This window comes from Manis pentadactyla, chromosome 5 (genome assembly GCF_030020395.1).
Source record: "Manis pentadactyla isolate mManPen7 chromosome 5, mManPen7.hap1, whole genome shotgun sequence".
NCBI lineage: Eukaryota > Metazoa > Chordata > Mammalia > Pholidota > Manidae > Manis > Manis pentadactyla.
This window is the reverse complement of record NC_080023.1, coordinates 45,856,584-46,144,941: the sequence shown is the minus strand read 5'-3', so window position 1 is coordinate 46,144,941 and position 288,358 is coordinate 45,856,584. Positions and strand designations below refer to the sequence as shown.

General features: G+C 41.1%; 4 protein-coding genes and 1 pseudogene across 12 annotated transcripts in view; 3 read left to right on the top strand and 2 right to left on the bottom strand.

Moving 5' to 3' along the window:
- The first annotated feature begins 47,393 nt into the window (after nucleotides 1-47,393).
- LOC118917413 (AP-3 complex subunit sigma-1-like) lies at nucleotides 47,394-47,965 on the top strand (annotated as a pseudogene).
- A 78,594-nt stretch (nucleotides 47,966-126,559) lies between these two features.
- IGFBP7 (insulin like growth factor binding protein 7) lies at nucleotides 126,560-199,740 on the top strand. Its single transcript, XM_036895206.2, has 5 exons — nucleotides 126,560-127,081; nucleotides 191,027-191,136; nucleotides 197,655-197,771; nucleotides 198,416-198,542; nucleotides 199,562-199,740. Exons 1-5 carry the CDS (start codon nucleotides 126,607-126,609, stop codon nucleotides 199,579-199,581), a joined length of 849 nt encoding a protein of 282 aa, XP_036751101.2. The 5' UTR covers nucleotides 126,560-126,606; the 3' UTR covers nucleotides 199,582-199,740.
- On the bottom strand, nucleotides 199,735-242,372 carry POLR2B (RNA polymerase II subunit B). Of its 2 annotated transcripts, XM_036895203.2 has the most exons (26): nucleotides 242,216-242,340; nucleotides 240,064-240,190; nucleotides 239,147-239,219; nucleotides 234,797-234,947; nucleotides 232,509-232,621; nucleotides 232,199-232,418; nucleotides 231,668-231,826; nucleotides 229,050-229,214; nucleotides 226,292-226,488; nucleotides 226,026-226,145; nucleotides 224,728-224,914; nucleotides 221,838-221,981; nucleotides 221,457-221,596; nucleotides 221,251-221,362; nucleotides 217,937-218,091; nucleotides 216,975-217,173; nucleotides 216,475-216,643; nucleotides 208,404-208,500; nucleotides 207,308-207,402; nucleotides 206,050-206,300; nucleotides 205,880-205,969; nucleotides 205,544-205,651; nucleotides 204,701-204,814; nucleotides 204,136-204,296; nucleotides 200,451-200,646; nucleotides 199,735-200,002 (listed from the first exon to the last, which is right to left on the bottom strand). In XM_036895203.2, the coding sequence occupies exons 3-26, from the start codon at nucleotides 239,215-239,217 to the stop codon at nucleotides 199,913-199,915; spliced, it is 3,504 nt and encodes a 1,167-aa protein (XP_036751098.1). In that variant the 5' UTR covers nucleotides 239,218-239,219; nucleotides 240,064-240,190; nucleotides 242,216-242,340; the 3' UTR covers nucleotides 199,735-199,912. The 2 variants fall into 2 exon arrangements, with proteins under 2 accessions (XP_036751098.1, XP_036751097.1); XM_036895202.2 differs by lacking the exon at nucleotides 240,064-240,190 and having other exon boundaries at nucleotides 242,216-242,372.
- Nucleotides 242,373-242,508: 136 nt separating this feature from the next.
- NOA1 (nitric oxide associated 1) lies at nucleotides 242,509-253,020 on the top strand. Its single transcript, XM_036895205.2, has 7 exons — nucleotides 242,509-244,092; nucleotides 244,996-245,160; nucleotides 245,637-245,842; nucleotides 248,208-248,339; nucleotides 249,307-249,423; nucleotides 252,396-252,516; nucleotides 252,667-253,020. Exons 1-7 carry the CDS (start codon nucleotides 242,952-242,954, stop codon nucleotides 252,876-252,878), a joined length of 2,094 nt encoding a protein of 697 aa, XP_036751100.2. The 5' UTR covers nucleotides 242,509-242,951; the 3' UTR covers nucleotides 252,879-253,020.
- A 26,624-nt stretch (nucleotides 253,021-279,644) lies between these two features.
- Nucleotides 279,645-288,358, bottom strand: part of REST (RE1 silencing transcription factor) — a 20,823-nt gene continuing 12,109 nt past the window's right edge. For 6 of the 8 annotated variants that reach the window (XM_036895241.2, XM_036895235.2, XM_036895240.2 and 3 more), the window contains exon 4: nucleotides 280,729-286,291. In XM_036895241.2, the coding sequence (XP_036751136.2) occupies nucleotides 284,412-286,291 (1,880 nt within the window). In that variant the 3' untranslated portion in view covers nucleotides 280,729-284,411. Of the gene's footprint in view, nucleotides 280,134-280,728; nucleotides 286,292-288,358 lie in introns of those variants that run through there. The other 2 variants (XR_008997743.1, XR_005026795.2) reach the window with 2 other exon arrangements.

The following is a 288,358-nucleotide window of genomic DNA, read 5'->3' as shown; positions in this document are numbered from 1 at the left end:
TATTCAAAAAAGCATCCATGTGTCTATAACTCTACTTCTAGGAATGTTACTACAATTAATTATTACAATAAAACTTACATGGTGGCTTCTGTCATTCCAATTGTTATCAATGAGAGAACAGGAAAGTTAAGGAATTTGTCCACATTCACCTACCTAATAAGTAGAGTACCTTGAATTTTAACTCTTTTCTGTTTGCCTCTTTGTTCTTGCCATTGCACCACACTAATGCCCAACAAACTGGGTTCAGTGTCTCCGAGAGTACGCTTTTGCCAAGATGCTGAAGCACATTAACAAAAAGACTCACGTGAGCCTGATCCTTAGACAAAGCCAAACTTATCTCCTCTATCCTTGCTGCCCACCTCCAGGAACAGGGTCCTCGTGTTGCCCCACAAGCCCAGAGATCTTCTCACAATGCCTCAAGCCCTGCCCAGACTGTGACCCATCTTCTAGTGCTACTCAAAGTACCTGCTCCAAGAGCTCTTTGTTAGCAGAAATTATGACATTAGGGATCTGCCCTAGAATGTAAACTAACATGCTGCTTCCTTCAGTGAAAAAGTCTTAATATAAAAAAAATCAGTTTAACTTTAAGAAGAATGCTTAGTGATCCTACAAGCTTACTTATGCTGGACCAGCAGCTGTCCCCAGACCACATTGAATAGCAGTGTTCCAGAACACTCTCAGCTACTTCTCTCTTTCCCCAACAGAACACAGTTGTTTTATGCTCATTTCCCATATGCACTGCTCTTTTCTATGACTAACCCAGCAAGCAAATTCCCGCCAAGATATTGGTGTTGCTAATGGTTAATATTTGGTGTCTCCAGTTAAAATATTTATCATTTCAAATGGGTCAATTATAAATGCTCCTTAACTCAGAGAATCATTCTGATAGTAAGGATTTTAGGTACCAATGCAAAGCCATAAGGAATATGTACTCAGGAGACGGATGAGAATTTAGGTGCTACTTAACCCATGGCAAACTGACCCACAAGTGCGTGTGAGTGTGTGCATGCATACACCCACATGTGTGCTATTATGACATGAGGACTAGGGAGAGAAGCTGCTGCTCTTTAGTCAAAAGATTTCCTCTAAGTTTTCCAGGGAGAAGTAGGCTGAATTTAAACCTTGCTTCTCTAGCAGAGATGATGATATTTCTCTATTATCTTCCCTACTCTGAGTACAAAGGACAACTATGTACCCAGAGGGCCAAGAAGAGTAACTGGCACATAATAGGTACTCAATAACTTCACCAATCCCTCAGCAAACATCCACTTAGCACTTAATTTGTGCCAGGCCCTTTTATACAACCGAAAAAGAAACATATGAAGACCCTGTCCTCATGATGCTCCACTGCAGAGGGACCGACATAAATAACGGAGGGAGGAAGGGAAGTGGAGCCTTTAAGAAGTGTGAGCTGGGTGCAGGAGGCAAAAACAGAGTAAATGTGCATGCCCTACACTGTGTTTTCTTTCTCTTGACCCTACCCAGAATGTTATACAACAATGCTCTGTGACAGGCCTGACTTGGGCTATTTAAATTGTTCTTTGGGGCGGCTGGACTATGTATGAGGAAGAAGTTTCTGACTGGGATAGATTACCCTGGGAAGGGACAAATTCCATTCCCTCAGTTGTTAAAACAAAATAAATACTCCAAAAATGGATGATTAAAATCCAACTCTTACTAAGAACCATGAGTGAACACTGACCAGGAGACCTGAGCCCCTGCTGTGCCATTATTAAACACCTGTAAGTCTCAGTGTCCTCATGTGCAGAAGGAAAAGAGAGTATCTGGTGACTCAGTTTCCACTACAGTCCTGTGATTTCAGTGACACTAAACTCTTCTGGTCTCTTCAAGTCTTCTACATGTTACTATAAGTTTTCACCAGAAAAATCAGATACAGCACTTCTGAAAGTATAGTGTCATCCTCAAGATTTTATTAAAAGTACAGACCACTGCTAGGACTACATTTACACAGTCTGAGAGTCAGAGAAAGAGACAGAGAGAACCCACAAAATCACCTCATGTCTGCATGTGGCATGAGGCTCTCTTACTGTCATACGGTGCATCACCCTCCCTGTCATCACACAGATGAAACAACTACTATACAGTCTATAGTGCTGAAAAGCACTCTATAAACCCAATTTGGGTTATTTAAAGCATATCATAAGTATGCTAAAGAGAATACTTTAACATCTTTTGCAATGCAAATAAACACCCATATTTGGTTTTTCATGATAATATGCATTTGTATGAATCTATATTTAAAAATTACAGCCAATATTTACAAAGGGCCTATTCTGTGCCAGACCATATAACAAAAGATTTACATACAGTATTGCATCTAATATTAATAACAACCTTATGAAATTAGTACTGTGATTATCACCATTTTATAGATGGGGGAAATGCAGCTCAGAAAGGCTTAATCCAAAAACACACAACTGAAGTACCAAAAAGCAAACCTACATTTATCTGATCAGAGAGCCCAAGTTCTTAACCACTACTCTACAGTTCCCACGAAAACTGAAGCAAAGGTCTATCTTGGGCACATTTGGAATGTGTTCTCACTTTGTCCTGTGATTTCTATTTTCTTAGCGCCAGAATCCGTACACCCATTTCTCAGCTTGTTTCCAGGTCTGACAAATGACACGGAGTTTCCAGGCACAGATGCTGCTCTCTCAAGTCCAGATGTGTGTGCACAGATAGATCACAGAAGGCTCAGAAGAAAGCGGCTAGGTCAGGAGAAGGCTCAAGGCCATGTTACCTGGGGACAGCTGGCGGAAGTGGACTGGAGAGGAGAAAACTCAAGGGAAACTGGTACTAGCACAGTGTTTTCACAGTTCAATGGTCTCATTTGAAGAAGTCGCTTTGGCCAGAAGCAGCAGACTCTTGGTACATTCAGCAACACAGATAAATCTTTAAAATACAGAAAGTAAATGCGTGATCAAAACCGAAAGTTTCTGTGATGACTGCCCTTGCACTGTTCACCATGTAAGAACTTATTCACTATGTAAGAATTTGTTCACCATGTAAGAACTTGTTCGTTATACTTTAGAAGATTGGAGACTGTTGAGAATTGGGCTTGGGGTTGATTAATGATTGTGCATTGAGTCCCCTATACAGAATTTTATTGTTGTTAACAACCATTTGATCAATAAATACAAGATATGCCCTCTCAAGAAAAAAAAAATACAGAAAGTAACAAAATGTGAGCACAATGCCATCTATTTCAATTAAAAATCTATGACAAAAGAACAATGCTGATCTTATAAGAACTCACACAAATAGAAGGATACATGTAACACATATTAAGATGCTTTCCTATGAGAAGTTAAGGAAGGGATGTCAAAGGGAAGATTTGTCTTATTTCTATTTTAGCCCAAATGAAGGAGAAATACATGTGTTTCTCCATATTTTCATATTTCGCCATATGAAGGAGAAATACATGTGTTAAATAAGCCCCAGCAGATGATGACAGGATCAGCAGGTGAAACTTGAAGGGCACCATTCAAAATATATCCAGAACCCAATGACTTTTCACACCTCTGCTCATCTAAGACAAATCATCTCTAGTCTGAACTATGGCAAAGCCTCCTACCTGCTTTCCTTAAGTCCACCCTTTGCTCTGTACAGTCTATATGCAGAGCATACAAACTTCTAAAAACATAAGGCAGATCATACCCCTCAATTCCCTCCAACAACTCCCCACCTTCGAGTAAACCTAGTATCCTTATAATGGTCCACAGGGCCCCATATTTCCTGGCTCCCATCCCTTTATAATCTCATCTCTCTCCCCCTTGCATCCCCCACTCCAACCACAGTGGCCTCCTTGCTGTTCCATGAACACATTAAGCACACTCCTGCCTCAGGGACTTTTCATTTACTGTTTCCACTGCCTGGAATGCTCTTCCCCCAGATACTCATATGGCTTGTTTAGGACTCCATGAAAGTCACTTGTCAGTGAGGCCTTTCCTGACCACCCTAGTTAAAACAGCAAGTGCCCACCCTGGCACTCTATCTTCCTTTCTTACTTATCTCCTATCATGCTTTCATTTACTTGCCTTATTTGCTGTCTCTCTCCTGTAGAAAGCAAACTTCAAGAGCCCAGGAATTTCTGTCTATTTTGTTCACTGTTATATCCTCAGAACTTAAACAGGATCTAAGTCATAGTGTCTCACCTGAGAGTTTCAGCTATTGGACAAGTTTATTAGGAATTCAGTGAGACCAAAAAGTGACAACAGAATTTTGGGGGTGAAAGGGTTTATACCGAGCTTTATTTTAGTGGTGGCAGGTCAAGCACTAGAGTACCATCTGCCTCTGGAAGAGCCTGCATGCAGCAAGCCCACGTCTATCTCTGCCCCTGCTCCAGCTTCTGCCCCAAGCACTGGGCAGAGCTCTTTATATAGCAACACAGACAGTTATGGATCACTGACAACAGGTGTGCAAGCATGTGCCCACGAGCACTGCACGTGCACAATGGGCAAGTTAATTAGGGTCAGGCAAGGATCTTGGCCGTGGGGACCTTTCTTTTCCCTATACATGCTATGAGGTCAATAAATATATTTGATTTTTATTCAACATAAAAATCTTCCTACAGAATCGTCCATTGATGAAATTAGACACATCAGGAAATAACAAGCTCCCCACCCCTGGAGCTATTCAAGCAGAGACTAAGTGACCTTTTGGTAGAGATACTAAAGAAAGGATTCAAGCGCTGGATATTTGATTGGACTAGATACTAATCTCCTGCCAACCTTTAAATAGCATAGTTTCATGAACCACCACAAAGTTGCTAAGATGCTCAGACTCCTAAAATTGGATCTCAGAACGTCAAGGAATGCTTAAGAAACCAGGGTCATATTTCCAGCCTTCCATGACTAGTGAATTGAACACCAGTAGCTTAGGATTTTTGTTTTGTTTCATTTTTAATGTAAATCTTTTAAACCCATGAGTCTGTTTGGTAACATTTCCTTCTGAATACAAAATAGCAGCATACATCTAATTGCAAATGAGAAATTTCAGGACAAGCTGGTGTTATCAAATAACTGTATTATTATCTGAAAAAAATTTCATCATCTCACATAATTTAAATTCTTGCCCTTTGCTCCCTTGCATATATTTTTTGCATTAAAAAGTCTACTTAAAATTAGTTCAGTTCTGCGGAGCCAAGATGGCGGCGTGAGTAGAGCAGCAGAAATCTCCTCCCAAAACCACACATATCTATGAAAATATAACAAAAACACCTCTTCCTAGAATAAAGACCAGAGGACACAGGAAAACATCCAGACCACATCCACACCTGCAAGAACCCAGCGCCTCGCGAAGGGGGTAAGATACAAGCTCCGGCCCAGCGGGACCCGAGAGCCACTCCCCCCAGCTCCCCGCGGGAGAAGAGGAGGCAGAGCGGGAGAGAGAGGGAGCCCAGGACTGCTGAACACCCAGCCCCAGCCACCCCCACCAGAGCGCAGACACAGTGCATGCGTGGAGCCCTGGATACTAGGGAAACAGGGTAGCAAGAACAGTGAGCGGATACAGGAGGCCTGGCACCGGAGGACATAAGAAAAGCGAGAGGTCATTTTTGTTGTTGTTGTTGTTGTTTTGTTGAGGTGAGTGCTTTTTGGAAGTCTTAAAGGGACAGGGAGCCCAATACTAGGGAAACACGGTAGCAAAAACGGCGAGCGGGTATTGGAGGCCAGCGCCAGAGAACAAAAGAAAAGCGAGCGGCCATTTTTGTTGTTGTTGTTGTTGTTTTGGAGAGTGCTTTTTGGAAGTCTTAAAGGGATAGGTAACCTAATACTAGGGAAAGAGGGCAGCAAGACTGGTGAGCAGGTGCCTGAGGCTAGCAATGGAGAATAATGAAAAACAAGCAGGAATTTTTTGTTTTTGTTTTTTTTATTTTATTTTATTTTTTTTGTGTGGTCATTGTTTTGTTTTGGCGGGTGCTTTTTGGAAGTCTTAAAGGGGCAGGGCGGGACACTTAATCCAGAGGTAGGGAATCCAGGGATCTCTGGGCACTCTAATTCTCTGGGCTGCAGGGAGCACGGAGGCCCCTTACAGAGATAAATAGCCTCCCAGCCACTCCCCCTCCAACGCGACTCCACCACTTTGGAGCAGGAGCCGAAGCCAGGCCATGCCCACAGCAACAGCGGACATAAACTCCATAGCAGCCAGGCAGAAAGCAGAAGCCCTTTCTGCTCGCAGCTACCCAGCACAAGCCACTAGAGGTCGCTGTTCTCCCAGGAGAGGAGGGCCACAAACCAACAAGAAGGGAAGTTCTTCCAGCCGTCACTCGTCCCAGCTCTGCAAACTATTCCTAACACCATGAAAAGACAAAATTACAGGCAAACCAGGATCACAGAGACACCAGAGAAGGAGACAGACCTAACCAGTCTTCCTGAAAAAGAATTCAAAATAAAAATCATAAACATGCTGACAGAGATGCAGAGAAATACGCAAGGGAAATGGGATGAAGTACGGAGGGAGTTCACAGATGCCAGAAAGGAGATTACAGAAATGAAACAAACTCTGGAAGGATTTATAAGCAGAATGGATAAGATGCAAGAGTCCATTGATGGAATTGAAACCAGAGAACAGGAACGCATAGAAGACGACATACAGAGAGATAAAAGAATCTCCAGGAATAAAACAATATTAAGAAAACTGTGTGACCAATCCAAAAGGAACAATAGCCATATTATAGGGGTACCAGAAGAAGAATAGAGAGGAAAAGGGATGGAAAATATCTTGGAAGAAATAATTGCTGAAAACTTCCCCAAACTGGGGGAGGAAATAATCAAAGAGACCACGGAAATACACAGAACCCCCAACAGAAAGGATCCAAGGAGGACAACACCAAGACACATAATAATTAAAACGGCAAAGATCAAGGACAGGGAAAGAGTTTTAAAGGCATCTAGAGAGAAAAAGGTCAACTATAAAGGAAAACCCATCAGGCTAACATCAGACTTCTCGACAGAAACCCTACAGACCAGAAGAGAATGGCATGATATATTTAATGCAATGAAAGAGAAGGGCCTTGAAGCAAGGATACTGTATCCTGCACGACTATCATTTAAATATGATGGCGGGATTAAACAATTCCCAGACAAGCAAAAGCTGAGGGAATTTGCTTCCCACAAACCACCTCTACAGGACATCTTACAGGGACTGCTCTAGATGGGAGCACTCCTAGAAAGAGCTCAGAACAAAACTCCCAACATATGAAGAACGGAGGAGGAGGAATAAGAAGGGAGAGAAGAAAAGAATCTCCAGGCAGTGTATATAACAGCTCAATAAGTGAGCTAAGTTAGGAAGTAAGATACTAAAGAGGCTAACCTTGAACCTTTGGTAACCATGAATTTAAAGCCTGCAATGGCAATAAGTACATATCTTTCAATAGTCACCCTAAATGTAAATGGACTGAATGCACCAATCAAAAGACACAGAGTAATAGAATGGATAAAAAAGCAAGACCCATCTATATGCTGCTTACAAGAAACTCACCTCAAACCCAAAGACATGTACAGACTAAAAGTCAAGAGATGGAAAAACATATTTCAGGCAAACAACAGCGAGAAGAAAGCAGGGGTTGCAGTACTAATATAAGACAAAATACACTTCAAAACAAAGAAAGTAACAAGAGATAAAGAAGGACACTACATAATGATAAAGGGCTCAGTCAAATAAGACGATATAACCATTCTAAATATATATGCACCCAACACAGGAGCACCAGCATATGTGAAACAAATACTAACAGAACTAAAGGGGGAAATAGACTGCAATGCATTCATTCTAGGAGACTTCAACACACCACTCACCCCAAAGGATAGATCCACCAGGCAGAAAATAAGTAAGGACATGGAAGCAATGAACAACACAGTAGAGCAGATGGACCTAATAGACATCTATAGAACTCTACATCCAAAAGCAAAAGGATATGCATTCTTCTCAACTGCACATGGAACATTCTCCAGAATAGACCACATACTAGCCCACAAAAAGAACCTCAGCAAAATCCAAAATATTGAAATTCTACCAACCAATTTTTCAGACCACAAAGTTATAAAACTACAAATAAATTCTACAAAGAAAACAAAAAGGCTCAAAAACACATGGAGGCTTAACAACATGCTCCTAAATAATCAATGGATCAACAAACAAATTAAAATAGAGATTAAGGAATATATAGAAACAAATGACAACAATAACACAAAGCCCCAACTTCTGTGGGATGCAGCAAAAGCAGTCTTAAGAGGAAAGTATATAGCGATCCAGGCACACTTGAAGAAGTAAGAACAATCCCAAATGAATAGTCTAACATCACAATTATCGAAATTGGAAAAAGAAGAACAAATGAGGCCTAAGGTCAGCAGAAGGAGGGACATAATAAAGATCAGAGAAGAAATAAACAAAACTGAGAAGAATAAAACAATAGCAAAAATCAAAGAAACCAAGAGCTGGTTCTTCGAGAAAATAAACAAACTAGATAAGCCACTAGCCAGACTTATTAAGAAAAAAGAGAATCAACACAAATCAACAGAATCAGAAATGAGAATGGAAAAATCACGACAGACTGCACAGAAATACAAAGAATTATTAAAGACTACTATGAAAATCTATATGCCAAGAAGCTGGAAAACCTAGAAGAAATGGACAACTTCCTAGAAAAATACAACCTTCCAAGATTGACCCAGGAAGAACCACAGAAGTTAAACAAACCAATTACAAGCAAAGAAATTAAAACGGTAATCAAAAAAATACCCAAGAACAAAACACCCGGGCCTGACGGATTTACCTCGGAATTTTATCAGGCACACAGAGAAGACATAATACCCATTCTCCTTAGAGTTTTCCAAAAAATAGAAGAGGAGGGAATACTCCCAAACTCACTCTATGAAGCCAACATCACCCTAATACCAAAACCAGTCAAAGAACCCGCCAAAAAAAGAAAATTACAGACCAATATCCCTGATGAATGTAGATGCAAAAATAATTAATAAAATATTAGCAAACCAAATACCAAAGTATATCAAAAGGATCATACACCATGACCAAGTGGGATTCATCCCAGGGATGCAAGGATGGTACAACATTCGAAAATCCATCAATATCATCCACCACATCAACAAAAAGAAAGACAAAAACCACATGGTCATCTCCATAGATGCTGAAAAAGCATTTGACAAATTCAACATCCATTCATGATAAAAACTCTCAGCAAAATGGGAATAGAGGGCAAGTACCTCAACATAATGAAGGCCATATATCATAAACCCACAGCCAACATTATACTGAACAGCGAGAAACTGAAAGCTTTTCCTCTGAGATCAGGAACTAGAAAGGGATGCCCACTCTCCCCACTGCTATTTAACATAGTACTGGAGGTCCTAGCCATGGCAATCAGACAAAACAAAGAAATACAAGGAATCCAGACTGGTAAAGAAGAAGAAGTTAAACTGTCACTATTTGCAGATGACATGATAGTGTACATAAAAAACCCTGAAGACTCCACCCAAAAATACTAGAACTGATATCGGAATACAGTAAAGTTGCAGGATACAAAATTAACACACAGAAATCTGTAGCTATCCTGTACACTACCAATGAACCAATAGAAAGAGAAATCAGGAAAACAATTCCATTCACAATTGCATCAAAAAGAATAAAATACCTAGGAATAAATCTAACCAAAGAAGTGAATGACCTATACTCTGAAAACTACAAGTCGCTGTTAAGAGAAATTGAAAGGGACACTAACAAATGGAAGCTCATCCCAAGCTCATGGCTAGGAAGAATTAATATTGTCAAAATGGCCATTCTGCCCAAAGCAATATACAGATTTGATGCAATCCTTATCAAATTACCAGCAACATTCTTCAATGAACTGGAACAAATAATTCAAAAATTCATATGGAAACACCAAAGACCCTGAATAGCCAAAGCAATCCTGAGAAAGAAGAATAAAGTAGGGGGAATCTCACTCCCCAATTTCAAGCTCTACTATAAAGCCATAGTAATCAAGACAACTTGGTACTGGCACAAGAACAGAGCCACAGACCAGTGGAACAGACTAGAGACTCCAGACATTAACCCAAACATATACGGTCACTTAATATTTGATAAAGGAGCCATGGACATACAATGGCGAAATGACAGTCTCTTCAACAGATGGTGCTGGCAAAACTGGACAGCTACATGTAGGAGAATGAAACTGGACTATTGTCTAACCCCATATACAAATGTAAATTCAAAATGGATCAAAGACCTGAATGTAAGCCATGAAACCATTAAACTCGTGGAAAAAAACATAGGCAAAAACCTCTTAGACATAAACATGAGTGACCTCTTCTTGAACATATCTCCCCGGGCAAGGAAAACAACAGCAAAAATGAACAAGTGGGACTATATTAAGCTGAAAAGCTTCTGTACAGCAAAAGACACCATCAATAGAACAAAAAGGAACCCTACAGTATGGGAGAATGTATTTGTAAATGACACATCCGATAAAGGCTTGACGTCCAAAATATATAAAGAGCTCACACGCCTCAACAAACAAAAATCAAATAATCCAATTAAAAAATGGGCAGAGGAACTGAACAGATGGATCTCCAAAAAAGAAACACAGATGGCCAACAGACACATGAAAAGATGCTCCACATCGCTAATTATCAGAGAAATGCAAATTAAAACTACAATGAGGTATCACCTCACACCAGTAAGGATGGCTGCCATCCAAAAGACAAACAACAACAAATGCTGGTGAGGCTGTGGAGAAAGGGGAACCCTCCTTCACTGCTGGTGGGAATGAAAATTAGTTCAACCATTGTGGAAAGCAGTATGGAGGTACATCAAAATGCTCAAAACAGACATACCATTTGACCCAGGAATTGCACTCCTAGGAATTTACCCTAAGAATGCAGCAATCAAGTTTGAGGAAGACAGATGCACCCCTATGTTTATCGCAGCACTATTTACAATAGCCAAGAATTGGAAACAACCTAAATGTCCATCAGTAGATGAATGGATAAAGATGTGGTACATATACACAATGGAATACTACTCAGCCATAAGAAGAGGGCAAATCCTACCATTTGCAGCAACATGGATGGAGGGTATTATGCTCAGTAAAATAAGCCAAGCAGAGAAAGAGAAATACCAAAGGATTTCACTCATCTGTGGAGTATAAGAACAAAGGAAAAACTGAAGGAACAAAACAGCAGCGGAATCACAGAACCCAAGAATGTAATAACAGGTACCAAAGGGAAAGGCACTGGGGAGGATGGGTGGGTAGGGAGGGATAAAGGGGGCGAGGTAGAAGGGGGGTATCAAGATCAGCATGCATGGGGGGTGGGAGAAAGGGGAGGGCTGTACAACACAGAGAAGACAAGTTGTGATTCTACAACATTTAGCTATGCTGATGGACAGTGACTGTAAACGGGTTTATAGCGGGGACCTGGTATAGGGGAGAGCCTAGTAAACATAATATTCTTCATGTAAGTGTAGATTAAAGATAACAAAAAACAAGAAAGAAAAGGGGGATTACTCCATGATAGGATAAAACTAACTGTAAATCAACGATTAATGCATGCTTTAAATATCCTTAATTTTGATCACTTAAATGGTGTCAGATGATCGGCTATGGAGGTACACTTTTCTGATAATATTCCTTTCTCTTAAAAAAAAAAAAAAGCAGTTCCTGTGTGGTGACCTCTAATGAGTTCTACACAATGGTATAAAGGGCAGATCAAAGTGTGGGCAAAGGGTCTGTTTGTGTTTATACAGAGGATCAAAGCCTAATTTGGCTACACAGAAAATGAACTAAGATACGATATGAAGAAGAACTTCCAACATCAGCACTCTCTGGAAGAGTCATACCAGAAGATGATCATCAAAAAACCCCAACAAAGATCCAGGCGATGCTGCAGTTGTAGCTGCATTCATCCCACCGGTTCCTGGACTTGCCATTGGAATGAAGAAGGAGATATCTAAGCTGGCCTGTGCATACAGTAAAACAACAAATTTGACTGGATCTACACTTTTGGAACTCAACCAAGAATTAGGAGCAGTGCAAGTTGTAGCACTCCAAAATCTTACAACTACAGACTATCTACTGTTAGAAGAACATATGGGATGTGAACAGTTCCCAGGAATGGGCCATTTTAATTTGTCTGATTTCTCTCAGACTGTTCAAGTACAGTTGGACAATATCCATCATATCATAGACAAATTTTCACAAATGCCTAGGGTGCCTAACTTGTTTTCTTGGCTTCACTGGAGATGGCTGGTAATTATAGATCTGCTTTGGTTATGTAACTGTATTCCTATTATGTTAATGTGTGTGTGCAATTTAATTAGTAGTTTAAAACCTACACATGCTTAAGTTACTCCACAAGAAGATATGTCAAAGAAATAATCAATCTTCCCATGTTTTCTTCCGTCTGCTACCTCTATAGCTTTTCTTCTTCCTTCCTAATTACAACCCTTAAATAGAATTCGTGCCTCATATCGAATTTACCGAGTATCATAATTCCTCCAAGTGGTAGAGATACCTCAAGACAAATGCTGGGCATAGAAGCCACAGGGCATAAATCTGCAAAGAAGTTAAAAGCTAACCTTTTCAAACAATATGGCTTCTCTCTCACTTACCAACTTTACATTTCCCTGTATGGCCCCGGAAGATGACTGGTTAGCCAGAGACGGGTAAGATTCCTCAAGGGAGGAACAACCTAAGACAGGCATAGTCGCAGGGGGGCCATCAGGTGAGAAATTGGGGATCAACAGAGGTGAGGCTTAGAACCTCTCCCCCCGTTTTGAGAGAAATCTTCTGCATCCGTGGATGTTTTATTGCCCTTGTCTAGCTTGGATTAACACATAGGAACAAGCACACACCTGATCATCTACATTTGCTCTCTTACAACACTAAACTAAGTTTTCTTCCTTTATCTTACATCTACCTACCACTTCAGCATTTTATTAAAAATAATAATAATAATAATAAAGGGAGAAATGTGGGATCCACATATAAATCAAGTATAAAAATCAAACGAATATTCATATTTGACCTGATTGTCTATACTTGATAATGCATGATCAAAACCGAAAGTTTCTGTGATGACTGCCCTTGTACTCTTCACCATGTAAGAACTTATTCACTATGTAAGAATTTGTTCACCATGTAACAACTTGTTCGTTATGCTTCAGAAGATTGGAGACTGATGAGAATTAGGCCTGGGGTGGATTATTGATTTGCATTGAGCATTGACTCCCCTATACAGAATTCTATTGTTGTTAACAACCGTTTGATCAATAAATATGAGAGATGCCCTCTCAAAATAAATAAATAAATAAATAAATAAATAAAAATTAGTTCAGTTCTTTGCTTTCGGGTAGACTTTAAATCAAAAACATAGGAGGATTAAAAAGAGTAAGAAAACGACTGATAGCTGGCAGTTCTTCTATAGATCTCTTGATTTATGTATGATAAGAAGGTTGAAAGCACACGTGGAAAAATCAGAAAAAGAGAATGACTGTCCACATGAATTAATGATGTTGCTGCCCTCAAAGGAAGAAATATTTTGATTGTATCTTTTACAGTGATAAGAAAATTGCAGAACGAAGAGATAGAGACTCATGCTTTAGACTCTATTAAATGTGTGCTAAACTAACGTCCAGGTAGTTCCTGCACTGCCTCTGACCTCTGCTTGCCAGAAGGCCCTTCAGTTGTGTGAAGAGTCCGGGGGTCCTACACGTACCTGTATAACAGCAGCAAGAGTTGTCTTCTGCTCCTAGAAGGGGAAATCCTGAAGTCAGTAGGGAAATTCTTCAGAGCAGAGGAGGTGGTCCATCCCTGCCACAACTTTCCTCAGCACAGGGATTGCGGACCCAGGGGGATATCCAGTTGCAACACTTTATTTCACCTAAGACATGGAGAGGCAGGCTTATCCCATTACTTTTACAGAAATCCATCCTTTCGAAACAAAGAAGGAGTTTGAGTTTGGGGTTTTTCAAGTAATACACATTCTCATTGTTGCCAATTTGTAGTCTATTTCTACAACAAAGCCCACCAAGCGTACTGCAGTAAGAACAGATGCCAATACTTATCACTTGTTCATCACATTCCCTACGAGTACAGGGATACCTCAGGGGACTTTTAAAGGGGGTTCTCCAACACTGGGCTGAATAGTGACCTATAGGGTCACTGCTACTCTCCTAGTATTTTCTCTTTCATGCTCCCCATATCCAATCCTTCCCCGATAATGGAGCAGTTCTTTATTCTACAGAACATATGCTTTATTATAAACATTTACACTCTAAAAGAAAAGTGTTTAGTAGACATTCAGTAGGAGATTCAGTGCTTCTTCTACTTGCCTAGCATTGTGATCAGTGCAGAGGTAAAGATTAACAGGGTCTGGGGTGAAAGGAAAGGAGTGACACACAGCAGCAATTCACCGGAGAATTCCACTTTATTAGGGAAAGGTGCTGGGTTATATAGGAAGGGGCATGAGCTGATTGGGGTGTCACTTCTACGGGGCTGGTGGCTATTGGCTAGGTGCTGGGATTAGGGGGGCGAGGGGTGATTGGGCTTCAGGTGGCGCCGGCGGGAACCGAGGACCCGGAAGAGAAGCAGGAAGTTCGCCATCTTATGGGTGGGGGCCCTTCATTCCCCCCTTTCTCCTCTATGGGGTTGTGGACGTTGCTTTCTCTCTGACTGCTTCCTGCTGAACAGGGGTGGAGAAGGGAGTGAGGGCTTGAGGAAAGGGAGGAAAGGGTTGATAGGACTCCCCACAGTAAGGACGAGTAGATGTGGACTTCTTCAGGTTGGAAATCAATGAAGGTTCCCTGTAACCATAGGTCGAGGACTTGTTGATTCTAATGGTGCCAAGAGGATACGGGTGCCAGAAGCCAGGCGTCTGTGGCCATTGTTTCCAGGAACAGTTTCCAGCGGAGAGAGGGGTCCATCTCAGCATGTGGTGAGGAGGTTACGTGAGGGTGAGGGATCTTCTGTGGCTAAAAGCTGGTAGTTCCTGAGTAAAAGCTGGTTGAAAGTTTGATTAGAGATTTTACCAACTTGGGATTTGATAAACTTTATTATACAAGGCAAGAAGAGACAGGTGAGGAGAATGATTATTATAGGGCCTGCAATGGGCCACAGCCAGGTGAGGAAGGGTTTTGTTAGTATTGAAGAGAATGGGTTGGAATTGGAAGCAGAGTGGAGGCTGGAGGCAAGGTCAGTGAGTTTGGTAATGTCAGTTTCTACAATGCCAGATTCATTGATGTAATAGCAGCACTCTTCCTGAAGGAAGACGCAGGTGCCGCCCTTTTCAGCTGTAAGCATATCTAAGGCCCACCGGTTTTCAAGGGTGACCTTAGCTAGCAAAGTGACCTGTCTTTGGAGAGAGGCCAGGGAATCGGCAGTGGATGTCAGGGCTCCCTCGTTTGGCATTGAGATCTCTAATTGCCTATAGAAAGTGACCCAAGGCTCCCCCTGAAAATCCTGCCCCAGTGGCTGAGGTGGCTAGGGAAATACCGACCATAATGGGAAAGAAAGCAACCATTCTTGTGTGCAAGGGCAAGGGAGGTTGGAGCTCAAGGAATTCTGCCATGCTGTAAAGTGTAAGCTGTGGGATTAGGGTGACAAGAATGCAGGGTGTGCGGGAGTGGGGAGGCAGTGAGTTGAAAAGACTGCCATTACACCAAAAGAAGTGTCCCGGTTGCATAAAATTCTTAGAGCCGGAGGTAGGGGTGTAGATAGAAAGGCAGTGAAGTGTGCTGGAGGGGGGTGGAGTTGGGCCTACACAGTGGTGGATGGTGAGATTGTTTGCGTATTCTGGTTCCCATAGGGGTATGTCTGCCAGGGGACGGAAGGGTTGTCCTTCTGCGTGAAAGAAGTTATTGGAAATGTTAAGGGGCACGGTGGCTAGCGGTGGGCGCTGTAGTGATGCGCACAAGAAACAATTGGCGGTGTTAAAGGTGTGGTTGAGAAAGATGGTGGTGTCCTGAATAAGCTGAACCAAGAGTAGGAGAAACTGGAAGAGGGGCGGGGATAAGGCCATCAAGAGTTTGGATAATGACTTTTTCGGAATGTCCGATATCTGATGCAACTTGAGAGATCTGGGAATGAGAGGGAACATACTCTCGAGAGATATGAAGGGTACCGTGGGGGGTCGAGGACCCCCCCGTAGTAAACTGAGGCTGTGACTCCAGTGGCCCATCGAGAGTCCCAGGGATCTGGGATTGATAAGGAGAATGAGCTGTTGGGATATTTTATGAAACGGTTGGAGGAGTAATACTGTGGGTACCAGGAGTTATCCATGTAGTGAATAGTGCAAGACCAGTAGGGACATCCCCTGTAGGTGTCTGGCCATCACCTGCAACAGGCTTGTTTTTGGTCATAGAGGAACCAGAGGTAGGGAGAATAAAGGTAGCTGCTAGTGAACACTTGGTGGAGGGAGGAAAGTGGAGGTATAAAGGCTCAGAGCAGCCTTTCAGAGGGCAGTCTGATGTGGCAATGAGGGCAGTAATTTTTGTTTGATGCTGTGTGCAAGTCTGTCTGACTTTTGAATCGCCATACAAAGGAGGCTTGAGATCTAGGCGGGGAAGACAATAGGAATGAGGAAAAAAAGCGAGAGAGAGCGAGGGAGCAGTAAAGGAGGAAAAAGTCATGATTCGGGTATGGATGGCAAAGGGGGTGAACGGGATTTTGGAGGAAAGAGGACAGTAAAGTCAGGAGTCTGGAGGGAGGAAGAGTCTGTAAACTTTTGTAGGTTAAGAGATCCTTTAGGTGATGTGGGGACAGAATGGTAAGGGGTGCCCCGAATGTCAGTTTATGAGCTTCCTTCTGCAAGAGCTGTCCAGCGGCTAATGCCCCTAGGCAGGGGACCCATCCCCGAACTGTGGGGTCTAATTGCTTGGAAAGATAAGCTACTGGGGCAAAGGATGGGCCATAATGTTGGCCTAGGACTCCTAGAGCTTGACTGGACCTCTCATGAATGTATAATGAGAAGGGCTTCAACAAATCAGGAAGAAGGAGAGCTGGGGCTTCCACAAGGGCTTGACGGAGCTTAATGAAGGAGTGTTGGGGTGAGGAGGATAATGGTTCTTCAGGGGGGGGGCCTTGCTGAGGTTGTATACGGGTCTTGCCAACAGGGAGAAGTTAGGGATCCACGCTCTAAAATACCCAGCCAGGGCTAGAAAGGAAAGGATTTCTGTCTTGGTTTTGGGAACAGGTAGGTCAGAGAGGAGCCGTTTTCTGTAAAAAATCTTGGGTGGAGGGGTCCAGAGGGATAGAAAAAAAAATGCGTTCTTGAGATCTAGGACTGAGAAGTGGGAGGCCGAGGCAGGGGTCCACGATAAAAGGGTGTATGGATTAGGAACTAAGTGATGGATAGGGACGACGACCATGTTGACGAGGAGAAGGTCTTGGACAAGGCAGAAAGATCCATTGGTATTTTTTTAACAGCTAATATGGGGGTATTAAATGGGGAGTGAGTGGGTCTGAGGTAATTTTTGTTTAAAAGATCTTGAATGATGGGTTGGAGGCCTATGAGGGCTGAAGTGGTTAGGGGGTATTGGGCCTGACAGATATACTGAGAGGGATCACATAATTTGATAGAGGCAGGAGGACATAGAGCCACAGAGGGGCTTGTAATGTCCCAAACTTTGGGATTTACAGGGTGTATGAGGGTGGAACTGGAGCTTTCATTGGGTAGAGGGGGGTCGTCAGCTATGAGGGCCATCAGAAAGGGAGTACTGGGGGCTGTGGGAGTGGATATAGTTATGGAAACATGGAGGAGAGAAAGGATGTCCCGTCCTAGTAAAGGGATGGGACACTGGGGCATAACCAGGAAGGAGTGGGAGAAAGGTATGGGATTGTCTTGGATTGTGCATAAAAGGGGGTGGTTTTTAATGGGAAAATCTGTCTACCTCCTACCCCGACTATAGGAGTAATGGCAGGCGTGGTACGGCCCCAGTATTCTCGCAAGACTGGGAAGGTGGCTCCTGTATCTAGGAGGAAGGAGATGGGGCGACCATCTACTATTAAAGTAACCCTGGGCTCCTGTTTGGTGATAGAAATGGTCGGGCGAGAAGCCCCCGGGCCCCGTCAATCTTCTTCTGCCAGCCCCACTACGGCGGACTTAGGATGGGGGTTGTTCATCCAGCCTCCCCTTTGGGTGGTTGGGCAATCAGACCCCCAGTGGCCCTTTTTGTGGCATCTGGGGCGTGGGGTGGTAGGAGATCTGGGGGAGGGGCATGCCCTTGACCAATGTCCCTCTTTTCTGCACTTGAAACAAGCTCCTGGGGGGGGCTTGTTTGTAGAGGGGCACCCAGGTTGTGGTTTTATCAGCTGGGCCAACATTTGGAAATTGGCCTGATCAGCCTTTTGTTTACAGCGTTCTTTCTCCTCCTCCTAGTTATGGAAGACTTTAAAGGCCACTGTTAGGATCTCAGTCTGTGGGGTAGTGGGGCTGTTCTAACTTTTTGAGTTTAGCTTTAATGTTGGGGTAGCTTTGAGCTAGGAAGTATGTCGTAAGGACATGTCTTCCGTCAGGCGTTTCTGGGTCCAGGCTGGTGTACTGTAATAGGGCTTGAGTGAGTCTGTCTAAGAACTCGCAGATAGTTTCCTCCCTCCTTTGAATTATGTCTTGGAGCTTTTGAAAATTGACTACTTTACGAGCTGCCTTTTTCAGACCTGCTATTAAGCAGCAGGCAAAGATATCTTGAGAGCGGAGACCCACGGCGGTGTTATAATCCCAGTGTGGGTCTTGTTCGGTGACAGCAGTGGGGCCAGGGGGGATAGGTGGGGTCAGTCCTGTGGGTTTTGGTATCGTGCATTTGGGCAAAGTCCCAAACTCGTCTACGCTCTTCAGGAAGGAGGGTATTGGCCAGGAGCATGAAAATGTCATGTTGTGTGAGGCTGTATGACTGGAGGGTCCATTGAAACTCCCTGATATATGTCACGGGATCAGTGGAAAAGGAACCTAGGCATTTTTCAAGTTGGGCTAAATCTCCTAAGGAGAAAGGGACATGAACGCACACCATTCCTTCAGATCCTGCTACCTCCCGGAGGGGGGCGATAATTTTGGGAGGCCCTCGGGACCGAGTCTGAGGGGGAATGAAGGGTTCTGGCTCAGTCTGTGGGGGAGAAACAGGTGGTGGGGGCAAAGATGGAGGAGGCTCCTGGGACTTAGTTAGAGGGGGGCTGAAAGGCTCAGGCTTGATCTGCAGGTGGGGGGAATGTGAGGGGGACGAAGGCGGAGGGGGTGAGGTGGGGGAGGAGATGGTGGTTGAGGAAGGGGGAGGGGCTGTTGTAGGAGAGGAGGGGGAAGGGAGTGAATGGGAGGCTTCTGCGGGGGAGGAGGTGGAGGCGACGGCGGTGGTGGTGGAGGAAGGGGGAGGGGCTGTTGTAGGAGAGGAGGGGGGAGTGAACAGGAGGCTTCTGCGGGGGAGGAGGTGGAGGCAGCAGCGACGGCGGAAGAGGGAGGAGGGGGAGGGGCTGAAGGGGGAAGCCTGTATGGCGGAGGTTCATCGGCTGGGTCAAAGGTAATCGAAGAGGGACTGGGAGTGTGTGGAGGGAGGGAGACGGCTTGCAGGCTAGCAGAACTTGGGGTGGGGAACAGGTGGTGCAGAGGCTGGGATTTTGAGCTAGGAGGCGAAAAGATTTGATATAGGGATTCTCCTTCCATTTTTTCAGGCGCTGGCAGTAGTTAAAAAGATCGCGAGTGATGTTAGGATCAAGAGTTCCCCTTGCAGGCCATTGGTTGTTATTGTCTAGGGGGTATGTTGGCCAATCTTGGGAGCAGTATTTACGGAGAAGTTTTGGTTTTATATCAGGCGTCAGGGAGAGGGTGGCTAGATGCTTGAGCAGGCATTCAAGAGGTGAGCTTCCAGGGAGGGATGAGGAGGCTCCCATGGCTAAAGGACAGAGAAGGAGACAAACAGGGGAAGACGAATGGAGACCCTCGGACTGGGAGCAGACCGCAAGGAGACAAAGGGCATCCCCGATGATCCTTGGTGGTCTGCGGAAACTCGTATACGAGTCGGAATTTCTTAGGAAGTGTGGGTCGTCACCCAGACTTCTCTAAGAAGGCAGAGTGCCAGAGTCACAAGGAGCCTAGTACTAGGAATTTTCGGCGGAAGGAACGGAAGGAGGAGGGGGGAAAAGGGAGCGTTCTCACCCACAAAGGAGTCACCTCGTTTATGGCTGTTGGAGGAGGGGCCTGAGGGTCCGCCGCAGCCGTGAAGGCCTGAGGCGGGGAGAGTTCCCTCCTCGTCCCCCATCCCCAAGCGTCAGGGCCTTGACGGACAATCACAGTCAATGGCGCTGCAATAGCTCGGGGAAGAGCGGCCCGCTCTGGGGGAAAACTTACCCAAAGGCCAAAGAGGAGTGGTGAGTGTGAGGAGCCAGCGCCGGAAAAAGAGGATGAGGGCAAGCTGCTGCTGGTGTCGGGGGGAAGGCGGGGCCCAGTTGGGGTGTCCTGTCTCCCGGGTTTCGGCACCAATGAAAGGAAAGGAGCAACACACAGCAGCAATTCACCGGAGAATTCCGCTTTATTAGGGAAAGGTGCTGGGTTATATAGGAAGGGGCACTTCACATAGTGGTGGCTATTGGCTAGGTGCTGGGATTGGGAGGGGGGCGAGGGGTGATTGGGCTTCAGGTGGCTCCGGCGGGAACCGAGGACCCAGAAGAGAAGCAGGAAGTTCGCCATCTTATGGGTGGGGGCCCTTCATGGGGGAATGAAGGAAGGTGGGCACAGTAAAGGAGCATCTGTTGATAGCCAAATGGAGCTCACAATCCATTGGGTAGACAAGACTATTACCATAAAATAAAATAATTAAAGGGTAACATAAAATGGTGTTCATGCCATCAAAACAAGCATATTTAGCACTGGAGGTGATGAGATTCATGTGATTTAACCTGCACTGGGCCTTGAACGGTAGAAGAAAGAAATAGAGAACAAATGGGGTCGGTCTCTAGATAAGGCTGCCCAAGGTCAGTCAGACAACCCATCCTCTCCTTCCTGCTGGTCTCCCTTTCATGATGAAGCCTGGTGGTGCAGCAGTGGGGGCTGCAAATAAGCTCAGGGGAAATCAAACAGGTTTTAGTCCCATTTTGATGTGCCAGCTTTGGATTGTTCAACATGTGGAACCCAATTCTCAGAAACCACAAAATTAAAACACTGCAACTAAGTCAAATTCTTCCTTTCCTACAAAGAACCAAATGATTCTAAGCACATGTTTGTGGTCAGTTTTTCTCCAAAAGGAGAATTTTAAACAGGAAACAACAAGCAAGAAATTTTTTAAAACAGGTAAAAGATCAGGGCAAAAAGCCTGGGTCCCAGAAGAGTAGGGAAGGAGTTAGTGCTTAAATCCCAAGCAGGAGGAATCAAGTGTCCAAGTATGGCAGAACACCATTCTGGGAGGGACAGTCCCTTCCCATTAAAGGCCCTCTACTCCCACCCTAAGGATGACCTTTAGGCCTCAGGAGACAGAAGGCCTGACTGTCTGACCACAAGCATGTTACTTAAACTCATACAGAGAATGGGGGCAATCCTACTCACCAAGGGTATAGATATTAGAGATATTATGGACAAGGGTTTAGTATGGGGCCTAGGACAGAAATTACTCATTTTGTATTTATTAGCATTGTTAATAATAATAATTTCACTATCACCCATCCTTTTTAACAAAGGTTCTTCTTTCTTTCTGACTTTTTTTTAATACTTAAATAACTGTAAATCTCCAGCTCAGATCCCGACAGGGTTTTCTTCTCTTAGTGCTGTTTGGTCATCCTGGTTTAAAGAATCACCAGCCATTCTTCTGGCTGACATTTTAATCAGGTTTTCCCAACAATCCCAGTGGAGGGGGGAAATGGAATTGCAGTGAAAAAAATCCACTTTTCTCTACATGCCAGTAAATTATAACTTTGTAGCAGCCTCAGAAAAAGAACAAAAGGCACATGGCAGAACATTTTTCTGGCTGAAAAAATTGACAAAGCAGTAGAACCAAATTCCTTGCAGTATTGACAGTGGGGGGACAGGCAGGGGCAGGGAAAGAGTGCAGTTCTGCAGAAGCTCAACAAATGCTTCAAATAGTGAATGAATAAATGAATGATGCAGGGAAGATTTATGCTATTAGTATTCACTTTTTATTCTGCTGCTTCCAGAAGGATTTGGGGAAGTTGAGGAATTACTGACATGAGTCAGAGTTTATATGTTCTAACAACCATCATGGAAGGTAAAATATACAAAGATTCCAAATTGTCCAAGATTGGAAGCATTAATTAATGCTAACTCTTCCTGCCTGGGCAAAGGCCTCAGGCTAATAACATTCTGAAATTGCTTTAAAGCAGTTATAGTCACAAAACCAAGATACACCAGGAGTCCACTGGGAGCTTTAATAACATTACACCTGAGCTCTTTATGTCAGGAGGGAGCTCAAGAGACTGTTCACAGACTGAAGCAAGATGGGAAAATCCTCACTCAGCAAATGACATGCCATTAACTTGGTCTGTGTGAATAGTACTCAGGGAAGCAGTAATTGAGTCAATAAAAAATCAGAGTGGATAAACAGGCCAAAATGGGAGGGAGAGACGGGGAGAGAGCAGTGAAAACTGCCAGTTCCCAAGGAAACACAGAGTGAGACAACTTGGAATACATGTGTAACGAATCAGAATCTTAAATACAGGACACATTAAATAAGTGGTAGCAATAATAGTATAATGATGTTAATAGGGTGACAGTCATTTAATTTTAAAAATGGCTAAAGTATATCATGTGCTTACTACATTCGGAGCCCTGTCCCAAGCACTTTATCCAAGTCTAATCCTCATTTAATCTTCACAACAGCCCCAAAAGGCAGGTTCCATGACAATCCCTATTTTGCATTTGAGGGAACTAAAGTATAGAAAGACTGACTTATTTTTTCATATATTATCTCATTTAATCCTCACCATAATGCTTTGAGGAGTTGTAATTATTTGTCCCCATATTATAGATAAGAACAGTGAAGCACAGAGAGGTTAATAATTTTGCCAAGGTCACACATTTAATAACTACTAAACCAGGGTCCAGAACCATCCAACTGACCTCAGAGCTAGTAGCCACATGAAATATATTTCAATTCACCACAGGGAATATCAGGTGTAATGGCCAAGGGAAAGCCACTTCAAGATGTGCTATTGTGACATGCAGATTATTTCAGAGCTGAAAACAATAAAGGCCCAAAACAGAAAGGAACTTTGACCTCCACCCCCTCAGTTGCATAAACAGGATTTAGAAGGAGAGCCTGTTTCAGAAGGAGACCTCTCAGCATAGGTAACTACATCATAATATGAACTAGGTAGACATGTGGCTGTGGCTGTTAAAATTCTTCTCTGTGTCCATGGTGTCTCTGTGGCTCAGCAAACATTTGTTTGCCAAACGTTTACTCCATGTTTCTGTGAATTACTTGCCTTTCCCTTTGAAGTCTCAGACCCTTACCCCCTTCTCCTTGGTTCTGGATGACATATATTCCTCATTGTCCCTGACTGTCTTTGGAATCTATGTCTGTGGCTTCTACATATGTATGCAATTAAGTTTGGGGTTTTTTTCCTGTTAATCTGTCTTAGGTCAACTTGATTCTTACAGCAGCTAGAAGGACCTTGAAGGATAGAGGTAAACTCTTTCTCTGCAATACTAGCATGACAAGTTTGGCTGTGTATTCGTAGTAATAATAATAGCAAACCCTTACATAGAACTCACTGTGGGCCAGGAACCATTTTTAATAATTAACTTATCCTTACAACAGTCCTCTGGGACAGGGAATATAATACTATGCCTATTTTGCAAGTAAGAAAACTGAAACAGAGAGGGATAGGGTCACACAGTTAAGTAGTGGAGTCAGAGCATTTGGAGTATGTGTTTTTAACCACTCTCCTCTCCTGCCTAAGTAAGAATGGTGTTTTGAGGCTGTATTGAGCAATGTAGCAATCACTGATGGTTAAAAAAAATCAACAGCAGTGAATTTCCTCCCCAAGTCTCATTTTCTCACTGGGGTGTATTCACATCATCATTATATTTCCATGCCAATTATTCCTCTTAAAACTGTTGCTCTAATCCAGGAGAAAATTTTCTTGTTTCCAAAAAAAAGAAAACACACGAATGGAAGCACAGTGCTGTATCGCAGACCATGGCAAGATACAGAGACAAGGACATGCAGCATCCCAAACACCTAACATTTCTGTCCCCAACGGCAGAGGCCTCTGCTGCCCCCCAGGGGGTGGCAGCCCTCATGACTGCCCTCGCAGCCCACGGGGAGCTGGAACTGCAATTTCAGGCCGCAGTCCTCTCCTCCCTTGGAGAGCAGGCCAGGACTTTATTTCATTTTTTCTATGCCCTGCCATTTCTTTTCTATAAATGCTATTACGAGAAGAGACCCATAAGGAGATAAAGCCAGGAGATGCTGGCCTGTTGAAAATACCTTTTGTAGCTGCCCACAAAACGTGAATACGCCTGCCACCACTCACTGTGCTGATGCGAGACCCTTCTGGGCTGCAAGGGCTGCTTGCTCTCCCCACTGCTTAAACATCTCCATCCACAGTGCATGTTGTGAAGAGGCAGTCACAAAAGATCAAACAAAATTGGCTGGAAAGGGTTAGGCTCCGTTTTTATTAAGGTTTTAAATTCCAGGAGGGCCCACGTGCTCTGGGGCAGTGTGTCTCCACAGGCAAAGCTTCTGACCCACAAAAGTAGAGGTGACCCATATGGTTGTAACCTTCCATTCGTCAGTGATACCTGTCTGCTAAGGTCTGAAAATCAAAGGAATAGCCCCAGGGTCCGGATTTGGGAGCTCTAATTAGCTGCCTCGTTCTGGATTCCCATACCACCTTGTGTTTACCTCATCTCAACACATGTCAATCACGTTGTAGTGAAATTGCCCAGGAACATGATGGCATGTCTCACCCAACAGGCAGTAATATCTCTGAGATCAGAAAACAGGTTTAGTTTACTTTGGTTTCTACAGAGCTTGGCACCATACCTAGCTAATATAAACACCCAATTAATATAGTGACGCGGGAGGCAGCCCGTAGGGTGGCACCAGTCCCAGCTAATGATAAAAGCAAGAAAAAACAAAACACTGGGACACGTTTTCAATCATCTTTCACTGAGTGCTTACTTCACTGTACTACCCATTTTGGTGTGAGCTCTCACTTTATACTCACAAGCAACCCTATAATGTAAGTAACATGATAAACCTTATTTTACAGATGAGGAAATGGAGGCTCAGATGAGTTAAGTAATTTGCCCAAGATCACACAGTTAGTGGTCTGAGCTGGGATTTGAAATGAGGAAATTTGATTCCAGCTTGCATTAAATTAAACACACCCTTCCACACATCCCCTCAGGACACAAGTTCCATTTTTCCATGTTGCAATTTCTACTGCTTCCCTCTCTGCCAGCCCTCTTTCCTCCTCCGTGTTCTTTACTGTTAACTCTTTTTCTATATAAAATGGCTGAAAGGTAGAGTACACAGCACCCTTAGTACTGACCCTAAACCCAAATCTTATATTCCAGGTCAGATCAGACAGCCCTAGGCTGGAATATCTTGTTCCTAATCAGAATGCAGCTCTGTGGAGGAGAGGCCCCTCTCTCACGAACACCCCAGCCTTGACTCTGCCACCAGCCTCCTGCCCAGCTGACTTTGGGCAAGTTTCCAACCTCTCTGAGACTTCCCTACTTCAAACATGAGGATAATAATTTCTGTCTTGCATTTTCCTGGGCCAGTTTCCATAAAGATTTAAGGCTGGGGTAGACAAGAGTGCTTTGAACACTATGAAGTAACTCTCAGCCAATGTGAGAAGGAGGTGGGGTCAGGGTGCAATGACTCCTATTTAGGCGATGGAGATAGATTGCTTTTACTCACTTATGTTTTTGTATCTAATTAAAAGGAGTGAGAAAGAGAAGGATCATGGGAAGATGGTGGTGTGAGTAGTTCAGAGGAAATCTCCTCCCAAAAACATATATATTCATGAAAATACAATAAATAGAACTATTCCTAAAAGGGACACCAGTGAATGCAGTACAACAGCCAGGATGCATCTACATCTGTGAGAACCCAACATCACATGAAGGGGGTAAGATACAAGCTGCAGCCAGGCGGGACCCGAACGCTCCACCACCCCAAAACCAGGTGGGAAGAAAGGAGTCAGAACAGGGAGGGAGTGAAAGCCCAAGACTGCTGAACAACCAGCTCTAGAAATCTGCACTGGGAACGCAGACACAAGGTGCACGGGGTGCTGGATATTAGAGAAATGGAAAAGCAAAACCTGTGGGCAGTTCCCTGCAACTGGCGCCCCTGAGACAAAAGAAAAGCGAGTGCTTTCTGCAAGTCTTAAAGAGACAGGGACCCCATAACTGGACAAAGTTATCCTGGCACAATTAGCCAGCAGCTGGGAATCCTGGGGAAACTTAGGTGCCCTAAACCCCAGGGAGGCAGCACAGCTCTGAAGTCCCTCATGGCACTAAGCAGCCTGCCAGTTGTTCCTCCAACTGGCATGGACCCCGACACACTGGCCCAGTAGCAGGAGAGAGGCAGCACGTGCCGGGGACAGCGGCGCCGGAAGGGACCAGGAGCAGATCCATGCACCAACAGCACCAGAGGGGACCAGGAGAGGCTTGTGCAAGCCCACAGCGGCACAACCAAACAGCCCGGGCACGGCTTGCATGCACCAGTGGCAGTGGAGCCAGAGGAGCCCGGGAGAGGCCTACAAGCACCTGCAGCGGAGCCAGAGGGAGCAGGCGTGCTCCCAGCAGCCAACCGGAATCCCAGCCCAAGGCACAGCCACCCAGGCCAGACCCAAAGGCCACTGCTGGCACGGAACTGCCTGGCAGGGGCGCCACTAGCATGGAGGAGTGCACCTGGCGTACCTGCCACTCCCCGCAGGGCTCCGGGCTGCTCTGATGGAGACCCCGCCCACAGCAGCTTAGGGGACTAACCCAGTGGCTGCTCCAGGAATGCAGGTAACCGTCACAGGCAGCGGAGAAGGGCAAGGCATCCAACAAGCAGGAAAGGACTTTCTTCTCCCAGCTGACACACCCGCAACCTGCCTACAGCCACCGCTATCACCACGAAAAGGCAAAAAAATTTAGTCCAGTCCAAGATAGTTCAAACAACACCTGAGAAAGGATCGGCAGAGGCAGACCTAACCAGTCTCCCTGAAAAAGAATGCAAAATAAAAAATCATAAACATGCTGACAGAGCTGCAGAGAAATATGTAAGAGCTAAGGGATGAAGTCCGGAAGGGGATTACAGACGTCCGGAGGGAGATTACAGAAGTGAAATAAACTCTGGAAGGATTTATAAGCAGAATGGATAAGATGCAAGAGGCCATTGATGGAATAGAAACCAGAGAACAGGAACACATAGAAGCTGATGCAGAGAGAGATAAAAGGATCTCCAGGAATGAAACAATATTAAGAGAACTGTGTGACCAATCCAAAAGGAACAGTATCTGCATTATAGGGGTACCAGAGGAAGAAGAGAGAGAAAAAGGGATAGAACATGTCTTTGAAGAAATAATTGCTGAGAACTTCCCCAAACTGGGGGAGGAAATAGTTGCTCAGACTACAGAGGCACACAGAACTCCCGAGAGACGGGACCCAAAGAGGACAACACCAAGACACATAATAAGTAAAATGACAAAGATCAAGGACAAGGACAGAGTATTAAAGGCAGCCAGAGAGAGAAAAAAGGTTACCTACAAAGGAAAACCCATCATGCTATCATCAGACTTCTCAACAGAAACCTTACAGGCCAGAAGAGAATGGCATGATATATTTAATGCAATGAAACAGAAGGGCCTTGAACCAAGGATACTGTATTCAGCACGATTATCATTAAATATGAAGGAGGGATTAAACAATTCCCAGACAAGCAAAAGTTGAGGGAATTTGCCTCCCACAAACCACCTCTACAGGATATCTTAGAGGGACTGCTCTAGATGGGAGCACTCCTTAAAAGAGCACAGAACAAAACACCCAACATATGAAGAATGGAGGAGAAGGAAAAAGAAGGGAAAGAAATAATCATCAGACTGTGTTTATAACAGCTCAATAAGCGAGTTAAGTCAGACAGTAAGGTAGTAAACAAGCTAACCTTGAACCTTTGGTAACCACAAATCTAAAGCCTGCAATGGCCATAAGTACATATCTTTCAATAATCACCCTAAATGTAAATGGACTGAATGCACCAATCAAAAGACACAGAGTAATAGAATGGATAAAAAAAAGCAAGACCCATCTATATGCTGCTTACAAGAGACTCACCTCAAACCCAAAGACATGCACAGATTAAAAGTCAAGCATTCGCAACAACATGGATGGAGCTAGAGGGTATTATGCTCAGTGAAATAAGCCAGGCAGAGAAGACAAGTACCAAATGATTTCACTCATATGTGGAGTATATGAACAAAGGAAAACTGAAGGACCAAAACAGCAGCAGAATCACAGAACCCAAGAATGGACTAATAGTTACCAAAGGGAAAGGGACTGGGGAGGATGGGTGGGAAGGGAGGGATAAGGGCAGGGAAAAAGAAAGAGGGCATTACGATTAGCATGTATAGTGTGTGGGGGGCACGGGGAGGGCTGTGCAACACAGAGATGACAAGTAGTGATTTTACAGCATCTTACTACGCAGATGGGCAGTGACTGTGAAGGGGTATGTGGGGGGGACTTGGTGAAGGGGGGAGCCTAGTAAACATAATGTTCTTCATGTAATTGTAGATTAATGATACCAAAATTAAAAAATTAAATAAATAGATAGATAGATAGATAAATAAATAAAAATTTTAAAGAAAGGAGTGAGAAAGAAAACCTTTCTGATAGAGACACACAGAAAGAAAGACAGAGACAGATGGAATAAAGAGGAAGGCAGCAGAGAGATGAGACATAGGCAATGAGGAAGGAAGGGAGAAACCGACTGAGAAAGAATCAGACAAATAAAGGGCTAAAGACAGGAACAAAGTTAGAGAGAGAAGCCAGAAAGAAGTCCCAAAGCTAAGACACAGTCTCACATCTCCTCCTTTAGATGCAGCAAGTACGGTGCCTCCAAGATTGGACACAAATCTACTTTTAATAACTTAAACCCTTTCTTCCCAGCTGACAGACCTTTCACTCTTCCTCCTTAGCTGCCCCTCTGCTGCTCCACCGTACTCCACCCAAATCAACACCTCACTCAGTAAGGACGTGCTGAGTGGGAGGGAGGTCCATCCAGCGGAACCATGCTGTCACGTGAGGCCTGTGCATTTTCCCGCTGGGTCTCCCAGGCGCTCAGCCTCTCCCCTCACTGCTGCTCCAGCCCCTGGGTAAAGAAGCTGTGTTGGCCATCTTGGGCTCACTGAACGGGCTTCAGGAAGGACCACCCCAGGTATATCAGAGACAAAAGCTCAAACGCCCTGGCCAGTGTACAGATGAGATGAGGACTACCAACCTGCCACAGGTCCGAGAATGATAAGCCCACTTCTCAAGAATGATGTGATGTTCCCCTCTGCTTTGAAGGATAAAGGCTAGAATCCACATTAGTCCTTGAGCTCAGGGCCAAAGAGCCTGATAACTGACTCTTCCAGCGACCTAGCCCCTGACTGTTGTACAGATTGCCTCAGAGACTGCTTGTTCAGGGCACCCTCTTATACCCTTTACTGACACACTTCTTACTTCCTAGATGGAAGTAAACAGCTATACACCTTATATTTGTCCCTTACATCACAGTTCCCCTGTCACACACATGTGATCCTCACAGCCTCCCGATGTGATGACAAAGGTAAGAAGGTAAGGCTCAGAAGTGTGTGCAGATTGCTAATTAATACTCATGGAGCATCTACTCTATGCCAAGTGCTGTCTGAGGCCACTGCACAAGCCACCTCATAAAAGCCTTTGATCCTAGCTGAAAGGAAGTTACTACTTACCCCAGTTTAGAGATGTGGAAACTAAGGCCCACTGGGTTTAGTGGCTCAAGTATGGTCATGCAGCGATCAGAGAGGCGTTGCTGGGACTGAAACCTTTGACTCTACATTCGGACATATCAGCAGTTCTCCCTATATTCACCCCTGCAAGATTTCAGAGGTAGAATTATTGTTAAAAGAAAAAATATCTCATAGTGGGTAGATCAGGTTTGTGCTGGCCAATAAGGGCATGAAAAAAACGGTTCTGGAGCCTTCCATGTATGTACAGTGAACAAGTCCTCTGACTTGCCACTTCCCCTTCTGTGCACTCAATAATATAGAAGTGCTGGCTACTTAAAGATGTTCCTAAGAAATCCAAAACCTTACTTGTAGTGGTATCCTTATAACAAGTGTCTTAAACAATGAAAATTGCTTTCCTAAGTGAAACCAGACTCCAGTACTTTGTTCTGCCCCCTTATAGCCATCCAGTCAGTAGAAGTGTTGGTGTGATTTTTTTTCAAAGTTCCAAAAACAACCCGAGGAGATAATAAAACACCATCCTCTTTATTGAAGTCTGAGACTCCCTAAAGCTGGAGACTACAAATTGTGGTGTTTGATTTCCCTAAATGAAAATGTTGGAAGATAAAGAATCCCCTTGGTTCTAACCTTCAAGGAGCAAACCATGCCCAGAGGCAAGGAAACACAGCGAGTCTAACATGTTCTCCCTCTGCTAAGTTCCACATTCTGCAGAAAAAATTCTCTCTTCTCCCTAACTACATTAGTGCAGAAGGCAACGCAGACAAAAAGGCCAGCCAGGTTCATCCTAAGGGACCCCAACTGCAACACAAAACTCTAAGCAGCACAGTACCAGAACTTAAATGATTAACCCCTTATTCTCTGTGTGGCAACCTCTCTGAGATACTCACACATCTTGGTTTTCAAAGTGAAAGTTTGTTCTACTGAACCGTGAATTCTGCTGTTACAGTCTAATGTAAAGCAAAGCCTTTATAACCATCTGGAGGGCCTTCCAACTAGAGAGCCTTTGTCTCAGGAGATCAGTTAAGTTTATAGCCCCTTCATAAGGCCATCACCTCCCTACAACACCTAAGTACAACAAGGACCCTGCAGGTACTCTTCTTCCTCTTCACTGATGCATTTATGCCTAGGGTTGATTATAAGAAGGCATTTCATACTTTCTCCAGCGCTCACCAGTGGAAAGCCACTGTATAACTACCACAATAAATCGAACTCATCAGTCCCACTCCCCTTCCTGTCACTGCTACAGGACGTCCCGAGAAAACAGGTAAATCAGAAAAGGACACAATGTGGAGAATAAATTTGAGGAGTAAATCAATGACGGCAGGGAGGGCTTAAAACTTTATTTATAGAAAGGAAAGTATATTAAGAATATATGTATTATATTTAACAGAATGTAAGTTCTAAACATTTTTAAAAATTAAGTTTTGATGTGGGGGGGGGTTCCATTTATTTTCCCTAAAAAGAATTGAATGACAACTCAGTTTAAGATCCATCACTTCCCATTTGACTTTTACAGAATGATCATAAAGAGGGTTGTTTCTGCAAAACTATTCAAAGGTTTCTTCAGTTTTATCATGGGTCTCTATTCAATTGATATTCATGTAGTTTTCTTTTGAGACATTGTTCTAGTTAATGTAGCTGCAAAACAGATTACCCCCAAAATTCAGCAGTTTAAAATAACAACTATCTTGCTCACAAGTGGGTGATCTGAGAAGAGCACAGTGGGGACAGTTTATCACTGTTCCTGTCATGAGCTAGAGCAGCCAAAGTCTGGAGGCTGGCTTCATCTGCCAGCCTGCACTCATGTCTGGCACCTGGACGGGGAAGACTCATCTGGAGGCTAAAACAGCAAGGGCTCTTCAGGCTACTTTCTTTCTCTCTCTTTGGTCTCACCACATGGTCTTTCCAACACAGTGGCTTCAGGTGGCTAGATTTTATACATGGCACCTTCTGGGGCCCTGACAGAAGGCAGAAGCTATACCACTTTGTATGGCCTAGCCTCAGAAATCACACAGCACTTGTACAACATTCTATTCCTTAGAAGCAAATCTCTAAAGCCAGCCCATTTTTAAGGGGAGAAAAATTAGGCTCTATCTTTTGTGCAAAGAGCGTCAGAGGTTTGGTGGACATGTTTTAAAACTACCAAAAGCATCTTTGTGATCCTCTTTGTGAATTTTCTCTTCTGATTGTTGATTGGTTCAGCTCTGCCAGATCCATCTGTCACTGGTTCTGTTAAACTTGGCATGTTAGGTCCATGAGGACTGGAATGTTTATTTGTCTTATTCAGGGCTGGTTTCCAATACCTAGCATAAAAGATAGCTGATACTAGCTGAGTTAGTCAAGAGTTCTCTAGTATTACTTTAATCACTTTCATGAAATCCTGTATCCTTTACAAGATCTGCAATTTAGTTTTTATTTTATTGTATTGTCTGAAGTTAACTTAAGGCAATCAATGAGAGACTAGTTTAAAAAGATGTTGGTAAGATGAGCAGAGATAGAAACTAACATTACCCAATGATATTGAAATAGGGATTAATATTACAAGCAGTCACTTCATTTTGGGGGGAGCATAAGGAGCTCTATTCCCACATGAAGTTTAGAACTGCAAGGGCCCAGATAATGAAGACTTAAATAACAAGGACCCCCAGATACCTCTGAGCTAATCAAAATCTCACCTACCTTCAGGTTTTTCAGTTGTGGAAGGGTATTACCTCTCATGTTCTAACTTCTTGATGATTTTAAAACTTAGAATTTTAGATCAAGGTCATGGATATAGATGGGCAGATATTTAGCATCCATGAGAACAAACTTATAATAATGCTTATTAGCATCATATTCCCTGATTTCAAACTATATTGTAAAACTACAGCAATCAAAACAGTATGATGTTTTATGGCATTAAAAAGACACTTATATCAGTGGAACAGAATAGAGAGCCCAGAAACAAACCCATACAGATATGGTTGCTTAATTTATGATGAAGGAGCCAAGAGTATACAGTGGGAACAGCACAGACATTTCAATAGGTGGCACTGGGAAACTGGACAGCCACATGCAAAATAATGAAAGTGGACCACTATCTTACACCATATACAAAATTAACTCAAAAATGGATTAAAGGCTTAAATTCAAGACCTGAAACAATGAAACTCCTGGAAGAAAACATAGGTTGAAACATCAGTCTTGGCAATGATTTTATAGATCGACACCAAAGCAATGGCAACAAAAGCAAAAATAAACAAGTGGGATGACATCAAGCTAAAAATCTTGTGCACAAAAGAAACCATAAAAAAAAGAAAAGACATCTACTGAATAGGAGAAATAATTGCAAATCATATATCTGATAAAGGTATTTGCAAATCATATATCTGATAAGGGGTTAGTATCCAAAATATATAAGGAACTCATACAACTCAATAGCAAAAAATAAATAAATATGGTTAAAAAATAGGCAGAGAATCTGCACATTTTTCTAAAGACAAACAGATTGCCAACATGTACATGAAAAGATGCTAAACATCATTAATCATCAGGGAAATGTATATCAAAACCACAATGAGATATCACCTCACACCTTTTACAATGGCAACTGTCAAAAAGAAATAAGTATTAGTGAGGACTGGAAAAAAAAGGAGACCTTGTTCTACTATTGGTGAGAACATAAACTGGTGCAGTCTCTATGGAAAAAAGTACAGATGTTCCTCAAAATATTAAAAATAAAACTACGATATGATCCAGCAATTCCTCTTTTGGGTATTTATCCAAAGAAAACAAATACACTAATTGAAAAAGATATATGCACCCCCATGTTTACTGCAGCATTATTCAGAATAGCCAAAACATGGAAAAAACCTAAATCCACTGAGGGATAAATGAATAAAGATGTGTTTTATATATATATACAGAATGGAATATTATTCAGCCATGACAAAGAAGGAAATCTTGCTATTTGTAATAACAAGGACAGACCTTGAGGACATTCTGCTAAGTAAAATAAGTCAAAGAGAAAAAGTTACATGTATGAATCTTAAAAAAAAAAAAAGAGCTCAAGAATATAAAGAACAGATTATGGTTGCCTAAGGATTGTGAGGGAGTGGGTAAAATGGGTGAAGGGTATTAAAAAATACAAATTGCCAGTAATAAAATAAGTAAGTCATAGAGATATAATATACAGCATTGTGACCATAGTTAATAATACAGTATTGATTATTTGAAACTAGCTAGGATAGTGGATCTTAAAAGTTCTCATCACAAGAAAAAAAATTATAACTATGCATGGCAAGACCTAAAGTGGACTTACTGTGGTGATCACTTGGCAATATATATAAATATTGAATCATGACATTGTACACCTGAAACTAACATAATGTCAATTGTTTCTCAATAAAAATATTTTAAAAATAATAATAATAAATACTTATTTAATATAGTTATTTTATTTTATATAGATATTTTATATAGATATTTAATATAGTTATCTATACCACTGATTATGTACCAGGCATTGTGTTTTCCATGTACAATCTCATGTAATCTTTGCAGCAAACCTTTGAGATAGATGATATTATTTCCATTCTTCCAATGCTCAAATAAATTACAGACTTACCTCCGGTAATGTAATGGAAACAGGACCAAACTTAAGACTAACAGCAGAGCCCATGCTGTTAAGAGCCATGCTTTCTCACCTCCCATTATTGCAGTGCAGAATGATCACATTAGGCCTGGCTGTGAAACTAGTCATACTGGAACAGGGAACTCATAATGAGGCTCTATCTCAGGCCTCAGCAAAGGACTTTAAATTGCAAGAAGGCCCAGAACGACCAGGTTATAACCCTGCTTCATGGACAGCTTTCTGTAGATGCTGCCACATACCTTCTCTCTCCTGGTCTCTCCCAAACGACTTTCTAAATACTCTTAATTCAATAATCTCTCCTCAATTAATCAGAGCCTGCTTTTTCCTTTATGGTTAAGTTACTGCTTCCATCCTATCCTAAGATCACAAAGAATAAGGATTTGATCCATTTTTAAGCAGTATGTTTTGAATATCATATTTAAAATGCAAGCTAGAAATTAGAGATAGCATGTGCCTTTGTCCTTTAAAGTGGATCTCTAAAGGTTCAAAATAGTTCACAGACATTATCTAATTCACTGTCACAACAAAGCTGGCATTATCTTCTCCATTTACTCATGGAGAAACTGAAATAAGGAAATTAAAGTCTGACTTTAACACTGTATAAAGGCACTTTTGTTAACTCTGTTGCAGGAGCTGGCTGGGGGAGTTTGGGGAGAGCCAGACAGGGAGTGGTCTAGACCAGTTTTCAGAAGGACTTCATCAAACATGACAATATCCTGGAGATAAATGGGTGCATAGACCAGCCAGACCTCTTTAACCAGAGGCATACTGGCTCTGCATAGATTTTATCCACTTTAAGATTAGGATTTTTGTCAAAGATTTCCTTTTAACAAAGGTATCTTCTAAAAACCTGATAAAACCAAGGACCTGGACGTACTCAGGGTATTCCACCTTTAAAACAGCAATATTCAGTAGCCATTCAAAAGTCACAAAAGCAATCATTATTGACAAACCCTGAGCTTCTTTGTGCCCAACACTGTGGTAAGCACAGTGCGTTAATAACAGGCATTAACTTATTTCATCACGGTAAACTACCATTTTTCTAATGAGTAAACTGAAGCTTAGAAAAATTAAGTAACTTGCCCAAGATCATCAAGATGGAGAGTGATGACGCCAAGCAACTCAGGCTTCCATCTTTAAGGTGTTATGGGTGCGGGCTTCTGGGGCACCAATCCTAAGTCTGCCAAGGTCCAAGGCTGCAGGAAGCCACCCAAAACGCGCCGCTCCACTCGGGCAGCCCAGAAGTCCTCCCAGGAAACAATTACAACCCAGCCTTGGGACCTTTCCACCAAAGAACAGCCTCAGGGCATTGTTGTGCTTCTGACCAGCCCAAGTGCCAACTCTGCAACAGGCGGCTAACCTCTCCTCAAGAAAATGTTCCTCCTTGCAAACAAAGTAAGGGACGCGTCCCAGGCCTGGCCTGGGTGAGTGAAACGTGAAGTTTCCCAGGAAGGGAAGCAGGGCACGGCTGGAGACCTCAGAGCGCACTTTGTGGCTCTGATGGGTGAGTAGAGAAGCAAAGCTGAGTCCAGATTTTGGGTCAGGAAGAGGATGAACTTGGATACGGCAGTCGTCACAGTGTCCAGCAGAACAGAAGCAGTGGAATAACCTGCCGGCTCTTCCCGAAGAGATCTCGCGGAATCTCCGGGGTCCAGCGGGACTGGGAGCCTGGTGGGCGAAAGTCCTGGGATGAAAACTTCCGGTCGCCAGAGCCCCCGTGTCCCAGATTCAGTGTCGGTGCTGGCTCACGCCACCTTCCAAGCAAACCCAGATCCTCATGGACACCGCCTAACTCCGGACGCCTCCTTCCCACCCACCCACCCCCGTCAGTCACAGCGCTGCAGTGGCCTGCCGCAAGGGCTGGGCGCACTGCTGGGGCCCATGGGGACGGGACCCCCTGAGGCGCGGTGGGCGCAATGGAATGTGCGTGTTCGGCCAAAAATTTAAAGTCCTGAAGGGAGGGACTACAGGCACAGCTCCCACGCGCGAATCTGACTTTTCTGCAAAGGAAGGTCCAAGGGCACCGCAACGCAAAACAGCCCGAACTTAGCCATTCTGCCGCTGGGTCTCTAACCCAATTGATGACCTCAACCCACTCCTTAGGTGCCCGTGAGAGAACGGTAGGAAGTACTAGGAACTTGTCCTCTTACAAAGACTTAGAGAACAGACAGAAGCAAAAGCAAAATGCCTTTGTTCTAGGTTCCTGGAAGGGAGCCTCTAAATCCCTAGAATATCAAGAGTAATGAGATGTCTTTGTTTTTCTTAGAGGTCTCAGTTTATACTAACAAAATTTCTTTAGGTGGACCCTAAATAGTTGAAGCTAGTGACATGACTCAGGATAGGGGCTGGCCGTACCAGAAAGACTAAATGATTGGAGCTTTCAGCCAGCCGCCTGATACCAGCCCCTCATCTGGGAGGGGGCTAGAGACTGAATTCAACCTTTTTGGCCAATAATTCCATCAAGCATACCTGAGTAATGAAGCTGCAGTAAGAGCTCCAGACAGAATCCGAGATGACCTCTCTGGTAGGCAGTGCTCTGTGTGTGTTGTTAAAACACTGATGAACTGGGACTGTTGATGCATCCTGACTCCTTGGGGACAGGACTCCTATCATGAGTCTCTTCTGTTTCTGATTTTTATCTTCTTCACTACGATAAAACAGTAATCATTAGGTACAGCCCTTTCCTGAGTTCTGTAAGTCATTCTAGCAAATGATCCCAAATCAGTGAGAACCCCCAGTTGGTTATAAGTGAGCATGGCCTGGGAACCCTTAAGACCACGGCTGTTGTCTGAAGTAGGGCAGTTTTGTAAAAGACTTTGCCCTTAACCTGTGAAGTTTGTCCTAAGTCTAGGTAGTTAGTGTCAGAAGTCATTGTGCAAGGCTATGTGGAAAATTCTATATTCACCTCTACTTGGCTAAAAGGTATTTTCTGGATTCAGAACTAACCATCTTATGGCTTTCACAAGCAACAAAATTCTCTAAGGACCATTGCTTCCATGTCCATGTTTCATTGTTTCACTTAACCAGATGATCTTACTTTAACCACTAGACCCAGGGTTTATTTATGACAATCATGAACCACCACAGTTGCTTCAAAACCCTCACCAGTGGGAAATCTTTGCTCATTGGCTCTATGACTTTTATACTTTTATTGTTTTTTGCAACCCCACTGTGTAACAACTAAGATTTCATTCCTCTATTATTCAGCCATAAAAAGAAAAGAAAGCTTGCCATTTGCAACAACATGGGTGGATTTAGAGAGTATTATGCTCAGTGAAATAAGCCAGGCAGAGAAAGACAAATACCACATGATTTCACTTATTTGTGGAGTATACAAACAAAGCAAAACAGGAGCAACAAAATAGCAGTGGACTCATAAACACCAGGAAGGGACTAGTGGTTACCAAGGGAGAGGGGGTGAGGAAGTTCCAAGGGGAAGGGAGAAGGGGATTAAGAGGCACCATAATTCACAATCACAATATAGGTTGGTCACAGGGACAGTTGTACAGCATGGAGAATACAGTTAATGGTTCTGTAACATCTTACTCTGTTGATAGTGACTGCACTAGAGGGGGTAAGGATTTAATAATATGGATAACTGTTGAACCACTGTGTTGTATATTTGAAACCAACATAAGATTGTATATCAATGATACTTAAATTTTAAAAATTTCACTCCTCAGGAAAATAAGGAACAATATCTAGATATACCTAACATTCTCTTGCACTATTCTTCAGTCCTCCAACTAGCCAGAAGTCTGGACACAGAATTTGAAAACACTACATAAGAATATAATAAGATGAAAAGATAAAGCATAGAATAGACCAATCAGTGATTTAAGGTAGGATTTGAATTAAGCAAAGGAAAGGGGATAAATCTCAGGATCACAGGATTTATGTTACTTTTATGATGAACTAAGTAGAAAATTTAGGAACTATAAAAGGCCTCAGAGATTATCTAGTTCTAAACCTTCATTTTGGGTGTTAACTGGACTTCCTGTGATGATTATTTCCCAATATATACAAATATCAAATCATGATGTTTCACACCTGAAACTAATACAATGTAAGGTCATTAAATGTCAATTATATCTCAATTTTTTTAAAAAGAACCTTAATTTTGTGGGGGAGGAAATAAAGCCCAGAAAGGCTACAATGAAATGTTTTCCCCTAAATTATAAACTAGGGAATCTAAAGACAGTATTTTCTTGGAATGCATTTCATATTTAGAAGTCAAACTTACTAAAATTCTTTTTTCCAAAGCAGAAAATTCAAACCATCAGTATGATATCTTATTCACAACATAGCTTGAAAATGTCACCATTAACAGTAGAATGACCTTATGATTATGTCATGATTGAATGCTAGAATCTTCCAGGTTTTGGGAAAGAAAGGGCCTAGTTTTATTTCCATGAAAGCTATTCTTTTTCTAAGAGAGTGAGGGAGTGAAAATCAGGTATCCTAGGTCATCTTTCAAAAGCTACACAGAGTTTCTATGGCTTTTTTCTTACTTTCCCAGTTCTTCAGTTATAAAATTAGATGACATAAAGCCTAGCTTGTTTTCACAGTAGATGTATTTCTGAAAGAGAGTTTTAGTCAGTTTCTTAATCCAGTAAGGGACTTCTCTTTTTGAAGAAATCCTAATGTGAATTATTTTGTAAAACCAAAAACAAAATGATTTTCTAATTTAAATAAGCCCCCTCACAATTTTTCTGTTTTGTAAATTTATATTTCTGTATGTAGTAGTTTATTTTAAGTGAGATTCCTCTTTATTGCATATTCTGTATTACTTATTCTGGGATGATGTGAGAAAAAAGCAGATGAATATGGCAAAGTGCTCATATATCCTCAGAAAAATAATCACCTGATTCAAGTAGAGCAGGCAAACACACAAAGGCTATATTTCCTTTATCCTGAACTAGCAAGGCTGTTTTTTCAAGACCCAGTCAGAAAGTGCAGAAGCAAATAGCTCACGAATGTTTAACACATGATCGAGTGCACCTCATGATTTCACCCAAACACCTAATGTATTATTCCACAAGGCTATGAGGGACAAGCATCAATCAACATTCAGGCTACGGCATCCTTTCTCAAGGTGAAATAACTAAAACAACTGTGTTATCTGTGTGACAATCACTCCTGTTTTATTTGGAGCTGCGTTCCACTCTGACCATCAGAGAAGCAATGACATAGTTTTACTGCTGCTCTTATTAAATATTATTACTGTGGTGCAAGCTTGACGGTCGAGAGAGGAGAAAAAGGAGGCAGCTTCATTGCCCAGAGGAGATGCAGTAATCAGATGGTCTGCAGCCTGAAGAGGACATCAATCTTCTAAATCCAATTCTGACTACACACTTTAGCAGTGACTGTATGGTCTCAGTTTAAAGCATTGACAGTATTAAGGCAATTGCTAACCTAAAAAGTGTGTGTTTAAGAAAGAGAACAAAAGGGAGGACTCAGAGATTCAGAACAATGTTAAGAATGCTGATTGAGATTTTTTTAAAACATACTGAGAAAACACATCAGCCCGGCCATTGGATTTCTTTCTCCCATCATAGCTCTTTGTCTTTTTTTTTTTTTTTTTTTTTTTGAGGGCAGTCTAGCATCAGACCTGCTCCCTTCCTGGATCTGAGGAATACCTACTTCCTTGAGCATACTTTCTAAGGGTTCCCAGAAGCCCCCACAGAGGAAGCTACAGAGGCTCAACCCTTCCTCTCCCCATGCCCTGGCAGGCAATGCTGGTACACAGTCAAGGCTCAGCCTGTCAGATGCTCTCACTCACCTCATTTTGAGCAACTGAAGCAAAGATAAAGGGTTGGTTAAATATATTCATGGCATCAGATGACACACAGTGGCCTGGCCAGATTCTTCTGCTCCTGGCTCTCTGGATCATGTTCATTTTCCAAACATAATCTCTCAACCTCCACTGTGCTTCCCATATGTCCCTTCTTCGCTTTAGAGTCAGAGTGGATCTTGGAATCCAAAGCATCATGACTGATATCCATCATTAGAAGATCATCCATGATTTTGAGACTGAGGCCCAGAATAGAGGACAAACAAAAGGGAAAAAAAATGTGCTTTCCAAAAAGCTCATTATTATTCAATGCTATTTGACATAATATGAGAAAGGCACACAGAAAATGAATACTCTTTCTCTCATTTGTTTATTATTGCCACTCTATATATGAGGTATTTTTCTACTATTACCTGTTTCTCTGGGTGGGTGAATCCCCAAGAGTAAGTAGGGAAATGGAATGAATGGTAACATGTAGAGTTCCTTCAGTAATCCCAGCCCTGCAAATGAACACAAGAGATATCCCTTAGGACTAAAGTAGGAACACAGTAAGACATCCAACAGGGTACACAAAGTTTTGAAACTAGAAGAAAAGTAGGCCTTGTATTCCCTGGCAGGAAACTGAACTAGATGGCAGGAAAGCTTCACAGGATGGATCCTTCAGCCGCACAGGCTCCAGAACCCTAAGAGAAAGCAAGCCCAGCCACTGCCCTTGCCCAGCAAGTAAAGAAGCTAAATGTCACTGAAAGCTGCAAATGGATATGGTACATAAACTAAGGTGAGATCAGAGCACCAGACTGCTTATATTCCACGAAGGGATTGTACAACCCCAGAGAAAAGCCTTCTGCATTCCAGGAAGACTTGCCTAGGAAGCAGAGTGACTATACAGATGAAGGAGAGCCTAACCAGGGCCAGGGAATGACCTTGAGGTTGATACGCAAAATTAAAGGCTCAGAAGTAAGTTCCAGCAATGCCAACAAGAAACTATTAATCTACCTTGGATCAGATAATCAATCTATGCTCTGAAAATGCATCTTCATCTATGTTGCATATATTCTTTACATACATGTGTATAGGTGTTTGGGGATTGGTGTTGATTGTTTTACCATTTGTTTTCCACTGAAATATTCCACTTGTCATTACTGAATTAAAAGGAAAAGATCTCTTGGAGAACCATCACCTTGACCTTAGAATAAAGGAACACTAAGAAGTCTTCCTGAAAATGAGGGGACTCTGATCTTCAGTAATTGCTGACTCTCCAAGCCAAAGAACACACATGCACACACACATACATAAATGCATACCTGCACACACACAAACCAGGAGGCTTAGGGTCAAAGCAACACTCACTGAAGCCAAATTAGGCACATGAAAACTGAGCTCACAAAAAGCCTGAGTCATTACCAACAGTCCCTAGGAGGGGTCCAAAAACTACACATGCCAATGGCCCTTTAAGAACCCTTCTTAAAGGTGGAGCATCTGTAAGGACCAATGAAGAGGTTCAGCTCTGCGAGACTATAGACAATTAAATAATAGAGTCCCCAGCTGGAGCCATGGAACATCTTGATTAGGAACATAGGCCAGGAGTCAACCAGACCTGAGTTTGCCATCCAGCTGGGTGACCTCAGCAAGTCACTTAAACCTGGTATTATCTATGGGTAATGACACCCACTTTGTAGGGCTATTTTGAAATTAAGTAAACTTTTAGATGTGTTATAGACTGCAGATTTGTGTCAAAAAATTTCATATGTTGAAACTCTCATCTCCATTGTGATGGTATTAGGAGTTAGGGCCTTTGGGAGATGATACATTTAGATGAAGTCTAAAGAGTGAAGGCCCCATAATGAGATTTGTATCCTTATAAGAAGAGAAAGAAACTGGGACTCATTCTCTCTATCACGTGAGGATACATTGAGAATACTGCTGTCTGCAAACCAAGAAGAGGGCCCTCACCAGACACTGAAACTGCTGTTACCCTGATCCTGTCCCTCCCAGCTTCCAGAGCAGTGGGAAATAAACTTCTGTTGTTTAAGTCACCCAGGCTATGGTATCTTGTTATAGCAGCCTGAATTGACTAAGAGTATATTAAGTTTTTTGCACAGTGTTTGGTATATAGCAAATGTTCATAAAAATAAGAAAAATATATAAATAAGAATACAGGTAAATACAAATAAATGAAGCCATGTGTTAGGCAAGTCTGGATTTCAGTGAAGCTCAGAAAAGATTTCACTTACACTGCTAATCTAACTCCACCAAGAATACAGCTAGGAATATGATGGACCCACTTTCTAAATATACTTATTTGCAGTTTTTGTTTTGAAGAAGCAGAAGCAGCAGCCAGCACCATCTCCACAACAAACGAGGCAGCGGACCCACGTCGTCAGAGCTTGCAGGAGACTCTGTCAGGGGAACACTGACTCTCTAGCCAGTTTCATATGGGAAATCAGGAGAGCAGATTTTTCTTAGGCAATTTTCTCATTCATTCTGGTTTCTGCTTGGCTAGAAAGGGTACATAAGCTGTTTGTCTCAGATGAATGCTCCAGTAGATAAAACACCAAAAGGGGTTTTGGGAAACATAACAAAATAAGAATTGCCCTACTGGCTTAGACCAGCTGTCTAATAATAGCATCAAGAGACATTCTGTAGGAAAGAGTTGCAACTTCCTCCATCATCATGGCCTCACAAACTTAGAAGCAACTCCTAAATACACTTAAATTCTCATTAAGGTTCTAATGTCCATAACTTTACTTAACCCTCCTTGAGTTTCATACTAGCATTTTCAGCTAATACTACGTATGGGGCAAAAAGTTTATTTACTTAACCAACTATTATTCCTGTGTTTTATTCCTCTTGACTACCACCTTGATTCACTATATAACCTGAAGCTAATTCTGTCATATCTCCATCTATAAAATGGAAAGAATAGCAGCTCATTAGTGAGATCACAAATAAGAAAGATATTCCTGGAGCTGCATTTTTCTCTGCTGTGAGCCCTACAAAGGAAGAAAGGGGCTTTAATCCAGACACCCAAGTTCCGTTTCCTATGCTAATTCATATCAATCCCACAATAATCAAATAATGGAATAATGGAAGAGAGAAATAAAAGAGGGAAGGGAAATAGGGAAAATCTTGGGACTGAGTTGAATTGTAAGCAATTGAACCAACAAAAATGTGAGTGCCCATCCACAACTGAAAGGCATTAGAACTTCATTACTCACCTGGATTATAGTACTGCAGAATCCAGGTGACTTCTACTAAATGGTCACTTGTAAATATAAATGTTTGGTGAGAATAAGAATAAAAATGGTATCATTTTCCCTTTTGAGCTGTGAAAACCCAAAGAAAAGTAGTCCTGGATTATCAAAGTAGGGAAAAGCATAACGAACGAACTATGTATATACCTAAATTACCCAGATCACACTAGAATTTGACAAGACATTTTTATTGTCATATATCTCACCGGTTTTAGACATGAGTTACTTTAATCACTGTTTTATGTCAGATAAGAGTAATAATTAGAGTGAAGATTTGGAGAGGAGATTGATATTTTCTATTTAGGAGGAGGAACTATGGGAAAATACAATTATGGAGAAGCTAACATGCCAGGCAAGACAGAGTGATTAAATGACACTGTGGTCTCTCTCTCACTCTCCCTTATTAAAGGCAAAAGAAAATTTTAATGAAGTAATATAGTCACTTTCAGAAAGCCAAAATGAGTCCAGTGTGAAACATTTGTATGTAACTAAGTCATCTGAGTTTCTTTGAAATTGAATTTTAGAATTTATTGAGAAAATAATAATTAAAAGTAAGTACCCTCTAAATAATTTATTACAACCTTATGATGCTCACATTTATTAACTATATAAAAAGGGAAAATTTTGCTGCTAGAAGAACATATATTACAGCAAAGGTAGTTCTATTTGTTATAATGCTGAAAAATGTTTTTAATTATGTAATATTAATATGAGTACAAATAGAATTCTTTGGAGCCACTTCCTCTTTTAAAGAGGTTTTAAATATTAAATGAAGGAAAATGCAAACTACCTTAGTGTGTCCATCTTAAAAATTAAGTTGTATGACCTCGCATCAAGGGAATGCAGTGTAGATTAATCAGCTAATTAGATCTTTGTTGTATCCAGTGTTATGAAAGGCAAAGTGTGCCAGTGGCTCTGGCTCAAGCCAACTCTGATCTGAAACACCAAGGCACTTAAATCAGAACAAGGGGCCATCACCAGATCAAAGAGACCAGATACACCATAACTACGGTGTGGTCTGGCACTTGGAGAATCAGGAGCACGCTAGTTTCGTGGCCTGGTCAAGTCACTTGACCCCCTTGGGACTCAGTTTCCTAATCAATAAAATGAGAAAGGTTGACCTTTAAGGAGTTTTTCAGCACTAAAATTCCATGGCACACAGTTTTTACTGCCTGAGAGAAGCAAACAGATATTTTGCTTCTCTAATTCTAATGCATATTAGAGAAAGGTGCTGACTTGCTGCAGAGGGTGGAGCTGTACCATGTGCGATGCCACGCAGGTCCAAGGAAAGGGCACATGTTCAGAAGTCCCCCCTGCCTCATACCACTTAATTGCCTGCCTTTTTCCCAGCCAACAGTAGACCCAGGTTGCCCAGGAAAATCCTCAGAGTCTGAAAACCTAGTGACACATCTCCCAGTTCTCCAGCAAAGGTTTACATGTGCAGCTCTTCCCCAATTTCTTTGCAAAACCTCTGTGACTCCCTTTCCAATCTCTTGGACCAACAACTGACTTGCCCCTTCCATTTAGAAAATTCATAATGTCTCCTCTTTTTTTCACTCACATGAATGACATGTTAAGGTTACTCTCATTCTTCCACTCATTGTTTAGTCTTTCATTCACCAGTCTCGCATTTATTGAGCAACTATGAGCAGCTGTCTTCTGTAGGGCACTTGAACTCCTTTGACTAGAAGGCTGTGTGCATCTCTGATGAGTTATACTGCCTGAGTTCAAATCCCAGCTCTCTACTTACTGTGTTATCTTGAACAAGTGTCTTAACTTCTCTGTGCCTCAGTGTTCTTATTTGTAAAATGTGAATGATAGTAGAAACCACCTCAGAATGCTTAACAGAGGGTTAAATAAGTCATCTGTGTTTTGTGCTTCAAAAAGCACTTGATAAGGCCTGATAAGCACTCAGTAAAGGTTAGTTCTTATTATCCCCAAATGATCTGAATCAGTCTGAGATCAACAGCCCCTCAGCTGAGCTGCTGATGACATGACACAGCACCTTCTATTTAAAACATGATATTTCACAGCTGTGAAGGTGTTTGTCCACTTCAAAGGCCCATTGGGAATGGATTTGAGGAGCGTTTGTCACTGACAAGGATTAGCGAAGCAAGCATAGTTGCTACCTCAGAAAGCTCAGGGCAAGGACAGCCACTTTGTCCAAGCCTGAGCCGTAACAAGAGAATGGCAAAAGCCCAAAGGGAAGAACCAGATGAGTAAGTATTGCCAGGCAAACCCAGGATGACCAGAGGACTTGCCCCAGCCACCTCTCTTGGAAGGTACAGAATTCTGCGTTGCATATTTATTATAATGGAAGTATCTCCCATGCCTGGACACACAACAATGGAGATGGTAATGATAGTAGTAACTGTCCTAATAACAGTAGTAGTAATAGTAGCAGTAATGGTAGTACTTGAAATGATAGTGGTGGTAGCAGAGGTAGTCAGTGGTAACAGTGAGAGTGCCTCAATAGCGGTGATCATCGAAGGGCTAGAGTGGCGACCGGAGCCGCGTAGTGGTGTAGTGGTGACCATGGCACTGGTGTGCTAGTGACAAGCAGTGACCGTTGTGCTGGCATGCAGGAAGCGTAGCAAGGGCACGGTGGCACCAGAGCCTGAGCAGGAGCAATGGCAGAGCCATAATGGCAGCAGTGGCAATAGTCCCAGCAGTGCTGCTGGCAGCAGAAGTGGTCGCAGTGACGTGCAGCTACACATTTTTGGCTACTCAAAGCACTTTACACTTATTAACTCAACTCACACAACTACCCTCTGAAGTAGGGATGATTATAAATGTACATTTTACAATAGTGCCTATAACATTTGGAATTATTTCAGTTCCAACTGATGCCAATCTTGTTTATGCTGGTTCCAGCAGCATCTCGTTAAGACTGAGGTCCTCTCATCTCAATTCCCCAGACCCCACTCAGGTCAGCCAAAGCCCCAGAGCCTCTGATGGGAAAGATACATGTTATGTAATGTGAAATTACTTTATTTCAATAGAGGTGTCATTCTTGACAAAAAGTAAAAGTGGGGGAATGGTGTTGCCTTCTGACGATGGTATTTTATTAAGTGGTTGGCTAGAGTGATGGAAGGAAAAGAAGCAAATGAGAAGTTGTCCCTCACCTCCTCCCTGGCTGTGGCAGTCATCACATCTCCTCAGTGCCAGAAAGAGTTCTGTCCTTGACTTTCTGCCACAACCTACCTTCGCACATGACATATTCTTTACCTTCGATGAATTAAGAAGTCTCTAGAACAGCCATTTTTAGTAGTGGTAATGAGTCAGATATATTGGTATGCAAATGCCAGCTCCCTCACTAACTGCTTGGTTCTCTCAGACTCAGTTTCCACCTCTGTAAAATGAGGATAACCATTACCTTACAGATTTCTTATAAGAAATGAGAGAGAAGGTACATCAAGAGCCTGACCCACATTTGGTACATATTAAGCCTCAGTAACTATTACTCATTACCATTAACTGTGGTTATTGCCTTTATTCTTTTCCTCCAGCTATTAAATACATTATTGTCATGAATAAATACCCAAGTAATTCTTGCCTTTCAAAAAGCTTCATTAATTGTGTTACTCAAATAATTCAAAGAAATGAAATTTTTGGTCAGTAGTGTCAAGAAATCCTCCACACCTCCATTCTTCAAAGATGCTATATTGTTCACCTATTGCTGCTATAACAAATGACCAAACAAAGCACCCCTCCACCCATCCCCCACCACCCTGCCCACCAGGTGGGCCAGGCTCAGCCATGATCAAGGCAATTCTCATCTTCAGCCATGGGAAGCCGTGGCTCTCCAAGTTCTACCAGCCCTACAGTGAAGATACCCAACAGCAAATCAGCAAATTTGGTAACCAGGAGAGATGAAAATATTTGCAGTTTTCTAGAAGGAGGAAAATTAAGTGGAGGATGTGACAACACACTGATATATAAACATTAAGCAACATTGTATTTTGTCTTCCCTGTGGATTCTTCAAAAAGTGAACTTGGCATTTTAGATCTAACGCAAGTATTTGTGGAAACATTAGACAAGTGTTTTGAAAATGTTTGTGAACTGGATTTAATTTTCCATGTAGACAAGGTTCATAATATTCTTGCAGAAATGGTGATGGGGCAGATGGTATTAGAAACCAACATGAATGAAATTATGACACAAACTGATACACAAAATAACCTGAGAAATCTGAGGCTGGCTTAGCAGGAGCTCCAGCCCATGATGTATCAGCTGTAAAGAATATGAATCTTTCTGAGATCCCAGAAAATAATATGGTGAATATGGTGACATCAGTATAGGAGTGCCAAACCTGCCTTCTTTTAAATAATAAATTTAAAAGGCCACTCCCTGGTAAAATCCAGGGGAATTGTCACCTGAGTTTACCAAGCAGTTGTTTACCAAAAATAGAGGAAGAGTTTTATCTTTTGCTCTTGAATTTAAGTCAACGTACATACAGAGGTTGTATGTACATACAGTGGTACATACAACGTACATAAAATCAGTATGGAAGTTCAGTTTTGTTTTTCTTACTCAGTGATTTTGATGAAATTGTGGTTTTTTCTTTCTTTTTTAAACTGCATTCCTATGCCCACCTAAGGCATGCCTCTATGTATTGGCTACTAAAGTATTTCAAAAAGTGTTTGAGACATTTCTTTAAATTATGTACAAACCACAATGTTGGTGTTTTGTATGGATCCACAAGGGCAGCATTCCTTAATTCTATTATTTGTCAGAACCGAGTATGTATTGTATGAAAACATTATGACCTTTTTCTGTCTAAATAAACTCCAAGGTAACTGAACTTCTAAAAAAACAAAAAGACTGCAGATTTAATGGCTTAACACAAAGTTCTTATCTTATCATTCTGGAAGTCAGAAGTCTACAATGGGTTGTCAGGAAGCTCTCATCTTCTTTGAATCTCCTACCTCCCTCTGACCCTTACAGAGACCTTTGCAAGTATATTGGGCCCATCCAGATAAATCAGGATAATCTCCCCATCTCAAGATCCTTAATCACACCTACAAAGTCCCTTTCGCTCTGTAAGGTAACTTACTCACAGGTTCTGGGGATTAGGTCACAAACATCTTTGTGGAACTATTATTCTGCCTACCGTTAACACCCTGAAGAACTAGCCATAGAAAAAACTGAGTTGTTTCACAGAGTTCCCCATCCTTAGCCAGTGTTTGCACATTCATTTGAGATCTTCTATCCTCTCATTATCCTCGATATGGAGCCCAATTCCTCTGAGGGTCAGTTTCCCCATGTGTCAAACAAGAATAGCCATCACATATCAGTTTATTTGGAGAATAACTGATGTACTTGTGTTGTAAAACACTTGGTATATTTTAGAATAAAATGCCACATCAAATGACTGATTAATAATTAAACTGCCACAAAGTCAATTGATAGACTCAAACTGCTTTGAGATCTCTGGATAAAAGGCATTCTTCCAATGCCAAGTATACATTATGTTTTCCCTTTGTCCTCACTTTCAGCCATTTATCAAGAGCATACTTTGGCTCATTTTTCCTGTTCCAGATAAGCTATCTCATTTCTGCCCCTGTGGTTTTCCTGAATGTCTCCTACCCCCAAGCCTTCCAGTGGGAGAAGTGTAGCTCATTTTCTTCACTGGGTATTCTGTGGGTGGGTAGATCTGGCCTCTTTAGTCTTTTTCTATCCCTTTATTCTTAAGCTACAGCTTTTGCTGCCTCTGACTTGGTTTCTGCTGTGTAGTTATGAGTTTGCCATCTCTCTTTTAAACTTCATCAAGAGCTGCTCTGGCCTGATATGCGGGTTTCTCTCTAGTTTCACCATCTCCAGGGGAAATGGAGTCGATATGGTTGTCCCTCTGCTGAGTTAAGTGTGCCCTCATACACATGCCATATTATTCTAGCTATAGGGAGCATGCAGAGATTGTACTTCCGTGGACTCCCACATGAAAACAGAGAAGCTACTCTGTGTCCTGTAGAATTCCTCTGGCTTTGCCTTGCTGCTTGAAGGACAGGAATATATACCAACTACACCCATGAAAGAACATACAGATGACTCCACCTTTTGAAGTTGACCTTCCCCAGAAACCAAGCCCTGCAGAGAAGCAAACCTTCATGCACTTTAAAAAAAGAAACCAAAAGTTGCATCACAATTTTTTATCATCTATAAAGATATGAGTGCATTTAGAATAATGGGATACTCCCCTTTATCTCCTTCCCAGGAAAAATAGTTTTGTGGATCTGACAGTCGCCATTCACATATTTCAGACAGAGAGGACTTAATAGAGAAAAAGTGATAAAACAGTGGCTGAAAGGTGCTGAAAACACTGGCTACAGGGAAGGTGGTGTTACCTAAAGAGCAGCAGCTGCAGGAAGTTGCCCCTGTCCCCTTGTTGGGGGAGAAAAGGGGTGTGTGGGGTGCTACCCAGCACACAGTTGCTGCTACTGTTGGGACTGATGGATCAGCCCTTGTATTAGTTACCTATTGCTATTGTGTAACGAATTATCTCAAAACACAATGGAACAACCGTGAGATACTTTACTACCTCATAGTTTCTGTGGGATAGGAATCCAAGTGTGGCTAAGCTGAGTCCTTTCACTGTTCCAGGGTCTCTCATAGTTTGTAATCAAGGTGTCAGGCTATACTCATCTGAAGGCTCAAATGGGGAAGGATACACTTTCAGGCTCTTGTAGTTATTGGCAGGATTCTGTTCCTTGCTGGCTTTTGGCTAGGGTCCTCCCTCAGTTCCTTGCCATGTGGATCTCATGAACCTGGCATCTTGCCTCTTCAGAGCATGCAAGCGGAGAAGGCAGTAGAAAAAGTCTTCTAGCTAAGCAGTAATCACAGTCTTCTATAACCTAACCACAGAAGTGGCATGCCTCAAAATTGCCATATTCTGTTGGTTAGCAACATGTACTCAAAGGGACAGGATTATGCAAGGCATGAATACCAAGAGGTGAGGGTCCTTGAAGGCCATTGTGGACGCTATTGCCCATAGCTACTTGGCAGGAACCCAGGAGCCTAGGTTCCCACTGGTGATGCAGGAACCACCACCAAAGCTGTTAGTCAATGCCCTAATCACCCTTGGGACCACCCACTGCTGCCACTGTCATAGCCAGAGGGACAGCCTTCTCTTCCACCACTTTCCAGTCTCCCCTGAGCACTCCCATTGGCAAACCCTGCCTGAAGTCCACCTCCCAAGAGAGTCTAGAAGTGCATTTCCCAAGATTCTAACAACATGCAATTTAGAGGAGAAGGAATAGGGTGAGAATAGGACTAACAACAGACAATAGCTGGCATAATAAGAAGGGTTGTTTCTAGTCATTTGCATAACTCCTACACCACTCACTCTTTCAGAACCCTTCCTAGTCCACCTCACTTTAATCAGATGATGCCCCAACACTGTGTGCTCCACCTGTAAGGCCCACTCACTACTGTTCACTGGAAGCTTCCACCTACACTTGCTCTCTCAAACTGTGCTCCAAGTTCCCATCCTTTCCTGCCTCCTTGCCTTTTCCCTTCCTGCAGAGCTTGGCTATCCTACATTCCTTGCCTTTTTCCTCCTCAAAGCTCTTATTTTTGCCAAGTAGCACTGGATGATAACGGGAAGCTTTGAAATTGCTTCACTTCAACAGAATCCATTCGGAGATGCTTTGTTTCAGGCATTACAATAGGGGCTAAGGATACAAAAACAAAAAAGAAGTAGTTCCTGCCCTTGAAGAGTATGCAGTTATGCTAGGGACAAGGATGTCCATAAAGCAAAGTGATAAGTGCTACGATACAGGTACATTCTGACAGACTGATTGACAGACCATACAGATCTGTCCTCCGTTGGCAGGTTATCTACACTCTTGGATCTTGCTGGGAAAAAAATGCAACCTTGAACTCTCAGTCATATAATCCTTATCAAATATACTTACAATAAATAATTTTGGAGGTTTACCTAAAAGACAAACAGCCCATCTATTACTTTAGATATCCTAAAATTTTCTATTCATGTACACAGAAGTAAAATTTGGTTTTAAAAAATCTATAAAGACCTAAAACAACATGATCCATGGCTTGTTTTCACACCTCAGGGAAACTGCTTTTACTCAGCTGTACTTTGATGTCTCATCATCTGCCTAGTTTGAGCAACATTTTAAAAACTGCTGAATGAAATTTAATATGTAGCCAATGTAGGAATGTTGAAAGTGTCCTCCCTTCTATCACACTGTGCTCATTTTCTAAGAACCCCATGGAGAAATTACTCTCAGATCTCAGATGTAGGAAGAGCTTTCTCAGAACAGCTCATTTGTTTTTGTCTTCTGGATACAGCAAAATCTTAAAATTCAATGTGTTTCCATTTTTCTTTAGCTGCCAGAGGCTTAGGACCAAATTTTTAGTCCTCTTCTAACAACTGTACAAGAGGGAGGGGTAGGCATTTATTTTGCTGCCCATGTTTGCCCTTGACCACAAATCTCCTTTATCCTTTTGTAGTTCTATTGGTAAGATAGCTCAAACTTTTTGTGCAATCGGGAAGTTTATATTAATTACAGATGAAGTGTACAGGTGTATAAATGGTGCTATTTCTACTTGGGGGAAAGAATCAAAATCATAGACAGAAATGGTATTTGATCTGAGCCTTGGAAAGTTATGACATTTATCCAGCCTGAGAAGATCTTTCCAGGTCAAGCGACTAATATGGCAAATTCTTAGGGGCATAAAAATGCATGTGGGTTTATGAGACCAGATATAAAGGAAGGGGGGATGTAACACCTTATGTTTATTTTCCTATTAACACATTATCCCTCCTAGTTAAAAGAGCAGTTAGCCTATTAAAATGCATCTTTACACTGATGAGCACTTAAGGAGTGGCTCTAATGATAACAGTTTCTATTAGGAGAGAGAATATTTTCTATCAAGTAAGCATTTTCTATTTATGCAAATTACAAGGGCTTCCCACTCTGCCTGCGGGTTGGTTAACCTAGACACTAAGCTACCAAGAATGACAATACCTGTCACAGGCTTCTCCCAGAGCAGGTGTAGCCAGGGTAAAATGAGAGAGCCCATCCCCCAAATCCCAGTTCATAGTCCTCTGCTCCTGTGAAGCCATCTCCTGGGCTGGCTAAGCCTGCAGGAAGGGCTGAAGGAGCAGGGAGTGGGGACGAGAGGATGATCTTAGGCACAGTGGGGCTGCTGCTAGACTGTTTGGTACCCACAAGACGTTGAGCAAATTACCTCCCCCTTGCTAGTCCTCATTTTCTTCTTATAACTTGAATGACTGAGATCCAATGTTTTTACCTGATCTCATTATTCTAAAATCACACTGCCTATCTTGAAAATCCATGATGTTCATTGATTTTCCCAGTCTATAAACCATCTATATACATTAACATAGCTAGAGATGACTTTAAAAATGAGTCATTCACTATGCTTCAGGCAGGAAATTAAGGCTTGTAATATTGAGATGTTAATAGTTTTAGGTGCCTTTCATTACTCTGGTTTCTTTTTTCTGATAAATATCACAATTATTTAGGCAGTTGAAAATGTCATGTTAAAATGTCCATAAATACAGTACCAAGTCTAACTTTTAAGTGAGTCCCCACCAAGGCATCATGCAAACAGCAATTTTCTGGAATCACATATGAAAAACATGGGGTTATTTGAGGATTTGAGGTGATTTCCAGTCTGAAAAGTGGCCTATTTGAGAAGAAAGAACCATCTCCAGGAAGGAATTAACAGAGCAATGGCTTTTGTTGTTAGTTAAGTACATTTCAAGGTTTTTAAATGTTGCTTTTCATAAATACCAAAGGAGGAAAATTGGGTTAACTCTTATTGTGGTTTTACCGTTAGCTTTAACTGAGAGCTTTATGCCATCCTGGGGCCCCCAATGAGGGAAGTATCATGTGGGGACCACACAGGGTATTCAAAAGAAAATCTGACTCTTTTGCCCAAGGAAGGTGGGTGCCGACCTGAACAAGCAGCCCCCTGAATGCAAGCAAAGCATTACCCTGAAAAGGCATTGGCAGCAAAGGCATCCACAGAAAGCACAAGCAGGAAGCAGCGAGGCAAAATGGTTATGCTTGAATATGAGTGAAAAGAAACCCTGCCATGAGAATTCTAGTCCTGAGGTGCCCATTTACTGATCCCACCTCAGACCTAGCCCTTAATTCCCCACCACCCCATGCATCCACCCACCACCTCCATCACCTGTGCCCATGATGTTACACAAAGCACTCAGGAAGTTGTCTAGGACTTTGACTTCCTTTTCAGATTAATATGTGCAGGTTAGGGCTTTCCAGGTTGTGCAATTTTCACTGGGCAACTAGCTGTATGTAGCCACTGTCTAGACTGCCCCAGGTGCCTTAGGCTGAGACTATAAATATTTAGAACCCAATTTTTTAAAGCCAATCCTCATATGACAAAAGGCTATATTGCTTAATATATAAAGAGGTCTTACAGTCAATAAAAATGCCAGCAATTTTTAGAAAAGTATAAAGAGACATTGCACTAAAAAAGAAGAACAAGTATCTTTAAACATGATTCTTCAAGCTCTCATAATCAGAGAAAAAACAAATTAGAACAATGAAACACTGGTTTTTTTCTATATCAGATCAGAAAAGACTAGCAATTTTATAATATATAATAAGGCAGAGAGGAAATCAGCAGTTTCATGAACTATTAGAAAAGTATAAATTGTTATTATCCCATGTAGGGTGATTAGGTAATGACTAGTGAAATTTAAATACATACATATTTTGACATGAAATTTATCCTTCAGATTTTTTCAGAAAATTTACCTTTCAAATTTTTTCAGAAAATTTATCATTTCACATAAAATTTATCCTTCAAATATACTGTATTACATGTAAGCAAAAATGGGTTGCTGGAATATTTATGGCAATATTATCAATAATAACAAAAATGGAATACACCAGAGATGACAACCAATAATCAGGGAACTCCAAATGTCCAAGACTACACACAGTTACTGAAAAGGTGAGTTAGATCTCCACCAAAAGACGTCCAAAATAGGTTGTTAAGGGGAAAAAGGGCTTGAGTGTTTCATACAACACCCTGTTATTTGCCCCATTACAAAGTAAGCAAGGTCACCTCTAGAGCCCAGAGCTCTTTATACAATCAAAGAAGCCCACCTTTGGGCAGCATTCCAAGGCAGTACAGGTAATATCTGCATAGTTGATAAGGGTTAAAGGGAGAGTAAAACTCCTCAGGAAAGTTTCTGCCACATCTTTGTGCTGAAAACATACCCAAGCCTGGTCTTGCCCAGGGAGAGAAGACTGCCTTAAGTTTGGCAGGCCCTAGAACAATGTCTTATTTTCATAATAAAAAAATTAAGTTAAGCTTCAATTACATGAAATAAAATATAAAAGCCTTTTTTATTAATTTGTTAATATAGACATATAACAAAACAGTAATTACCAATGGTTTTCCAATACATTTAAGTAAAGATACAATTTGAAACGATTTTCACAAAACTTCAACTCTCTTCTCTCAGTGCTTAATACAATCTCTTTTCCTCCTGCTTTAAGAAAAAGCTTTAACTTTCCTCACCAAAGCAGGCCTCACCTAGCTTGCCCACGTTCCTGGATGCTAGCTTAGGCAACGGCTCTTGGAGTTCATTGATTTGCTGCTTGCATATGGGAAGGTTTAATGGTGTGACTTCCATTATGTCGCTAGCTGGTGATCAGGTCTCACTGGGGTCTCTAAAAATAGGAAAAGAATTGCTTCCTGCAAATCTCAGGCAGCCACACTGTGTCCACACCCATTTGCTTACTGATCTTAAACAGAAAGAATACAGAGAAAGATTATGTTTCATTCTCACTCTGCATCTACATAAAACCCAATTGTCGTCCCTTTCTGATCAGCAAGATGTTACCTTGGCAACTACTTTGTACAGCTCTTACTCTTCCTTTCCTTGAAACTCATCATTTATTTAAGTTATTTTGCCTCCTAATAACTAAGACGAGACATTTGTCAGGCTGACTGGTTCCCTGGTCCTTCCAAACAAATGTTATAAAACTGGCAGCTGACGGATCAAATCCAACACTTGGGGACATTTGGCCATACAGTTTTCAGTTTTGCTTTTCTTTATTTCCATTTTTTTAATGTAAGAACATGGAGAAACCAGAAGATCTGACATGAAAATCCAAATTTCTTGTTCTCTTTAACAATCTTTAGGCCTGAATGCCCGGGGCCCACATTCTCAACAATCAGCCTCACTTAGTGCTGGCTCCCTCCTCCCCTCAGCCACTTCCCTCCATTAGATTCCCTGGTAGGCATTTGGGTTGTGACCCCTGCTCCAGTGCCCTTCAAAACATGAAAATATTTAGAACTGAAGTTGTTTCTAAGTAAAGATGTTTCTCTTCCTCAAAATTCAGTGGAACTTCAAACTCACCAAAGGTCTTCCCAACTGCACCAGGTTTTCTAACATTATTCTTATCTTTCAGCCACCATGCCTAACAAAAGCCAGCAATTTAAGATACTTTGAGGGTTTAACCAATAAAAGGCCAAGCTCATGTCTACTCATCAGCTAGGGTGGTAGTGAAGTTGGTAAAGGCGGCAGTGGTCCTCAAACTTGATGCATCAGAATCGCCTGTAGAGCCTGTTAAAACACAGATTTCTGGATCTGAGTTTCTAATGCAATAAGTCTAGGGAATTTTCATTTCTATCAAGTCAGAGTGACACTGATAATCTTGATCTGGTGACCATGCTTTGAACATCACTGAGTTCTCATTGCATCAAATACATCTGTGAATGCATAACGCCCAAGGACAATAGTTTATTTCTCTTTCATGTAAGAATCCAAAACAAGTTTTGTTAAATAATTCAGAATCACAAGCTCCTTTGTGTTTACATGTTTACATAACCACTAGGACCATCTACAGATGAAAGTGGGTAAAGGTATCCAGAAATTAGACTACTTTTGAAAAGTCTTGGCATTGAAGTGTCACATATCAGTTCCACTCACATGTTATTGGTGAAGACTAAATATATGACCATATCTACATGCAAAGGGTGCTGGTAGTAGTAGCCTCTGGTGGGATGGCCATTTCCCAGTAACAGTTCTGCAAATGGAAGGGACAACACACATTTCTGCTGATATCCCCTCCTCAACAGCCACGAATATGGCTTGCTCTTCCACCTGCCTAGTACCAGAAGGCTCTTCTCCTTTCTTGCTGCCCATCCAAACCTTAAGACCTTTCTGGTTATTTATTGTCTCCACCAGAATTCCCAACAAAAACATTTACAGTTTTTTATCTTGGTAAGTAACTAAAGTAACTTTCTCCCAAGAGTTGTTGTTTCTTTGTGGGTATTTATTTTGATTATAACTCTTTAGAACAAAACTCATTTTTCTCCAGTTAATCAGGAGGAAAATATAAGCTGTTTGCACTTTGAAAGTTTTTGATTAAAGACTTACTAGAGTCAAGTATCACATCAAATTATCTGCTGCCAAAAACAACAAATAAATAGACAAAGAAACTAAGTAATGAAAAGTGCCTAAAATAATTAATATTGTGACATTATAATCCAACTACTCTCCCTGTGGTAAATTAATACTTTCTAAAGTCATCTCTAGCTCCTTAAATTTAAAGTGAGTTATAGAGGTGATCTGTGGGCCTCTAAAATCAATTTAAACTAACAATGTGAAAATAAAATGAAGACTGGCTCATTTACCATTGCAAGTAGCATAAAACTAAATCCAAACTAGCTTAAGCAAAAAGAGAATTTATTGTTTCATTCAGGATGAAAAGTCCAGAGGCTTACTTAGCTTCAGTCATGAGCTCAATCAATATCATCAAGACTGTGTCTCTCCATCTTTCAGCTTCTTGTTGGAACCAGAATAGCAACAGTGGTTCAACCCCTACAACCTTTTCAGGTCCAGCATATAATGTCAGGAGTTCCTCCATGAGGAAAACATCACTGCCGTTTATTGGGTCTGATTGGATCATATGTTCATCTTGAAACTAATCTTTGTAGCCAGGGGAAACTAACTGGGTCTCCTGTGTGAAATCAGTTTCACTTAATCTAAAATATAAGTTGGAAAAGTTGGTTCTGTAGAGGGGAATTGGGGTATGTTTGCTATTGGGATTTGAGGAGGTACAGTGGCCTAATCTTGGAACCAGCTGAAGGACCATGAGCCAGGGTCACCTTCGTTGCATGACTTTAGATCGTTAACCAAGTGGGTTGGTAATTCCTGAATTAGATGGACTTGCCCTGTCAGACATGCAGTCTTCCATGAGAACCTGCCAATGGTTATATCTTTTTTATAACTAAATAGATTACCTTTTAAGTTATAAAAGGATATTAATCCCACCTGCTATGGAGGTACTTTAGATTTTATACTTCATAGTGGTTAACTCTTATCTGATTTAGTTTTTCTATAAAAAATAACCAAGTATAAAAGTGGACTTTACGTTGATGCCCTGAGATGAAGCAGGAATGAGTAGCCAGAGAATATGGTTGAAAGCTTAAGAAAGAGATTCAAACAAGATAAAGAGGAGACCATACTGATCTGGACCTGCTTCTAGAATATAAATCCCATGAGAACATCTTCATTGTCTGCTCTGCTCACATTGTAACCTTCCCCGTTGAATAGAATGGGGCCTCTGGCATACAGCAGGTGCTCAGTAAACATTTGCAGATGAATGAATTAGGGGAGGTGTTTTTGGAATCAGAGGAAAAGCGAATCTTGTTTGGATAATAGTGGCCACAAAACAGCAGTGATGATTTGGTTCTAAGATTGTATCCTGACCCTAACTAAAAAGATCCTACTTTATGCTAGCTAGGAAGTAATCAGCTGACCTAGAAAAATTAGAGAATTAGGGAGCCAAAAAGCTGAAATCATAGGGGTCTTAGAAGTTATTTGATATAATAATTTCCAAAAATGGCTACATGTCTGAATTGCTTGGAAAGCTCTGGAAAAATTCTGATACCCAGACCCCACTTCCAAAGATCTGACCCAGGCATCCATAATTTGTAATAGTTCCCAAATGATTCCAATATGCATCCTGGGCTGAGAAACACTATTCTATTATAACCCTCATCTTATGGAAGAGGTTGAGCTTAAAAAGGTAAAGAATTCAGAATGTAACTTCATTATCAATGTCAGTGTTTAGATATATTTTTAAATCATAAATCATGGTGAGGAAACATCCAGTCCCTAATGTCCACCTTACTCAATCCCTGAAATGAATAGGTCTGAATTTCTCAAAATATTACTAGAACTAACTCTTTTTACAGGTAGAAAAGGATGTTCATGCCAACCCACTACTCTGCCCTGGGTACCATAAGGGAGCCACTGACAGGTTCTGCAAAAGTGAGTGTCATGATAAAACGGTGCTTTCCAGAGATGCACCTGGTTATGCTAGAAGGATACATGGTAAGGAACAAGTAATAGACGGGGAGGTCACACAATGACAACAAGGAATGAACCCTTGATCATCTAATGTGAGGTGAAGATGGTGAACATGAGCAATATTACAATAAGTTATCAACAGGGCTACAGTACTGATGGCCTGGGAATCAAGGGTGAGCTGCAGCCAAAGCAGCTAGTTCAAGCTGTTTACTTAATCCAGCTTTGCCTTCTTAACAGCTGCCTGTCCAAGAGCTGCCAGAAGCCCCTTTAACGGAGGGGAAGGAAGGGTGTAAGGGGAGAAAGTGCAAAGCCCTTGTCTGGCCCAGTCTAATTCATTTAGTCTCTCTAGCAGTTACAAAACACACTGCTGTTTTGTAAATAGAACCAAGTAAAGAAAGAATAGTGATGTTTATATCCAAAGAAGCCACTTCCTGGTCACCTCCAAAGTCCTCCAGAACACTGGGCCTTCCTGGAAAAGGGGTGAAGGAGCAACACCTTCTACTTGGTGAACCCAAACCTGTTTCATCATCACATTTTAAAAATTAAGTGTGCAGCTTGAGTAAATCTATCCACCTCAAACAAAATTCCCTTGAAAATACTTTGCAAACCATCACCCACCCCATGAAAATTTTGTTTTCAAAATTTCTCTTATTGGACCCTACAGTCACTCCCACACCTGGGGGCTGTGGAGTGTGCTCCCTGTACACATAGACGTGCATACACAGCACTTGCCCTTTGCAGAGGCAGAACGCACTCCACGGTGAAATCTCACTAAAGGAACTTGTGTAAGTGGCCCTTCCAACAGCCCCGCCGAGGCGAGGGCAGGTCCAAGCAGTTAGCCTCCAGTCTGCTCTGGCAGGGCCCCCAGCCCTGAGAAGGAGCCATGCAATCCCCAGCAGCCCACCCCCACCGGGTGTTACCAGGGCCCCCTTCCTTGATTGCCTCCAGTAATGGGTCTTCCGCAGCTTCCCTTAGGAGAGGATGCCGTCGGCTAATAGACATCACTGTCAGGAAGGCTTTTACGCTGTACCGCTCACATTTTCCTTTGCGCAGTTTCAGCTCTTTGCTCCTAATTACCTCCCCCTGGACCCCCCAGCGTACAGGAACACAGCCTGGCCTGCCTCAGCACCTCTCTGCCAGGGGTTCTTCATTCGGAATGGCCCACTTAAAATGCAGCTCCGCGCAACCTGGCTGCAACTCAGTGACAGGTCCTGGGAGGTGGCACACTTTCCTGCTACCCTCTGCCTCGCTTGAGGCCTCCTACTGGCTTAGCCCGGCAAGTGAGCACACACCACTATCTCTGTCCGCCTCCTCCACCTGCCTGGGCTTTCCCGTAGGCTGTGTGTTCCTACAGCATTTGGGGCACAGCTGATGGAAGCAGAGCTCTGGGTACTAAGCCAAGGAAACACAGCATTAAATATTCTCTCCCTACAAGCAAAGGTGTGAGTGAGGGCTGTGCCCTGCAATGAGCATGGACTTCCAAGTAATACAGCCAGCATTACTTCTCCAGGCTGGAAATCAGGGGGAGTCCCATTCAATTCCCTCACTCCTCCTGTGCCTTTTAACTAACTTTGAAATTCTTCTTGCTGCAGCAGGCGCCTCTGTGCTTTTTCCAAGGGCTAGAGCCCCACATAGATTTATTTGGTAACCACTGCAGGAATTTCAGAAAATGAGAACCAGAGGAAGAAGCCAGGCCTGAAGTAATTAAGGTGATTTGTTTCACGTGGTTCAGACGGGAACAAAGGGGTATCTGAACACAGAGAATAGAAGATCAAAGGGACAGCAATCCAAAAGTGGTAGCTCGACTCTGCCAAATGAAAACCCTTCTCTGTATTTTTAGCTTTATTTTCCCGGAGAGAAAACAGAGGGAGATCATTTCATTTTTTTTAAGCTTTTGCTTTTAGCAGTTAGCTTCCAGAATAAAAAAAAATTCAAATTATGAGCCATATTTACAAGGTCACAAGACCTGTCCACCTGAAATCATCTGTCAATGGAAAGCAGTGCTCTGTTTAAGCCCCAGGAATCAAGCTGCAAGAGTGAATATTCCTTAGAAAGTACATGTTCTCTGCAAGCTTATTGATGGCTCTGGAAAATCCTCTCTGTGATGGGACCGCTCTTGCCCAGTGCACGCTACCAGATGTGGGATGTGAAGGGAGGGTCAGGAAGGACAGGGGCAGAGGTCAGTGCACGGCAGCAAGGGAGCACGTCTGAGTGAACCACCTTTCAAAACCATGACATGGTACTTTCAGCACACAACATGGTATTTGGCTGTGTTATTTTCCTTCCCAACAGCACTGATCATTGAGAATCAACTATCATTATTTTCCAACACTATCGATACTTCAAATCTTCTGATATTTTGTCACGATTAAATATCCACCTATCTTCCCAGTTAACTAACTCTGTGGCTCCAGGCGACCTGCAGCAGTCTCATCCCTGTTCCTCGCTCATAATCATCCAGAGTTCCTTACAGGCCCTGGGAAGTCACACGTGTGCAGGACTTGGGTGACGGGCCTAGCGTGGGAAGCCGTGGCTCTGACAAAGCGAAAACAGAACCTTTTTCATCTTAATGGTTTTCCCTTCCCTGTCCCCTTTCCATAAGGTGACTTCAAGACTCCTTCCACTCCTGAAAGATAATTCTCACCTCCTATAGAGATGACTTTAAGTCTGATACGGAGTGAGAATTACAGAATGAACACTAAGCTTAGTATTCACAACACACCCATAAGTTCAGTACCATTCCTATAATCAATGTTAAAATGGAGAATCTAAGGGTTGAAGAGGTTAAATAACCTGCCTGCAATCGCAGAGCAGGCAAGTGGAGGATAGAGGCATCTCTGCTGCTTCCATAAATAAACACCCAAATTCCTTCAAGACCTAAGACTGCATTTCCCAGTGGCTTCTGACTTGCGGTGGAGACCAACCTAGCTATGCAGGCAAACCCACACGGGACTGTTCTCACCGAATGGGCTGCCTCCAGAACAGACAGACCTGCATTCACGCTGCACTGTTAGGAGACTTCCCTGAAGGGAAGTCTCCAAGGAGGGCTTTCTCCTAGGAGGCAGCTTCCATGGTGCCGGCCTTGCACCAAGCCCCCCGGGGGCCTGCACACCCCCTGCATGTGATGTTAGAGGTACTGACCATGATTATGGGAAGAAGTAAATTACCTCGCACAGTGGTGTCTAGCCCATGACATAGTCTCCTTATCTCCGTGCTCTGAGCAGAAGGTCGTTAACATTCCTTGTCCCTACAAACAGTCTTAGAAATGTAAGAGTCTCCAGTCATTCTGCCATAAGCCAGAAAAAAATCCCAGAGGCTACAGTGATGGGACAGGGATGTCCCAGGACTTTCTTCCCCGAGCGGGCTAACAGGGAGTTGCTCCCTGTGGTGGAGAGAGATGGTGTGGACAGAATGGTCCTCACTGGTGCTTCTCAGGCTTCAGTGTGCACACAGATCACCAGGGGAGCATGTTACAGTGCAGATCCTGTTTCAGCAGGCCTGGGTGCCTGAGAGGCTGGATTCCCAGCCAGCTCCCAGGGAGGACCATGCTGTGGGCCCTGATGCTGCAAGTGGCCAGGTGTTACTTACACATTTGTTTTTTTCAGGGTGAAGGCCTTGATGTTGCATTTTGACAAAGTTCTGTGGAAAGTAGAAGCCATGACCTTACCTGATTACTATGAATAGAAAAAGGGCTTTCATCTGAAGTAGAGAGCATTCCCCAGGTCTATCACCGAAGAAAACCCTTCAGAGCATCCAGAGAGGAAAGCCCTCAGCCTCTGCTGGACCAGCTCCTCCATAGCCAAGGCCTGTCTGGTCTCTCAAGGATCCAGGATTCTGCCCCCTGGCAGGCTGACAGTGGGGCCATACCTAGAAGTAAACTAGGCCCTGTAACCTGACCTGTGTGTAGGTCCTGCCGTGGCCAGCCTGACTCACTCCAAGAATTAAAGAAGAGACAAGTGTCCCTTTAGAACTGGGACATTAACCATGCATGAGCACCCCTGAAGCCAGCGCGGTGGTGCCTGCAGAAATCAGCTAGAGACCCCCAACAAGAAGATAAATCTTGAGGAATCTTTAAATTCCAGCTGCAATTCTTATGTGATTTCCCCCTGTTGCCAAATAGGGAGCATCTAAGTTTGATTATTAAGGGAGAGAGAAGTTTCCAGTGCATGGTGATAGCATGAAGCTTAAAACAACAACAGAAAACAAAAAGTAAGCCTCAAGAACTTGGTTCCTCAACGCTGCTGGTGGACATGAGGTTGCCAGGTTGTGTCTAAAAACTGGGAGGACACAACTCAAGGGAGGGTGACCATGGGCGAAGCCAAGCCACCTGTTAGCACACGCATACGTGCACACGCACATACACACACACACTCCCCAGTGGAGGAGATGGTAGCCTTCATGGTCCCTGCTTCTGATTAGCTGAGGGAATTGACCATTGGGATCCCCTTAAAGGCCATTTCACTAAGCAGGAATCAACACAAGCTCTGATCGTCCTAATAGTGTGACTACTTGGTGCACATTTAGCCAACTGTTAGATAATGCTAATTCCAATATTGGGCCAGAGCAGCCTTTAATGAGCACCCCAAGGCCTGACCAGACTCTAAAGGAATGAGCATATTGAGATATTAGTTGAACCTCAAAAACAATAGGTGCCGGCGCCCTCTAAGTAGCTTGTGTGTTACAGATCTGACAAGTCTCATTGATTTAAATGGCTGCGGCACTGCTTGGATTTTAATCTCCTTCACCCTTATACCAAGGAGGTCGCTGTTTAAACACTTTTACTTAATAATGTAAACACCTGTCACACACCAGAGGCAAAGCTATTAAGGAGAAGGATTATTTAAAGCAATGCTCCTGGATTCACCATTGCTGTTATTGCCTTATCCTCAGCTGCCAGGGCATGAGCAGGACTTCTTTCTTAGGACTGGAGCCACTGGCCAAGCCATCTAGTGCTCTGTCCCCAAGAGCGATCAGCAGAGGGTCCTCTAACACCCACACAGAATGGGCATCTGCTCCCATGCTGTCATCTGAAGGCCCCCAAATATCTGACCTGCCAACACTCCTGTAGTCAAAGCATGCTTCTACCAAAGTCCCTTGTTAAAATGCAAAGCTGTTTCCATAAAGGTGTATTAAGCTGTCATCCTGTTAGCTACAAGGTACAGGTACAGACACCTGTGACAACCCTGTGATTTAGTGCTGTTGTTATCACCATAATCTGAAGTACAGAATGGTTAAGTAACTTACTCAAGAACACACAGTATTTAGCAGGAATAAGATTCAAATCTAGGGCTGAATTCAAAGCATGCACTTTGAATTATGCCCTTTTGTCTCTCTCATTCGTTAACTACTTAAGCTGGTGAGATGAAAGCCAAGGAGAAGGGCCCTAAAGAGTGTAGGAGAGAAAGACCAAGAACCTTGGGGGCTGCAGGGGAGGGAGGGCTGCTGACGTGCTCTGAAGCCTGGACTGGGGCTGTAGAGCAGAATATTGGCATCAAGAGCCCGGGAGTTAGGACCAGAAGGGCAAACACCCCTGAGATATTAAAGAAGATTCCAAGACTGAAGATGTGAGGCCCCTACCCATAGCCAAACTCAGAGGAAGGGTGCCCCCTGCTGCCTGCCCTCCCTGTCCTTCACCCAGGCTGCCTCACCAGGAGGCGCACCTGAGGCCCAGGCATAGGCCCCTCCCTGACCCCTACCTGACATGTCTTCTTAATACTCATCACAGCTGCCTGTTCTAGCAAAACCCAGGTCAACTCAGGCCCTACCAACAATATCCGAAGTCCTGACGTCCTCAGCCAGCTGTGGGTCAGTGACGTTGGCTTAGGGAGGAGGGCAGGCTACGGGACAGCACAGGCTCTCAGGGCCACTGGTCCCTGTCCAAGTTACTGATGAGATATGGCGAGGTTTATCAAGAGGACTCCTCCACAAAATCATGTCAGGGATGAAAGCCAGCCCTTGGCTTAGTCTTGGCATCTGAACCAGCAATGCTGACTATGAAGGGGGAATGTTGACTGTAAACAAATATTTGTCATAAACAAACCTGCTTTAGGAGTACAGAAAAAGAAGAGAGAAAATGGCTCATGCACTCATTCAACAAATATTTATTGAACATCTTTTATAAACCAGGCACTGCCTTGGTACTGTGGATAAAACAGAGAGCAGGAGCATCAGTGTCCCACCCCACATGGAAACTCCGTTGTATGAGGACAGAAAGCACATCAAGAAAGGTAATATTATGCACTGAGAGAAAATAATCAGAGCACTGTTTTCCAAGAGCAATGTCCAAACCAGCAACAGATCCTCACACCCCTCCCCTGACCCAAAGAATCAAAAACTCTGGGCGTAGACCCCAGAAATCTGTTTTAATAAGCCTGCCAGGGGATTCTGATCTGTGCTAAGGAACCACTGAGATAGAAAGTAAGGGTGGGGAGGAGAACATCTTTGATCACGAGATCAAACAACAAGATGATCAGGAGAGGCCTTTCTGACATTCCAACTGATGATTGAGAAATGAAAAAAAAAGGCCATGCAAAAGCCAAGAGAGAAAAACCTCAGGTACAGGCAACAGCAGGTGCAAAGCCACTGAGGCAAGGGAGAACTTGTTATGGCCAAGGAACAGAAAGGAGAAAAGTATGACCAGAGCATGATTATTGAGTAAGAGAAGCCTCTCAGGAGCTAGATGGTAGAGGGAATTACAGACCTCAGTGAGGAGCATGAATTATTAGCTGACATAAACAACCTAATGAAAGAAACATGCTTCTATGAGAGCATAAACATGTGCCTCTGACCTAGATTGAGGGTCAGGGAGGGATTTACAGAAGTAATGTTTGAGACATCAATTGTAAATACAAGATAACTTAGGAGATGGGGGAACCATCAAGTGCAGAGGCCCTGGGACAGGAGTGAGCATTAAACTGTCAAAAGAAACTGTGAGGGACTTTAAAATAGAAAAAAATGATTTCCAGATGTTCTAACACACCCTTCCTGGTTATATGTGCCTTTCATTATCTTTGACCTATTTTATAACTATTGCAAGTTGTAGAAAACTAAGAGTAATGCCCACGACTCTCATCCATAGAAATTAATTTGCCCAATGGAATGCAACTGATTATTGCTCTATGAATATGGCTAGTTTTACATCTATTAACAAATTCATTTCAGCATTTCCTGAATGCTTGCATAAACATGTGTGTTCCAAATTCTCCTTTGAACCAGTTGTGACTTCTTAATGGTTATCTCATCAGTCAATGAGTTAGAAAAGATTTGACACATGTTCATTTTATGTTTGTATAGAGTTATGATTCATGCCACATATTCTGAGGATTAGGGACAAAAGAAAAAAAGGCAGTGAGAATAAGGGCTAGTTCTGTGGCATATACACAGTAGGGGCTGATAGTGTCTCGGGTCTCACACAGCCTCACCCTCCAAATGGCCTCTTTCCCAGTGAGGCTTTGCTGCTTCAGGCTCAAGCTTTTCCGTATTCAAGCCCCCTAGTAAAATGCAAATATCCCCCAGGAGAACATCCTAACAATGGCTAGCATTTTAGCCCAAATTGCCTGACTGGACATGATATACAAACCAAGCATTTGATGGGAGGCCGAACAGCAGCTTGGAAAGGTGTGTGGGGACAGGTAGGAAGAGCCTGAGGGAGCAGGAGGACCAGAGTGTGAGGGAGACCTGAAGTCAGGCTTGCTTTCAGCCACAGGCCAGTATTGCAGGCAAAGTCTTTAATGTGAAATCAAGGGGCAGATCATTTTAAATTTAGGGTCAAATGCTCTTGTTACTTCATCTCCCTTTCCCTAGAATGCGATAAAAGATTCTTCCCAAAAGAATATCTTCATGGCAATATATTTTTAATTCAGTGGGCATCCCCCCAGGCTGAGGCTACAAAGATGCCTGCAAAATGAATAACCGCCCCCACCACCACCACCAAAGGCCACTTTGAGTCCCAGCAGGGCTTGATCATATCCTCCCAAGTTCCTACCCCACTGGGGTTTCAGGGGAATTACTATCACGTTCCAAATGCAGAGGACAATGAATGGGCCTGGTTCTTCCTGGAATGTAGGAGGGGAACCCCGGCAGACAGATTCTCTGCAGATTGAATATGCTGGGCAGTTCAGGGAGAGGATCACTGCCCCCAAGAAGCATTTATCCCTTTTTAAGGAATGGCTTACGCACCAATTTAGGCCCCAACTTCTGTTATATCTCTGTTATAAACTGGACAGTGCAGCGTGTGGTCAAAGAGCCATTATAAGCCCTCTCATGCAAGTTTTCCCAGGGATTTGATTTCTTAAAATGTTGGAGCAATCGTTATCTTGGAAAGTAGGACAGTCTCTTTTGAGCCTGCCTGACAAAAACAAAACTGAAAAACAAACAAGCAAAGTCTCGGAAAGGATAACCCAGGAGCAGGCTTCCTCCTGAGCACCTGGAGGCTCCTCCCCGCCAAACTGAAGCTGTCGGCTCACTAACGAGAACAGATGGCACCTGTCGGGACAGGGGCTCGAGATGCCAGGCCTCCCATGTCCTCCTTCTGAAACCAGATTTTCACAGATTTGGAACCAGTTGTTGAAGTGGTAGCCTAGATGTGTGCCAGAAAAGTAGGATGTTAATATGCAATAATACATTTACTGCTCACTTTTGGAGAGCTCAGCACTTCATAACGGAGGGGGGTGAAGTCTTCAGAAGGCCCTGCTTCAAGGGTGGAGGAAAAGGTTGCCATGAGCCACCCACAGTTGGTGAGTCATCTCACTGTTGGCAGAGAGGAAGTCACACCCCCTTCCCACAGGCCGCCACTCCATGAGCCCAGCTGCCTAGTGCCATCACGTGGCTGGAGCACCACCAGCTGCCGGGCAGAGCAGAGTATGGGGAACAAAGACTCCACGTGGGCGCCAGGGAGGTCATTCCAGGTGGAAGGAGCCAGCCTGAATCCGAACCTGGGAACTTGGGCTGGCCCATTCCTCCAAGTGGTGGAAGTCACCTGCCTGCCTGGGAGCCTTTTGTCATCCTGCTGCGCTCAGCTACCAGGCCTGGCGGCACCCCTGAAGGGATATCCACAGAATGACTGCAACGAGAGAGTCAGGTTTCAACAGCAGGAAACTTGTGAATTTTAAACACTGCTTCTCACAAAATGTGTTTCATTGTCGTTGTAATTGCCAAATTTAAACTCTCTCTATTTTCGGGCCTTAGGAAATCATAAAGAGAGAAATAAGAGATTTGCACAGTGAGAAATGAGAAATGATGAGGGGAAGAGGGTGACCTGTGGAGCAGAGGCTTATGGAGGATAAACATTTCTGGAGTCTGCTGTGGCTGAGCAAGCTGAAAAAGGAGGAGAAAGGGGCCTAGGTGAGTGGTCGGGGAAAACAGGAAAGATGAGGTGGCTGAACGATGAGCATTGAATCAGGTCAGCGGTAAGGCCCGAATGAAATTCCAGGAAGGAAATTTTCAAAGGTGGTCATTTAAAATAAATACTACAATGAATGTAGAAACTGAAATCATGTTTTGTGCACCTGAGAGCAGTGTTCGCAAAGGATGGGGATTAAACACTCAGATTTCTTCTGTGTCTTTAAGAAAATACAAAAGCAAAAACCAGAAGTTGTGGGAGAAATAACAATGATAATCAACCACGTGGACCCTTGCCATCTCCCAGGCTTTATGCGTGCTTTATGATTTGTAATAAGAAATATATATCTAGTCTGCATCCATTTTCTGGCACAGAGGTCCTGAAACTCTTGGAATTTCTCAAGTGATCCTAATGATAAAGGTGTCTTTTGTTGTGTTAATAAGGTGACTTTTGGAATACTCTAGATCACCTAGGATGGGGGCTGGTCACCAGAGGAGCTGAACATGCATTTAAGGAGTTGGAGTGTTCAGTCCCATGTCCCTGGCCTCTGAGGAGGGAAGAGGACCTGGAGGTTGGAGCAATCAATCATGCCGGTAAAATGAAGCTTTCATAAAAACCCAAAAGGATAGGGTTCAAAGAGTTTCCTGGTTGGTGAGCACGTGGAGGTGCTGGGAGGGAGGGGCATCTGGAGAGGACATGGCAGCCCCTTTCCTGTGTCCTGCTTCATGCATCTCTTCCATCTGGCCGTTCCTGAGTTATATTCTTTTATAATAATGATCTGGTAAGGAAAATGTTTCTCTGAGTTCTTTGAGCAACTCTAGCAAATTAATCTAACCCAAGGAGGAGGTTGTGGGACCATCTGCATATAGCCAGAGGGTCAGAAGTATGGCCTGTACTGACAATCTGGTATCTGAAGTTGTGGGGGCAGGTCTTGCAGATTGAACCCTTAACCTATGGAATCTACTGCTGTGGCTGGGTAGATAGTGTCAGAATTAAGCTAAATTCTCAGACACTCTACTGGTCCAAGAATTGCTTGCTGTTGTGTGGGAAGTCCCCCACTACACACACAAATTGGAAATGGGTCCAGGAACCCAAAAGAGTACACCTGTGAAGGAAGGCTAAAACACCTGTCCCTTTATAGTTATACCAAGTGTGTGTGTGTGTGTGTGTGTGTGTGTGTGTGTGTGTGTGCGCGTGCACATGCATGTGCACATTTCTCAACAATTTTTAAAGGCTTTATTTGTGCAGGAGTGGACTCCACTTTGGTTTCTAAATATATGATCCTTCTAAGTAATATCCAGAAACATAAAAAATGATTACCTTTGGGTAATTTTGGAACTGCCATTTCTATAGCTAATAATGGTCTTTGATCAAGTATCTATTATGTACACACACATGATATGATGTAATGTTCACAACAACCCTCGGAGTAGGCATTATTCTCCCAGTTTACAAATGAAGAAATTGAGCCTCTAGGATGTTTAGTAAATTGGCTGAGGTTGTTGCTATGGATCCAACGCCTGTGCTGCACCCCCCTCCCCACGGCCACCCGGCCCACACCATTCATATGTTAAAGCCCTTAATCCTCAAAAGTAGTGATAGTAGTAGGTGAGGCTTTTGGAAGGGAATTAGGTCCGCAGAGTGGTGTCCTCATGAGTGGAATTAGTGCCCTTCTAAGAAGAGACAGGAGAGACATGATCTCTGTCAGCTGTATGAGGACACAGCAAGAAGGTAGCCCTCTGCAGACCAAGAGGAAAGCCCTCACCAGAAGCTAAGTCAGGCGGCACCTTCATCTTAGACTTCTCATCCTCCAGAACTGTGAGACACAAATGTCCATTTTCTAAGCCACCCAGTCTATGGCATTTTTTCACAGCAGCTCAAGCTGACTAAGATAGTTACACACCTAGTAAATAATGGAGCAAGGACTTGATGCAAAGTCAGTCATCTTTCTATTACACCTGACCATCTCAGCAGCAACCTAGCTTGACCAATCTCAGTCTCGGCATGACAATCACAATAATATCCTTTTTCTGTGTGGCTCAAAGCGTTAACAAAGCACTTCCATACCTATCACTTAATTTTGAGTGTCTTTTAAAAAGGGGTGTCTGCAAGCTTTACATCTCAAATCCTAGATCTTAATACCCAGTGCACAGCCCCATTGTTGCATATTCTTTCTAATAGAAACAAACCGATGGAACAAACTTTAAATTAATAACACACAGGATTGCTGAGGATGTGGGACACTGACATTCTCCTACAACCCTATGAACATGCCATGTGGCATAAACTTTCTGGAAAATAATTTAGTAATAAAAGTTTTAAAAGACCCCATTCTCTGACCCAGTAACTCTGCTTCTAGTACTATATTTTAAGAACAGGGTGAGAAATGCAAGGAAGGTTAATAAAAAGGATATTCATTGCAAGATAATAAATAACAGTCAAAACTTAGGAATAACATAAAAGTCCATAAAATCATTAATTAATTAAATTGATTATAAAATATTCTTGTAACAGAATACCATATGTCTCTTACATACCATGTCATCAAAGGATATGCAAAGATATGGAAGCTTCTAATACAGTTTAAATGAAAAGATGAGTCAAAACACAGTATATAAAGTATGATTCCCAATTTTGTTTTCAAACTGTACCTATATATAAATGTGGCCAAACATAAATACATTCACTATTAAAAATGGTTGCCTCTGGATGAAAGAGTTACAAGGGATCTTTAATTTCCTTTACATTTCTCATTACATTTTTCTGAATCCTCTATACCGAACATGCATCTGTTTCTAATGAGGAAAAGAAAATAGAATGTAATTTTTAATTTCTAACACATGTATAGAAAAGCCACCCCATTAATCATTTATTTGCAATAGGGTCCCCAAAACTCCCATTCGCACCCATTCCCAGCCTCAAATCCAGATTGAAGTTCAGGCCCCATCTGCATAATTATCACTATTGCTCCCATTGTTCTTGAAAATTTAAGTCTTTTAAAGAACTCTTGAAACTTTGTCTTCAAAGTGGTGCCTTCAAAGGCAGGAATTATTTCTTAGTTGTTTTGTACCCCAGCAACTAGCATAGTGCCCAACCCAATAACTGCTCAATAAGTGTTCATTAATTGAATAAATAAATGACTGACCTTTTTAGTCCCCACAGCAGATTATCACATTTATTCCTCAGCCCCTCTTGTGTTAATAGATCAAGAGAAATATGGTGGCGATACAAGGCAGTGCCTTATTTCTCTTTCTGTTTCCCAGGCGTGCACTTGTTCCCTGCAGCCTGAGTCATCATGTCCTCACCTACCCCATTCATTCCACCATGGCCCTCAGCAAAGGCATGACGGCCAAGCACAGAAGGCCCGTGATCAAGCCCTTAGTGAGCCTGGACAGATTCAGGAGTGTAACCACACGTGCATTTTCTTGACCACATGCACCATCTCATCCGTAGTCTTAACAGTGAGCACGTGGGATCTGTGCAAGGTTCCTGGCTGGGGCCATCTGTCCCCCGTGCACCACATTTCAGAGGCACTGGCAATTCAGTTTCCATTAGGACCACCAGGAAGCCATCCAGTCTAATGAATGTCCACAGAGGGCCGGGCCCTGAGAAGACAAAGGGAATGCTTTCTGCTACATAGCTCTGCTGACTGTGAGGGGAGCACAGGGTAATGGCAGGATGCCCAGTAGCTGCTACTGGGTGATTGGAAGTCAGAACCAGAAAACCATCGTCAGGCAAAGCCTACCAGCATATATCACTATAGGAAATGGCCATTCCTTCAGCTCACTTACTCTGCTTCAAGAAATTCATTCAAAGAAACACTTGCACATGTGCACAAAAGTAAATGTAAAAGTGTATTGATCACAACAGTATTTGTTTTAGCAAAAAAAAAAGTCACAATTTAAATGTCAAGTAATAGAAAACTGGACATAGTAGGAAATACTGCACTAGTATAAAAACACCAGCTAATCCTTATGTAGCATGTAACACCTACATAACATGTGCCAGCATCCAAGTATATTATACGTGTTAACTCATGCGGTCCAGGCACCCTATCAGGAAGGTTACTATCACAAACCCCACTTTACAGATGAAGAAACTGAAGTACAGAACAGCTAAGTTAGTTTCCCAGAATCACTCAGCTAAATTTGATGGATCCAGGATTCAGGAAAGAGATGGTATGATCATATAAAATAACACATCGTGTAACGCCGAATTGTGGCAGGATCTGAAATCAGCTATGTGACCAGTCCAACATGTGACCACCAGGAAGAATGAGGTCAATTTTAATGTCCCAAGATAGAAAGATAAATGCAATGTATTGTTAAGTGAAAACAGGAGTTTCAGAATAACCTATGCATTTCCATTTTTACTTTTAAAAAATCTAGACAAAACTAAATGCATAGACATAAACATGTGAAGGTGCTCACCAAATTGCTAACAGTGGATACCAGAGGGAAAAGGGACTGGATGAGGAGATGGGAGGCTGGGGAAACTGTCAGTTTGTCTTAGATCCTTCTAAATTACTTGAATTTAATGAGCAGGTATTCCTTTGGCGATTTTAAAAAGGGTAGACTATGAATAAAGAAAAAAGATGTGCCTGTGGAGGGCCCCTCAGGAAGCAGACTGGCTGTGTGAGAAAGGCCAGTTTAAGGAGTCTGCCTCATATAGGGGTTTCTTTCCCAACAGAGCAGAGTCACAAGGGGCAAAACCAAGGAACTGAGCCCAATAGAAGTGCTACCAGTCGTGCATGCAACTGGTCATCTGTGGACCTCGGGTCCCGCTCACCCAGCGGTGGCTTGGCTTATGGGACAGTGTGCGTTAGCAGGAAGAACTCCAGGCGTGAGGCCCAGCCCTTCCTCTCACAAGCTATATAGCCTTGGGCCACTCAGCTCTTTGGGCTTCAGTTTCCTCTTCTGTAAAATGTAGATAATAACTCTACCTCACAATGTCATTCTGAGATGAAACAAGAGGCCGCACCCATGCCAAGCTCAGTGCCCAACCCCAGCTAGAACCCATTTCCTGACCCCTAATCCAGTGTTCTTTCCATTAAGCCTTTGTTGTCCTATTCGCCCAGATTTATGCTTGCATTAGAAAAGGTAAAGTAAGACAAGGTCGGCCCACATCCACATGGGACAATGTTCAAAATGCCCTTGGACTTGTGCTCCTTGGGCCTCTAACCCTAGTTGCCTTGAAGGTTTCTCTTGAAAGGAGCTATAGTCACGGGAACTTCTGTTCTCAGGCTGAAAAGTAAGTTTTCTTCAGTGAAGAAAGCTTAGTGATTAATAGCGTGCCCTATAGGAGCACCTCGTGGCCATGCTTTTTACAGTTGTCCTACTGTGCCATGTGGCCTCAATGCATGATATTGACCAAGTCCCTTAACCTCTCCATCTTGATTTCCTCATCTACAAAAAGGAGGATAAGTAATCTCTGCCTCCTTTCTAACCAGATTGTTGAGAAAATCAAATTGCATGATGGAGACAAAGCTCTATGGCAGAGACGGCTAATTATCCACCACTATCCATCCATTCTCATCTCTTTCCCTTGGCAATAACACCCCACTCCAGCTAAACACACAGCACCCAGCCAGAGACAACAGTCCCCAGCCTTCACTGCAGCTAGATGTGGCCAAGCAACCAATTGCTGTCCAACGTAGTACAAAGAGAAATGACATCTGTGATTCTCAGGCCATGCCTCTGAAAGGAGCTGTTTGCCCTACTTGCCCCTTTCCTTCTTCCTGCAAGTCAGAAGCTGGACACGGTGGTGGTGAGTGGTCTTCGACCTTGAAGGATGGTGGATGAACAACACTGAAGATGTCTGGGTCCTGCACAACCTCATGAAGCAGAGCGCCTAACCTGCTGAGCCACCTACCAGCTCAGATTTCTATGGGAGAAAAAAATAACCCTTTTGCTTTATTAAATCCGCTGCTGTTTTGTTCTTTGATATAGCAGCTGAGCCAATATCTCAACTACCACAAATCCTTTGAATGTATAAAAAACTGTTATGCCAAGATTTGATACTGTTCTTAGTGTTAATTACATCTGCAATCTTGATCTGACAACCTGCATTGTCACATAGCAGTTACCCTCTTGTTCACAGGACCACAATTTCTGCTTCTGCTGGTCTCAAAAGCTGCACAACTGCACATTCAGGCATCCTGCACATGTGAGAGCTACTCCTGGCACCCCTCCAGCACAGTTCCTTCTGTTTCTATACGCCCCAGAGTCCCTGGTAACTTTCTTTCTTAAAAATTGAACTTTCTGTTGAGCGTGTGGAAGCTTGGCAAATAAAGGCCACAGCCCCTGTGATAACTAGCCTTGCATGTGATGTTTTCCACAACCTGACTTGGAGCAAGCAAAGAAACCATCACTTTACTTCTAAATAGCCTTCAACCAAGCAAACTAAACATTTCAATTGAAAAGGTTACTTGAGTTCCTTTTTTTTAATGCACACACAAACATGTACCTGCCATGTCTGCTTTGGGGAAGGTGTGCAGGAAAAATAACTAGGAGGCAACAATAACCACTTTCCCATCTCATTTCTTACCATGCCATCTTGTACTTTATGCCCAGCCACCCTGATATACATTCAGTTTCCAAATAGACATGCTGTCCTACCCCTTAGGACCTGTACACTTTACCCTCCCAGTAAATTGATCTGTTAACTCTTATCCATCCTCCAGGGCTCCCTTTCAACATTCACCCTCCCACAAGCCTTTTCTGACCATCCAAGACCAGGCCGAGTAGCTTCCACCGCTCTGTATGTCCTGTATTAAAACTGCCTCTCCCCCTTTCAGTGTCTTCACCTGACCTATAAGCATCTATAGGGTAGGGACTGTGCCTTATTCACTCTGTATCTCTGGCATCTAATGTTGTGTTTGGCACACAGTAGACAGTCAATAAATATTGGCTGAATGAATGAAGGCATCATACTCCCACCCCACCCCGCCCTGCCACAGAGTCCCTAGTAGTTCTTGCTCCACACACACACACACACACACGTGCACAGAGCAGGCCCTAGTAAATAAGGCAGCCCACTGCTAGAACCGCACTCTGCCCCCTACAGTACCCACACATGATGCATTTGGGGCACCTGTGGAGGACTGGCTCAGGAATGGGGGCTTTGGAAACAAAAGCTTGCCCTGCTGGTTGTGATACGCAGGATCAGAAAAACTTGTCTGGCTGGATTGAATGACTTTGTACCTCCATCTGTTAGACTATTTAAAAAGGAATTTATTCCTTTAGAGCAAAGCACATCCCACCTCTAACTCCAGTAGTAGTAGAATGGTAGGATAGTGGTCCTGTTAGAGACTTACTCTGGCATGTTTAAATGGCACGCTATAGTTCTTACTGACTGCATTGCAACTGGACACTGGATGGTTAGGCATTTTTAAGAAAAACAGCTTCAGTGGATGGTGGGTTTGCAAATGTGCTATTTTAACAGCTATTCATATTTGCTCTATGTTAAAAGGTCACAGGTTATGTCTCCACCTAGTCTCATGTTTATTTAGTGCTCAGTGTTAGAAAGAGTAATAAGCCCCTTAGTTTTGTAATAGATTGTTCCTCAAACACCAGACTCATCAGCACACTGCCCTTGAGTTCCTGCTAAGCAAAGAAGATTCCCAGGGAGTAACTCCTTGATCCCTTAGGAGTTTGTCAAATGTGAAATTGGAGGTCAATGGCAGCATAAACAAATCCAAAAATAGCTCCAGTGAGAAATCTGCTGCTGTGCGGTGCAGAGCCCATTCTGCTAGAGCAGGTTGAGACCTTCCATGGGTCCAGGATCCATCCTACTGAGACTAGCAGAAGGTAGGAAGAAATGTGGATTTAGCACTTGCAACTGACTTGGACACATCAAATTTGGGTCAAGTAATTCTTTATAGTTTTTTTTTAGTCTCCAGCAATGTTTTTCTACACCTCTGAGGGGACAGAAATAAATAAGACACTCTCACCTTTGTTTTACTGGTGGAGGAGGCAAAGCATAGAAATATCGATAGCCTGACCCATACAGAAGGTGCTACCTGCTAAATCAGAACAGCACTTAAGATTCTGGAGCCTAGAACATGTCCTGACCTCTTGATCATATGCCTGACACAGTACCCAGCATAAAACATATAGACATACAATAAATGTTTATTGAGTGAATGAATGAAATCAACTAAACCAGTGTCTCTCATACTTGAGTAATACAAGGACCTCTTCTGGAAAAATAACAGCCTCTCAGCCCCAGAGATGATCTACAAACCCCAATTTAAATAAGACAGTCTTTTTTTTTTCCATATATACATGGCAATTTAATATGCAATGGAGATAATAGCCTTCTGGGGGGGGAATATACTTAAACTCTGTAACCTAATTTTTTTTTGAGAGGGCATCTCTCATATTTATTGATCAAATGGTTGTTAACAACAATAAAATTCTGTATAGGGGACTCAATGCACAATCATTAATCAACCCCAAGCCTAATTCTCAACAGTCTCCAATCTTCTGAAGCATAACAAACAAGTTCTTACATGGTGAACAGATTCTTACATAGTGAATAAGTTCTTACATGGTGAACAGTGCAAGGGCAGTCATCACAGAAACTTCTGGTTTTGATCACGCATTATGAACTATAAACAATCAGGTCAAATATGAATATTCGTTTGATTTTTATACTTGATTTATATGTGAATCCCACATTTCTCCCTTATTATTATTATTATTATTATGTTTAATAAAATGCTGAAGTGGTAGGTAGATGCAAGATAAAGGTAGAAAACATAGTTTAGTGCTGTAAGAGGGCAAATGTAGATGATCAGGTGTGTGCCTATAGATTAAGTATTAATCCAAGCTAGACAAGGGCAACAAAACATCCACGGATGCAGAAGATTTCTCTCAAAACAGGGGAGGTGAGGTTCTAAGTCTCGCCTCTGTTGATCCCCAATTTCTCACCTGATGGCCTCCCTGTGACCGTGCCTGTCTTAGGTTGTTCCTCCCTCGAGGAATCTTACCCATCTCTGGCTAACCAGTCATCTTCCAGGGCCATACAGGGAAATGTTAAGTTGGTAAGTGAGAGAGAAGCAATATTGTTTGAAAAGGTTAGCTTTTTACTTCTTTGCAGATTTATGCCCTGTGGCTTTTATGCCCAGCATTTGTCTTGAGGTATCTTTACCACTTGGAAGAATTATGATACTTGGTAATTTCGATATGAGGCACGAATTCTACTTAAGGGTTATAATTAGGAAGGAAGAAGAAAAACTATAGAAGTAGCAGACGGAAGAAAACATGGGATGATTGATTATTTCTTTGACATAACTTCTTGTAGAGTAACATAAGCGTGTATAGGTTTTAAACTACTAATTAAATTGCACACACACATTAACATAATAGGAATACAGCTACATAACCAAAGCAGACCTACAATTACCAGCCATCTCCAGTGAAACCAAGAAAACCAATTAGGCACCCTAGGCATTTGTGAAAACTTAACAATGATATGATGGGTATTGTCTAACTGAATTTGAATAGTTTGAGAAAAATCAGACAAATTACAACAACACATTCCTGGGAACTGTTCATATCCCATATGTTCTTTTAACAGTAGATAGTCTGTAGTCGCAAGATTTTGGAGCGCTGCAACTTGCACTTCTCCTAATTCTTGGTTGAGTTCCGACAGTATAGATCTAGTCAAATTTGTTGTTTTACTGTATGCATAAATAAGACAGTCTTAAGAAAGTTTACTCTTATTCTTTGAACATGTCTCTTGGTATCAAATTATCATTGCAAAATGTATCAGTCCTTATAACTGAGAAAAATATTTTGTTATTACTGAAAGAAAACAACAATTTTTTTAAAGTTTTCCCAGAATTCATAGACCTCAGGTAGCACCAGAAAACTTCATTTGGACTATGTCATGAACCCTTGACAGAGGGAGGCCTCAGTGATGTCTTTATGATACTGTCAGCACTGTGATCTGACAGCCTCCCTCACACTATTTGAGAGTGCTGATGAAATATGATCGTGGCCAACCTCCCACCCGAACTGGAAAAGGACAGCTCACAATGCCAGCCAGTGAGGGGCAAGCACCATGGAGAGCTCTGCAGAATGATGGTTAAACTCAGGTGTTCCCAGAAGGTGCCACAGGGAAGGTGGAATGCCAGCTGGGCCTGGGGACACAAAGAGGACTTGGTGGCATAGAGAAGAAGAAGGGCTTTAATCATGAAGAAAGGGGAGTCTTTTCCTTTCCTGCTGATGCTGCCTCCTCTAAAATTGGGTTTTCCAACAAAGACAGGCCGTGAGGACAAACACCAGAAGTCCACCAAACTTCAAAGGACTGGATGGGCTTTGAGTGATGCCCAACCAATCATGACATACTAGGAAGATAACTAAAAATCCAAAGAAACTCTAACTCCTCAGTGAAGAAAGTATCCCAGACTGCTAGAAGAATCTACTTTCTGTCTGCTTTCTCCCTACTTCTGAGTACGAAAACTTCTTTAGACCATCCAGATCCTATTCTCAAAATCAGAAGTTTGTCTTCTAGGCCCTGAAACTCCCGTCTATGTTTCTTATGTGTCTTAACCCACAGCTCTTTACTCATGCACTGTGGGCCTTGAGGTCAACTATCACGTCTTTTTCATGTTTATTCCCATATCCTATTGCCAAATTTGTACCCCAGCATTCAATAAATGGTTGCTAAAGGAATGTTGTTTTGGCAAATAAATGCCCCGAGTTGCCCTACTGCCCTATCTTTTCTCCCATACCACTAGCAAAGGAGCTGAGCAATGTGGCCACATTATGACCTAACACCATTTAGTACACTGCCCTGCCCAGTGGCATTTTATATCCACTGTAAATAGGATTTTTTATATACTCACAAACAGATTTGGGGGACAATTCAAGGCTAAAGAGGAGGTGTTCTTTGTTTCTAAGCAAATAGGTATAACTTCTAAGGCTGACTTTGAAGCCAGATCTTTCTTATCAAAAGGTGAAGTGAGATAGAGGACAGTAAAGTTGTACCTATGATAACAGATACGAGCTACAAAGAGCAACCTTTTTAAAAAAATATATTCTACAGCCTTAGCAACACATATGAAGATGAAATTGAACCAAAGACTATAAACTCTTAAATGGTAGATAATAAGGTCAATCTGAGTTACTATTTTCGGCTCAGAACAGATGACAAGATAGGAGGACATAAATGGAAATTAAAAGTAAAGGGATTCAGAGCAGATCAGAAGGTTACCAAAAATAATCAATGGCTAAAATGACTTTCTGGACTCATTCACTTACACTGAAAATATTGGGTCATTGAAAAAGTAATGAGATGATATTCTTGGGAAATGGAATAGTTAAAATGAATGAGTCCAGATGTACCCAAAGACTTTAATCATGCTGAAGAGAAACACTCGCTGGGACATTCTCTCCTACACCAAGCTGAAATTTCATTCCAGGGAGATAAAGAGGGAGAAGACTCCACTTTTCTCATTCCGTGGGTGTTTGCAGCTCCTTCAAAATTGTAATGGTATTTAACATCAAGGGACCTTTATGAGTGGTGCCCCCTACAGGTTCTTAACAAGAAAAATGTGCGAGCCAGTTTGCAGGCCAGCCGCTGAAGACATGTGGAGCCTTGGAGCTTATTTTCAGCCAGTGCCCATCCAAAGCTGAAATATTTTCTGTGTTCCCACAAGTCACACATTTCCAGTGCATAATTCCAGTACCAAAACAATTCAGAGGCAGCCTAACCTATTGAACAGCCTTAATGGTTAGACAGCTAAAATTGTTTCTTGCAGGGTCCACCTAGAGTCTCTAATTCTGCCCTTGGATATACACCATATGTGTCTACGGTTGACCTGGTTGACCTTTGAGCAACATGGGGTTTAGGGTTGCCAGCACCCCCACGCAATTGAAAATCCACATTCAACTTTTGACTCACCAAAAACTTAATTACTAATAGCCTACTGTTGACCAGAGGCCTTACCGATAACATAAGCAGTTAATGAACACATATTTTGTATGTGCTACGGATTATATACTATATCCTTATAATAAGGTAAGCTAGAGAAAAGACATCTTTTTAAATTGTCACAAATCTCCAAAAAATGTTCCTATGTATTAACTGAAACAAATCCACATATAAGCGGACCCCCACAGTTCAAACCTGTGTTTTGTTTCAAGAGTCAACTGTACTTCTACATGGGAAACCAGCAAATATTTAAAGAAAGTACAAGCCAGGCTTTCTCTTTTCCAACTAAATATCCCTATTTTGTTCAGATGACGTGTTCCCAGACTCTTTGCCTTCCTGATGACCATCCTAGGAAAGAAGCGAACAGTTCAGACATGTACACTCACATGGACAGACACACACACACACACACTAAAGTGGAGTGGCCCAAACTGAAACATGTGTCCCCAGATGAAGTTTAGCATGTATCAACTACATTTTTTGACCTAGAAACACCTACTCTGTTAATACTACCAAATATTAGTAGTAGCTACGATTCATCACGACCCACCACTTGCCAGATGCTGGGCTAGCCACCTTGCATACCTTATTTCTAATCATACCCATGGCCAATTCAAATATTCCCATTTTATAGATGAAAAAATTGACACTCAGAAAGCAAGTAACTTGCTCAAGCTCCCAGCACTAGAAAATAGTTAAGCAAGGATTCAAATTCAGCTGTGCTTTACTCCAAAGCTGCCACTCTTCCCAGTCTGCCCTACTGCCTAGTACTTTCTTACCTACCTCCCTATTCTTTCATTAAACCTGTGATCAACTACAATCCCCAGACTCCTTCCTTCATATATGTTAAAGATATGCACCCATCAGGGAGTAAATTACTTTGCATGGGAGTGGTATTCATTGCAAGGTCTGCTGGGAGAAAGGGGCTAGACCCAGGCTGACAGGAGTATGGGGTTTTGTGAGCAGAGCTGTGACCCTGAATGAGCCACCAATTGTCCAAACCTTAACCCAAACTGACACAGAGCCAATGCAGCCCATTTCCAAGGGTCTCAGAAAGTCCTGTGGGGAGACCAGAGTAGGTATGTAGCTCCAGAGGTATAAATATTTACTATGAGAATGTCAAGCTAACCCAAGGTCCTACCTTGAATTCTTCCTCCAACAGGACCTCAGAGGACAGTGCACAAAGTCATGAGGAGAATAAAGCAGGGCTTTGTTGCCTGGCTCAGGCCCCATGATCTAGAAAGGGGTGAAAAGCAAGAAAACTTTAAATCCCCAAGATCCAGACAGAAGGGAGCACAGCCCAAGTTTGCAGAGCCTGACCGCCTGTGCAGTGAAGGGTTAACTCAGCGGGTGGCGGGTGCTCAGACTGCACATTGCAAAGGAGGGACAGCTGCTTGACTAGCTACTGGGAGATAACCTGTATTCATCCAAGTGACTGTGTTGTTATAAATGTATTGGCAGGATCTATGTCTCTAATTGTGAAAGGAATACATATTCATTGTCAAAAATCTGGAAAACATAACAAAATACATAAAAAAAAACAATTTGTGAAAATATTCCATTGGAATCCCTCCACCCAGCAGTAAGCATGACTAATATTATGGTATAGCTCTTTCCAGTCAATTTCATTTTCATGAATATGCAGCAGTGTCCCTGATGAGACAGAATCTAAAAAAAATTTTTTTAGCAAGAAAATCTGCAAGTTAAAAGTTGCCAGCCACTTCCATGTCTAACAAGTCATCCTGGGACACATTTTTGTTCCAGAAATCACACGGGCATCTTTTAGTTTTGCAGATGTAAGGCAGAAGCACCCATCCTCCAGAAGCAAGAGTGTCAGTCACAGGACAATGTTTTCCTGGACAAAGGCTGCCCATCTTGTCTGCCTGGCACTAAAGTCAAATGTCACCGGGAAGTAGGTGAGCAAATCTGAGAGGGAGCCTAGAAGCTTCAGCATCTCTGATAAGTTTAGCTAGTCTTATGCAAGAGCCTGGATTATGGAATTGCTGGTGTTAGGGGGAGGTGGTTTAGGTATGGCCAAGAGAGGAAGCTTCTAGAGCAGTAGCCGCAGCCATGTTGGCATAGGACAAGGAGAAGAACTGTGCTCTTCCAGCACCACGGGAGCCCTATCCCCTGAACAGGTGTGACAGCACAAGTTGGGATGGCCCAAGGCAGCAGTGCACAATTGCAGCGCAGCCTGAACAAGACACCCGGGTAGGAGCAGCAGGAGCAGCCACACTGGGCTGACCGGATTCTCCAGGGCTCTCTCCACAAAGCACTTGGGAGTATCACTGCCCCTTGAGTCTGAATACGCTGGGACAGAGGAGCCTTAGGTACATCACAAGATGGGGGTCACAGGAATGAGAAGGGACTTTTCATGCTGCATGAGACAGGGTCTCTACTCAATTCACTGGAGACATGTAACCATATCTTACACTTCAGCTAACAAAGCAAAAGATATAAACAACACAAAAACACAAACACAAGTGATATGTAACAGAAGGAGATTAAATTGTGTGATGTAGATTTTTCCCACCTAATATATATTGAGCATTTTCTAATAACATTAAACATACTTGGAAACTTAATATAAGTAGGTATTATTATAATAAACATAATAATAATAATAACTAATACTTACATAATGCTTATGTAGCACTATGTGTGGTAACATTAATAACCTTATGTTATGAATGAGGAGCCTGTGGCGCAAAGAGGTTATATAATTTGTTAATGACACAGCCAGTAATGGAGAAGCTAGCATTTGGACCCAATTTCGAATACACAGGATATTTAATCGTTTTCCTAGAGTAGGACATTTCATTTTTCCCATTTCTAAATATGCAGTGGTAAACATCCTTGTACATAAATCTTTGAAAGTCAATTGAAAATTTTAACCTAACATCACTTTTAAATTAAACTTGTGAGATTTGCTTGGATCTTGACTCTGCAATTCAAATTTTCCACTTTCCCCTATCTCTCTGTCATTCAGATTTAACTGACCTGTTCTCACATATTTTATCTAAAAAGCTCGACCTGGTCAAGACAAGGTTCCCCGGCTTAGTTCCTGTATCTCTCACAAGCTCATCTCATCCTCGGCCGTCCAGTTTGTCAACCATGCCACGTTCTCTCAGGCCACCAGGCCCTGCCACATTCTGTTCCTCAAGTTATTGGCTTGATAGCCTGAAACCACTCCCTCCACCTGCTGAACCCCCAGCAGTCCTTCATGTCTCAGGTCAAGCTGAGGCAGGATGATTTCTTTGTTATATACTCAAAGAACCACAACCTATTCCTTCTAGAGGGAAATTCATGAACTCACCATGAAATTATCTGATTAATCTCTGTCTCCACCACTCAACAAGATTCCATAACAGCAGGGGCCGCACCTGCTTTTTTATCATGGTACCCAGGGCTGGCCTTGGCTGGAAGCAATATTCAATGACTATGTGCTGAATGAATGAATAAATGAACACAGCACCCCACGGCAGAGCAATAGGACCACTGCCCCTCTGCGTCCCGGGGTTTCTCAGCCTTCCTTTAGTACAGCTACAGTTTATTACCTGCCCTCAGTCTTATCTTAGCCCCAGAACATTGCTGGACAGTGTGTCCCATACAGCTGAGATCAAGCCTTGTGAATAGCCTCCTGCTCCCTCCTCCCCCCAGGCATTTTCTATACGGCCTGCAGTTGTCCTTCCAAAGCAGCTCTGATTACAAGACACGCCAGTTAAAAACCCCCGCAGCTCCACAGTGCCCTCAGGATGAAGTCCAAGCTCCTAATCATGACATTCAAGGTCCTTCATGTTCTGGCCCTTGCCTGCCTTTACCCTTGTCTGCTCCCACCTGCCCCCCACGCAGTACACACTGCAGAACCACAAGTCTTCCCATACACCAGGTGCATGTACGTATTTGAGCCTTTGCTCTCTCTTCCTACAATGTAAACCCCTCTACTCTGTCTGGCAAATTTCTACTTATCCTTCAAGGTGCAGGTCAAAAGTCACCACCCCTGTCTCCTTCCCACCCCCATCAAAGGCAGAACTGATGATTATTTCTCTTTTATTCCTGTAGCATTTTTTTTCTTTTTTTTTTTTTGAGAGGGCATCTCTCATACTCACTGATCAAATGGTTGTTAACAACAATAAAACTCTGTATAGGGGACTCAGTGCACAGTCATTAACCAACCCCAAGCCCATCTCCCAACAGTCTCCAATCTTCTGAAGCATAATGAACAAGTTCTTACATGGCTAACAAGTTCCTACATAGTGAATAAGTTCTTACATGGTGAACAGTGCAAGGGCAGTCATATCACAGAAACTTTCGGTTTTGATCACACATCATGAACTATAAACAGTCAAGTCAGATATGATTATTCGTTTGATTTTTATACTTGATTTATATGTGAATCCCACATTTCTCCCTTATTATTATTATTATTATTTTTTAATAAAATGCTGAAGTGGTAGGTAGATGCAAGATAAAGGTAGAAAACATAGTTTAGCACTGTAAGAGGGCAAATGTAGATGATCAGGTGTGTGCCTATAGACTAAGCATTAATCCAAGCTAGACAAGGGCAACAAAACATCCATGGATGCAGAAGATTTCTCTCAAAACAGGGGGGGTGAGGTTCCAAGCCTCCCCTCTGTTGATCCCCAATTTCTGTCCCTGTGGCCCCCCTGTGACTGTGCCTGTCCTAGGTTGTTCCTCCCTTGAGGATTCTTACCCATCTTCGGCTAATCAGTCATCCTCAGGGGCCATACAGGGAAATGTAAATTTGGTAAGTGAGAGAGAAGCAATATTGTTTGAAAAGGCTAGCTTTTTACTTCTTTGCAGATTTATGCCCTGTGGCTTCTATGCCCAGCATTTGTCTTGAGGTATCTTTACCACTTGGAAGAATTATGATACTCGGTCCTGTAGCATTTTGTACTTAATTCTACTTCAGTATTTTCACCCTGTGTTATATTTAGGTGTTACTGTTCCTTGAAGAATTTTGAGCCCCTTGAGGGCAGGGACCATACCTTATTCACCACTATTTCCCCAGAAACCACCTTAGTTCCTGACATAAAATAGATGTCCAGTAAAAGCTTCCTGTTGTTATGCCTTTTGGTATTATCTCATTCCACAAGTTTCGTTACACTTTCAAAAAAAAAAGAATGGACTTTCAGAGTGGTGGCTGACCAACCCACTTAGATCCAGTGGTAGGTGGGACGTGGACATTCCTGGTCATGGAAGTGGTCCATTCCCCACAGTCTCTCTGCTTCCTCCACCACCATGACCAGCCACTGACCCTCCAGCCTCTGCCTGCCCAGTGGGGCACCTGCTCAGTCCTGCTCGTCCTCCTGGCTGCCTGTCTTTCCTTTCTGTGCTTTTACCACCCTCTACTCTTTCATGAATCTGCTGCCATTCTGGACTGGCTCAAGGTGAAGGGGCTACTGAAAGAATATAGAAACACCTTCAGAAACCAAGTGCAGAGAGTTCTGTTGGGTTCTTGAGAAACTGGAAATGGAGACGTTCTGGGGCTATGGAACCCTCACCTCTTCTTTCCTCCTTCTACTCAGCTACCTCAGTTTGCCCATTTCACAGCCCCCACCTCAATTTACATGACTTTTCAGTTCTGCGATCCATACTTTAATGAGACCATTCCTTTCAGTGTTCCAGCCTCAAACTCTCACAAGAAGACTCCGATGGTTCCACTGCACCTCATTTTTGTAGCTTTGGGTCAGGTGTCCTGCCCCCACCCAATCATCCAAGGCTGGGTTGGAGGCTCAGACCTTGTGGCCAGGTGTGGTTCCCTCGACAGGGCTGAAGGGAGAGGGATGGCTGGATTCAGTGACCACATCGCTAGTTAAGCACTAGGCAAGACAGTTTTCAGTTTGGACAAGCTTTGAAAGAGAAACAACCAGCTGTTTGGAGGTGATGCATTGTTATTCAAAGCTTTGCTATAAAGGAGACAAACATTTCCTGTCATTCTCAGTATAACTGCCCAGAGACTGCTTTCTAAGTGTTATCCCCTGCTATAGCCTGGCAAAATGAAGAAATGGATCTGTAGCACAAAAGAGAAATTTGGACTGGAGATAAAATCATGTTGTTATCGGGATTGACAATAAAAGCTAGTGGAAGCGGAGAGGGTGGTGGTGGGTGCTGTGCACATGAACAGGTTCTCAGGGAGGATGAGGAGAGTGAGACAGAGACAAAGACCAAAGCTGGGACCGCAGGCATGCAAAGGGTCGGCAAGGGAAGAACATTCCTGAAGAATAGAAAGGAACAGTTGAGAACTGGAGGTCTCAAAACCAAAATCTAGCCAAGGTGGGACAGAGTTTGGAAGAAGGGAGAAGGTGCCAATTTTAGGGAGATCTAATTAGGAGGAGCTTCTGAGAAGGGGAAAGGGATGGAGGAGCTGTGACGGGGACCGAGGAGGCTGGTCCAGCGAGAGCCTTGGTGGGGCGGGGTGGGGGTGCCCTGAGAGAGAGGAATGGACAGCAGCGAAAAGCTTCGTGTCACGGAAATTTTTTTTTCCAAAGATGTGGTTTACTTGGAAATGTTTAAAAGCTGATGGGAAAGAGCAAATCTATTCCGACAGGTTGAGAAAGAGGCGAGAAGGGAGAGGCTGGGTGGAATGAGAGCTCTGAGGGCATGGCACTATGGTGAAGGACCCCCCGTAGTCTGGCAGCGGAAATGCCCCCGCCACGGGCAGCTGCGGGTCCCAAGGTCAAGCCTAGGACGTGGACCGCTCCGGACCAGCCCGCCGCCTTCCCCGCACGGCTCCTGCGCAGCACGTGGCGATGCTGCCCTCTAGTGGCAGTAGTCGGCATCGCATGGGCACACAGAGTCCCTGCTGGCAGAACCCCAGCGAGACAGCGAACTGGGACCTGAGTAGCTGGCGGACACCGGGTCTCTGAGGATAGAGTTCACCACACAAAAGGGGGGGGGGGCGGAGGAAAGCATTTGGAGTTCCCTGCATTACTCTTTGATGAGAGTAAAAATTAAAATCAAACATCTGGGCCAATTAGCCAAAGCAACGTTTGTGCCCGGAGCGGCAAAAACAGCCCAGTGTGAGTACGCCCCAAGCTGCGGATTCTACACCTGTAGACGGTGCAGCCCAGCGGGCACCGAGGGAGTCTGGAAGTTCCGCTCCCTGCGCCTGGGAGACAGGCACAGACAAGAGGGGTCGGGAGACGTCGGCGGCACAATGCTGCCATCTCCCGGCATATCCGGGAACGGCGGCCTGCCGGGCGCTCGCCCCGGGCACACACGCAATGCAGAGGGAGCTCGGTGGGCTCAGAAGCCCCAGGATCTGATACTAGCGGGAGGTTTTCACGCTTAGCAACAGTGGAACTCGCTGGCCCACGTAGCAACTCGGGAAAATATGCAGGTGTTTTGAAGTCATTGGTTTTGGATTTTCTGTCTTAAAACAAAAGAGCTTCTAGAAACAAAAACACTCCCGTGGCCAAATGAGCTAAAATCTCCAATAAGGAAGAGTATGCAGAAGAGCAGATGGGGTCTGGAATGGTGTGGGTGGCAGTCTTAGGGGCCAAGGTCATTCTCACCCTTACCTAACTGTGGAGTGCAAGCAAGAGTTCGGTTTTTAAACAGATAGCTTATCTGGGTTCGGTTTCTTCATCTGTGACAGGCAATTAAGTTGGCCCCATGGGAGTGACTTGAGGATCAGATATGCTGACCTTGGAATGAGCATGGATGACATGAGCTGCATGTCCTCACAGGTCTGACCAAGTGCAAACTCCTGTTCCAAATCTGAAATGACTGAGCAAGACGTGGCACATGCAGGTGTTGCTGGGGCCGAGAGGAGAATTTAAGTATCCCCATTTCACTTTCCCAGATGCAGTTTTCAGTAAAACTTGGCTTCCCTGAATGGGCCTCCCATGCCATCACTAGGGATGATGTAAGGAACAAATTACATCAGTTTAACGAAGAGCTCATGTCTGTTGCTGGACAGAGAGAGTGATAAGGGCATTTGGTTTTTGGCGTTGTATTTGCCAAGTCAAAGAGAATGTTGATCTTGTGTTTAGCAGGTAGACAGAACAAATGCTAGATGTTCTTGCAGTGAGCATGCTTTTCCCATATTACATAAGAGAAAACTGAGCTTCACAGAGGTCAGTTTGCCCAAGGTCACAGAGTAACTAAGTGATGGGTATAAAACTCAAAGATGAGGGAGACAGAATCAATAAACTCTGAAAGAAGCCAGCCTTGGGCATTGGCAGTATAAGGACCAATCCACAACGTCAGTGCAGGTGCAAATGAGCACTTACCTGCCCGAAAAAAGTTCTTTCTCTGCCTGTTCATAAAGAAAATGTTACCATTTGAGAATAATTCCTCAGGACTAAGACATCTTTGTTCCCTTTTTTGAAAAGCAAACTCTCCTGAAAGTGGTAATAATTTTAAGCTTTTTTAGCCATTTATATCGAAGCAAGAAAAAGTTTTTTATCTTCCTCCCCAGAGAGAAGCGTTTGTTGGAGAGATGGATAAAAAGCATGTGGAGACTCTGAATGCTCACAGGAATAAAAAGAAAAGATATAGAAAGAGAGGCAGGTTGCCCAAAATTGCCCATTTGGCTATTTTACCTAGAGTTTTGGCTTTGATAATAGGATGTGTTTTTGTTGCCAACACAGCACCTACTGAAAACAACAAAGTCAGACGGCTCACATTAACCCATTTCAAAACTCAGTGCAAAGTTACAGGCATCATGGCATAAGTGTGTACTGGCACAAGGACTGACGTGTAGGTAAATGGAAATCAGCTGAGAGTCAGAAGTAAACCTTAACGTTTATGGTCAGCTGACTTCTGGGTTTTGACGTTGTATTTGCCAAGCCAAAATGCCAAGACAATTCAATGGGGGTAAACTAGTCTTTCCAACAAATGGTGCTGGGAAAACTGGATATTCACATGTAAAAGAATGAAGTTAGACCCATTACTCTCACTATCTACAAAAATTAACCCAACATGGCTTACGGCACCCGCCTGCCCATGCCAGGCTGGCCACCAGGAAGGGAAGACTGCAAGCACAATTCTGAAGTAGATAAAAAATGATGACATTTTTACTCTCACTGTCAAAAGGACATGAAACATGCAGAACGCCAAGTGGCAGAGGTGTTCAAGGTGTTCGTTTTTATTGATTCATCTTATGAAAAGAGAGTTAAATAATAAAAAGAGAATGAAGGGCTCTAAAAAACAGAGCAGATTTCATTTTTATGACCTCCCCTACCCGGAGTCAGGCACAGGGAAAATATTTCCACTCTAAACCAGACTTAGGGTATAGACCTAGCTGGATTATTTCTTGTCCTGTGGACACAAGGAGGTAGCCAAATTGTGGGAGATGATCCCGTGAGCCAGGACACTCTGGAGCCAGAGTCTGGTGTGACCTGAGGATGCTAGACTCACCCCCTAGATATTCCCAGATCAGCTCACCACATGCCACACCCCCAAGTAGTTATATAATTACTCAGTCTGTAAATTGTTTGTTTAATGCCTGCATTAGAGGTCTTCAGAGAAATAGAACATACATATATGTGAGAGAGGGGGGAGATGTATTATAAGGAATTGGCTCATGACTACGGACACTTGAAAAGCCCAGGCTCTGCGGTTGGCAAGCTCGAGACCCAGGACAGCCGATGGCTGGGTTCCAACATGAGTCCAAAGCCAGGAAGAGACTGCTGCCACCTCAGACGTTCCCTTTTACTTAGCTCTTTGTTCTGTTCAGACCGTCAGTTGATCGGGTGAGGCCCACCTGCACCAGGGAGGGTGATCTGCTGTGCTCAGTCTGCTGGTTCAAGTATTAATCTCATCCGGAAACATCTTCACAGACACACCCACAATAACATTAGACTAAATATCTGGACACCCAGTAACCCAGTCAAGTTGACAAAATTAGCCATCACAATGTCCACTGTTCCTATATGGACCAGACTATAAGCTCCCCAAGGCAAGTGACTATTTCTTTCTTGTTCTCAGACACAGTCCCAGAATCTGGCACAATAGTCTGCCATCAAGAAGATGTTACATAAATATTTGTTGATTGAATGAGGCATGACCCCTAGGAGGTTTCTTCATTGACATTAAACTGCTGAGTGCCCTATGCACACCTGCTTATGGCCATGCTTACCTAAGTGTGAAATAACACCCCTGTTGTGAACTACCTCGTAAAATTTCAAGGTCCAGAGCAGATGACCTACCCAGTCCCCACCAGTAACAATGATGTCGACTGAAGAAGCAGAAACCAGAAATAGAGTAAAGGCATTTTAGGGATGCCGGTGAACAGAAAGTAATCCAAGAGAAATGTTATGTGACCACATGGGTATTTTAAAATTTCTAGTAGCCACAATTTTAAAATGTAAGAAGCAGGTGAAATTAATTTTAATAATATATTCTATATTATTATAAATATAAATTATAGTTTTTAAATATAATTTTTTCACCCAGGATATCCAAAATATCATTTCAGCCTGTAATCCATATGAAATTATTAATGAGGTAGTTTTTCTTCTTTCATGCTAAAATTTTGAAATTCACACTTCCAGCACATCTCAAGCTGGACTAGCCACACTTTGCACACTCAGTAGCCTCAGGTGGCTAGCTCAGCACAGGCCAGAGGCCATCAGCATGCTGTCCAACCACTTGTAACTAAGTGCAACACTGCAGCAAGTGACATCATCTGAAGCCCTGGTTCTTTAGTGAGCCTGACTTGAGTCTCCATAGGCTTAAATGTCCATGTCCACATGTCTTCTCTGATTTGAGAAAAATCAGAACCAGGGTCACCATGTACCATGGAGCCAGGTGGGGCCAGACTTCAGGACCTGCCCAGGCTGTTCACAGTTGGTGAGACCTGGGGCAAGTCACTCACAGAGGAATCGGAGCATTGCTGGGAGGATCTAGCACAGGCACTGTACAAGCCTGTATTACTCTTTTCTGTGCCAAGCACTTCAGGATTCCAGGCTGAACTCCCCAAACATGGAACTAATTTGGGGTCCTACCATTGGCTTTGTCTGCAGGATGGCTGAAGTTTGACTTAAAAAGAAGAAAATTCTGCAATATCTGACAATATGGATAAACCTTAAGGACACTCTGCTAAGTGACAAACTCCAGACACAGGAAGACAAATACTATATGTTTCCACTTACACGAGGTGTGTGAAATAATCAGATTCATAAAATCTGAGGCTGTGATGGTGGTTGCCAGGGCTGGGGGGAGAGGGAAATAGATCATTATTAATCAACAGACAAGAAGTTTCAACTAAGTAAGATGAATAAGCTCTAGAGAGCTGCTGAACAACATGGTACCTGTAGTCAAAAATAATATATTGTGTATTTAAAATGTGGTAAGTGGATTGATCTCATGTTAAGTGTCTTTAACAAGTAAGATTTTTTTTTTTGAAGTATGACAGGGACTTGAAATGGGATCTGAAAGGTAGTTTCCACTTCCCTAAGACTTTGTGGGACCCCTGAGGGAAGCTAGTCTGCTGGAGGCCACTGTAGGGTGGATTTCATGGTTGCAGTGCATACAAGGAGCTGTTGTTCTTTTCCAACCCCTGACATGAGCTTCTAGCCCAGACACAGGATATTTCACGTACAACAAACTGAATACCAGCACACAGAATCAGTGGCACTCTGTATAATGTGGTCAAATGAAGCACATGCTCTTACTCTCTGCCATTTTGGATTTATCCCAAAATCTCAGAGATGTGGACTGGGACACAGATAGAAGCTGGCATCTCCAGGGAATAATGCCAGAATCAGTCGTATTAGGAAGACAGTCCCAAACCCATTCGGGGCCCTCATAGCTGCTACCGTCCTTTGCCTATGTGGCTTTCCACTGCCTGCACACCTTCAAGTTTCTGTAAGAGCAGCTTCTGGATTTAGAAATCTACCATCTTCTCCTAGGCTCTAATTTGTATGTTGGTTTCCTAGCACCCTTGACACAAACCTCCTCTCAAATGTTATCAAATCCATATCCCTGTGCATGATCTGTCAGCCTTTTTATCTCTTTGAAAGGTAGCAGAGGGAAAAGAAACAAGCCCAAATGGCTTTTTTGGCTGCCCATAGTGTTCTTGGAAATCTGTTAGCGAGGCCTCCAGTGCCTTCTCCCCTATTGTTAGTACCAGCTGGCAGGCCACAGACTGGCTGTGCATCCGCCAGCATCTGTTGTTCTATTATGCTGAATAAAGCCTGGCTGTTTTCTTCTCTATACCAAAGTAAAAGAGGATTCATGAGCCATTGGTAAATTATCTGAATGAAACAAAAAATGTTTAAGGTACTTGCTGTTTAAATGGAACTGTCCAGGAGAGTGGCTGAAGCACACATCATTTCCAGGGCCCCTGCTGGGGAGCCACAAGCTCTCAGGACTGCTGGGGCAGACGGGACCTGAGGAAGCAGGTGCAAGGGGAGCAGACAGATGGGAACTGGAACAAAGGATGAGAAGAGGTAAAAAAGAGGATAGCTCTGGGAAGGGGAAGTGGCAGGGAAGAGACATGTTTGTTCAATGGCTGTTCGGTGGACATGAAGATTAAGCACCCAGCCTTCAGGAAAGGCCTTGCTGCTTCACTGCAGGTGTGTGGCCAGCAGACAGCTTCTAGATGTCAGCTCAGCATCTGCCTGTGCTATGGACGCTGGCTTGCCCAAGAGCATGCCCTTCCCAGGGCAGCCACATCCGGTGGCTGAATAAGGCTGGGATGTGAAGGACCTGCCACCGCTGCCCCTCGTGGGACAACGCATATGCGCAGGTCTCATTCCGGGGCTCCTGGGATGGCAGAGGCTTGGGGCCTGCGTTGTAGCTCAGCTGCTCCCTCTGCCCAGCCCTGCGTCTTCCCTTTGTCACACAGAGGAGCTGATCCCTAAGAAATGTATTGCACACAAACTGAATCTCAGCATCTGCTTCTGAAAACCCAGCCTGCAGTGGCCTAGGTTTGGTTATCTGGGATGTTCCACACATGCTGCACTATTAATCTGCACTATTATGTGATATGTGTTCATATATGTGCCCTTTTACAACTGAGTACAGTAAGGCTCTAAGAGGTTTAGTAACTTGCCCTTGGCCCCCACGGTGGCAGTAATGGGGTTGAACTCAGCCAATCTAGCACCTAGTGTATGCTAACACCCCTGGCTTCCTGATCTGAAGACCTTCCAGTGAATTGCTAACGACCTCAAGGGTACCACAATGTCAGGGAAGGCATGAGCCACTTGAAGGGAAGAGCAAAGATGAGAGAAAAGCTGCAGTTCAATGAGATTTCAGGGTTTCTTGGGCAGTCCCCTGCACCGACAAATACTCCTCCTCCCACCGGCCAACTGCTAACTACAATCCCTTTCCTTCCAAAATCAGAGAGAATTAATACACACATCCTGAGAAGAGCATCACACCCACTAGTGTGTCCATGTGGTCACATCCACAAGCCCCCACAACCCTCTCTGTGCTCCTTTCTATCATCCTCTGCTTTGCCTCCCGGTTCCCATGCTGCCCTGGATCATAGGGGAAATTTTCTGATAAACTAACCCCTCCAGAGTGATATGCCATAAGGAAAATGGAAATTTTATGGCCAGGATTCTCACCTGATCTGAATATTGCCCACTATGTACATGCAGTGAGGTAATACTTAGCCTGCTTGCACAGTCCTTGGCAGCAAACTGTTTATGGTCTATAGCAAACTGTTTATTGCCCGGTGCTAGGAGTGGAGCTGGAAGAAAAGCAGAGGAGCCTAGAAAGCAGGAGAGAGATAAGCAGCAGAGCCCCGCGCTAGGGAGAGAGAAGGGAGTCTAACTGAGAGAGAAGCAGAGAGCCTGGAGTCTAGAACTGGAGAGCCTGGAGCCAAGACAGAGCCACAAATGGAGGCAGCACCTGGGGAGCAAAGGCTGGAGCCAAGCCAGAGACTGAGACAGGTAGGCGGGAGTCTAACGCTCGGCCTGCTCCCGTGAGAATAAAGCTTGGTATGAGCCCCTTTCTACCCTCAGAGCTCCATTGTCATATTTGGTCTCACCGAATTGATAATGAACTTGCCCGGAATGGGAACCCCCCTCCTCCCAGAGCAACACATGCAAAAGACAATGTGTGCACACTGTGCAAGATAACTTAGGAAGTAGCTAAAGTTGAACTGAGCCCCGGGGTTCCAGATTGGGAAGGTATTTTGAGGTAGGAGGTCGCGACATTTGCTGTCACATTATAGCTTTGTACCTGCAAGTCCAACACTCCCAAAGCTGTTTACCTCTTCCTGGTTACATTGCCATAACTGAGATAAGGTGGACAATAGTCCTTTAGTAATTGTCTACTGGCAAAAATAACTGTTCTTTACACAGGCTTGGTTAACATAGGTATTTTCTAAAAGCCAAAATAGAATTTTTCATTAAGCAGTATCATTACATACTAGTCTCTAAAATATAACACAATTAAAGTTTTATAATAAACATAAATAAGACCATTTGAAATACAATTTCACTAGTCCTTTCAATAATGCTTGTCTAGCTGTTGTTTCCCCTGGGCTGGATGGCCGCCACCCTGACCCGCCCACCCTGTGACACAGCGACCCTGCTGCAGCGCACACCCGGGTTTCAACAGCCCTGATGTCAGCGAGCCCCTGAATCCTCTGTCCCCAGTATGCTACCCCAAAATATGCTACTTTGGCATAAGGATTACTTTGAGCTAAAGGCAGTTAAGAGTCAATAGATGCAGGAAGGGTTCTCTTCCTTCCCTTTACCTGCCTAAAAGTGGGGCATAAATTTCCCTCAATGAGTGTATTTCTCCCTCACCACTAGGAAGAGAAGAGCATTCTTATCACAATGAGACAAATTCACATAAACATATCTTACTAAAATACCTTTTATCTGCCATTAGTTCTGATATATATTTCCTAGTCACTTACCCATGATGTATCATCTCTTCAAGCCCAAACCCACTTCCCTTTGTTAAAATGACATTAAGCTCCCTAGTCTAACCACTTCTTTTTTGTGAAATTCGTGCAGGTAGAATATTGATAAAATTATACACTTTTTTCTCTTCAATCTGTCTTTTGTTAGTTTAATTCACAAACCCACAGATTCTGAGCTTAGGAGGAGAGAGGAAAGTTTTCCTCCCTGACACCTGCTACAAGCCAGAGAGATTTTTTTAGTACTATTGATTTCCCTCTGTCATGGGGCTCAGGTTTTGTCTAACAATGCAGGCTCTCCTTATTCTCTACTTTGAAGGAAAATACTTTCTGAAAAGTCTGACTACTGACAACAAAAGCCCACAATCTCTTGGTTCATTGTTTCTCTGGGAGTGGAAACTCTTGAGACATGGAGTAAGGACCTCAAGAGGTTTGGATCCTTCCCTGACTATGACCTTTTCAATAACCAGCCTGGGGCTCAGTTTCCTTACAGAGGGGCTCAGTTTCCTTACAGAGGGAAAAGAAGGGAAGCAAGGAAGAGCTGATTCTAACTCTAGCAACTCTGCTCACTCTCAGCCACCTTGAGCCAGTCCCTTACCTCCCCAAGTTTCAACTTTCCCACCTATAAGCTGAGGGGAAGGGAAGCTGCCCAAACCAGTGCTTCTCAAGGTGTGGTCCTCTCCCACCCCAGCAGCAACAGCGTCACTGGGAAACTTGTCAGAAATGCGAATGTGTGGGCCTTACCCAGACTTACTGGGATACAGCCCAGATATCTGTGTTTTAACAAACTTTCCAGGTGATTCTAACTCAAATTTGAGAACCATTGGTCTAAATGATCTCACAGGTCTCTTCCAGATTGGAGACCCTCAAATTCTTTTTACTCCAACCTTAAGATCTCCTGTTCTCTTTCCTCCCTCCCTCCCTCTTTCTCTCAAAAACAAAACGAAACACCAGAACATCTGCTCCAAAATCCTCTCGCTATAGTTTACTAACTTCAAGGGACTTAAAATAAAATTTGCTTTCAGTCATTTCCATAGCAACCTCAACAAAAGGTTTTAAGATGTTTTTGTTCTTTAATATACCTACTCCTTCTTTTAAAGGGACTATGTTCCTTTTCAGTTGTAAATCCAATCTTACCTACAGATATCTCTTAAAAACATCACAGAAGAATATAATTATAGCCCCAACCAGCAGTGCAAAAAATGTCATTTAACTCAAACCACCAAAGTGATCCTTTGTGCCAACTCTTCTAAAGGCCAGCTCTCAAGATGGGACACAATCTAAACTAAATCCACACAAAAGAATCTGTGTCCATAGTAGTACTCTATATATCTTTGTTGCTTTCACACTCTATCCATTGATCCTACTTCCAGAAATAATTGCCAACTCTATTGGTGAGCCATCCTGATCCCATCTCAGACAATGAATTTCTGGTGCACACCCAAATCCAGGCTTGGCCAATAAAAGTCTTAATGGCCCAAGGCAGATGACCCATGTCACTTTTCTATCACCAGATGCCAAACACATTTTACTGAACACAGAGCATAAATTAACATAGCTTTTAGTAGGTAACTTGTCAGTGTCTATAAAAAAAATTTCCACACGCATAACTCTTGTCCTAGCAATTCTACTTCCAGAAATACACTCTTCAGCTCTTCAGAAATGCTTTCACAATTTTGGACATATTACATATCTACATTTTATATATATATATATATACACACACACACACAGACGCACATATATACACACATACATGTATGTATTTATGTATGTATGTGCATATGTGTAGACTCCCACACTCACACACACACACACAATCATGAAGGTCATTGTCACAGCCAAGAGTTGGAAGCAACCTAGTGTCATTCAATAGAGGAATGGATCAATAAATCATATTGCATCTATATATGGGATACTGTGATGTCATTAAAATGAATGAGATAGATCAATATTCTGACATGAAAAAAGTCACATTTCTATAGATAACCAGTTTCAAACAGAATTTTTTACATATTTTTCAAACTATATTAGAAGTAGGAGGGATGAATGTTATGCATTAATAAGATCTGGAACGATCATATGTTCATTTCTATGGGGTTCTGGAACGGGATGAAAAAACATTTGTTTTTAAAGCATCATTCAATTTTTACTTCAAATGTACATCAGTTTGATAAATTACAAAACAAATAAAGAACAAAAGAAAAAAATACTAAAATACAATCCATTGAGTTGTGCTTTGGTTCAGCAAATAACCAGTGCCTACGATATGCTAGGCCCTGGGTATCCAGAGATGAGCCTCAAGGTGAAGATAACACTGGGCAGTATATCTGTGCCATGGGGTAACTGTGCCCCACCTCCTGTTTTGAAGATTTGGCCATAAGGAATCATAGTCTAAATCTGTCTCTTGAAAATGAAGCCTGGGGTTTTAACACAATGTGGGGTAAATCAGTGCTATCAAATTACTTGTCAGTGCTGTCAGGAAAAGTTCTTGGTTGCACTTAACACAACTATCTAGTCTTTCAAGGGCTCCTGAAAAATCCAGAGCTCATGGTTATGAGACCGCTGGGAAAGCTGATGTCGGCATACACGTGCACCTGAACAGCACCATAAACAACACTTGCTTTCACTCCATGAAACAGCAAATGAGGTTTTGACTAGAGAAACATCTCAAAAAACAAAAACAGCAGGACTTCAAATGTGCTGGGCTCATGCTCCTCCAACACCTGACCCGAGACCTCCACTCCTGTCTCAGGGGCCACCAAACACCTTCTGGGGAGGGAAAGTGTGCAGTGGCTTCCAGGGAGCGCTGCATTCATTCCAACAATGGAAAGGTTACAGGATTCCTGTCCTTTCACTGCTCCTAGGCAACCCAGTTTCCATTCAGGAATGAAATAGTCACCATCCTTTAATTATTTATCCAGTAATTGCTTGCACTGCACTGCAAACTCCACAAGAGTAGGACCATGTCTATCCTTATAGCCCCATATCTAGCACAGGGCCTGACACGTAACAGGAGTTCAATGGGCATGGTTGAATTAATCATCTAATTTTTTAGACAAAAAAAAAAAAAAACAGTTTAATGTGAGGGACAGTATTTTTGCCACCCTTTCCTGAGCTATACTACAAGACTAACAATTACAGATTAAGGAAGAAGCAGCAAGATGGTGCACATGGAAACTTCTGCAAATTTTAGGGCACTAATCCAAATCTTGGTGATTATCACTACCATTATCTGACAAGTACTCAAGAAAATGGTTAACTTCTAAGTAATGGCTCTGTCATATTCCCAACTGAAAAGCTGATTTTGAAAATAAAAACTAGGCAGCAATTAACTACTCAAGAAGTGGGTTAAAGTACGTTTGTTATGGTTTTTAGAAATCTGCCTCATTTTATAGCCAAGATATGGAAGCAATAAAGTGTCCATCAATAATGGATAAAGAAGATGTGGTACATACACACAATGCAATATTATTCAGCCATAGAAAAAGAAAGAAATCCTGCCATTTGCAACAACATGGATGGACATGGGGGGTATTATGCCAAGCGAAAAAAGCCAGGCAGAGAAGACAAGTACCATATGATTTCACTAATATGTGGAATCTAAAAACAAAAAAAAATAAATAAAACAGCAATAAACCCACAGACACTGAGAAGTGACTGGTGGTTACCATGAAGGAGGGGTTGGGGTAGGTGGGTGAAATAAGAAAAGGGGATAAAGAGGTACAATGTCTCAATTACAATATAAATTAGTCATAGGGATGAAAGTACAGCATAGAGAATATAGTCAATATTCTGTAACATCTTTCTATGTTGACAGATAGTAACTAAACTACTTGGGGGTGAGCATGTAATAATGTAGATAACTGTTGAATCACTGTTTTATACTTGACACCAGTGTAATATTAGAAATCAACTATATATCAATAAAAACAAACAGAAAAGCATGCAGCAATTAACACATCTATAAGTGAGTTAAAGTATGTTTGTATTTATGTTTTTTAGAACTCTGCCTCAGTTTATGCATCTACAATGTTAATAAAGAGTAAAACACAACTTAATCCTAGGGTCAAAGATTTTTGGAGCTAGAAGAGACCAAGGTCAAGTATTCCACATCTATCTCCTGATAGATGCAAAGTCTGAAGCCCACAGACATAAAGTGACTTGGCTAGTGTCACCCAGTTAATTCTTCGAAGAGCAGGACAAGATCCTTTATCTTCTGGTAGCTATTCCTCCTCTACATCATACTGGGTCTGAAAATCTGATTGCACAGGCCATTGTTAGACAATGGTTGGTGTCTGACTTTTCACTGTAAAATCAATACCCCCAATGCAAAAGTTAAATCAACATTACACTCAGAGTCAATGATAACAAATTAAGCTGCTTCAAGCTAACAAAAATAGTTTTGTCCCTGCAGACAACTTTTTCTTTCCCTCTCCCTCCCTTTCTTCCCCACAAAACTTACACTAATCCTGGATACCCCATTGCAAATGGCAATTCAAAAAATTTCAGCAGCTGCATGCCAAGCAGAGGCAAGCCCTAGTCTCGGCCACAGTCATGAAGCAGTTGAAAATGCTGGGCATTCAAGTCACAGAAGCTCTGATTTCTGCCCGATAACAGAAATGAACGATGGTTCTTTGCCTGAAAATACATACTGATTGTTGGCTGCAAATTTCACCATGGATAGTACGAAAGTCACCATCCTTCAAATGTGTGTGAACTGAAGTCGCTGTTGCCTATTCCCTGCAGGATGATTTGCAGCAAGAGACTAGTCAAGGCAGAAGAAATGTCAACATCCATGTCAGGCAGACATTCTCCAGCCAATTTTCCATTCTGGATTATTTGATCTTTACTTCTAAGGTCCCATTTATTGCAGGCAAAGGGCAGATTAACTGCCTGTAAGATGAAGGAGTCTTGGTATTCTTTAATCTTTTGCAGAACTGAATTCTTCAGCAGTCACCCCATCCTCCCAGGCCCAGCCACTGTTTAACAATTTAAATCTCTGGTGGTCGGACCTACCCTAGGCTGGTACACACTTCCAGCTTGCCTGTGAATGGAGCCAAATTGAAACCAGTACATTCACCAGATGTCATCATCTCCTCCCAAGCCAGGCCAGACTTCATCCTTGCTGCCCAAATGCAACAAGAACTGTTTTTTTTATCACTTTCTGATGCTTAAAAGCATTAAACACTACTGGCTAATTTCAGGTCCTGCAGAAGGCGTTGGTTGGTCTTTGCAAGTTGACAGAGGAAGAAAACAGTAATGACCCCAGGACGTCAAAGCCTGGTGAGCTCAGAGATCAAAGTATGAAGTTTCTCACAGGATAGAACTCACAGGCTCCGAAAAGCTTCCCCTAACCCAAGGCCATTTCCCTAGCAGCCCATTATGATACCCAAAATTTCACCATTACAAATTTGTCCAATCATGTTGGGGTTTCTAAATGGCTCTTGTAGAAATTCTAGCACCACTTAATGGGCTACATATGATCTCTGCTTTAGCAGAGATGTCTTCTAAGTAGACAGAAACTGAGCAAAAGGCTTTGTGAGAATATGAAACATCTAGATTGGGGAGAATGAGGAACAGGAAGAAAGTCACAGAAAGGAAATGCAGAAAGACCCTCAGATGCCCACATTCCAATCTAGCCCAAGGTCAATTTGAGTAAAACACCAATCCAGTTTATGAGAGAAATCAGTGCCAGTAAAATGGCTTGAGGACAGAAGTGGTAAAATTCCACAGGACATTCTGGGAACCTCAATAAGTTCCAAAGGAAGTTTTTCGTGCCTTTCCAGGTCTATAACTCACTTAATTAGGCATTCTGGGTGCCTGATGAGGGAAATAGGATCAGTGGGCAGGACACTTGAGGCATGGAGATTTCAGGAGGAGAAACATTCCATTCAATATAATTGAGTGTCATTTAAGGTTTTTAATGCTTTGTATAGTAAGCAAGACAGATTGGTTGACTTCACCTTTTTTTTTTAAAGTATGAAATATTGCAGTTAGAGCAGCACATAAATATTTCCCTTAGATATACCAATGCTTTATCACTGTTGTCAGCTCTTATTTTGTCTAACTAATGACTTAATCAACTTTATCCTTTCCCCAAGTTATAGCGGAGTCATTTCCCCCCTCCACTCAATTGATACGTAGGCTGTGCACATCATAGTCACAGCCTCTTTAACATCTCTTTTCAGGAAGGACTCTACTGACCAGAAGAATTCTTCTACTCTTTACCCATCCTATAATTGCCCATAGCTGCCATGTTCATTAACTTTCTTTTCTGTCTTGTTTTATGTGACTATTACAGATAGAGGTGGTATGGAACAGATGCATGCTCCCATCCCAACCACTTCATGTGTATCTAAAATACTCTGATTTCTACTACTAATTAAAACAGTTTACCTCTTGTATTTTAGGGCAGCCAAATTCCTCTGAGATTATCCACTGTAACCTTCACCACACATCCACTGACCACTCAGAAACCAGCCTAGCAATGTAGCCTCCAAACCCTTTTCCTCTCAGTCTTCTGCCTCCCTCATCACCCATCATCCCTCCTTCAAATTCATCTCAGAATAAATGCTATACCACCTCTCTCCCAAGAAGAACACCTCAGCTTTCTCCTGGTCTTGTCCTTTGCCTCCTGCTCTACCTGACATATTAACTTTCTATTCCCAGCCTCATCGTAATGCTCCTGTTCTTCTACCTTCTTACTCCCAGACTCTAAACATGCACCTGATGCTCCCAATTAAAAGAACAGCTCAATCCTCTCTCCATGTAGAAGGTGCAAAGACTAGTTCAATGACTAAACTTCCTGTCCATTAAACCAATCACATTTGTAGGCACTCAGATGTGGCTCTCTGTCCCCAGCTATGATAGATTTGCTCCTCAGCCTTCCAGCCAAGCCTGGGGTGGTGCAGCAGAGCAGAAAGAGCACAGACAGATCTACAGAGTGAGGCAGATCCAGGTGTCCTTCCCGGCTCCTCCACCTACCATTATATCTATATAATAGTGAGGGCTGTTGATAGTTTCGTGAGATTCTGTATGGGAAATCAATGTGGGACTTTTCCATCTCCCAGCATGGAGGGCAGGGACCATGATCTCAGTGATCTTTGTCTCTATCTCCAGTCTCAAGAGACACATTTGGCAAATAGAAGCCATTTCCTACATGTTCGTTGAACTAACATGCAGCAGAGATAACTGAAGATGACAGTAAAGATAATATCAGACACCATGGAGGTATGGGAGGGAAAAAATATAAGGTTTTCAGAAGAGCCAAGAAATCCCTGGAAGTCAAGAGCAACTGTCCAGAGGTGGACAAGAGGCAAGAGGGTAAACGGCAGGAGGTGCCGTGATCAGCGCAGAAAAAAAGGTGAGAAGCTAAAGGTTGCCAGAACAAGGGACTCTGATGTTTGGTTCTCTAATTCTTCTTTAAAAAGGAAATTTCTATTAAAAATTTTTGAATGACTCTACATTATTTATATATGCATTTTTAGTTAGAAAATTTTTTTATTATGTAATTCCTCCCTTTTATCAAAAACCAGCAAGAATTTTTAATTTATTTGGGTTGGAGGCAGAGAGAAGAGGAGGAAGGAACAGGAGGGAGAATTAATCATCCGAAAGAACATCAAGGAAACATGCTCAGGCATGGAATTCCAGAAACTAAAAGGCATCTGATCCTAGGTCCAGATAGAAGAAAGATGTAAATTTCCCAGGGAAAGTTTATTCCAATCCTTTTGAAAGGCCTCCTTAACTGAGTCTCTCCCCTATTTTAGCCTTGAATGTTTAGACTCATGTAGTATTTTATATTCCAAAATTTTTGCCATTTATTTGTTTTGGTAAGAGTGTATAGGAGGTTACAGAAAAGCATCTATATATTATTTGAAACTAGAATTTCCACATAAACATTGAAGCTAAAGATGGTTGATCAACTCTCCATGTGAAAGAATTCTCTGTCATAGGATGACAGTAAGGTTTTAGTGTCTCAGGGCTCTGAGACTGTACATAAGCATCCATCGCAAGTTCCAACAGCCAGAGGACTTTATCAGAAAGAAGTATCATAGAACCATATTAAGGATGACACTAGAGTCCCACTATCGAGAAGCCAGTAGCTAGTAAGTTTCTACTGCTTGAAAAGAACAGTTCTCTGAGGGGCTTGCTCTCTTTAGAAGAATAAAAGATAATAAACGTAAAATACTATGTATATCATGTTTTAAAACCTAATGGATTCTGAAGGTGGTGTGAATTTTTGTTTTGTCTTTGTAACCCAAAACTGGGTATTTCATAGTCAGTCCCATCACAGTTTCACATGCAAAAGAATCCAAAAGAAAACATTGAAAAGCAATTTAAATCTTCACAGCTCTTCTGAAGAGAGTGGGAAAGGGTTTTAGATGACATGACACTTTGGAAAACATAAGTCTTTTTATTTTTTAACTTTTTTCCTCAGCAGTTCCATACAAAACTCCATCCTTCCTCCTCTCCCTCCCACCACAGCCATGCTCTCTGAGATGTGTTCTGTTCTTCCATAGCTCCAGGCTCTTTCCACTAAAAACCAGTTTAGCCTCTCTCTCCCTTCCAGCTTTTCAGCCTTATATTTCCTAGCACAGCAAAACACTAGATCCTAGCCTTCTTGGATAAGGAGCGGGGTGGGGAAAGCTGTGATTACTTACACATTAATACTTTTCAGTGTCACCAATTCTATCATTTCTGTATTTTCGATAAATCAGAACCTGTATAACTTTAAAATCAGAAAAATAAGCTGTGTTTCTTTTTTTCAATAAAACAAAGCATCTTTAAAATGCACCTTAAAACAGCGGTGCCCAGATTTTAAAATTTTATAAACAAGTACAATTTTAAGAAAAATCCTGGGTATATTAACACAGGGCTAGTAATTTTACATTTTGCCCAAGATAAAGGTTTCTTAAATCAGCAATCCTCACTATTTTGTAAAACAAAGAGTATAACAACCTTAGAAGTAGGGTAGGCAGTATCTCATAATAAAAAAACATATTTTCAGTCGAATAATTTGACTTTGCCAAAATCACTAAACTGTGCTTATGTTCTCTCTCACTATTGCCATGTTGTGTGAACTTTGTCAGGGGCCAGAGCCCCTCTGAGCACTGGCACTTGGGAACCACCAGTTTAGAGGTGGAAGAAAAGACAAGAGTGGATTGAGGCTAGACTTGCACATGTAGAGGAAGAAATGAAGCTTAGGAACCATTAGACAGGGATCTAGCAGAGCAACTGCATGAAAGGTGGAAGAGATGGAGGCTCTAGGCATTCAGGCTCCCACTTCAACCAGAAAGGCCTTATTCTCCTCAACATTTATGGGGATTCCACCCCATCAGGCTAGTGGGGCACCAGGGTTTTCTCAACTGGCTCATGCTTTGGACTAATTCTTTAAATAGTGGGTGAGAATATATATAATGAAAGCAGAAAGAAATTGACTTCTGTTGATAAAAATCATATACCATTTTATGCTCAGAACCAAAGACAATTATACTTATCATTCACATAATAGTTTCACTTATTTGCAATTGTCTTTCAATTCACTGATTTTCCATTATTTCCTACCACAACGCACGATGCACTCATCCCCAGCCCCTCAGACTCACTGGGGATAACAGCAACTCATGCGGCTTTTTCAATGTGCTTTTATCCTGTTTTGTCACTTTTGTAAACAAAACATTCTCTTTTCTGAAATGTGTTTTCTCATTTAGGATGTAAATCTGGATGTATCCAAACCAGACCCATTTTACATGAAAGGGCTTAAAGTTTATATGGTAAACTTCTCAGTAAGTGGAAGCGAGTGACACATTGTCGGGTTTCAGAATTTCAGCTGATGCAGCTGTCAACTTCAGGCCACTGTCAGCCAGTGGCTGGGGTTGGGTGGGGCAGACTGAACTCCACACATCCTGGGGTCATAAAGCCACTCAGGCAATGCTCGCCACTGCTACCAATGAGTGCTTTTCATTTGCTTTTGTTTTTGTTTTTGTTTCCACATGAGGACCTCTACTTCATTAGGATTAGGAACAATATACATTTTTGATGCTTTTGAAAATAATGGCGGGTGGAAACCTGAGTTAAAAAGTACACTTCTGTTTTATTCCAGCATCCCGTATAGTTGCCTCCCTAAAGAAGTAGCTCAGCTGCTTCTTAATCTAGCTCTACAAAATTCACTTGAATAAACGGCCTGACTTTTAAGTAAAGTTTAAAAATCAGAAAAAATAGGCGTGCATATCAGGGTATACCAGAGGGCTACAATATGTAGTTGTAAAACAAAGAATATTACTAAAGTCTCACGTGATTTGACGATCATCCTGTTTCCTGATGAGCACCTTAGCCAGCACAAACAGTAACAACTGCTTTACTTGTGAAGGTCAGCTTTGATTTCTGCCAGATTAGGAAGGAAAGGGGAAATGAAGAGAAGACAGCAGGTGAGAGTTGACAGCATATCCTCTCTCTTTCCCAGGCAAGTGAAGAGAGATGAATCTCTCATGCCTACCGCCACATTTTCCCCAGTAATTGGCCAAAGCTCCCTGTGGATAATATGTTCCACAGCAGCAGTCTCTTCTCCTTCCCCTCACAAATCTGTACCCACTTTTTGTGCAGAGAGGACCCCACCGAAGAGGAGAGAATCAAGCCCAAATTCCTCCCCAGCATCCCGAGGAGCAGCCTGGCTCCACTGGCCCACTTGCAGCGGATGTACGTGGCTGGGAGATCTGAGCCGGCAGGACTTGGCACTCGCTGGGGCTGCCCTCTGAAGCTTATCCAATAACCCACCCCTTTGGATGCAGGAGGTGTGGAGATAATGACTATTTCCTCAATATCATGCTGTTTAAACAGCCCTGCTGTGGTGTTAGGAGAAATGCAGGATGTTTTTGCCTCCCAGGTGCTGTTGGAGCAGCCTAGCTGAGCTAAACACAACACGCAGGCATGGAGAACAGGTGGTGGCTGGCCAGATTGCTGGCAGTCAGGGCGGTGGGGGTTGTTTTTCCTGTTCCAGCAGTTGGCAGAGGAATGCATGCTTCAGTACGATCAGTAGCTTTCCATCCTCAAAAAAAGAATGTTTTTCCTGACACTAGAGCATGAAGACACACTCTAAATATTCAAAGCCCTTTCTGAGACAGAACAATGTCCCAAACTGCAGACTGCCATTCAGAATCACCCTCATTTTATCCCTGTTTTTAGATGAAGCACTTTGGCTTGCAAAACAAAAGACCCACTTGAGCTAGCTCAAAAGAGGATGTGTGTGTGTGTGTGTGTGTGTGTGTGTGTGTGTGTGTGTGTGTGCATGCACGTATGTGTAGATATGGTTTTGAAGGAATGCAGGGGAGAAAATAGCTCTAGGGCTCAAGGGAACCAGAAACCCACCAGGAATCACCTGTGGCTCCCTGAATCTCTCAGGGACCACAGAATCCTCCCATTCCTAGTTCCCTCATGGGCCCTTATCCCTGTCAATAATTTTCCTATTTGTTTGCCATACCCCATGCTCACTAGCCTCTGTCACCTTCTTGGAAAGACCTTCCTTGACCCCCTATTTGATGGTGCCTGTCTCTCCCAGCTATCTACCAGATGACCCTGTTTTACTATCCCATTGCCTTTATTACTGCGACGGACTGAATTCTGTTGTCCCCCAGATACATGTGTTGAAATCTAATCACCAATGTGATATTAGGTGGGGCCTTTGGGAGGTAATGAGGTCCTGAGGGTAGAATGTGCATGAACGGAAATAGTCACTTTCTAAGAGGCCAGAGGGCTACCTAGCCCTCTTTCTGCCATGTGAAGATACAACAAAGAGACAGCCATTTGCAACCCAGGAAATGGGTCCTCATCAGAACCTGACCGTGCTGGCACTCTGACCTTGGACTTCCAGCCTCTAGAACTGTGGGAAATAAATTTATGTTGTTTATAAGCCACCCAGTCTATGATAGTTCATTACAGCAGCCTGAACAAGACAGTTACCACCTGAAGTTTACTGATTTGTTTGTATGTCTCCCACTTTAACATACGCTCCATGAGAGTGGGACTTTTTCTTGTACATCACCACACCCTGAGGCCCTACACTGGCATGGGGCAGGTAGTGCTGAGTGAGTGCATGAACTTTCACACCCAGTGTTCTCTGCCATGGAATTGCTACGATTATTGGTTCAAATTCCCAAGAGATCATCTGATTGGCTCTCTAGCCAGCAAGGACTTGTGCCTTTAGTTCTGGCCTCCATCCTTGGTCCAGTCAGCCAGGGCAAGGAGGAGGGGCTGGTCATAGACTGCCTTTTCCAAGGGCATAGGAAGTGTCGGGTCTCTGAAGGGCTCGACGGGTGAAGAAGATACCGAAACTTGTCTCAGAGGGGCCTCACCTCTTTGCAGGGTTACTTCCCACTACACGCATGTGTACACAAGTATGTGTGCAACCCATTCTCTACCCCATTCACATGGGTCACTCACCAGGAAGACACCTGGCTCAGATTAGGCATTCAAAAGTTTTATTAGGTCACCCTGTATTGCCTGCTTCCAGATCTTATCTAAAGCTATTCCATCTCTTTCAGAAAGGCTCACCCCAACTAGCCAAGGCTCCATGGTCAGTCTGTAGATATTACAGCCTAATTTCAGAATTCAACTTAGATTTCATCCCTTTCCCAGATTCTACCATTCTGAATTAGTCATTCCTTTCCCCAAACTCAGGAAACACTTTGTTGCAACTTCTATGAGGGACTTACTTCAGGCTTCTTTCCAAGAGAAAAGTAAGATTCAAATAATAAAATGCTACACAAAGACCTCCTAACAGTGATAACCCAAAGACTCATTCGCAGTAAGACAGAGTTCAAGTGGGACGTCCATGCCAGATGCAAGAGGCTGCTCCGAGCATGTGCACATAGAGGATGCAGGTTCCTGAGGGAGGCCCCTGCAGAGCCCCGCAGCAGCACAGAATGATGGGGCAAGAGGCAGCAAGGGGGATAGGGATAAATGCCTGCCCAAGTAACAACCAGGAGAAGCCCAGTCTTTACCCAAATGCAGGCTGTCTCTAGATTTTATCCCTGAGACCAATGATTATCAATCTCAGCTGCAATGTTAAGGTCACCTGGGGTGCTTTAGAAAAATACCCAAGTCCACACCCTGCTCTGGAGACTGTGACTTAATATCTCTGAGCTCTGGTGTGGTCTCTGAGAAGCACTGGCCTGGAGCTAGGCCAAAACACATCATAAGAGAGCAACAAGGGCATTTGTTCCAATTCCAATTCCCAATTCTACTGTGTACCAGCTTCACGGCCTTGTACGAGTCACTTAAAATCTCTGAGCTTCCCTTTCACTATGTACAAGTAAAATGATGCCATTGATCCTATCTCATATATTATTGTAAGGATTAGAGAAAACATGTTCAAGTTTCCTAGAACATAATAGACCCTCAGTGAAATGAGGGGTATGGTATTATTAATGCTTCCAACAACCTGTTGCAGAGTGATATTTAACACTGTATGGTTTAAACATGTAGGCCACCTCAGCCCAGTCATATGGAAAAATTGCTTGGCAGGCCAGATGTATACTTCTCTGAAAATTAACATCCTCAAGACTCTGACTTTTCACTGAGGCAATGTGCCTTTAATAAGTAACATTCGCTCAGCAACTACAGACCAGGAAGCAGCTCTTCTGCCACAAAGCAACTGACACAGAAGTCAGTAACTGCTCTTGAATAGGAATGCCGTGCCTACAGAAAGCGATGGGCAGCACAGACACTGCAGGGTCCTCACATGAATGTGGGCTAGAAATCTTTACATTTTCCAGGCACATCTGTATACAAGGGAAACACCATCATCATGCAGGAAAAACGGGGGAAAATATTGTGGATAAAATGAGAGTTCCTGTGGCCAGGATTCTCACCGGGCTGTGGTTGACTAGCTCACTGCACACCTGTGGGCAATACATGGCTGTTGACTCTATATAAAGAGCTCTACCCAGTGCTCTGGGCGTGACATGGTGGCAGGGCTACAAGGTTGCAGGAGAGCAGAGCAGAGGCTGGAGTGGTGGCAGCGCCGAGGACAGAGGCCCAGAGGACGGCTGTGCAGGACGGCTGTGCAGGATGACTGTGCAGAGAGGCCAGGAGGACGGCTCTGCAGACAGAGGGGCCCAGAGGCAGAAACCAGTTTGCTGCATGCAGACTCATTCTGAGTGAATGGAATTTTAGTGATTGACCTGCCACCTGGAAATAAAGTTGGGTGTAACCCTTTCACCCCAAGACCATTTTGCTGTCAATTTCTTTGGTCACATTGAATCCATAGCGAACTTGTCTGGGGCGGAAACCCATTGGCAAGACAAATATCTTTCCTGTTTGTTATTAGCAAAATAATAATATCCAGTTCCCAAACTCCTGGCTTTTCACTGTACTTGACCCTCTTCCCACCCAAAACTGCAACTATTTCTAAAATGCAGTGATATGAATCTGCAGGCTTACAAATTCTGGCCTGCCCTAAGCCAGGTTTGTGAGTGACAAAAACATGTCATAGTTAAAGTCTGAACTTCTAGACAAGAGAAAATGGCATGTTTTAATCAGGGTAATTATGTGCTGACTTAGTTTAAACTTGTGGAAATGTTGACAAGCCTAGGTCCCTACTTTAAAATATCAGATGTGGGAGGAAATTCCAACATGGGAATTAACAGATTTAAGTTAAGACAAACTATTCCAAGATGAATCAAAATACCTATGATAACAGAAGTATCCTAATAAGGACCCTAACTCATGAATTGACCTATTGATTTTTCTCAGCCATGAACCTTAGCTGGTGCTTGGTCAGTTTCCCCAATAATAGGAAAAAATCTGAGTTTTTCTACAGATTAAATGTAAAAGGCAATGGAGCTGGTGTGTTTAATTCAACTCAGCACTTTCAAACTATGGCCCATAGGTCAAGCCTGAGCCACCACTTGTTTTTGTAAATAAAGTTTTATTGGAACACAATCACATTCATTTGTTTACATGTTGTCTATGGCTGCTCTCATACTACAACAGCAGAGTTGTATAGTTTTGAGATCATATAGCCCACAAAGTTGAAAATATTTATGTGGTCCATTACCAAAAAGTTTGCCAATCTCTAGAAACATGGCAAAATATCATTTCCCCACCAAAAATACTTAGGTTAAACATGAACTAGCTTAAGTAAAAATAAGTTAAAATACATGCTTGAAGATTTATACTTTATATGGAGTACATGGAATAGCAATGATGTGTTTATTATTTGTTACACACCATTTGGGAAAAATTACCAAGTAAAATCACCCTATACCACTATATGTCTATTTTTATATAGATGAGTTATGCTAACAGTAAAGATTTCATCTCAGTCTTTATTAGTAATTACTAGATGGTTAGTTATTTTCACCTATCAGAGAGGGGCAACTTGGAAAAGAAAAACAGTTCATATCATTTCTGTCTGAGTTTTTCTACAGATTAAATGTAAAAGGCAATGGAGCTGGTGTGTTTAATTCAACTCAGCACTTTTTAACAAGGATGAAATAGTGTCAATTATATGCACTGTAGTTGCTTTAGAGCAAACTGAAACATAAAATACACCCAATTTAATTAAAGCATAAAAATAAAATGAGGTATCAATAGCCAAAGAGTGAGAACAGCAGTATTGGTATGGTAATCTCATTTAGGCATCTAGATTTACTGCATCCAAAATTGTGTGGGTTTTAAACAGTCATTAATGGGAATCTGGTTAAAACAGAGCAACAAAAGAGGGGAGAAAAACAATTTAAGTAAATGACATTTTTCTTTTTTGCACTTAGTCATCCTCTAAAGAAGGGGCTATTAAAATTTGAAATCAGTTTTTAATCAAAGTTTAGTGGTATAGTATTTAATTGAAAACACCATCAGATGTTCTTTCTCAAAACATCATTCAAAATGGCTAAATCAAGGTCTATGGTCTGTGAATACAGCAGCAATTGCTTATTTACTTGTAACATGACGATGCACAGGTTTGGAGGATGCCTGGGGTTCTGTGGACAGCTATCTGCTCCTCATATATTTCCTTGTGTGGTCCAAGCAAAGATGGGTGCTTGAAACACCAAACTTCAAGCTCCAAACCAACAGACGAGCCACAAGTATGAGTCCCTGGGTGATTGGCACCCCCTTTGAACCACAGGGAAAATTCCACTGATAAGAAGTAGGGTATAGACAACAAACTACAAGGTTCACAGTCATACAAAAGCAAGAGGCGTCATGGAGCTTGGCTTCAGTGAAGTTAATTTCAGAAAACAGTATTTGAGAATTTTAGTAGGCAGAAGTCTAAACTGACCATCCAAGATTTCCCACCCTAATCTCCAGGACTATAAATATGATGAGATATCATGCCTGTGATTAGGTTACATTACAGTGGCAAAAGAGACATAATTAAATCATTGCTGATCTTTGATTTTGTGTTCATCAAAAGGGAGATTATTCTAGTGAGTCTAGTCCAATCACACAAACCCTTTAAAAGCAGAGAGCATTCTCTGGCTGGTGGCAGAAGATTTGAAGTGCTAAAAGGATTCAACAATACTACTGTTGGCTTTGAAGATGGCCATATGCAAGGACCAGAGAGCTATCTAAACAGCTACCAAGAAAGCAGGGACTTCAGTCCTGTGACTATGGGAACTAAATTCTGCCAACAACCTGAAAAATCTTGGAAGTGGATTCCTCCCCAAGAGTCTCTAGATAAGAAACCAATCCAGCCCACACTTTCGTTTCTGCCTAACCAGATAACTCAGCCAGTCCTGCAGGCTGCTAAACTTGTGTTCATTTGTTAAGCAGCAGTAGATAACTAATACAACCACCATCACCTCCATTATTAAGGCCAGAATGACAGGACATAGCCAAAGCATCTATTAGCTTTTCTTATTGAGGCTCTGCTTCATCAGATTCCTAGGACCCCACTCCCATCCCCACCCCAACACTCACCATGAAATCCTCTCTCTGGAAGAAAAGATGGAATTGAGAATCTACAAATATGAAGTAAGTTACACTGAGATCTGCAAGCACCTTTTCCAAAAAGACTGCAACAGGTGGATCATGTAATGCTGTGCGATTCCTGGAATACCTCTCTCAACAAAGGTGTGCAAGTTTGCTATTTGATACTACTACTATAGAACAGAGGCAGACTTAACTATGAACCTTCTTCAAATGGGGTGATTAAATTCAGGTTGGGTATTAACCATCACTTCTGCTACATGGGAGATAACAAATCGGGATAAAACAGCTCCACCCCATACCCTGTGAATCAGCCCCTGCTTATGAGCAGAACCCTCTGTGTCCACTTTGCCCTTAAAATGAAGGACTAGAACTGCTTAGCCTTTTGAAAAAAATTAATCTCACCATCATGGGGTTAAACCCAGTGTGGCAAATGCTCAAATGTCATTTATTATTCTTTGAGATAAAGAATTAAAGAGCAGTAGAAAACTCTTTGATGATTTTGAACCTCTACCTTATTGTTTATTTTAAAACAGTGAGGAAGAAGAATCCCCAAACCTTGGTAAGTCAGAAAGCAGCAGCCATGAGACTGCAGAACTCCATGGGTGCAGAGAGGCTAAGCTTACAGGCAGCACTGCTCTGCCAGAGACATTCCCATCGGCAGATGGCTTAGAGATCCAGCTTGTACATCTTGCAAGTTGGGCTGGAAACACCAGCCATACACGAGTTCCCATTTTTGTCCCAGTTACTATTTTAACTTTATCAGTGTCCACATAGAGTTGTTAAAAAAAAAATGGGTGAGGGGCTTGTAAAAACCTTTGAAAGCATTTCAAGCTTAAGGCAACATTAGGTATCTCCAATATTCTGAGTGCGTCCTGCAGTCATTTAGCCCTAAGGGCCGCCAACAGAGCTACCCACCCACCCCACTCACTGCCCTGAATCCCTCTGAAAAGCATGGGAGGAGTCAAATGTAGGAGCAAAGAAAGAGGAAATAAAGCTATTTATAGCATTCCCCCCAATCTGGTGAGAGAGGAAGGTTCAAAAGTGATCTATTTTATTCTATTCATCAATTTTGACAAAATCGTTGGTTTAGGAATTCTGTGAAAACACCAGGAAATGCATGGGAAATAACTGAATTATAACATTTGTAAGGATTAATTTAGTCCTAAGCACTTTTCCAAGTACTTTATGTGTATTAGCTCATTTAACATCGCTACAACTTTGTGCGGTAGGTACTAATTTTATCCTCAACAGATGAGAAAACTGAGGCACAGAGAGAATATTCAAGGTCATACAGCTAGACTGGAATAAGAGAAGGGATCCCAAAACACCAAAAATTTGGAATGGAAGGTAACTGAAATCTCTTAGACAAAAGAGAGCTAACCAGTGGGAGATGTGTGAACATTCATTCATTCATTCATTCACTCATGCACCTGTTGGGCTGAGTGCCAGACAGACAGCAATAGGAAATCTGTTCTCACAGCCCGGTCTTTATCCTTCGGTTGCACGGTCTGCTGCTTAGACCCAGGGCAGAAGGCTCCGGGAGCTCGCGCCAGGACCCGCCCGCCGCCAGAGCCAGGGCTGGAGAAAGCTCCGCGATGCCTGAGCCGAGGCTTGAGGGTGAGCAAGGACGATCGGCGGACAGAGCGGGGAGCCTTAGCCTTTGAGGAGGGCTTTTGCTTGCCCTGAGCACTGAATGTTTAAAAAATTGCTCCTCAAAGAAGAGAGAATTAGGGCTCAGACGGCCAAATTCCAAATGAGTCCGGTCATGGTATATTTTTTCTCCTACCCAAAAGCCCCCCGGGGACAAAGGGTTTGGCAAAGGCAGAGCAGGGCCGGGTGGATGGGCTGGGAAAGGGTGGGTGCTGGGACGTGCGCGTGGGAAAATCTGCTGTAGATGCTGTTGGGGAGCGGGGCAGGATAGGGCTGCGGAGAACACGCCAAGGGAAGGTGGTCCACGTGGGCAGCCCGCCCAGAACCGCCCAGCGAGAGGGACTGAACGTGGGCAGCGCTGAGGCCTGCAGGCGCGGGCGGGTGGCAGGCACGTGGCTGCAAAGTGCCAGGCTCGGCGGGGTTCCCGACCCACAAGCCAGGAGGGACACGGGCAAAGGGGGCAGGGGTCACGCCTGGGGAGAGCTCCGGGTCTTGGGAAGCGGGTAAATGCTCAATTTCTCCAAAGAAACAGCACAGGAGAAGCCTAGAGGGGATGGTGCGTCAGGGTATCAGAAGTCTTTGGGCTTCCGACCAGTGAGGTGCTGGTCAATGGGCAAGGGCCTTTGGTCAAAGGGCAAAGGTGGTGCAGCTGGGGGACAGGTTTTAAGTGCTTTACAAAAACAATCTGTAAGAAGCCTGGCATTCTTCAAATGATTTCCCTCATTTGTGGAGTATAACAATGAGGCAAAACTGAAGGAACAAAATGGCAGCAGACTCACAGACTCCAAGAATGAGCTAGTGGTTACCAAAGGGGAGGGGTGTGGGAGGGTGGGTGGGGAGGGAGGGAGAAGGGGACTGAGGGGTATTATGTTTAGGGCACATGGTGTGAGGAATCACGGGGAGAACAGTGTATCACAGAGAAGGGACACAGTAGATCTCTGACAACTTGCTGCACTGATGGACAGTGACTGCATTGGGGTATGGGTGGGGACTTGATAATATGGGTAAATGTAGTAACCACATTGTTTTTTCATGTGAAACCTTCATAAGAGTGTATATCAATCATACCTTAATTAAAAAATAGAAAATAAAATAAAGAAGCCTGGCATTCTTATCAACTGGGGGTGGTATTTTTATTTGCATATAAAGCCTTGATTGACCAGAGATGCTTCAAGAGGTCCAGGTTAAGAATTTTATATATTCTAATTGGTTTGATGCACTTACACCTGAAAAAGCTTTAATTCAGTGTGGAGAAAATGGAAGATCCTATGGCCAGGATCCTCACCTGACTCTAAACTACTTGATGATGTGACTGGCCTACTGCTAGGCTACTGCTTCCACACCTGTGGGCAATAAGTTATTGTTGACTGAGTCACTATACAAAGAGCTCTGCCCAGGGCTCTGGGTGGAGGCAGAGACAGAAGTAGACTACCTGAAAGGAAGGGAGCGACACATAGCAGCAATTCACCAGAGAATTCCGCTTTATTAGGGAAAGGTGCTGAGTTATATAGGAAGGGGCATGAGCTGATTGGGGTGTCACTTCTACGGGGTTGGTGGCTATTGGCTAGGTGCTGGGATTAGGGGGGCGAGGGGTGATTGGGCTTCAGGTGGCGCCGGCGGGAACCGAGAACCGGGAAGAGAAGCAGGAAGTTCACCATCTTATGGGTGGGGGCCCTTCATTCCCCCCTTTCTCCTCTATGGGGTTGTGGACTTTGCTTTCTCTCTGACTGCTTCCTGCTGAACGGGGGCGGAGAAGGGAGTGAGGGCTTGAGGACTGGGAGGAAAGGGTTGATAGGACTCTCCACAGTAAGGACAAGTAGATGTGGACTTCTTCAGGTTGGAAATCAATGAAGGTTCCCTGTAACCATAGGTCGAGGACTTGTTGATTCTAATGGTGCCAAGAGGATACGGGTGCCAGAAGCCAGGCGTCTGCAGCCATTGTTTCCAGGAACAGTTTCCAGCGGAGAGAGGGGTCCATCTCAGCATGTGGTGAGGGGGTTACGTGACGGTGAGGGATCTTCTGTGGCTAAAAGCTGGTAGTTCCTGAGTAAAAGCTGGTTGAAAGTTTGATTAGAGATTTTACCAACTTGGGATTTGATAAACTTTACAAGGCAAGAAGAGACAGGCAAGGAGAATGATTATTATAGGGCCTGCAATGGGCCAAAGCCAGGTAAGGAATGGGTTTGTTAGTATTGAAGAGAATGGGTTGGAGGAGTAATACTGTGGGTACCGGGAGTTACCCATGTAGTGAATGGCGCAAGACCAGTAGGGACATCCCCCGTAGGTGTCTGGCCATCATCTGCAACAGGCTTGTCTTTGGTCATAGAGGAAGCAGAGGTAGGGAGAATAAAGGTAGCTGCTAGTGAACACTTCGGTGGAGGGAGGAAAGTGGAGGTATAAAGGCTCAGAGCAGCCTTTCAGAGGGCAGTCTGATGTGGCAATGAGAGCAGTAATTTTTGTTTGATGCTGTGTGTAAGTCTGTCTGACTTTGAATCACCATACAAAGGAGGCTGGGGTGGTAGGGAAGACAATAGGAATGCGGAAAAAAGCGAGAGAGAGCGAGGGAGCAGTAAAGGAGGAAAAAGTCATGATGTCATGATTCAGGTATGGATGGCAAAGGGGGTGAACGGGATTTTGGAGGAAAGAGGACAGTAAGGTCAGGAGTCTGGAGGGAGGGAGAGTCTGTAAACTTTTGTAGGTTAAGAGATCCTTTATGTGATGTGGGTACAGAATAGTAAGGGGTGCCCCGAATGTCAGTTTATGAGCTTCCTTCTGCAAAAGCTGTCCAGCGGCTAATGCCCGTATGCAGGGGGCCCATTCCCGAACTGTGGGGTCTAATTGCTTGGAAAGATAAGCTACTGGGGCAATGGATGGGCCATAATATTGGCCTAGGACTCCTAGAGCTTGACTGGACCTCTCATGAATGTATAATGAGAAGGGCTTTGACAAATCAGGAAGATGGAGAGCTGGGGCTTCCACAAGGGCTTGACGGAGCTTAATGGAGTGTTGGGGTGAGGAGGATAATGGTTCTTCGGGGGGCCCTTGCTGAGGTCGTATAGGGGTCTTGCCAACAGGGAGAAGTTAGGGATCCATGCTCTAAAATACCCAGTCAGGCCTAGAAAGGAAAGGATTTCTGTCTTGGTCAGAAAGGAGAGGAGCTGTTTTCTATAAAAAATCTTGGGAGGAGGGGTCCAGAGGGGTAGAAAAAAAAAATGCATCCTTGAGATCTAGGACTGAGAAGTGGGAGGCCGAGGCAGGGATCCACGATAAAAGGGTGTATGGATTCGGAACTAAGGGATGGATAGGGACGATGGCCATGTTGACGAGGTGAAGGTCTTGGACAAGGCGGAAAGATCCGTTGGTTTTTTAACACCTAATATGGGGGTATTGAACAGGGAGTGAGTGGGTCTGAGGTAATTTTTGTTTAAAAGATCTTGAATGATGGGTTGGAGGCCTATGAGGGCTGAAGTGGTTAGGGGGTATTGGGCCTGACAGATATACTGAGAGGGGTCACATAATTTGATAGAGGCAGGAGGACATAGAGCCACGGAGGGGCTTGTAATGTCCCAAACTTTGGGATTTACAGGGTTTATGAGGGCGGAACTGGAGCTTTCATTGGGTAGAGGGGGGTCGTCAGCTATGAGGGCCATCAGAAAGGGAGTACTGGGGGCTGTGGGAGTGGATATAGTTATGGAAACATGGGGGAGAGAAAGGATGTCCCGTCCTAGTAAAGGGATGGGACACTGGAGCATAACCAGGAAGGAGTGGGAGAAAGGTATGGGATTGTCCTGGATTGTGCATAAAAAGGGGGGGGTTTAATGGGAAAATCTGTTTACCTCCTACCCCGACTATAGGAATAATGGCAGGCGTGGTAGGGCCCCGGTATTCTCGCAAGACTGAGAAGGTGGCTTCTGTATCTAGGAGGAAGGAGATGGGGTGACCGTCTACTATTAAAGTAACCCTGGGCTCCTGTTTGGTGATAGAAATGGTCGGGCAAGAAGCCCCCGGGCCCCGTCAATCTTCTTCTGCCAGCCCCACTACGGCGGGCTTAGGATGGGGGTTGTTCGTCCAGCCTCCCCTTCGGGTGTTTGGGCAATCAGACCCCCAGTGGCCCTTTTTGTGGCATCTGGGGCATGGGGTGGTAGGAGATCTGGGGAGGGGCACGCCCTTGACCAATGTCCTTCTTTTCCGCACTTGAAACAAGCTCCTGGGGGGGCTTGTTTGTAAAGGGGCGTCCAGGTTGTGGTTTTATCAGCTGGGCCAACATTTGGAAATTGGCCTGATCAGCCTTTTGTGTTGGCATTCTTTCTCCTCCTCCCAGTTATGGAAAACTTTAAAGGCCACTGTTAGGATCTCAGTCTGTGGGGTAGCGGGGCCCTGTTCTAACTTTTTGAGTTTAGCTTTAATGTCGGGGTAGCTTTGAGCTAGGAAGTATGTCATAAGGACATGTCTCCCGTCAGGCGTTTCTGGGTCCAGGCTGGTAACTGTAATAGGGCTTGGGTGAGTCTGTCTAAGAACTCGGAGGGAGCTTCCTCCCTCCTTTAAATTATGTCTTGGAGCTTTTGAAAATTGACTACTTTACGAGCTGCGTTTTTCAGACATGCTATTAAGCAGCAGGCGAAGGTATCTCGAGAGCGGAGACCCACGGCAGTGGGGGACTGAAGGGTTCTGGCTCAGTCTGTGGGGGAGAAACAGGTGATGGTGGCAAAGATGGAGGAGGCTCCTGGGACTTAGTTAGAGGGGGGCTGAAAGGCTCAGGCTTGATCTGCAGGGGGGTGAGGTGGGGGAGGAGATGGTGGTGGAGGAAGGGGGAGGGGATGTTGTAGGAGAGGAGGGGGAAGGGAATGAACGGGAGGCTTCTGCGGGAGAGACGGCTTGCAGGCTAGGAGAACTTGGGGGGACGCGGGGGGAGGAGGAGGTGGCGGTGGCGAGGGAGGCGGGAGGAGGAGGCGGAAAGCTTCGGTATAGGGAATCTCCTTCCATTTTTTCAGGCGCTGGCAGTAGTTAAAGAGATCGCGAGTGATGTTAGGATCAAGAGTTCCCCCTGCTGGCCATTGGCTGTTATTGTCTAGGGGGCATGTTGGCCAATCTTGGGAGCAGTATTTACGGAGAAGTTTTGGTTTTATATCAGGCGTCAGGGAGAGGGTGGCTAGATACTTGAGCAGGCGTTCAAGAGGTGAACTTTCAGGGAGGGATGAGGAGGCTCCCATGGCTAAGGGACAGAGAAGGAGACAAACAGGGGAAGACAAACGGAGATCCTCGGACTGGGAGCAGACGGCAAGGAGACAAAGGGCGTCCCCGATGGTCCTTGGTGGTCTGCGGAAACTCGTATACGAGTCGGTTTCTTAGGAAGTGTGGGTCGTCACCCTGACTTCTCTAAGAAGGCAGAGTGCCGGAGTCACGAGGAACCTAGTACTAGGAATTTTCGGCGGAAGGAACGGAAGGAGGTGGGGGGGAAGGGAGCATTCTCATCTGCAAAGGAGTCACCTCGTTTATGGCTGTTGGAGGAGGGGCCTGGGGGTCCGCCGCAGTCGTGAAGGCCTGAGGCGGGGAGAGTTCCCTCCTCGTCAGGGAAGAGTGGCCCACTCCGGGGGAAAACTTACCCAAAGGCCAAAGAGGAGTGGTGAGTGTGAGGAGCCAGCGCCGGAAAAAGAGGACGAGGCCAAGCTGCTGCTGGTGTTGGGGGGAAGACAGGGCCCAGTTGGGGTGTCCCGTCTCCTGGGTTTCGGCACCAATGAAAGGAAAGGAGTGACACACAGCAGCAATTCACCGGAGAATTCCACTTTATTAGGGAAAGGTGCTGGGTTATATAGGAAGGGGCATGGGCTGATTGAGGTGTCACTTCTACGGGGCTGGTGGCTATTGGCTAGGTGCTGGGATTGGGGGGGGGGGGTGAGGGGTGATAGGGCTTCAGGTGGTGCCAGCGGGAACCGCGGACCCAGAAGAGAAGCAGGAAGTTTGCCATCTTATGGGTGGGGCCCTTCACTACCGACCTGCAGATTGTTGGATGCAGACGGGATTCTAGTGCTCGACTTACCACCATGAGAATAAAGCCGGGTAAAAACCCTTTTACCCCAAGACAAGAATATTCCATTGTCATTTCTCAGTCTCACTGAATCCATAGTGAACTTGCCCAGGGCTGAAACCCTCAGGCAAGACATTCAGTCTCCATGGGCCTTTTCTTGTAAATGCCAATGGTATAAAATTATATTAAGAATGTGACCCAAAAATATTAAGCAAGATGCTTTCAGAGAGGCACATGAACCAGAAAGTGTTGCTTTCCCACATCAAGCCAATTTCCTGGCTTCAGGAATGTCCATCAGCTCATCGCCATGGTTCAAAAGGGGGAAGGTCTCTCACACAGGCAACACTGCCGCCACAAAGCCCCTCTGGACCCTCCTGCTGCATACCTTACAGGATACCTCGGTTGGGTCTGCTCCCACGCTGGAGGCTGTTCCAGCCTCCAATGGACTCCCCAGCTGTGTGCTAGCCTGCCCTGTGAATTCCTGGGACCTGGGACTGCACACAGGATACCAGAAATTTCACTGAAGGCCAAGGAGACACTAGTTCCTTTCTTGTAAAGTTGTATCCTCTCTCCCCTCTCTTGAGTATCTCATCCCCAAATCACTTTTACTGCAGTAGGAAAATCACTAGGGAAACTTGAAGTTCATCCCTGTAGGCCTTGACTTTCAAGCCAACCACCAGTGCATCTTGTGCTCCCAGGAACCAAGGTCAAGTAATATGAGGACAAAATTTTCACCTTGAACCTTGGAGAAAACCTAAAAATAGTACTACTCAATAAGGCATAGCAATATACTCCAATGACCTGAGAGATTTCACTCAACAAGAATCAAAAAGAAGAGGGCCTTAAATTTGTCCAGTATTCCCTCTGTTCTGGCACATTAACATCTCTCTAAAAAAGCAAGCATTTTGGCGTTAGGGATTTGGACTTGGGTAAGCTTGATAGCTATAGACTGAGACAATGCTGGAATTAGCTGTTTATTCACCCAAGAGGCTGGCACACCAGCAGGGGAGCTACACTGCAGGAGTAGATAAAGCAATGATCATGTCATTCGGTTATCAGCTTGTAAAAAAGCAGATCTTCAGCATCAGTGAAAGAACGTTGTTTTTCTACTCCCTTAACAAGTTTAAAAAAAAAGGCAATACAAGTGAAAGAAAATTTGTTTTTCAACAGCTTAACATCCTAGCTGATGATGTGCTCAGAAAGGAAGGAAGCAGTGCTCTCAGGATAACAACCGCACAGGCTTTCAAAGCTACCCATGTAACCCCTTCATCAGCACAAAGTTTTACTCACAAAGTTCATGACCGAATCCCTTACTTCCTGAGAATATTTTATTCAGCCTCGTTTGACGCACTCCCAGGCCTCTTATAATGATGAGGCATTTTTTATTTTTTATTTTTCTACTTTGCCAAGGTGAATTACAGAATCAGGCAACTGGAAGATTCATATGGGAACACTGCATCATTTACCAGCAAATGATCATATCATTTCACCCATAACAAAAAAGGATGGAGCCTGATTATGAAATAACCCAAGGAGATTTCTTCCAACTCGTCACAAGCAGCAATGCTCTCTAATTTATTTTCTAAGGAAATGTAAATGTAAAAGTCTGCGTTAATTCAAAGTTCAAGTGTAAATAATGAATTGTAAGCCAGGAAATGAAGCTCCTACAGGTTTAACAGCCTCATGTAACATATCTGGGATAGTGAGGATTAGAGCTTAAACCTAAATTTTCTTTGCAACTGTGTATATTTGGAAGTTGGCCTATTATTCAGTGACCTTCTAAAATCTTGAAAGGCTGTCAAATAATGGAGCAGAATACAAGACAGACCACCTTCCCTGATGATCTCTAAGTTCTTCAGATATCCCTGTGCCTCGATGATTTATGATCAAGGCTAAAGGCATGCTCCAGCGTCACCTAGCTTTAAATGACTGTAGGAGAGTCCTTCAAGTTCTGTGTCTCTAATATTGAATTTTATAGGCTATTAATGCCTTTTCGATTCTATCAATAGCTATTTCCCTGCATAGCTGTAGCTCTTTTAAAAGATCAGATACAGACTGCTGTGCAGATAAGAAATCATTTTCTGTCCTTTATTAAACAATGAGATTTTATCATTGAGGGATTTCACACCTACAGAGAGAATATCAAGGGCTAACACTAAGTCAAATGCTCTGCACTGTCTCTACAACAATGTGATATGACTGCTAGGGAGCCTCTCTTCCCTTTCTGGAACAGTCCAAGAAGGATGGACCCAGTTTTGTAAAGAATCAGCAACCAAAGTCATCCTCCTCACCCTCCCCTAACACAAACCTGCTTTAGCAGCAGCATTCACTGCAAGAAATTTCAAGATTTCTCTTGACTTCCTCTCAACAGTTAGTCATTTTCCAAAGCCTGCATATTCTACTTGTTAAAGATCTCTCATCCATTCCTTCCCTTCTGTTTAGGGAGACCTAAATGTTGCCTGGGACAATCTTAATTTATGGCTATTGTGCCCACATAATTATGAACAGTGCCCCTTTTGCTAACAAAATGTTCAGGATGAACAACAAATGACATGATCCATTCCCTCCATTCCCATTACCACTGTTTACTTCAAGCCCTCATTGATCCCTGCCTGGATGGTAATAGTAGTGGGCAGGAGTAGCGGCCCCACTGATCTTCTCTTTTACTTTAGTTTAAAATTTTACTTAAAAATTTTCTGAGTGCCAGTTCTATAGTAGATGCAATGTTGGGCTTCCCTGTAAGGCTGTGTAGTTTGCACACTGCACAACAGTGCCTGGCCCAGGGAGTGAGTGAGGCTGAAATTCAGCCCTCCCTTCAACTGCTAGGCCATACACCTTGGTGCAGGCTGGGTCTTCCTCCCAGGAAGAAGAGGCGCCTGTTTCTTGGTGCAAAGGCACCATCTGCTTGTCAAGTCTTGCATCCTCTGTGCTACACTTGCCCAGGAGAGGTGCATCTTTTCTAATTCATATAAAGACACTGCATAGGCTAAGGGTAGCCCCTGCATTGTGGAAACTGCATTCCTTCTTCAAGTCTGTCCCTACTGGAATCCATCCCCCTCTTCTGTATTGACTTTCCTACATTGCAAACCTGATCTTGCCTTTCGCCAGCATCCTTCAACAGCTGTCATCTATAAGCTCCAGTCCAAAATCCTGCATGTAGTGAGCTTTGCAAAGCCCTTGGTCACAAGGCACAAGGACTCATCAGCAAAGGATTTTGGAGTTGGGGCAGGGGAATTTTGAGGGGAAATAGGATAGAAGAGAAGGAGCTAGAGGGCAAATCTCTAATGTGTCATTGCCCTTCATCCAATGACAACAGGAACACCCCTGTAGTCAAATAAGTTGGGTTTATTGCTCATCATAGAAGAGAAAATGGATTCTATATGCAACTGTGGGATGCCCCCAACAAAAGAATGTTAGAAAGAACCTATTATGGGATTTGGACTTTGGGTGAGTAATTTGGGGGAAGGGCTATGGAAGCAGGAGTTTACTCTGGATCTAACAATTCTATGATCGAGTATCTCAAATTTTATCTCTAGGGAAGACAGACTCAAGCAATATGAAGCTATAATTGGTAAGGTTGCAGTCTTGTTTAGCAAGGAAAGAGGGTGCTTGCTATTTTGTGGGTGGCATCTTGTCTGAAGGAGGGAGAAGATCTTGCCCTTATAGCCCTCAGAGGAAACCAACCCTGCTGGCACCCTGATCTTGGACTTCCAGCCTCCAGCACTGTGAGAAAAAATCTTTGGTTGTTCAGGTCCCCCAGTCTGTGATATTTTGTCATAGCAGCCCTAGCAAACGAATACAGACCTCTAACAAGTAAGGAGATTGAAAAAAGTAACCAAAACACTGCCCATGAAGAAAATCCCAGATGGCTTCACTAGTGAAGTCTACAAAACATTGAAAGAATTAATACCTATTTTTCACAAACTCTGTTTAATCTGGATGCCCAGATTAAAAAACAGAGAGGGAATCATTCCTACCTCATTCAGTGAGGTCACTATTAGCCTGATACCAAAAACAAAGACATCCCGAGAAAACTACAGCCCAATATTTCCTATGGATATAGATGCAAAAACCCTCAACAAAATATTAGCAAGTCAAACCCATCAGAAAAGCAGGATTATACATCATGAGCAAATGGGATTTATCCCAGGAATGCATTCAAACTCAATTAATGTAATACACCTTATCAACAGAATAAAATAGATATATATCCATCATTGCAATAGATGGAAACAAGGCATTTGACAAAATTCAACACCGCTTCATGATAAAAGCACTCAATGAACTGGAAATAGAAAGGAGTTTCCTCAAAATGATAAGACCATGCATGAAAAACCCACAGGTAACACTGTACTTAATGGGAAAGTCTGAAAGCTTCTTTCTAAGGTCAGGAGCAAGACAAGAATGCCCACTCTCATCCCCTCTATTCCACATTATCCTAGAGGTTCTAACCAGGGCAATTAGGCAAGAAAAAGAAATAAAGGGCATCCAGATTAAACAGAAGTAAAATTCTGTTTGCAGGTAACATAATCCTGTCTCCACATCCAGGCTCTTCATCTCACTAGAACTGAAGCTGAGTAGTGACAATGTCTTCTTTCTAGCAAGGAAAGAGTTGTCAAATTTTTTTGTAAAGGTTCTATTTTTCTGCCCTTTCTCTCTCCTCAGAATAACCACATCTGTGTCTATTTCCAAGTCTTGCAAATTGGCACTATCACACAGCCCAGATGCCCCCTTCTGCCCTCTGCTGCTTGCTCGGCCCGCGTGCTCACTGCTGGCTCCAGCACGGGGCTTGGGAAACACCATGAAGGACAGTACTCAGTGGTGCTTCTGTGGTCACTGCCCCTGGGTGCTCCCCAGCCACCACACACACACACTTGCAGAGCCTCAGTGCTTTGTGTGGCTGCACAGCCCGCCTGCCAGGAGCTGACTTGATAAGCACCTTTGCTGGCTGTCTTCCCATCCAGCTCACTCCCTACCACCCCCACCCCAACCCCCTCAACTGGTGTGTCCTGTGTGGTCTCTCAGGTAAGCTACTTGCAGTGGAATTCTTGTGGGGGGTGGGCTTCTGGGGAAGCTAAAACCATGACGGAGAGTCATAGCAGGTCATCACCAACTTAATGGACCTTGACCAGCAAATTGATAAATTGAAACAGAAAATATCAGGTGTACTCTGCATTTGTTTCAGTTTGGGCCTGTGGATAAAGTGAACGTTCCTGTGGTCAGGATTCTCCCCTGGCCCTGGTCGGCTAGCTCAGTACACACAAGTAAAGGCCCACAGGGCCATACACACATGTGGGCAATATGTTGTTATTGACTCTGTACAAAGAGGTCTGCCCAGTGCTCTGGGTGACACGGTGGCACAGTCGCACGGCTGCAGGAGAGCAGAGGCTGGAGTGGTGGCAGTGCAGAGGGCAGAGACTGAGACTGCTGCAGGGGCAGAGAGGCCCAGAGGCAGAGACCGGCTTGCTGCATGCAGACTCATTCTGAGGGGATGGGATTCCAGTGATGGACCTGCCACTGCGGGAATAAAGTTGGGTATAAACCCTTTCACCCCAAAAATGTTCCATTGTCATTTTTCGGTCTCATTGAATCCATAGTGAACTTGTCTGGGGCTGAGACCCATTGGCAAGACAGGGACTGTTTACTGGGTCATGTAAACTCTATTTCTTACTGTGAGACAATGGCAAAAGTATTTAGGAAAACTCTAAAAACTTCATCATTTTACAAACAATTGTCAACTGATGACCTTTTATTTTTTAAAAAAAAGTGCCCCTTTTCTAAAATATGCTAAAGAGAGGCCAGAAAGCAGTACTGGGTTTTCTGGATAGGAGGGTGCTTAGTTTTTTTATTCCCTGAATTTAGGGATTATTTAATTTTCAAAAAAGTTCACAACATTGACCCTAGGAAGACTCTGGCGAGTCTATATATTGCTGGTGGCATTGTGAACCACATACTTGGAGTTAGCAATCCTATAAAGCGCTGGATTTACGCCAAGAAAAAAGAATTGCTCTAAAATGTGACATACAGAAAATGCACACTTTAGCATCGTGTGTTCAATAAAAACGGAAACAACTTCAATGTCTGGATAGGAGGGATTTGGAGGGCCAATATCCTGGGAAAAGGAGGCTTTGAAATTGAGTTTGCAGAGCACTTTACAGAAAGACTGAGAGGAATTGTCAGTCGTTTATATAAAAAAACCACAGGGGATTACTGATGAAAACGGGGTGCTTTAGGGTGGCAACCCCAGCTGTGCTCTGTTTTCCAGGGAGGTCTGATGCAGGCCCCACACAATTTTGTATAAATTTAAGACAATGAAACAGCTCTCCCATGGATTCAGTACTAGCACTTAAAACTTGACTTGCCGTAAGGAAACACAGGAGCAGTTAACGAAGTTCCAAAGCGGAGTGGTTGCCTGGCTCCCACGGCCACCAGAGGCGGGGGGCCAACGGGGACGCCAAGCCCCAGGTGGGACTTTAATAGGCGTTGTTCCTAAAAGAGCTTCCTCGAGTTTCCCGGGCCCACGGAAGCCGTGACGTGATAGAATGAGCACTGGGGCGTTTGGTGGCGTGGGTGGCGGTGGTCAAGCGCAGGAGTCCGCGCTGCGGAAGGACAAGAACCCGGCGAGGAGGCCGCGCCCGCAGAGGGCGACCCCCGAGGGCCGGGCAGAGGCCGAGCGGGAGCCCACAGCCCGGCACCCCGGCCCGCCGGCAGGACAGCGCCGGAGCCCGCGGGCCCCTGGGGCGGCCGGGCGGGGCGGCCTCGCTCTCGCCGCCCCGGGGGTGGTGCCCGCGGCCCGGCCGGGCGGGGCGGCGTCCTTTAAGCGCGGGCCGCCGGGCGCCGGCTCACTCGCGCCCCCGCCGCCGCCGCCGCGTCCCGCCATGGAGCGGCCGCCGCCGCGCGCCCTGCTCCTCGGAGCCGCCGCGCTGCTGCTCTTGGTCCTGCCCCTCTCCTCTTCCTCCTCTTCGGACGCCTGCGGCCCCTGCGAGCCGGCCGCCTGCCCGCCCCTGCCCCCGCGGGGCTGCCCTCTGGGCGAGACGCGCGACGCGTGCGGCTGCTGCCCGGTGTGCGCCCGCGGCGAGGGAGAGCCGTGCGGGGGCGGCGGCGCCGGCAGGGGGCACTGCGCGCCGGGCATGGAGTGCGTGAAGAGCCGCAAGAGGCGGAAGGGCAAAGCCGGGGCAGCGGCCGGCGGCCCGGGGGCGAGCGGCGTGTGCGTGTGCAAGAGCCGCTACCCGGTGTGCGGCAGCGACGGCGTCACCTACCCCAGCGGCTGCCAGCTGCGCGCCGCCAGCCTGCAGGTCGAGGGCCGCGGCGAGGAGCCCGTCACGCAGGTCAGCAAGGGCACCTGCGAGCAAGGTGGGCACGAGCGCTCTCCGCCGCCCCCGCCCGACGCGCCCCGCGGGGCGACGGAGGCCGGGGGCTGCCGCGGCCGTGGGGATGCCGGGAGGGACGGGCGCCACCTCCCCTTCTCCCTCTGGGGTGGCTTTATTTTGAGAGTTTGGTGCGCGCGCCAAGAAACTGAGGACAAACAGGGCGAGAGTATTTCTAGAAAAGATGTCCTGATACCCTCATCCCAGAGCTTACCCAACCCCTGCCAACAGCTGGCAAGTTGATTCCCTAGAGCTGCCCGTACACACTGGGGAGCCCAGAGATGCATTTCCTCGTCGTTCTTTCTTGGCTTGGGTGCACAGAGGTGCGATCAAGAGATAGGCGGAAGGAGTTTTGAAATACAAAAGTAAGGATTTTCAGAGAGAAGTTGTTTGGCCCACGTTTAATTGGCTAGAGTATAAGAATTTTGAAATCTGGTTTTCATGGATTTCTGATTTTATTAAGGAAGATAATTCACCTACTGGAAATTACAGAATCTCATACTAATCAAACTATTTTGGGGCAGAAAATAAAATACAAACTCTTTGAAGAATGCTTTTATGATGTAGTTCATGTTGTGAACCTTATGGCCATTTTTTCTCTCTTGTTCTTTTTTGTGTAATTGGTCCCCAGGGCATTGTTCGGCAGGAATGCCTTTGAGCTTATGTTTGATCGTTTATTTCATCCCAAACAAGTCCAAGCTCGCCATAAAGGAAAGGGGAAAAGAAGATCCGGGCTTGCCAAAAAAAGATTTTAACTGTAATGTCTGAAATAACATTTTCCATAGCCAGTTGTTTCAAGGGAAAGAACTGTGCGCCCCCGGCGAGGAAGTCCAAGCTTGGCAGTCCCTTTCTTGGTCCCAGCCAAGGTAGGAAAAGGGAGGGAAGCAATTCTTCTGATAGGACAGAAGTTGCATCGTTAACACAACTGAAACTCTCCAAACTTTCCAAATCATTCTTTTTTAAGAACTTTTCCCACAGGTCCCTACACTAATAAGTCACTCATTTCAGAGCTCATTATTGAATGCCTTAAATCATGTATGTGGGACTTCATATATAAAGTACAAAAATCTAAAGTATAAAAATCATATGTATAATCACATTTGCCTTGATTGTTTATAGTTCATGATTCGTAGTCAAGACAGAAACAGTAGTCAAGACAGAAACAGTTTCTGTGATACGAGTGCTCTTGAATTGTTTCCTATGTAAGAACTTGTTCACCATGAGAACTTGTTCGTTATGTTTCAGAAGGTTGGAAACTGTTGAGAGTTGAACTTGATTAATGATTGTGCATGGAGTTCCCTATACAGAATCTTATTGTTGTTAACAACCATTTAATCAATAAATATGAGAGGTGCCCTCTCAGCACCACTCTTGCGCTGTCACGCCTTGAGTCCCCTGGCTGGTCCTTTCAGGTCTTCGGCGACTCATCCCGTCTCTTCCCTCATCTGCAGGTCAGAGACAGGGAAGGGGCTGACACATGTAACTTTCTGTCAGCTATATTATTAACACCTTAAACTTAGAAAATCACAACCCAAAATAATCTACATACTTCTCCAACAGAAACAGTCATTTGTTCCTTTGGATCTAAACTTAATCAGTCATATCATGAAAAGAGAAATGTGCATAGTTTAAGAATTCATTCCAAGTACTGAGATTTTCTTATGAACATTCCAAGGGGAGTTTTTCTCTATAGTCCTTCCAAATCACTGGTACTTTATCACAGCAGATTAGCTTAGTGATTAGGTTTGTTGTCTATTCAACTCTGTACCTGGCTTTTATCTTTCTCTCCTGCTATTTACATCTCTAAACACTCACATAGAACAATATAAAATATTGAGACTCAAAGTCATACAGAACTTGTTGTGACCTCATTACCATGTACCCTCGACTCCTCAGCATCTCTCCAGACTGTAAACCCCATGAGAGTATGGACCTGGTTTTTCTTTATGTTTGGGAAAATCTTAAAAGAAATAGCATCTAAAACTTGACACCTTGACATAAATTAGCCTTTTCTTCCCAGCCTAAATTTAGAGACATGGGGTCTAGTGCTTGGGACTGGTTGTAGGAGAATGCCAGAGAGAACATGAGGTCCACCAGAGTACTTTTCCACAGCAGAGACAAATTGGCTAAAACCAGGTCTCCTAATATATTCTCCTGACCCCTGGATGACAATTACAGAAGCAAACTGGACAGAGTGTCATTTACTTCTTCTGTGCCATTTTGTACCTAGGCTTTGCAAAGAATAGGAAATGCATTTTCTAGGTTCCTTCATTTCCACCTCAGAAGAAGCTTGAGTTATGCTTCCTCAGCGATGGAGAGGAAGGGGGCATCACTGTCGGTCCCATTTAATAAATGTTATCTACAGTAAATGTAGATTTATTGAGCATGTAGCACATGTCAGTACTGTGTTAGTTCCTGTTCAGCCAGGAATGCACAAAACAGTTCTGTCTTGCTGGTTAAGAAATATCCACACAGGCTGCAAACTCACCTCCCAGAGGGCTCTTTCTGGAGCCCTGGAGATGCTCCCGATCTTCCTTTCTTTTCTGAGATCACCACTTACCTGCCTCTGGGAAGAGATCTCGGTCTGCTTGTTCTCTGTACCTCCGTAAGAGGCAAAGTAATCTTCTTGAAAATCTGTCTGAAAGGTAATGAGCTAATAATCTCAACTCTTGAAATTTTTATCATGAATTTAGTGACATTAGATCTTATTGAAGTCTCTGAAGTCATGAGTAACTGGAAGAGGGAATTTTAAAATTCTGTTTAATAAAAAGATAATGTAGAGAATCTGAAATGTAAAATAAAATCTCACCCCCTTTATAGTCCAGCCACAATAATTGTTGGCTATTTGCTGTTGTTAGCAGTCACACCCTCACCCTCACTTATCTTTCCACCCTTCGAACTCTCAGCCTTCAAGGATCAGCCAGTATCACTTTCTGTGTGAAGCTCCTTGATGCCCCTCTCCCCTCTCCCCACAATGATGTCCTTGTCCTTCTTTGTTCCATGTAGGCTTCCAGCCATTTTTTAACAATATTTATTGCACACTGCTGTGTATATGTAAGCAAGAGGCATTCCAGCAGAATAGATAAGACACTGAGCTCTAGAACCAGAATCCCTGCTTCTAGAACTCTTATCACTTACTCAGCCTTGAGCAAGTTGCTTGACCTCTCTGAGCCTGGGTTTCTCACCTGTAATATAAAAATTATAATCATGCCTATCTCGTAGAGTTGTTGTGAAGATTATCCATCGAAGGCACTCAAGGAATATTCACTGTTGTCATTATTCAACTTGAAAGTCGCTCCATGAGGGAAGGAAAGTTTTGCTCCCTGATCTGTCCCCAAGCACCTAGGTCAGTGCCTGGCACTAGTAGATGCTTTAAATATATGTTGAATGAATGAATGAATATATTAATTTGCCAGGTACTCTTCTAGTCAGAGTAAGCAGTCTTGAATAAAATAGACAAGATCGCTCTTTCATGGTGTTTACTGTAAGCTTTAGATAGAACCAAACATATTTTCATGTAATAGTATGTGCTGTGACAAATGTACAACAGGGAAATAGGATAGAGACTATGGGTAGATGAGCAGTATAAGGAAGGGAGGCCAAAGATATGCAGAGGACCCCTGTAGGATTTCAGCAAAGAGGGCAGAGCTCCTGAGGGGAGAACAAGTTCTGCTAGTTAGTGTAGCACCTCCCCACCATCTCCAGAGGGCTCTCAATGTCTGTCTTCCCCCTAGACTAGGAGCATCCTCAGAGAGGGACTCCATCTTTATAAATACAGCTCATAGCTGGATGTTCTGTAAATATTTGTTAATTAAACAAAGGAATCCTCTTAAGAATGTGCCTTTGCATTTGGAAATGCAGTCAATGGACTCTTCTGCCTGTCTGCTCTCTTTTCTCCTAGCCTCTTCTGCCTTCCTGAAGTCAAGGCCAGGGATCTGATGTTGACTCATCTTCTTGTCCTCCACTATCTTGAACTCTAACATTAGGTGGTCACTTTTCTCCCCAAATCCCAAAATTTCCACATCTCCTTGTTGGTTAGAATTAGGTTCAGAGCAACAGAAATTGTTCTGTAGTTGAAAGTCCTCAGTAAAGATCTTCATTTTCAGAAACACTCATTTTATTTGATGGATTTTAAACATTTTTTTCTTTGAGAAGCTCAGTTTAGGCTCATTTTTTTGTTGATAACATATCGTTTAAATGCCCATGTTCTGTTACTATCCTGCAGTAAATTTATGAACTTTAATATTGTGATTTATAATAAAAATATAAATATATTTGATCTTATTCACCATAGTTCTTAAACCCTTGGAATTTCCTGTTGAGAGCAATGAAGGTTTTGTTTGTTATATTAATGAAGTGACTTTTGGAAGACCCCTAGGTCACCCAAAGAAGGGAGCTGATTCCCTGAAGAGCCAACTATGTGATTAGTAGGTTGGGATTGAAAGGCCTTCTTGGAGGAAGGCGGCTGGAGACTGAGTTCAATTACTCAGTGACTTCATAAATCACACCTGTGTAATGAAAACCTATAAGGATGGGGTTCAGAAAGCTTCTGGGTTGGTGAACACATGGAGATGCTGGGGGAGTAGCTTGCTCAGAGATCATGGAAGCTCCATGCCCCTTTCTTATACCATGCCCTATGCATCTCTTCCATGCAGCTATTCCAGAGTTAGATCCTTTTAGAATAAACTGGTATCTAGTAAGTAAAATATTTCTTAGAGTTCTGTGAGCCACTCCTACAAATTAATCAAACCCAGAGGCAGTAGTTGGAACCTCCACTGTATAACTAGTTGGTCAGAAGCACAGGTGATAACCTGAATGTGTGATTGGCATCTGAAGTAGGGATGGGGGGACAGACTCATGAGACTGAGCCCTTAACCTGTATGATCTGTGATAGATGGCTGAAGCTGGGGAGGGGAGCTAGTCTTGTAGGACTGAACCCTTAACCTGTGTGATCTGACACAATCTCCAGGTAGGTAGTGTCAGAATTGAATTGAATTGTAGGACAGCCACCTGGTGTAGAATTGCTTGGTGGTGTGAAAAAAAATACAAAGTGTAACTGGTGTCACCATCATAGAGCTTCATCGAAAGTTCAAACCAAGGGGTTCCAAAATGAAATTATTAGTGGTCTGGTTTATCTCAGTGGTGGGAGGGTGTTAACATTAAAAATTAAACTGTTGTTTTACCATCAAAGCAGGTTTATTTGGGAATAGCAGAGAATTGCAGTTTGGGACACACGAGCTACAGAAAAACCATAGGTATGTCTCAAAAATGAAGAGGAATGCTCTTTTATAGCAGAAAGGCAGGCGGGAGGGGAGGGGGACATTGGGAGGGACTGTTATAAACAAAGAGTCCATTCCAGTAAAATGGGAGTTTGGTGTGTAGTGGTTTTTCTTTGGCTGAAGCTGTGACAGTCACTCCTCAGCTGGGCTGTTGCTGGGTAAGGAGAAAACCTGCCTTCCTCCCCCCGGGAGGCTTCTTCCCATTGGGAATCCAAGGTACATCTCTTCCTGTTCTCTTTGCAAAGGGCTGCAGGGGTGGTATGGCGTGAGAGCTCCCCCTTCTGGCCTCCTGACTCTGTTTTAAATGAGGCTTCCTTTTACTAATTTTCACAGGGGGATTGCAAGTCAATGCAATACTTTGTTAAAACTAACACAGTCATACCATAAAGACTGCCAGGGAGCCCAGAGGAAGGGGAGCTGGAACCCAGTTTTGTGGCGAAAGAACCAGGAAGACTTCTTGGAAGAATGAGGTCCTAAGAGAAAGGGAAGAGTGAAGAAACTGGCTGGAGAGGAGCTCGCACAGAGGTTGGAATGGAGTTAGAAGGGAGATGCATGATGAGCAGAAGGAATAGCGTTTGAGGCCAGGGGCTGCTTCCCAGAGAGAGCAGAGGTGGCAGCTGGACACTTAATGGAGCCCAGTGATAGAGGGCCTCATGGCTTGTGGAATCTATTAAGGGATATAATTGGATTTGTGTTTTTAAAAAGCCTCTTTTGGCCGGCCACCCTTAGGAGAATGATTTGGAGAGGGTAGTCTCCAGTCTGCAATCAGAGACTCCCAGTAAGAAGCTGTTACAATAATCCTGGCAAGAGCTGACTAGATTCCTTCTTCACAAGACCTTTAGTTCCTCTCTCAGGTCTTAGAAGCCTTGTCAAATCCAGGTTCCTACCCTGCCATGGCAAGCTGTTTGTTCCTTGGGAGTGAAAAGCCCGTACTGTGCTCTTCTTGCTAAATGACTCCTCACAAAGTGCCCTCACATCCCTTGCTCATTAGCCAGCCCTGCTCCTGAATTACAGCCACTTGCTCACTTCAGGTCACTCTCCCTACAATCCCCTTTCCTCTGCCTCTCTCAGCCTTCAGAGCAGACGAAGAGAAAGTCATTTCCCAAAGAGTCTACCCCAGCCCAATAGAACTGCTTTAAAATTTTTTTTGGCTTCAGGTGCCCTTAAGCACAGAAACTTCTGGAGAGTTGAGTGAATCACTGTTTCTTTCTTATCACTTTACCGAGTTTTAATCACTGCATCTTAGGAAAGAGTGGAACACCTAAAGAAGCTTTGGAAAAGAAAATAGGCAGCCTTGAAGAAAGACCTTAAAGGACTTAACATTCTTTTAGAGGCAAGCAATCCAAGAAACAAGTTAATGTTTCTCCATGGTTTGGGAGCTAATCATTAAAAGGAAGGTGCCTGACCTACTGTTCTACAGCTCTTCAGGAGAGGCCTGGATTTAAATAGCCAAAAGCCACATTTAGATTCCACACCAGGAAGAATTTGCCAGGAAAAACTGTTCACTACCAGTAACTTGCTCACATGGGAGTTAGAATCTGTTTAAAAGATTCTGTTTTGGAGAGCTGAGAGATTATCTAAGTAAGGAGAGGAAGTGTCTGGGAGAAAAAGTTGTAACTTTGAAGAAACTCTAAACCTATGAGTTGGAATGGTTGAGCTGAGCAGGCATTCATTTATAGACTCTTAAATATGATTTCCATCCTTTCCCTAGAGCCTGTCTTCAGGGTTTACCATAGATTTGCCTTCTAGAAGAAACTGCCTTATAAGGCTCTCTTTCGGGTAGTTGAGTGACAAAACTCCCTTGGATGGAGTCCAAGGCCAGCCAGCCTCTCTCGTTCTAAATTCCTCCCCACAGTGGATAAAATTATGGTGCTTCCTCTAACTCAGGCTAACCTGCAAATGATCTCACCTCATCTGTGTTTTTAATTGCAAGACAAATAACATCTTGTTTTTAGAGTCTGTTATAGAAAAAGAACCCTGAATTGTTGCCATAAGAATTTTAAGCCAGGGAATATACAAATGCAACCTTTTTGTACTTCAGGTCCAGGAGTGGCACCATTAGAAAGCTTTGAAACAGAAAAAGACTTTGGAATATGTAAATGAATGAGTCTGCTTATTTTAGGTAATTTCAAAGATTTCCCAGTGAGTCCTTTACTTTTTATGAGGGGGCCAGGTGGGTGGGAGGGACTAGAGATATCTAAGGAAAACGTCCCCAAGCTTGTTCTATGTGGATTTTCCAGGTTGATGGAGACCAGCACCCCACTACCCCATGAAGCCTCTGAGAGAAAGTGAGGTGGTCAGGATTGATAAATGTGGGGGGGGGGTGTTGGGGGGGGTGGAATGTTTATTTTTTACTTAAAGTTGATGTGTTAAATAGTTGAACTCTGTTATCTCCTAAGTTGGATTAATGTCAGAAAGACGTGGCCCCTTTGAAAAAGCTAATGTATTGGATTGACTTGACCACCCCACAGAGGAAAAGCAGGGTGAGGCTATTTGCAAATAGCTGAAGCTAGCAATAACCCTCCCCGTCAGTACCTCCACCAAGTGGGGGGTTACCAGAGAGAGGAGCCGTCCATGAAATCTGCTGGCTGGGGTTGCAGAAAAGGTTGTGTCTGAAAAGTAAAAAAGGTTCAGACCAGGTAAAATAGACCTAGTAAACCCAGTGTGGCCACAGCCCCATTCATATGGTATGAAGTTACTTACAGTAAGTGTGTTAACAAGGCCATGGAGAGGCTGCGGTGTTCATAGTAGAGTTTACCACTGTGATAAAGCAAGACCTCATAACTTCAGGAGAGTGTGTATAATAAATGAAGGTACAGTTTAATCTACCTGCTTCACAGGATTATTGAAAGGTCAAATTATAGAACAAATATGAAATCACAGTATATACTATACAGCATCAAATAAATGTAAGGAATCTTTAGTGACTATACTGTAAACTCCTTGCAGACAAGAACTCTATTCTACATAGTGCCTTGTGGGTGGTGATAATGACAACTGAGGGTTGTGGAGTACTGTAAAGTTTACTGAGGGCCTCCATGGATGTTTGCTTATCTGCTGCTCACAACAACCTTGGAAGGTAAGGGGTTTTTTGTCCTAGTTTCCAAATAAGGAAGCTGAAGAAGGCTGGCCATCATGCAGCCAGTAGATCACAGTTCTGGTATGTAAATCTGGGTATTCTGCAGCCTTACCTTTCAAAGTGAGGCATGTAACTCAGCAGTATCAGCCCTCTGTATGATCTTTGTCTTATATAAACCTAAAGTTACTTCAAAATAAACAGTTTAAAACCAAAGTGACCCACAAGAGTTAAACTCCTGAATGTGAAAAAGTTTTAAGAGTACCTTATCTTCCTTATATTTTCTTTTTGATGAATTGACAAGGGGGTCATATGATACATTCCTGTCTACATATCTCTAAGAGCTCTTTCAATTAGCATAAAAGAGAAATTCTGTGTGATAACAAAGTTTATGTCTGTGTGATAACGAAATGAGTGAATGTTTCTGAGGGGGCTTCATACAGATCCCTGAGTCCAGTCTAGCACCAGGCCTTCCCAGACTGGAAATCTGAGAGCCAGTCTCCTCAATTGCAACCAAGAGGCTTTTCAAAGACCAGTGTGCTGGGGGCAGCTGGCATGAATATTTTCCCCTCCAGGACTTCTTGGGGCATAACGTTTGGGTATGGTGTCCGATCATTTGCCAGGCCTTTCTGGTAACTCTGAGGATAGTGGAGGAGAAAACTCTCTAAGATAACTGTCGTGTGCTCAAGTGTACCATGTTCACTTTCACTGGAGCTTTTAGCCCTGCGTGCTGACTGAGCCTTGCCCCCAGCGCTGCTCCACCATCAGTTTTCCCAGCTGGGATTATATTTACTCCACACCTAAGCTGTGGTTCATTGTAGGGTTATTTTCTTCAGGGAATTTGTATTTTTAGGGATTGAAGCATATTTTTTCTCGGGTGACAACTTGGAAAAGAAAGAAATCCATGTAGGGGTTTGAGAACTCAACTAAATATAATCCATTTTGACTTTCTGAGAGGGGAGAAAAAGCACTTTAATATTCTAACAGGCAGAAATGCCGCTGACTCCAATCACCGTGTTCTTTCATGCTGTTTTTCTTGAAGGGGCAACTCCAGGTTTTTTTGGAGGCTTGTCTTTTTTTCTGAGTGAGAAACTGCTCAAAGGTACTTCATTTACATCAGGGCAGATTAGCCGGCCAGCGGTCAAGTGGTTGAGTTGGGGAAGCCTTAGAACTAACATCTGTTCTGCTCTCTTCTGGCCTGACCCTAAGCAAGGGAGAAAAATTTATCAAGAAATAGATCTCCTGGAACATTCAGAAGGTTTTGAGAGACCACACAGAAATGAGGCTTTAGGAATTTGTCAGGGTAGCCCAGGCCTGCAGGATGTAAAGCCTGCGCCTCCTCCGTGGGAGCTCTCAGAACTTTCTGCTCAGGGAACAGAACACAGTAGCAGCTGCAGCAATTACACTACAACCCTGGCTTCGAAAGGACCCCCTCGGGAAGCTGTAGAACACATGCCAGAGGATGAAATGCTTCTGCAGCAGGGCCGCTCTGAGTTAGAGCAGGGGAAGCGAGGGGATCCATGCAGCGAGGCCGCTTATTAGAGATGCTCAGCCCAGCAGGAGAGGGCAGGCTGGGGCAGAGATCAAGATGCTGCCCAAGTTTTGACATGCCAGGGCTTCAGAACCAGAGGCCCCTCCCTGCCCAGGTGTGTCTCAGATCAGAGCTGCAGAGCAGGAGGCAGAAGCTGATCCGGTGTGGCTCTTTGCACATCACTGAACCTTTGGTTCGCTAAAAGATAATTGTCAGGGCAGGAGCAGACCTGTTCTGGACCCAGTCATGATGTGGGAAAGTGGGAGATCCCCTTCTTCATTCCTGCCTCATCTAAGGCCTCTTTCTCTGCACCTGCTCTGCCTGGCCTACAATTGCATGCTGCCCCTTTTTCCCATCTCACTGAGTGCAAAGAAATGTGGTTTTCTTTCTCTACCCACTCCCCCTTCCCCAAACTCTTTCTTAGTTACAGAGTTTGACCAACAACTATATAAATGGTGAGCTCTGCTCAATCTGCTCCCCCAGCTCCATCCCAAGACTCGTGAGCCACCTCGGGCATTCCCCCATAAGAGAGCGAGTAAGCCAAACCTTGGCATGCCACCTCTGTAGGGCAGCCAGCCCAATCCACGTCATCCAGGAGACAATCATCCCTCCCTTCTTGAGGCTCCTTTAGAATGAAGTTTTTTCAGATATCTCAGGATCCTAATGCATTTCATGCATCAACCCCAAACCCTTTGGCCCTTCTCAGGTCCTATTCAGGGGGTGGGGGAGACAGCCACAACCCCATGGTGACCATGGGCTTGACAGGTCCCCAAGGCTGACCCAAGGCCTAACCTCCCAGTTGTCTTCAACTCTTGTGACTGCTCAGTCACCCAGCAGCCAAAACCTAGCTGATACAGGTGAGGAAGTATAGCAGAGTGGTTAAGGATGTGAACTTTGGAATCAGACCCCTTGAATCAAGTCCCCCTTTGCCACTTAACTACTTGTGTGGCCCTTACCTCCTTGATTCAGTTTTATTACTTGCAAAACAGGTGTAATAATAATGTCTGCCCCTTAAGGTTGCTGGGAGCTTAAGTGAGATACTACATGAAAAGCATTGGTCCTTGGAATATAGTAAAGTCTCATTGAATGCTTCATTTCAGTTTTTATTGTTAGCATTATAAACACAAGTATGAATTCTTCTATAAGTGCCTTGCCTGTGACATGTTGCTATCTTACTTTGGCCAATCCAAACACAATATTGCTTTATGCAGGCTTACCTGCTGTCTGAAAGTAGAACATCCATATGAAAACTTTCTAAGCTGAAATGGTATAAAGCAAAGAAGCAGTTATTACTAATTTATATGGAAAAAATTTTGAATGTTCCCAGACCCAAAAAATAACCTTAGTCTTTTCTGATACCTTAGGGACACATCTTGTGAGTGGATGCACAAAATAATCGAGATACAGCACAGATCACAGACACAGTTCAGAGCTAGGCAGCTTGATGCTGAGTTGCTGAGTTTAATTCCCAGACAAGGAGCTTGGTGGCGCCACTCTCACTGCTGGGGGTGCGTGCTGCCCTGGAACAGCTCAGTGCAGCACAAATGGTGAACGCTATTTTTGCTTTTCGCCTTTTTTCATGAAAGCAAATCCTCTTTGGATTTATTTTGGTTAGCAAAAATAGGACTTGTAAAAGTGAAATGGTGTAATGCAAACTTTCCGAAAAACGGGGGATACCTGTACATCTCCAGGTTAGATCTGCAAACTGTGTGTATTCTGTGCAAAGAAACTGGCAAGATAATGTGCTTATAAACAATTCCTGGAAACTTCTATCTAGCTTTGTTCTTGCTCTTCAAGGTTTCCCAGACAAGGAGTCCTGCTCTGTCTGAGAGAGCCGAGGGTCCAAATGCAGACAGTTCTGTGAGAACCATACAGGATGCTGACCAGAGGGTTCACTTTGCTTTACACCATGAAATATTTCCATATTCAAGCTCAGTGTCACACACTATTTTTTAATAGCACCTCTTAGGTATAGAGGACATTTTTTGGACTCAAAGGACAGTAATTATTTGTCTGTTTCTTCCCTCCATTCATAGGAAATATTTTTGGGTTTTGTTAGTTGGCTCATTAAAAAAAATTGTAGATAATTGTCTCCAAAGAAGAATGTGACCAAAATCACAAAGACTGTCAGAAAATCTGATTAGTATCCATTAGGTACATACTGGATATTATGCTTTTTTAGACTTTAGAGAGTTGGTAGTGGAAATAATAAAGCCCTTTGTTTGCAATTCATGTGTCTTCTTTGGCTTTCACATATAGCCTCAGCTTAGTAGGAACTCATTTAAAAAATAAAAGCATTTAACTATAAGGAGACATATTTAGATTCAGGAAGGTACCCACTTAGGTTGATTCTTTATATCTATCTGGGAAGTGGTCACATCCACCACCCAACATAAGGTGGAGAGCAGAAGATAAAAGGTGTGGAGAGATTTGAGAAGCTGGAGAACTTTTCAGACCCACCAGCACCAGCAATTTGGAGTGATTTTTTTTTATTAAAGTATCATTGATAAGCAACCTTATGTTGGTTTCAAATATACAACACAGTGGTTTAACAGTTACCCATATTATTAAATCCTCACCCCCCTCTAGTGCAGTTACTATCAACATAATAAGATGTTACAGAATCATTAGCTGTGTTCTCCATGCTGTACTATAGTCCCCATGACCAACTTATATTGTGATTGCCAATTATTTTGCCCCTTCATTCCCTTCACCCTCCCCATCTCCCCCTCCCCTTTGGTAACCACTAGTCCCTTCTCCATGTCTAGGAGTCTACTGCTTTTTGTTCCTTCTCTTTTGCTTTGTTTTTATACTCCACAAGTAAGTGAAATCATATGGTATTTGTCTTTCTCTGCCTGGCTTATTTCACTGAGCATAATACCCTCTAGCCCCATTCATGTTGTTACAAATGGGAGGATTTCTTTTCTTTTTATGGCTGAATAATATTCCATTGTGTATATGTGTCACATCTTCTTTATCCATTCATCTATTGATGGACACTTAGGTTGCTTCCATAATGAGTAATTTTTTTATTGAATTATTTTTTGATATACAATTTTATATTGGTTTCAAGTATATAACACAGTGGATCAACAGTTACCCATATTATTAAATCAATTTTGAGTGATATTGACAGAATACTGGGGCTACCAAGTCTCCATACACTGTGTACCCCATGTCATTCTAAAGCAGTGGTTCTTGACCTCAGGCAGACACCAGAATCACTGGGGGAGGTTTACAGAATTCTGATGCTTGAGCTCTGCTCCAGGATTCTCACTTCACTGATATGCTTGTGACCTGGGCAGCAGGACTTTTAAAAGCTTCCCAGATGATTTAATGCCCAAGCCAGGTTCGGAACCATTGTTCTAAAAACTTCAAGGGACTTAGGGGGTGCATCATTCCTTGGGATAATTATAATAATGATGGGTCAATTTTGCTCATTTTACCAAGTACCCAGTGTTTTGCAGCAGAACAGCTCAGAATAACTAGTACTCCATAGGAAATGGGAGCCCTAGAAAACATCATTTAATACAGTGCAGACAGTGTCTTGGTTTGGCCACTCCTTATCTCTTTGGCTCTTTCAATGCTGTTATCTGAATCAGACAGAATGGAAGTATTTCTATATATAGCAGTATTGTTGGTATATGTAAAAGTTAGTGTACCATAGTGTTTTGAGGAAAGTATTCACCTAAAGCTGCACAATCCAATCTTCAATCATGTTACTAGAACATGTTCCATAAACCTAGTGCTTTTTATCTGTTTTGTTCACTGTTGAATCCCCACTGTCTAACCAGTCCTTGAGATATTATAGTAGGTGTTCAATACATACTTGTTAAGTAAATGAAGTATAATTAAGAGCAGGTTTTAAAGTGTCCTGTTGGGGAACCTTCATACTCGTGGAAGCCAGTCTCTCTGTCACCTGCTGTGGGATCTCCACTAGGGAGAGATGATTCTCTCCAGCTTATAGGCTCCCCAGCCTAGAGAAGAATTTCTTGTCACTTGGCCGAGACCTTCCTGACTGGCATCCTCTCAAATTGCCCCTTATAGTTCCCACTATCACAAAAGTTCTGAGACTAAGAACGATTGTTCAGTTCAATTTTAATCATTTCCCAGGCAGTAGGAATAAAATTGAACTGGCTAGGTGACCTTGAGAAATTAACTTAACCTCTCTGAGCTTCAGTTTTTTCATCTGTAAAGTGAAGATACCAACCTAACTCACAAGTTGGTTGTGAGAGTTACATGAATTAATGTACAATTCTAAGCACAGTGTTCAGCCCACAGTTGCCTTAAATAAAGGTTACTTCTAGTCTACCTTCCCCTTCAGTTAAACAGCAACAGAGGAAAGTACAAATTCAGTCCATTCTCATTATTTGTGGTAGCTATTTTCTAGAAAGTCCTGCAAACACTGAATTAGCAAATACAGAACCGTTGCTCCAGCAGGCGATACAGAGTTAGGTTCCTGCAACTCTCTGATTACATTTTCATTAACCAGTCAGTATGTGACCTTGTTTTATGTGTGTTTCTGTTTAAAGACACCTTATTTAACATATATTATTGATCATTCACATTGAACTTACAGCCAACAGCCTGTAACTCATACCCGAATGACACTTACCTAACTTATATTTTTTCTATTAGACACATCATAACCTTTTTTTGCTTAGAAACATTAGGTAGCACTTCAGCCCTATACTTGGGGACCATTTTAAACAGCAAGATTGCCAACAAAGCACAAAAATTCAAAAATACAAAAAGAAAAACCCATAAAAACATGTGGCACTAAATAGACTGTGAAAGGGGCACTTGTTTACAGTGTGAGAGCTGAAACTAGGCAGAGCATCACCTTGTTCAACCTCAGCTGGAACCTCAAATGTTTTGCCACTCTGAGTATGTCCAATAATTATTTGATTGGGGAGGGGTTTTACAAATTTTAGTGAGTGGGTGGATTCAAAAATACAGAATGCACAAATAATGAGGGCCAGCTGTGTTGTAAATGGTCAGATCAGTGACAAGCATTAGAGAACTACCAGGGTTTCTGAGGGCAGAGCACATGTATGTATTATGCTTCCTTTGTATGCCCCAAAGCATATAACATAGTTCTGGTTTCACAGCAGGTGCTCAATGGGTAATTGGACTCTTGATTCTAATTTAACAAGCACATGTGCTATCCCTCTGTTGACTGTCCTGAGGAGCTTCAGTTTTTTGCCCTGCACCCACCTGCAAGCAGAACTCCCATTCCACAGGCATTAATGAGATGTGTGTCTCTAGCCTTCCTACCAGCTGGAGTCTCTGGTGTGGCCCTTACCTCACAGACCCAGGCTTGCAGGCACCATTCTTCACCTTGCATGCAGCCAGCCCTCTCATCTCTCTCCAGGTTTATGCTCACCTATTAGGCTCTGCCCTGGCTCGTCTGAGTTTATCCATCACTTAGCTCAGGAAACAAAGGTCACATGGATCCTCACTGTCATTAAGAGTGGGGAATTATGATTCCTTATCACTCATGTCAAGTGCCTGCTTTTTATAAATGCTGTGTTAGGTGCCATAATAGGGAAATTTGCAGTGATGAGAAAGATAATGTACCTTCTCTAATGTCCCTACTAACCTGTGTTCCATCTGGTGGTTTGTGAAGTGTGGGAAGGTAGAAAAGATAGACTAAAGGAGCCCCATGTAAGTCAAGTTAATAAAATGTGTAGGAGCAAAGAATACACACGCATACACACTTCCACTCTTTATTTCTAATAATTGGAAGCATGTATTTTCTGTATAACTTTCTACCTGAAGAAAAAAAAGAACAAGAGTATATTCATATTTGTGGCATATGAATACATTATAATTCAATTAGACTGTACAAGCTTATAAATAATGTAACTATGGTTAGATGTGTAGTATATAAATGAATTAGTTATTACTTTGCCCAAAGTGACATTCTATAGTGGGGACAAGTGCATTTTATTTTTTTTTGCTCAGAATTGAACTAAGAATAGTATATTGATCCAAAAGAATCTTAAAGATAGCATTTACCAAGATATTTAAACACAAAGAAACAAGTATGTAGTCAACTCACTTTGCTCTACCTAGTTCACTGGCAAATGTGTTAAAAGCAAAATTTTGCATAAGCGCCATGACCTACTGAGACTATGAAGATGCTGTTGTGCCCTGAGTGATCCCTTGTCTGATGTTTTAGCTTTTAGACAAACTATAGTAGGTTTTAGGTTGTAGACTTACATATCCTCGTTATTAATTTAATTACAGTTGCCTTGTGTTTTCTGTCTGTTCTGGGAATGTGGGCTAATTTAACTTCACTTTTAATAAGGATCTTTTTTGTTACTGAAGGAAAATATAAACATTATGGAAATTTGTAGAACTCACTGAAATCAGACAATCATTAATATTGTACTGACTCCATGTTTTATTGTAGTCTGGTGTTTTTCTAGCCATATATAATTATTTTGATGGTACTGTCTATATACTTTTTACATCTTGTTTTTCATTTATAACTACTTGTCATGTATTTAAAATACTTGATAAATATCATTTATAATGCTGCATAATCATTTGAATGAACCATAGCTTACTCCAATTGTCCTCTGTCATAAATAACCTTTAAATTTACATCTTTGGACAGGAAGATCTTTCTTCTGCATTATTTCTGTGGCATAGATCCCAAATTAGAATTACTGACTCAAAAGTATGAACATTTCCTAAAAATTTGTTATGAACTTTGAAAAAAATTTTGATACTTATTGATATTGATGCTAACAGTTTAAAAATTAGCCTCTTTTAAATAATTTAGACACATTTTCTCCAAACAAGAAAGTCCAAAACCTAAGCCTTCCCATTTGCAGTTGAAATTACTGTTTAATTATCTTCAGATTTGGATTATCCTTGTCACTGTCTCTCCCCAATGGCATAAAGACCATTGAGAGGAGTACCTTTACCCCAGTTCTTGTTTATGAAATTAATGACTGGCCAACAGTCCATGAGCCCTACCAGTTTTCTAGTTTACATCCAAGATTGCCAGACACTGGTTGTCATTCAGATCAACTAGAACTCTTCCAGCAAAAGCAGGAAGGTGTATGTTCACTATAATGCTTTTCTTTTGTTTAAATTCCAATTTGCCCAATCAAATATTTCAAAATAATAGGGAGATGGAAAGAATATGCCTTGGTACACTGTTGAACTGAGGTTCACAAAAAGCATGCACATCCCTGCTAGCGCAGCTTAAAAATATCTGTTCTAATGGCAGCCACCTACATGACAGGTAGGCAGTAAAACCTTTGTGAAATTTGGACATTTGTCTTTAGTATTTTTTTCACAGAAGAAAAAAGCCCTTACTATCCTACTTGACTTCAAACACACAGACAGTTGATTCTCAGCATCTCTTTAAATGAGTCCCATGCATGGTACTGAGACAAAGGCTTGGCCACTTGGCTCATCTCAGTTTGTGAGATGTACTGTGACTTCCCACATTCACGGAAAGCCTGTGGTCTGTTCCACTTAGGAAAACTGGAAAAGAATCTACTTACATTTGACTCACATGTCCTGGGAGCTCTTCTTGGGTCCTTAAAGAGATAAGCAAAGCCTTTCTTCCTTGTCATTAATCTCCAGCACATTCAGCAACATAGTCCTTTGTAAGGCAGTTATTCCCACTAACACAGTAACTAAACCTGCTGACTATATATTTATAAAGTAGAGAAGCTGCATGTGATTATTCTGACAGAATTTTTCCATTATTAGACCAGAAGATAGTAATACTAACAATACCTTAAATGACCATAGCACACACAATCCTGTTTATAATTTTCACATTCATGCATGTGTATATCACCCTTTTAATCTTCTCAAAACCCTGTGGTGCAAGTATTATCCCCATATTAGAAATTAGCACAAGAACATTATGAAGAATAAGGTAAATTTTCAATCAATTTGAATAAAATTGAGTCCTAGGGAGATTCTGTTGTTTTCTTATGTGTGTGCGCATGCACACTCATTTGTGGGTGTCATCTCTGTGTAAGGAGATGTGACCCACGGAGAAGTCCTTCAAACCCACAGGGTGTTTCATAAGAACTAGAAAGCCTAACTTCAGACACTGCCAAAGAAAGCAAGAAATAGTAGGTTTCTCATGGAAGCATGACATTTATCTCAGACTCAAGAAATTTTTAGTCAAAGAAGTGAAAGAACATTTCTCACCAATTTTCTGGATCAGTCATGTAATTTGGTTTGCATGTAGTTTGTAATATATTTTAGTTTGCAAATACTTTCAGGTTTTGTAAGTCTGTGCCTGATGTGAAAGTGCTCTTCTATACCAGTCCTCCAACATAAAAGGGGGGGATGGTTGGATTTGGAGAAGGGAAAAAGAAGAGTGACAGCCCAAAAGGGTAACAACTGGTCTGTCTGTGAGGAATGTGTTCAGTTGCAAGCAGTAGAACTCCTGGCTACAGTGGCTTGTCCCAAAGCAGGCTTATTTGCTTTCAGAACCAGGGGTCCGGGTATGGACAGCTGCTGGTCTGGGGAACTGCTCACCACCGCCATCGAAGATCCAGGTTCTTTTGGCCTCATCAGCCTTTCCTTTGTGTTGGCTTTGTCTTCGTGTTTAATGGCTGCAAGAAGACTGCAGTTCCTCCAATCATTGAGTCTTAATTCAAGACAAATGTCTTCTAGTCTCATTGCCCAGAAATAGGTCCCTTGGCTACCCTAGCAGCAGGGAAGACTGAGGAGGGAAGTGGAGCATAGGGCAGAGTCAGCCTACCAATGGTGTCTGCCATAGCTGAGCCCTGGTTTCTTTTTTTAGTTTAACATTTCAGGAACAGCTGCTAAAGGTGAATTTAAAGGATGACTGTAAGTTTAGTTATTTTAGAGTCCACAGACCCCCTCAGACCTCACTGGATAGTCATCAGTCACTTCTTGAAAAACAGATGACAAAATAGATCATGGCAGAAAAAAAATAAAAACTTTATAGCTAAGGATGTCATTCCCAAAATTCGGTGGGAAGAAGTCCTGTCTGAAAGATGCCAAAGACCCTCACAGAGACTACTCTGAGAGAAATGGCACTTCACTCCTTAGGTCTCCTCACCAGAAGTGATGGCTGTCAGATTTGAGGGCTCCTGATTGATTTGCTTTAATATGTGAAAATGGATAATTTGAAGTTAACTACAAGGAAAGGAAAGTTTTTTGTGTGTGTTTTCAAATAAGTGCTATAAAATGCTTAAAAAACAAGCATACTTTGATTTTCATAAGTTGTGTAAAGATAAACTTCATCCTCAGGTTTAAGTACAGTGAGCATCCAGTTATTGTGATGTTTTTATGCTTATTCAAGTCATACGTGTTACAGATTAATGTTTAGGAGAGCATGGAGATTAAATCCCCACTCCCCCATTTACTAAAAGCATGATCTTGGGCAGTTACTTGTCTGAACCTCAGTTTTGTCACCTGTAAAGTAAGGACAGTATTGCTTACTGTGCAGGGTTGGTAATAGTACTCAGGCTCTAGGAGGCTTCAAGCACCACGCCACCATGCCCGGGGCTCCCAGTTGGGTCGTTGCCCTCATCATTAGTAGTAGTGTTAATGCTTCTAGAACAGCCTCCGAATGTCATCCCATGATACTTTTCTCTTTGTTCTGCCCTCTTTTTCTGAAATGATACCTAGACATGTGGTGATCAAGGATGGAGGCAGAAACAGTGGTGGGAGTGGTTTGGGAGATTCTGTAGAGAAATGAGGGCTATCCTTGCCCAACTAGTCCAGACCTGCTTTGTTTTTATCTACTTATAACTGTACCCTGCCTTCTGCTGACATGGGACATGAGTAGTTTATATCACCACACTCTTCAGGTTTAACAATAGTGTCGTGAAAAACATAAACTTAGAAGAAAAAAATTAGAGTCCTGACTATACATTGACTAAATGTGTGGTTGTGAGCACATTACTTAGTTTCTTTCCTCACTTGTAAAGTGGAGCCATCAGGGCCTGTATTAAAGAGTTAGGGCTATGAGAAATGAATGAGGTAATGGGTTCAAAAGCCCTTTGGAAGTGTAAAGTCCTATACGAACACAAGATCTTAGTCCCTTTGGTTTCACCAGTTGTTATAGCACCAACTCAAATATGCCCTATTAACTACCTTGTGTATGTCTGTGTCAAATGTTTACTTTGTAATAGGCCGCCCCATGTACACCTTGGGTTCTGTGTCCCCTTCCCTTCAGATCTCAACCAGCAAGTTGTGTACAGGAATACTTGTGTTAAAATCTTAGCCTGAACCATGCATAATTAATAAGGAGACCTGCCACAATAAATTCATACATAACAAAACATAAAGTACTTTAAAATCATCATCCATTTGAGATAGTCTCTTCCCCTCTTGCCCTTCATTAGTTGGGTAATCAAGAGTTTGCAGTGTTCTCCCATCTAGAAGCTCATGTTGTATATTGACCTGAAAAGGTATTAGTCGAGGTAACGGTGGAAACTTTTATGTTAACCGTCAATCACTTTAATGAGTACAAGAAAGCATCCTCTCACTGGGCTAGAAGATACAGGAATTAAAAGTGACTCAGTTAAATATGTGCATGTTCTCTATGTGACAGGTGCTGAACTCGTGCCCTGGGCATAGAACACAGACTCTAGTCTCCGAGTTATAGTTTGATAATAGGGCCATGGCAGTGGCAGAGTTTGTTAATCTCCCTGAATTCAGTTCCCACATAAAAACTGAGGCACTAGAAGGATGGTTGCCAGGGGCTAGGGAATGGGGATGGGGAGTATGGGTATTGAGTTTCACTTTTGCAAAATGAAGAGTTCTGGAGACTGGATGTGCAACAGTGCAAATGTACTTAACGCTATTGAACTATACACCTAAAAATAGTTCATGTGGCAAATTTTATGTTATTTGTATTTTACCACAATTTTCAAATATTAAAAAATAAAGCCACTAGATACCAAAACCCAAACCCCATGGACAATATTTACTGCACAAAAGGTGATGAGACATCCCCTCAAATCCCAAAATACAAGTGACAAGCTGTCACCTCAAATCTCAAAAACACCTATGCCACAAGGCCTGCATGATGTCAGCAGCTTTGTGGAAGGAAGCAGAAGGAAGTAATGAGGTTGTGACAGACCTGACAGGAGGGAAATCCCAACACAGCCAACAGGGACTCACTGGAAAGTGGGGTGTACCTAGTCCTTTAGTGCAGGGGACCCATGGAGGGTCTGAGGAGCTGGAGCCCCAGGAACTCTCCAAACTGGTCAGTCAGAGGCCCCTTCCAGGACAGGGTCCCTCACTAAGAAGAAACTTCCAGGAGTAGAATCAAAATTCAGCAGGAAAGAGGTAATACAGATGAATGAAAGAGAAGGACAGATAAAAATGGGAAGGAATTTACCTCCTTGTGATTGCAACACAGTTCCCCAACAACTAGAGAAAAAGAAGGTCATGTCTTCTCATGAATTTCACATTATCATCAGAGAAAACTTTTCTAAGAAATGCTCCAGTAGATTTATCTGTAGGTATCAGCCAGAATTGGGTCACATGCCCTTGCCTGAACCAATCATTGTCAAGTGGAATGAGACACCATGATTGGCTGAGACCAATCATAATTCATCCCTTGAGAATTAAACTTCTCTTAGCACATGGGACTGAAGACCCAAACAGAAGTCTCGGTTTACCATCAAGGGGCCTGCCTGTTGGGTATATATATGATAGTATTCGCAGCACTTTGCTATCTCCTGATTTGATATCATGCCCAATTTCGCGGTTTCAATCTTCAAACATTGGAATCACATTAAGTCTATGGGAATTCTGTTAATTGTATTTGGTAGACATGTTCTCACACTTGGAAAATGAGACTTCAAGGATGAAATGTGCTGTTGTGTTTGAGCCTCTTTTCTTTTCAAAATATCCTCAATTCTCTTAGATAAATTAGATACATGCTCTACTATATTACGTATGTATTATTGACTACCTAATGTATCCAAGTAATCTTTGAACTGTTATGTGATACAGAGTAATAAGGTATGATTCCTGTCTTTAAATTTTTTAGACTACAAGGAGTATAAAAATAACCGTCATCGTTTAAGCCTATGGCATAATTTTATTGTCTTAAGCACAATAAGTCTCAAGAAGCACCTGGATTTCTTATAATTCTCCTAGGGAGCAACTCAGCCTGTCAAGTGGAATGGTATGGCAGTGGCAGAGTTTGTTAATCTCCCTGAATTCATAAAAATAAATAGTTACATAAAAATAAATAAATTCTTCCAATAAAAAAGGGAGATGGAAACAGCAAGGAAATCCCAGAAAGCAATCACCATATTTTTAACACTAAGTTAAAACAACACAAAATGGGGCTCTAAAGAGTTAGAAAAAGGTATCTTAGAATACCTCCTTCAAAAATGTAAGAAAAACCAATTTTACATAAAAATAGTTGCTGTACGGGATTAAGGTCGATGCCGTACTGGGAAGAAATCTCATATAAGGACAGGATGGAGAGTCACATCCCTGCAATGAAAGCATCCCAAAAGATGTGCCCTCAAAACGGATGACAGCTATAGCTTACTATTCAAAATGATCTCAAAGACACTTTTTAAAAATACAAGATATGAAATAATAATAGAAACCAGACTTATTAGAAGAACTCAAGGATTAGGTGAAGAGCTCAGGAAATAATGACAAATAAAAAAGAGTTATTTCAGAACTAGATGCAAAACCAAAAAGAAAACAGTAGCAACTAAACACAACAGGTAGTTCCCTAAAAGAAATAGAAAGTCAAGAAGAGGAAAATGGTTAAAAAGAAATTAAGAAAGTTAAAAATAAATAACAATTGAAAATATGCAAAGCCGATCTAGCATAAGGATATTAGAGGTCGCTGAAGAAACTTCAGCAAGAGAACAGAATAAATAAAACTAAGTTCTAGAAAACTTTCCAGAAATACAAAAAAATTATTTAAAACTACATTTTGGAAGACCAGACAGCATACCTAAGAATATTGACCTAGAATGACAGATGCCATGTCATATCCTAGTAAAATTACTGCACTTGAAAGAAAAACAAAGAATCCTTTTTGCAACTGAATAAAAAGAGAAAGTGACTTACAAGGTAAAAAACTAATCATCAGATCTTTGACACCAACTTTTTTTTTTTATATCGTTCATGTACAATTACTTGAACAACATTATGGTTACTAGACTCCCCCTATTATCAAGTCCCCCCCACATAGCCCATTAGAGTCCATCAACGTAGTAAGATGCTATAGAATCATTACTTGTCTTCTCTGTATATACTGCCTTCCCCATGTCCCCACCCTCCTACTTATGTGTGCTAATCATAATGCCCTGTTTTCCCCCTTATCTCTCCCTTCCAACCCATCCTCCCCAGTCCCTTTCCCTTTGGTAACTGTTAGTCCATTCTTGGGTTCTGTGATTCTGCTGCTGTTTTGTTCCTTCAGTTTTTTCTTTGTTCTTATACTCCACATATGAGTGAAATCATTTGGTACTTGTCTTTCTCCGCCTGGCTTATTTCACTGAGCATAATACCCTCTAGCTCCATCCATGTTGTTGCAAATGGTAGGATTTCTTTTCTTCTTATGGCTGAATAATATTCCACTGTGTATATGTACCACACCTTCTTTATCCATTCATCTACTGATGCACACTTAGGTGCTTCCATATCTTGGCTATTATAAATAGTGCTGTGATAAACATGGGGTGCACATGTCATTTTGAATCTGGGATCTTCTTTTCTTTGGACAAATTCCTAGGAGAGGAATTCCAGGGTCAAATGGTATTTCTATTTTTAGTTTTTTGAGGAAACTCTGTATTGCTTTCCACAATATTTGAACTAATTTACATTCCCACCAGCAGTGTAGGAGAGTTCCCCATTCTCTACATCCTCACCAGCATTTGTTGTTCCTTGTCTTTTGGATGTTGGCCATCCTAACTGGTATGAGGTGATAATCTTATTGTGGTTTTAATTTGTATTACCCTGATGATTAGTGATGTGGAGCATCTTTTCATGTGCCTGTTGGCCATCTGAATTTCTTCTTTGGAGAATTGTTCAGGTGCTCCACCCATTTTTTGATTGGGTTATTTGCTTTATGGGTGTTGAGGCCTGTGAGTTCTTTATATATTTTCTATGTTAATCCCTGTTGGATATGTCATTTACGAATATATTCTCCCAATTGTAGGATGTCTTTTTGTTCTACTGATGGTATCCTTTACAATATAGAATTTTTTTAGTTTGATGTAGTCCCATTTGTTCATTTTTTGCTTTTGTTTCCCTTGCCCGAGGAGATGTGTTCAGGGAAATTTTCTCATGTTTATATTCAAGAGATTTTTGCTTATGTTTTCTTCTAAGAATTTTATGGTTTCATGACTTACATTCAGGTCTTTGATCCATTTCAAGTTTACTTCTGTGTATGGAATTAGACAATAATCCATTGTCATTCTCTTACATGTAGCTGTCCAGTTTTGCCAACACTAGTTATTGAAGAGGCTGTCATTTCCCCATTGTATATCCATGGCTTCTTTATTGTATATTAATTGACTATATATGCTTGGGTTTATGTCTGGGCTCTCTATTATGTTCCATTGATCTATAGGTCTCTTCTTGTTCCAGTACCAAATTGTCATGATTACAATGGATTTGTAGTACAGCTTGAAGTGAGGAAGTGTAATCCCCTGAGTTTTATTCTTCCTTCTCAGGATTGCTGTGGCTATTCTGGGTCATTTGTGCTTCCATATGAATTTTAGAACTATTTGCTCTAGTTCATTGAAGAATGCTGTTGGTGTTTTGATAGGGATTGCATTGGATCTGTAGATTGCTTTAGGCTGGATAGCCATTTTGACAATATTAATTCTTCCTACCCATGAACACCGGATGTGTTTCCATTTATTGATGTCTTCTGCAATTTCCCTTATGAGTATTGTAGTTTTCAGGGTATAGGTCTTTCACCTCCTTGGTTAGGTTTATTCATAGGTATTTTATTCTTTTTGATGTAATTGTAAATGGAATTGTTTTTCTGATTTCTCCTTCTGCTAGTTCATTGTTAGTATATAGTAATGCAACAGGTTTTTGTGTATTAATTTTGTATCTTGCAGCATTGCTGAATTCAGTTATTAGTTCTAGTAGTGTTGGGGTGTATTCCTTAGGGATTTTTACATACAATATCAAGTCATCTGCAAATAGTGGTAGTTTAACTTCTTCCTTACTAGTCTGGATGCCTACTTTTTCTTTGTGTTGTCTGATTGCCGTGGCAAAGACCTCTAGTACTATGTTGAATAGAAGTAGACAGAGTGAGCATCTTTGTCTTGTTCTCAGAGGAAAAGCTTTCAGCTTTTTGCTGTTAAGTATGATGTTGGCTGTGGGTTTGTCATATATGGCGTTTATTATGTTGAGGTACTTGCCCTCTACACCCATTTTGTTGAGAGTTTTTATCATAAGTGGATGTTGAATTTTGTCAAATGCTTTTTTGGCATCTATGAAGATGATCATGTGGTTTTTGTCCTTTTTGTTGATGTGGTGGATGATGTTGATGGATTTTCTAGTACTGTACCATCCTTGCATCCCTGGAATAAATCCTACTTGATCATGATGGATGATCTTTTTGATATATTTTTGAATTTGGTTTGTTAATCTTTTGTTGAGTATTTTTACATCTATGTTCATCAGAGATATTGGTCTGTGTTTTTCTTTTTTTGTTGTGTCTTTGCCTGGTTTTGGTATTAGTGATGATGGCTTCATAGAATGAGTTTGGGAGTATTCCCTCCTCTTCTACTTTTTGGAAAACTTTAAGATGGGTATTAGGTCTTCACTAAATGTTTGGTAAAATTCTGTGGTGAAGCCATCTGGTCCAGGAGTTTTGTTCTTAGGTAGGTTTTTGATTACTGATTCAATTTCAGTGCTGGTAATTGGTCTTTTCAGATTTTCTGTTTCTTCCTGGGTCAATCTTGGAAGGTTGCATTTTTCTCTGTTCTTCTTGTTCTAGTACCCCTCTAATGCAAATATTGCTCTGTTTGGATTGCTTGCACAGTTCTCTTAATCTTCTTTCATTCCTAGACATCTTTTTTTCTCTCTGTGCCTCAGCTTCTTTGTATTCCTGTTCTCTAATTTCTGTTTCATTTACCATCTTCTTTACCTCATCTAATTTGCTTTCAAATCCCTCCAGTGTATATTTCATTTCCGATACTGTTCTTCAAAGTTTCTATCTCTTTCTTGAAGCTCTCTCTGTGGTCTTAATACTTTTCTGTAGCTCCGTGAGCACGTTTATGATTTTTATTTTGAAATATTTATCAGGAAGATTGATGATTTCTGTTTCACTTGGTCCTCTTTCTGGTATTTATGGGATTTTGTTGTGTACCAGGTTCTCTAGCCATTTCATATTTGTAGTGAATAATATGGAACAATAACTGTGTAGGTGGTGCCCTCTAGTGTCCAGAAGCTCTACTCTCTGGAGCTGCTCAACACCTGGAGTGATGGCAGGGGTCACAGATGAGCAACACTGGTGCCTGCCAGGAGGAAAAAGCTCTTTCTAGCTTTACAGCTGCAGTGCCTGCCTCCACTGTGAGGGCCAGTGGGCTGAGCACTCATCGAGAAGCCTCTGTGCTTTGCACTTTTAACTGCTGTAGGCTGGACCACACTGTAGCTGGCCTGGTGCAATGGTGGTGGCAGCCAGTTTGCAAGCTGGTGACGGTTGAGAGGAAGGAGCAGCAGGCTGCGTGTCATGGTGGAGGTCTCGGCAGGTGTTGACAGCCAAGGCGATGGAGCACCTGAGGCTCCTGAAAGTTCCTAACCTGCTGAGCTGGGTGCCCCAGTTTTTTCCACCTGTCCTTTCTCAACCAACAAGCTCTGTGTAATCCTTTCCCCTTTAGCAGCCCTCTTGCTGTTGGCAAGTCTTTCAAAGTGTGCACCCTTCTTTTGTCCCAGAGCATCCAGTTGTGTGTACTTGTTTTCCCCCAGCAGCTGGAATCTCAGTCTCTCTGAGTATTCCGCCTGTCTTTGCTTTCCGACCCCATGAATCTTCAGCACCCATGTAATGTACTTTCATGCTCCCAGAGCAGATCTCAAGGGATGGGTGTTCAGCAGTCCTAGGTTTCTACTCACTCCCCACTCTGTTTCTCTTCCTCCCAGGTGAACTGGGGCAGGGAGGGCTTGGGTCCTGCCAGATCTCAGCTTTGCTACTTTACCCTTTTCCGTGAGGTCTTCTTTTCCACAGATATTGGTAATCTGTCTCAGCCTTCTTTCTGGTCGCTCTTTTGGGATTAGTTGTATTTGCTATATTTTCGTATTATATGTGGTTTGGGGAGGAGGTTTCTGTCTCACTTCTCACACTCCCATCTTTAAGCCTCAATGTTCAACTGTTTATAACATTAATTTTACCACTGCATATCCATACTTTTATTCATTAATTTTGTAAAAAGTAAATAATTTCTGGTAAAAAATGGAATTTTTTCAGTATTGAAATTTGAGCAATATATTCTGTGAATCCTGAATATACTGCTATTTTAAAAGTTATATACAATTCAGGGATTTTATTAGAATAAATGTGATAAGCAACATACTTAAATTTTGTGTAAGTAGAAATCTTGATGATCCAGAGACAAAATGATTATAATAATTAAACAGAACTCTGAGCAAAATTAACCATCAATAAAGCACTCTCCATCTTTATTTTTTGGTTAATTTAAATATTTTAATAGCATATAAGAGGTTGATAGAGTGTATTTATATTTTAATGCACAGATCACCTTAAATTCTAAAAAGAATTTGCATTTTAGCAATTCTTTTTATACAACATAGTAGCCAAAGGTCAGGGCCAAACAGTTTATCCTGCTTCACACAACATATGCAAGATGGTTTAGGACCCAAATAGAAAAAAAAATGTTACTAAAAATTGAAGATGGATTAGAGGATTAATTTCAAAAATGTAAAACAAATAAAATAGAGCAATTCTGAAAACCCAGAAACCATAAAGGAAAAAATTGATGGACTTAGCATATAAACATTTTTAACCCATACATTCATTCAGTCACTATTGTTATTGAGAACATATTATGTGCCAAGCACTGTTCTTGATGCTGAAGATACAGTGTATCTACTAAACAGCCAGCATGGCTGTTCTCAAAGGGCATATTATGTGCTAGATGGCAACCAATACCATAAATAAATGGCTGTGAAAAAAACAAAAACCTGAAATAAAGTGATGGTCTGGAAAAATTATTTGCAATATATATGATAAAGAGCATCTGTAATGAACAAGGACCAATTTAAATTGATAAACAACCCAATAAGCAAAAGTTATAAAGAGTGAATTAAAAGGAGAGCAACTACAAATGGCCAGTAAACATGTGAAGAGTTGCTCAACCTCACAAGTAGCCCTGAAAATGTGATTAGAACAACAAGGACATACAATGCTTCCCCCTCACTTGGCCTAATTTCTAAAAATTCCTAACTCCCACTGCTGGGAAATTTATGAGGAAATGAGCACCCACATACATTATATCCAAGTCCAAGAATTTCTAACAACTTTTTGAAAGTAACCTAGGAGTGTCAATTAAGATTAAACAGTCCCATACCCTTTGACCCAGAAAGCACATTTTCTGGAAACTATACTACAGAAACAAAAGCACTAATAGGTAAGGACATATATATAAGAATATTTATTGTATCATATTTTGTATATAGAAAAAAATTGAAACATCCTGAATGTTTTAAGGAGGTACACCCATGTAATTGAACATTTTGCAGCTGTTGAAAGGAATGAACTGGATAGACTTGTATTGACCTAATAAGATCAATACATGATATACTGATTGCAAAAGGCAATTTGTGGGGTAATAGGTGTGAAATTTTTAAGTAAGTGGATTTATAAATTGTTAATACAGGTTATTGGAGGTTAGGATTATCAAAGACTAGACAATTTACTGCATCTTTATGCTTGTATAGTGTTTGAATTTTTACAGTTTGCATGTACTTTTTTTTAACCTCATATGGAAAAACAGTTTATTCCACATGTTTTGGAGGGTGGAATGGTAACTAGTGGTGGAAGTTGCAGGAAGGCTGATTTCAGTTCATCTAAGGAAGAACTGTAACAGCAGAGATTCAACAATGGGTTTTGGAACCTTGGGTGTGAATTTCTAGAAGTACTCAGAGAACCAAAAGCTGTTGGAGAGAAGATGTCTATCTACTTTGAGGATTGAACTATATGGTTCTAAGATTCTTTTTATAATAGCTTAATAATATTAAACAGACCTACAATTGCTTTTGTTAAAGGATTTTTATTGAGATATAAATAACATATAACATTATATTTCAAGTATATAATATAATCCAATATTTGTGTGTATTGTGAAACAATTATCCCAATAAGTCTAGTTTACATCCATCATCACACAGTTACAGGTATTTTTCTTGTGATGAGAACTTTTGAGATCTACTCTCTTAACAACTTTAAAGTATACAATAATAATTATTATATAGTCACCATACTGTGTATTATATCCCTATGAGTTATTTATTTTATAACTGAAAGTTTGCACCTTTTGATCCCCTTCACCCATTTCGCCCATCCCCTCCTCTGGCAACCACCAGTCTGTTCTCTATATCTCGAGTTGCAGTTTTGTTTGTTTTAGACTCCACATGTAAGTGAAATCGTATGGTATTTGTCTCTGCTTTATTTCGCCTAGCATAATGCCTTCAAGGTCCATTTGTGTTCTCACAAATGGCAGGGTTTCCTTCTTTATTATGGCTGAATAATATTTCACTCTGTGTGTGTGTGTGTGTGTGTGTGTGTGTGTACTGCAATTTCTTTTTCTGTCCATCAGTGAACACTGGTTGCCCCATGTCTTGGTTGTTGCAAACAGTGCTGCAGTGAACATGGATGTGCAAATACTTTTTAAATTAGTGTTTTTGGTTCATTTGGATAAATACCCAGAGGTGGAATTGCCGAATCCTATGGTAGTTCTATTTTTAATTTTTTGAGGAACCTCCATATTGTCTTCTATAGCCACTGCAGCAATTCCCCTTCCTACCAACAGTACACAGGAGTTCCTTTTCCTCCACATCTTCACCCAATACTTGTTATTTTTTGTCTTTTTGATAGTAGCCATTCTAACAGGTGTGAGGTGATATCTCATCATACCTTTGTTTGCATTTCCCTGATGATTAGTGATATTGAGCATCTTTTCATGTACTTTTTGGGCACCTGTATGTCTTCTTTGAAAAAATGTCAGTTCAGACCCTCTGCCCAATTTTTAATTGGATTGTTTGGGGGTTTTTTGCTATTGAACTGTATGAGTTCTTTATGTATTTTGGTTATTAACACCTCATCCAGTATGATTTACAAATACTTTCTCCCGTTCATTAGGCTGCCTTTTCATTCTGTTCATGGTGTCCTTTGCTGGGCAGAAGCTTTTTGTTTGCTTTCATCACACTTGTTCAATTTTGCTTTCATTGCCTTTGCTTTTGTCATAAAATACAAAAAATCATCACAAAGACCAATGTCAGGGATCTTATTGCCAATGTTTTCTTCTACAAGTTTTATGGTTTCAGGTCTTACAAGTCTTTAATCCATTTTGAGTTGATTTTTGTATATGGTGTAGTATAGTTGCCTAGTTTCATTCTTTTGCATGTGGCTCTTCAGTTTTCCTAATATCATTTACTAGAGGCTGTCCTTTCCCCATGTACACTCTTGGCTTCTTCATCATAAATTAATTGAGTATATATCTATAGGTTTGTTTCTCAGCTCTGTATTCTGTTCCATTGATCTATTGTCTGTTTTTAATGCCAGTGCTATACTATTTGGATTACTGTACCTTTGTTATATAGTTTGAAATCAGTAAGCATGATGCCTCTAGCTTTGTTCTTTCTCATGACTGGATAGGCGGGTTCCATACAAGTTTTAGGATTGTTCTATTCCTTTGAAAACTGTCATTGGCACTCTCATAAGGATTGTGTTGAATCTGTAGTATGGATGTTTTAACAATATAAATTCTTCCAGTCCATGAGCACAGAGTATCTGTTCATTTATTTGTGTTTTCTTCAGTTTTTTTCACCAATGCCTTATAGTTTTCAGAGTACGGTCTTTCACCTCCTTAGTTAAATTTATTCCTAGGTATTTTATTCTTTTTAATGCAATTGTAAATGGGATTGTTTTATTTCTCTTTCTGATAGTTTGTTATTAGTTTATAGCAATGTAACAGATTTTTGTATATTGATTTGTATCCTGCAACTTTACTGAATTTGTTAATCAATTCCAATGGATTTTTTTGGAGTCTTTAGGGTTTTCTATATATAACATTATTCTGTCTGCAAATAGTGACAGTTTTACTTCTTCCTTTCCAATTTGGATGCCTTTTATTTCTTTTTCTTGCCTAATTGTTCTAGCTAGGATTTCCAATACTGTGTTGGATAAAAGTAGCAAAAGTGGCATGTTTGTTTTGTACCATATTTTAAAGGAAAAGCTTTTAGCTTTTCACTGTTAAATATGATAAGCTGTGGACTTGTCATATATAGCCTTATTATGTTGTGGTACATTCCCTCTATGCCCACTTTTGTTGAGAGTTTTTCTCAAAAATGGATACGATAAACATGCATTTTTGTATTTTTTTAAAGCAAAACAAAATACCCTTAAAAAGTACTGTATTATTTACAGCATTGGTATTTTCCATGTAACATGACAAAGACTGCTAAAATTGTGAAAATTGCTTCTCTTAATTACCAAAAATTTAATTAGGTTGAAAGTGCAAGATGCATAATCTTACTACACTGATGGACAGTGACTGCAATGGGGTACGTGGGGGGTACTTGATAATATGGGTGAATATAGTAACCACATTGTTTTTCATGTGAAACCTTCATAAGAGTGTATATCAATAATACCTTCATAAAAAAAAAAAGTACAAGATGCATAGCATAGATACAGAATGATTCTCCAGTGATAGTTCACTTCACCATTAACTGTCCTCTGCCCATTTCCTTATGTCATCCCAGTCCAGGAGATCACAAACATGACAGTTCTGAAGACACCAGTACCAAAGGAGCTTGCTCAGACCTCAGTCTGAGACCCACACTAGTCCAGAAAGGAAAGCTCCAGAGTATCCTTCGCAAACTCAGGTTTATTCTCAGGAAATTCTTATAGTGACTGACATCCATTGGGCTAAAGCTTTTGCCTATTTCTTCCACATCATCTGTAAGAGACAAAGACTCAGAAATGTTTCTTGGCCTCAGAAGGTTCTTCTAAATGATTGCTTCAACCTTCCCATTTTAGAGATGAGAAAACTGAGGACTAAGCAGAGTGTGTAACATGCCACTGGTGAGAACTGGTACCCAAACCCACCAACCCTACCTGCTAGACCAAAGGACTTTCTGTCACTCTAGTCATATCTTTCTCTCAGACACACGCCATTACCTAGTTGGTTCTACATACATGCCCTTCACCCACTGATACAAGGACTGTTAGATGCACACTATTTCCTTAACATCTGAAGTTATGAACTATCAACATTGAAGGCCCAGGAAGGCAAAAGGATTAGCCTTTCAGAGCAAGAATAAAACTCTGAATGACCCCTCATTTTGTGCTGAGGACCTAGAGCCTCCACTTTTCCCTCTCTGATTCCAGGCTCCAGGCTGGGGCTTTGTCTTAAAATCTCAAGTTCTGTGCTCAGCTTCTGCTTGTGTTCAGGCCAAGTGAAAAACCTGTGTGTGGTTGTGGACCAAATGATTTCTGTACAAGGTCCAAGCATTCCTTCTGGCCTGATATGAAGGTTAACACCACACACCAAGAAGGATGTGACTAATAAAGAATGTGACTTCAGAGAGTCTATAATTCCAGACAACTTCTGATAAACATTTAAACAGAGGTCAAGAATGTTTTCCTTTCTGAGGGGAAACTATGCAGTCTATGGTGTGAGTGGGAGGGGTAGAAGGGAATAAATCTAAACATCAGCTTCCTCCTTTCATAATTTGTAAGCATTTTAGAAGCAGCCATTTTTAATACCCTAACAGGCTTTCATTCTTAGAACCCCTAGCTGGGTACAGGCCAAAAAAGAAGAGAGATGGGATCTCTGAAGGTCAGGCAATTCCAAAGTGATCACCAAGAAAGCTTAAAACTAAGCTGGATGTTGGGGCCAATTTCCCTGGTTCCCACCCTGAGGCAAGAAATGCCTCAATCAATACTCACTCAAGGCACACTGTGAGTACCTTGGTTGGGATCCTCACTTCCTATGCTGACAAAAGGGGGAAGCTCTGTAGAGGAAATGGGTGTTGACTTCAGAGGGGAGGAAAGGTGAGGTGGGCCAGACGCCATCTCTCAGCATCCTCAGCCCACCCAAGGAATTCTGGGAATGTCCCGGGACAGGGAGGAGAGATTGAAGGGCTGAGAGCCAGCATAGGTATCCCCTTGGCAGGAGAAAGGAAAGCAACATAGTTTTGTGACCCAACCATTTTCATCGTAGCACTGTTCCACAGTCTTTGTATACTTTCCTTCTCATTGGCTGTTCGGTTTGTCTCCTCACATTTCCTGAACATTTTGTATTGGGAGGAGTGTGGGGGGGGGGGGTAAGACTGGCATTCTCTGCTCAATTCTAAATAGGAAGTAAGAAAAATAAATGTCATTCAACAAACTCCCTCTAAGTGGGGAGAGGAGAGTTCAGTATTGGAAGAAAGGGCATGATGAAGTGAAACCCTTCGTGTGTCTGAAACCAAGGTTCCTTTGAATACATCAGCCTGGTTATTTTGGCCTTTGCATCTATCGCCAGGAGCACTCTGGACCAATGTAAATGAGGTGGACTGCGCTGCTGTTGGTTCTCTCCTTTAAATTTTAACAGGTAGAGAAATGATCTCATTTTGAAATCATAAGTATTACCATACAGAGTTTTAGACATTTTTGTTTTTCTGAAAGGCAGAACTTTATTTTAAAAAGCTAGTCTTTAGAAAGCACATTCACTTATTTGTTGGTTCATTCATTCATTCACATAGTCATTTATTCAAGTGCCACCACACCCTGTGACAGGCTCTGTGAGGATGGAAAGGGCTGTCACTCAGAAAAGTGAGAGTCACGGTCAGGAAGAAAGTTGTGGAGGTGAACTTACCCCAGAGTCCTGGCCCTGCTACTGATAAGCTCTGTGATTCTGCAAGTTATTCAACCTCTCAGAGCCTCTGGTTTCTCTTCTATAAAATGGGGCTGAAAAGTATAACCACCACATTGGACTCTTGTGAGAATTACCTGAAATACGTAAGAAAGAGCCTGCACTAGTAAGCTCAGTACATGGCAGTAGAGGCAGCCTTCATAGTGGTGATGATTTTTATTGTTAACAATTATTATTATTATTGAGACTGCAAGAGTGATAGAGCAAAGCACTGTTAGATGTCAGTGGATGGGGCAGTGCTGAGCAGGAGATGCCTGGGAAGATTCCATATAGAACCTACTAGCCTTCCTTCCCTCGAACTCTACTATTTTTTTAAATCACATCTTAGTGGAGAAATTGGGATAGTCCTTTCCCTTTGTGTTTCCTTTCCTGTTACATTCCTGAAGACTGAAGCTTTGGTACAGAACTCAGCTGAACGCTACACCCCAGCACTTGCATTGACCTTGGAGTGCCAGGGGAATTATTTTGCCAATTATTTGAATTTTATAGTGTGCTTACCTAGAAGACTGCAAAGGAGGACCAGGTTAACATGTAACGCAGAGACAAGCAAGGAGCTGCTCATTCTTTTCCCCATGGCTGTTCAACTGGAAAACTGAAATGGTTCTGCTTGTAGCTCATGGAGCAGTGTTGAAAAGTAGGGAGAAAGTGCTTTTGCTAGTGAAGTATAGCGGCATGTGAGTTTTAGCAACATAGATTGCCATGTATCACCTGCGACTTGTTTCTAAGAGAAAAGAAAATTGCAAGAGAGTGTAATAACTTGCTTGAAGAAGTGATGGTATTTAGCAAGAAAACAGCAAAGAGGATACTCTCAGTTGAGCCAAGTAGCTGTGTACTTTTCTCACAAGTGTAATGAATGATTCCTACCTGCAAGGACAGTGGGTCATTTGTCTCTAAATAGACCCTAAATAGACGGCATTAGTCATTGGGGCTGGAGAACATGTAGGACAGGACGAAATGAACAACTGCAGCTGGAGGCATTGAGGTGAGCCAGGAGGCTTGGCGACTCTGCTGGCAGGAGCCAGCTCTGCCCAGGGGGCACCTCCCAGGCTAGCAGAGGTGGGGTGATGGGGGAGCTGGTTCTTGGGAAGCCTCACAGCTTTGTTGGGGACTTTCTGTTATAAGAGAAACCTCCTAGTCATCGTGCATTTCTGAAATGCCTGGCAGTGCTCAGAGCTTGGAGAGCTCAGGATTAGCTAGCACCCCATGCACCCTCTCTGCATACAAGCAAAGAGCAGAGGAACGCAGTAGACACAATTAAAAAAAAAAACAAAAACGTAAATGCACAGATGAATGGGAAATACATATTTATATCACTGGCCCATCAAGGCTAAGGGTGTTTTGTGGGAGAAGATGATAATCAGGAGTGAAGCTCTGGAATTTAGAGCTGGAGGAGCTGTGTTAAAGACTGAGAAGGGGAGGTTGAAAGCAAACACTGAATCTTTTACCTCTTTTCCATCAGCTGCAACAAGTAGTTTACTCGTATGTTTGTTCATTTGTCAAGGAAAATTTTAGGTTACTTATAAGGCAATATGGGACAGTGGTTAGGAGCCTGGGTTCTAGAGCCAAATGGCCTGATTTTGAGTCCTACTTATGAGGTTTGTGACTTTGAGTAAATGACCCAACCTTTCTGTGCCTTGGTTTTGTCCTCTCTGAAATGGGAGACAGTCCCAACCTCAAGGGTTGTTGAGAGGATTAAATTAGTTGCATCTGAACACCCATGGTGAGCGGCGAGGAGGTGTAGCTTCTGTTTTTGTTAATGGCCTTTGATGGGGAGGTGAGGGGCTGAAGTGAGTTGAAGAGAGAAAAAATAACATGGAATAGGGTAATAGAATATCGTAGTTGGAAGGAAGTATGAAAGTCATTTAATCCAGTCTCTTCCTCAACCAGGAAAACAAATCCTATCACATTTTTAAATAACTATTTTGAAATCATAAACAACAGTGACCATTCATTGAGTGCTCACTGTAAGGCAGCCAGCATGGGAAGCTCGTGTGCATACATCACAACAACCCCATAAGACCCAGGTCCTATTTTTACCCCATTCTTAAATGAGAAAACTGAGGCTCAAAATGTACAGTAACTTACCAACACCACCTAGATTAGTCTGAATCCAGAGATTCTGTTAACAACATAGCAATTCCTTCCCTTTTCATTCCATTTGTCTGTTACCTTCCTGAATACTAAGGCTTTGGTACATAATTCAGCCACAGGCTACCTCCAGCATCTGCAATGGACTTGGAGTACCAGGGTGACTATTCTATTAATTATTTGGCTTTTTTAAATGTGCTTTCCCTTATAGAACTTCTGACAAGAAAGGACTGGTTTATTGTATTCTGTGGCCTCATTGAAGCAAATATTTAATATCCATGAGTACATGTCTTATGCTGCTTTCCTCCGTATAAATCCAGGACACCCTATTTTGAAAAACAATTCTATTCATCTTAAATAAGTTTCATATCTCAATGCTAGTGAGGTTAGCTAGTCAATGAAATGATAATATTAAGTAATAAAAAAAATTTCTTTGGAACCACCCATCAATCGATTAGATTTGATTGAAATTGTAAACAAAATGCATTCATCCCTGACAGCTCTCAGCCACTGCTCATATTCATACAACTGCATCTTAAAGCCATTCTGTTTATTGTTGGAAATCTTTAACTGCTGACACTTTGTTACCTTGACCTTAAGTGTGTAATGCATCTTTGATCTTAGTGCTTCCTTCTGGAGAAACTAAAATCGACTTCTCCTTCCCTTCAGATGTTGGAAGACATTTAACAGGTACTTCCCCATCCCAGGCTTCTCTTCTTTAAGCTAAATGCCCAGATCACTGTGTTGGTTCTTGGACCCCACACCCACCATTCTCTGATGGGCTGGTTCCACTCTTAACCTCCTGAGCAGGACTTAGGGCTGCATGGCTGGTTGGATCTGAATATACCGGAGCCTCAGGTTTCCATGAATGTTGGCCTCTAGCCTCTCCACCAAGTTGATGTCATGGTGGGCTCCATGGTTAAACAGCAAAGCAGAGTGATAAACAGGAGCCAACCAGAGGGCTTCCCCAAACTGTTTCAGGGAGAAATGAGAATTCCTCATTATACTGGTTCAAACAAACACTCTGGGTGTTCCAGATCTGTATAGACTATTCCTAAATTCTCAGGCCCAAGTTCTAAAAAACGAAGAGATGTTCCTTCTTTTCATGGTGGGGGACACTTATAGCCACGTATATTATAGGTCCATGTTACCGACAGACAAGGGTGCGTGGAAAGGGAGATATTTAAAGTCAGATTTGAACTATTCAGGTGGCTCCCTCATGATCTAACTACCACACTGCTACCCTTTTTCTCAAATTAAATATTGCTGGACTTTATTTTTCTACTTGTCAAATGCTCTTTAGCTTTCTATGTTGGGTTGAGCTCTTCTTTACTAAAGGCATTTTGTTGTTGTTATTTTATTTTTGTATTTTTGCCTCACTGAAGCTTAGCATGCCTTTTCATGGTTCTGTAGTTACCTTGCAGAAATCTCATTAGAAAAGCACTTTAATATATTACTTGGCAACCAGACATCTGACAGTGTTCCAGTTCATTAGTCAGGAAACCTCCCCAAGCTTGGGGGAATGGACATTCCTCTCTGAACAGGGAAGCTTTGATCACTCCTGCAGTGGCCAGGATTTATTTTAATGCAATTTAGGGATAGAGGAAGAGGTACTCTAAATGTGACAAAATAACACTGATTAAAAATACAATGAAACATTATTGAAAAAGAAAAAAATGCACTTCAGCTAATATTTTTCTGTATTATCTCCTGAATCCATTGAAGAAAGAACTCATTTTAGGAAGATGGTTCTCCTTTCATTGGCAAGAGGCTCATTAAACAACCTCACACCAGATCACAGATTACATTGAACTGATCCTAATGAGGATAGACTTTCAAAGCTATATTCATTTAGCCATGAATAAATGGATTCAAGTCTTATTCGTGCGTTTTTAATTTTCAACTTTGAATTTGCAAACTATCAAATTCCTTCAAAGCTGTAGTGTGCAGAGAAGCCTCTGAGTAATAGGATTGCTTATTTTTCAAGTCAGATGCCCTTTAACAAAGCACTAGGCTTTGAAATATGATCAGTCAAGGGTCCAATAGGTACAGATTTCCCCACATGACACTGTTTCTTGTTGAGTTCCAACCATATTTAATATCTCATACCAAACACGACTCTACCCCTGGGGGCTTCTAGTGCATCCAGAGGAGATAATGCTATATTGTTTTCAAATAGATGATACCAAAGGAAGTAAAATTTAAGCTCCTGAAACATGACAGTACTTGGGTGCTGATTACTGTTGGGGATGGGGGATGCTGCGTGGGATCAGAGAGCTGTTATCTTTTTTCTTTTAGTTGAAAGACCTAAAAGAAGCAAGTGGTCTGAAAGGTGTTGTAAAAAAAAAAAGAGGGCTCAGTTATTAGCATGGTATAAATAGGCCACAAATAAAGGGGTCCTGTGAGAGAAGGAGATGAAGGGAAAGGAATGGAGAGTTTGGGAGAGAGCGCCTTAAGCCCGGGACGTAAAGCTGGAGAGTGAACTTGAGCATCTCCTGTAGTGAGAGAACTGAGTGTGAGGCCTACGGTACTCTTAGACTCTCCTGAATGAGGAGCAGAGCCTAGGTGCCAGCTGTGGCCTTGTAACCTCATCAGAGGAAGGAAAGAGGCAGAAACTATAAAATGGTTTTGTTCTGGGTTAGAAATGCATTTTCCGAAGAGGAAAACAGGGCCGTCCTTTTGGAGACCTGTGTGCTCTGCTCCTGCCAGAATAGCAGCTGTGTGAGCTCTGGCCTCAGGCAGGTTCCCACTGTTGCCCCCCACCCCCACCCCATTTCCTACCTCACAGAGGTCGCTCTGGCTCCCAGTCCACGCCACGGGACTGTGCCAGCTTGGATAAGACAGCCCACTCCAGAAAGTTCTGCACAGAGGGAGGCTGGGGTGCTGGTGCTCACTGTGGTGGCGTAACCGGCTGACTCACAGCCTTGCCAGTTACTGTGGTCATGGAAGTTAGGGGGCAACCCAGAAAGGCCCATCCTGGTCTGCCCCTCGTGATCCAGAGACCCTGTAATCTCAGGCAGCTCTGAATGTTCTTTATAACCACCTGCCTTCCTCCAGCCAGGGTTCACAATCTATAGAGAAAAGCAGTTCATGACAAGCTCTCTTAAGCAGACCCAAGTTTTGAAAGCCCGTGTGGACCTCCCTTCCTGAGTACCCTGATACCCACCACACCAAATATGCCTCAATGCAGGGTGGCTCCCTTGTGGCTGACCTGTTAGGATACTACTGAAGCCAGCCCCCTTCGCTGAGCTCAGTGCTGCAACTCTGGACCAGGGGCCTGCAGGCTCAGCCTTAGAGGACCCCCACCCACTCAGTGACCAGCCGGGGCAAAGCAAAAGGAGGCCATCTTAACTTGTGTGTGTGTTGGAACTCTGGTGTTGGAGATCTGGGGTTGCTGAGGCTAAGCCTGAATGATCAAGAGCCAGGGACAGTGTCAGTCTAAAGCTAATGTTTTATCTATCAGCACAGACAGAAGAAGGAAGAAGACATGCTAGAGGTGAGTCCCAGAGGGGCCTCCTAGCAACTGAGCCTTCTCTCCTTACACACACAGAACTCTCCAGATTTGATGAGAATCAAATCAATGACAGAATTGAACGCAGTTTGACTAGAACAAGTCTTCCAAAAGCTGTAGCAGGAGGTGCATTCTTTGTAAATTCCAAGCTAGTGTTTCATACCTCAGATATATCAAAATTTGCCTTCAGTAGGACCTAGAGTCATGCATTGATCTTTGTTTCCTCTCTCCTGCCCTCCTCCCCCCTACCCACACCACAAAAGTCTGATTGTCTTATATTAACACAGATTCTGTTAATCGAAGCATTTCCATTCTGGCTAACAAATCAAAAAGAGCACATTTCCCACTGAAAATCATATTTAACAAACCCTTTTGTTAATGATAGCCATTGATGGGTATCACTTTTGGCCAAAATATACTCATGTCACACCTTGTACTGATTCACATACTTCTCCAGCCAGGCTTCACCACCACCTTATGTACACGGACCCGAAGGACTTTGTTAACTTGGTCAGCCAGGTGTGTTCAGAGCAGAAGAAAAAGGAAGTAGCATGAAATGAACATATGTGGGGAGAGCCCATGAATTGGCCTTTTTAATTAGCAGTTTTATTTCAATAAATTATTTAATACATTGAAATGTGTGTATTATACCATTCAACACTGATCCACAAGATTGGTCATATGAGTTTTTCAGGATTAATCAATCTTAATCAAATAGAAAACTGTACCCCCAATCCATGTTCTTTTCTCATTAACCCTCCGCACAGTTTGTGAGCAGGCCTGAGTTGTCTTACATGTCCATAAGAGAAAACAAGAGCATTTTCATTTAAGCTTTCGGTTTTACATTTTGTGTGTTTTGAGTGGAGAATAATTAGGGTCTCAGAGAGGTTGGGGCCTGCAGCAAGAGACTGAGAACCTTCATCTTTATAAATGTGACCTGGGGCACCCACTGCAGGTAATGCAGAGGAGTGATATGGCACTGACTTCTTTGTCCCACGAACTAATCTTCAATGGTTTGCACTTTTTCCAGTCCCCAAAGGGATTTGTTAAATGTGATTTTCAGTGGGAAATGTGCTCTTTTTTATTTGTTAGCCAGAATGGAAGTGCATGGATAAACAGCATCTGTGTTAATATAAGACAATCAAACTTTTGTGGTGGGAGTGGGGGTGCGGAGGGCAGGATAGAGGAAACAAAGATTAAAGAGGTCTGTCAAAATTGGTGTTTCTTTGGTTTCCATTTTTCTTTAAACCAGCTTTTTCTTCATAAAATTAATTTCTTAATGAGACAGCATCATAAAGTGAATCTGATCCACATTTTGAGGGGAAAATGCCTCTCTGGGAGGGCTTCTAGAAGAAAGAGAGAAAGACTTGCCCAGGATTTCCACGGGAATCTGAAGGGAGCTCCGGCGGTGAAGCACTGCTAATGCAGAAACTTCCATTTGTGTCTTGTCTCAAAGCACATGACCATCCTAAAGAGAAATCCCTGGAAGTTCCCACTGTGGTCCCACTTCTGGTTGCAGCCCAACTTCTCTCTGCGTATTTGTCTTTATTCTTCTCTTCTGCTCCCTCTGACCTCACAAATAGCCCAATAGACTTAGATGGGCGTTCGGACTAATGTATCAATTTTAGTGTTCTTACTGAGCAAGTCGGAGTGTCCTGGGATAATACTCTGTCCTGGAAACTACCAGGGAAAGGTAGAGTGGTGTCTGTCATCCTGACTCCTGGGCGCTCCCTGTGCGGAAGGCCCAAGAGAGGCTGGCCCGCAGAGGCCCAGCCCTGTCAGCCATGCCCTGCGCTGGCCCCTCCCCAGTGTCTGCACAGGGGGCAGAGGACATTTCTTTGGTCTCAGCCAGAAAGGCTTCCTTAGAGCTTTGGCTTCTCTTTCATGTCCTTCAGAAGGGTTCTGCATCTGACACACAATTGTAAAGCTTCATAGAATTAGCTTTTAATGTTTAAAAAAAAGAATAAGGTAGGAAGGTGAGGAATAACTGAAAAGAAAGCATACTCCAGCTATCAGTCAACTTAATTTGTTGACTGACAAATAATTTGTCTCTCCTTGTCCTTATAATACAGTTTCCTCTCATTTCCCTCCATGCCTTCCACTGTGATAATTCAAATCTTCATGTGCCATTTTCTATGGAAAATGCCATCTGTTTGTCCATTTTTGATCCCAGTTACATATTCATAGACTGAAATTATTTCAGTCTTATTTTTCTCTTTGCTGATGATTACTAGGCTCCTCTTATCTGCACATTAGCTTATGGCTTATCTGAGTCTTCACTGTTTCTGTTTCGCCTTGTTCTCTTGAGTATTGTGTCTGCAGGTCTTTGCTGTAGGGAGAATTAGTAAACTGGTGACATCAGTCCTTCTCTGGATTTAGCTTTTCAAATGCTCAGACATTTTTTTTTTTTAATCCCACTTCTTTTGAAGCCTCAATTTCGTCTGGTCAGTGATTCCCAGACTTCTTGGAACTGCAACATCTTATCCTTATGTTTGGTTTGAATGACATCCTACCTCCTTTCCCACCCTTCCGATCCTCCAGGAAGAAGAGTGCAATGTTTTTTTTTTTAATGTAAAAACAAGTAAAAATGTTTAGTGTTTTGAGGGGTTTTTGAGATGGTATGACACGCAGTGGTGTACTGGAGAAGTTTGGAGTGTTGCTAGAAAGGACTCCCTGCTGTGAATCTCAGAGTAAGGTCATGTAAATCTCACTCACTATTCCTTTTTTTACTTTTTTGTGGTAGAAAACAACATGAAATCTACCCTCTTAACAAAATTTGGGGTGTACAGTACAGTGTTGTTAAGTACATGCACATTGGTATACAGCATATTTCTGAACTCCTTCTTATCATATGACTGAAACTCCATCCTCCCCATTTCCCCTTCCCTCCAGCCGCTGGCACCCCCTTCTACTTTCTGCCTCTCTCAGGTTGACTGCTTATGTAAGTAAAATCATACAGTGTTTGTCCTTCTGTAACTGGCTTATTTCACCCAGATAAATCCTCAGGGTTCATCCATGTTATAGTACATAACAGGTCATCTCCCTCACTACTTCTTAAAGTATAAATACAAGACTGCTGAGGGGGAAACAAATCCCTTATACCTTCTATGGGGTATTTAGGGCTACAAATTGCTCACAGTTAAGTCTTAATGTTTTGGGGATTTGGGACAGATGTAAGTTTCCATTCTTTTTTGCATAATGATGCAGTAACATAAAAGATTCTAAGAAAACAGGTACAAAGAACATGTTATGAATAGCCCTTGAAAATACACACTATCATCATTGCAATCACTCCTCAGGACTGAGCCATCCTGGCCCAAGTCACTAAATGTCTATCCAGGAGGACTCTGTATAAAGGTGGGTTTTTTTCACTCTAGAACCTTGGGGAGAGACTTTATCACAAAAACAAAGTAAATGAAAAACTCATTCTCCAAAAACAAATCATGATTTATTAAGGGGCTCTAGTTGATGGTAGAGAAAGTTCAAAGATGTGTTAATTGTTGTCCAAAACTTAGCAGCCTAAAACAACAATGTAAAATTACTATCTTACACAGTTTCTGTGGGTCAGGAATTTGGGTCTGGTTTATCTAGGTATTTCTAGTATGGGATCTCTGGCCTTTCTAATCTCTCAGCTTCAAAATGTTCAAGGTTGAAGTCATCTGAAGGCTTGGCCATGCTAGAGGATCTGTTTCCACATTGGCTTAATCACATGACTGTGGTTGGTTCCTTATCACGTGGACCTCCCCACTGCACTGCTTGAGCATCCTAACAATGTGGTAGCTGGCTTCTCCCAGAGCAAGTGATCCCAAACAAACAGGAAGAACGCTGCAATGCCTTTAATGACTTAGTCTCAGAAGCTGCACGTTGTTACTTTTACCACCTATTCATTAGAAGCTAGAGACTAAGTCCAGCCCACACTTAAGGGGAACAGAATTAGGATCCACCTAAAAAGTGAGGATTTGGTAAGGGAATGGCAGAAGCAGAAGAGATGAGCAGCACCTGGACTAGGTACTCCAGTGACGCTGGGACACAGAACACAAACTCTCATCTGTGGTTGGCGTGGACACTGGTGTGGGGCAGGGAGAGCCAGGGGACAGCTGGCTAGCCACACCCAAAAAGTGATCTGGATAAGGGCAGTGGCTTTAACCAGGGAACAAAGGTGGGTGCTCCAGGCCAGCCCAGGAGCCTGGGACTCTTGAAGGGAGGATGTACTTTTTTCCCAGTCAGACTTTAATTTGCTGTTTTTGAAATTCAAACAGTCATTAGTGTGTCTTCTCTACTAGAGATGATGCTTCAGCTCAGCAAGTTGCTGGCTCCAAACCCAGACTCCACATTTCTATGGAGTGGAAGGAGGGCTAACACCTGCTGCCTCTGGAGTTGCCCCTTTGCACATGTCCATCTGTTGGCATTCTTAGAACTCCACACCTTCAGAATGAGCCTCTTTCTCTTTTCACTGTGGAGTTAGATTCCAGAGGTGGCCTCCATGTTTTCTCCCAAAGCCCCTTACCAAAAGTGAGCTTTCATTTACTTCCCAAATCACCCTCCTAACCTCCATAGACTGAGTTTATTTGTCTTGATGGATGAATGAGTCTCAAACTCATCTTTTTGGCTCTAGCTCTCTTGGCAGAGAACACAGGAAGAGAGTTTTTGCTTATGTGCCTGTTTGAGGAGGACTTTTTTCTTTGTTTTTCTGTCTCAACCACAGCCTGTGGGTGAGCCAGCACCTGGGACCTCGACAAGCCTCCATGCATGGGCTGAATCACAAGGGGAGTTCTACCCAGGACCATTTGTGATGTACCCAGACTCCAGAGCAGGCTGCAGTTTTCCAAATCCAAGTCTCAGGGGAACTGGGGGAGTTACTTTCCTGGAGCCAGCTCTATCTTACTTGTCCAAGTTCTACTCATGCAAATTGGGAATATTCCCACAACTAAATTACATGCTACCCATCTGCCTAGGAGATGTAGTTGTGGATGTTTAATGGCTCAGTGCCTTTCTAATCTCTCAGCTTTACACTGTTCAAACAAGGGCCAGCTGATTGAAAACACATCATGATTCTTCTGTGTTAATAACAGCGTACAAGAAGATGAATTCACACACTTCTCGTTCCATTTCTACCAGCACCCAGGAATGAGCTTAGGCAAATGTTTAACACCCCAAGCCTCATCTATAAAATGAGGATTTGGACAAGGTGGATCTCAGAGTCCTTCTAAATCTAAAGTTCATTGCCTATATGAAATTTTATTTAAGAACCTGAAATTATTAATAGGAGAGGATTTATTTACCACAGAGGAATACCTCAATATTCTCTCCTGTCCCCCATCCCACCAGAAAGCATTTGTCCCTCAGCTGAAACTTTCCCTCTGCCTGAGCAAACAGCAATTCTTTCATGTTTGGAAAGAGATTTTTAAGTGGGACTTTTTCACTTAAAACCTCATATAAATGTTTTTAAATCTTTAGATAACTGGGATTTATGCTTTGCTGATTGTTTCTTTAAAATCCCTATTTTCCAATATAATATTACTGCTTGTCAACACAGAAATGCACTTTTAAATAGTTGCCCCATGCTTCACTCTGGCTTCTCCCACCAAAAGTCTGACCACTGACGCCCACTTTTTTTTTTAATTAAGGTATCATTGATGTACAATCTTATGCTCAGGTTTCACATGAGCAACTTTGTGATTACTACATTCCCCCCTATTATCAAGTCCCCACCACATACCCCATTACAGTCACTGTCCATCAGCGTAGTAAGATGCTATAGAGTCACTACTTGTCTTCTCTGTTTTGTACTGCCTTCCCTGTGGCCCCCCTACATTATGTGCACTTATCATAATACCCCTTAATCCCCTCTCCCTCCCTTCCCACCCACCCACCTGAACCCCTTTCCCTTTGGCAACTGCTAGTCCATCCTTGGGTTCTGTGAGTCGGCTGCTGTTTTGTTCCTACAGTTTTTGCTTTGTTGTTATATTCCACAAATGAGTGAAATCATTTGTTACTTGTCTTTCTCCGCCTGGCTTATTTCACTGAGCATAATACGTCTAGCTCCATCCATGTTGTTGCAAATGATAGGATTTGTTTTCTTATGGCTGAATAATATTCCATTGTGTATATGTGCCACCTCTTCTTTACCCATTCTTCTACTGATGGACACCTAGGTTGCTTCCATGTCTTGGCTATTGTAAACAGTGCTGCGGTAAACATAGGGGTGCATATGTCTTTTTGAATCTGTGATCCTGTTTTCTTAGGGTAAATTCCTAGGAGTGGAACTCCTGGGTCAAATGATATTTCTATTTTTAGTTTTTTGAGGAACCTCCATATTGCTTTCCACAATGGTTGAACTAATTTACATTCCCACCAGCAGTGTAGGAGGGTTCCCCTTTCTCTGCATCCTCGTCAGCATTTGTTGTTGCTTGTTTTTTGGATGTTAGCCATCCTAACTGGTGTGAGGTGTTATCTTATTGTGGTTTTAATTTGCATTTCTCTGATGATTAGTGATGTGGAGCATCTTTTCTTGCGCCTGTTGACCATCTGAATCTCTTCTTTGGCAAAGTGTCAGTTCAGATCCTCTGCCCATTTTTTAATCAGGTTATTTGCTTTTTGGGTGTTGAGGCCTGTGAGCTCTTTATATATTTTGGATGTCAACCTTTATTGGATCTGTCATTTATGAATATATTCTTCCATACTTTAGGATGCCTTTTTGTTCTACTGATGGTGTCCTTATACAGAAGCTTTTTAGTTTGATATAGTCCCACTTGTTCATTTTTGCTTTTGTTTCCCTTGCCCGGGGAGATGTATTCATGAAAAAGTTGCTCATGTTTATATTCAAGAGAGTTTTGCCTATGTTTTCTTCTAAGAGTTTTATGGTTTCATGACTTGCATTCAGGTTTTTGATTCATTTTGAGTTTACTTTTGTGTATGGAGTTAGACAGTGATCCAGTTTCATGCTCTTACATGTAGCTGTCCAGTTTTGCCAACACCAGCTGTTGAAGAGGCTGCCATTTCCCCACTGTATGTATATGGCTCCTTTAGCATATATTAATTGGCCATATATGTGTGGGTTTATATCTGGGCTGTCTATTCTATTCCATTGATCTACGGCTCTGTTCTTGTGCCTGTTCCAAATTGTCTTGATTACTGTGGCTTTGTAGTAGAGCTTGAAGTTGGGGAGTGTGATCCCCCCTACTTTATTCTTCCTTCTCAGGATTGTTTTGGTTACTTGGGGTCTTTTGTGGTTCCATATGAATTTTAGAACTATTTGTTCTAGTTCGTTGACGAATGCTGTCAGTATTTTGATAGGGATTGCATTGAATCTGTAGATTGCCTTAGGCAGGATGGCCATTTTGATGGTATTAATTCTTTCTACCCAAGAGCATGGAATGTATTTCTATTTATTAGTGTCCTCTTTAATTTCTTTCAAGAGTGTCTTGTAGTTTTCAGGGTATAGGTCTTTCACCTCCTTGGTTAGGTTTAATCCTAGATACTTAATTTTTTTTAATGCAATTATGAATGGAATTGTTTTCCTGATTTGTCATTCTGCTAGTTCATTATTACTACATAGGAATGCAACAGATTCCTGTGTATTAATTTTGTATTATCCTGCAACTTTGCTGAATTCAGTTATTAGTTCTAGTAGTTTTGGAGTAGATTCTTTAGGGTTTTTTATGTACAATATCATGTTATTTGCAAATAGGAACAGTTTAAGTTCTTCCTTGCCAATTTGGATGCCTTTTATTTCTTTGTGTTGTCTGATTGCTGTGGCTAGGACCTCCAGAACTATGTTGAATAAAAGTGATGCCAGTGAGCATCCTTGTCTTGTTCCTGATCTTAGAGGAAAAGTTTTCAGCTTCTCACTGTTAAGTATAATGTTGTCTGTGTGTTTGTCATATATGGCCTTTATTATGTTGAGGTACTTGCCCTCTATACCCATTTTGTTGAGAGTTTTTATCATGAATCGATGTTGAATTTTGTCAAATACTTTTTCAGCATCTATGGAGATGATCATGTGATATTTGTCCTTCTTTGTATTGATGTGGTGGATGATGTTGATGGATTTTCGAACACTGTACCATCCTTGCATTCCTTGAATAAATCCCACTTGATAATGATGTATGATCTTTTTGATATATTTTTGAATTTGGTTTGCTAATATTTTGTTGAGTATTTTTGCATCTTATGTTCATCAGGGATATTGGTCTGTAATTTTCTTTTTTTGTCCTGTCTTTGCCTGGTTTTTGTATTAGAGTGATGGTGGCTTCATGGAATGAGTTTGGAGGTATTCCCTCCTCTTCTCCTTTTTGGAAAACTTTAAGGAGGATGGGTATTAAGTCTGCTCTAAATATCTGGTAAAATTCAGCAGTGAAGCCATCTTGACTCCCACTTTTTAAGTCTTATAAATTGACTAATAAGGCAGCATTTTGCTATAGAGCCAGTCTTTATCTTTTGTCTTCTGGGTTTTATATGAATTTGTAAACAAGATTGCTACTTTTTTATAGATTTTTAAACACATGGTATATGTTAGTATAAGTGTCAAAACACAGAATCAGCAACTCTGGCCATTTTATTGCTCTAGTTGAGTAGCTGAATCAAGATATAAGAGGAGCGTACCTAAACATTGAACAGCCAAGGACCAACTTTTAAATAGGCCACAGTTAATAAAAATTGCTGCAGTTTCCCAAATGCTAAAACAAGCGTTTATACAAACTCTAAAGTTAAAGGAGTTACAGCTAGCTAGCCTTCCAAAGTCTTTTCAGTAATGAACAACAAAGAAAGCCAGTTTCTCAGGATGATTCCTATAAAGTCTTGCTCCTGAAATCTTCATGTGAACATACTGCATGTGGCAGATAGTTTGGGGTGACACTGGCTCACCCAGCTACGTAGCAGTTTGATGATCATCTACTCAGTGCCAGGCCCTGGGATGCAGACAAGAACTAGAGAGAATAAATAGGTGCATCCTTACCTGCATGCACCCACAGTCTACCGAGGTGTTGCAGACCCAAATTACAATGCTTTGTGAAAATGCCACGATAAGAACCAGGAAGGAGGTCAACCTTGTAAGTGGGGTACAGGGTGGGGAATGAGGAGTGGATGGGATGAAGAAGGAAGGGGAGGTTTGTTAAAAAGATAACTGAGACCAAAATGATCTCTGGGAATCAGCCAGGCAAAGGTGGGAAAGAGTGGGAAATGGCAAGTTGGTGGAACTGTCCATAAAAGGAAGGGCATTTGCAAAGGCTGGAGGCTAGAGAGAGCAGGACACACGAGAAGTTCACTATGGCTGGAGCTCAGAGTTCAGAAGGGATTGTGGTAAGAAATCAGACTGGGAAGATACTCAGGGTCAGATCTTATTTATTCTGGAGATAGTTTAGCAAATGTATTTATTTAGAACCCTCATTCCCTTTCTGGCAGTTAAAAGGTTTTTCTCAAGGTAAAGATATAAATTTAAGACATATCTAATCCCAGAGAGAAAACATTTTTACTAATACAAGGATTGCTTGGCTCTGCCCAAGAGTGTTTACTAAGTATTAACATTGACTTTTGAAGTTCTCATAGGATTCCTGCCTGTATAAGGTACTTTGTAAGAACATCTAAGAACAAAACAAGGAACATATTTTCAAATACCGATTGTCATATTAAATATTCATTGAAACCATTAAAATCCAGGAAGAAAAAGGGGGCAGCTGAAGTTCCCAGATTGTTTTATTCTAAGATGTGGCTAAGACTCTAACCATATGGCCATAGTAGGAGTAACCTCCACCCAGCATTCAGGGTAAGGAGGACAGTTTTCACCTATTTGGAGTTACAAGTCCAGACTGCTTACCCAGAGCCAGTCAGATAACACCCCTCAAACATTTCAGGCCAAAGTGTGAATGGTGAGCTATGATCTTTATTTATGATTCTAGGGATTGTGTGACCTTTTCTCCAAATACATTAATATTTCTAATCTCTTGTTTTTATTTTCATCATGGTAACTGTAGACATAACTAATCTTGTTGGCTCAACACTGAAAATCTCTACAATCTAGTCTGGCCTCCAATTCTCAAGATTTCTTTTTCTTCTCGCCAAACATCTCACCCCTACCAACAAAACAAAGCAAGACAGAACACTTTGGCATACTGGATTGTGTGGCGAGGCGCCATGGTAGCCTAGAGGAAGCTCTGGGTTTGGACTCCAAAACCTAGTCTGGGTGACTGTGCACAAGGCACTTAACCTTACTCAATTTCTTGATAAATGATTAGCTTATTTCACAAGATTGTTGGAAAAATCAAAATGAAGTCATGGATATGAAAACTCTTTGTTGAGGGTAAAGCCCACTACCCATATTAAAATACTATTTGTCCTGCAAGTGACACCTCACGTCTCTGAGCATGCTGATACCCTTGCCTGGAGTTTCCTTGCCTACTCCCCACACCACCTCGAGCTTTTCAAAGCCCTTTTCCTCTTCCGCGCATTCAGTTCTGACCTACTCAGTCAGAATATTTTTCTATATTTAATCACAGAACCACTCACACTCAATCCATATTATAATTGCTTATATGCTTGCATACTTGTCTGTATTTCCTGGACTGTAAACCCATATCAGGTAGGGGTCCAACCCTGTCATCTCTCTTCACATCACCCAGCATGGCACTTAGTTCATGGAAGCCCTGAATGAATTAATCCCCTCCATGTTTTTACCTGCTTAATACAAACATGCTGTGCTGAAATTCAGTTTAGTTTGTGGATCTTTCTCAACTTTTATATGATTTTCCATAGGGATTTTCCCTTAGGAAATAAATTCAGCTAGGCAAAAGTAGAAGTTAGTGCCCTAATTCAGGGCTGGATATTAAAGTTAATGATGATTAGATGATATTTTTATTTTAATATCCCCTAATAGTTAGGAATTAAAAACCTCCGGCCAGCCCAGTTTTACATCTGACAATCAGTGTGTTCCAGGAAGTTCTCTTTTTTAATATCTTCTGTGTGTTATATGACATTAGGAAAACTATCTAGTGCTGACACTATGGAATATTTGTGGAATTGTTACTCAACATTCTTATTGTGTGGGTTAAAATGCTCCTTGCTCATTTAAAAATAAAATTACTCAGGACTCTGTGAAAGGGATTCATATCTCAGCTCCAGAGATGATCATGACCCTCAGTTTTCACAAAGGCCAGGTTCCTATGGATTGTGGGTAGAAATTTGGAGACAGGTTGCATGATTAGCCAACGTCCTACTGTTCCAAGGGGCTTGTTGTTATTTTCTCTATTTGAGTTTTCTCCTCTTCAAGTGTTAGTGTAACTGATCTAGAGGCGCAGAGACCACATCCTTTCCCAGGGACCAGGTGAGCCTGGGTTACTTTTCCATCTCTTCCCCATGCTCACAGGCAGAACAAGCACCATCCCTCTTGTGAGCAGGCATCATCTTTGAAAGCTCCAGCATCCAAAGGGAGTCACACATTTTGCTAAAGAGATTGCCTGAGAATGTGCCCAAAAGGCAAGGTCTGAGGGGGCATAAACTGCAGCTTCACTTCAATTTTACAAAGATGGAGGACATTTTCTTCCCCAAGTCTATAAAGAATGAGTTTCCTACTTTTATGTATGGTTGCTGTGAAGAGGTGCCAAATCCATAATCCCAGCTGCCCTATGAGGAAATTATTTTCTTTACTTAGGCAAAAGAATAAAATCTCCAGGGCCAGAGCTGTCAGCTGCTCTAGGAGGAACACCTGCAGAGGGAAAGAACGGTTCTAGGAGGGGCCCAGGCTTTCTCCCTGATGCTCACCTCGCCTACACAATACTTTGCATGTAGCTGCTCCCAGTCCTTATAAAGATGCAATGTCCTCACCTTTAAAACCCAGTCTTTGAAGCCATGAAAACTTTCTTCCTTCTTTACTTGTTTTTTTTTTCCTGAATTGTAAAAGGAATGAACAACTCAGGGAAAACACAACTCCAAAAAAATAAAAAAGAGATAATGCCACTAATTACAGAAAAATAATTACAGCTTCAAAAAAATCAAAGTGCCAAACTCAAGACATCTGGTCCTATAAATACCAGCAGGAGCAGCGAAGCGCACTCCCACACTCCCCAGGGCTCCTTCTTCTAGGGTACCTACTCCCTGTGCCTTAGCACATCTTTCCTTTACCTGCTTCTGTTTCTCAGGCTCACATGCCACAGGATGGGCTCCAGGTTGTCCTCCACCTGATAAGACCCTCACTAGTGAAAAATGCAAAATCCTTATTCAAAGCCCCCAGTTCCTACTAGATAGGCCTCCTACCCTGTGATCAGAAAGACATACCCATTTCCCTGATTTTCAGAGTAGTGTTGCTTGGCACTTTTGAGCCTCATTGAAGGTCTAGCTCTTCCAAGCCCAGATGGTCCTGTGCACCCACGTCTAGCCCCCTCTGTGATGTGAATTTCCTCTCAGCACTCAGAAAGAACGTCTTGTAGTTGTGCTGGGACGCACAGTATGTTCACAGTGATTCACAAGCAAACACATAGTAGCATGCCTTGGCAGTGCCCAGTTACTCATACAGGAAGAATGAGCCCAGGAGGTGAGAGCAGTGTTCTGTCCTGGTTTCAGCCTTAGGGGCGCAGAGTGTGGGAGAAGAAATGTGAAATCCTCCTAGGAAGCTGGGAGGAAGTCTGAAAACACTCAGCAAGACAGAGATAAACAACGGGCGAGAACTTTCAAGTCCACAGACATCACCACCGAGTACAGAAAACAACCAGAGGGAGCAAGTGAGGAGGGGAGATGACTGAGAAAGAACAGGGGGCGCCGTTATGCGAGGCTGATTAACGTCTGGGGTTGTCGGCCAAGAAGGCGACTGTAACCATGGGAGTTCTCTGAGCGAGGCTGCGGCCTGAAGGGCAATATCATCATCCAGTAAAAATGCCAGACCCGGGCGCAGTACACCCCGCCCGGCCAGCCTGGGGGCCCTTTTCCCACACACACATCCTTTGTATCCTGTCCTGATCCTGCTCTCTTAAAACCCAGTCTAATTTATCTTAATATGGAGTCCATGTGACCTGCAATGAGCCAAGGGAAAGGTCCCGGTTTAGGGAGAGGATACCTGGGACACCCCCGCAACCCTCCCCCCGGAAGCAGGAGGTCTGCACTCTGCCCCTAAGGGTCGGATCCAGGAGGACCGGAGAGGGGCAGGGCTGCACTGGGGCTGGGGACCAGACCAAGGGCTTTATTTTAGGGAAATGGAAACCAGTACCTGGACCCTAAGGCTCAGAGACAGGGCACCTCGAGGCTTCTGGCCCGGGAGGGAAAGTCAGACGCTGCGCGCAGCCCCCGCGTGGCTGGAACAGTAAGGCCCCTAAGGGGTGGGGCGGCCGCCAGGGTCCTGCGTCCTCGCCCAGAGCTGGCAGTTTTTCCTCTCCTTGAGCTCTTGTACCTCCCAGGTGTCCCTCCGGGGCCGCTCCCTGAAAGCACTTGGGAGCATGTCTTCAAAGCTGCCCTCCTCTCTTCCTCTCTGCCGTCCTGTAGTCCTCATCATCTGTCTCTTGCTCTGAAGCCCTGTTTTAATTGACTAGTTCTACCTAATGAGTTTTTTAAAAAATACCAGTGGCAGACCCCCACCCCCACCCAGACCAGAGAGGAAACCGGAGTGCAGCCCAGGCCTGCGGACCAGCTCAGCGCTGCCAGCGGAGCCCAATGTGCAGGCGGGACTTGGGTAAAAAAGCGATGCTGTAAAACAGCCTTTCGTAGAGCTCGCCCGCCGGCCCTGTGGGTCTGGTTCGCAGAGGTCGGTCCCGGCGGGCTGGAGTTCGCCCACTGGCTCCTACAGGAGCCGCTCCGAGAAATCTTTCCCGAACTGCGGAAGTTTCTGGAGACTGAACAAATCTACTCATTTTATAACTGCTAGTCTGAAAGAGTGGCCCTGTCAGTTCCCACAGGCTGCTTCCAGGGCTGTCAGCCTGGCCTGAGGGATTTGCTGGGACTCCTGTAACGTAAATCTCTTGCTTGGACAAAGTGGAGCGGGGCTAGTTCTCAGGGAGCAGGAGAACTTGAGTCTTCTACAGAAGACCCACGTTTCCTCACACAGCACTGGTACCTGGGCTGTCTAGGGGATAAGAACTGGCCCCGAGATAGCGTCCCGGGCCTCCTGGGAGTTCAGGGCTCAGCCTTTAACTTTAAAAATGTTCTAGGCACTGGGTTTAGCAAGTCCAGCCCTCCTGAAGTTGAAGGTCACATGGGAGACCCTCACATCCTTTACCCCAAGGGCAGGATTCAAGAGCATCTGTTTATTTGGAGCACCCAGTCTGTAACCTTTGCTAGTTAGCCCAGGTCCTATGGCCAGAAACTAAGCTTCGAGGGTGCATGAGCCTGTGGGCTCCCCTACAGCTTGGATCAGAAACCATGCCCTGATCCTGATGATGCCAGGCATGGGGTGCATGGGGGGGAGGCTGTGGGCAAAGACTCAGATGAAGTGCCCTGGGGGAACTCACTGTCTACATCCCTAGGATTCCCGGAATCAGGAGGCAGTAAATCCCTTCCTGCAGAAGTTTCCCCACCCGATTCTGTGCTTACAAAATAGGAAAAAGGGACCAAAATTTTTAATATGTTGGATTTAAGGTGAGCCATAGTTCTGACAGGACAAGCCCATAAAATGTGGGGGGGGGAAGTATTTCCAAGGCTATGTTAACAAGGTACATCCACATAGCCAGGGAGTTGCCCTTCATAAAGGGACTCTGCATAAAGTCAGTTCTTCCATGTGCTCGAGCCAAGTAAACACCTAGTCCACTAATTTAACTTGTGTGGGCATCAGTCAGTCCGGGGTCATGGTGGTCGTTCAGGTCTCTCAGCTTCTGTGGGGCTCCACTGAGTACATGAACTCACTCCTTGGCATTAGTGTTGGCACCGCCCCAGGTTAGCTCAGTCACCACATGGCTGCTACAGTTGATCACTGCCCTTTATACAATTGAACTTGGTTTTATCCCTCATGGATTTACTTCACGGCAGGGGTCCTCCAAGGGTGACCCCAGCCACTTGTACAGAATCCCCTGTGGGTGGGAATCATGCCCTGGAGTCAGACTCTTGGTCAGTACTCCACTCTCTCTTGTGCTAAACCTGTACAAGTTAGGGGAAAAGAATAAGAGAACATCGTCAAATAAGATATTTGTTTGCAAGCAGCTTTCAGTTTATGTTCCATAGTCAGTTCAAACCTATGGTAAAAGTTCTGAGACAATGCAAGATTCACAATCATCATAGAAAGACATCTGAACACTATGATATCTACTATAGAACACGTAGGACTTATACACCCATAGAAGATTTTCAGCATCAAAGTTTAGAGCCAAAATGGGGTGTCTGCTTGACCCAAAAATAATCAGGAGTCAAGAAACGTACTCACAGGATCTGTGTACGCTGTCACAAGGTTGTATCATATTTAGTAGTTTGAGATGGACAGCCCTACAAATAAGTGGCTGGTAACTGAGTAATACCTCAGCTGTCTACTTCCCTGCCTTGACTGGGAGGGAGGGGGGATATGCCCGGATTGTCAGCAGTGAGCTGATGGAATTCCCCCAGAGAAGCTGCCCGGGGAAGACAGCCAGGGCTGTCTGCCTTCCATATGGAGGAACTCACCTAGCCTTCCCAGAGCTAAAATGTGAACTAGACAGTGTGTACCTTGGTGCCACAGCCCTTCCTTCTCTCCCCATGGGGCTCGGCACGTCCTCAGTGCCCAGGTGATACCTCAGATTCAACAAATCTAAACCCAAACCCATCCTTTCCTCCTCCTCCAATCCCATGCCTTCCTCAGACTGGCACCCCTGCTCCTGTTCATGGTAAAGCAACCTCGGGCCACAGCTTCTGGCTCAGCCCCTTACCACATCCAGTCAGTTGCTGGATGGTGTTAGTTCTTCCTGAAGAACTCTCAAGCCTGCCACTTTCCTCTCTGCTCCCGTTGCCACAAACTTGGTTGAGGCCCCCAGGCCCCATCCTGTTCCAGGCTTGCTGCAGAGGCCTTCAAAATCATCTCCTGAGGTGCCATTTGAATCATGTCCCTCCAACATTCAGAGACAGGCTGTACCACAAAGCTCTGCCACCTCCATGATCTGCTGTGCCCCACACCCAAACCTCAGCTCCTCTCCCTGAGCAGACTGCTCAGTGTTCTGTGGGCAGCCTGGTGTTTCCTGCACCACATCTCTACTCGGGCAGGTCCCTGAAGGTGAAAACTGCCTTGACAGGCGTCCTACTTCTGAACTTCAGGGCCTGCTCGGATGCCCTCTCCTTTTCTCAGCCACCGCGGCTCCAAGTGACAAGTCATCTCCATTCTCTAAATAAGCAATTTTTATCAGCTCCAGTCTTGAGGAATTTACTTGGAAATAAATAGCTAATACTCCATGCCAGATACTATGCTAATTGCTATACCTTTTTTGATCTTTCTGATGATCTAATAATTTAGATATTATCCCATTTTACAGATGAATAAACCAAGAGAAGTTAAAGTGCAGTGTCACCTAACTCAGAAGGGGGAAAGCAAAATTCCTGATTCCAAAGTCCATGCTCCAAACTCACTATTATCTATTATCTCCCCAGCATTTTGTTCTCAGTCTAAATATGTTAAGCCTCCCCAACCCCACCCCAATAAATTACATCTGGAGAAGAGGAAGCAATTCTTATACATGTTAGCCCCTGGCAATGTTTGGCAGAGCTCCATCATTATAAACTATTGGGTCTTTGTTCACACTAAAATGTAAAAGACTAACAACACTACCACAACCAGATGACTGCCTTAAACTAAAACCTCGAAATTACATCTAGCCTATGCTGTTTAAGTACTTTTTCTCCTGCCCTTGCTGTCTTCAGGTGATGCCCTCTAGGCTGTCGGATGCCCATACCGAGGTTCAGCGGCAGCACCACCACGGCCTCCGGGCCTTCCCGAAGTGACTCACCTGGCAGATGGCTCTGTCCTTTAATTAGCCGTCCAGTTCCTGCTTCCCCTTATTTAATATCAGGAAGTTTCCACATGTTTCATCCCTTCCCCCTCTTGGCCATAGTGCCTTCCTACTATTCTTTTCCTATTCTGTACTTTTGTTTGGTGTTTTTCCCTTCAATGTATTATCAGAATCCAACCTGGGAATTTTTGTCAACTTGTCAGAGCTCTTTATCTCCATATGTGGTATCTCTGTTCTTTCTTAAACCCTCCTTTTTTGGTATGAATACACATGCTCTGAATGAACTATTCCAGGACCCAGCATCATTAAAGGTCAAGGTAAATATGAGTCACAAGTCTGCCGTGACTTGGAGAAGTCTTTATACTCAGCTGTCTTCACCGTGTTAGTAAGTACTCATTGAGAACTATATATAACATGAGTAGCCCAGCAGACCTACCCTTCTCGGGATTTGCTTGGCTAATATTCAGATTAATTTGTATCCCCTGATCACATGGAAGTTGGCTGGTGAGTGGGTAGGAGCCAAGAAACATTGCTTCTGAGAAATTAAGTGGAGGATTAAAGAAAATCACAAGGAATAATCTGCCAGCTGATCAGTAAGAGGGGCTGTAGCACCACTTTGGCGGGGTACCTTGGCAATGTGTGCACTGGAGCATTTTCAAAATAGTGGCTATCTTCTCAGTTCCATATGGCTGATCATGTTTTGTTCTAAACTTACTGCTGCCCTTTACCCACTGTATATGATCTGGGCTATCCGTCCTTACAATGAACATGAAGAGCATCCAATTCCGGAGTTTCTGGCTCAGTTCTCACTCTGTCAGAATACTGGCATCTCAGTTAGCCCTGCTTGCGAAATCATTGGAGAACAACAGAGCACTAAGCTGTGTGGCACTGATTCTGAACCCAAAAGCATTTCAAAGAAGAAATAAGTGGGAACTGGAGCTGTAAAAAGTGTCAAAAGGGAGATGAAACTTTAGCCTTAGAGCTTCAAATAAAGGGCGGGACATAGATAATACATGAGAGGAAGGAGGCCACCCCAAGTGGGCAAGAGCATTAGCATAAGCAAAGCTTCTGGAAGTGGTAATGGGCATGTAATGTTGGGCGAGCATGATTGCTAGGAGCTGAGAAGTGACCTCAGGTAGACGTAAGAGTGGATTTGTAGGGTGAAAATGGAAGAGGTAATGAGGAAATGAAGAAAGTAATAAATAAAACAAAAACATGTGGTTGAATATTATACCAACAAAATTGGACAAAAATTGACTGTTGGGGAGATTTGACTTCTGACCATTTCCCAGGATCAATGGAATATGTTGTTTCAAATCATGACTTCTCCTATGCAGTTGAGATTTAAAAATTGGCTAACTAGGTAACGGCTGATACTTTCATAAGATCTAGTTTATTCATCACCAAGAAAATGAACTTTGTTATGAGCCATGTACATTGCATTTAGGTAGCTGAGGAAGTGTATTGGGCTGATTTTCATGGAATGAGAGCTTCCAGAACCAGGCAGTAAACCTCAGCACTTTGTGGGTGTCAAAGATGCCATATGACTGTGCTCTAGGACACAGTCATGATAGGTACCTTCACTTCCAAGACCAAAGAGAAGATTCTCAGACGTGTCCTGGTTTCTTCCTCTGTAAAAATGAGGAAGGGCTTGTCCGAGTTCTCATGGCTATAAGCAACAGACAAGGATCTGAGCCAAGTGTTCTGTCCCCAAAAGTCCTTTCTTTGCTTGTTTTAATGGTAACATGGTGAGGACATCCCAGGTCATGTCTGGGGGTGTTCTGTGCTCTGTAAGAGACTAGATTGTTCACATACTTCTTTTACATTGTCCCCATGCTTTTTATAGATAACAAACTTTAACTCTGTCTTCTCTACAACTTTATGTGAAATCAGCTCGAATGAATTGGTCAAATTCAAAATTAATTCCATTTCATGGTCGTTCCCTCATGAAATTTGTGTGTTTTGTGACAGCTTCCCTTCTTAGCCTCTTCAGAATCAAATTGAAATATTCCAAATTTAAATCCATCCACCCACAATTTTTCCTTTCCTATATCTTTCATGATTTCTTGGTGCATAGCTCTTTGTAAGCTATAAATGCATATTCTTAAAGTAATCTGATAGTCTGTGGGTCATTTGCCTAGAACTTAATTAAAAGGAGTTGAAGAGGAGGATGTAGACAGGTGGAGACTCTTTAGGAGGCTTCTAGCTCCTTTTAGGTACTTTGGAAGTGACATTGGTTCATTAAATTGAATTTTAGTTTTCTTTCAAACTAAGAACTTTCTTCTTCCTTGCTACAACTTAATTTAGGATGTGGCTATCTTTCTTCATTTTATTTTATCTTTTTTTCCCCTTCTCTTCCACCTCCTCCTTCCTTCCCTTCTTCCTCTTTCCCTTCAAGGAATGATTAAGAAGAGATCATTAAGGTGGCTAGGCAAAAGTTATAAAAAAATAAGGGAAGAAAGAAAATTAACTCAGAGCTGGGAAAGATCAAAAGAAATTGAATTGAACTCACTGAGTTGTGAAAGGGAAGAAAGGTCAATGGAATAGTCTGGTTTGGGTACAGGCTCATCTGAAACAGAAAGTAAGGGTGGGCTTGCAGTAGAAAAGCCTTTGGGGAGGCTTTCTCACCGGCCACCAGGAAGCACTGTGTCAGCTCTGTGCTGCCTAGAGTTGCCCAGGGTGGACGAGAGGAGAAGCTATGGGCAGCCAGGTATTCTGCCTGCAGGATGTTTGCTAGACAGATGTTTGAGCAACTGCAGTCCTTACTGGAACAAAGAAAAGGATAAATAAATAACTGAACCTGTCCTGGTGTTTGGCCCCATAGGTTTAAGTATTCTGCAACTTGTTTTAAATGGAAACCAGACACTGAGCATGATTATGATGGTAATGTTGTTACACTTGGCATGGCCTCAGGGACTGATTTTGAGCTTTGCCTGGAGGCAAACTCAGAATGAAATAAAAGTTCCTTTATCCTTAAAAACAGAAGTTCTGGATCTACTTTGGCCTTCTTGGAAAAAAGGCAAAGTGGAAAGAGTTAGAAGTTATTTGGTAAAGAATCATTTTGCTGAGTACTCTCCTGAGGTAGAACAGAGCCTTCCAGAATGGAATTGTGTAATAGACATGCAATTCAAGATGATTGTAAGTGGTGAAATTGCTTATCAGTGGAATACAGGGGATGATGGGTCCTTGGAGCGGGGCTGGGGGAGTGCAGAGCTGTTAGATCTGCTATCACATTAGCCCAAAATATTGTCACGTCCCTTTGCTTCCATATAGACTTTTCCACTTTGTGTTTCTGTGGTTGCCATTTAGTCCCTTTCTTACTCTTTCTCACAAATGTCACCACTCATCCTTCTATAATGCAGCTCTGTTCTGCGTTTATCAAGAGTTTCTCCACCCCATCTTCATATTCTGAGGGAATTTCCAGACCAGAGAGTGGCAAAGAACCAGGCAGAGTTCAGTGAGTGAGTGACCCAGTGAATGTCAGCGTTGAGCAAAGTAAGCAGGAAGAATCTGAAACCATGGATTCTTCCAACCCAGGAAGTCAGGTTCAAGCCAGCCTGCCTCCACCTGTACCCTAGGATATCAGATGATCACTTGAATGCTAGTCCAGTCATTCATTGACCTGACTTTGCTTTGTAAGCGACTACATATCAAAACCTAAAGAGCATTCTGTAGGTTGGCACTTTCCAGTTTAGATATTGTTAAGCTTTTCATTGTTTCATTGTATTATGGAATCCAACATTTGTTCAAGGACATTTGAAATGGCCGAAGGTTTTTGTAAATGTTTTAAAGTAAACTGATCCTAATGGCCCCTCGTCTGAATCTCCACCCCATGAAGTCAACAGGATTTTAGTGGTACACAAATCTTATAGAATTCTAGGGATAGCCTGGTAGCAGAATTGAAAAGACCACTGTGTTCTTAGAATTGTACAAATATTAACTCAGCCCACTCACCCAAGGTTTTATATGTATTCCAAGGGTTGGGAGAGAGAAAGAGGAACACACAGCAAGAATGTGCTAATCCTGAACCCCGTGGCTATGGCTCTCATTCACAGAATTCCTGGCTTGCAATGTTTTCACAAAATTCTTGCTCCTCCTGAAAGGTTCTGCTTCTTGGAATAAGGAGAGGATTGGAAGGAGATGGATATAGTGCATCTGCCCTCTATTCAGTGCTCCAGTTTTTTTTTTTTTTTTTTTACTAAGGTATCATTGATATACCTCCCATGAAGGTTTCACATGAGTAACATTGTGGTTTACTACATTCATGCATATCATCAATACCCCCCACACTCCATTGCAGTCACTGTCCATCAGCATAGTAAGAAGCCACAGAGTCACTGCTTGTCTTCTCTGTGCTATTCAGTGCTCCAGTTTTAATACAGCTGATTCTAAATTATACCATGGTGGTTGGTGTAAGGATAGACACAGAACAATGGAAAAGAAGAGTGAATCTAGAGATAAACTCAACACATATATGGTCAATGGATTTACCACAAAGGCACCATTAGGATTCCGCAGGAAAAGGATGGTCTCTTCAACACAAAGCGATTGGATGTCCTTTGGGACAGGGGAAGGAAGGGATGAATTCTGACCTCTACTTCATAGCATACACAAAAATTAATTCAAGATGGACCGCAAGCCTAAATGTGACAGGTAAAACCATAAAGCTTGTAGAAGAAAACAGGAGCTCTTTATGCCCTTGGCCTAGGCAAAAATTTCTTGAACAGGACAAACAAAGCACTATCATCAAAGAAAAATCTGATGAATGGACTATTAAAACTAAGAATATCTTAGTTTTGAAATTATGCCATGGGGAGAGTCCACAGCATGTCTTCAAGATCTGTGACAGGAAATCGGGCTGGAATTCCTCCACGTGCACTCCAGAATCCACCCCTGCAAAGGACTCTGCTACCTGTTCAGACTATAGAGAGGTGGATGCAAGGTAAAGTAGGTGGTGTGTGCAAGGCGGAAACCCTCAGACCGCACAGTAAAAACGCCTTACATTCTTTGTGTGGTTTTGATACGTGAGAAGCAGCTTTGTTCCCAAGTCCCTCCAAATCTCTGAACACTGGTGTATTCTTCTCAGAACAATCCCTTGAGATCCCCTGAGCTTCGAGGTCATCCTGCCAAGCCCATGTGTGGGAAGGACAGCCACATGGGGGCCCTCAGCAAGCTGAGCCAAAGTAGTTCAAAGTCCAGCCAGATCCGGTTCTCTGGTATCCAAGCCTTTGGGGTCCCAGGGCCCTGGAGGAAGCCTGGGATGGGGTGAGGCCCAGTGCAGCTCTTTGTGGGGTCCTGGGTTGGTACGGTCAGACTAGGAAGTGTTGGAGACAGAGCCAGAAACACACACAAACACAGCATTGCCGTGCTCACCACATCCACGTTTGCACAGAAAAGCAAAGACCCCTGGCCAAGATAGATGCTTCCTCTTCAAACTTAGGTTTAGAGGACAGTAAGTGCAAAATATATTTAGAGCTTTCAAAACTTTGGCACATTCTTACAAAGAGAAAAAATAAAAATACCCCAAGGGATTAAAAAAAAAGTCCAGCTTCTAATACTTTACATGAGTGGGAAACATTTTTCAGGCTGGGGTCATTTCCTTTCTGTTTCAAGAAATTAATAGTGTGCTGTAAATAGCCTATTGCAAAAGGGGAGATTTCATATCCTTTGAATGCTGATTATGCCAGAAAACTTTCCAGACCTAAAGGGGAGGTCATCCCTTTCCCAGGACACTGATGCAAGAGGACCCTGCAGTTAAACATTTTATTTGGCTGGAAGACCTTAGGGCAGTGGAAAGCTGAAATTCAGAGGCAATAATTAACTCTTCATTCAAGAAAGACATCAAGCACTGAGTACAGGCCCAGTTTGCTTCAGGAGCAGTATGTGGTCACTACAGAGAACCCAGACTCCCAGCTCTGCTTCCCTGTCTGTGGACCCCCCACTCGCTCTGCAGGCCCCTGGTGCCTGAAAGCTGGCATTCCAAATTAGCAGAATGAAACTACACTAAGTACCACTTACAAGCAGTGGGTGCGCGTGTCTCTCTGACAGCAGGTGTTGGGCGCTGCCCTCATCAGGAAGGAGCAGTGAGCATGCATGGCTTTCAAGATCTGCTGGCTTCACGAGTGTTGTGTCTCAGAGCTGGGCCAGCAGTCATCCCGTGGATTTACCTGCATCAGCTCCAAGGAACGTGTAAGGGACTGAAGTCCTGAAACTTTCCCGTGATATCTTTTTGAGGCATTGATCGCGCCTCCGTTGATTAGAGCAGGGATCAGCACTTCATCTGTAAAGGGCCAGCCACATTGTGTGTGTTGAGGCCATTCTCAGCCACAACTACCCAACACTGGGCATGCCTGTGTTGCAAATAAAACTGGATTTTACAGACACTGAAATGTGAATCTTATAACTTTCACTTGATGAAATATCCTTCTTACACTTTGTTCACCATTTATAAACTCAAAGACCACTCAGGAGCCATGCCAAAGCAAGTCATAGGCCAGTGTGGCCCACAAGCTGTAATTTGCCAACTCAAGGGCCTATTTGGTAACTAAAGGATGCCTCGCATTGATGTTGGTTCTGTGTAAGGACCTTCTTGCCAGAAGGGATATGGTAGAGAAGACCTGGACATGTGTTCCAGACCTGGGGAAACGAGGAGGTACCACGCCGGGCTCTGCCTTGGTGGCCCCAGGCCTGCTGACACCATTCAGGCCATGTCCCCACTTCCCAATGCCCCCTGGCAGGGACCTGGACACTGAGAACAGGAGCCCTTTCCTGGGGGCCCTGGTCACACCCAAGAGGCCTGTCGTTACTTCTCTTTTCCCCACTGCATCCCCCAGCCTGCACTGGGAAGGACCCTTCCGCCTTCTTCCTTAACCTCAGGCCACTCTTGTTCAAAGGCCAGGCACACAGCCCTCCAAGTTTCCTCTTTGGTGAAAGTTGCCATTCCTGCCTTCTCACCCCTGACTTGTCAGTCATAGATCCTAAGCGTCCTGAAACAGGGGCTGCCATTGTTTTCTGGGTGCTCAGCACATTTTCAAGTATCTTCTTAGATTTTTTGTTTCATTGCCCAAGGAGTGGTTGGTTGGCCCTTCCCTGAAAATAAAAATACTGGTAAACAAAAAAGAAAAACAAACATTTTGTGACTATAATTTCAGTATATTAATTGGAATGTCCCAGATAAGGCAAAACAGCTGGTAACTTTAAACTCATTTAGGTATGATTTGAGGGAGAAGAAAATTTTGTAAACAGTGTATTTTTCTTCCTAATTATTTTTGTCTGTCTAGATGTATGCATTCCCAGAGCATAGCTTAAAATCATGCTGGGGGCAGGGGGAAGCCAGTGTGGTCTCCACAAAGGGGACAGTCTCGTAAACATAATCAAGTATGTACTTCTTAGCAGGCTAATATTGAAGATGTTTTAACAGATGGTTTTGGCTTTGTGCCCTCTCTCGTAGGTCCTTCCATCGTGACGCCACCAAAGGACATCTGGAATGTCACTGGCGCCCAGGTGTACTTGAGTTGTGAGGTCATTGGAATACCAACCCCTGTCCTCGTCTGGAACAAGGTCAGTGGAACAGATTTCAGGAAGATATCCTAGATTGACGAGCTCTTCTCTCACTGCACAAGGCTGGGAACAACCCCAAGTCCTGGGCCTGGTCCATTGCCTGCTGCTTCTTCAAAGCGAAACCTTATGGCCATCTCCCAGACTTCTCCCTGGAGCTGGCAAATGATCTTTCTGACCTCCAAAATAGTCCCTGCCCTACTTTTGTTGGCAGTGCCTGAGCAGGGACCCATAGGAACTAGGAAACCAGAACACTGAGCACCCAAGCCCACCTCTGAGTGCATGCCTGTGGGTGCAGTGGGAGGGTGGGGGTGTCCCCATTGAAGGCAGTACAGCATTGAGGTTCCAAACATGAGTTCCTTAGCCAGGTCAGCTGAGTTACTGGGGTTTCTTAGTCTTAGTACTATTAACATTTTGGACCAGATAATTCTTTGTGGGGGGGCTACCCTGTACATTATGTTTAGCAGCATCCTTGGCCTCTACCCACTAGATGCCAGTGGCACCTGCCCTCCAGTTGTGACAGTCAAAACGTCTCCATTTCCCAATGTGCCCGGGGTGGGGGAAAATGGCCTAGATGAAGACCCACTGCTCTAAGCCTCAGTTTCCTCCTCTGCATGATGTAAGTGGCATATGAGTCTTATGTGAAGTAATGCAGTAAAATCACTTGGCTTGTCAGATGCAGTTAGCACTCTGGATGTTAGCTACTGTTGGTGGACATTTTTCCCTTCAAATGGCATTAGCTTGTATAACTATCTGCACATTTGAAGGATATTCTCAGCATGTCTGTAGCAGGAAAAAGAATATATTCATCAGATCAAATAATCCTTCACAATTACACTGTACATTATTATACATTATTTCCCTTTCCTACATTTTAATTAATTTAAGCCTCATAATAATCCTATGGAGAAAATGTATCAAACTCATGCTAACAAAAAGGAAATAAAGAGGAAACCAGATACCCCGTTTTAGCTGGTTACTTCTCCAGCAAGCTCTAAGATGGTGATTGTCTCTCAATGTTTTGTTTGCTTGATGTCTGACCAGAGGAGCAATCTCTAGAACTCCGGGAGGGATTTTGGCTCCTATAGTCAGAACTCCATCTGTTGCAAGTTGTAGAAATTCACTTCAAACTAGCGTAGGCCAAAAAAAAAAGGAGAAGGTGAGGGGGCTGGTGATGCTAGCTAGCCTCAAGGGCAGCTGGATCAACGTACAGTGTGGCAGGACTCTGCTCTCACTATATTGGTCTCATTTTTTCTGGTCTGTTAGCTGCCTCCTTGCCATAGGCAATATTGTCAATGGCAGCTCCAAGTTCACATTATTACAGCTTAAAGACCCCACAGGAAAGAAAGGGCTTCCCCTCGCCCAGCAGCCCTGTAGAAGTCCCAGTAAAGGACTGACTCGGTGGGTCATCTGCTGACCTCTGGCTCCCTCATGTGGCCAAAGGGATGCATCACCCCTAGGGGGCAGTAGGCTGGAATGAGGTCGGGAGCGCACAAGCTGTACAAGTTCCCTTCAGAGCTGAAACTTCTGTTAAAGGGAGCAATTCAGTGTCACCTTAATAAATTCTATTTTTTTTAAGAGGAGGAGGGAGCAGTAGAGCAAAAATGCAGCCGGTGGATGTGTACCTGTGGCCTTCCCTGTGAAAGCTGCTCCCATTCCTCTGCTTATCTGGAAGTTACTGTTTTGTTCAGGGAGTGAAGAGGCACGGGAACAACTCTATTCCCAAAGAATATCCCTATAAAGAGCTCTGCTGCAGTTCTCCAGGGATTACACAATGAGAAGCCAGAGTGACCCAAGTGTCTGGGGCATGTGGCCTTACTGACAAATCTTGGTAGAGAATAGTCTCTTAGTTCTTGCTCCGCCCCACCCCAGCTGACTACACCGATGCCAGGGGAATACTTCTGTCACAGGAATCTTTTCCTTTAAGCTTTTGGGATCATATAGGGGCAGATCCTATGGGCTTCCCTGACAGCTGGGCACCTGGGGAAGGGGACTGAAAGGAGCTGGGAGAACAGAAAAAAATAATTTTCTTCAGATTTACAAGGAGCAAGCATAGGCTCTGTTTTCCTCAACCTCCATAATGTATTTGCAGCCACATGCATGACTTAAAATAATGTTTTTGAAACTGCATATCAGCAGAAGTAACAGTAAATGTCCCCAAGGGGTTTCAGGCTATAGCAACACTTCTGGTTGGCAGCCCGGTGAGTGGTCTGTACTTTCCTCACCAGTAGTCCTTGTGTGATGGTACATACTTTCTCAGCAGACTCTTAGCCTAAAAAGATCCTAGGAACAAGACTGAGAGGCTCCTTATTTAGTTTTTTTCCTGCCCAAATATTTACTTCAGGCAGAGTTGGACTTTCATCATGTCGGAATTTTTTTATCACCTTAAATAATGCTACCTTAAACCATCCAAGTATACATATCCTATATGCAAATACGATTCCCCCAAAGGATCCATAACTAGGCCAAAAGTTATTACTAAATGTCAGATTGTTAAATGGGTTGTAGCAGATCACTCTCCCCAGCAATGTAGGGGCGCCATTTCCCTGCATCCTCACCAGCATGGAATATTTACCTTTTTAATTTTTGTTAATGATGTGTAAAAGTGTCATCTCATTTATTAGTTTCTTTGACCACACTGAGAATATTTTCATATTTGGGTTTTCTCTTATATGAACCACCTCCTCAATATCCTTTATACATTTTTCTACTGGCTTTTTGTATATTAAAGATATTGACCCTTTCTCGTGTATTACAAGTATTTTTTTCCCCATTTTGTCTTGATTACACTGGCTAGGGAGTCTTAAAGTTTTAAGAGATATTATTCTATTTTATCGTAACTCTTCTAAAATTTCACCAAAAAGGCACAGTATACTGCATAGAGTGATCTGTACTTTCCTGAAATTAAAGGTTTTCTGAAATTCAGTGAACCCTTGAAATGTGTTAACATGCAGGAATCAGACCAACCCATCCTGCTTCTGAAATCATCGGCACTTTTCCTTTTCTTACTAATTACATCTCTGCAATAGCAGGATTCAGGAAGATTTGTTGCAGCTAAAATGGAACCAGAGAGGGCTGGAATGCTTTCCAGCGTCTCCCTCTGATTCTCTCCCTAGTTGACCCTTAATGGTGAGCAGTGACTACTAGGCAGTTTCTGCTGCCCTAAAGATTTCTAAGGTTCACATTCTGAGGCACTTCCAGCCCACTGACTATCTAAAGAATTGTCTTAAAAACTGTCACTTTTCTCAGCCTGCATCTTTTTTTTCAAACTGGAAAACACATATTTATCAACAAATTCCCCTTACATAAGGGAAGGGAGCAACGGAGTATGACATATAAAAATTGTGTAAAAATTCGTATTATTTCTATGTTTTCTACATGGTATATAACTTTTTACAATGTATTAATCAAAACATGAGTTCTGTTAAGTATTCATTTTCCAATCAATACTTGACAAGAACAATTTCTCTATACATAGTGGACCAGTTTAATTGGTGCAGAATGTTCTTTACTAATAGCTACATAATCTGAGGATCTACAGTTCAGTTGCTAATGAGATTCAGTACTTCTATGCTATAGTGTTTTTCTGCTTTGATCACACACACAGAATTCTGAAATTCAGTTAATGAAGACCAGAGACATACTACTTTAGCCACTGTATCAAATTAATACACCATTAAAATATTTTAATTGAAGTAGTTGATATTCAATATTATACTGGTTCCAGGTGTACAGCAAAGTGACTTACATACATTACAAAATGCCTACCACAATAGGGGTAGTTACCATCTGACACCCAAGTTACTACACAATATTATGGACTGAATTCCTTATGTTGAACTTTTTATCCCTGCAACTATTTATAACTGGAAGTTTGTGCTTCTTTATCTTTTTCTTTTTTACCTATTCCACCAATTTGTTCTCTGTTATTTATGAGTCTGTTTTGATTTTTTTAGATTTCACATGTAAGTGAAATCATGCAATATTTCTTTCTCTTACTTCACTTAGCATAATGCTCTCTAGGTCCATGTTGTCCCAAATAGCAAGATTTCATTCCTTTTATGGCAGAGTAATATTCCATTGTGTATATGTACCACTTCTTTGTCCATTCATCTACTGATGGACACTTAGGTTACTTCCATATCTTGGCTATTGTAAATAATGTGGCAATAAACATAGGGGTGCATGTACGTTTTCGAATTGGCGGTTTTGTTTTCTTCAGGTAAATTCCCATTAAGTGGAATTACTGGGCCATATGATAGTTCTATTTTTAACTTTTTGAGGAACCTCCATACTGTTCTTCATAGTGGCTGCACTAATTTTCCCAACAGTACATGAGGGTTCCTTTTTCTCCACATCCTCGCCAACCCTTGTTTTTTTGATACTTGCCATTCTGACAGGTATGAGGTTATCTATCATTGTGGTTTCGATGTTCATCTCCCTGATGACTAGTGATGTTGAGTATGTGTCTTTTGGCCAATCTGTATGTCATCTTTTGAAAAATGTCTCTTCAGGTCCTCTGCCCATTTTCTAATTGGATTTTTTTTTGGTGCTAAGTTGTATGGGTTCTTAACCCCTCATCAGATAAATCATTGCAAATATCTTCTTCCATTCAGTAGATTGTCTTTTCCTTTTTTTGATGGTTACCTTCACTAAGCAGCTTTTTAGTTTGACGTAGTCCCACTGGTTTATTTTTACTTTTGTGTCCCTTGCCTGAGGAGACATAACCTAGAAAGAAATTGCTAATGCCAATGTCCCAAGAGTTTACTGCCTATGTTTTCTTCTAGGAAAGAAACATAGTTTCAGATATTGAAATGTGTTAACTATAATTATATTATACTTTTTTACTAAGGTGGCCTGTACTCAAACTATAATTGATATTATAGTTTCAGATCTTACATTTAAGTCTTTAGTCTATTTTAGGTCTTCAATCCATTTTGAGCTTTTTTTTGTGTATGGTATAAGACAGTGGTTCAGTTTCATTCTTTGCATTTAGCTGTCCAGTTAACCATATTTGAATAACTATTTCAAACTCTGCAGTAGCAGAAGCCCATTTCTGCCAGCTACTTGGGAAGATGAAGGAAAAAGACACGTATTGAGTTTATCTGTTTTGTCTTTATAGCATTCATATGAGAAAAACACTAAGATACCTGGTCTTCTCTCACAAGTAGTGGCAATGTGAGGAAATCCCAGAAAAAAACAAATAAGTAAAAACCAGATATTCCAAATCCATAATGCTAGACTTTTTTTTATGGAGTAATAATTGACCTACATCTCACATGGTTTTCAGAGTCCCAGCCCTGGTGTCATGAACCAGAGAAAACAATAGGTAGATCTGAAGCTAAGACAGCAAGCATAACAGGTGCTAGAAGTGGGGTCACAAGTGGGAGAAACAACACTGATCAGTGTCAAAAAAATGCATATACTATGATTTTTTAATTCAAAATTTGCTTAATTATACAAGAGAATGAAAACTATTTTAGATTGTAAATCCTTTTTTCTAATTATAAAAGTATTATCAATAATCATTCACTTAGTTCTTAATGCTGGCCTGGGATAGATTAAACATTGCTTCATGTATCCTTTGATTTAAAATAAAAAAACATCATTTTCACAACCTTAAAATATCTGTATTCTGACTCAGCAGTTCCACTTCTAGAAATTAATGCTAAATGTGTTTGTATGGAGGGGTTACAGGTAAATTTTATTCTCAAATTCTTGTATATTTTCTAAAGTTTATATAATGAACATGGTTTGCCTTTTTAAATGAGGGGGAAATTAGGACAGTATTCACTACTGGCCTCAAACCAAGAAAACTGAATTTTTTGCTGACCCATCCTAAATCTCACGGTGACCCGCACAGGGATAAGCAGCAAGCAAGTTTTGTCATAAGAGAACAATGACATCAGCACATACTTGACTAGAGTTTTGGCTCTCAGCTCTTGAAATCATTTGGTGAACTTTTAGCCCTCAGAACAGAGGAATGGTATTGGCTTTGGACTCAATCTACTATTTTCCACTGGTGAGGCTGCTGCGGGAGGAGCCCCAGGACTTGGGCTCCTTCATGTCCCAAGCAGTAAACCTAGCACTGGGAGACAGTTCATCAAATATGGCCTGGCAAGCAAGAAAAGCCCTGGCAAAGAGAAGCACAATTTATGACAGCACGAGCAAATGAAGGGAGCCAGTGGAGGAAAAGGTGACAGTTGTACTCCCCAGCTATGCAGACAATATATACAAGCTTAGAAACTGACAGGAAGAGATAAAAGGCAAACTGTATTTTACCTTTATAATTGGAAAAAAGGATTTACAATTTCAGATCGTTTTCATTTTCTTGTATAATTAAGCAAATTTTGAGTCAAAATTTTTATTTACAAGTGGTCAGGAAAGGCTAATACGGAAGTTGCTTAATTTAATCCAGTTAGTCTAGTGTACACCCTGTATAATTCTAGGAATCAACTACAGCTACTTCAAGTTGATGATTCAGTGCAGAAAACTCAAGACTATTCCTTTTGGTTTTGCAGGTAAAAAGGGGTCACTATGGAGTTCAAAGAACAGAACTCTTGCCTGGTGACCGGGACAACCTGGCCATTCAGACCCGGGGTGGCCCAGAAAAGCATGAAGTCACTGGCTGGGTGCTGGTGAGTACCAAGAGCTGGCAAGGATTTCATTTTTAGGATTAGACACAGCAGACCTTGTAAAAGGTGCCCGATGTACTGCAGGCCTGAAAGTACTTGCTCCTCTACATTTCTTTGTAACAGCCCTACCATGGGGCTGCTGCTCCTCTTTCAGAGGGAACTAAAAAAAATAGCTGAAGTTTACCGGATACTTTAGAAACACCAACAAGTAAACAAAAACTGGCCCCCGGCCCACTCCCACCAGAAGTATTCAAAGCAAAATCCTCACAAGGAACTAAATGACTCAGGCAGTATTTATTTTAATTACTATGTTATTTTTTACTTGACCTTTGATATTCCAGGATAATATTTATATCATATACCCTATCAAGGTCTCCCTCGAACTGGTATGTGCACCTGTCCAATTCTTAACCCAAGCACTGTGATCAAAAGTTGTCCACGACATGTCCTCCATGCATAAATCCTCCCAGCAGACCAAATAGGGTGGCTGTGTAAGTCTCCCAGCACAGGATGTGCACATTTCTACCAGTATCTATGCTATGAATCTTCCTGGTCACCTTAGGAAATATATGAAATAATGACCTACCTGAAGCCACTGGAAAAAGAGGACCACCACAGAGGAATTAAAGATCTTTTTTCTTTCACAGGTATCTCCTCTCAGTAAGGAAGATGCTGGAGAATATGAGTGCCATGCATCCAATTCCCAAGGACAGGCTTCAGCATCAGCAAAAATTACAGTGGTTGATGCATTACATGAAATACCAGTGAAAAAAGGTAGGTAATAAATCTCACAGCCATTTAAAAATGATTAGTGCTTTCATTTAATAAAAGAACAGAATCAAGTGGGAAAGTGTCAGACATAGCTCTTAATGAAATTCTGTTAGGAACCTTTGGGGCACTGCATGTGCCATCTAAACATAGAGCACAGGGCCTAAAAGGACATTTGGATGGTTGATGGAATGCTATGATTATGATTTAGATGCTTTTACCTTATCTTACACGTAAAAGTCAAAATTCAGACTTGCCTGGAATGGCTTTTATTTCCCATAACTTTCTAACTATGTGACATTTTTCTTTGGTGTTTCAACTGTTACATTTAATTCCCATTTAAAAGGAAATGATTATAGGCAATTCTGGTCCTTCACTTTTAGCTTTTATAAGAAAAGGCCAGAAAGGAGAGTATATAGCAAGTCCCCAACTCCATTCTGCCTCTGTCCACTTCACTGTCAAACACCTCCTCTTAAGCAACCATCACGGTGCTGTCAGAGCAATGCTACTTTACACTTATATAGTTCTATTAGACTTTGGGCTGAATTGGCTTTCCCTTAAGGCAAAATAAGGACAACATCTACTGTCAGCATCTGTCAAACCACTGCACTGTGCACACCACCCAGCTAGACAAAGGAACAAACGAAGATGTGCTTGGTCAGATTCTCTTCAGCCAGGATGCAGGCAGCCTGATGATGAAACAAACAGCAGTAGCTGAAGAGTCACAACACGGGTTTGAGTCTCAGTTCTGCCACTAATTAGTCCTCCACTTTAAATTTTGAATAAGAGCTGGATGACAAAAGCAAAGTTCTTCAGCACAGACCAACATAGCAAAATCGCCTTCCACACTGACAACTGTATAGCTCAAATTCCAAAGACACTTCCCCATACCATTTATATAGTTACTCACAGATCTTTCATCCCCACATTCTCTTCACTTATTTGGAAACACTATCTGAAAATCAGAAAGTTAACCATGTCCTTATAAGCAACTAATTTTCATCTTTTTCTTTTTTTTTAAATAGGTGAAGGTGCCGAGCTATAAACATGCAGAAATGTTAGTCTGCATACTGAAAGTAGAAATGGATAACTACAACCCCTTTCTTGCCTAACAGCCAGTTTCTTTTCATCCAATCTACTAATATTTAGTTATATTCACTGGTTTTACATAGAGAAATACAAAATAAAGATTAACACATCAAGACTATCTACAAATCTTTATTGTCTATTTACAGAAGAAAAGCATGCATATAATCAAGAGAGATAAAAGTTCTTCTTACAATGCAGTACAAATTTGTTGTTTTTTTAAAAAGCCACATCATAGAAACAAGACACAATAGATATTTACAAGTACCTTGTGGAAACTTATAAAAGAACTAAACACTCATCATTCGAGGTGCAATACTCATGGACATAAGTTCCTGAAACAACAGCTTGCACGCATAAGGCATCCGCACCAAAGAAATCTGGGGGGAAAAAAGGGTGATTAGCAAAGCTGTACTGAAGAGAACCTAATACCCTGCCCCGGAAAAGGGGTAAAGACTTGGTGCTGTGGATAAGAGCAGGCTGGCAACACTCATCCTGCTACCACAGATTTTGGTGTTCTTTCTCCTAACAGGCTTTGGTTTTTCACCCTTCTCAAAAGGCTTAAGAATAACTTTAAAATTTCCTGTACAAGGCCTTACTATTTCCAAAAGAGAACAACTTCGAGAAATTACCAGAGTAAAACTTAAACTGGTTTGTAGAAAAATCAAATTATCCTTTTCCTCACTTAAAAGCAGGAATCTTATAGAGCCATGCTATCAAAATTGTGAAAATGCCTATTTGTTCCAACACACTGAATCTGCCTGGATAATGAGACCAACATGGTTATGTCCTACACAAGTATCAACTGTCAATAAGGTCTGTACACACCTGTGTTTTATTGCGGCAGCCCCTGCATTCATATGTATGGGTCCTCGTGTTAGCAATCGCCATTATTCCACACAGATTGCAAACATGAACCTGATAAGGATCTGATGCCTCAAACAATCTTTCCCTTAAAAACTGGGCTGCTCCATGGGCAATCTGACAATCCCGTTCCATTTCTCCAAAACGCAGGCCACCATCTCTGTTAAGGGGAAAACAACAGGTTTTATGCTTGCTATTAATAATGGCAAAGGTAAGGAATGACAGCAGTGAAGAGTGGGAAGTAGGCTCTGATCTGTATACCCTAGCAATCTCTACATGGAGTTGGGGGAGAAGTCTACCAACCAGTTAATGTGCATTAGAAAGTCCCAAGTAGAAAGAACACATTAGATTCTCAAGTACAGCATATAATTTTCCTCATAAAATACAATGTAGCATAGAGTCTCATCATGCTATCACTTAATTAGAATTCAACTTTATGTTCAAAAATGAATTTAAGAAGTCAATCCAAATAAAGCAGCTTCTACATGAGTGAGTCTCCCCAGTAATGAAGCCTAAAATGACAGATGCATACCAGCAAAAGTAATGGAAGAACAGGAGAATGATCACAGGTTTCCCCAGTAGTGGGTGAAATGCACTGTTCAGATGTCAGGCAAGTAGATAGTGATGGTTTCCTTAACATTCTTAAAAATCAATCCATTTCTAATTACCAAAAAAAAAAAAAACCACAAATCATTGTTTAACTGGAGAGGATGCCAGACAGCCAACTCATTTTATTCTGAAAACTGGTAAATAAAGGGACAGAATCAAACATTTACCCTGCCTTTACTATACGAACTATGTCATCAGGTAACCAGTTGAGGAAACCATGTTTCTCTCTCTAGAAGTATTTCAGTTAATAAGTGAAGAAGGAATGAAAAATTTAGAATTTGCAGTCCCTACTTAATTAAGGGTATCAGGTAATGGTCATTAATAGCTGCTAAAATCATGAATGAAACCACCAGGTACTAGAAGTACACAATACCACCTATGAAGTATTACCATGAAAGAGCACCAACCCTTCATCTCATCAAGTCTCTAGAGCTAATTAGCTATTTACAAGAAAAACGGGAATGTAGAGCCCAGGGATACAATCAGCAAAATACAGACTGTGAGAAATCCTCTAGGTCAAACCACCCAGTTTCTTCAACAAACTGCAAGGAAAAAAGTTGGAGGATAGATTTTTTTTTTTAATTAAGAGACCTATCAATCAATTGCAAAGCATGGACCTTATTTGTAACCCGATTAAACCAACAAATTATCCAAAAAATTATGTAATCATTAGGAAAATGTCAACACTGGGTATTTAATAATATTGAGGTACTGTGGTTAATAATACGAACACCACATTTGTTTCTTTCACTGTGTAGGCATCTACAGTTATAGGTGCAAAAGTAAATGAATGAAACTGTTGGCACTTAAATCAAGACAGTGAACAAACTACTAGCAGTCATTCTCCACTGTGTGAAGGGGGTAGAGTTTTACTTAAAATGTCATTAATTAAACAGGAAAAATGATTAGTTTTATTAAACCCTGACCTTGAGTACACATTTCAAATACTCTAGGACAAAATACTAAGTTCTCATCAAGCATTTCTCCTGTAGATGAGGATGGTGGTCCTGAAGAAAAGCACTTGCACAATTCTAAACTACTCACTTTTATCATGGTGCATCTCTAATTCTGAAAAAAGAGCTGACACCAATTATGTTAATTCACCAACACTAACACCAACTATTTTAATTCAGACTTAAGATATTTGGCAGACTTCTTTTGAAAATGAACAAAGTGAGCCTTTCACTTCAAAGAAAACAAGTATTTGTTAGAAATGATGAAAAATTTCAACTTTCAATAAAAAATCAGCATCTTAGAAAATGTATCCAACACAACAGCTTTGATAGCTTCCTACAGACTTTTCTGATGACACTGGTGGTGGTATTCATAAATGTACATGGTTTTTATTTTTGGTGTAATGAAATTTAAAAATATGCATAACTCAGTGAACCAATAGTTTCCAAATGACCAGCTGTGAGTCTACAAAATTAGGCCTATGTGAAAGATACATTCAGACTGGAAGATAGGCCAATGGATTTTAATATAATAAATATAAAAGATTCACTGATACGGTTGCAGATCCGACATCACAACTAATCTTTAACAAACTACAACTTGTTATTTTGGTGTAGCATCAAAAAAGAATATCCACAACCACCTGAAAAAGTTATTAGAATACTCCTCCCTATCCTAACCACGTATCTGTGTGAGGTCAGACTTTCCTCAAATACTTAAATATAAAAATAAAATGCTGTCACATCCAGAGCCTGCCTCCTCCTCTCTGCCTGGGTCACCCTGGCCATGACTTCCCTGCACTATGCCAGGAATTCACTGCTGACCCAGAGTCGGCCACCAACTGAGATTTCACCATTGTCCTACAATCAACCAGTAACCTAGAGTCAGCCACTGACCTAGAGTCAAACACTGCCCTAGAGTCGGACAATAACCTAGAGCCAAACTGCCCTAGAGTGAGTCGGACAACAACCTAGAGTCAAACTCTGCCCCAGACTTGGCCACTGGCCTAGAGTCAGCCATTGATCTAGAGTTGGCTGGTGATGTTGAGTCGGCCGGTGATGTCAAGTCAGCCCCTGCCCTTGAACTCATTCATAATGTAGAATCGACCACTGACAAGTATTCTGGAAAACAGCCTTTCGAATTGTCTACTCACGTGTAATCAAACACCAGCTGCTTTGAGGAACAAGCCACTGAGGCCACAAGCGATGTCACTGCTGCTCATTCCGAAGAGCTTGTGACTAGAGCACCAGATGAGCCCAGCAACTCCATGGGGAGCAATGAGTTTGTCCCAGTGTTTGTTGAAAGTGAAGCATATTTTCCATTAGCTGTGACCATCACTCTGCTAACCACAACTCTCTCAAAGAGGATTCTGTGCTCCTAAACAAGTCTACCATTCCATTTTAGGAGACTGAATAGTTGTAAAAGACTACTGGACATATGATGTCCCCAGCTGAGGATGAACAGAGTGGCAGCAATGAACCCAGATGGAGGAGAGGCCTTTCTTAACCATGACTTGTTCAATGTGAATTCAGTAATTGTTCATTTGAGTTGAAAAAAAAAAAAAAACTGTAATGAAATGAATGCAGAAGCAAACATAAGATTCCAGCTGTCTTCTAGTAAACTAGCTCATTAGGAAGATTTGCAAAAAGGTAAACCAATGGCACTCATCCCTATATTTATTTGGAAAATATATTTTTCATTAAAATGTTATACTAATGTGTGATGGGTTTCTGTTATTTTCTAACAAATTAATAAATATTTTAAATATTTCTCAGTTGTAATTTGATGAGTATCAAAAGATACCATTCACGTAACAGTTCTTTGGGGTTCTGGAATCAAGAAATTTGAGAACCACTCTTATATGAAGAAATATTTACAGAAGAAATTAAATGATGTCTAAGCTTTGCTTAAAAATAATGGGGTTGGTGGGAATGGGGAGATGGATATAACAAGATTGGCCATGAGTTGATAATTATTGAAGGATGAGAAGCACAGAGGGCTTCATTATGCCATTATCCCTACTTTTATATGCTTGACATTTTTTATTAAAAAAGGCTAGTAAAAATGATGACGCAGCAGCTCTTACCGAGATCTACCCTCCATGGGCTGTCTATTAAGGATCTGAATAGGCCCTCGAGCACGAGAATGAATCTTATCATCCACCATATGCTTCAAACGCTGGTAATAAGTGGGACCAATAAAAATTTGTGATGTGATTTTTCGACCAGTGAACCCATTGTACAGAACCTGAAACAGATTGCGAAGCACAGACTTAAAAATATTAAACAAGTTCAAACGATGTATGTGAATATACTGTGCATAAATAACCATTTATATAAAAATCAAAACAGACAAAACTAATCTATACTGTTAGAAGTCAAGAGAGTGATTACCTTGTGGTAGGCATGGGAAGGAAGTGCCTGGAAGGGGATACAGGAGGGGGCATCTAAGCATAAAAGGGTTCTAGTAATTTTCAAGATGTGGGTGCCAGTCACACAGGGGTGTTCACTTTGTGAAAATTCATCAGGCTGCACATTTGTGATTTGTGCACATGTGTTACAATTCAATGAAAGGTTTTTTTAAGAATGAAACTACATACATACAAAAAAAAGAATACACATAACAAATTACCAATTCAAGAGCAAACATACCTCATTTCCTCTGAGATGGTAGCCATAATCAGATAAAAGATTAGAAATCTTCTGCACATTAACAGCATCATTAAATGGAGTAGCATCACCAATTTCACCCTTGTTAGCTGATACCTTTAAAAAAAAGTAGTCTCTAAAAAGCTGCTTTCTTCTGTCTCCCCTTAGAAATCTATATTAATAAAAATATATTCAATAAAAAAAATCCTTCCTATATAGGGAAGATTTTGAACTTAAGAACCTATGTCATGGAAAGCTGTAATATGAAGTTCATTTTATTAATATCTTACATGAAATATTTATAACAAGCTAATTAGCTAAAAAATAAACACAATTCAATTAAAAGCCTTCATTTAGGAAGCTATCCATGGGACCAGATACAAAAAATAATGAGACTCTAAAATACCACCTACGGCTCAAGGAAAATGACATTTTAATGCCCTAAAATGAAGCCATCCATGTGTTAGGCTGGATACTTAAAAACAGAAAAGCTACACTGAAAGATGCATGCACAGCTAGTAACACAGCTATGAGATGATTAAGTCCACACTGAAGTAACCATCAATGGATTGACTCTTCATCTCTAGAAAAGAACTACCCAAAAAGATCAACACATATGGTATGTGAAGGTTGGATATATGATATTTTACAAAAATTCAGACTTAGCTGTAAATTTGCAAATATTTTTTTTAAAAAAAAGGTAAAATCATAACCAATTTAAAGGCAAGAAAATAAGTAAGCTTCATACTAGCTTTTTCTAAAGTACCCTGGCTCAAATATGAAAGAAATCACATTATCATCAAGAAACACCAGTTGGAACATTTATTTTTAAAGGAAATTTCTTACCTTCCCTTGAAGACATTCAATCAAGTGACCAATAGTCATACGAGAGGGGATGGCATGGGGATTTATGATGATATCGGGGGTGATACCTTCACATGTAAAAGGCATATCCTATAAAGGAATTTTTCAAAAGAGACTCTTAAAGAAACTTAAAATCTCTTAGCTATGGAACTAGATCTGATCGCCCTCCTCTGAATTTTTCTATGTTCTAAATTTACTTCAGTAAGTTATGTTCATATACTTAACACAAAAATTAAAAAGTTAAGACTTTAAATTTTCATTTAATAAAGTGTTCAAAAAACTTAAGAGTTAGAGGTGAAGGATATAAAAGACACCTACCTCTTGTCTATACTGAATGCCACAAGTACCCTTTTGACCATGCCGACTAGCAAATTTGTCTCCAATCTGTGGAATTCTAACAGAGCGTACCTGAATTCATATAAAAATAGGTTAGTTAAGTCAATCTGGTTTACTTTTTATAAACAGTAGTATGACAAAGCTATACTCACCCTTATTTTACAAAACTTATATCCTTCCTGGTTGAGAGTTACCATAACCTGATCCACAATGCCTGTCTCACTAGTTCTAAGGAAAGTGCTACAGTCTCTCTTGGTATAGCGTCTGTTAGTGCCCTCCAATTCATCTTCATTTTCCGGCAAGGTAACTGTTTTGCCTATAATAACATCATCTCCTGAAACACGAACTCCAGGAGCTATCAAACCATCATCATCCAGCTTGTCATAAATGGCATGTCTCATACCTGCAAGGAAACAGACATGAAATTTTCTTAAAGTGTCACATAATCCCCCAAAAAGATTAAAAATGAAATATATAAATCAGCTCCAAATCTGAGTTCATAGGCATCTCTAATACCATGAACCACATGTAGTAATAACATAATGCCCTTATTCCAAATATTACAAACTCTTCGAACTACGTAAAAAAGCACTGAACTGAGCACTGGAAAATCAGCTTCTCCATTTGCTGGGTGACTTTGGATAAGTGTGCTGCCATCTTCTGATCTCTACATTGCATGAGAAAGAGTACAGATGCTCTCTATACACATCCTTCCACAGAAATTCTGAGTTTCATCTTATGTAATCTTAACTCCACTGGATATCAATTCACTACTACATAGAACCATCCACAGGAAATGGAGTAATAGAAAGATGCCCAAGGAAACAAAACACATTTTAATTCACGCAACACTATTAGAACTCAAAACTATAGCAGAGATACCCCATTTCTCTGGGACATCCCATCCATCCCACTGTAAGCAGGTTTTTAAGTATCTGTGAAAATAATAACAACCAGAAAATAAGTTTGAGTTTTCTAGAAGAAACAAAAAAATGCTAGGTATTCTCTCATCATCTATTTGTTAAATGCATACAAACACTGTGCTAGGCAAATATTATGGTCACACCACAATGTGAAGTTCCCATGCAAATACATAAACTGAGGGATAGTATGAGCAAGAATGAGGCTGAGGTGTGTCCCATGAAATTACACAACCTCTTTGATTTCCTAAATACCCTCTTCAATGCAGGGCCTACCAGGATGGAGCGACTCTAACAAGCCCACTCCTAGGTGAAAAGACTTTTACAAACACACATTTTCTTAAATGTGTGCTCTATGAATGACATGAAAACATATCCCACATGGCAAAGAAAGGAGAGAGTTGGGGGAAGGACAAAACCCAGAAAAATTAATCAGGAAAATCATGGCAAGTTAACTTTGAATTCTATTCTAAATGGCAGTTTCACTTACCCTGGCATGTTTCACGTGTAGGCTTCTCAAAAACTTCTTCTTGATCAAATCCTTTTTTAGACTCCTGTTCTTTGTATGATCGATAAAAAACAGACCTAAAAACACATGGTTCTAAAGGTAAATTCTATTTCCCTTAATAATAGGGCTTAGAATATACCAATAATTTTTACTTAATTGATATTTGGATAATAATTTAAACCATGAATTTGAGACTAGAGTTAACTGTATTAAGGGTCAAAGTTAATTCCTAATTGCTATTGCATGGGCCACACATGTAGTGTCTGGCCATAACCTTACCACAGCTGGGATTATTTGTGAGAATAGGAAGGACCTAAGGTCACTGAGTCCAGCCTGCTACCCAAAACAAGATGCCCTTCCATAATAACCCTCACAGATGGTCATGCAGGATCCACGCCAATATTTCTATTGAGAAGTTTTTGGTATTAAGCTATCATGTCCACCCTCTGGTCCTACAGCTATCTTCCGAAACTACACAGAAAATTTTTTTAAAAATCCATCCTCTCTACTAAATTCCCAGTATTTAACCAGTCTTCATATGCCATGGATATAAGACAGTCAATAAAATAATCAAACTGAAGCAAAATAGAAAAAAGATTTAAAAACACACTATGACTTTGACAGTAGTTATTTATGAGTCCTAAGATCATAGGTTTCTTTTTATTCCTAGACGTTTCTGTATTATCTAAATGCAAACATGCATTTGTTTACCAAAAGAAAATTTTTTTAATATTAGCATCTGAAAATCCTGAGATATAAGCACATTATCTTCAGTTCATGACCATCATCCAGGCCTTCTGCTTTCTGGAGCAGGGCACTGATTTCACCACTAAACTCTACCCAGGCATCTATTCAACAGCATGTGCCTACCAGACATCCACAGAGCTCTATGAATGGACGCAAAAGATTAAGTATCTTAGCCGAAAAGTTTCCCTGCTGTCAGATCAAAATTTCTTCCAGCCTGACCTTCAAAACCACCAAAAAGTTTGGACACTTTTTGTGCCCAAAGTCAAATGTGTTTTTAAAGAACTTTTTGATTAAAATATTAGTATTTCCACTGTATTATATAATAGCTGACCTGAAAAAGCCTCGGTCTACAGCTGAGCGGTTCATGATAACAGAGTCTTCTTGATTATAGCCAGTGTATGATGCAATGGCCACAATTGAGTTGATACCTGTAGTGCATTTAAAAGCATACATTAAATCATCATCTGGGAAACAAAAATGAATCCTTTCTTTTATATCAATTGTATGTAATCATATTTGTTACAGACTTCCTTGTCATGGTAATTGTCAAAGTCTACTCCCCATGGAATAGCAACTGTGATCCAACTACTTTGATGCTTAAAGTCTAATAAAAGCAAATCTTAAGATAAGTCATTCCCAGTACATCCATTCTTATAATCATATACATAAAATCAAGTGACTCCCAAAACAGGTTTCATTATTCTCACAGCAACGCTGTGCCATAAATAGGTAAATGTTATTATGCTCATCATCAGAAAGAGCTAATTAGATAATTTATCCATAATCCCAAAGTTAATAAGCAATAGGCTCAAGCCCTAGCTCCTTGTCTCCTAATTTCTAGTTTTAGGTTTGAGCCTGGTACTACTCTGTTCCTTTCTCCAGCCCTGCTCTGCTCCTAGATCCTCTGCCTATGCCACCAGAAAAGTGGTGTTATCCGCCCCACCACAATCTTATTGGTATCTGCTGCTGCCAAAACTACTTTTGATGAGTCTGTAAAGAAAAGAGTAAGTATTAAAGAAGAAAAAAATTTTTAAATATACTACAGTAGATTGTAATATATGAAATAATTAGTGAATGTGGATGGGGTTTCAATGAACATAATTCAGACATACGTGAATCATCAGATTTTCCAAAAATTAAAATACACTCTACTCTAAAGGTATAGTTAACACAGTATTTTATGTTTAAATATTTCAAATGTAGAGTAAAAACTATGACAACAGAATACAAAAGAACCAAGATCTGGATGATTGAATGTTTTGGTTATCTCAATTCTGAATAAATAGTTTAATTTATTTACTCCCTTAAAGCTAAATTCAATTTTCAAAAACCCACCCTGCATGGGAAGACACACCACCCAATTACTCTTTTATGGGTACAGTAGGGGTGCAACAGTTTCAACAAGCAGAGTGCAGGTACGGGGCAGCAGAGCTGCAGGCCTGGGTCTGGGACACTGGAGACACAACTCCTCCAATAATTCCCAACCCAATGTAGGAACAGATTTGGAGAAAGAGATAAACGCAAAGGGCAGCCCCTCCTCCCTGACAACTATACTTGCTCATTAAAAGCTCTGGCTACTATGCCATGGAAAGCTTTCTACTGACTATTTTAAACTTAACTGGCCCAAGGCAGCTGATTTCAGAGTTTGTTTTTAACTTAAATTCATTCATAAAAATTTAAAGAGCAAATTCACACAAAAGCTTTTACTTCCAACTCTTCTTGACAAATCAGATGAGGCATCACTGGGTTTGCATATGCACATCCTCATTATGGCTGAAGCTGAGTAGGGCTAACCCCAGTAGAAAGGTAAACCTCTCCAGCTCACCAACTAGTCATCAGTCCTGCCAAGAGGCAGCAAGCCCTGTTTCACAGGAAACACTAAATGCTTTGTGCTGACGTGACCTTCACTGCTATCAAAGGAAGAAGGATCGCTGCAACAAGAGGGCATTTGTTGTTCCGGAGCACCTTGATGGGTTTGTGTATTTAAAATTGGAGCAGAAAAAGCTAAAACAGTCTGCTTGGGGAAGGGGCTATGAAGTCCTCCAAGAGTAGGGCAGTGTCAGGGAACCTGAGCCCTTCCTGGGAAGAGCCAGGGATAAAGCCTCCAGTAGCAAGCAGCCAAGAAAGGTCCTCAGGGATCAGAAAAGTCAGAGTCCCTCCTCGCATGTACAATGAAAACGCCTCAGGAAATCTAAATGACCTCCTCTAAAAAATCTTTAGTAACATCCACCTTGGTCACCATCCTTTCATGCGGATTCTTCGGGAAAACTAGAAGAATTCTAAGTTTCACACATAATCAAGCAGCATAATGAGGAAAAAGTATGTAAAATGCAGGATCCTGAAGGCAGGGAGTGGATCTGCAAAGGGTGGAGAATTCACAGAAATTTCAGGGTTTGGGAGAGTGAAGTGATGTGACCCTACTACTAAGCCAATAGTAGGACATTATGTGACATCTGTGACACATGGAACAGGCAAGACTTCCCTAGCATGTCCTCCCATTTCAGTGGAGCACTGCCTATGGCCCCCTCTTCTCCAGGTGACACAGCCTGTAAGTGCTCAACTGTCTTGACCCTTGTGATGCTTTCCAGCCACTGGTGTGACAATCCTTGGCTCACGCACGTATGTTACATCTACTATAGCCCAAGAGGCAAATGCTCACCCTACATCCTTTACCCACGGTATCTGGGCAAAACTGAGAAATTAGCTAAACTTAGCTAAAAACAGTAATCTTCTGAATTATGTTTCTAGTATTTCCATCAAATAAAGAAGCAACGTAGTAAAGAGGAAAGAGCATCAGAAGGGGAGATAGGGGGAAAGGCCTACATCTGGTCATAAAGGAAAAAACAGACCAGAGTTTAACTTCCAGATAAATATTTCTTATGTTGTATAACTTTGCACAAATAACGTTTCTGATCCTGTCTCCACATTTGTTAAACAGAGATAATACAACCACCACTATCATTAATCAGCTAACATTCATTACTCATTAAAGCTAGGCATTAGCCTGAGTTTTAAGTAGATTTAACCATTTAATCGTCACAAAAGTTTATGAAGTACCGTTAGTGTCATTTCACAGGTGAAGAAACATTACAGACCTTTAATGATGCTTAGAAATAACATGTGTAAAGCACCTTGAATGAGTATCACAGAAACTGAATGCTCAATGAACATCATGAGTACTTTGTTAAAAATATCTGTGAGCTACTCACCTCAACAAACAAAAAGCAAATAATCCAATTAAATAATGGGCAGAGGAGCTGAACAGACAGTTCTCCAAAGAAGAAATTCAGATGGCCAACAGACACATGAAAAGACACTCCACATTGCCAGTCATCAGAGAAATGCAAATTAAAACCACAATGAGATATCACCTCACACCAGTAAGGATCGCCACCATCCAAAAGACAAACAACAACAAATGTTGGCGAGGTTGTGGAGAAAGGGGAACCCTCCTACACTGCTGGTAGGAATGTAAATTAGTTCAACAATTGTGGAAAGCAGTATGGAGGTTCCTCAAAATGCTCAAAATAGACATACCATTTGATCCAGGAATTCCACTTCTAGGAATTTACCCTAAGAATGCAGCAGCCCAGTTTGAAAAAGACAGATGTACCCTATGTTTATTGCTGCACTATTTACAACAGCCAAGAAATGGAAGCAACCTAAGTGTCCATCAGTAGATGAATGGATAAAGAAGATGTGGTACATATACACAATGGAGTATTATTCAGCCATAAGAAGAAAACAAATCCTACCATTTGCAACAACATGGATGGAGCTAGAGGGTATTATGCTCAGTGAAATAAGCCAGGCGGAGAAAGACAAGTACCAAATGATTTCACTCATATGTGGAGTATAAGAACAAAGAAAAAACTGAAGGAACAAAACAGCAGCAGAATCACAGAACCCAAGAATGGACTAACAGTTACCAAAGGGAAAGGGACTGGGGAGGACAGGTAGGAAGGGAGGGATAAGGTTGGGGGGAAGAAAGGGGGCATTATGATTAGCATGTACAATGTCAGGGGGGCACGGGGAGGGCTGTGCAACACAGAGAAGACAAGTAGTGATTCTACAGCATCTTACAATGCTGATGGACAGTGACTGTAATGGGGTGTGTAGGAGGGACTTGGTGATGGGGGAAGCCTAGTAAACATAATGTTCATGTAATTGTAGATTAATGATACCAAAATATATATATATATATCTGTGAGCTGAAGGACTATAAATATGTGAAATCTAGGATTACAACCCACCTGTAAACTAGGTATAAACTCTTCCTGCCTCTTTGTGCTCACCTTTTTTGAGACTCAGCTCAGCATTAAGGAGCCTTTAAGTCCCCTGACCTACTTGAAGTTAAGGCAAACTTTTGTCACCAAGGACCTCTGCTCCCAGATGTCAACCAAAGAAACAGTACTCTACAGATATAAGAGTACTAATCAAAGAGACATTCCTTAAGTATAACAACAAAGCAAAGCTGAAGGAACAAAACAGCAGGAGACTCACAGACTCCAGGAAGGAACTAGTGGTTACCAAAGGGGAGGCAGGGAAAAAGGGAGGGAGGGCAAAGGGGATTGAGGGTCATTATGATTGGCACACATGGTGTGGGGGGCATCATGGGGAAGACAGTGTAGCACAGAGAAGACAAGTGGTGACTCTGTGCCATCTTACTATGCTGATGGGACAGTGACTGCAATGGGGTATGGGGATGGGGGGGACTTGATAATATGGGTGAATGTAGTAACCACAATGTTTTTCAGGTGAAACCTTTGTAAGAGTGTGTATCAGTGATACCTTAATAAAACATAATCATGGGGAGAGGAGGAGAGGAGGGGAGGGGAGGGAAAGGGAGGGGAGGGAAGAGGAAAGGAGAGGAGAGGAAAACAGACCCATAGACCAATGGAACAGACTAGAGAGCCCTGATATAAACCCAACCATATATGGTCAATTAATATATGATAAAGGAGCCATGGATATACAATGGGGAAATGACAGCCTTTTCAACAGCTGGTGTTGGCAAAACTGGACAACTACATGCAAGAGAATGAAACTGGGTTTTTTTTGTCTAACTCCATACACAAAAGTAACTCAAAATGGATCAAAGACCTGAATGTAAGTCTTGAAACAATTTAAAACTCTTAGAAGATAACATAGGCAAAAATCTCCTGAATATAAAAGTGAGCAACTTTTTCCTGAATGCATCTTCTTGGGCAAGGTGCTGGTGCTGGCAAAACTGACAACTACATGCAAGAGAATGAAACTGGGTTTTTTTTGTCTAACCCCATACACAAAAGTAACTCAAAATGGATCAAAGACCTGAATGTAAGTCTTGAAACAATTTAAATCTCTTAGAAGATAACATAGGCAAAAATCTCCTGAATATAAAAGTGAGCAACTTTTTCCTGAACTCATCTTCTTGGGTAAGGGAAACAAAATCAAAAATGAACAAATGGGACTACATCATATTAAAAACCTTCTGTACGGCAAAGAACACCATCAGCAGAACAAAAAGGCATCCTACAGTATGGAAGAATGTATTTGTAAATGACATATCTGACAAGGGGTTAACATCCAAAATATATAAGCAACTCAGATGTCTCAACACCCAAAAAGCAAATAACCCTAATAAAAAATGGGCAGAGGATATGAACAGACTATTCTCCAAAGAAGAAATTCAGATGGCCAACAGGCACATAAAAAGACGCTCCACATCGCTAATTATCAGGGAAATGCAAATTAAAACCACAATGAGTTATCACCTCACGCCAGTTAGGATGGCCAACACAGAAAAGAATAGGAACAACAAATTCTGGCAAGGATGTGGAGAAAAGAGAACCCTCCTACACTGCTGGTGGGAATGTAAACTAGTTCAGCCATTATGGAAAGCAGTATGGAGGTTCCTCAAAAATCTAAAAATAGAAATACCATTTGACCTAGGAATTCCACTCCTAGGAATTTACCCTAAGAATGCAGGACCCCAGTTTGAAAAAGACATGTGCCCCTCCCAATGTTTATCGCAGCACTATTTACAATAGCCAAGAAATGGAAGCAACCTAAGTATCCACCGGTGAATAAATGGATAAAGAAGATGTGGTACATATACACAATGGAATATTATTCAGCCATAAGAAAAGAAATTCTACCATTTCCAACAATATAGATGAGCTAGAGGGTATTATGTTCAGTGAAATAAGCCAGGCGGAGAAAGACAAGTACCAAATGATTTCACTCATCTGTGAAGCACAAGAACAAAGCAAAAACTGAAGGAACAAAACAGCAGCAGACTCACAGAACCCAAGAGTGGGTTAACAGTTGCCAAAGGTAAAGGGACTGTGGAGGGTGGGTGAGAAGAGAGGGAGAAGGGGAACAAGGGGCATTACGATTAGCACACATAACGTAGCTGGGGTGGGGGGTGCACACAAGGCAGGCAGTATAGCACAGAGAAGACAAGTAGTGACTGTATAGCATCTTACTATGCTAATGGACAGTGACTGTAATGGGGTATGTGGTAGGGACCTGATAATGGGGGGAATCTAGTAACCACAATGTTGCTCATGTGACTGTATATTAATGATACTAAAATAAATAAAATTAATATAATAAAATAAATATGGACCACTTTTAATAACTGATGTAATGTTTTCCTTAAAAAAAAAAAAGATTTCTAAACCTTTATCTCAAAACTTCTAAATCCAGGACTGATTTTTTTTTTTTTTAAACATTCTTGTTACTTCCAGTCTCCACTTTCATTTTTTTTTTTATGGTTTGGAGAGGCATCATTGATGCATAATCTTATGAAGGCCTCACAAGAGCAACCCTGAGGTTTCAACATTCACCCATAGCATCAATTCCCCACCCTCCCAACTGCAGTCTTGTCCATGAGCGTAGCAAGATGCAACAGTCATCACTTGTCTTCTCCATGCTGTACCGCCTTCCCCGTAACCTACCTATATTATGTGTCCTAATTATAATGCCCTTTAATCTCCTTCTCCCTCCTTCCCCACCCACCTTCCCCACCCTTTCCCTTGGGTAGCTACTAGTCCCTTCTTGGAGTCTGTGAGTCTGTTGCTGTTTTGTTCATTGTTTTGCTCTGTTGTTATACTCCACAAACAAGGGAAATCATTTGGTACTTATTTTTCTCCGCCTGGCTTATTTCACTGAACATGATACCCTCTAGCTCCATCCATGTTGTTGCAATGGTAGGATTTGTTTTTATGGCTGAAAAATATTATATTGTGTATATGTACCACCTCTTCTTTAACCATTCATCTACTGATGGACACTTAGGTTGTTTCCATACCTTGGCTAGTGTAAATAGTGCTGTGATAAACATAGGGATGCATATGTCTTTTTCAATCAGGGATCCTGTTTTCTTCTGGTAAATTCCTAGGAGTGGAATTCCTGGGTCACGTGGTTTCTTTTTTTTAACTTTTTGAGGAACCTCCATACTGCTTTCCACAATGGTTGAACTAATATACATTCCCACCAGCAGTGTAGGAGGGTTCCCTACATCCTCGCCAACATTTGTTGTTGTCTGTCTTTTGGATGTTGGCCATCCTAACTGGTGTGAGGTGATACCTCACTATGGTTTTAATTTGCATTTCCCTAGTAATTAGCAATGTGGAGCATCTTTTCATATGCCTGTTTGGCCATCTGTATTTCTTTGGAGAAGTGTCTGTTCAGATTCTCCACCCATTTTTTAATTGGTTGATTTGTTTTTTGGTGTTGAGGCATGGGAGCTCTTTATATATTTTGGATGTTAACCCCTTATCAGATAAGTAATTTATGAATATATTCTCCCACATTATAGGATGCCTTTTTGTTCTGCTTATGGTGTCCTTTGCTGTACAAAAGCTTTTTAGTTTGATGTAGTCTCATTTGTTCATTTTGCTTTTGTTTCCCTTGCCCGAGGAGATGTATTCAGGAAAAAGTTGCTTATGTTTATAATCAACAGATTTTTGCATATTTACTTCTAAGAGTTTTATGGTTTCATGATTTACATTCACGTCTTATCCATTTTGCATTTACTTTTGTGTATGGAGTTAGACAATTATCCAGTTTCATTCTCTTACATGTAGCTGTCCAGTTTTGCCAACACCAGTTGTTGAAGAGCCTGTCATTTCCCCATTGTATATCCATGGCTCCTTTATCGTATATTAATTGGCTCTAGACTTCCAACAGGAATCAGTCATTTCCTTCATTCTTTGCTTCCAAAGGATTTTGTACCTCCATCATAACGCTTCCAACATGTCCACCTGTTTGTGTTCATTGTGTTTCCCACCACTTCATAAATTCCATGAGAAGAGAGACTGTGTCATATGCATTTTATTAACCCTCCCAAGCACTCAGAAGAGTGCCAGAAGCATGGCAGAGTCTTAAAAACTGGAAAACAAAAGCAAACATACCTGCTGGCAGCTCTCTAAATCGGAGATATTCCATAGACCTTGTGGTCACAAGTGGTTTTTGAGGATAATAGAGAACATGGGCCAATGTATCCATACGAACATGGAAGTTGGTGATATAAACCCCCATCGCCTGCTTTCCCATAGCAGACTGGTATGTGTTTCTAGGAGACTAAAGGTAGAAATAAAAAGCACAATCAATGAAAATTTAATTACTTCTAAAGGAACAGACTCTACAAGGTATTACATAATCACAAATTAGGTTGGCAAAGTTCCTGTTTTTTCTCTGAAAGGTAAGTGATAGCCATTTGAAACAGTCGATTATGGCTCTTAACAGTAAAACACAAGAACAAGCATGTATGTTTGATGTTGATTCTATAGGAGTTCATAGCCTTTTTATTAAAAGGCTTTTCTTTAAGAAAAAACTAAAAGACCAATCTCTAATTTTTATTCTATTTTCCCCAGTTCCTAATAACCCAGAAATTATTAAAACTGCTACCAACCTGGTTATGATCAGGAAAGGGAATTATAGATGCACAGACACCAAGAATCATTGATGGATGAATCTCACAGTGTGTGTACGTGGAACAATAAGCTACTTCTTTCTCCTGTAAATCATCTGGAGTCATTGCAAGCATCACGGTTTCTTCCTCTAGAGTATCAATATATTCTACTACCCCGCTGGCCACAAGATCCTGCCAACTAAAAAAGGAGATTTCACATAATTTCCTATTTCCCAAACTATTAATGAGGCTTCCTACTTAATAAACCTTATTCTTGTATCTACATGTACTGATACAGAAAGATTTCTAAAACAGGTGTATTATTGTTAACAGGGGCAAAAAAAGCAAGTTACTGAATGTACAAATAATTCCATAACTATTACTATTAGTTAGTTAGTTTTGCTTTTTCTAAAGAAACTGCTTATGGGGGATGGGGATGATAATATAAATACTAGAATAAGATAGAAGACACAGAATACTAGAAGAATAAATACCCAATTGTTAATAGTATCTACTTTGAACAGGAGAGTATGAACTAGGGGCTTTTATATATTTTCATGACACAAATAGTTTTAAAATTTTTATAATAAAAATATATACATTCATATATCACTAAAAATAAACTTTAAATCAAATTCATATTTTTACTAATTTTATTATTATATTATCCATGTTATATATATTATATAGGTTATTTTCTAGTATTATTAGACTTTAATATGTCACAGACTCTTCTAAACTTAAACAAAACCCAAGCCCCTTAACGTGATAACAAAAATTAAGAGAAACACGTGTGAATGTTAATGAGTATAAAGTTTCTTATTGAGGTGATGAAAATGTTCTGGAAATAGACAGTGGTGATAGTTGCACAATCTTGAGTATACCGATGAACTGTATACTTCAAAAATGGTTAATTTTATGGTATGTGGATATCTCCATTTTTTCTCAATATATGTTCTTACCTGTAGTTATTATATTCTCTCTCTTTCAATTGATCAATATGTCTCTTCTTCAAAAGGAGCTTTTGTTTTTCCACAATCAAAAGTGGTCTACAAATGCGACCTGCATCTGTATAGATCCGAATCTCCCTCTCTCGAATATCTCTGATCATAGAAACCTATGTATAAGAAGACAAAACAACCTCATGAACTTTTATTTTCTCTGTATCATTAAGTCTTAGCTAAAAATACAATAAAACCCCTAAAAATTTCTGGAGCAGGCAATTATCAAATAAAATGGATAAATCTTATTATTCAACAGGATAACATTAAGTCAAATTTTCAATATACAAAAAACCTAAGTATATTTAAAACTGTATAATGGATAAATATCTAACCTTGGTAATTCTAGAGCTGAAAATACAACATAGGGTAATAATGTCATGCAACATATAGTAAAATGAAGAAAATATATTTTTGGTATTATAAACACTAGTATATGACAATTTCTTAGTTTGCCTCTTTGACAATCACATATACTTCACTCTGTACCTGTTCAATAACCAGCCCTGTATCACTTGCCTTGATCATACTTTCCCAGTAGTAAGCCTGATTTCTCACACTCACCTATCAAACAAATGGCTTATAGTATCCCTAATACTAGAAGTCACTAGCCACATGTCACTACTGAGCACTTGAAAAGTGGCCATTCTGAACTAAGATATGCTGAAAGTATAAACTACACACGGTGATTTCAAAGATAGTACCACCAAAAAAAAAAAATTGTCAGTAATTTTTATACTGATTAATGTTGAAATTATAATGTTGTTGATATATGAGGTCAAATAAAATATATTATTAAAGTCATTTTCATCTGTTACTTTTTCACTTTTTTAATATGACTACTAGAAAAACGTAACTTAGATATGTAGTTCACATTATACTTTTACTGAGCAGCACTAGAAAATACATTCCTAAGAAATATCAAAAATAATTTGGGAAGATTTGCAATAAAGAAAATAATTATTAAAAACATCACAGAATTTGGAGTACCTATATATGAAGAAATAATCAAAAAGGAAACAAATACGAACTACCAGTGAATTATCTAGACCTAATATATAGTCTCAGAAACCAACTAAGAAATGAACTGCGTGATGGAAAAACAGATTGGTATTTCTCCACAAAAGTGCTTTAGAAAAGTAAAATCACATCTGGACACTTTCATTAAAGAAAAGATTAGGTTCATTTAAGAAGGAAAAGATTTGATTGCTCAGTTTAAAAACAATAATAAACATAAAAGCGTGATAAAAAAACATCGACTTATCTAAAACTAAAGCGTCAAAAGCCAAGACGTAGAAAGTATTCCACATTCTTAAACCACCTCCTGTCCTCAGAAAAAAACAATCTGAAGAGAAGCACTGCGTATGGGAGCAAAAACACCCTGAGTGGCATTCTCAAGTCCCAGAAAAGACATTGCTTTCAAATGCACTGCCTTGAACTAATAAAATATAACTCTACTGTCTTAACAAAAGGACATAAACTGAGCTGTGTCTACTCAAAGACCAAGCAGTATCTTGTGTCTCAAACAACGGGGTTCTTTAGTAGGTCTACAAAGGATCATTGACAAGAAAGCCTACTGAGTCCAACAAAGGGCTAAAGTTAGAAATGAGTAAAGTGAGGACCTCTGGTTATCAGAAAATAGGAAGAAAAAGAAAAAGAAGCAGGCTCTTTCTGAAAATATACACAATTCTCCCACTTAGAGGCTCCCAACATCACTCTCCAATAGGATATTAAAGTGCCAAGAGTCCAAGGACACAAGATCCACTTGTTTGTTCAACACTCAGGGTCTACTGTGTGTCAGGCACTATGCTCAGAGCTGAAAATAGAGTCTTATTAAGATATGTTCCCTACCTCTGAAGAGTATAGTGAGTGAGGCAGGAAAATAAATCAATAGTTACTACCTGGTATAAGCATTCTGTCAGAAGTACTTAAGTAAAATATGCTATACGTAGGACAGAGATTAAATATCAGGGAGTTAGTGAATAGCCTGCAGGCCAAATCTGCCCTCACAACTGCCATCTCTTTTTGTAAATAAAGTTTTATTGGTTTATGTATTGTCTATGGCTGCTTTTCACTACAATGGCAGAACTGAATACACAATAGACAGTATATGGTAAACAAAGCCAAAAATATTTAGTATCTGGCCCTTCAAAGAAAATATATGCCAACCTCTGCTCTAACTCAAACTAGAGGGACAAGTAAGGTATCTGAAGGAAGTAAGAGTTAATAATTATTATGTGCTGTAAAGTGAGATTTATCTGGAAAAAAGTATTAAGCACCCCTCTCCCTACTGCCCATTTTTGATGAGGCATGGAGGACAGGGAGCATAAATATACCAGGTTGAGGGAATAGGCCCATGTAAAGGTAGGGAGGTCTCTAACAGCATGAAGAATTAATTTTATCCTAAAGACCACAGAAAAGCTGAAGAAGACTCTGGACATGGCATAATCAAAGTTCTCGATCGCAAAAAAATACAGCCAATTTAGGTTCATAGGCTTTCTCTTAGCCCTGCCTGCCCTCCACTGAAGCATGTCATTCCTGCCTGGAAGCTATGAATACACCTGGGTCAAAACCCAGAGTCTGCCTGCTAGAAAAAGGCCTACAGCAACCAAACTCTCTTCTCTGCTTTGCTAGGTAGGAAGGAGCCCAGCTACTGGCTTAAGTGTATTACACCTTTTCTCCAGACCCACTTTCACCTAGATAGACCCCAAGGTGTAGATTTGCGGGAAATCAAAAGCCAGACCATATTCCTCAATTCAGAACACTAAAAGCAAAAGCCCAATTTGGGGGAATAATAAACTTCATACTATATTTTAATGATTAAAAAAAACGTCATCCTAACCCCAAAGTACTTCAATATTCACCTAAATATAAGAGAATCTATTAGATGTGTACCACATTTTATAAATCAATCTCTGGATTCAGACAAAGGATAAATCAGAGATTATTATTCCCTTTTTAACAGCACTGCTGTCAGCTTTACAAAAAGACCCTCAAAAGAATTCCTTTTACTTTAAAATATAATCTGAGTTCTAAAATACAACTTAATAATTCAAATTACATGTCAAATTTTTAAAAGCATCTATCTCAAGCATTAAAGCAAGTAATACCTTATAATATAGCTCAAAACATCACCTAGACTTTTGATAATATACTTTAGAATACAAGGGAAAACAGTTAAAGAAAAGTGCCAATGCAAAAATAACTTTCACTAGTCTTATGCCTTCTTTAAAATCCCATACACCATGCCCTCTTAGTTAACCAAGGACTCTTACTTCAGACACAATGATGTCCATCTGACGCCTCAACTTCCTTAGAGTATTCATTAGTTGTTCAGGATCTTTATGTATTCCAACCCAGCAGCCATTAACAAAAATCTTGGTTGCACTAAAATGCGAAACCAAAAGCATTTGCACTTAGTAACTCTATACTATGCTGCAATGAAATATTGACAATAATTTTTTATTGCATTTATACACACTCTGCAATAGCTGCAGGAGAAATTTCTTCTAAATTTTCCATACTCCATTCTTCCAAAAATTCCAAAATTGGAGAAGGTTGAGATCCAACTGAAATATAAGCCATCAGGGCTAAATTCTTCACAAGTCCTACAGCATGGCCCTAGGAATAAATAAAGTATTACTCACACTGACTTAACATGCCTGTCAAAATTCTCTTCCACAAACATTTTCCTTCAATCTGATTTCAGGATTTACCTTCTAAGAATATTCTAAGAATAATTAACATCTTAGTTCTAAATTACACTGTATAATTAAACAAAAACTTACTTCTAGAAGTAATTATATACCCTACATAATTATTGGCAGACTCTTTGTTCTAAACATAAATTCTAATGTATTACCTCTGGAGTCTCAGCAGGGCACACCATTCCCCACAATGTATTATGCAACTGTCTTGGTTTTGCTAGTTTGCCATCTCTCCCAATAGGAGAATTTAAACGACGCAGGTGAGAAAGAGTAGATGCAAAAGTCAGGCGGTTCAATACCTAGAAAAAAGTAGCAAATCTTTAATGTCTGGGCCTTTCTGTTACTCATACCATCAGATTTTTGGCAAATAACAGAATGAGGCGAAGTCATATTTTTACATATAACCCACTGTCAAACTATCCCCATCCCTCCTTTCTCCATCTTTTCCCTGGATAATCCCATTCACCCCATAACCTAACTGCTACTTACAGGAGGAATGGCAAATATGTGATGCACAGTTCTAACATACTACATAAAAGTTTTGTTAATTGTCTGTCTCCAACCACTAAGGACATTAATTCCACAAGGGTGGGGATTTCTTATTTCTTTTGTTCTCTATTGTATCCCAGTACCTAGAACAGTACCTGGAATCATTAAACACTCAATAAGCATTAAATGCCACCAACTCACATTCCTTGACCACAGAAGACATCACTAATTCATCTCAGTACTTTTTCACGCTGAAACCCCTGATCCAACACGGAGATTCAACACTTAAGAGGAAATTCAGCAAGGTAAACCTTGTAAGAAAAATAACACTTGGAGGGACATACCACTATAAAAACAAAGCACTATCTTCCCCGGCCCAACCACAACCCAAGCCTGTTTTCCTCTTCCGAAGTCTCCTGTCATGGTTAACAGAATCCCCTTTCCCTTAATCTCTCAATACAGATCTCAGTATCAGTTTTGTCTCTGACTTCCTCCTTTCACACAACAATAAACATACCCTGTCAATTCTATTTTCAAATTTTCTCAAAAACTCAACCCCTCCATTCCCAATGCCACCTTACCTCTTACTTATACCATTTCCATCACCTCCTAAGTCCCTGAAATGTCCCCTCCAATCTATTCTCCTCAGTTACTAAAATTATTACAACATAGGTTATATTCACATCACTCATCCACTTAAAAAGTATTAAACAGGTACCCAACAACTACAGAGGATCATATGAAAGCTCTTCACAAAGAAGTCCCGAACAACCTTCCCCTACAAGTCTCCCAAACTCCCATACTCCACCGCATTGCTAAACACACTCTCACCTCCACAACTCTGACCATGCAACTGCCACAGAAAGGAACATACTGCCCATTCTGCTCTGTCTGTGGGAGGGAACCCACCTCTGGGAAGAAGAGTTTCCTTTTCTGCACTCTATGGAGTTTTCCATCATTCAACTAATCAACGACAAAGTCTTACAAAATTTACTTCCTAAATATTTCTCAATTTTGACTCCATTCTCCGTCTCTTATCAGAATGCTGTGGTCCAATTCCTAATTATTTCTCACTCAGCCTGCTGTGACAATCTTCCTGCCACAAACTTTGCCCTTCTCAAATCTTTTCTCCACACTGCCAAATACTGTGTCTATCAAATCCCAAAGTCTTAGAACATCTGTTTCTAGGAATCAGGAACTTGAAGGTGGTGTCTGAATGCCAGATTAGGGTGATACTGGTATAAGCTAGTTCCCCTCTCTAACCCAATCTTCCTAACTCTCCCTCTTGGATTTGAAAAATCTAGACCACTAGCTCTTCCTACATACACATGGCTCTTTCTTCCCTCCATCCCTTTGTCAGGATATTAAGAAATTTTCTCAAATTTTCCTGTAGAGCTGCTAGTTCTACCCTCCTCCCAGGTTTGGGCTATTTCCCAGTTACCCTTCAAGATTCAGTTCAGGTGTTACCTCCTCATGAAAAAAATCCACCCTTCAGACTGTGCTAATGCCTTTCTCTACAGAGCAGATGTGCACATTGCTCTTTACTGTACCATGCTGTAACTATGTGTTTACATCTATCTCTTAGTATATGCTACAAATACTGAAGATCAGGGATCATATTTTATTAATCTTTGCATCTCTGATGTGTGGCAGAGTGCCTGGCACATCATAAGTTCTAATGACCATACACTGAACTGAACTGGCAGCATGGCATTTATCATAATTGAGCTCACAGCACAGTGAGCTATATGTGGAAAATCTGTTTCCTGATGGATGTGAGTTCCTTGAAGGCTGGAATAGTATCTCATTCATGTTTGTGAACCCAGTCAGCATCACAAACAACAGTATGTGCAATAAATCCTTACTAAATTAAAAGGAACTAGAAATTTAACTTTGCTATCAGCAGCCTCCCAGAGTTTCTTAGAACATCTCAGTTTCTAGGAATCAGGAACTTGAAGGTGGTGTCTGGATGCCAAATTAGGGTGATACTGGTATAGGCTAGTTTAAAAAAAAAAGAGGACGAGATGTGCCCAAAAATTCCATAAAGCTAGACATGTACTTACAGATTTTTCTGCTTGTATACAAACAGAAAAGATTAAAAAATTTAAATACTAGTGAGCCATTTTTTTAAAAGGTCTCCTTCATTGCTTCATCTGAGAGCAGCTACCGCAGTCACTGTACAAAACAACAGGCCAACATAGAGAACTCGGTGGTAGAAGTACTATACTTTCCAACAGAGGCAGGGGTGCCTATTTATTCTCTGGGTGAGCTTCTACTATGGAGCTTTTAGACATAAATTTCACTAACATGAACTGTCTCCCTCACAAGCAGCTACTTAACTCTATCTTGATGCAAGACAAAATCTTAAGTCTCTCTTAAGTAATATAATAGCTAATTTAAGAAAAATTCCATTTTCATAATTCAGAAGCCCCCAATGCTTTTATATCTTACCAAGGGGGAAAAAAGGGCAAAATAATTTACATTCAACTACTGAAAGAATCTATTAGTCCCATAACACTTCCCTATTAAGCCTACAGCCCTAGCTGACATCCTTACCTGAGACACTCCAGCTCTGGCTTGATGAGCTTTCTTTTGGTCACCCCAGTTTCCAGTAGCTAAAGAATATTTTAAGCCATCAGATATAATCCTTGTTTTAATTGCCAACTCCAAATTAAAATCCTTTCCTCGATCAATAAACTTCTGTGCATAGATTCGCACTTCTTTAAGCAAATTCTTAAACATACTGCCAAAATAAAATGGTATTGTTTTAAACATGTAAAGGTCTACAACATACATTAGCAATAATGCCCACAAGAGAGCAAACAGTGGTTGGGGTAGACAGCAAAGTTGTTATTACTCTTTATGTATAAAGCACAGAGGTACATACAGTACATAACAAACATGAGGGTAGCCATTAGGGAAAAAATGTCAAGAGGCTCCTTAAGGGAGTGATAACAAAAAAGCTGAAAAATATCAATCTACAACACACTAATAATAGAACACATTATAAAAACATTGCTAATATGATCTATTTTTGTATTAAATTGTCTGTACATGTTATTTTTAAAAATAATTTTTCTCTATGAATCAAATCGCGCCATTAGTGACAACATGGATGGACCTAGAGGGTATTATGCTAAGTGAAATAAGCCATACAGAAAAAGAATGATTTTGTTTGTATGTGGTATCTAAAAAGCAAAACAAATGAACAAACAAAAGAAGAGAAACAGACATTTAAATACAGAAACAAACTGGTGGTTGCCAGAGGGGATGGGGAAACGGGTGAAATAGAAGAGGATAAAGAAGTACAAACAGTTGTAAAATAAACTATAGGGATGAAAAGTATAGCACAGGGAATATAGGCAATAATATTGTAATAAATTGCTGTGTTGAGAGATGTGTAACTACACTTTATCATGGTGAACATTTCGTAATGCACATAATTGTTGAATCACTAGGTTGTACACCTGAAACTAATGTAATATTTTATGTCAACTAGACCTCAATTAAAAACTTTTTAAAATAAAAAAATTAACTTATTTCTGATTATAAAAGCATATGTTCACTACAGAAAATATAAAAACATACCAAGAAAAAAATAAAAATCACAAATAATCCTGATGCTGTTGAGACAACCACTGCTAATATTTGGATGTTTTCCTCCAGCTTTAGTGTGATTTAATAAAATACAAAAGTAGAACTAATAAAGATTCCAGTATCAAGTGGCAAAGAAAATACAGTTAACTTGTATGCATCCAATATGGATGCCAAGTAATTTAGCATCTCCATGTGCCAACGAACAATCTAAAGTGAAATCTCTGTACTTTTATCAGTATTATCCTGCAATTCCTTACCCTCTAAATAAGAATGCAAGAAGTGGCCCAGCAAGATCCAATCTTTTGTTTCCATAGTGATCTCTGTCATCCAATTCTCTTCTACCCAAAGCTGCTAGAAGCAATCTATGAACCATGTACCTTTAAAAGAAAGGAATTAGAAAAAAAACGTGGTTCTTGGCTTTTTTTTTTCAACTTATGTATTAAAAACCATTTAACTTAAAAAAAAAAAACTTTATCTCAACTATATCTTGGCAAAGAACTTAAGACAATAGAATTTAACATACCCCAAGAAATAAGCTTTTTTGGTCTCACAGAAATCACTGACACCAACATGAGGGAGCATTTCTTTTTGTAAGACTTCTTTTGCATATTTAATTCTTTTCTCTTTAGTGACTCCAGGCTTTGCCCCTCTTGAGCCAATGAAATTTAATGCAACATTCTGTTCTTGAATGACAAAAGCTTCATCAAGAGAAGGTTTAACCTGTCAGACAATTTAAAGTTATTTTCATATTTCATTTTCCCCCTAAAATGAATCAACTATCAGTTAATTTATAACATGTTAAATATCTCTGCAAACCTAATCAAGTATGCAAATATTTTTAGAAAATAAAAAATCACAAAATTTTAGAATCTAAAGACACTGGTGATCTAACCATCTCAGACAAAATCCACTCATCAGCACAGGTAATTATACTTTCTGGAAAAATACAAAAAATTCCATTAATAAAATAGCGTAGTTTTGTTTGTAACATTTTAATGAACAGAAGCAAGACTGAGTCCCTTCCAAATATCTAAAATCAATTTAGAGAAGTTTAATAGTCAAATTAAAATTTATTAAGTTACAAATAAATAAATATGCCAGATTGTTTTCAGTCTTGGTTTAAGAGGTTTCAACCCATAAATGAAACCACTCGGTTTTTTGTAAAGGAGAGTATCTTAAGGGCAATTGTTAGAGACATGCATTCCACATCCGCCACTAACCAGCTGTGGCCCCTGTGCAGCCATGTAATCAGTTTCCCCATCTACAAAGGGACTAGATAAAATAATCTCTAAGTTCCACTCCAGTTCTAATATTCGAAACTCCAGTTTTACATAATAATGAGCATGAGACATGAGGGCTAACACTGAGTAACTTTGGCCCCTATAAACACACTTTCATCCTATCACATATACTGAAATGCCTTTCCTGCCTTTGACTTTCTGTCTATTCATCACTGATTGATAGGTTTAAACATCCAAATTCCAATCATGGAACCAAAGATCATAAAAAGGTAATGTAAACCAAAGTGAAGCCACAATATGGTAAACGGAAGTTATATTTTTAAAGGTAATTGTTTTTATGAAACGTGTTTTGTTAAGGTTAATAAGGATTTGAAAAAAGGAGTAACAATAATAATGTACTTACAGAAGAAAAAATTAAAGCACTTTGCATAGTGAATGCTTGATTCACAGACTTGTAAAAATTGGCCTAAGCTTCAAAAGAGCTAAAGAAACAACAGCAATTTTCACAAAACAATATATACGAGGCAAATCAGTTCTTTCATTTTACTAGGAACATTCCAACTTCAATACTGACTGAATACAGTTAGAATCATTTTGGATGCCTTTCAGATGAAAGTTAAAACATATTATCTTTCAAAGTCTTTTAATACTTTTTAAAAAAGAAGCATGGAAAAGTTTAAGATAAAAATCTAACCAGAATCCACTTTTCTCATGTAATCACATCAATAAATACTCTAATAACTATAATATGCTTCATTTTCTAACTCTGTGGCCAATGTGTTTGGCCCGCATTTTACCTTATTTCTTTGTAGTCTTAAAGACTGGATGATTCACAACTTTAAGAATACCAACTACTTACATTTAAACTAGCACAAGGCTGTGTGTCAATCAATGATACTTAAAAAAAAAAAAAAAAAGAGTATCAAACACTACAGCGACAAGGATCAATAGAAAAGATGGATAAGGAAATGGTATTTATCTAGATTTAAAGACCCTTTCCACAAAAATAGTAACTTTCCAGTGGAAGAATTAACAGACATCAATATAGTGTTATCATTACTCATAATGGCACAAAATGGCACCATGTGACTCCTGGTGTAACACCCTGGGCAGCACACAGTATCACTTGTATATTTTTCTTGCTAAAAAATGCACAAATTGAATCTAATCATGAGCAAACATCAGAAAAACTCAAATTGAGGGAAATTCTACAAAAGAAAAAGACCTGTCTGTTCCAAAAATTTAAATGTTATGAAACACTGAGGAAAAAGACAACGGATGATTTAAAAAAGACTATAAAGAGGCATAAAAAAACACGCAACACATGAGCCTGGATTGGATTCTGAATCCCAACTACCACCAAAATATGCCACTAGGGCATTATCAGGACAACTGGCAAAACCTGAGTAAGATCTGTATGTTAATAGTACTGTACTTAACTTAAATGTCCTGATTTTGTTAACTGTACTATGATTATGTAAGTGAATGTCCTGGTTCTAAGGAAATATAAACTGAAATATTGAGGAGTAAAGGGGCTGGTGCCTCAAACTTACTCTTAAATGGTCCAGAAAATAATAATGTGTACATATAGATAACAAGACTGATAAAGCAAATGTGGCCACGTTAAAAACTGTCTCGACCTAGATGAAGAGTATACAACAGTTTCTTGGCAACCTCTCTCTAAATTCGAAATTACTTCAAAATAAAGTTTGTAAAAAAAAAAAAAATGTTATCAACTACTCATTTTCCCTTTTTACTAAATTGCACTAGAGTGGTATGCTTTTAAGCTTTTTACTTTTTCTTCTTGCTGCTTTCAAAGAACTCTGGCTGCCTCTACTTTTCATGTCTATTTTACACAGAATTGTCAAGAATGAAGCCAAGGCAGGGCTGAAGGCTTTCACTACACAGTAAATGGCAAATTTGTGACAGCTAAATTGTTCTTCAGAGCAGCTTTCTACTCTGTTTTAAGATTAGTGAAAGTCAGTAACTTTAAACCTCTTACAAGAAGTAAATACTACGAATACATTGTTCTCACATTACCATTTCCATCATCTCTGGATCTTCAAAATCATAAATAATATGCTCTAAAATATCTCTGTCAGACACAAAACCTAATGCTCTGAACACAATAATGATGGGAACTTCCTGCTTGATATATGGTAGAGTCGCCACAATTCGCTGACCAATAGCACTCTTCTTTGCACCCTAGAAAAACAAAACATCATTGGAATAGGAGCACACAGATATCACAGCCATATAAAAACATGAGAATTATTTTATAACATGTTCATTGTATGTATTTCAAAAGAAGCATGCCTCGAATACTTCACAGCTGCTTTTCAAAATCACTGGAACGGTTTTACTAATTTTTATGGACAGGCTAGTCATTTAGACCTGAGATTTTAATTATCTCCTCTCTGCCTGCCAAGGTTCTCTCAGAATTACCCAATACTATATTTGGAAATGACCTCTGACTGCATGAGGGGTAAAAAAGAGAATACAGATAGACAAATGTAAAAAAATCTAAGCATAGAATGAAAAATAAATATTAACTCAGAGCTGGTCTGTGAGCTATCTTCTTGTTTGAATAATGTCTCAAAATTCACAAACAGCTGCTTTCACTCAAGCTTTTTTCAAATTTCTCTAACTGTACACACAAAGAAACAAAAGTTATTAGCCACACTGTCATGCAAACATCTGGTTTCTTGGCTTTAATTATATTTCTTTCCTTCAATATGAAACTTTAGCTTTTCTTGGCCTCATAACCAATGACACCTCATCATGATCCCTCTAATAACAGTTTCTGTTATCTTCCTCCTCCTACTTCAGATCTCCTTCCTTAGAAACCTTGTCCCATCTGATGGGTATTTGGTAACAACTTTTCACAAATGAGACCCAAAGCTTCATCTTGATCTTTTTCCTGCACCCTCAGTCCTTGTATCTCCAACTGCCATTTGGTTGCTTCCTCTTAGATAAATTATTCCATTAAGTCTACTATTTGTTTCATTACAGATCTTTTTCAGTATAAGCAAAACATTTTAAAAAATGCCTACATTATGCACCCCTAAAATCTTGTCTAAAAATGAACTTACTAGGATGTTTTTAAAAATCAGTTTTTGCAAGTTCTCTACTTTACCCAGGAAACCACAAAATTTTAATTGACTCATTCTCATATTAAATCAAAGCTATCACTAAATCCAGATGATTTTTCTTTCTCTGCCTCTACTTAATCATTTTGCCCACAGCTGCCATGATAATCTAATATACTGTGTTCATTTCTTTGCTCTCCATGACAGGCCAATGCTTCTCAACAAAGAATGCATATCACAATCACCTGGGAATCTTTTCTCAACACTTGGACTCCATCCCACCCACTTACAAGGAAAGAACCATTTAAATTATTTAGAACACATATTCCACATACATATTTAAATTCAGGCAGTTAAAACTCCCTAATCTTCAAGTTTTTCATCTTTATATGACTTATAAAAGTGGTATTAGATTCTGCAGATCTGTTTGAAAGAGCACAAAACTGGAAACCTAAATATCCACCAAAAGGAAAATGGTTAAATTACAGTACAGCTACATAGGAATATAACAGCTTAGAAGGAATGTTTTTAAAGGATACCAGCAAAGTTCAAACAGTACATATTGCATGCTCCCATTTTTAGTTTCTGCATTTTCTGCATTGCATTTTTTGCATATTTCTGCACTGATTCATGAGAAATTATCAAAAGCAGCTGCCTCTGGGGAAGACATCTGCGGGGGGAGGGGGTATCAAAGGAAGACTACTTTTTATAAAATACCCTTTGTTGTACTTTTCTAAAAAACGATTTTAACGTGCATGTATGACTTATTCAAAAGAAAACTTAATAAATTTAAAATGTACATGAAACTAGAGGTAATTACAACTAATTACCATGATGGTTGTAAAGATTAAATCAAGCAATCTGAGTATCATAATTGGCACATAGCAAACATTCATGAAATGCCAGCTATTACTTATGTAACATTATTGTAAGTAATGTGTCTATGGTAGGCAGCCTCTAAGATGGTGCCCAATGACCCCTTCCTACTATTATTGCCTTGTAAAACTACCTTCACGAGTATGGGCTGGACATACTGACTTGCAGCTAACAAAAAGAGTATGGCAAAAATGAAAGGATATTGTTTGCAAAATTAAGACATAAAAGATTGTGATTTCCATCTTGCTCATATGTTCTATGGCTCTTCTCAAATTACTCTCTCGGATGAAGGAAGCTGCAATGTTGTGAGCTACTACACAGAAGGGATCAATGTGGCAAGAAATAGCCAGTGAAGATCTGAGACTCAGTTCAACAGCCAATGGTCAACTGAATCCTGCTAACAACAACATCAGTGAGCCTTAAAGTGACTGCAACCCAGGCACATACCTGAACCGCAGCCTATGACAGATGTTCGGCCAGAGGACCTGGCTAAGCCATACCCAGACTCACAGAAACTGTGAGATAATGTTGCTATTAGAGTAAATCGTTACACAGCAATAAATAAATAATATAACACCTACCATATAACACTGATATGCTCCAGAAAAGCTTTTTGACTAAGAATACAGTCTGGTAAATTACAGAACTAGACAAAATGGAATAAACCCAAACAATATCAACCCCAGTCCATACCTGTCCTCCTCTGGCCAGCATGCTAACCCAAATAGTGCTGGTGGGTCGGGAAGAATTCTCCAAACACGATCTACACTCTCCCGTATAAGCATATTTAGAATCCTTTTTGGCAAACACATAGACTGTGTTTGTTGCCATTTTTTCTTGGGCAATCAGAACCTATATAGACAATAAAAAAGTTACAACCATAAAACCCACAAGGTCCTTAAAGTGGAGAGTGAAATCTACATCTTAATTTAATCTAGTTTACTGAACATATAGCCTCAATGATACCTCAGTTCTTGAACTTACAAACTCATTTTGCATAAATGCTTCATGGAAGCATATAAAGTCAAACAACTGTTCAAATTTCTAATGCATATTATATATAGCTATGTAAAACTTTGGTTTATATAAGTTCAACTATTACTGCCTAAATATTCAAGTACCACTTCCAAGTTCTTCTATATACTAGTTTACTTTTTAATTTCAACTTTCACAACTTAAATCTAAACTGCCATCTTATAATTTTTAAAAACAATGCTACTATACCTTTTCTGATCCATTAATAATGAAATAGCCACCAGGATCCAAGGGGCATTCATTTAACTCACAAAGATCACGATCAGTTAATCCATTCAATAGGCAGTAAGTTGAACGCAACATAATTGGAATTTTTCCTATAAAAGTTTTCTGATGCTGAGTCTGAAGTTGCTCCTCACCTTCCTTAATGACTGTTTTTGTTATGTCAACATAAAGGGGGGCAGAATACCTTTGAAAATAAAGTAGATTAAGTAGTAATAAGGTATGTGCTTAAACACTCAACTGGTTAAAATTACATTTTCTGAATTGGATTTCTTACGTGAGATTTCTTAATCTGGCCTCATTTGGCATCATTGGGGAAGGAGCACCATCTCTTTCCCAATGAGTAGGCTTAGAGAGGTAAATCTGTTCAAACTTCAGCAAGTATCTTGGCTGAAATGAAACCAAAAACATCAAAAGGATAAATCATTTCTTTTCCATAAAAGTTTTAATGGTTCCATTTTAACTGACATTAACATTTTGAGTACAAGACACTCTAGAAACTGATAAAACGAATCCACTTTACTAACAGGAGGGCTCTCCAAAGTCAATGTCCATATTCCAAGTCTTATACTTAATTTGCTCTCTTTAGGCAGGAAACAAAAAAAGATACTTAATATAGCACAAGTAAATGGAAACTATGCACACATCAAGTGCTCCTGAGTTAGTGCCAAACAGTTAAAATGGATTTCTATTAATGATCTATATAGTTTCACGTGCCCTCTCTCCTTCGTTAGGGTCAGAAGTATATATTTACCAGAAAACGAAAGATAAATTCAGACAATTAGAACAAGATTATAATGTAATTAACAGACCATCAGAGAAAATAAACCCAACTCCTCAATTAAACATAAAAAAAAATCCTAATTATTCCATATAAAGGACTGACAGCTTCTGACCTTGGTTAACTATAGCTTAGTCACAGCAAAACAAAAAAACAAAAAACAAAAAACAGGTTTCAGTTAAATATCTATTTGCTGCCCAATAAAACAAGATCCTTAAGAACTTCCCAGAGATAAACGGATATTGGATTTCTCTCTAAATCAAATCTCAGAGAAGGAGAAGACAAGACCTAGCAGACCATCAAAGATATATTATTGACAATGAAGTTTCCCAAACTGGAGTAGGTAAAGGGCAAAGAGAACTGGTGGTGATAATGAACCAAAGGGAAGCCATCCATTTTATTTTCCCCCATCATCCCATCAACATCAACCTAGGCTATTTCAAGATTTTTATCTCCCTCCAGCCTCTTCCCACTCTAGTAAACATCATTTCTAAAGTAACCTTTCTAAAACAATATCTTACGCATATTTTTTGACAATCTTTCAAAAATTTTCCATAATAACCAAAGCCTGCGACAATCTGGTTCCATCTTATCTTCCACTAACACCTATCAAAAACAGATCAAACCAAAAATCCTACACTGACTCTTGTGGCCCCATTCCATCCCCAAGCCAAATTATACCAAGTATTTTCTTGCTGAAATGCCTAAGTATCTTTTCTCTACAAAGACAAGTCCTACCCTGCCCTTCGTGGTCAGCTTAAGTCTCTCCTATCTTTTCCACTAAGCTCTGCAAACCACAGCTTCAGAGATCTCTTCCTCCAGTAGTACTTATGATACTGGCACTTTGAATATGCTATATTGTCACTTCTCAGTTTGCAAAGACCATGAAAAGAAAATGTCAGAAGTATAAAAAGAGCATTTTATGCCTATTTTTCCAGCAGTGCCAGAAGAGCCAATTATTTTTGTGCTTAGCAGCAAAAGTCTGTGCAGCATCTCCACTTAGAATGAAAATAATAGGTCAGCCCTTAGGAGCTTAGCTACAGAAAAGAAGCCTGAGCTGACTAAAAATAATGGCCTCCCTCTCTGTCTTACTCTTTTCTCAGTGTCTCATTTTGTTTTTCAGTTTTCCCTGTCTCTCAAGGCCCATAATGTTGTCTGTCTCCTTTTCAAAAACTGGGAATAGTCAGTGTCCGTCATTATTCTAGACTATACATAGATTCTTTACAATCACTCATGTATAACCAGATTATAAAATTATAGCCTTGCTATGATTTTAACAATGCTAAAAACATGCATCTGTGTAACAAAGATTATAAGGAACTTAGAAAAATTAAAGCAGCTGATATGTTTGGGTGATTTTCCTTTATTATCTCACATGTTGTTAAAATAATGTATTTCATGCAACAAGTAATCAAGGGGTAAAGTCCTTCAAACACTTCTCCTTTTATGATTCTTTACACTACCAAAGAAGAAAGTTGGGTTTCTGAAGCAGTATGACTATTTCTGGCTTGCTTCTCTTAGTAGTTCATCATATTTCTGACTTACCTCTTCCCAACTATCAAGTACTTATTATCTGAATAGGAATAAGGTTTTGGACTACTTGCAAAAATGTATCTGTCCATTAGTAAGAATAAATGAGGAGCTCATTACAGATGATGAAGTACACTGCTAAAAAACACCTACTTTTTTTTTTTTTTTTTACCATTAAGCCAGGTGAGAAGACTGAACTTTCAAATTAATACTCTTCTTTCAGGTATGTTACTTTATTAGAATAACCATCTTACCGGTTCCTCAACTTCTCCACTAGCATGCTGAGCTTCCGCCTGTAGGTCTATAGGTGGAGCATCTTCCACAATTCTTTGAACAGACATCTGAATAAATTCATCAAAAGAATCCAGCTGTTGTCTGACCAAGCCTTTCTCATCAAAATAAGAACTGGGAAAATATTTGAGTTCATAATCAGTTACAACTCAGATGTTTTCTAGCATATTTCCCATTTTCCTTATAACTAAATTCAATGAATGATCATTAAAGACCAACCACTGTATGACATCATTTTACACAAGATATTATGAGGTATTCAAAAAAGGGGTAAGACTAGGAACAATTTCTTTGTAAACTTATTAAGTTTGGTCAAAAAAGACTTATGGGTTAAAATAATTAAGCACAACATAAAAACTATAAGGAAGGCCTAATTTACAAATGTCCTTTTAAGTTTCATCCAGCCTCTTTGAAACATTTCTTCAAAAAAGTATCAGGAGAGAAGACTAAAGAAAATACATAGTAGATGATAAAAAATAAGAACTCAAATTTGAGTAAGAGGGGAAAAAATGGTATAAATGACTAAAATATGGAATGTGTAAGAATTTCAATTTTAAGTTAAAGATTATTAGTTCTATTTTGAATATTTTAAAGGTGAGGTAAGAATAAGTCATTCAAGTGAAAATACTCAGCAAATGATTGATGATAGAAAAGGACCATGGGTGAGAAATCAGAGCTAGTAATGCAGACAGAGAAATCACATAGAAAAATCCTGAAGAAGGATGGAGAGAGTCTAAGAGTAGACAAGGAATAGACACATGAGGGATGGGGAAATAGATATATAATAACACATAATAAAGATATAAGCAGGTACATGTGTAAGAGGAATCTCCCTCCTTCCCACTACCCAGGAACAGCTGCAAAGCTGGGCTCTAGTGAAAGTAGAAGGCTGAGATCTAACACAGGCCTAAGGGCTGGATTATCTCATCACCTCTCAGCAGTAGGAACTGCCCCACGAGTACACACCCATGCCTCAACTCTTTCACCTTTGAACCCTGCATCCCTATCTGAGACTTTCTTAGATTCTAATTCCCCACTCCATAGCAAGTACTGACTCCCCCACCCTTGTATCAGTGTTCTGAGTCAATATGCATAGCCTCTGTTTTGACATCATAAGGTCACCTCACTGGTCCACTGCAGGCCCACATACTGGCTGGCTTTGGGTCAAGGCCCCAACCTGAGTCAGTCAGTCACGGCCACCAATATTAGAAGTTACAACCTATGGCAACCAGTGCACAGTCATCCTGGTATAAGCTACAGCCGAAAGAATGCTGGGGCATCTCCTTCAGAAGCGACTGAAAGCTAACAAAGGAAATTCTCATAACCATTTGAGTCAGCCATTGATATATAAGAAACACATACAGGATACTGTCTGTGACTTAAATAGCAATGGCTTTTATGGACAATTTACAATGAAAAAATCTTTACAAAATTATGGACAAGTTTCATTCCCCCAGTAAGGAACCATAGCTACTTTCCCCAAAACCATTAGAATAGTGCTTCATTAGACTGTTATCCTTTAAATGACAAAACTATATAAATATTTCATATTATGGTATCTGCTATCATGATTACTTTACCAGAAATTATGTGACTTGGTGAAATCACAGATGATAATATCATATTCACCTGGGAAAGGTGCTTCGGAAAGATCACCTGATGTTAAAAAGTGAAAAAACATCATCTCACAATAGCCAAAGCACCTATAGTCAATTAAAATGTGAAGATCACTTTATATTATAACAAATGTTAAATACAGTGATGTTCACAATAAAGTATTTTTATCCATGATCAATCTATAACATGTTGAAAATAATTATTTTTTTGTCTAAAATCAAAATACTCTTTCTTCCTGAAGATGGTAGATGGTATGATCTTTCTTTCTAGATGGAGATGGCATGCCAAACAGAATATCTCTATCCAATTATTTTTTCCTCATAAAATGCTTACTAATACTCAAATATCATTTGAAGTATAATGTCTAAGAAGCATAATGTATAAGACCTGAAGATACTGTCTCTATACAGTTTTTATAATCCATAGTTTAATAGGAAAAGTATATACGTATATCCCAAAAACTCAATACATTTTTAACAAAACTGTGTTCAAGAAAGGTCCAGTTATATTCCAGATACAACTGGTAGAATGTCAGAAGCAGCCTGTGTTCTTTGAAAAGGAAGAGTGTCAACCAAGAGGCTGTGCATCTCAGTGATGAAAGGCCCGAAGAGGCGTCATGTTACTATACACAAAGCAACTGTCAGTTTTATAAGAGAGAATTGCAGCATATTATATCCTAACATAGTAGAATGCTACTTTATTACTTAAAAGTTACTTTTCTTACAGGTAAGGCTTCTTACTGAGTTCTATTAATTTATTAATTTATTAATTTAATTACACTTAAATTTGGATGGGAATTGGGGTTGAAATACAACCTACTATAACTTAACCCATTTAAAATAATGAGAAAACCAAGGAATCAAATGAACATCACTAGTACAATGGACTACATAGGCACCACGTGCATCCTGATATAAAGCACTGAAACAGAACACCACTGCTGCCAAAAATAATCATCTGAATCTAATTATGAGTCACATCACACAAACTCAAATTAAGAGGCATATAAAAAGCAACCGGCCTGATCCTACAATATGGGAGAATATATTTGTAAACAACTTATCCATTAAGGGGTTAAAATCCAAAATATATAAAGAGCTCACATGCCTCAACACCCAAAAAAACAAATAACCCAATTAAAAAATGGGCAGAGGATCTGAACAGACACTTCTCCAAAGAAGAAATGCAGATGGCCAAACAGGCCTATGAAAAAATGCTCCACATTGCTAATTATCAGGGAAATGCAAATTACAACCACAATGAGATATCACTTCACACCAGTTAGGATGGCCAACATTAAAAAGACAAGGAACAAATGCTGATGAGAATGCAGAGAAAGGAGAACCCTCCTACACTGTTGGTGGCAATGCAAATTAGTTCAACCATTGTGGAAAGCAATATGGAGGTTCCTCAAAAAACTAAAAATAGAAATACCATTTGACCCAGGAATTCCACTCCTAGGAATTTACCCAAAGAATACAAGTTCTCAGACTCAAAAAGACATATGCACCCCTATGTTTATCGCAGCACTGTTTACAATAGCCAAGATATGGAAACAACCTAAGTGTCCATTAGTAGATGAATGGATAAAGATGTGGTACATATACACAATGGAATATTATCCAGCCATAAGAAGAAAACAAATCCTACCATTTGCAACAACATGGATGGAGCTAGAGGGTATCATGCTCAGTGAAATAAGCCAGGTGGAGAAAGACAAGTACCAAATGATTTCCCTCATTTGTGGAGTATAACAACAGAGCAAAACTGAAGGAACAAAACAGCAGCAGACTCACAGACTCCAAGAAGGGACTAGCAGCTACCAAAGGAGATGGAGGAGCTGAGGTAAGGAGGAAGAAGAGGATTAAGAAGCACTACAATTAGCACACATAATGTAGCGGGGGTCACGGGGAAGGCAGTTACAGCATAGAGAAGACAAGTAGTGACTCTACAGCATCTTACTATGCTGATGGCCAGTGACTAAAATGGGGTATCTGGGGGGGAACTTGAGAACATGGGTGAATGTTGAAACCACAATGTTGCTCATCTGAAACCCTCCTAAGACTGTATACCAATGATACCTTAATTTAAAAAAAAAAGTAACTGACCTGTATTCTTCAAAAACGTCAAAGTCAAAAAAAAATAAAAGACAACCGTGGAACTGTTCTAAATGACAGGAGACAAGACAGTAAGTCATAAAAAGGAAATGAAATGTGTTAGCCTACGTAGGATCCAGGATCAGAAAAATTTTTTTTATTTTGCTATAAACAACATTAGCGGGACAACTGGAAAAATTTGAGTAAGGTTTGCAGATTAAATAAGATTACTGTATTAATATTAATTTCCTGATTTTAATGACTTACTATTATGTAAAAGGAATGTTCTTATGTCTGCAACTTAACTCTCAAATGTTTCAGAAAAAAATATGTAAAGAGAAAAAGACAAAGAAAATTTGTATAAGGTTAACATTTGGGGAATCTGGGTGAAGTATATACATGGATTCTTCATGTAACTCTTACGTAAGTCCTAAACAGTTAAAAAGTTAAGTTAAATATGTAAATAAGAAAAAAAGAGAAACCAGCTCTGATGTAGCATATTCATATACAGCATCTACTTTTCAAATACAGAATAAGCAGGAAATCCCACTATAAGTTATTGTGCTTTTTAAACCTTATTCAGTTCATCTAAAAAATTACCTGATTACAATCCAGCAAGCTTCCTGCCACAAATCTGGGGTGATTTCATCATCATCCTCATCATATTGCATATCTGCCAAAAAATATATATATTGTACTTACCTGAAACAAAATGCTACTAGGTAACATCTCGCCCCTGTGATTCAAAGTAACAAACATATTTACTCTCTGCTAAATCATAGCAATCGTTTTATCCCACTTTTCTAAAATTTCAATTACATTAATTGAATTGCAAAGAAATAATATATATATATGTATATACACCTATGCACACATAGGTCTATGTCACATAGGTATTCTCCCAATATACAGAGAGGCCTCAGGACAAAGGTTCAGTGTAAGTTAAGTGAATCTGCAAGTTTCCCATCTTCTCCAGAAAGCCCGTGTAATTCTCATTAATAGCTAACTATAATGATCACTAGGAACAATCTCATAATCCTCTCATCAATAAGCTCCTCAGAAACTAGAATCAGAGACTAAAGCAAGGGAGTGGAGTCAAAAAAGGATGCCAGAAATTGGGCAATACCTTAAGGTAAAGTGGTCTATTATACCAACATTTTATCCATGTACAGGTATGATGCCATATTTTCCAAAGGTGACCACAACCGTATCTTCCATTTCACATACTCTTTTATAATGGGATCTTGACACTACTACCATGAGGATATAAGGGTCTACGTTTCCTTCCTTATATTCCTTCTCCTTGAATCTGGGTGGGTTTTTGACTCTCCCATAACTAAGAGAATGCGGCTGAAATGTCACTACATGACTTCAGAAGCTAGATCAGGAAAGGTAATATAGTTCCACCTTGTTTGCTGATACACTTGTTTCTGGACCTAAGCTGCCATTAAGAAGTCCTGCTACTCTAAAGCTGGTGTGCTGTGTGAAAACCCAAACCATGTGGAGAGGCCACTTACAGATGCTCCATCAGCAACCCTAGTCCTTGAATCCTCCTAGGCTAGGAGCAAACATGTGAATAAGCACTCCAAATCATCCAGCCCCCAGTTGTCAACACCCAGCCTCTGAGTCTTTCCAGCTGAACCACTGACAAAATGAAGGAGACACATCAGTCCTACTATGCTCTATCCAAATTCCTGACCCATCAAATCCATGAATATATTGTTTAAGCACCCAAACTTAGGAGTAGTTATGCAACAAAAGTAATTTGAATAGGGCAATCTGAATATCTGAAAAATCAGTGTGTACTAGTCCTCTAATATTAGTCTCAACTTATGTAAAAAAACAAATTTACTGGATTTTCATTTTTATATTCTGACCTATAGTCTGTAAAACTTAAGAGCTTTGGATTCAAAATTTGATACATATCCAAAATAAACTATTTAATAAATACCTCTTGAATGGACTGCAATTACTGATCCCTACACATGATGGGGAGAAAGAAAAACAAATACCTAAATTATCTTAGAGATTTCTAGCTTTGATGACAGATTACAGGTTAATATCACAACCACATAAAAGAAGTAAGGTGAGAAAAGGAAGTGATTTTGTCAGTTTTAGGTATACTTGCAGATCATGTACCCCTTTAAATACCTGCAGCAGGCAACTGGATATAATTATGAAGCTTCAATAAGGGGCCTAAATAACAAAGAGTTGAAAATCATTAACAAGTGATTGGTAGACTATGGAGAATTTACACAGAAAAGGAAGAGTAAGGTGGGACATTAGGGAACACCACTGTTAGATGAAGGTAAATTAATCCATGAAAGGAGACTCATTTATTCATCCATCCATTCATCAAATATTAATTGAATGCGTTTACTATGTCCCAGGCATTGGAGACACCACCTTCAGTAAGATAAAAGATGGCTACATTCTCAGGGAAATTATCACCTACTGTGGCGATAGACAAGATAAAGTTAATTCAGAAAAAAACAAAGTAATGTTTTATATATATGTATATATATGGCAAAAAATGAAAGTGCAGTAAAGTATGAATGTTTCTTTTTGTTTGGAAAAGGGAGGAAAACAGAATCTGATTTGTATTTACTTGAATATACATCAACCACTCCTGGAGGGATAAGAATCTAAGAATAGTAGTTACCTACTGTGGAGGGGGTTCACCCTGGACATATGGTTGAGATTGAGACTTACACTTTAAAACTTTTATATTTCTAGCTTGCAAGCCATGAGAATATATTACCTACTCAGAAAATTAAACTAAAAAAACTTCAAATTTTTCTGAGATAGGAGTTAAGAAAAGGGAATGTAATGACGCTAACAAATTTTTGGACTCAAGATATAAACAAGACAGAGAAGTTTAAACAGTACAGTTGAAACTTTTGCATCTACTTTCTCCATGAAATAGCAGAGGGAATAGAGAGAAATGTGAGGGGTGGCCACGTTAATTGGAAACTAGAAGACAATAATGTTTGAAATAGTAGCTGTGGAGAACGGAAGGGTGAGATCTTAAAATAATAATGAAAATACACTAGACGTCACTAAAAATTCTCTATGTAAAAAAAAAAAAGATACATTGGCCCTGTTCAGTAGAATACATACCATCTGAGAACTGTGTCACCTTGTGAGAAAAGCAAATTTAAAGGTCATCTTTTACAATTTAGACGTGTAAGCAATGAAGGAATGCCATGCAGAACACCCCCAACACACACACTATTCCCCGTGTCCTCGGTATATTTCCAGAGCCGAGCACTATGCCTGGCACAGGATGACGCTCAAAACTTCAACTAAATAAATCCACTAACTCTGGCCTTAAGGAAAATTAAAAAAAGGAGCCCTCTGCTTCAAAATCAAAACAACGCAATTTGCCTTACGGTTCTGAACTCTTTCAGTAAGGGAAGGAGGTATCAGTTTTATGCAGGTGCGGACAGTGGAAAGCACAAGTCCCCATGACGGGAAATTTTATATTATACAGCTCGCACCCTCCACCTCTCTCCATCGCGGCTCCGTCCCCGCCCTGGGGAGTGTGGGGTCCACCACTGGGGACACCTGCGCGGCGGGCTACGGGAAGGCCGCAAATCCTCAACTCGTCCAGCTCCCTGCGTTTCCCTCTTTACACCGTCGCACGGAGTGTTCTGAGTGGTCACCTACCCTCGTCCGCGTCGTACATATTGGAAAACGATCCCTGAGCCCCGAACTCTTGAAATCACACAGATAAAGGCACGTAGTACCACCCGCACTCGCAGCGCGACCCGAAACAATTTCCGTCTCTGGCGCGTTCCCAGAATACTCTGCGTCTCACACCAAACGTCACCCACAAAGAAGCCACTGTAAGATCTGCGCCTGCGCAAAGGGCTGGCTACGTCATCCGTACACTCTAATTGAGCACGCGCAAATTGTGGCCCGCCGCCACTGGTGGCTGTTGGGGCGATCGCTCTTATTTGAGGTTCGGATACAGCCAATGAAACTTTTTGTAGTGTTGCACCTGAAAGCACAAGCGGAGAAGATTTATTAATACAAGATTTTAATTGTGGCCGTGAATCCTGTTCTTATTTTTCCCCTTCTAAAGACCACAAAACACGAAGCTTTTAAAACTGTAATTTATTAAAAACGAGTTGTGCCAGCGGTGACGCATAGAAGACGCCTGCAAGAAGACGCAGCTACTTCTGCCCACCCATCTCAGTCTAGGGCCTCCGGGCTTTAAGTGCCGGAGCCTTCATCGCGATAACTCTCGGGACTAGACGAGGGAGGAGGAGCCGAAGTGCCGCGGCTGACAAATGACCGCTTCGAGGTAGTCCCTGGCCTTCGCTTCGGGTTCAGCGCTTGCCTTGGGCCTCCGTGAGCGTGCACGTGCGTCGTTCCGCCCCTCCGTCCAGGGCTGTTGCCCATGCTACCTGTACGCCTAGCCCGGAGGCTGATAGGGCCCTTCCTTCGGCCATCGGTTCCCACCGCAGCGCGCCGGGGCCTCCTGGAACCGCTCCCCGAGAGGAGATGCACAGCCGCCGCCTCCCAGCACCCGTCGGACCTGGGTCGTGGACCTTCTTATGGCCCGACGGCAGCCGGAGGTTTCCAAGGAAGGGCTGACCTGGAGGAACGGTTTATGTTCCCCGAGTACGTGCCGGAGCCCGCGCCGGAGCCCGCATCCACCCTGGAAGAGCAGCTGCGGGAGCTGGAGCAGCGGCAGGAGGAAGAGGAGAGACACCAGCAGCAGCAGCGGGAGGAGCGACGGCAGCAGGGCCTCCGGGCCGGCCGCCGGGAGCACCCGGTCGTGGGGCACCCAGACCCAACGGTGCCGCCCAGCGGCCTTACCTGCTCGGGCTGCGGGGCAGAGCTGCACTGCCAGGACCCCGGCGTGCCCGGCTACCTGCCCAGCGAGAAGTTCCTCAGCGCGGCGGCGCAGGCAGACGGCGGCCTGGCGCGGACCGTGTGCCAGCGCTGCTGGCTGCTGGTGCACCACCGGCGCGCCTTGCGCCTGCGGGTGACCCAGGAGCAATACCTGGAGCTGGTGAGCACTGCACTGCGGAGGCCTGGGCTCGCCATGGTGCTTTACATGGTGGACCTGCTGGATCTGCCCGACGCGCTGCTGCCCGACCTGCCCGCCCTGGTGGGCCCCCAGCAGCTGATCGTGCTGGGGAACAAGGTGGACCTGTTGCCCCAGGACGCTCCCGGATACCGGCAGCGGCTCTGCGAGCGGCTGTGGAACGATTGTGCCCGTGCCGGGCTCCTGCCGCCCCGTGGCGGCCGAGTGCCCCAGCAGCCAGGCGGGAGCGGGGAGGAGAATTGGAATCCTTCGGCCAGTTCCCGCACAGTGCTCAGGGACGTGCGCCTCATCAGCGCCAAGACTGGCTATGGAGTCGAAGAGCTAATCTCCACGCTTCAGCGCTCCTGGCGCTACCGCGGCGACGTCTACCTAATTGGCGCCACCAACGCTGGCAAGTCCACGCTCTTCAACACGCTCCTGGAGTCCGATTATTGCATTGCCCAGGGCGCTGAGGCCATTGACCGAGCCACCATCTCTCCTTGGCCTGGTGAGCCTTAGAGGCACCCCTGCCCTCCACTTGGTTTTCTGAGAAGCTGGAAGTATAGGCACCCAGTATAGCCTTAAAGTCCATGAGGAGCTGTCTGGAGCCTTCCCTTTAAAATTTCTCGCCCTACTGAGACCACACCTCTCTTCTGTGTCAGCTTAGTTATTGGAGGTTTAGTATATGTTGTTGTAATTTTCTAACAGCAATAATTATGGAGCACTTAGGTGTTCTAGTAACTTTTCTAGGTACTGTAGACTAACCAGGGGGGAAAGTAAAGTTCCTGCTCTCTTGGAAATTTCCCGAGCTTTATTTCTTTGTATGTTTCGCCAAAAAATCCTTGTACTTTCTAATAATCCCTCCATCCCTCAATCTTACTTTTCGTATCTCGAGGTTACTCATGAGATCAGTATACTGTACAAATTTAACATTTGAATGGTTTACTAAGCTTGTTGAAAAGAAATGTCAACTTTGTGGCTTTAAGAAATTTCTGTAATTGCAAAATGGGTCCTACTGTAACCGTTTGTATTTAACAGCTGGCAAAACTGACTCATTTGTTCCTTCGAAACCAGTGTTTAATTTTTGTTGGACAAGCTGTTTTCTCTGTCCTGGACTTTGGTTGAAGAATACACAGAAATGCTTCTATAATGGGTGGTAGGCTGCTGAACATGGAAAGAAATCAGGCCTGCACATGTGGGATTCAAGTCTTGGTTCAGCCTGTAAGCCAGTCTCTGAGGCTATTTCCTCATCTGTGAAATAAGAGTAATTTTGTAGAGGGTTGTCATGAATGTTAAGTGAAATAAATTACAGTACCCAAGACAGTGTAGCTCCTCAAAAATAGATTTCTTCCTCATATTCCCTTTTCTTCTACAATGTTTATAAAAATATATTTATTCTTTGGTATTTCAGGTACTACATTAAACCTTTTGAAGTTTCCTATTTGCAACCCAACTCCTTACAGAATGTTTGAAAGGCAAAAAAGGCTTAAAAAAGATGCAACTAAAGTTGAAGAAGATCTAAGTCAGCAAGAACAAAGTCAACTTAATTGCTTGAAAAAGCATGGTTATGTAGTAGGTAAGTGTCTTCTTTTGGAAAACTTATTGGGTCTATACTGAAATTCTTTGTCGAATGACCTGAAATACAGATGAGACTAGCTAGTTTTTATGAAGACTGCCTTCCTCATTCTGGAACACAAAGGCCCTTTTGAGGCAAGGGCAAGGTTATGTTTGGAAACCCAGAGTTCACTGTGCTGAAAAAATGAATATAGTAGATACTTGGAGAAATCCAGTAAACATCCAGTAACTGTCCACCTAGCCATTGTCAGCAGTAGAAATATTTTCATTAAGGTTCAGCCCCACTCCTTGCAGACCAGTACAGGTTGTCAATTCCATGCAGCAGCTATAAATTAGATTGTCCCCTTTTCCTTACTTCTGACTCCCACTGCCTTTGAAAAAAAGCAAAGGTAGCATTGTAGTCTCACTTCCATACACCAGGTAGTCTTAGTAACTTTTTAAAGAAGTGACTGATAACTTCAGTATAACTTGTTCTAGGAAGAGTTGGAAGAACGTTCTTATATTCAGAAGAACAGAAGGATGAAGCTGCCTTTGAGTTTGATGCTGATTCACTTGCCTTTGATGTTGGAAATGAACCTGTTATGCTTGCAGATAAATCCACCAAACGAGTAGAATTGACCACACAGGATATGAAAGATGCCCACTGGTTTTATGACACCCCCGGAATTAAAAAAGAAAATTGTGTATGTTTTCGATGTCTTTTAGAAACATGAACTTTCAGTTACGTGAGTACTATCTTAATTGGCAGAACACAGAAAAGGAGGTATCCTTTCATTCTAAACTCAGTTCTGATTCATTCATAAAAGTGCTTCAGGGATGAATCTCTACGCCATCAAGTTCTGTGTTGTTTGGTAGGCTTCGCTGCTGATAACCTTGTATGATTGTGGTTGTTCTCTTCATTCGAGAGACATTCTCCTCATCCTAGATTTTGAGGTTGAAAAAAAATTGTATCACTGCAGTCCAGCCACCTATTCCATGCTTGAATTCCCTCTATAACACATCCATCAAGAGGGCATCCAGCTTGAACTGAAGTACGGAGTGACTCACCATCAGCTGAAGATGTATCACCTCACATCCCAAGGGAACCCAGTTGGTCTTTGACCTACTCTTTTGTGTTGAGCTGAGCAGTCTCCCTGAAACTGATACCTGTTGTTACCCAAAGTTATATGGACCAAATGTAATGTCTGTTTCTTTTGCCAGCCTTTAAAATATCCTTTCTCTTCCTCACTCTACCCTTTCTTTCTTTCATTAGTTCATCCAACAAACATTGAACACTTACTGTACTGACATAATCCAGATTATTTGTCTTCATTATCTGTAGCTGTTCTGAGAGGCTGTTTCAACCCAGGCCCGTTTTCAGAATGTTTTCTAATTTGTTTTTGTTCTTAAAGTATGACACTTAAGAACTTAATTTCACATAAAGTGTGCTCAGATGAGCATAATTCAGAATAGAATTAATTCTACCTACCTTGCCTCTATATATCTTTTTAATCTAATTGCAGGATCTCCTGGACAATTTTGATTGTATCTTATTAAACTCAGCCTGTATCTTACATACTTGTTAAATCTCAGTCTTTATTCATTTGCAGTTTTGAACATCATCCAAGTCATTGATTGACTTAAGTGTGCATCTAGGACACACCCTTACAGCAGATTCGTTAGCTTCCTTTGAGTCTGGTTACCTACCAGTTTCTAATTCACCTAATTACTCTATATTCCTGTGAAACAACACTGGTTTCTTGGGTACTTCTCCTTCCTTTGCCTCATCAAGATCATTTAACAGTGTCATTCTCAGAATCATATTCTATTTGGTGTCCCATGTCATAGAATCATATATATCTTTAGAAATGCTTGTGGCAGTCTTTTCTTCCTTAGCAGTCCATAACCAGAGTAATTGGACTGCTCTCTAATGATGTTTCATCAATTCATCTTCACCAACTCCATCTTCCCTTTTAGACTCAGCTCAGGGATAGCAGTTACTGTAGTCATGTATATCCTCTTGTCAAATAGGCAGAAAAGCAAGAATTTACTAAATACACTAGCCAACAGAGTGAGACCCTCGAGTTTTTAGATATAAAAGTTCTCTCAGTTTGCTTTTGTGTCACTTTATTGACATATTTATTAGATGCCTTAAACCACAGTTTCTCAAACTGAACCAAGGATCTCTGTTGTGAAATGGAAGGATTAGGGTCTCTGCTTAAAGGGTTTAAAAGGTTTCTTTATGCCAGATGGCTTTCAATATGCTTTATCAAAACAAATGTTGAGGAAAACTACTTGCAGCCCCCTTCCTAAGTGTTTTCTTGTGAACATCTTTAAGGGTCACATATTTTGTATTTCCTTATTATTTTTCTTAACTTCACAAAAGTTTCTTATATAGTTTTTTACATTCTCTGTTTTTGTTTTTTAATCATGTTTTAATTCCTTAAATTTGTACCAGAATCTTGCACTTCCTGACTCTCCTTTCCTGTTTTCTCTAGTTTATTTAGGAATACTTCATCCTTAGAAACCAGAGGATTCATAACTTTCTCTCATTTTTTGCTGAGCATTTGGGGGAAATAAGGAAACTGAAGACTGGAAGTTAGAAAAGGGTTTTTAAAGCTCCTTTACTTGCTTCTGGAATGAAGTGACCAGTTTGCATTGAATGCGTGCACACTTGCCCCCAGGACCTTAGGTAACATACTGCCTTACCTTTAGCTGAAAACCACTGCTCCCGAGAAGCCTTGATGGAGAGAACATACTATCTATCTTGGGCTTAAATCACCAGTGTTTTCAGTTCACACCAATTTTGACATTTAGAGGGTGCTGCTGATGTAAGAAAGTCTTACACTCCTGTAAACCTATTTTGCCATTACTCGAGATTAAGTTGTGAAAAGAGTAGAGCCATCCATAAATTCATTCATTTAGATAGAATATGTAAGTTTTATGTGCAGCAACTTCTGATATACTTTGATTTATTGTGAAGTCTGGAATATCTTTTATCTTACAAGTAAATCACAGTGTATCTTCAATAAAAGTAATTCTTAAAAAAATATGCTCTCTGCTTTACAGATTTTAAATCTTCTCACAGAAAAAGAAGTAAATATTGTTTTGCCAACACATTCCATTGTTCCAAGAACTTTTGTGCTTAAACCAGGAATGGTTCTATTTTTGGGTGCCATAGGCCGCATAGACTTTCTACAGGTAAGGAACATCTGTATACCACTAAAAAATAACAGTATTGGGATTTACTTTAAGGAAGCAGGTATATGAACAAGATTGGCAAAATATTGATAACTAGATCATGATAGTATGGGGAGGTTAATGAAGTATTTTATTTTTTAATGTTTGAAAATGTCCACAATAAAAACTTGGGAAAAACAAATGGAAAAATAGTAGGTCTTAAAAGCTGTATCTTCAATATGATGTTGAGTACCTGATACCACTTGGCATGAAGAAAAGGGGCTCTCCCCGTCCTGTGGTAATTGTTTGACACGGAAATCATAGTCCAAACCTTTGGGCACAGAGTTAATATTAATAAAATAAATTCCATACTCCTTTGTATCCCGTGGTATGAATACTTCTATATATATACATTTTTGTTTGGTATTCATTTATATAGCACCATTCTGGGGGTTTTAGGGTATATCACTGATCCCCATTTCGCCAGAGGGAGAAGAAAGGAAAATGAATGGATGGTCCACCAGCCTAACACTGCATGTGTCTGCTGACACTTGCTGGGCATTGCTATAGCACATCTCCTGGCTTTGGTGTTGGGTCAGAATTTGTTGGAAATGGAGCTTTACACACTTAAATCCCTTACATACTTCACTAAAGCCCACAGAATGTTAATATTTTAAACCTAACTTTACACAGAGACATTTAAACCAGACAGTATTTCCTTTTCTTTCTAGCAATAGAAGTATTACTACTTTTAAAAATGGCATCAGCCTACAGAAGGAATCAGTTTTCTGTAAACTGCTGATGTGCACTCCTTCTGCCATATTGTGCACCTTTTTTTAGGCATTAATGTAGTTTGAGTACAGCTGCGACACTGTTACTTATGAACAGCTTGGTTTATTTTTCATTTTGGTTATTTATTGTGCCTTGTAATGTGCAGGTTTTGCAAGTTTTTCATTGTGTGAAATAACTTCTTTCTTCCTTTCTTAAGGGAAATCAGTCAGCTTGGTTTACAGTTGTGGCTTCCAACTTCCTTCCTGTGCACATTACTTCCTTGGACAAGGCAGACACTGTGTATCAGAAGCATGCGGGTCACATATTACTCAAGGTGAGGCAGCATGCTTTGATGATTGCATAGTTAGGTTCCCATACACCATGACAGTCCCATGGCCTGCTAAGGAAGCCTTTATGGGACAGAACCGTCTTTGCTGTACCATCAGCTAGCTCTCCCCTCACCTTGTCCCCCTTGAGGATCTTGGCTGTAAAGTGAAATGGGCTCTATAAGAAAAGGGATGTTGGTTTGAACTTATCCTAGAATAGCTACAGACCTGTGTTTTCTCTATAGTCTATACTGTCCAATACAATAGCCACCTGCGGCTATTTAAATTTAAATAAGTTATTTAAAATTAAATAAAATAGAAAATTTAGTTCTTCAGATGCACTAGCTACTTTCCAGCTGCCCCCAGTCATATCATTGCAGAAGGTTGTATTGGATAATGCTGAGTGAAGACAAGTTACAGGTATTCTCACAACTGGTGCACTTACAATTGGCATTAGTGGGGTGGGGGCAGCCAGGGGATGTTGTACATGTACAGGACAGCCCCTCACAACAGAGAAGGATCTGGTCCAAAGTGACAGTAGTGCTGAAGTTGAGAAGCCTGGTCTAGGTGGAAAAGCTCTCCTCCCAGGTTCTTAATCCCACACACTTACAGATTATCCCTCCTCTTCTTTTCTGTGAGCTCCTTCCTTCAGCTTATAAGTATGTTAAAAGTTCTGTCATCTCTAAAAAACAAAACAAAACCCAGTGTCCTCTCATTCCTTCTTTTTACAGTTAAGCTTGCTCCTGCTCCTCATGCCCCATCTTCTGCACTCCCTGTTTGGCATAGACTGCCACTGAAATTGTTCTTACTAAGTTCACCAAAGACTGAATCAGGACTTTAACAAGACATGCTATGCACACTGTTGGCTAGTGTATATTCTGTCATGGTTAAGATCATTGAAGACAGACTGGGTTCAAATGCCTGCTCGCTTCACCACACCAGTTAACAAAGTGTGTGACCTTAGGCGAGTTGCCTTTCCTTCTCGATGTTGTACCCCATCACAAGGTGGAGAAGGTTGAGTTCGGGCACTGTTGTAGCTGCTGTGTACGTGTCTGTGATGATACTGTGGAAACACCTACAGCAAGACCAGCAGGCATGCCCAGTGCAGAAGTGACTGAGCGTGAATCAATGCTCATGCAAGCTGAAAATAAACCACAGAATAAAGCCCTGCCCTTCAAAGGATAAAAACAAATCTGACTTGAGAAATAAATGCTTTCTCACTGAATTTCCTGAGAAAGCCAGACTGAAATGAAAACTCCATCGAAATAACTGCACTAAGGGTCCTATTCCAGAGATTTGTATGATTTGCAGGATGGGTGAGCATATAAAGGCAATCAGCAATATAGGATCTGTTGATTTTTCTACACTGAAAAACTTTAGTTCTCTTGTTATACTTGTTCACCTTTTTTTTTCAACATTTGTCTTCAAATTTTTTTTTAATACACAAAATTTTCTATCATAATATAACATGGTCGGGGATAGAAGTACAGCATGGAGAGTATAGCCAGATTCTGTAACGTCTTCCTATGTTAACAGATAGTAACCACACTAGTTGGGGGTGAGGGTTTAATAATGTGGGTAACTGTTAAAGCACTGTGTTGTACATTTGAAACCAACATGATTGTATATCGATGCTACTTCAATAAAAAAAAATATATATATATATACATATATATACATATGTTGAAATATAGCTTGAGACTTAAAAGAAAGACAATGTCCTTACTTTCTCTAAGAAAGCTCTCTTACAGATGAGTTCTGTGTTGCTCTACCCTGTGCATCTGTGTATTTCAGAATGGACACCACTGATACTTTCCCCAGCTGCAATCCCAGTCTTCCCTCCCAGTGTAAGGTATACAGTTTCCCGGGCTGCTCTGAGACTCATTCTTGCCTCCTGGTTTTCTTGCTGCCCCGGTCCATCAGTCCTGCCCCCTCACACCCCTCACAGTCACTGAGTGCAGCCTCGTTATTGCGTATGCCGAAAGCCCTGCTCTGCTGCACCTTTTCCAAAATGCAGAGCAAGTCGTGGTCTTTTTTTTTTTTAATTTTTATATTGGTTCTCTTTCCTGCTATTAATTCCCTTTCTTGCTAATTGTCCACATCCCTGAGAAGTCTAAACCGATAGTCTTATCAGTAATACACACACCACACACACACATAACATACTCTGAATAGTTAAACTATAGTTCCCTGTACTCATCATCCTTTTTCCAGTTTTTGTATCAGTATGTGATGCTAACCCAGAATACTTTTCCACTGAGTAATAACTTCAACCTAGTTCTCAAAAAATTTCTTCATTAATGTTTTCCTTGAGAAAACATTTATTACTTCTTCCTCCACAATGATAGTTCTCAATAGATGCCTCTCATAACATTTCTTACCTTGTAATTTGTTTACATGTTATTTTTACCTTTTGATATCCTCAGGAGAAGAGACTATATTGTAATATCTATCTTTGTGTCCCTAGTGCTAAATGCAGATCTGTTAATAAATAGATAAATTATTATCTGGTTACTTCCAATTCATGGAAACATCTGTAAACATAGAAACTGAACTTCACCCATTATACATGTACCCTTGACTTGTAATGAAGCAGAGATTAATCTTTATGGCCTGCCAGGCCTGTAAGAATGAAGGTATTTGGAAGGATGTTGCCTTAATTGCCCAGCATTACTCTGTGTAAAGCTTTATGGAGGGCTGTCGAAACTGTAAACTAATAAAGTAAGATTCCGCTATTAGGAGGTTACTACCAAAATGCATGCCCACATATGGCCCCTTGGCACTGGGTCTGAAGGCTTCACCTTATCACAGATCTCCCATGCTTATCATTTGGCCTAAGAGTGATTTCAGATGTTTTTTCAATTGTTCAATACTTGAAAGAATTTTATTCTTGATCCCTGTACCAGTGCTTTACTTAATATTAGAATCATGGGAAATACAGTTTGAAGTTCCAAACATCTTCATTTTATCTCAATGGAAGGTTCCAATGGGTGGAGAAGAACGAATGGCAGAATTTCCTCCTCTTGTTGCTGAAGAAATTACATTAGAAGAAGGACTTAGGGAATCTGAAGCAGTGGCTGACATCAAGTTTTCCTCTGCAGGTAATTTTACACCAAGCACTGTTTAAAAGATGAATAAAGTAGTATATTTTTATAGAAATGTAGCCTCTTTTGATGCTACATCTTGAGCTTTGGTGTTTTTTACTAAATGGTTGCCAACACCACTTTTTGTTTTGTCACATGCCTGCATAGGTTGGGTTGCAGTAACGCCTCAGTTTAAGGACAGACTGCATCTCCGAGGCTACACACCTCAAGGAACAGTTCTAACAGTCCGGCCCCCTCTCCTGCCACATATTGTTAACATCAAAGGAAAGCGCATCAAGAGAAGTGTGGCCTATAAAACCAAGAAGCCTCCTTCCCTCGTGTACAACCTGCAGAAGAAGAAAAAGCAGATAAATACATGAAATTGAGCTTGGTCAGGGTGAATATTAAATATATTGAACACAACTAATAACTACCGGGACTCTCTTGTCCCCTCCTGGCGTGAGCCAGGAGCTCTGTCCTTTCACTTTACTTCTAAATAAAAGCCTGTTCCTTGCTCTCCTACCCTGAGTGTTTGTGAAGCTCATTCTTTGGCTTCGTGAACAAGAACCCCAGCGTCATCTTTGGGGGCTCGTCCAAGAGAACTTCGGAGAAGCCACAAAACTACAAATAGTAATAGAAATGAACATAACTACATATACTGAATTGTATTAAATACATCTATAATAAAATCCCCCTGCTCTGACCCTTTTTAAACTACTCAGAACTGTGCCTATTTGTAACATACTGTGTTTATAAAAACAAGTAATTTTTTATAGGGTGTACATATGTATGTATCCATAACCCAAATATACCTAAAAAGGAGTTCTGCTATATTCAAGTTTCTCCCACTACTGTTTTTTTTATTGAGACCAGATGTCATTTCTTATTTAGAGTCTAACTGAGAAAGCAACTATGCAGTTGGCATATGGGAAAATGGCAGAATTTTCTGCCATTTTGGCTTAAATAGAATAGAAGTGAGTAGGGGCTCTCTGTTCCATATAGTCATCCAAGGATTGAAATGGTGGAAAACTCCTTGGCTTCATCTCTAGGTCTAAGGTGGTTGCTCAAGTTGTCATCCTTTAGCAGCATGTGGGAAGAGGAGAAGAGAGTAAAGAGCACACAGCTTCCTAAAAAAGGAGGGAAAGCTGGATGTTGTATACCTCATTTCACACTGTCACTTGGCTAAGAGTTACATAGTCACACCCACCCACAAGGAAGCTAGGAGATGTAAGGGGAAATGACGACCATTTCAGATTTTTATTAAGGGAGAATAGACACTGGTAAACAAAGTTTACCTAACATACTCTAAAATTACCTGCAAATCTTTGATTAAAAAAAGATTCTAGTTTTATCTTTCTGGCACCCAAAGTATTCTGCAACTGTCAGAGCACTTTAACCATTTTATTAAGATTTGCCTGTACACAATATAACACTACATCAATCAAAAGTCTACCTTTTGTTACTCCTAGTTGAGTACTATAGCTACATTCAGTGAACAGCTGGTAAGGCCAAGTCCCATATCCCAATGCTGAGATAAATGCCAGTAGGATAAGCCAGCCTGAAATGCAGTCAGATCCATGAACTTTCTATAGACCCACATTTAGCATAAACTTCTTAACAGACAAACTCATGTTCTCTGTCAATGTGTACCCATTGTTTAGCTCCCTTCTCACTATCTTGGAATAAATGGTTATTATTTCAACATGCAACTTGTAAAAACTTAACAGTTCTCTTTCATCACATTTCAAAGTCAGTACTGTTCGCATCCTGGGGAAGGTAGCTTTGATGCGTAAGAGTTCATTTCTGTATGTCAGGCATCCCTCATCCCCAGGTACTCAATGTCAGGAGCAGCACTCCCTGTCCCATCCCTATGGCAACAGTACACTACCCCTGACGTTTCCAAACCCTCCCTCTAGAGGGCGGCAGCTTCCCAAATTAGGAAAATTGATTGAGAGTCAATTTCTAGTTTTTTATACTGCAGAGAATGAAATACCATTAATTCAACAAGTTAAAATTGTGGCCATTGTATCTACTCACCCAATTTTGGAGCTTAGGTCTTAATCTTGAGATAGAATGAAAAGAAAATATGGTAAACTTGGCACTTCTGGAGAAATACAGAACCTAAAAACTGATAACTTCTGAATATGTATTTTTTTCTTCTTACATTTACCAGTTTAATAAAGGATACAAGTTAATAGCAAGATGAAGAGATACATAGGACAAGGTCCCAAATAAAGGAGCTTCTGTTCTCAGAGCTTGGGGCTTGTCTCAGTGGCACATGAAAGCATTCTGGTTCCCCAAGCATGAAAACACTCTCTGGGACAAGGAAGCAGGAGGCAAAAGGGTCTGAACATATATTTTCAATAGCAGAACATTATCTCCCTTTTCTGCTCTCTAGGATTTTAGGCACGACTAGCAAAGATTCAGTTAAATGTTCGTAATTTATAATTTCAGTTCTCTTTTACATCTAAAATTCAATGAATTTCCTAAAGAATCCACCAAAAAAACTACTAGAACTAAATTCAGCAAAGTTGCAGGATACAAAATTAATACAGAGATTCATGTTGCATTCCTATATACTAACAACAAATTAGCAGAAGGAAATCAGAAAAACAATTTCATTTACAATTCCATCAAAAAGAATAAAATTACCTACAAATAAGCCTAACCCAGGAGGTGAAAGACCCATACTCTGAAAAGTATAAGACACTCATGAGAGAATTAAAGACACCAAAAAATGGAAATCTATCCCATGCACATGGAGAGGAAGAATTAATATTGTCAAAATGGCCATCCTGCCCAAAGCAATTTATAGATTCAGTGCAATCCCTATCAAAATACCAATGGCATTTTTCAACAAACTAGAGGAAATAATCCTAAAATTCATATGGAACCACAAAAGACCCTGAATAGCCAAAGCAATTCTGAAAGAAAGGAACAAAGCTGAGAGGATTACGCTCTCTGACTTCACGTTCTACTACAAAGCTACAGTAATCACAATTTGGTACTGGCACAAGAACAGACCCATGGATTGATGGAACAGAATAGAGAGCCCAGATACAGACCCACATATTCATGTTCAATTAACAAATGATAAGGAAGACATGAACATGCAATGGGGAAAAGACAGCCTCTTCAGCATCTGGTGTTGGAAAAACTGGACAGCAACTTCTAAGAAAATGGAACTGGATTACTGTTTAACTCCATCCACAAAAGTAAACTCGAAATGGATCAAACACCTGAAACCATAAAACTCTTAGAAGAAAACATAGGCAAAAATCTCTTGAATATAAACACGAGCAACTTTTTTCTGAACACATCTCCTCAGGGAAGGGAAACAAAAGCAAAAATGAACAAGTGGGACTACACCAAACTAAAAAGCTTCTGTACAGCAAAGGACACCATCAGCAGAACAAAAAGGCATCCTACAGTATGGCAGAATATATTTGTAAATGACTTATCCAATGAGGGGTTAACATACAAAATACGTAAAGAGCTCACACACCTCAAGACCCAAATGGCAAATGACCCATTAAAAAATGGGTGGAGGATCTGAACAGACACTCCTCCAAAGAAGAAATTTAGATGGCCAACAGGCACATGAAAAGATGCTCTACATTGCTAATCATCAGGGAAATGCAAATTAAAACCACAATAAGATAGCACCTCACACCAGTTAGGCTGGCCAACACTGAAAAGAAAAGGAACAACAAATGCTGATGAGGATAAGGAGAAAGAGGAACCCTCCTATACTGCTGGGAATTAATTTACTTCAACCATTGTGGAAAGCAATATGGAGGTTCTTCAAGAAACTAGAAATAGAAATGCCATTTGACCCAGGAATTCCACTCCTAGGAATTTACACAAAGAAAACAAGTTCCCTGATTCAAAAAGACATGGGCACCCCTGTGTTTATCACAGCACTATTTACAATAGCCAAGATATGGAAACAACCCAATTGTCTATCAGTAGATGAATGGGCTACATCAAACTAAAGATGTGATACATATACATAATAGAATATTATTCAGCCATAAGAAGAAAACAAATCCTACCATTTGCAACAAAATGGATGGAGCTAGAGGGTATTATGCTCAGTGAAATAAGCCAGGCAGAGAAAGACAAGTACCAAATTATTTCACTCATTTATGGAGTATAACAACAAAGTAAAACTGAAGAAACAAAACAGCAGCAGACTCACAGACTCCAAGAAGGGACTAGAGGTTACCAAAGGGATGGGGGAGGTGAGGGAGGGGAAAAGGGATTAAGGGGAATTATGATTAGCACACATAATGTAGAGGGGTCGGGGGAAGGCAGTATAGCACAAAGAAGACAAGTAGTGACTCTATAGCATCTTAACTACGTTGATGGAGAGTGACTTGCAATTGCAATGCAGTGTTGGGGGGTGGATTTGATAATATGGGTGAATTTAATAACCACAATGTTGCTCATGTGAAACCTTCATAAAATTGTATATCAATGATACCTCAATAAAAAACAAAAACAAGGTAGGAAAGAGCAGTCACAATACCTTGGACAAAAAGGATGCTCCATGCCTAGACAGTCGGGGACTTCTGCTAGGATGTGGTATTAATTTACTGCATACTCTGATGACCAAATGCAGCCCAGGATCACTGCTGGTCTATTTAACTGCTCCACAGTGGATTTTGCTTTAAGAACGTCTGTTACTGTATTGGTTTCTGAACTTTAGTCAGTTTGCTGATACTTTTTAATCCATTAACGTAAGTATGAAAACTCCCTTGAATCAGTAATCATTTACACCATGGCAGCATGTACGAACCTGTAAAGGAGACATTAATGGCAATGTCTCAAGACAGGCCTCTCAATTCCTCAGAACAAAGGTTGTTTTGAGTGGCTAGAAAACAATAAAGTGAATTTATACTAGATCATTTACCTGGCTTGCAGCTTTATGAGGTTCAGCATCTCACCTCCTTTGAATTCATGGCCCCTAAAAGAAGTAAAATATATGCCATCAAAGGGCTTTTTGCCTTCTGTGTGACATTAAACTCGGTTTTATTTTTTAAAGTTATACCTTCTCTTTTCTCCCTCTTTAAACAGCATTTTCTTCAAAGTTACTGAGACAGAGTGAAGTTCAGCACATTTTGTATTTTAAATCACCATAAATGGCAAGTCTTACAATCATTAGGGCTTTACTGAGTAGTTCCTTGGTCTAGATTTGTTTATGTTACTTGTCACACTCACTTCCCATGAGAGCCCAAGAGAAGTAGAGATGCAATCTTGTATTCCATATCTCTTGATCAGACATTTCTTGCAAAATGGAGATCAAGGCTAGTTTCCTGCAGAGGACTGACTTGGAGCTCCAGCTGTGCCAGCCATGGCAGAGTTTTTACTGCTCTACTGAATAGGCACCCAACACTCAAGCTGAGGTGAGCTGTTTCGTAGACAGCCTTGGATCATTTATCCTGGAGTCCCTCCCACTTGGCTCTGTCTCATGGAGCAACAGAATCATTTCCATTCTTTCTCAGACCATTCCATTTTCTCTTGGCTGCTTTCCTCCTCCCAAGGGGATTGTTTTCTCTCATCTGTCAAAGAGTAATGCTTAAACATTAAAAACAAGACTTCAGACTCATGGGAATTGAATAGATCACACCTCTGCCTGCTCTTAATGTCTCTCTGTCATGTTATCTGCCCAATTAATGCCCCGTAATGGGAAAGGAATGGTTCAAGATTCATACTTTAACATTGTACTGGAGCGACACCTCACACTTTCATGTCAAAGAACATCATTATTCTCTTCTTTAGTATAATAGTTTCATGTTCTGAATATTCCTAAATATGTCTAGAGCATCTTTAAAACATCCATGGCTTGCACCCCCAGGTTCCTTTTTTTTTAAAGTTTCCTTTCCCTACCCAAGCAATTCTTAGAATATACCTTCTGGGTAATCAACTTAGTGGAAGAATTTCTTTGGTCTTAATATTCTCACTGTTAGATGCAATAGATATGATGCTTAACTACAAATAATGGCAGTACCTCTGGCTAGTAGCTGTGGTAAATGGTAAATCTGAGGCCACACACACACACAAAGAAGAAGAAAGAAAAAAAGAAAAAGATGCACATGTGCTGGAGAACATATCAGCAGGTGATTTTGGAAGTGTAAGACCCCCAAGATCCTTTCTAACTTTTCAGTACGTCCCTGGAAAAAAGCCGGCATTCAATGCATGACGAATGAACTAGGAGAATGGAGGGATTTTTTTGTTTGTTTGATTGGTTGGTTTTTGCCTTCCCTGAAAAATAGCAACAGAGCAGACTTAAATTTGCTTACTTACATTTAAACTGGGGTTTCTTCCTTTCCTGCCTAAAGGCAGGGCTTCCCGGTAGTTGTATTTCAAACTATTTCATGGTAGATGTATTTCAAACTGTTTGCTATGATCATATGACAACCCAATATTTTTTTATTGCTTTACATTTGTCATAGTAGAAGCTAGCTCTTATACAGCATGCACAATAAGCCAGGCACTATTTTAACTGCTTAACATATGGTAATTGAGCCCTTACAACTCCATGCAGGAGGTACTATTATTACCTGCATTTACAGATGAGAAAACTAAAGCACAAGTAACTTTCCCAGGTTCACATAACTGAGTGATGGATCCGTAAGATACCCAAGCAGTCTAGCCCCAGTACCTATGTGGATTGGTTTAATTATACAGTAAAACTGACTTATTTCCCTGAAACTTTCAATGTACAGTTTTATGGATTTTTCAAATATGTATAGGTTCATTTAATGACCACCATAGTCAGGATATACAACGTTCCCATCAGCACCCAGGTTTTTAACCCCTGCACTATACTTCCTCTATATACTAGAACCTATCAGAAGTCTAAAGGCAAGAACTTCTCAACCATAGGAGAGAAACATGTTGCTTCAGAAAAGAAAGGTAACCTACTTTGAAGAACTCCAAAGGTGACGACACAACTTCCCTGAGAATTCTGTGTAACTGACACTTAATTCTCTGATCAGCTTCCTTTGAATCCTACCATCTACAACTCCACCCTGAGAATGGTTCTCAGAGCTAGGGGTGTGTGAGATGTGCCATATCCTTGCTGTTTCACTGAGCACAGCTGCCCAGACTTGAACAAGTGTCCCAGTATATCTGTGCTGTCTTACATTTCAGATAGCTTCAAATCCACTGTGCTTTCAAGGCTAGCTGAAGATCTTCTCACAGCACTAAAAGGGCTGTGCCAAGTACCACGGACAGATCACAGCATGAGTGGCAATCCTAACCCACAATTCTGATTAAGAAAATAGTAAGATATACAGGAAATTTGAAATGCAAACATCCAAAGAATGACACCACCAAACTATCATGGAAAACAACTGGGAATTTTAATCCTCACCCTACTAATGACAAAATTAGAAGAACTGATGGTTCTATTTATTCACAAATAAAATAGCTTAAAAAAACAAATTAATTTGGCCCTGAACTTGTTTAACTGGCCTTGCCTTTTCTACTTGTACAGCACTAATCCTGTGTACTGTCCTTTTTATGTTTTACTTTCACTGTAGGGAATCTTGGTTGCCCAATTAAAAGCCTCCTATTATCTCCTCTTTTTCTCAGCATTTAATATCTAGCCTAAACAGATTTATCTTTTTCCTCTTTGACTTCAAACTTTTTGGTTAAATACTCAACAGAAAGGAAAATTAGAGAAACAGGGACTACTTTCCTCTAAAATGCCAGATAAAGATGTCTTTTATTGAAACACTAAGCAAAGTATCTTTTTCACTATACGAATAAAGCTATTATGTAAAGCTAATTCTGAGAAATGTGTTGAAAATTTTCAGCATGGGCACTTGGATGAGACTGTTCAAATAAGGAAAATGGTGCTTAACAGTTCCATTTACCCACTAGCTCCCTAAATTCAGCATGGGTTAGGTCACTTTTAGGTATAGTTGCTCATTTGTTATTTGGAAATGCTTCTTTTTACTAACTAGATGGAGGGCATAATTAGGTTTGCATCCCCATACATTGCAAAGTAACAAACCACCCCAAAACTTCGTAACTTCGAACAAGCACTTACTGGCTCCCAATCTTTAGTGTTTCATCTCATCTAGGCTCAGCTCAATGACTCTTTTGCCCTATGGGAAAATGCATTTACAGACCTCACTGTGTTAGGAGTTTCAGCTGGGGTGAACATCTGGGAAACCTGTGCCTTTTTCCAAGGGTCATTCTCTCTATCTAGGGTCTCATCCTCAACCAGGCTACTTCAGGCTTGTTCACAAGGTGTTCAGAAAGAGAGTTGAGAATAGAAACTAGATGGCCTCTGGATGTAAAAGCTCAGAAGTCACAGTGTCACTACATTCAACGCAAGTTGAAATGGCAACCAATTCAAGCTGATTGGAAGGGCTGCAAAGAGTTAGTGACAGATTTTTATCCACCAGGTTTTAGCATGTTGATCACCTTGAGAAAATGTAGTATGATATCTGTTCTAATGACCTATATAAAGAGAACCCACTGTAAATCTATCAAATAAGAAATTTGATGCTAATTTAAATTTACCTCAGGAGTCACATATCATAGTAGCTATTTGAGGAAAGAAGAGAGGGAGAGGTTGTGGAATTTTTATTTTATCATACTTCTTTTAGGAATTTTTTGTCTTTAATTATGTACCAAAATTTTTTAAATTGAACTATAGTTGATATATAATATTAAATTGGTTCCTAGTATACAATGCAGTGATTCAACAGTTAAACACATTATTAAATCCTCACCCCAACTAGTGCTGTTACTATCTGTCAACATAGAAAGATGTTACAGAACCATTGCTTATATTCTCCATGCTACACTTCCAATCCCATGACCAACTTATACTATGATTGAGAATTTTCATGCCCCTTTATCCTCTTCTCCCTTCCCATCCACCCAACCACCCATCCCTGTGGTAACCATTAGTCATTTTTCAGTGTCTAAGTCTACTGTTATTTTTTTCATTTTGTTATGTTTTGTTTTTAGATTCCACAAGTGAAATCATATGTTCTTTGCCTTTCTCTGCCTGGCTTATTTCACTTAGCATAATACCATGTAAGTCCATTCACATTGTTGTAAATGGCAGGATTTCTTTCTTCCTTATGGCTGAATAATAGTCCATAGTATGTATGTGCCACATATTCTTTATCCATCTATTGATGAGCACTTTGGTTACTTCCATATCTTGGCTATTATAAATAATGCAGCGATAAACATAGGGGTGCATATATCTTACAGAATCACACATTTTGTTTTCTTTAGGTAAATTCCAAGAGGTGGAATTACTGGGTTCAATGATATTTCTATTTTAAGTTTTAGAGGAACCTCCATACTGCTTCCCATTGTAGCTGCACCAACTTATATTCCCGTTAGGTGTAGGAGGGTTCCCTTTTCTCCACACCTACACCAACACTTGTTATTTTTTATCTTTTGGACAATGGCCATTCTGACTGGTATGAGGTGATTATCTCATTGTGGTTTTGATTTGCATTTCCCTGAATATTAGTGGCGATGTGGAGCATCTTTTCATGTTCCTGTTGGCCATTGTATTTTTTCTTTGGAAAAATGTCTGTTCAAGTCCTCTGCCCATTTTTTAATTGGGGTGTGTTTGTTATGGCATATGAGTTCTTTATATATTTTGGATGTTAATCCCATATTACATAAATCATTTATGAATATACTCTCCCATACTGTAGGTTGCCTTTTTGTTTTGTTGATGGTATCCCTTGCTGTACAGAAACTTTTTAGTTTGATGTAGTCCCACTTGCTCATTTTTTATTTTGTATCCCTTGCCTGAGGAGACATATCCAGAAAAAAATGGCTGAAGCTTATGTTCAAGAGATTTATACCTCTTTTTTTTCTAAGTTTTATGGTTTCATGACTTACCTTCAGGTCTTTGATCCATTTCGAGTTTACTTTTGTGTGTGGGGTTAGACAATGATCCAGTTTCATTCTCTTACATGTAGCTGTCCAGTTTTGCCAACACCAGTTGTTGAAGAGCCTGTCGTTTCCCCATTGTATATCCATGGCTCCTTTATCATTTATTAATTTGCCATATGTTTGGATTTATATCAGGGCTCTCTATTCTGTTCTGTTGATCTATAGGTCTGTTCTTGTGCCAGTAACAAATTGTTTTGATTACCGTGGCTTTGTAGTAGAGCTTGAAGTTGGGGAGCATAATCCCCCCCCCAGCTTTATTCTCCCTTCTCAGTTCTCCTTTGGCTATTTGGGGTCTTTTGTGGTTCCATATCAATTTTAGAACCATTTGTTCTATTTCATTGAAGAATGCTGTTGGAATTTTGATAGGGATTGCATTGAATGTGTAAGTTGCTTTAGGCAGGATGGTCATTTTGACAATATTAATTCTTCCTATCCATGAGCATGGTATCTATTTCCCTTTATTGGTGTCTTCTTTAATTTCTCTCATGAGCGTCTTGTAGTTTTCAGGATATAGGTCAAACCTCCTTGGTTAGGTTTATTCCTAGGTATTTTATTCTTTTTGATGCAATTGTAAATGGAGTCATTTTCCTGATTTCTTTCTGTTAATTCTTTGTTACTATATATTAATGCAACAGGTATCTGCATTAACTTTGTATCCTACAACTCTGCTGAATTCAGTTATTAGTTCTAATAGCTTTTTGGGGGAGTCTTTAGGGTTTTCCATGTATAATATCATGTCATCTGAAAATAGTGACCTTTTAACTTCCTTACCAATTTGGATGCCTTTTATCCCTTTGTGTGGTCTGACTGCCATGGCAGGACTTCCAGTATTATGTTTAATAAAAGAGTGGTGACCCCAACAAAGATCCACGCACTGCTACAGCTGTAGATGCACTCATCCCACCAGTTCCTGGACCTGCCATGGGAATGAGGAAGGAGATATCGAAGCTGGCCTGTGCATACAGTAAAACAACAAAATTGGACTGGATCTATACTGTTGGAACTCAACCAAGAATTTGGAGAAGTGCAAATTGTAGCGCTCCAAAGTCTTACAACTACAAACTATTTATTGTTAAAAGAACATATGGCATGTGAACAGTCCCCAGGAATGGGTTGTTTTAATTTGTCTGATTTCTCTCAGACTGTTCAAGTTCATTTGGATAATATCCACCATATCATAGATAAGTTTTCACAAATGCCTAAGGTGCCTAACTGGTTTTCTTGGTTTCACTGCAGATGGCTGGTAATTACAGATATGCTTTGGTTATGTAACTATACTCCTATTATGTTAATGTGTGTGTGCAATTTAAGTAGTAGCTTAAAACCTATACATGCTGAAGTTACTCTACAAGAAGATATATCAAAGAAATAATCAATCTTCCCATGTTTTCTTCCGCCTGCTACTTCTATAGCTTTTCTTCTTCCTTCCTAATTACAACCCTTAAATAGAATTCGTGCCTCATATCAAATTTACCGAGTATCATAATTCTTCCAAGTGGTAAAGATACCTCAAGACAAATGCTGGGCATAGAAGCCACAGGGCATAAATATGCAAAGAAGTAAAAAGCTAACTTTTTCAAACAATAAGGCTTCTCTCTCACTTACCAACTTCACATTTCCCTGTATGGCCCCGGAAGATGACTGGTTAGCCAGAGACGGGTAAGATTCCTCAAGGGAGGAACAACCTAAGACAGGCACAGTCGCAGGGGGGCCATCAGGTGAGAAATTGGGGATCAACAGAGGTGAGGCTTAGAACCTCACCCCCCCTGTTCTGAGAGAAATCTTCTGCATACGTGGATGTTTTATTGCCCTGGTCTAGCTTGGATTAACACATAGTCTACAGGCACACACCTGATCATCTACATGTGCTCTCTTACAACACTAAACTATGTTTTCTACCTTTATCTTGTATCTACCTACCACTTCAGCATTTTATTAAAAATAATAATAATAAAGAGAGAAATGTGGTATCCACATATAAATCAAGTATAAAAACCAAATGAGTATTCATATTTGAACTGACTGTTTATAGTTCATAATGCATGAGCAAAACCGAAAGTTTCTGTGATGACTGCCCTTGTACTGTTCACTATGTAACTTATTCATTATGTAAGAATTTGTTCTACATGTAAAAACTTGTTTGTTATGCCTCAGAAGATTGGAGACTGACAAAAATTAGGCTTGGGGTGGAATAATGATTGTGCATTGAGCATTGACTCCCCTATACAGAATTTTATTGTCGTTAACAACCATTTGATCAATAAATATGAGAGATGCCCTCACAAAAAAAAAAAAAAAAAAAAAAAAAAAAAAAAGAGTGGTGAGAGTGGGCACCCTTATCTTGTTCCTAACCTTAGAAGAAAAGCTTTCAGCTTTTTGCCATTGAGTATGATTTTAGCTGTGGATTTTTCATATACAGACTTTATTATGTACCCTCTATACCCATTTTGAGTTCTTATCATGAATGGTTGCTGAATTTTCTCAAATGCTTTCTCAGCATCTATTGAGATGATGTTTTTTATCCTTCTTTTTGTTAATGTGCTGTGTCACATTGATAGATTTATGACTATTGTACCATCTGTGCATCCCTGGAATAAATCCCACTTGGTCATGGTGGATGATCCCTTTGATGCTTTTTAAAATTTGATTTGCTAATATTTTGTAGGGGATTTTTGCATCTGTGTTCATCAGGGATATTGGTCTGTAGTTTCTTGTTTTGTAGTTTTTGGTTTTGGTATTAGTGATTCTGGCCTCATAGAATGAGTTTGGAAGTTTTCCTTCCTCTTCTATTTTTTGGAATACTTTAAGAAGGATGGTATCAGTTCTTGTTTAAATATTTGGTAGAATTTGGCTGTGAAATCATCTGGTCCTAGGTTTTGTTTGTTGGGAGTTTTCTGATTACCAATTCAATTCTGTTACTGGTAATTGGTCTGTTCAGATTTTCTATTTCTTCATGGGCCAGTCTTGGAAGGTTGTACTTTTCTAAGAATTTGTCCATTTCTTCTAGATTGTCCAGTTTATTGGCATATAATTTTTCATAGAATTCTCTAATAATCTTTTGTATTTCTGTGGTGTCAGTTGTATTTAATCCTTTTTCATTTCTGATATTGTTTATTTATGCCCTCTTTTTTCCTTGATAAGTCTGGCTAGGAATTTGCCTATTCTCTTTATCCTCTCAAAGAACTACCTCTCAGTTGCAATGATTTTTTTATTGTTTTATTCTTATCAATTTCATTTATTTCTCCTCTAATCATTATTATATCCCCCCTTCTACTAACTTTGGGTTTCATTTGTTCTTTTTCTAGTTTCTCTAGTTGTGAGTTTAGACCATTTATTTGGGATGGTTCCTGTTTCTTGAGGTTGACCTATATAGCCATGTACTTCCCTCTTAGAACTGCTTTGGCAGCATCCCATGTATTTTGAACTGTTGTGTTTTTGTTTTCATTTGTCTCCATAACTTGCTTAATTTCTTCTTTGATTTGTTCACTGATCCATGGATTATTTAAAAGCATGTTGTTTAGTTTCCATGTCTTTGTATGGTTTTTTTTTCCATAGAATTGATTTCTAGTTTCATCACAGTAGTCTGAGAAGTTCCCTAATACAATTTCAATCTTCTTGAATTTATTGAGGCTCTTTTTGTGTCCTAGTATGTGATCTATTCTGAAGAACATTCCATGTGCACTTGAGAAAAATGTGTATCCTACTGCTTTTGGGTGGAATGTTCTTTTAAGTACATCTGGTCTAGTGGATGCTCAACATAAGAGCATAAAATAAGAGATTTCCTTACTTATTTTGTTTGGTTGATCTTTCCATTGATGTAAGTAGAGTGTTATAGTCTCCTAATATGATTGTAGTGCTATTTCTCCCTTTAGGTTTGTTAATACTTGTATTATAAATTTAGGTGCTCCTATGTTGGGTACATAGATATTTACAATTATTGTATCTTCTTGTTGGACTTATCCCTTCATCAGTATGTAATGTACTTGTCTCTTGCCTCTTGTTACTTTCTTTGAAGTCTATTTTGTCTAAGAACTGTTACTCCTGCTTTTTTCTCCCTTTTATGTGCATGAAATATTTTTTCCCATCCCTTCACTTTCAGTCTACATATGTCTTTAGGTCTGAAACAAGTCTCTTGTAGGAAGCATATAGATGGGTCTTGTTTCATTATCCATTCTGCCAACCTATGTCTTCTGATTGGTACATTCAGTTCATTTACATTTAAGGTAATTATTTATAGGTATGTATTTATTGTGACTTGATTGTTTTATGGTTGTTTTATAGCTTCTCTCTGTTCCTTTGTAATAGTCATGTTATTTGATGGTTTTCTTCAGTGTTGGGATTGGGTTCCTTTTTTAATTTTTTGTGTTTCTATTACAGGCTTTAGGTTTGTTGTTACCACAGGGTTCAAGGATAGCTTCCTGACTATATAACAGTCTATATGAAATTGCTCTGTTTCGAACACAATCTAAAACTACTTTTCTTCTTCCTCTACTTCATGTATGTCATAATCTACATCTTTTGCATAGCCCTTGACTGATTTTGGTTTAGTTCACCTTTTTTTTCATACTTGCTTAGTAAGTAATTGGTCTACTACCTTTACTGTAGGTTTATTTTCACTAATTATTTAGGTTTAAGATCCTTTCTATCTACAAAAGTCCCTTTAACATATTTTTAGGCTGGTTTAGTGGTGGTAAATTCTTTTAACTTTTGTTGATCTGGGAAGCTTTCTCTCTCCTTCAATTCTGAATGATAAACTTGCTGGTCAGAGGATTCTTGATTGTAAGGTTCTTCCCTTCCAATACATTAAATATTTCATGCAACTCCCTTCTGGCCTATTATGTTTCTGCTGAGAAATCTGATCAATTTATGGTAACTGCCTCGCTTGCTTCTAAGTTTCTCTCTTTATATTTAATCTTCACCATTTTAATTACTATATGTATTCGTGTTGTCTTTCTGGGGTTCCTTCTATTAGGGCTCTCTGTGTTTCCAGGACCTGAGTGTCTATTTCCATCCCCAGATTAGTGAAGTTTTCAGGAATTATTTCTTAGAAAAGACTTTGTATTTCTTTGTCTCTCTTCTCCCTCTGGAACCCCCTATTATGTGAATACTGTTTCGTCTGGAGTTGTTAGACAGCTCTCTTAGCATCCTATCACTTTAAGCAATTATTTTTCTGTTCTTCAGCTTATTCTTCTGCCCTCTTTTCCACTCATTCTTTCCTCTACATCCAGCAGTGTATTATTCATTCCCTCCATTGTATTTTTCATTTGTTACTGTAGTCTTCAGCTCTTAATGGCTCATTTTCAAATCATCTATCTCCTTGTTGAAGTTCTCACAGAGATCAATTCTTTATCCCAGGTCAGTGAGCATCTTTATGACTGTTACCTTTGAAATCTTTATCAAGATTGGTGACCTCTAATTCATTTAGCTCTTTCTAGCATCTTATCTTGTTTTGTTTGGAACATATTCCTCTGCCCCCTCGTTTTGTCTGGCTTTCTGTTTATTCCATTGTATTAGATCAGCAATGTCTCCTGGTCTAGAGTAATAGCTTTATGAAGACGGCATCCTGTGGTGGCCAGAAGCTCAAGATTCTTTGCTCACTGGTGCCTGGTTCTCCTTTGGAGCCCCAGTTACTGTTGGTGCAGTGTGTGGGGCCACATTTCTGCCTGTCTGGAAGCAGTGGCTGATCTGTGAGCAAAGGTTGACAGTTCACCTCAGTAGGCTCTTTGTATGTTGTGGTGCTTGTGCTGGGATTGCTGTGAGTGGGGTCACCCTCTGTCTGCCAGGCAGCAATGGTACCACTGCTGGACCTGTGTGGCAGGTGAGCAGGGGAGGAGGGCCACAGGGCTGAAGGGCTGAACTGCCAGAGGGAGATGAAGCAATTGGAGCTGGCTCCAGCAAGCACCTGACCAGAGGGCAGGCTGAGAAAGTGTTATCCACTTGCCCTTCTCCTCCAGAGAGAACTCCCTCCAGCCCCCCTCTGACACCCATTCCCCTGCTGGTAAATCTTTCAAAATGCCACCTCAGTGGGACCAATGGAGTGTGCCTGTCATCTACAAGCAGCAGAAGTCTCATCATCCAAGAGTGCTCCAACTCTCCTTGGTGTCCAGCCCCTTAAATCACCAAAGCCCGGTGTAATGTGGACTCATGTTCCCAGAGATCTCCAGGGCCAGTTGTGCAGGATTCCTGAGCACTCTTCTCCTCCCTGCTGTCTCTCTCCCTCCTGCTTGTGGGCAGAATGGGGGAAAGGCTTGGGTCTTGCTCAATCACAGCTCTGCCACTTTTCTCTATGTGGTCTCTTCTTCACCAGGTGTAGATGGTCTGTTCTGCAGTCTTCAGGTTGTGTTCAGGGTTAGTTGTGTTTGCTGTAGTTGCTTCCTTGGGTATACTTGAAAGTTTCCACCTTGCCTTCCTGTTCCACCATTTTTCCCACCCAGGAGTCCTGTGTATTACTTTCATGAATTATTGAGTTTGAAGAGTCCACTCAACTGACATTCAGAGAAAGTGATAAAATTTTCTGGTGGGACTTGGGATCCAGGGATCTACAAAGGTCCTAGGGCATATCCTCTGCAATTCCCCAGACTGTCTGGTAAAGTACATTTCCCATGTACATGAGCACAGCAAAGATCTCCACAAGGGTCCTTTTCTCTGGAGTTCACTAAGAGGCCAAGGCCCTAAATAAGTCTGTATCCTTTGCCTTCATCTGCACGGGTGTACTGACCTGGAGCTTCTTGCCAGTAAGCCATCTGCTAATCAGTCAGAACAATCTAGAATTTATGTGTGTATGTACATGTGTACTCGTGTTAACACTAAGGATGGAGGGAACACCAAAAAGACACAGGTTGAGAGAAATGTCCCTTATTAATTGCTGGTATCAGTGCTTATTACTTTCATGACTCATCAACAAGAAATGAAACATAAGACAGCACGAGGAGCTTACTTTTTTAAAGAAAGCTTAAAAAGTGAAATACAACACTGTGTCTGATAGAAGACAGAAACCCACATGGAGGACATTTGCTGCTCTCACCCCTTCCTGTTTACGATAGACAGCTTCTGATTCCCTATTGGCTCTGGGAGACTGGGAGGCATGCACTTGCTTCCAAGTGTCTCCAAGTCAAGGGATGTTCTAATAAATAGATCAAAGGGGACAAGTATCAAGGCCTACAATACAACAGGCTCACAGCGGCCAAGGACCAAGGGCATTTTCAATAAGTAGTTTTTTAAACTATGACATTATCTTTCAAAGAGCTACCTACATAAAAAATATAGTAGCTTACCTAAAAATGCCAGCTTATGCTATCTCTGAACTAGATGCCAGTAGAATTGGGCACTATTATTTTACCCGTTCACCATACAAAGGTGAACTTGTTACTACTGGTAAATTTCTTTAGTAACATGAACTGGTTAGATGTCATAACAGAGGGAAGCATGAAGTGCTTTATCGTGTTAATATAATACATTAACATTGTAAATTGAGAACATTCAGATTAGGCCTTTGACCACCACTTTAATTCCTCATTTTATCATTTCCCCATATGATATTCCTCATTTAATCAGAAAGACAGTGACACAGACTTACCACTTCTTACTTCTGTGACAATGTGCAACTACTTGTCTGTAGGAAACAAAGTGGAAATAACCTATTTCTTAGGGATGTTGAGGGGATTAATAGTTATGGTGATGTGGTTAGAACAATACTTGGTACTCATGAAAGGATTATTCCTTTTCCTGATTCCAATCTTCCTGATGCTAACACAGAACCTCAAGGACCATGTAAAATGTCCCCCACTTCCAGGTATCCCCAGGGTTTTCTCACATGGATCATGAATAAGGCCTGCCTACTTTTACATTAAATCAGCCACTTTATTCCTCTCCAAGAACAGATCCATTTAATGGAATTTCATACTTCTATGCACAGGGTACAGAGCAGCAGCATGCAGTGTGCCACTGCACTGCTGACACTGCTGACCAGTGGAATAATAGTGTTCATTAATGGTCCTATCAAAGAGGCTCTCAGTGCTTCTATACTGTCAATTCCTGTTCTTGCCTCTCTCTGGTCCCCGGGTACTGCAATCACCATAGTTAACCTCTGCTCCTGCCAACTTCAAGGCCACATGCTTGGTACTAAGCAAACTTGCTTGACTTTTTCTCAGTATCTTTAAGATAAGCTGTATCTCATCAAAAAAATCTTTGCTCTTTCATGCAAGTACGACTCTTGCTGGGCTCTCCACACTGGCCCACCAAACATGGCCAAATCCCAACCACAGTTATAGCTTATGCTCAAATAAGGACGTGTGTTACTAACTCCTTAACATACCATTATATGGATAATTTGTTTGCTCCAGTAATGCTAGCTGAGTGCCACGGTGCTATTCCCCCATATCTATGCTAAACATTAGATGTTGAACATGTTAATCATCCTTTCATTTTAAGCAACATTTAAGATTCTGAATATATACATCTTGTGCATTAAAAAAACTGAGTGCTTATAGAAATCATCGATCCTCTGAACTACTCACTTTAAATGGTTTCCACTCTTAATGTCCCAATTATCAAACAACTTTGGCCATGATGATGTCAAAGAATCAGACATACTAATGTAACTAAACTAGGATAGATCTATATTCTGGAACATTAAATGGTTACAAAAATGAGGAAAGTTCTTTACTGACAAAAATCTCTTAAATTCAGCAAATTACAGAATACCAATAAACCCATTTATGTAAAAAGCATAGAAATCAAGCATTTCAATATGCAAAAAATATGGAAAAGTTAACAGTAAAGCATTAACACTAGTTAACTCTAAAGAAAGAAATCAGAATAAGAGGGTTAACAGGAAGAGAGCTAATCAAGATCGATTTTAACTTGTTTGAATTTTTAAGAATGTAGTTTTGTGTGCATTATGTGATTTTGTTAAGACTAATTAGAGCACACAAAAAAGAGACTCATTTAAAAAGCAATATAAGAATTAGGGTATTGTTCTCTAAAACTGTGCGTGCACTTAAACACACAAACAAATCTGATTAAAAAATGGGCAGAGAATTACTGGGGGAGGACAGAAAAAAGATGGCAGAGCAGAAATCAAGCTGGAAACTTCCTCCCACAAACACACACATAAAGCAAGCAACTACAGCAAATACAACTAACCCTGAAAACAACCTGAAGACTGCAAAACAGACTACCTACCCCTGGAGAAGAGAAGGATGAAGTGGCAGAACCATTATCAAGTGGGACCCAAGCCCTTCCCCCAACCCAGCCCACAGGTGGGAGGAAAAGGAAGAGAGCAGAGACAGGATAGATCCTCAGGAACTCTGTGCGCTTGGCCCTGGCGATCTGCTCTGGGAACATGAGTCCACATTGCACTGGGTTGTGATTAGCAGGGCTGGATACCAGGGATGGGTGGAACACTCAGGAGGAGGTGAGACTGCAGCCACTTACAGAGGACAGGCAGGCACCACAGGTCCTGAGACCCAAAGCAGAGGTGGCAGTCTGAAAGACTTGCCAGCAGTAGAGGGGTGACAGAGAGGGGAGGGTTGGGTGGAACTCTCTCCTCAGGAGAAAGAGCAGGTAGATACCTGACAGCCCTCCCTAAGCGCGGTATGTCACAAACTCTTGGGAGCCCCATATGCTCTACCCAACTTGCTGACAACTCAGCCCTAAGGCACCTTCCTCGGCAAAATGCAGGACAACGCACTCCGCCCAGCAGCAGCGTCAGACTTTGATGACTGGCAGGCAGAGGAAGACTCTCCCAGCTTTCTCACCCCCGTTTCAGCCCAACTGGGGAGGTGCCTGCAGGAGCCAACACTGAGAGCGCCTTCCTCCCTGCATGTGTCCAAGTCCCACGCTGTGTCCCACCCTGCCCCAGAGCCACACAATAACCCTGCCCACTCCATTAACCCTGCAGTCTGGCCATCACTGTAGGGGAGGCAGAGGGCTGTACTACCAACAGCAATTGCAACAGAATCCTCTGCTCTGATCACAAAGGCAGCTGAAGCAAACTGCTGATGCTGCAGACTCAGACCAATACCAACAGAGAGGTAGCTCTGCCCACTGTGCACCAACAGCAGCTGAGGCTCCTACACCGTAGAACCAGGCACTGGAGAGTAAGGATCTTGAGCTTCTGGGCACCACAGGATGCCCTCTTCATAAAGCTATTGCTCTATAGGCCAGGAAGCATAGCAGAGCCATCTACTACAAAGGAAGAAACACTGAAAACTCTGACAAAAGGGGAGGCAGAGCAATATGTTTCAAACAAAATACAGGACAAGACACCAGGAAGAGGACTAAATGAAAAATGGAGATCACCCATCTTCTTGATAAAGATTTCAAAGTAAAAGTCATAAACATGATCACTGATTTACAAAAAGTACTCAAATCAGTAGATGAATAGATAAAGAAGATGTGGTACATATACACAATGGAATATTATCCAGTCATAAGAAGTAAACAAATTCTACCATTTGCAACAACATGGATGGAGCTAGAGGGTATTATGCTCAGTGAAATAAGCCAGGTGGAGAAAGACAAGTATCAAATGATTTCACTCATCTGTGGAGTATAAGAACAAAGAAAAAACTGAAGGAGCAAAACAGCAGCAGAATCACAGAACCCAAGAATGGACTAACAGTTACTAAAGGGAAATGGACTGGGGAGGATGGGTGGGAAGGGAGGGATAAGGGAGAGGGAGGAAAGAAAGGGGGCATTATGATTAGCATGTATAATGTGGGGTGGGGCACAGGGAGGGCTGTGCAACACAGAGAAGACAAGTAATGATTCTATAAGATCTTACTACGCTGAGAGACAATGACTGTAATGGGGTATGTTGGGGGAACTTGGTGATGGGGGGAATCTAGTAAACATAATGTTCCTCATGTAATTGTAGATTAATGATACCAAAAAAAAAAAACCCCATAAACTTCATGGAGCAAAAAAAAAAGTATTCAAGATCTCAGGGAGGACTTCAACAAAGAGCTACTGAAAGAAGGCCACTCAAGAGTTGAATACAGTAACTGAAATGAAACATGTAATGGAGGGAATGAATAGCAGAATACTGCAAGTAGAGGAGACAGGCACTGAGATGTAAAGGTAATAGACCAATTAATTATGAAGCAAGTATGAAATTAAAACAAAAGAAGCAATATTAACTATACACAAAATCAGTCAAGGGATACATAAAAAGGGCAGATTATGACATCTAATAATAAACTGTCAGGGGGAAAAAGAAAAAGAAAATACCTTTGTTTTTGAAACAGAGCAATCAACAACTTAATATAGACTGTTATATAGTAAGGAAGCTATCCTTGAACCTTTGGTAAACACAAAACTAAAGCCTACAATAGATACAAAAAAAAATAAGAAAGAGAAATCCAATCACCACACTAAAGAAAAGAATCAAATAACAAAGAGTGTAGAAGAGGAAAAAAGGAACACAGAGAACCTATAAAAACAACCAGAAAACAATAAAATGGCAGTAAGTACATACCTCTCAATAATTACCTTAAATGTAAATGGACTAAATGCAACAACCAAAAGACAGAGCAGTGGAATGGAAAAAAAAAAAAGGACCCAGTTATATGCTACCTACAAGGGACTCATTTCAGACCCAGATACATACACAGACTGAAAGTGAATGGATGGAAAAAAATACTTCATGCAAATAGGGAGAAAAAGCAGGAGCTGCAGTACTTGTATAAGACAAAATAGACTTCAAAACAAAGAAAGTCACAAGAGACAAAGAAGGACATTACAAAATGATAAAGGGGTCAGTCCAGCAAGAGGATATATCCATTATAAAAAACTATGCACCCAATATAGGAGCACCTACATATATAATACAGTTATTACATATAACTGTATTATATATATATTATATATAATAACTATATTATATATAGCACCTACATATATAATACATATATTAACAGACTTAAAGGGGGAAACAGACAGCAGTACAATCATTAGGAGACTTTAACACATCACTCACATCAATAGATCAACCAGACAGAAAATAAACAAGGAAACAGAGGCCCTGAACAATACATTAGATCAGATGTACTTAATAGATATCTACAGAACATTCCACCCAAAAGCAGGATACACATTATTCAACTGAGCATGGAACATTCTCCAGAACAGATCACATACTAGATCACAAAAAGAGCCTCAATAAATTTTAAGATTGAAATTTTATCAAGCAGCTTCTCAGACCACAATGATATGAAACTAGAAATATATTACACAAAGAAAACAAAAAAGCCTACAAACACATGTAGGCTAGCTTTTAAATTGGTCAATGGACCAATGAACAAATAACAGAAATCAAGCAATACATGGGAGACAAAAATCGAACAGTACAAAATTGTGGGACACAGCAGAAGCTGTACTAAGAGGGAAGTACACAGCAATACAGGCCAACCTCAAAACAAGACAATTCCAATAAGCAGTCTAAACTCACAATTAATGAAACAAGAAAAAGAACAAATGAAACCCAAAGTTAGTAGGAGAGACATAATGATTAGAGCAGAAATAAATAAAATAGGAATAAAACAGAAAAAAAAAATCAAAGAAACAAACAAAATCTCAACAGACCAAATACCAGCAATGAAATTGAACTGGTAATCAAAATACTCCTAACAAAAACCTACGACCAGATGGCTTTAACACTAGTGAATTTTACCAAACATCTAGAGAAGACCTAATATCCATCCTCCTTAAAGTTTTCCAAAAAGTAGAAGAATAGAGAATACTTCCAAACTCGTTCTATGAGGCCAGCATCACTCTAATACCAAAACTAGGCAAAGACAACACAGAAAAAGAAAATTACACACCAATATCCCTCATCAACATAGATACAAAAATACTCAACAAAATATCAGAAAACTGAATGAAAAATACATCAAAAGGATCATCCATCATGATCAAGTGGGATTTATTCCAGGGATGCAAGGGTGGTACAATATTAAAAAATCCATCAACATCATCTACCACATCAACAAAAAGGACAAATACCACATGATCATCTCCATAGATGCTGAAAAAGCATTTGACAAAATTCAACATCTATTCATCATAAAAACTTTCAACAAAATTGAGTATAGGGAACAAGTATCTCAACATAATAAAGGCCGTATGACAAACACAAAACCAACATCATATTTAACAGGAAAAAGCTGAAAGCTTTTCCTGTAAGATCAGGAATAATGCCCACTCTCCCCACTTTTATTCAACATAGTTCTGGAGGTCCTAGCCATGGCAATCAGACAACACAAACAAATAAAAGGCATCCAGATTGGTAAAAAAAATTGTTAAACTGTCACTGTTTGCAGAAGACATGATATTGTACATAAAAAACCCTAAAGAATCAAATAAATAACTACTAGATCTAATATCTGAATTCAGCAAAGTTGTAGGATACAAAATTAATACACAGAAATCTGTTGCATTTCTATACACTAACAATGAACTAACAGAAAGAGAAATCAGGAAAACAATTCCATTCACTCTTTTATCAAAAAGAATAAAATACCTAGGAATAAACCTAACGAAGGAAGTGAAATAACCTATACTCCGAAAACTACAAGGCACTCATGAGAGAAATTAAAGAAGACACCAGTAAATGGAAATCCATCCCGTGCTCATGCATAGGAAGAATTAATATTGTCAAAATGGCCGTCCTGCCTAAAGCAATCTACAGATTCAATGCAATCCCTATCAATATACCAACAGCATTCTTCAATGAACTAGAGCAATTCCTTAATACCTTAATTTAAAAAAATAGTTATAAAATTCATATGGAACCACAAAAGACCCCAAGTAGCCAAAGCAATCCTGAGAAGGAAGAATAAAACTGGTTGGATTATGCTCCCCAACTTCAAGCTCTACTACAAAGCCACAGTAATCAAGACAACTGGAAACAGGCTAGAGAGCCGAGATATAAACCCAAGCATATATGGTCAATTAACATATGATAATAGAGCCATGGAAATACAATGGGGAAGTGACAGCCTCTTCAACAACTGGTGCTGGGAAAACTGGGCAGCTACATTTAAGAGAATGAAACTGGATTATTGTCTAACCCCATACACAAAAGTAAACTTGAAATGGATCAAAGACCTGAATGTAAGTCATAAGGCCATAAAACTCTTAGAAGAAAACATAGGCAAAAATCTCCTGAATATAAACATGAACAACTTTTTCCTGAACGCACCTCCTCAGGCAAGTGAAACAAAAGCAAAGATGAGTAAGTGGGATTACATCAAACTAAAAGCTTCTGTACAGCAAAAGACACCATCAGTAGAACAAAAAGGCATCCTATAATAAGGGCGAATATATTTGTAAGCGACATATCCAACAAGGGGTTAACATCTAAAATATATAAAGAACTTACACTCAACAATCAAAAAGCAAATAACCTGATTAAAAAATGGGCAGAGGATATGGACAATTCTCCAAAGATATTGAGATGGTCAACAGGCACATGAAAAGATGTTCCACCTCACTAATTATCAGGGAAATGCAAATTAAAACCACAGTGAGATATCACCTCACACCAGTTAGTATGGCCAATCAAAAAGACTAGGAACAAATGCTGGCGAGGATGCAGAGAAAGGGGAACCCTCCTACACTGCTGGTAGTTCAACCATGTGGAAATCAATATGGAGGTTCCTCAAAAACTAAAAATAGAAATATCATTTGACACATGAATTCTACTTCTAGGAATTTACCCAAAAACAAGATTCCAGATTCAAGAAGACATATGCACCCGTTTATTGCAGCACTATTTACAATAGCCAAGATAATGGAAACAACCTAAGTGTCCAACAGTAGATGGATAAAGATGTGGTACATATACACAATGGAATATTATTCAGCCATAAGAAAACAAATCTATCCATTTGCAACAACATGGATGGAGCTAGAGGGTATTATGCCAGTGAAATGAGCCAGGAGGAGAAAGACAAGTACCAAATGATTTCTCTCATTTGTGGAATGTAACAACAAAGAAAAACTGAAGGAACAAAACAGCAGCAGACTAACAGACTCCAAGAAGGGACTAGCAGTAACCAAAGGGAAGGTGTGGAAGATGATGGGTAGGGAGGCAGGGAGAAGGGAATTTAGGGGTATTATGATTGGCACACATGGTGTGTGTGGGGGTCATGAGGAAGGCAGTATAGCACAGAGATACAAGTAGTGACTCTATAGCATCATACTATGCTGATGGACAGTGACTACAATGGGATGTGGGGGGAACTTGATAATGTGGGTGGATGTAGTAACCACAGTGTTGCTCACGTGAAACCTTCACAAGAGTATATATCGATAATACCTTAATTAAAAAAAAGATACTCATAAGAGAAATTTAAGACACCAATAAGGGAAAGCTATCCTGTGTTCATGGGTAGGAGAAATCAATATTGTCAAAATGGCCATCCTGCCCAAAGCAATTTACAGTTTCAATGCAATCCCTATCAAAATACCAATGGCATTTTTCAGAGAACTATAGCAAATAATGCTAAAATTCGTATGGAACCACAAAAGAGCCCAAACAGTTAAAGCAATTCTGAGAAAGAATAATGCTCCCTGACTTCAAGCTAGGGCTACAATAACCAAAATATTTTTGGTACTGACAAACAGACTCATAGATCAATGGAACAGAATAGAGCCCAGATATAAAACCACACATATATGGTCAACTAATATACAATAAAGGAGTCATGATACAATAGGGAAAAGACAGCCTCTTCAACAACCAATTTTGGGGAAACTCGACAGCTACGTGCAAGAGAATAAAACCGGACAGACTACTGTCTGTCTATACACAAGAGTAGATGAAATGAATTAAAGACCTAAATGTAAGACATGAAACCATAAAACTCTTAGAAGAAAACATTGGCAAAAATCTCTTTAACATAAATATTACCAATTTTTTCCTGGACATATCTCCTAGGCAAGGGAAACAAAATAAAAACATGAATGAGTAGGACTACCTCAAACTAAAGAGCTTCTGTACAGCAAATGACACCATCAGCAGAACGAAAAGACATGGGAGAATCTATTTGTAAATAATTCACCCAGTAAGGGGCTAACATCCAAAACATAAAACTCATACATCTCAACACCAAAAAAAAACACAACCCAATTAAAAAATGAGCAGTAGGACCTTTACAGGTATTTCTCCAAAGAAATATATATGGCCAACAGTCACACGAAAAGATGCTCCACATCACTAATCATCAAGGAAATGCAAATCAAAATCACAGTATCACCTCACACCAGTTGGAATAGGAGGTATTATCCAAAAGACAAATGACATGTGTTGGTAAAAATGCAGAGAAATGGGAGCCCTTATACACAGTTGGTGGGAATGTAAATTAGTACAACTGCTGTGGAAAGCAGTATGGAAGTTCCTCAAAAATCTAAAAATAGAAATACCATTTAACCCAGTAATTCCACTCCTAGGAATTTACCTGAAGAAAACAAAATCTGACTCAAAAGATATATGCACCCATTTACTGCCACCATTCGCAATATCCAAGATATGGAAGCAACCTAAGTGTCCGTCAATAGATGGATAAAAAAGATGTACATATACACAATGGTGTATTGTTCAGCCATAAAAAATGAAATCCTGCCATTTAACAAAATGGATGGATACAGAGTATTATGCTCAGTGAAATAAGCCAGGTGGAGACAATTACCCTATGATTTCTTATTTGTGGAATATAGAAACAAAGCAAAATTGTATGAACAAAACAGCAGTAGACTCAAAGACACTGAGAAGTGACTAGTGGTTACAATGGGGGAGGGGTTGGTGTGGGTGGGTAGGGAGGGCGAGGTAGAACATGAGTCACAAAAACTTTCAATCATAATGTAATTTGGTCACAGGGATAATAGCACAGCATGGGGAATACAATGATTCTGTAACATGTTTCTATGCTGATAGTAACTAAACCAGAGAGGGTGTGTGTTGTGCATTTGAAACCAATACAGATGAGTATCAACAATACTCAAAAACATACATAAAAGGACAGAGAATCTGTGGCATCTTGCTGCACTGATGGACAGTGACTGCATTGGGGTATGGGTGGGGACTTGATAATATGGGTAAATGTAGTAACCACATTGTTTTTTCATGTGAAACCTTCGTGTTTATCAATTAGACCTTAATAAAAATAAAGGACAGAGAACCTGAATAGGCATTTTCCCAAAGATGACATACATGATGCTCAGCAACAGTAATCATCAGGGAAATGCAAATCAATACAAGGTAGTGCCTCATAGCAGTCAGAATGGCTAGTATCAAAAAGACAAGTGTTGGCAAGGATGTGGAGAAGAGAACCCTTGTGCACTGTTGGTGGGAGTTTGAAATGGTGCAGCCATTGTGGAAAAAAGTATAGAGGTTCCTCAAGAAATTAAAAAGTAGAACACGATCCACAACTCCACTGGTTATTATAAAATCAGACATCAGTAGCATTTTATATATTCAAGATAACCCCATATATCCTTGGTCAGGCAGAAATTTTCTTGCTCCTTGTCAAGGACTCTTCCATGGTAATAAAATAAATGACTGTGGAAACTTATTTTGCTTTGTCGCTGATAAGGAGTATGGCAGGAGGAGGAAGGTGAATCACTCTCATCAACACAGTAAGAAACATCCATTATTTGATGCCTCAGGAACTTCAGGTCACGTGCTGCATTAGGACAGAGTACAACGCAGTTGTTTTGGTATTCTACATAGTCAGAGAGGTTTTGCCAACTCCCTTTCTCTCAACTCCACAAAAATACATTATTAATCCTTCAACTTATAGCTCAACTGTTTATACCTATTAACAAAGGAAGCAGAATCTAGAGATGGTTTACCACTTTGCCTTGGGTTTTTCTTCTTAGAATTCCACTACAGTACAGTCCTTAATGACCTGACACTCAATGCACCTTTTTCCAATTATGAGTCAAAATTTACTAACGCCAGGCCTGCTGAGAAAGATGTATATTAAGCTGTTAGGGGGGACCTGATGCTGCGAATGAATTACTATGTGAAACCTCTTAAGAATTGTCGGCAGGTGGTTTCTCCCTCACCTCTACCTCCCAGAGAACAAAATATACAATATGCTTTGGACTACTATCCTCTGGTCTGTTACCCCAAACAACAAAGACTACCATTACCTTTCTACCTACAATGGTTTACCTGAGGGAAACAATTTTTAAAATTAATATACTTGCAATTCCAGCAAAATAAATGTGGCTTCTTTGATACTTGATGTACCAATAACAAACAAAGGCATACAATGCTTTTTAAAACTTTATTTCAATGTAACTATGCTTACAGAAATACACTCATATTGGTTAATAGAATGCAATTTAACTTTAACTTATCCTATACAATTTGGACCAAAAACTCAGTACGTGGTTAAAAAAAAAATTTTCAATCTGGTTTATTTTTCATTTATTACAAATGTATATATAAAAGATCCTCCATAAAATGCTGCTTAAGCAGGCAGCAAGAACCTTGAGAAATTAACCTTTGGTTTGTCTCTGAAAAATAACACGTATTGCACTATAAAAGTTTATAAAACTGGTGCAACAAAACATTGTTTTAATGTTTCAATGACAGTTTACAGAGTTCAGTAACTAATGGATGTTGAAAAAGGGTGGAGAAAGCCTATGTACACAAAATGTGAAACTGTAAAAGCTACCCGATTTAGTTAACATTGCATGTAGATTAACAAAATCTACATAAGGTAAAATTCAGAAAGTTTCTTAATCTGAATTAACACTATCAGCTCACTTCATCTGCTGAGGTCAACAAGGGAACTGCATACCAGCTGTTTTCCTGATTTATGCAAAAAAGAAAATTAAGTTTTTTCCCCAGCTTCTCAGTCCAGAACTGATGTTCTACTACAGGCAAGGTATTTCTTCCATTGTCAACATTCATGGGGTGACATGCAAATGAGGTCTACTTGGGTTTAAAATTGAATTAACACTCATATGCAAAATAGTCCCCAAAGTTAAAGACCACATGACTTTAGAAGTGATTCTAAAATATAAAATGGCCCTTTTAGAAGATTAGAGCAAAACATCTGGCCAGTTATAAAAGCATTATCAAAAAAATGTAGCCCGTTGTGAAGTACACCTCAATTTAAAAAAGAAAAAAAGTAGCTCCAAAGAAGCAGCTCTGAAAAGGAAAAAATATAACTTAAAATATCTTGAAAACCAATGTGAATATAGGTTCAAAACATAGTTAAAAAGAGATACATTTTTGTAAGACTACCTAGGATTAGGCTTATAATGTATTCTAGTATTTCAAGTTTATCTCTAGTTACTAAACATCAATTTACAAATCACATGTTCACTTTTTATTCCTTTATCAAAAGGGAAAATTCTATCTTCAATTCTATCCAGTGGAGGGGAAACTGAGAAAACAAAGCAATTCAAACAGTTCCATGCAAATATCACATTTTTCAAATGGAAGAACTCCCAACTAGACCAGAAGTTCATATTACTAATATATTTTTCATTGAAACAATTTTAATAAGTACAAATACATGGCATTAAGGTTCAGAACCTAATATAGGCCTGACAATCAAGTCCTTGTTTTCTGGAAGAAAGGCCTCACATCCCACTGAATTTCCAGTAACAATGTTTTCACAGATCAATTTAATAAGGGGTTTCAATTTCCTTCATATTTTTGTTTTTAGCATTCTAGTTGAGAAAATTAGTCCAATTTCTCAGAAATAATTTTTTTCTTTTGTAATATGAAATAATCCACAAAAACCTCTTATCCAAACTGATTCCAATCTCCAATCTGTACTTAACATGGATCTTTTTGTATGTAATATAAAAGGAAACTTACATAAAATGTACCAATGAATATTTGAGCTAGTTGTTAGAAGATTTAACTAGTTTTATAATTTAAGTTTTAAAACATAAATATTTGCAGCTTGATCTTCTGTTGACAATGATTGTCGGAGCCAAGAATTCACCTAGAATTCAACATCATTTACAAATTCCCATTCATGCACACAAAACACACACCATTAAAACACAACTTACTCCTCATGTCTGGAGAGAATCATCTTCTTTAAATCTTTGGCCTCCCAGTCAATTCCAAGTTCAAATGTCTTTTAACTCAAACTTCATTCTCAGATTTTTAACAAGTTCTCCACCCACACTTCATCAACGTTGTTTTCTAACCTTTCATGTTGCACTGCCAAACTCTTGAACCCTGCCTCAAAGAGATCACCAGATAAAAGAAAATAAATGAAGTATAAAGTGGTTATTTTAGAATAGAACATGGGAGGAACAGAATTGTTTTAAGATTCCCTATTGGGATCATAGTTTATTTTACTGCAATGAGTAACTGCTATCAGCAAGAAAAATCCTATGTCGGATTCTTTGATATTCCTTGGCAAATTAGCCAAAGAACCTATGAAAAAGTCTGGGAGTACACACACTTTTTCATATGAAGTGCCCCCCCGGGAACATGATGATAGCTGTAATTCATTTGAGGCCTCACCTGTAGAAAGAGGCTGTCACAGGACAGCCAGGACACCCACTAGTTTGTGGAGATCCCTGAGAAAATGTGATTTTAAAAATCTGGACTGTACAGAAGTCTAACCAGCCTTTTCTATTGTATACAGGAAGGAGTAGCTGGTCTACCTGTACTCATCCTCTCTCATCCTAGATTTTCTGTGTAATGCTATGGCTTTGGAACCTCACAACTGATAATCTGTGTAACTTAAAGGAGTGATTATGCCTCCTAATTCCAGATTTGCAGTTTCCAAGTTACCACTTATAGTTCTTTATTCAGCTGAATAGCCACATGAACACCAACCACCTATGAAAAAATGGTTTTCCTCAAAAATCTGACTTAACACTGTACATTTAGGAAGTAGCTGTACTAAAACGCCAAAATTTACTTATGGTTGGTATTTGAGATAAAAATCCACTCAATATAGAGCCTAGTGGTTTATTGCGAAATTCAAAATGAGAGCTGTGAATTCACTACATCCATTTAAAATAAATAACTTATATGAAATACAGATTCTGGCATAGAAATGTGAAAATCAAAATCAATAGATTGAACCTGCATGTTTCATTTGCTCACAAATTTGCACACACTAATATTCTGCAAAAGACAATTGCAGCAAAGGAAAAAAGAAAACTGCCCTTTGCAAACAAGACTAAAAGCATCCCTCCAAAGAGAACAAAATAAACATGCATATATATATATATATATATATATATATATATACACACACACACACACACATATATATATACACGTATAAAGTGTTACTGCTCAACACAAATACTATTTCTAGAAAATTTAACTGCATAGGTTAAAAAAAAAATGTGCAACATCTTAAGCCATTAAAGCACCAAAATAAAAAAACACACCAAAATCATTGTTTTTATGACGATTAACATATACAAATAAGAAATATTGATCAAAACTTAGAAAGTAAATACCTGGACTGATACAATGTCCATTGTTGGGGAACTTCTCAATTTAAACGTCTCTTTTATCTAAAAAAATTTTAAAGTGCTAACTTTATATAAAGCAGGCAAATTCTTCAAGTAATTTGCTATTTAAGTAAGCCAATTTTTATAGAGCTAAACAAGAAACTACAAATAAACTGAAGTGAAACAGGCAGACAGACATGGAGGAAAAACTGACAAGTTATAGACAAAGCAACAGATTATCATATACCACCTAGGCCTTCTCATTTCAGTTAAATGCATAAGCTAACAGATTTAGGTATCTGCTGGTTTAGTACACTAACTTCCTTGGATTTGCTCAAATCTATCCATCAACAGGTATATAGTCCTAGGGAAAAGTGTCACTTAAAAATCAACAGTGGACACTAAATAAAGCAATTTTAAAAGTAAAAGGTTGTCTACTACTATAAATGAATATAAAGTGTAATAGATCTTACAAACTAAGAACTGAAGCCTTGTCCAAAGCTTAATTACTCCTGTCCTTTAGCTGCTTTTTCAAGGAAGTACACATTAACCAAATGGCGATTGAGGTGTTTGCTATAATCTTTTTCCTTTCTAAAAGAACGATCACAGAAGATACAAACGAAATCTCCATCAGCCACTTTGACTGCCAAGGCTTCCTTAGCGTTTCTTCTACTAGCTTCTTGTGGAACTGGCCGAGCCCCATTCAATCCAGAATCATCACTACCCTCTGACATGTTGTCACTTAGATCACTTCCATCGTGACTGTGGATGCCTTCATCTTCATCCATTTCCTGAGACTTATTTATTGCCGTGGTGACAGGAGGTGATGCCACAGCAGTTTTGGACACTACTTCATGTTTTTCTGTTGGTAGGGGAAGCAGTGGTGAAATTAGTTCTTCAACTGCTGAGTCTCTGCCAGAGAGATTCTCTGTTTTATTCTCATCAGTGTCCATTTCCATTTCAGAAAGCACAGTGTTAGCCTGACATCTGCCATCTAAAGTTCCACCCTCTGGCATATTCAGGTTTTGTTCCAAGGATGAAATACTGGCAGATTCCTTGATAACAGCAGCAAGTCCTGCTGGACTCTTATCTGTCTCTTCTGCTTCTACTTTTTGAAGAGGAGTTTCTTTATTTCCTTTGCCTTCGCTGAGTAATTTTTGGTCTTTTGTCTCCTCTTCTTTTAGGTTTTCGTTTGGCAGCAATGGTGATGGTGGTGAGAGATCCAGTGCATCAGCATTTTCTTTCAGAGGCTGGCTATCCTTAACAGGCACTAAGCCAACTTCAATAAGGACTTGCTCCTTCAGTACCATTTCACTCAGCATGTTGGCCTTTTCCTTTTTACTATCTTTTTGAGGAGACTTTTTGGGAATCGGTTCCTTGTGAAGGGGAGGCTCCATTTGAACAGGCCCCTTCTGAACAACCTCTAGCTGAGCAGGCCCCATGGGAGACGGCGGCTCCATGTGGGGAGACTCTGGCTGGGGAGGCCCCGGCTGGGCAGACTCTATAGGAGAAGGAGGCTCAGTCTGAGCAGGTTCCATCTGCAGAGGCTCTACCTGAGTACCCCTCTGAGCAGTCTCCTTCTGAACAGGCTTGCTGCTTTTTTTACTTAATTTATTTTTCAGAGTTTTCTTCTTTGCAGTTTTTTTCAGGCACGTATTTTGCTTTTTATTCTCAACTTTGCCATCAGCCTTTGGCACTTCTTGATTATTTCTGGATTTGCTTTCTGCCTTCTTTTTCTTTTTTGTCACAGGTCCCTCATCATTAACAGGATCTTGTAAGGAATTGACTTCAGCTTCCACCTTCCTTTTGCTTTTCTTGGTTTTACAAGTTTTTTCTGAATTATTCCCTGTCTGCATATCCATTTCTTTAGTTTCCACTGCAGATTTGCGAGTTCTGGTAGTAATCTGGATTGAGGCATTACTGCAAGGCTTTTTCTCTTTTGAAACATTGTCTTTTTTCTCCACTTTCACAGCCCTCTCATTTTTCTTTCCAGCCACATCCCCCTTTATTTTTGTCTGTTCTGCTTCTGTTTTTTCATTGGTCATATTGTTATCAGGCAAGTCAGCCTCTCTCTTTTTGGTTTTCTTTAGTTTCACTTTTGAGACATCCATTGTTTTATTAGGACAAGTAGGATGCTTAGATTTGAAATGATACTGCAGATTACACTTCTTAGAAGCTGCATAGTCGCATACAGGGCAATTGAACTGCCGTGGATTAACATGTAACTCTACATGTTTTTTGAAGTTACTTCTGTCTGCTGTTTTGTAGTCACAGTGTGGGCAAGTAAGAGGTTTAGGCCCATTGTGAACCTGTCTTGCATGGCGGGTAACTTCATGTTGATTAGAGGCCACATAACTGCACTGATCACATTTAAATGGCTTCTCACCTGAAGGTAAACAAAATATGTTAGAGAAGACACAGATTAAGAAATGAATTTAAGATTTTATTAAAATGTATTTATAAAGACTGAATATATGTAAAAGAAAACCACAAAAACTATGTATTGAAAAGACTGTATCATGCATCTTACATTTACCATATTTATTTGTTTATCTTTCCTCTATCCCTTGACATTGATTCCCACACCAAATGGAGGAATAATTATCTCAGTTAACCACCATCTTCTAAAAAGTTCATCAAGAAAGGGCTCTCAAGCACTATTAAAGACCATGATCCATGAAGTAGTACATTATCATTTTGGGCTCTAGATGTTAATTTTGGAGCAAGGCAGTCAAAGAGAGAAGATTAATAATGCTTTGTTTAGTTAAAACAAACACATAATGGAGTAAATATAAAATTCCCATACATTTTTAAGATAAATCTTGAGACTTCAAAAGAAATATCTTACACTCCAGGCTAACACTCCCAGGCCTTCTATGCAAAAATTTTAAAACAGTGCTTTGATCTCAGGGAGCAAAATACTTTTCTCTCTAGATTTTTTTGTCCATAGTGGTAAGAGTTGAGTCAAGTTTCAAACTCAGCAAACTTTTCCAATACCTGAGCTGTTATTTTAAAGCAGTAATATAGCCAAGTCATAAAACTTGATTTTTCCCTATCTTCTTCTAAAAAGTGGGCAAAGAAACTAGGTAAATGATAAGGGGCATACAAATAGATATGGTATGTAAAATAAGTAAACAAATCATAATCACAAGTACATACAAAACCAGAACCACCCCAGCCCCCAAATTAAAGGTGTTAAGATTATCACATTCTACCTGAATACATACCCATCTAGATCACACTCTAGCAAATATTACCAAATGGTATCCATACCCCACTGGTCCAATGGAATGCATAGTAGAAAAATGGAAATTGACATTTATGAAAATTCATCTCTCAAACATTCACAAATTCTTATCAAATCTAATTTTTTCATAAAGCAAAACTACTCAGACATTAAACAAAACCATGTAGATGGAAGTATTACATGATTAGAAAATGTCTGATTAAATACTCAATAACAAAAACAAAAACTTATGCTGGGATGTCAGATAGGATATGCAGTTAATTGGACAACTCTTTTCCATATTAGTCCACAAACATTCTATAAACAGAGGTTTCTACAACATGCTGCATTAATATAGACTTGGCCCTACCTTGTCCTCTCCAATTAATGTCTTCAAAAGAGATAATCATGTGCTTAACATATATATAGACACAGAATGGGGAAAGATAGGTGGCATAAGGTTAAGAACTTGTTCTAGGGTAAAAACATCTGGGGGCCCTGCAACTACTGTGAGATCTTGAGCAAGGTACTAAAATCTAAGACTCAATTTCCTCACCTGTAAAATACTTTTGAGTGTTGTGAGCTATAAATAATCTAATCCATATAAAGCACTTAGCATGAGGCAAATAGCCAAAAAGTCACTAGGCATTACCTGTAAATCATCACTTTTAGAACAAATTTAATTTTTGGTATGGGCAAACTAAAGGGAAGATTTTTTTCATGTGTTCATTCTGCCTTTCCATATAAACCTTATCGCTGAGTAAATATAATGGCTGACAGAATTTTCATGAAAATATTTGTGCTAAGAATTGTAATGAAAATATCATCATATTATAACCCCTAATGAATGAGGGTACTTACATAGCAATCATCACTGTGTAAGCCTCTGCCTATGAAATGGCCAGAAAATAGCACTCACAGAAATCTGTTTAAAATTTGATGGCATAATTCATTTGTACCATGCACCCCGCCCAACTTTTGTTTTACTGATATTAAATCTTGTTTGTAATAGAAGATCTAGTCATCAAAGTTTTAGTTTACTTGTACCCAGTTGAATATAAATTTATATGCCCTGTACCAGTAGTTAATGTAATTACCTTTTCTAAGTCTAATAATATTCATCCTACATTTTTCATCTTTAAAATGTGTCAGATGTCTATTTTATTCTTCCTAAATTAACTAAGATAACTTCAATTAACTAAGTAAGATAACTTCAAAAGGGCAAAG

Excerpts from the sequence above, each read along its gene's own strand:
- IGFBP7 (XM_036895206.2), top strand. The coding sequence starts at position 126,607 with ATGGAGCGGCCGCCGCCGCGCGCCCTGCTCCTCGGAGCCGCCGCGCTG. Across the intron at positions 197,772-198,415 it reads AAGTCACTGGCTGGGTGCTG|GTATCTCCTCTCAGTAAGGA; the intron begins GTGAGTACCAAG and ends TTTCTTTCACAG. Across the intron at positions 198,543-199,561 it reads TGAAATACCAGTGAAAAAAG|GTGAAGGTGCCGAGCTATAA; the intron begins GTAGGTAATAAA and ends TTTTTTAAATAG.
- POLR2B (XM_036895202.2), bottom strand. Across the intron at positions 205,652-205,879 it reads GCATTCAGTATAGACAAGAG|GATATGCCTTTTACATGTGA; the intron begins GTAGGTGTCTTT and ends ATTCCTTTATAG. Across the intron at positions 204,815-205,543 it reads TTGAATGTCTTCAAGGGAAG|GTATCAGCTAACAAGGGTGA; the intron begins GTAAGAAATTTC and ends TTTTTTTTAAAG.
- NOA1 (XM_036895205.2), top strand. The coding sequence starts at position 242,952 with ATGCTACCTGTACGCCTAGCCCGGAGGCTGATAGGGCCCTTCCTTCGG. Across the intron at positions 249,424-252,395 it reads CGGGTCACATATTACTCAAG|GTTCCAATGGGTGGAGAAGA; the intron begins GTGAGGCAGCAT and ends TCTCAATGGAAG. Across the intron at positions 252,517-252,666 it reads CATCAAGTTTTCCTCTGCAG|GTTGGGTTGCAGTAACGCCT; the intron begins GTAATTTTACAC and ends ATGCCTGCATAG.